Genomic DNA, 225,873 nt, shown 5'->3' on the forward strand with positions numbered 1-225,873 from the left:
CAGGCCATACATGACGCTTTATAATGCGCATCAGGCGTTGCTTTATTTAAACCGCAGGCCACAGTGAGTACCGACCAGTACCAACTGTATAAGAGTTTCCCATAGCCATTTGTACCGACTGGTCATGCTGCGGGAACGGGGCGGATCTTAGGACCCATACTTTCATTTCTCGTCGAATAATAAAAGTTGGGGTGGTCGGTGTGCTGTCGACGTGCTTCAAAGCAGACAGAGTGTCAAAGTGTTTGTGGTCAGCGCTCTCGCTGCAGTGGTGCAGCAGCAGTCGGCTGCAGGGCTGCGTGTGTGTGCGTTCCGCCGCTGGGTGTCTTCACTCTGCGGCTGCACTGTAAACAAAAAAAGGGTAGTGTAGGCTGGTCTGCCCGTGCTTTCCGGAAACGATGGTGTAAAACATGGGACGCATCTCGGGTCAGCAGCTGATCCTGCCTCATACCCAGCACAGAGGCTCGCCTAGGAGCCCTGGCTGTTAGTCTGCGGGAACAATAGGCTGCGAAGAGAGTGAATCAAACAGGCACCGCGCGTCCAAACGGGACAGCCCTCTGAATCCGTTTGACTGGAACGCTTAAAGGGGGCTGGAGTACGCCCGAGCGCTCGTTTTGGGTAAGTGAAACTTTTAAAATCATTCCCGTTTGGTCGTGGCTCGTAGGGCAGTCGCTGTAGTGTAAATATGGGGAAGTAAAGCTGCTGTTCTTGTGCAATGCAGATGGATCTTAATGCACGTGCTTTCTGACCGCGTTTTATTGATGTTCAGTGAATCGCTCGCATAAGGAGATTGGTTACCCTGCAGTTTGCTGCACTGCATTTTAAGCGTTTTGCACCCGTCAGACTGGAAGCTGCACTGAAACTCTGCATGCGCGATGTGCCACTTGTTTGTGTCATGCACCTGGCAGACCATGATGTGGCCTCATACCAGACATCATTTTGTTACGAATTTAACTCTAGTGTTAAATGCAGACTAGGCAAGACGAAAAAAAAAAAAAAAGAGCATTTCTTTTACTGTGAAGGTTTTAGTCCCGTTGCACAGTAGTATGTCATCTTTGATCACAGGTGTCCATCTTTGAGCCGCAAGCTGTAATCATTTATTGATTAGTTAGGCAACAGAAGATTAACCCTCAAAATTAACTCTTGTGATTAAAACTGAGCAAAAAAATGAGTGAATGTCACTGCTTGCAGCCTCTCAGATATGATGTTTTGTTTTTTTCTGCAGATGTTATAAATTCAATTTCTTTTAGTGTTTGGGTAATTAGAATAAACTGTTCTGCGGTTAATAATATAGCTGTAACAAACAATAGTCCGCAGGGCACATTCACTGCTGATTTTGATCGGCTGTGATCAGTGAATATTCTTAAATATGGAGATCATCAAATGCCAATTTTTATGATGATTTGGTTAAAAAAAAAACATATCCTGGAAATGTTAAAAAACCCAATAGTGTAAATATTTTAATGTGGTGGAAATCAGTTCTTTGAATGGGGCTTCAGTCTAGAGTCCATCTATAGTGCTGTAGTGCAGACATGAAACTTGAAACGGTGTGCCAGATATCAGCAGATTTTACCACAGTGTAGTGCCGGGGTCACAGACCTGCAGCTTTTTGATCCGTTTCCAGTAACTCCCTGTGGCTTTGACAGAAAATAAAATAATTATATGAAAATTGTAAAATGAAAATAGTGCCTATGTGTATACACATGGCTGTGGAAGTCCAAGCAAAAGGAAAGTTGCAGAGAAAAAAAAAAGGAGAATTTAAAGGTGCCTGGACAGATTTGCTTGCTTCTTCCTTTCTGGTGCTGCTGGCCATGCTTGATCTGCAGCTGCACTTCAGTCAAATTTAAATTGAATCTGGCTCATTATTTTTAAAACTTCTACAATTTTTACCAGAGCAGGTTCATTTTACTTTGTTTTGCACAAACATGTGGGACTCAAGTGTTTGTGCAATGCATGTTAAAGTATCAAAGCAAAGGCTCATTTATACTTAGTAGTAGGCTGCCACCTTCATTATAAGGCTTAAATTATTTTATTTATTTACTGCTCTAAAGCTTGTCAAAAAATGTCTCACTGGATGAAAAAGGTTGTCGATCCCTTTTTCTGGGACCTTCCATTGATTTATGAAGTGAAGGGAGAATGTGTGCCTATGTGGCTTCGCTGCTTGACCCCCAGTTAGTACTGGGGTGGGATTGCAGCCCTAAAGGGACATACACACAGGAAGAGAACAGGAACAGAGCAGCAATGTAGCAACGAGAGACTGTGGAGGTTGATGACGCTTGCAGTGATTGAAGGTAAAATAACTGCTGGTGACCTAAAGCTGGTGGGTCCTAAACTTGTTTCACTCTTCAGGAGTGTGATTGTAGTAGCTACCCACTGGAGCACAGACTACCTTTTATAAACAGTGAGGTGGGAAATGTACGAGAGGGTTACCAACTCAACAAGAGCTGGGAATGTCCACAAGCAACAAAACTGTATGCTACACAGCAATGGACTTTGTAGCTAACAGCTTTGCTTTAGACATTGGGCTTTATAGACATATTTAAGGGCTTCTGGTGTAATGTTGACCTACCTGCACTGAGGCATGACTGCAGTATGCAGGCCTGTTTTAAGAGAGCAGCAGAGAGCCACTCAGCTTACCTCTGGTTCAAATACAGAAAAAGAGTATTTGTCTTTATGTGGCTTTCAGTTTTGGTTTCTCTTTATGTCTGCTTTAAGTAGTACTCATTGTAGCCTGTTCACAGGTTGTTTAATCCCTCTTTATGAGGGACGGGGCTGGATTGTTCTTTTTGAAGTCGCATGAAGGATAACTTCCAAACGAACCGACTCCTTGGGTGGTACACCTTGAAAAATAATCAGCAAGCACCTGAATGACACACAAAGAATTGCTGAGTCATCCCTGCCTTCCTTCTTAACCCTAGCCTAAATAATTAGTCCAGTGAGGCATGGTGTTTGCTCAGTGGAGAGAAAACCAGTTTCTGTTTTGCTTGTTTGACAGTATGATGACTGAAATCCCCATAGGCCAGTAATGTAAAGTGAGTTCAGCTGAATTGGCCGGCGGCTCTGATGCAGCAGTGCTGATGTATTGTATGGTTCCTGAGCAATTCAGCTGCCCTCTTGCGGGCTCATTTAGTGTTTTTGTATGCAGCCTTATGAGCACTGAATTCCCGAAATGGAACTTGGAAACATGGCACGAGGGGGCTTGTGTGAGAGATAAGAGGGAGAATAAATGGTTCTCCAGTCTGAACCAACCACGGGAATATGGCTAACTTGCAATTTGCTCCTGTTGGGCATGTGCACAGCTGATTGCCGTATGTCTGTGTTTGTCAAGTGATGTCTAAAGACACCAATGATGCATTGCCAAGAGCTGTTCATTTAAAAAGCTTTTTATTTTTATTTATTTATTTATTTTGGTAAATTTTCCAGATACACTTTGATTTTAAAAAAAAATGTATTTCATTATTTTGCACATATTTTTTTTCTGTTTTCCTTGCATACTTCTTTTTTCCCCACTGAAGGTGCTGATGACTTTAACCTCCTTTCTTAGCATGGGCTGTGGAACGACAGTAGAGAAACAGCTCAGCTACTAAAAAGGAGGACATGTCAACAGCTCCCAGCTCCTTCAGCTCCTCTGGGAAATCACTTGCATAGGCTGGAAGGCTGGGAGGAGAAAGAAGTATTTTGTGTGTGCGCGTTTTCCTTTGTGTGTATTGAATGGTATTATACATTAGTGATTTTTAATAAATCTGAAACAGCTTTACATGGAGGCCTGAGACTCATTCACCCACACTCTGAGACAAGATGCAGCATCTCTGCCCTGCGATTGCTCGATGCCGGTTGGAGAAGATTACCACCAGATCCTGCAGCGTGTCATTTCAATCATTTGTGATCATCACATTTCTATAGAGCTCCACACAGTTTGAAGTGCCATTCTTTGATCACATCATGGTAATAGACCCTTCTGTTTGTTTCATTTGTAACTGCTTGATGTATCCCCAACTGCATGTTGGTGTGCACTGCTGTCTCACAGCGAGAAGGTCAGATGATCATCATCAGGTGGGGGGGCTACAGGTGTGTGTGTGTGTGTGTGTGTGTGTGTGTGTGTGTGTGTGTGTGTGTGTGTGTGTGTGTGTGTGTGTTTTAGCCATGAAGATTTACAAACATACAGATTGGATCAAAATGGAAATCTGTGCATGCCCTTGACCTAGACTGGGGAGGCATTATTAGGATTTGATGCTTTGAATGCTCTGATACTCAAAACCTGTATTACAGGAAGACGTTCAGTTTTAATCGACCAATGTTGTTGTTGTTGTTTTTGTTGCTTTTTTCAGGGGGGGGGGGGTGGCAAATATAATGAGTAATTTTGTGGGAGATTTAGCTGTATAAATACCGTCACAGAGAGTGACAGTAGTTTTCCTCACGAGATATAAGGCAACTCATTACGTGCATCTCAAGTGTGTTTTCCAGCGTGGAGCGTTAGGAAGCTCAGGCCTATTTGTATCCGCACCAAAGAGCGCTTTATTTGATGTCTCACAGGCTTTCATGTTACAGCTGTGAGAAAAGAGCAGCAGCTGTACTCGCTGTAATGTTTCTGTTAGTACGGTAAGTGCTGCCTCCTTTGTAGGAGCTTTCAGTGTATTATTGCAGACTGTCATGGAATGACTCTGGTGGTGTAGGATAGATCGGCGCATTAGGTTACATCATCATAACAGGTGAGCTTTCCGACGTGGCTAGGATGATGGAGAAATAGCGGGTAAAGAGGGTCTGTTCTGATTTAATGTAGTTTCTTTTTTCCTGTTCCTGTTGATATCAACTACTTGTCAGTGTGGTACAAATCCACCCCCACCGACTCCCATGTTAAAATGCCTACCTTCACCAATGAAATTAACATGTTTGCATGGCACACTAAAGCTAACTTACATGCCCATGCTACAGTATTATTTGGACTTGGCAAAAGGTACAAAAAAAAAACATGGTGGGGGGTGCTTATATGCTAGAAATGGGTCATTTTAGCCCATTGCTTGGTGGTTGCCAGGCAGTATGATGACATCATAGTATCTGATATAGATAGGGATGTTCAGGGTTCAGGGTTGTGTGCCAAGGTGGGTTGCTGGTGATGGTCTAAAAGCAGTCTGTGGTCACAGAAACACACAGACAGATTTTGTGTAGTATCATAAAAGATAACCCTTAATAAAGTGTGTGTTTTGTACTATTCTAGTCTGGTAGTCGCGAGTCTGTTACTTAGCACTAATTAGAAAGTATGTGTGTTGCACCTGTGCAGTTTATGGCTGCAGGCTGTAAACCACACTTGCTAGTACTGGCTGATAAGTAATGCCCCTTGTCTAAATATGCTCACTTGTGGCTCCAAAAAACCAACATGGTGGCTGTAAAAATGTGAATGTTGAGGCCTCAAAATGCCGAGAAACCAGTGGATGATGTCACAGTGGTCTACATCGAGCTCTTATAGTCTAAGGAGTTTAAGGTACACCCAACTATTTTTATCCTGGACCAGCCCTTTCGTTTGTCATCATTGTGTTGATTACTGCTTATGCTTGGAAAACCTGAGCTTTCCATCATCAGGGAAAATAATCCTTCTCGCTTTCTGTTATGGTGTCACATCTGTTATCACATCTGTTATGGTATCACAATGATCATGGTGCAGGAAAACTCTTGGGGAAAATGTGACAGGCTTTTATTTCTTTCACGCAGAGCAGCCGGGGCACACAGTCATAAGGTAGTATTGGCAGGAGGGGTTAGTCCGCATGTTTTACTTTGTCTCATAGCCACAGTGTGTGCACGAACCCTGTAGGTGTCTTTACATTGTTTTCTGGCTGTGGCTGCATCAGAGAATGCTTGCTTGTTCATTCTCAAGAGCTTGAAGAGAAGGAGGGGAAAAAAAAAGGTGGAGAAAAACTCTTCAGACTTCTTCAAACTCTCGAGATTACCGTGATCTGAATGACCGAGAACCTGCGCAGACACCTTTATGTTCAGACAAGCAGGAACAAGTTACAATACGCATCTGATGAGATATCAGCTAAGGTGCTGCTTACTAATCGACTGTAGCACCAGTTTTCTGCCATTTTCGACTGTGGAAAAAGGATGAGGTAAAGCTGTAAATAAATAAAGCATTTTTAAAAATCACAAATAGTTACAGGAATATGTGTCCTGAAAGAATTTCTTTTTAGCCATAGGTTGCATTTGGTAAATGATAGTGCTGGTCCGTCAGTGGATGCTGATGTTTAAGCTTAAAGACTGGTGGGGGTGCCCGTCAGCAAAGACATTCACTTAAACGGGTGTATTTGTGGCCCCCACCTTATGAATCCTACAGTGATCCCTCTGCTTTCCATGCAACATGACTATAACATCAGCTTGAAGATTACCTTTCACCTTTGAACCTTTTATATTCTAAATGACATTTTAAATGTCAACAACCTAACAGAAAGATGATTAGGAAACTTAAGTGCTGTGGGTTTTTTTTTTGTTGTTGTTGTTGTTGTTGCTTTTTGGTGTTGGCTGGGTGTGTGTGTGTGTGTGTGTGGGGGGGGGGGTTCATGAATACACATAGGTCCTCATTAGTTTGTTCTGTGCCTGGTACACAGCTATATCTGCATATTGGCCTTTATTATTCAAAGCACGACCAGTAAGGACTCTGGGGGTTCTCAGATCTCTCAGTTAACCTCATCCAAGTGCAAGCCTGCACTCCACCCCACTTGCACTTCTCACTCGTTCTCATTAGTCTGCATACGAGACACCAGCATGCATGAAACCCTCTGCAAGAATTTAAAAAATTAGGAAAATCAAGTATTGATTAGCATGTTTCTGTGGCTTCCCTCAGTTCTTGGATCTTCCTGAAAGGTTTGGCTCAGTAGCCTGACTTCATTGTCATTTGAAAGAAATCCATATTTTCTTTAAACATTATTTTTGGCTATATGGTTCAGTATAGTACTACTCATAAAAAGACAATACACAGTGTTGTCTGGCAGACAGTATGCCAGCAATGCATTTGGTCCTTAGTAAAATAATACAAGTAGCTCTAAAATCTCTATAAATTTGTATTTATATTCATGTTCTGCTGGCTTCAGATGTTATTCTTCCACATGTTCCCAGGGCCGGAGAGCTAACTGAAATGATTGATGGCTGCTTGAGTTTGTGCCTGTCCTCTAGAGAGGCTGATCTATGTTGAAAACTCTACAAACCCTGACGTCAGCTTTTCTTCTGCGGCAGTTGTCACAGTGGACACCTTCGGGTTTACCGCACACAGCGAAAGCCCTACCTGCTTTCAGCATTAGCCGCCTGTTCTGCATTTTTACATCATTTCATGTCCTTAAAGAGGAGCTGACAGTGTACAGGGAGATCCTAATTTAAAATGAAGTGATACAAAGCTAAAAATAGTTTGTGCATATCTCAAGTTATTTCAAGTGAATGCCCACACGCTCACAGAAGCTTCTGTCACCCAACCTACATGTGACAGCTACGTGAAACATGTAGTAGTAATAAGATGGGCATTAACAGATGGTATTATCTTTGTTTACATTGAGTTTCAAGTGATACATGGGTGGACTTGGATTAAATAATGTTGATATATTTTTTTCTATTAGGACCAGGTGTGTTTTGCACTGAACAGGGGGTGTTTGACATGGAACCAGTCCATCAAAAGTCAGTGTAGGTGGAGGTGTCTGCTTTGCAGTCCCTGATCATTAGAACACAGCATGTTTATTGTTAAGGTGCAGGGTCCTAATGTGTAGTAACTGCAGTCATCTGATTTTCAATCTTTCAAATTATGCAAGAGTGCAATTGGTGTGTTGCACCTGTACAGTTTATGCAGATCTTCTAGTCTTTATTACCCATGCTAGCACTGTGATACTGTCAGTCCACCACACTGGTGCAGACTATAGTGTATACAGTGGCTTGCAAAAGTATTCATACCCTTGAACTTTTCCATATTTCCTCACATTACAACCACAAACATAAATATATTTCATTGGAATTTAACATGAAAGACCAACACAAAGTGGTATACAATTGTGAAGTGGAAAGAAAATTATACATGATCCAAAACATTTTTACAAATAAAAAACTGAAAAGTGTGGTGTGCAAAAGTATTGAGCCCCCCCGAGTCAATACTTTGTGGAACCACCTTTTTGCTGCAATTAGAGCTGCAAGTCTTTTAGGGTATGTCTTCACCAGCTTTGCACATCTAGTGACTGACATTTTTGCCCATTCTTCTTTGCAAAACAGCTCAAGCTCAGTCAGGTTAGATGGAGAGTTTGTGAACAGCAGTTTTCAGATCTTGCCACAAATTCTCGATTGGGTTTAGGTCTGGACTTTGACTGGGCCATTCTAACACATGAATATGTTTGGTTTTAAACCATTCCATTGTAGCCCTGGCTTTATGTTTAGGGTTGTTGTCCTGCTGGAAGGTGAACCTCCGCCCCAGTCTCAAGTCTTTTGCAGACTCCAACAGGTTTTCTTCCTGTATTTGGCTCCATCCATCTTCCCATCAACTCTGACCAACTTCCCTGTCCCTGCTGAAGAGAAACAGCCCCAGAGCATGATGCTGCCACCATCATATTTGACAGTGGGGATGGTGTGTTCAGAGTGATGTGCAGCGTTAATTCTCCGCCACACATAGCAATTTGCATTTTGGCCAGAAAGTTCAATTTTGGTCTCATCTGACCAAAACACCTTGTTCCACATGTTTGCTGTGTCCCCAACATGGCTTCTGGCAAACTGCAAACGGGACTTTTTATGGTTTTCTTTTAACAATGGCTTTCTTCTTGCCACTCTTCCATAAAGACCACATTTGTACACTGCACGACTAAAAGTTGTCCTGTGGACAGATTCCCCCACCTGAGCTGTGGATCTCTGCATTTCGTCCAGAGTCATCATGGGCCTCTTGGCTGCATCTCTGATCAGTGCTCTCCTTGTTCGGCCTGTAAGTTTAGGTGGTCAGCTTTGTCTTGGTAGGTTTACAGTTGTGCCATACTCTTTCCATTTCTGGATAATGGATTGAACAGGGCTCCATGAGTTGTTCAAAGCTTGGGAAATCTTTTATAGCCTAAGCCTGCTTTAAACTTCTCCACAACCTTATTCCTGACCTGTCTGGTGTGTTCTTTGGACTTCATGATGCTGTTTACTCCCCAATATTCTCTTAACCAACCTCTGAGGCCGTCACAGAGCAGCTGTATTTGTACTGAGATTAGATTACACACAGGTGGACTCTTTTTAGTCATTTGCAGTCATCAGGCAACTTCTGAATGCAACTGGTTGCACTCAGAGAAAAGGGGGCTGAATACTTTTGCACACTGCACTTTTTATTTGTAAAAAATGTTTTGAATCATGTATAATTTTCTTTCCACTTTACAGTTGTATACCACTTTGTGTTGGTCTTTCACATTAAGTTTCAGTGAAATATATTTATGTTTGTGGTTGTAATGTGACAAAATATGGAAAAGTTCAAGGAGTATGAATACTTTTGCAAGCCACTGTAGATTCCTTTAAATTTTTGCAGAAATATTCCCACCCCACAGAGGTTTGGAGTGATGGCTAATTGAAATTTGGTTCAGACATTCACATCGTCCTTGAGATAAACTTCAGAGTTAATTTATCCCACAGCTAACAATTTCGTTAGTACTCCTCCTATTGTGACAATAAAATCCCAAATTAACACACTACAGAAAAAATGTATACCTTCCGTGCCTCTGTAAATGATCTGTACAGTAGCAGTGGAGGCGTCTCTGGCAGATTGTCTGCTATGGCTTATGCTAACAGCATTGCAGGGGGAGGAATCAATTTTTGTGGCCAAAGACATGGTTATGATTTCAGCTGAGTTCTGCCAGCTAAAGAAAGGCAGCTTAAACCTGTGCTAAGATCTCCTGACAGTACCCCACTCTTCAACTTCCCTATATGACACGCTTTGCTAGTTCTGCTCAGGTGTACTTGCAGTAGCTCTGTATAAATATCATTCTGCATGAAAGAGCTGGTAGTGTTTTGATGAAAACCTGGAGGAGTGAGGAGCAGAATGTAACCCTGGGCCAGCTGACACCAGTGCTCTCCTTTTGAGAAGGAAGCCTATTTTTGTGGGAGTTATGGTGAATTGACCAACCTCAGCTCCTCTCTTCAGGGCTTCAGCATCAAAGTTTCTCTTTGTAGTTGCATAAGGGTGGAGAATAGGAGACTCTTCAATGCTGCTGCTAACATTACTTATGAAGGGAGAAGGAGGCTTACAGCCTGTAGGGTTAAATTCCTCTATTTCTCACGAATAAACCGTCCCTGATGCAGTGGGATGAAAGACATGGCTGGCACGACGGGATGGAGAACAAGTTGCCAGCATTCATCACTGATTGCCGTCAGCACACGTTAAAAAAAAAAAAAAAAAAAAAAAGGAGAAACTGAGTGTTGTATGCTGTAAGGTATAAGGTTGCCTTATTGTAGTGGCTGTGTTTTTTGTGGCTGTAACGGTTTCTGTAATTACCTTTTTTTTTAACCAGTGGTCATAATTCTTTAATTTATTCAGTTTATTAAGATATAAAACAGAAAATCTTTAGGCATGTTTGCTAAAAAAGAAACCATTTAAAATATTGATCATTGAAATTGTTGCAGATTATTCTTCTGGCTCTAGAATTCAAATGTGTCTCTGATGACTTTTGTCTTGGACTTGACTTTGATTTGCCAACTTTTGTCTTTTTTTTAAAGAATTTATCTGCCAAGGTTGCACAAAGCCTAAAAGATGCTCAACACCATTTCAGTAAAATGAGCTGCAAAATAACCAAAACAGTGATAGTCAGCCTTTTGGGTGTAATGTAATTAAGTCATCAAAGGGCTGATGGGCTAAACATTTGCTCCCTCTCTGATATCAGCAGCTTGCTCATGGCGATGCCTTCATAGTCCTCTGCCTGTGACCTTCCCCCAGACAAAGAGCATAACCACCTGTTTCTGCAAGGGTTTTCAGGTCTGTTTGAGGGCTTTTTTTTTTTTTTTTTTTGGGACACATCAAATGCACATTAAGGAATCTGTTCCAAAGAGATAACAGCTCAACAGCTGCCATTTGTTTTGATGTTTTTAATCCTATGAAGACCATATAAGCTTGGGAAAAAAACACCTTTTTTAGTTATAATTCTCTGAAATGCATTTCACAAAGGAGCTTATTGGCAGAGAAAGCCAAACCTGATCGCAGGACGGCTGTAACGCTATAACATGTCAAGTGTAATGTGCAGCCAATTGTGTTTATTAGATCATTATCCATAGTCGGAGGCCGTGAATGTCAGTCACGTTTCCATTTGAGACGCCTGTAATCTTCACCTGCTCACACTGTCATGCTCATTAGGCCATAAAGGCACACGTGTGCATGAAGATGTATTGAGTGGCTATGTGCCGTGTAAGGACAACACCTGTCTTCACTTAATGCACCACTGTCTCATCTCTGAATATCAAGCCTGCATAACACCTCTTACAGGCTGCCATGTATGAAATTTACACACCTGACAACCATTCACCCTGCAACCAAGATACGCTTTCTGAGTGAACCGGATTCAGTGTTGACCGTAAAATCTAAGGGAAAGGGAGCCTGTATTTCTGGATGAATCGCATGGCCACACTGGCAGTAGCATCTATGGATGGTGCTGTCAATCAGTCTCTCAGTCCATCTCTTTAGTCCTGACTGAAATTTCTCAGTAAGTTGAATGAATTCCAATCATAATGACTTTGGTGATCCCCACGACCTTTTCTCGGGCACCAACATGACGTTGGTGCTATGTAAAGATGTAGGGAAGTAGTGTTTTCTTAGCAGAGGATGAGTTCACATTCCCTGTGTTGTAATTTGAGCTTTTCTGTTCTGTGTCTTGGTCGCCTGTTTAACCAAGTGCCCTTGTCAGTACATGTGAGCCCCTCATTTTGAAACCTTTGGGTCTCCCTGCATTTATAATGCAACTAAGTGTGACATCCCACACACCATGGCAAAAGTGAGACCGTGTGACATGTTCAGCCAGTGTCCCCCAAACAGCAACAACAACAAAAATGGTTTATTTACCAAGTTCATGTCTACTTGTTTCAAGTAAAAATCTCTGTTTTGCTGCTCTCCTCTGCTCTCTGTTTCACAGAGTGTCTCTCCTGTGCTCCACTCTGCGTTTTGTGTGTGTGTGTGTGTGTGTGTGTGTGTGTGTGTGTGTGTGTGTGTGTGTGTGTGTCATGGTGAAACAGACACAGTAAAGGAAAAATATTAGGAACAGTTTTAATCGTAGCCCAGGCTCATATACCATACCAGTCACTGTGATGTCAAACAATAAACCTAAATTCTCTTTTTTTTTTTTTTTTTTGAAATAATAAAAAAAACACCAAACTAGAATTTATAGCAGAGTTGTTGTATTAAATTTCATAGACATACCTAATGTAGTGGCCTGTATCTGTATCAAAATATTACAACCATTGACAGAGTCAGTGAAGAATATTGCTTTTTTTTTTTTTTTTAATAACTGTGGTATAACATCTCATAGTCAACCTGTTGTCTGTAGGAGAAATGATCAGCTAAGCCACCTTAACAAAGACCAGATCATTACCGGACCTTCCAAGCTCAAGTAGTCCATTGCTTGACAGCAGGTGAAGGAGCAACGGCATATCAGGCAGAGGTAGCAATGTACACTCATGAATTTGGTTTGTCTCTTGCTCGTGTGGTATGCGTTATTGTTAGGTCTGTAATGAATAGTGAAAGCTGTTCATGTTTTCTGCCTCCAGTTCAGGGTTTTTCTTTTTTTTTTCTTTTCTTTTGGATGCTGAATTAGTCAAACGACAGTAAGCTGCAGCCAGCACCAGCCTCTGTGTATCAGAGCTGATATGGCAGTCTCCACCTGACCAGAGGTTTCCACCAGTGATGAGAAGGGAAAGAGATCACTGGGCTATTGTGCCTCTTTGAGGGATTTAGTGTATTGCTCTCAGTGGAAAAGATGGATGGCTTCTCATTTTCTACAGCAACACATTAATCCTCTGCAGGGTCACATCATCACAGATTACCAGCATCATCTTGAGAGCCATGAGTGAGAATTTTAAGAGTTGGTAAAAGATGGATTGCACTGGATTTGTCTTCTGTATTAACTTTCCATCTCCACTGGGCTCACGCCAGTGCTAACTCCTTCTAAAAATAGGTTATCAGCTAGTAGGTTCAACTACTGGCCAGCCTGAGCAGTGCCACAAGGACAGAGGGTGGTGCTGGACCCACCTGAAAAGTCCTCCACAACACAAATCTGCAGATCAGTTTTCATCTGTCTGGAGGTGTTTGGTGGGAGGGAGGGGTGATCCCATTCCAGTCTGTCCTTATTAGAGAGACTCTTGTCAGGCAACATTTTCAAGATTCCATGAAGGTCAGCTTTGTTGCAGAGGAGCAGAGGAGAAATAATTGGCTCATCCGACTTCCCTGCTTGGAGTTTCATATCCTATGTAATCCTGGGCTTATTAATGCCTGAGGCAACCAAACTTAGAGAGGGTGGCCCGGATTAGTTTGGGATTGTCCCCCAGTTGTATTTCTGTCCACTCAGATTGGTCGTTGCTCATGGACCCTGCGGAGCAGAGCTGCCTCGCATCACATCACATCAAATGTGACAAGGATGTGTTTAACAGGTTTATGGTTACGGCTGATTGTGTCTCATACAGTTGCCTGCTAATCCTGTGGATTGAATTAAAGAGTTCCAGGGATTAGTCTGTGCCAGGTAAACACACTACAGAGTGTTTTCTGCAATTAAAGTGTTAGTGTCTGTGTGTTTAAAGCTTGATTCTGTAAAGGTGGTTTTGCTCATGGATATAAACTTTCTGTGCTGAGTTGGTTATCAGAAATGTAAAAATTTGAACATTTGTTTGGGTAAGGATGCGGCCTGCAAAGCTCTTTGCTTTGGGTATTAAACTATATCAGTGTTTTTTTTTCCCCTCACATTCCCACCGTGTTTTCTCATCTTCATACTGAACAATTTCAGTCATTGCACCCAAGCTCCATAGCCCTTTAGTGGAATTTCCATTCGTGAAGGGAACTATAAACGTGTATAAATGTACTTGAGAAGTGCCAGTTATTATTTGGGCACCATAAAATTGTCTGCTCGTGTTAATTATCCACCCATGTAATCATTTAACTTTTTAACATGCCACAATTTCTCAAAATGAGCCTGTGGTGGCTCATTGTAGTGTCTGGTGCTGTGGTTTCCTTACTGTCACTGCTGGTGTGAGTATTGCTGACTTTTATCAGACTGATGTGTCATTGTCCATCTGTTGTTGTCCCCAAGAATAAGTTATCTTTGACATAAAATATAATAAATATTTTAATATTCATCACTCATGGTGATAAGAATTTCCACTGATTGCAGTTGCTGGCTGATTATGAAGTACTCCCGCACTTTCCAAAGGCCCTTAAGGTGCTTACACGCCCAACCTCATTCAAATGATGCTCGCTCAGTTCAGATCATTAGGGATAATCACTACCAACTGCTAGTGGAACATGGGAAAAGGCAAATTCCATGTGTGCATAGGGGAAAATGAAAGTCTCCCTTAATGTTTTAAAAAACAAACAAACAAAAAAGCATTAAGGGAGTGTGTTTGTGGGTGTGTGTGCATAAACACGTAAGCCATGCAAAATCTGCACTATCCTATAGGTTTGCTCCGTGATTCATCATAGCAGCCAGTTAATGATCCTTCTGGCCTTTCCAGCCTTCCTCTTCTTCTAGTGTTTTGGATTTTTTTTTTCCTCCCAGCAGTGAATGCCATCTATCCTCCATTTGAGGAAGATGAAGTGTGACAGGGGGACGCAACAGAAGGAATACCTGATCAAACTGTAGGCTCGGGGAGAGTGGAACTGCAGGAAGGGAATACCTCTTTAATTTAAGAGCTCTCATTTGATGTTAAGTAGATGGATGTATTGATTTAGACTGATTGTGTCATTTTATTAAATATGGGCTAAGACCCAGTGAGAGTTATGTCCATTAAACCCTGCAGTAAAAGTGTGCTTTCTTTTAACAGGATTCTCACTGCCTACTAGCACACTTTAATTAGCTGAGATTTTCTCATAAACCTAACTACATAAAGTCTGCTTCTTCCCACACAGTATTCCCAATACAGGATGATGAGCACTGCATTCTCACTATTTGTAATTGGCTTGACATTAAAACGGTCAGAAATTAAGACACAATATTGCTTGCAGGCATGAGCTTCAGGATATTTATCTCAACAGCTTGGCACAGCAGCATCTGCACTGATGGTTGACTGTGACACTAATGTGCTCAAATCGTCCATTTAGTAGATTTCATTGTACAAATTAAGTTAATTTGATTACAGTGCCCTTTAATTAGACACTCAGTTATTACTGACATTTGTCCTCTAATCAGCTTTGAATGCTTTTTAATGGTGTGAACGCTGGCGATAAAGCTCAGTCTACTATAATGGTCCTCCTAGCACTGATGTTAACTTTTGATTAGGACTAAGATACTAATGGCATGTAGCAAGATCCTAGGCAGTTGCATATACAGTGTTCCAACAGTTTGATGTGCACACTGTGCCTCAGATCAGTAACGTGCAGGAGGGATCAAAGCTCAAAGATTCGAGTTGTAATTTACACCCTGAGATAACGCATAGCCTGTTTCAGTTCTCTTAATCAGCTGACATTTACCTAGATGTTAGTGCAGTTACATCACAGCAAGTTCCAGCTCTGTAATAACAGCAGCTGCACGTATAACCTGTTAAAAATCACTGTTGAAATGAAGATGACAAATCCTCTTCTGATGCGACAGCGAAAGGAAACAAGAAAGGTGAGGCTTTGTTTAAAATCCAGTGTTTGTCGACTTATCCATTCACCTCAGTGTTTTATGGTCTATATGCCAAAATACCAAACATATAGATATGTATGTAGTTTATTTGGTTGGTGCAATGTGCAAGAGCAGGTAGCAGTCGAAACGTGGATTAAAAAGAGGGAAAACCACAGGCAGCGGTGCACAAACCTTTACAGGTGCTTGTGCCAAATTTCTGAGGTGATGAATTTTGACTGTGAATGGCTAAAATGAACATGATTGCCCTGTAGGACATCTGATTAATAGCTGGGCCAGCAATAAAAATTCTACAGTATAAACAATCAGGAGAACAAGAAGGAGAACAGCTATAGGAGGAAGCAGAAGGACCAAACACTGATCCAGTAGATTTTCTATTTTTCACTATATTATAGTGCCTGATTAATTTTTTTCCCCCACATATGTGCCTTCATTCAAGTTATTTATTGTTGCAGAAATGGAGTGAAAAGCAAATGCATAATACACCGCACATGGATTTCCTCCTGTCAAGGTTGTGTCACACAGGTTGAGTGGACCTCTTTAAAAGCAAGCCATGCTGTCTATAATAATAATAGTTATTTATAAAAAGATGTCAGATGACTTTATGTAACCTGAGCTCTGTTTAGATTTGTGTAGACACACGGAGAGGAAAATTTAATAGCTTTAGGTATTAGCTTAACACAAACATTCACTGAGTTTATTACAGTAACATGATGCATGTTGATGATGAAGCAGGTCATATTAGGAATGATGTTTTCAATAGTGACTGAAGATGTTTAACTTGTAATGTTCTCTGGCCAGTTCCACTTTTCAGTTCACTATCCTTTCAGATAAGGAGAAGCAGCAAATTCATATATTCACCAAGGTTATTAGCATGCACCAGGCTCCAAGGCTGAAAGATGAAGCCAATGAGGCCAGAATCTGCAGTCCCGCTAATGTACACTTGAGGCAGGCTCCAGAATTGATCCATCCTCACAGATTAAAAGTGAAATTACAGTGTTGAAATCCTTGGCCTCTATATCTAGTTTTCACCTTTGCAACAACTGTACTTGAAAAGGAAAAAAACATTTAGTTCTCACCGGTGAAACATTGTAGCATTGAGTCACAGTATGCTGTCCATCGATACTGGATCTGCTCTTTTCAACATGAGAAGTTCACACTGTCAACAGCACCATATGGGCCTATACAGTACCTCCAATATTACAAAGCAGCACATCACAGCAAACCAGGCAAAATCAAACACTTTGGTGTGCTGTTTTTAGTGAATGATGCACATGCCAAAAACAAAAAAAAGAGTTTAAAAGTCATTTTAATGCAAATTGTCCTCCAGTCACTCTTTGGTAATCAGAGGAACAATCAAATTTGATTGCATTTGATCCTGGCATGTTAACTAAGCTGGTACTCTTCACTGAAAACGATACCTTCCAGAAGAGAGTGAAGCATGTAGTTCAGTGCTGCTTAGATTTAAAGGAACCAAGAGGTAAGCATACACTTTAAGCACACAGCCATGCCCCCTGTTCTCAGCGTCTCCTTCTATACTAGAGTTACAGCTATAAAAGTATGTTTTTCCAGACAACCCCAGCAGCACATTTGGTAGGTCAAATGTGTTGAGTAGACACCATGTCCTGTTCCTTGCCCTTCACGGGGACCCCGGATGAGGTAACGGAAATAAAATATGCACAACTGTTATATGAAAAACAAGATGGTGAGCAATTCTTTGGGTACATTAGTTTGCTCCACGCTCTCTCCTCCCCTGCAGGATTTCATTTTGATTTTGGCCTTGGATGTCTGTGTTTGCTGTCTACACTTAGAACCGAATAACACAGAAGACAGATTGAAGGCAGGTTAAGGGTGAAAGTGGTTTACTAATGGAAGCCAAATGGATTCATTTGTTCACTGTCTACAGCTCGCTCTCCCTTCCTACTGTAATTGGCTCTACTGAAGCTCCTTTCAGTCTAAACTGAAATGAAAGAATCCATTAAAAACCCCTCATATTTTGTGGAGTTTCTCAAGGTTCATTCTGGTTTAATCAGTCTGTTTTTCCTATAACTGTTTACCTAATGAAAAAGATATTGTGCAGTTGCATGAGCTTTAATTATTGAAATTTGCACCTGCAGCAGAGCTTTTAATCAAAGCATTGACCTTAAGTGTTTCCATTAGTAGTAGAACACTTTATTGCATCTTGTTTTTCATGTATTTCAGTTTTTAGGTTTGTTGTCTACAAAACCTGCTTTGACATCAGTGGTACACATGTTATTTAACTTGGATCTGAGTTTTAAGTTACTATAGCAATTGTTTCCAAAAGAACTGCATTTTTTTTTATGTATCTGTTGCAAGTTTTTTGACACATAAAGGTACAATTTCACATCAATTATAAGTCCAAACTCTGGACCATAACATTTTTTATGCAAATCAGATATGATCGAGCAGAAATACCACAGAAATATGCGATGATTTGAAATGGATAGAGATGGAATCACCCTATTTGGAATCGATACATTTTAACTGGACAGTGAGGCGGCTAATGCGAGCTGCACAGTGTGTTGGATTTTAGACAGTAGCTGTATCTCAGAGGCACGTGTTGCTCTTATTCAACTGTTGCTGCCATTTTTAGGCCACAGGGAGAATTTACAAACTTTACAGCCACAACTCGTCACGGTTGTGTTGCGAAGAGGAGGAAAAAAATGTCATCTTAAGAATTTATGAAAGGATGCAGTGAAAGTTAAAAAAAAAAAAAAAAAAAGGTTAGGTGTGATAGGGAAATATTAAAGCTAATAACGTATTGCCCTGCGTTACATAAATGTGTGGTGGTTACCTGCTTCTGTGAACAAATAAGTCGCAGTGCAGCTAAAATTAATAACCAGACCACTGCTTCTCCTCTGCCTCCCACTTCTGCCAGGATATTGCTCGCACATGCTGCAGTGGAAAGAACCCGTTTCGAGAGACACATAATCAGTAGATGCAATAAGAAATAAGCAAAATGTGACAGATCCTTTTTGTTTTTCTTAAATGAGTCAGGAGGCAGACAATGCATTTCTCAATCTCTGCTGGAAGTTAAAAGGGTTTTTTTTTTTTCCCTGTACTTGCAATTTACATAGTTTGAATAACAGGCACTGGAAATATGCAAATTAATGTGGGCAAATTCTAATGTGTGTTTGTGTTGGCCCTGACACATGCAAAAATCTATGTATGTCATAGGCATTCATGACAAGGCATTGTATTTGCATGAATAGTGACTGTTACAGATAACAGTCGCTGTTCATGCAAGTAGTGAGACTATGTAGGGGAACCCGAAGATCTGGTATATTGTAGCAGCGCACCAGGGGAAAATGACACAACTTCCAAAATGTATTTGTATCATGTGTTCTGGTTGGGCTGTTTTCTTTCCAACCCTGAGCCAGAGTATAAAAATGAAGTAAGGTATTCTAAAACAAGAGGCAATCCCTGTGAATGATGTTATTGTTGCCACTTCATATCATCAAGCCCTTAAGAACAGATATTGTGGCAATTTTGCCATCGTGGCTCAAACTGTTTTACTACAACTACTGCATTCATTGCATGAGGCACACTAGCTGAACCCTCGCAAACAGGAAATGACCTGGTGTAACATAATTTTTTTTTTTTTTTTTTAAATTTTGAAAACTCCTTCTCTGTTATGTGTGCAGCGGTTAGCACTGTCATCTCAGAAGATGAAGGTTCTGAGTTTCGTGTTCTCACTGTTCCTGCTTGGCTTTTCATCATGTGCGCCATCTTCCTACGACATTCCAGAGACAGGCATGTCGTTACCTTTGGAATGTAGTAGAATTTCCAGGATGTATCCCACGTCTTGCCCAATGTTACCTGAGAGAGGGTTTTTTTTTTTTTTTTTTTTTTTAATAGGATAAAACAGATTTAGCTAATGGCTGAGTGGTTCCATTAGGTGCAGTAGCGCCATATCAGTGTGAGTCTCATGGTAAAAAATGGTGAAGGCCACAGGTCTGCAACAAAGTGAGAAACCAACAAAGTGACATTGCCATCCTGCTAGGACAGATTTTTGTGTTAGCATCAGTGTGGCTGCATGAAGCAGTAAGACACACCTGGACAAACTGGAGCACTGTGTTATTTTTGACTATGAAGCTTCTACCTTCATGACACACTTCAAGAATAGCATTACATGGCCCATTTACTCAACACCTCAGATGTGACTTTCTTTGGCTTTATTGTCTTCCTTCATACTATGTCTTTTCATGGCAAATATACAGACCCAGGTGGTCCATTTAGGATGAAAACAGTCTTGAGTCCAACTGTTACATAGATACTGTTTGACGATTAGAGATTTAAGTGGGCCTTTTTTTAACTTGTATGGGTGGGCTAGGCATCTCTTTGTTCTTCCATAGAGCAAAATGTGAACAGATTTTCAATAGAGATGAAAGAGGAAACAAATCCTGCTAAATGTCTGGCTATGCTTGCACATACTATATGCACACAATGCATTCAGTCTTTTTTTTTTTTTTTTTTTTTTTTTTTTTTTTGTTTGCATTTCTTTGTGTTGGTCCACCTACACACATTTGACTGGGATACAAGGAGACCGAAAGCATGAAGCATAATTAGCTTTTCACTGAAAGGGTTGGTTTTATAATGAAGACATTAATTTGAATTTATGGGCACATGAACCGCCAGCCCATCCACCCACACAGAGATGACATTTCCTCTTTTAACTGACTGCTTGATTAAATTTTAGCTTTTGGTTTACGTCCATGTTTTGATCAGTTACAAACCTTTGATGCCCTCAGAAATGTTTTAATAATCCCGACTCAGCCATTTGACCCTTCTCCTTTTATTAAGACTGTAAGGATATTGCAGCATATTGGCAGATTATGTTTTGTAGAGAGGAATGAGTGAACCAGGTGTATGCATAGTTCAGCTCCTCTTATTGCATTTCACTGAGCTCAAAGCTTTTTCCCCCCTCTCTTTCCAGCTCTGGTGAGACCTTGAACGTTGCAAGCTGGCCCGAGCCAAGTTGATGCTGGTAGGCACTGCCCATTTGCTCTCCCCGCCACCTGCTTCTGCACAGCTTCTTTAGCCGCCATGGCTATGAGCAGTGACGCTGGCTGTGAGAGGCTGGACCCAAATTCTTCTGCACAGACCAGCGGTCTCACAGACATCATGGCCGCCATGACAACAAAAGATTCAGAAGGCTCTGCTACCATCAGCGCGAGGCACGGTGGTGCTCAGCAGGATGTGGCTCAGGCCAAGCGGCCTCTTCCAGCACGGCCGCACCTGACTGGAAGGAAGCTGTCTCTGCAGGAGAGGACCCACATCTCCCCTCGCAGACCCACAGTGGAGTGTAAACGTGTGTCCATATCTGACTCTCAGGTGAGAATATCACTTTTCTTAATATTTTATTAATTTTATAATTGTTCAGTTTTTGTAAATGTCTCAGCTTCACAAGTAATTAGAGGTTTTCCTTGCACGGAGCAGCAGTATCACTGTGAGGTTAATTGGAGATGTTAATCTAGGTGTTAACCAAGTCCTGGCTGCACTGATCAAAGAGAAACAAATCAAAAAGTTTGGATATTGCTCCTTAATCTTTTTCAGCCATCTACAGCCTTCTGGTTCAGATTTGTGGGCACAGATTTCTGAATTTGGGTGTGACAGGTGGTACCATAGCAGGGAGTGAGATACAAACTGATAGACAGCAGCTCTGTGCCACTCATGACAGCAGTTGTCAAAGCTAGATACAACCAGCATATACTATAGGTTTGTACCTCTGTTATTACAGGCGGTTTGTGTCAGTGCATCGTTGCTCCAGCTTTGTCCCTGAAATGTACTCCAGACTGTTGCAGATGTGTGCCATTATTACATGTTAGTGTTTCAGCTTTGAAAAAAAGCGGTTTCAGCTGTTTTATTAGATGGACATGAAATGCTTTCTGGTCTGCACTGTACTGTTGGATACACCAGAGAAGATGTAGGGCTAGCCTGGGAGCAGCTAATTTATTTTCATGGTAATCATGTGAACTGCTTCTGCTTGTTTTCCTGTGACTGTCCAGCTTTTGGTGACAGCTGATGCCTCATCTGCTCTACTTTTACACTCTGTAGTTCCACATTTGTGCGGGCGCGGTAAAGGCATCTCCTCGTTGTGCTGTTTTACACAGAAACCTTCAGGCTTGCATGTATTGTTTTTTTTTTTCTCAGTAAAGAAATCCACTGTGTCGAGCCTTTCAAACTACCTGCCTCATTGTCTGCTTCCCAGACCTTCAGGGACACAGGAGTGAACTGACAAACCCACAGTGATGCACACAGCATGTGAGCACGGAGGTCTGCTGGATGCAGGCTGCTGCCTTCAAGTTTGATACATTTAGTGTGAATGTAGAAGAGCATAAATGTTAACTATTGGTGTGCTTAGCTTAGAAACAAAGCACACAGAGGAAGGCCAACCATCCTTGGTAGCGCCACAGTTTCAGTACATGCAGCCTTCACTGTTGAGTGTGGTAAATCTCATTAGTTTAAGTAACTTATGGAAGCCGCGTGCCCCCAGCCAAGAGATGGCTGCATGCAGAATTTCCTGTAAAAACCTCAGTATTGTTTTTACATGTGCAAAATAATTAAACGAGCTCTAATATTTTAGATTTGGAGGTTAAGAGTTACTGACTAAAAGAATTTGATACCTTTGCACAAATTCAAGCTAGCCGTTTCTCCTCTTTGTGTGCACGCGTGCGTGTGTGTGTGTGTGTGTGTGTGTGTGTGGTATCTATCTTTGTAACTCTAGTAAGATGATAATCATAAATGTATTTCCTGAAATGTAAAAGAAAATAGCTCAAACCTGAGTCGTTGCCGGCAGTAATGGTTTTCGTTCCCACAGTGATGACTGTCATTATTTGTGTCACAGAAAACATGAACTGCTGTAATATGTGGGTCTTTATAGTCTGCAGTCTCTTTAAAGCTACTGGTAGGGTCGTGGGGCTGTGAGCGACTCTCGAATCTCCCATTTTCCTCTTGCTTTTCCCAGTTCAGATTGAACATTAAATATTCATGACAGCTGCCAGTATGGGAAACCCCTCTGAATTTATCACATGGCTGCCACAGACTCGCAGACCTGTCACTGTGTCCGTTCCTATCTGAAAACGAAGTCGCAGCTCCTGCGCTGAACCATAAAACGGACTTGTGCTGCTCGTACTGTTCGCACTGGATCTATAGTTTGACGCAGCAGAGGAGGAGAGAGAGGTTTGCTTGTGGAAACATCAGCTATGACTGACATTTTTTTAAGAACCAGACTGGAATATAGATACACCAAATACATGTTATATATTTCAGTTTGTCCTTCTCAGAATGAGGAAAATAAAACAGGTTCACTAAAGCCTACATCCGCCCTTCCTTGGTAAAATGGGAAGTCTCACATTAAGTCACATGATGAAACTTTGTGAACAGCTTATGTAATCCTACTCCTGTTGTCTTTTCTCTGTTTTGTACACCCGGGCTACACATAATTTTCTCCCATGCAGCGTGGGAAATCTTAAGAGAGTGACTTCTGTGTTTTGTGGTTTAAAGTTAGGATTTAGAGAAGCCAAAGAACACTATCAACAATAAAGACAAGTATAAGCTTTACTACTGGACAGCACAGGATCTCAGGTGTTGTACAGTTTATATACTGTAGGTCCGGACATTTTTGAGGGTAGAGATACAGTTGCAGTGACTGCAGTGTAGATATGGACATGTGAGTACAATTAAAAGAGGAAACTAATGCATTGCTCACCTTTTACTCACAGGTTTCTTCATCAGTATAGTGAAATACAGCTATAGTTAGAATAATATGAATGGTCATCTGTATACAGACCTGATGACAACAACACCACATACTGAACTAAATGCACACCACCTCACATAAAACTGAACATCTCCACACTAACTGCTTTAGCAGGACTACTGTGTGCCAGATTAATTAGTGTGGACTGTATGTGAGGACTCTCGGGATGACTGTGCAAAATAGATTTTCTCAGTCGATCACTGGTAAGTACAGTATCTGCTTGTGTTTGTCTGCACAGCTTGAAACACTTGGCAGGCTTTTACAGCAGAGTGGATCAACATAAAATGCTTTCTTGTTTAGTCTGACTAAATCTATGTTAATACAAGCAGTGGGGGAAATTTGACTAATGTGTGTGTGTGTGTGTGTGTGTGTGTGTGTGTGTGTGTGTGTGTGTGTGTACATTTTTGCAGGAACATATGAAGACAACACAGAATAAATCATCTTCTAAAGTGGTTTCATTTTACCTCGTGTGCCATTCTGTCCAAATAGATTTTAAAATAAAAAAGTAGGAAAATTATGTTTCCGCCTACAGGCTTTAAATAAGCTCCCTTTTTTTTTTTTTATCGCATGCTTCCGGAAGCTGGAATACTGGCTTTTAATGCTTGGTCATTGCTTTAGAACGGCACGGTGACAGTGATGTATTTGTTATGCACTGATATTGATCAGTTGTTGAGCAATGACTGTAGACACATAGAGAGTTTGGTAAAGATCAGATGCAACGAAGGACAAGCTGAGGTCTGAAGGGAAACCGATGACAGCTGGGGCAGCAGTGTGAATGTAGAGCAATAGTCTAATGTGACAGCAGGAGCCAAAAACCCCTCTAAAGATTTAACATGGGGCAGTGAAGCATTTCAGCTTGATGTGTGCAGGATGTGCATGTGTGGCAGATGTATTTAAGGCTTTTTGCACGACCCTCTTTATCCATCAGAGTATTAACTGCAGTGCTGCAACCACTGAGCATGTGCCAGCAAACTGAATCCAAAGCAAGTCCTCTCAGACCCCCACCCACCCCCCACCCCCACCCCCCAACTGCCCTTTTCTCTGGAATCTCCTCATTTTTCCTCTTATCCTTCACTGCCCTATTTTTTCTTTTTGTCTTTTTATCTCTCTTCAACCAATCAAAGTGCTCCTTTTCTCAGTTGCACTTACCTTCCCAAGCCTCAGTCTTCTATATCTTTCTCCCTTTATAATAATCCCTGTCCACAGTGCTTCACACCATCACACTGGCAGTGCATTTCCCTCCAATGCACAATCGTCACATCTCCCGCAGTCCCGACAGTAACATCCAGTACATGCTCCATAACCAGCATGTTATGTAACCCGCTATATAATGCTATATTTTCTAAAATCATTTGCCTGGTGGCGTGCTGTCCTACACCATGAGTTGGTGGTGATGTACTTCCAGTCCTGCCACATTGTTACATCTGTGCTCTTCTACCACCTCTCATCCTGTAAACACATTCCAGTATCGAGCCCCAGGCAACTGGTCTGGCTCATAAGCCATCACCACCCCCAGCTGCAATAAAATAACTGCTTTCAATCCATTTTCTCCACAGCTACATTTCCTCCTTCTCCACATTTATAGCAGTGCCCACCTTTTTGATTACTTTACTTTGCAGCCTTTTTGCACCCCAACTCTCAGACACATCCCTCTTTGCTCCCCACCGCCAAACTCTCACCTTGCAGCTCCCCACACCCCCACCTCTTCTCCTTGTCTCTGTCCTGCTGTGGTCGGCTCTCCTGTGTTATACCCCTGGCTAACTCTTTGCTGTAGCAGTGGTTGCTATGGAACTGCAAATCAGCCATTTAAGCAGTAGCACTAATGGATTTGCAGACAGTAAACAGAAACTACAGACTGCGCTGTTACCTACGGTTCAGGAATAAATAACTTTCAGTGCTCATGCGAGCTCACAAACAGCAAGAACATTTTGTTCTGTACCAAAGAAATCTTCTTTCTCTTTGCTTTAGATGTTAAAATTATGAACGTTTCATGTTTTGCTGATAATTTAGTTCCCGTCTTTTCTTTGTTTCTCAGGACTGTATCCAGCTGAACCAGTATAAGCTGAAGAGTGAGATTGGAAAGGTGAGTTAAATTTCTGCCCTTTGCCTCTGTTCAGTTTTGTGTGGTTTGGTGAAATAGCAGCTGAGAAAAGGTTGGAATTTTGTAGATGAGAAAATGGACACCAATTTCCCAGCATCAGTGTCCATATCCATACTAGTTACAGAGACTATTTATAAAAGACAGATATAGGTTCCAGTCTAAAAAGTGAAGCTAGTGTTAATGTGCCTCCAAATTGCCATTCTTTCTAATGGCCAATGGGGGCAACTCTGTCTGCATAAAGAAATTAAGTTTATGTTAATGTTATGAAGTTTATGTTAATCCAGTGAGCAGTATGGTCATTTTTAAAGTCATTTAACCTTTTTTGATGGGTTTATGATCCCTACAACAAATTTCAAACATGATGATCGAAAAGAAGGAGGATCATAAAGCTTTAGTGCAGGTCTACCTTATTCTGAGTCAAATTCAGCCCATGCTCAACCATAAGACGAAACTCAAGTCTTCAAGGACTTCACAAATTAATGGGGGACGTCACAGAGGCTACCTTTTGATTCTGTTTACAGTCTGTGGGCCAAAATTGTTGATGCTAGCATCATCTGATCTTCTAAGCAAAAACAACGACATTATAAGAAGCACTCAGAGAGCACAAAGCTCCACCGAGGCAGCTCACTCTCTGAGCAGTATTTATTGTTAAGGAAATAGTTTTGTATTCTGTATATATTCATTTTATTTTCTTCTTTTTAAATGTACTTTAAGAAGTTTGTAGTGCAGTAAAAATCAGATAACATGACACAAGTTTACTTTGATTACACAAACATGGTCAAATTAATAGGTATTAATTTGCAAATAACTGGACTTGAATAACTTGAGCTTATTATAAAATACACTGATCAAACATAATATTATGACCGCTGACAGGTGAAATGGATCACACTGATTATGTCTTCATCGTGGCACCTGATGGTGGGTGGGATATATTGGGTAGCAAGCGAACATTTTATCCTCAAAGTTGATGTTAGAAGAGTAAGGATTTGAGTGATTTTGATTAGGGCCAAATTGTGATGGCTAGATGACTGGGTCAGAGCATCTCCAAAGCTGCAGCTCTTGCGAGTGCTCCTGGTCTGCAGTGGTCAGTATCTATCAAAAGTGTTCCAAAGAAGAAACAGTGTATTGTTGCAGACCATGTACAACCTTTCATGGAAATGCCTTTCCCTGATGGATGTGGCCTCTTTCAGCAGGATATTGCTTCCTGCCACAAAGCAAAAAGGGTTCAGGAATGGTTTGAGGAGCACAACAATGAGTTTGAGGTGTTGACTTGGCCTCCAAATTCCCCAGATCTTAATCCAATCGAGCATCTGTAGGATGTGCTGGACAATCCAAGTCCTTTCCATGGAGGCTCCACCTCACAGCTTAGAGAACTTAAAGGATCTGTTGCTAACATCTTGGTGCAGATACCACAGCACACCTTCAGGGGTCTGCTGGAGTCCATGCATTGATGGGTCAGGGCTGTTTTGGCTGCAAAAGGGGGACCAGCACAACATTAAGGAGGTGGTCATGATGTTATGCTTGATTGGTGTATTATGCTACAGTATAACACAGCCTAGTTAGTAATACTTGGCAATACTTTCTTTAAAGATAGAACACATTTTGGGATCCACTTGAAAGAAAGGCAGATGTGAAGTGTCAAAGTTAGTAACACATTAATATCAGTAATATTTCCTAATGTTGCCAGTACAAATAAAGGCAATAGAGTTTAAAGTAGAGTTTTAAAGATAAAAGACATTTTATGAAAGTTTGACCTTACTCAACCTTGAAGAAGAGGTCAGAGGTCCAAAGTAAACTGATATTTAGATATTTATCATTCCCTTAATGCCTATATGCTGTCAGTGTAAACGATGGCAGTAAGAAACATAGTTTTAAATATTATCACTTTGACCATCAGATGTATTGACACTGAAGGAGAGGTCAAAGGTGAAATGTGACATATTTTAAATCTTTATATGATATGTTCTATCTGTTGAACATAGACACCACACTTGTAAGAATCATAATTTCTTTTAAGGCTTTTTGTAAATTTTTGACCAATAAATCATTAAGTTGACCTTGAAGACTTTGGTGGATGTAAGGTAGATTTTAATGGACTGTTAACATGACCCCACTCTACACCCCTAAACAGTTTTATCAGAATTCATTCAAAACTTTTTGAGCTATTGCGTTTACAGACAGAATGACACACACACACATGCAAACGCTACCCAAAACACGACCTCCTTGGAGAAGATAACAAGGGAGAGCCTGGACATTTAAAGTAGTATGAATATAAATCTATCCTAGAATATCACGATGTTAAAGATGACAGTTTGATACATGTACTACCCTTGCACTTAAAGCCGAAGTGTCCTGTTGTTGGAGGGAGGCAGGAAAATGCACAGAGGAAGCCGCCTTAAAAAAAAAAAAAAAAAAAAAAAAAAGCCAGATGTATCGCTAAGGTGACTTTCTAGAAACACCTGTACTAAACACAAGAGTTTGTATAAAGAATTATATAGCAGTCCATCTAATGATTTTTTTTTAAGTCAGTCTGAAATTCAAACTGAGTTGTTGAGCAGGCTAACTGTGACACCCTGAGAGCATATTACAAAATAAGAATGCATTTACATTACAAAAACAGTAAATTGGATATCATAAAAAGAATTAAGTACTGTAAGCTTCAGCAAACTCTGCAGAAGATGCACTTAACTTTGATGTTTTCAGATTGCACAAAAAGTCACAGTTGAAAATGAGCACTTTTTTTTGGTTAGCATTTCTAGGAACGCGCTGCGTTAGGAACAGAACAGAGGTAAACTGAGAAATCACCAAATTCAGAAGTGTGAAGTGCACATTGTACCCAGCAAGGCTAACCACCTCAAACAAAAAAACACTTAAAGCACCTACTACCATTAGAGCTATTGTTCGATGTCAACGAGGGAAAAATAGTAGCAGGTTGATATTTATTTGGCATAAATGCACTTTGGATTCAAACAAAAAAAAAAAAATTTAGGATCTTTATATGAGATTCAGGACCAGAGGTTGCTCTACAGAACCAAAACAAACAGGCAGCAGGCCTTTCAGGTTTTCATTTACAAGAAGAAAACTTAGCTCACACTAGCATTATAGAAAACATTGAATGGTATTATTGTGTATATTAAAATAAAAAAAGCATGATTTCAGTTTTACCTGTGATGTAATAACCTGAAGCAATAAGAACGAATAACTAAGTGGCACCTTAAGCTGTCCAGGCGTCAGTCTGTATATCATTATTGAATCTCTTTGAACGTTTGGTTGGTTTTTCCATGCAGAACACTGGCAGTAAACACACATCCTAGGGAAGCGTGCGTGTGTGTGTGGGAGGACCCATTCTGTGGTGCCAAAGAATAAAAATGTTGTCTTTCAATGGAAACGGTGCTGCCTTGAAAACGTTCTGTCAGTATGGTGCTGCCGTCTGTTCCAAGTGATGCTTTAGGAATCTTAACAGATTCTCAAAGCAGTTCTGTTCATGAGCTGCTCTTGTTTGATTAAATGATTCTATACCGAGAATTTATGGTTCAGCTTTGCACTCAGATGTTTTATGTTTTATGCCTGATCTGTGTTGTTGTTGTTGCTTGTATTGCAGGGCTCCTATGGTGTAGTAAAACTTGCCTACAATGAAGACGATGACAAACATTATGTAAGTCGATACACTCATTCGGCTGAGATTTACCATTGACATGTATTTCCTCTGCTACACAACCACAGTGGTCTTTTAAGCTTTCATCAAGCCTCTCACAGTCTATTGCCTAGACAGAGGACTAGTGCTATTGATTTATTTTCTTTTTTCTTTTTTTTTTTTTGTCCTCCATGTTGCCTACTTGTGAATTTCATCCCTTAAATTGCATCAGTTGCCTTGGAAGAAACTTGGGAATGAAAGTGGCTTCTGCTGCCATTTAAAGTGCATCTGAGGCCCTTTTATCTATCTTCAAAGCAGCTCTGCTATGTGTATCAGTTGCTCTGAGGCCGATTCACGAGGGAGAGTCTGCATATAAGCCAGCATACAGACACAAGATCATTTTAGGCGATTCCATCAAGGTGATTTGTTCCTGTGAAAGCTTGGCAACTCCTGCTCATCCAAATGTAAGCTGTTTATTTCCTTAACATAACTAAGCTGCCCTGTACAGTAACAACGATGGAAGTATTTGGATGAGTCATGTCGACTCTGGATGGGTTTAAGGTGCACTCTTGAACTAGAGCCAGCAGAAGCTCACTGCTAAACACAAGTCAATATCGAAACAGGAGCTTGTAAATATCCTGATGCAGAATGGTAGTGAACAGGATGTTTATCTAAGGACACAGGCAAGCTCTATACAACATGTAAAGTATTAAAACAAGGCAGTGCTTAAATACACTTTACCCTTCAGGGATAGTGAAATGCAGTTTTAAACAATGCCCAACATGGAGAGATTATAGTTATTGCAATTGTGTGCAATGAACTTGCCAACTTGAGCAAAGTTAAAAATTCAGAAGGGGATCAAATGATTATTTCCCCCTACGAGTCAGCTTGCTGTTACTTGGTGATAATATATATATATATCATTTTATATATAAAATGATATATATAAAATGATATATATGTATATAAAATATTTATTTTTTATATATAATATACTTTGCTGCACATGTCTGCATTTGTTTTAAACTGTGTGGAAGCTTTCTTGTATTTAATACTGATTGTTGACTCTGATAGAAATGTGTCCTGCTGGGACACACTGTGGGCTAACACAGACTGGCTCAAATGAGAGATGCATCTGAAATAACAATGACAGGAATCAAGAGTGGAGGAGATGAGTAATGGTTGATATGGAAGGGTGATTATATTTTCTGGCAATCTGAATTGGCAGTACATTAAAGTGATTGGATTTTTCATGGAGAACGTCTTCAGTGTGAGCCCACGTACAGCATGCACAAATGTCACACACTTCATATACAGGAAAAATATCGAAACAGGACAGGCTACAGTTGAGGAAAGCAATGGACAGTTTTAAGAAAAGTAAATGCAATTTTTTTTTTTTTTTTAAATACATAAATACACATTACATTACATCTGGTGTCCTGTGTATAATTAATGTGCTCACAACCTGACTGGCAGGCATCCAATTGTGATGATGCTATTTGTCAGCCTCAGGGGGCCAAAGTAAAGCAAATTCCTGCCATGTTCACTGAACTCATTTTAAACAGCAGGAACAGTGAATTTGAAGAGCTAATTATTAACAGATATTTGCTTTCATAAAAAGGGAGCTGCGTCTTTAAGTTATTTCATCTGCTTAATGATTCCTTTCTCTTCAAGCCAATGTGTCTGTAGAAAACAAATGTGTGTTCTTGTGAAACAAAAAGAAATATAAAATTCATAAAATGATTACATTTTAATATGTATTTTTTTTTTTTTTTCTCAGAATTTTTCTATGTGGTGATTTAGTTTGTGGTACTCTCCTGCAATAAGTCTATCTGCAGTAATTTATATTTGACAGTATGGCTTTTCTTTGATCGGGCTGGAGCCTATCCCAGCTGCCATAGGGTAATAGGATACACCCTTGACAGGTCGCCAGTCTGTTGAAGGGCTAACACAAAGAGACAGACAACAGTTCTCACTCACATTCACGTCTGCGAGCAATTTAGAATCACCAGTTAACCTAACTCCACTTACTGCATGTCTTTGGACTGTGGGAGGAAGCTGATGTACCTGGAGAGATCCCACACAGAGCAAGCACTTGGTGACAGTAGGAAGGAAAAACTCCCTTTTAACAGAAAGAAACCTCTGGCAGAACCAGGCTCGGGGAGGAGCAGCCATCTGCCGCGACCGGTTGGGGCTGAGGGGAGGGATACAGGACAAAAGACAAGCTGTGGACCACCAATGTGCTGCCCCCAAAGAGCAGCTCAGTTCCATAAAAAACTGAGCAGACAACAGATATGACACTGAAGTCAGATACAGCATTGAAAGGAGAAGCTGGGGCAGAGGCGGGTTGCAAAGCAGCATGCAAATGCTGAGCAATTTTGGGCAGGCTAAGGTAACCTAAATAGATGGCTGTGTGATTAGCCATCTGGATGCATAATGGGATATCAACTAATGTGAGCTGGTGTTGCAATCAGCTGATCTGCCAGAATTGTCCCTGATCTTGACTTTGCAGGTTGCCCAAAATACCATTTTGCAGATATGTTTGATAATAACTATTAAGGCACCATATGAAAATTTAAAGAGCTTCAAAAGCAAAAACCAAATAAAATAATTTAAGCATTATTTGTGGAAGCGCTGACATTTATTTTTTTTAGCTACAGACAAATTATTTTAATTAATGATTTTTTTTTTTTTCTAGATCAAGGAAAGGAACAAATTAAGTGATAAAACAACTGACTTCTTACAGAACTTGAGTCAACATGAATAATAGCTGCTCATCTGAAAAAGGAGCGTGTACAGTAGTGCGACTAAAACCTTTGTGATTTTTAACTTGGATGTGATTTCAGCATTTTCACCTCGCAGCCATTTAGGTCCATAATTTGTTGGCCAAAGAGTTTTTGTAGTTTTTGCATCTGCACCACCACAGTGGATTTTAAATCCCGGCAGTCAAGGTGTGCTTGAAATGCAGACTTTAATTCAAGGAGTTTAACAAAAGTATTAACTGTTTAGGAAGTGCAGCCATGTTTATACAGTCCTGATTTTCAGAGGCTCAAAGGTTTGATGGCCAGGTGAAGCCTAGTCCTGTGGTATTTCATGACAAATGAAGCAGACACGATCTCTGAAGTTGATTCGACATGTTGAATTTGTATTTTATTGCTTTTTGCTGTCATTTTAAATATGAGGCCCAAAGTGATGTGGGGACGGAGGGCATCATTAGTCTGAAGAACCAAAATAAAGTTATCAGAGAGAGCAGAAAAGGTGCAAACCACTGGTTACACTCAAGAACAGGAGGACACAGGCAAATATGGGTGCCAGTGGAAAAGAGTCACTGGTGTTTACAGATGATGTGACTCCTGAACAGAAGTTGCAGGATGAATTGTGAAGTGTACAGGGCTGTACTCTCTGCTCAGAGCCAGCCAAATGCTGCAAAACGGATCCGACAGCACTTCACAGTGCGAATGGATAATGAGCCAAAGCCAGCTGCAAAAGCAACCCAAGAGTTTCTCAAGGCAACGAGATGGGATATTCTTTGATATCAGTCACCTGATCCAAACCCGATAGAGCATCCTTTTCAGTTACTGAAGACAAAACTGAAGGCAGAAAGACCCACAACCAGCAGCAGCTGATGGCGGCTGCAGTAAGGCCCTGACAGAGCATGTCAGGTCCATGGGTTCTAGACTTCAGGCAGTCACTGACTACAAATGATGGACCTAACTATATAGTATGCCTATATTCCAGAGATGGTCTATACAAAAAATTATTTAAAGACCTTTCAGTGATACCAGTGGATATTACAAGGACATGATGCATATACCTAGATAAGTTCTAATTAGCACTAATATAACCTGTACCTCGCACCAGGTAATTTGAGCACAGAAACACTACATGTTGCACAGAGAGTGGCTTTTTCAGCTTTTTTTAATGTAATCTATTAGCAAGTTAACGTGATGCACAGAAGTCTCATTTACTGAAAAACCTCAGTCTACAGATGGGAGTGATGAAGGCTTCACAACAGGCTGAGTGGTAAAATAAAGGGGATGATACAATGACTTAAGTCATTAGAACTTTCTCATCATCCACCTCCTACAAAATCTATTTGCTGCTGACGCACTTTTGGCCACCTTTGATCAGCACTACACATGAGTCACATTACCTCCTCAGTACACAGTCTATCTTGAGACACACTTGCATTACATTTTGATTGTGTGGTTTGCAATCATTGTGTCCATTTCAAATTTGGTAAAATAAACCTACCGGCTAAATTGGCAGTGGTATGCCTACACCTGCCTTTGCAGTCACTTAGAAGAAAGCTGTGTACTAGAGCTCCATCATCCCAGTAATGATCTCTGAACACAGTACGGTCATATATAATGAAATTATGAGGATTTCCATAAAGAGCTTTGCAGCCAAACCTTTACTTTAACTTTTAACTGAGCGTGGCTGAGAGAGGCTTAAGTTTCCCACATTACTACCCTCCTACAAGTCCACACACACACACACACACCACACCAGGCAGCTACATACAGCGGAGGATTTGCTTTTGGCCAAACCTAGTTTCTGCTCAGTCATAGCCATGGCGACCAGACTTATAAAAGAAACTGCCGGGGTGTTCATCAGTGTCACAGTTTGTGGTGTAGAAATAGTATAAAATGTTCCTCTTACTGCAAATTACAAATCAGTGAATTCACATTGATATTGTGAGTGCTTGGCAGAGAAACACGCAGTGAATGTTATTACTTTCCCCTTCCTTTGCATGACCAGGTCCTTGTAAGAAGATGCCAATATCACTGAGTTTGTTCCCACTGAGACACACGCATGCACACACTCGGTTGTCCTTGAGAAGCCACTTGTTTTTTTTTTTTTCCATGAAAAATTCAGTGGCCTCAGATTTGCTGAGATACTCCCTTGCCCTCTTACATAGGAGAATAACACAGATGACAAATACACTGCCACGAAAACGTTCATATTTCCTGCTTTGATGTATGTGCATGTTAGGACACAGCTGAAGGTTGCATTTGCATAATGTTTCTAGTTAACACTTTATAGATGATAGAATATGGAAATGCCTGGCATTTCATTGCATTCAGGCAAGAGTTTACCTTTTTGCTTTGTTTATCTGCTTCCCCGTCTAATTAATTGTCTTTTTTGGTTATCACATACACATTTAATTTACTGTATGTTATCACACTGCATTGTCTAAATAACTTTTCACTTTCCTAGGCCATGAAGGTGGTGTCCAAGAAGAAGTTAATGAAGCAGTGCGGGTTTCCTCGTAAGTTCTGTTTTGTTCTGTTTGAGTCTTTTGACCCTCCTTGTCTTCAGAACTACCTTAATGCTTTGTGGCATAGATTGAATAAGGTGCTCGAAACATTCCTCAGAGATTTTGGTATACGTTGTGCTATACATCATGATGTGAATCTTCTGTTCCACCACATCCCAAAGGTGCTCTATTGGATTGGGATCTGGTGACTGTGGAGGCCATTTGAGTGCAGTGAACTCATTGTCATGTTCCAGAAACCAGTTTGAGATGATTTGAGCTTTGTGACATCGTGCATTTTCCTGCTGGAAGCAACCAGAGTGTACCGAGGAAATATCGTCAACACCATTACAGCATCTCCACCTGGCTGAACTGTTGATGCAAGGCAGCATGGATCCATGCCTTCGTCTTGTTTACGCCAGATTCTGACCCTACCATCTGAATGTCAAAGCAGAAGTCAGAACTCATCAGATCGGGCAACGTTTTCCCAATCTTGGTGAGCTTGCACAAATTGACGTGTCAGTTTCTTGTTCTTGGCTGAGAGGAGTGACACCCGGTGCGGTCTTCTGCTGCTGCAGCCCACGTGCTTCAAGGATCGAAATGTTGCGCGTTCAAAGATGTTCTTCTGCGTACCTTGGTTACCGTTCTCTATAAACTCTATGAATGGTTATCCAGGAAAATCCCAGCAGTTTGGCAGTTTCTGAACTACTCAGAGCAGCCCGTGGAACCAACAATCACGCCACGTTCAAAGTCACTTTAATCCCCTCATTCTGATGCTCAGTTTGAACTTCAGCAGGATCATCTTGTCCATGTCTGTATGTCTAAATGCACTGAATTGCTAATGATTAGATTTTTGCGTTAATGAGCAGTTGAATGTGTGTAGCTAATAAAGTGGCCGGTGAATACCTAAATAAGGTCATGTAATCAGAATATAGATGTTGCAAAAAAAAAAACGTTCTGCTAAGAACTGAAATAAACTAATAGCCTGCAGTTGCATTATAGAATGATTTATTATGGAAAGAGGAGTGGGTTTTAAAATACCAAAGGGAAAAAGCAACAGATGCATTCATAACGATGGAACCATACTGCCAAAATTCACCAACATAATGGGCAGAGAGAGATTAGAGGGCTGACTTGTAATTAGCATTCACCAGCATGTTTTGTAGCACTGTTTTATTTTGGCTGAATGTTTTTGCACTTTTTATAAAGGACACTAACCGTGACTCATCACGATCGCACAAGTTATTTAACAGCCTTGTGTATGTGGTTTGTGCGGTAACCTGCAGGTCGCCCACCCCCCAGAGGACCGAAGGCAGCCCTAGGAGAGCAGCCCAAAATCTTAGGACCCCTGGAAAGAGTCTACCAAGAGATTGCCATCCTTAAAAAACTGGACCATATCAACATTGTCAAGCTGGTGGAGGTGAGGATTTCTCTCATGTTTGGAAATTATTGAACAGAAAAATGAATAGCTGATCCACTTCAGAGATAAAGCCATGCATTATTTCTAGTTGATTAACTGCTGTTTGACTTTGGGATGCATTAATGCTTGCAATTAGTCAAAGGTAGTATTTCTTAAGCACATGTGGATGAGCAGCTTTTAGCAATACAAGTGGCAGAAAATTGTAGTAGGAATGGCAATATCAGCTGATTGGTCAACGTATAAGATTGGCTAAGAAATGCTTTATTTATCCTAGATTTGGGATCTTAAAGCTGGACTCTATGAATATAATTCAGATAAAGAATTGGGGCAGAATAGAGGATTCTCAGGTCAGTAAATGTATTTTAGGAAGAACATACTAGTATCTGAAAGGATTATTTGTCTTTGTTTGTAGTCTTGAAAAGAAGCAAGAGTTACAACAAATGATTATGACGTTCAAAGATGGACATTATATACCTTATTTTACAATTTGTTGTCCTATTTAGTGTAGAATTCCTCCTTGAGAAAGAATTCTTATAACAAGCTTCAGAGTTGAGCTTCTTTAGCTGATGTTGTATTTCATTCAGACACCTCCCATTTGAAAGGATTTATTACAGCAGCAGGAGCAGCCGTTTAATATTAAACAAAAAAAAAAAACATGTTCCATAAAAAAACTGGTGCATTGAAAGTAAATATCCCACCAGAAACTGTAGGTGGATGCTGGGGTGGTGGAGGGGTTAAAACTGCAGTTTAGTTTGGAACATAATGTGCAGCGCAGCAGCGACAATGACATGTCAGAGAGAGATGGGAAATGAAATAATACACATAATCGGACTGCCAAATATGGAGCCTTACTTTGTTATATGCAGTGAGGAGAGTGAAGCATGCTGGTGGAAATGACCCAGTGCAGCTGCCTAAACTAGATTACAGGTTTTGCTCCATTTACTGCAGGTAAAATAATAAAAATGTTTTACTTTACTGTGAACAACCTTACTTTTTATAATAAAAACAAAAACATTTAAGGCTAAAAAACAAAAAGACATGGAAAGAACTACCACACCCACTGACCATGCCCTGGACTCTTCCAGCCAAGAGCATAATTTGAAGCCAGGTGACTCTAACGTGCAAAACAAAAACAAAACAAAGCTAATTTGCTATATATGATAATATGCAGCCAAACACCTGCGTTTTAGCATTGCTATTGTGAGCATTTATGCATGCTGTCATTAGCATTTAGGTGAAAGCAGTTTTGGGCACAGCTTAGCATGGCTCTGCTTTAGTCTTATTGTAAGTACCTGTGCAGATTGTGTAGACACACACGTTCTCTATAACTCGCTCGTCCATTTTGTTGACAGTGTTTGTAGTTGAATGAAAAAAGAAGCAGTGGGGAAGCACGGTACTTTGTATTTCTGATAATGCCATATGGACTTCCCACAGCAGGTTTAAAAATCTATTGTGGTCCGGATTATCCTCTGCCACTCTGTCCTCTGATAACCCTTCTCGCTGTGTGCCTCGACTCATGCTTTGTATTTATGTCATATCGGCTCACGTCAGACCTAAAAGGTGGATAAACCCCTGTGCTGCCGGGAACCAGGTGGGCAATATGAGATGGGTTTCCCCTCCAGCACATTTATCCCGATTACAGTGTTTAGATGATTTTATTCCAGGAAAAAAAAAAGAAGAAACTTCCATGCTGAAAACATGGATTCTTGTTTTTTCAGCTGCGATGGAGAAACTTTCAGCTTCTGCAGGGGTGTTTGTTTAGGAAAGATGATAAGTGATTCTGATGAACTGACTCAGACTGCGTGCCACTCCCTTGTGATATCATCAGACTGTTTTTCAGTCCTGGGCAGATGGTGGGGGCACCGCCGTCATGGTTGGGAGTTAAGCTCGGGCAGTCTGGCTCGCATGGCTGAAGTACACGCCAGAAATGGAGTTAAAGTAAAAGTTGAGTACGTCTGCTGCTGTGTGCCTGCTCTAGCACACTCTCATCTTCTTCTCTTCTTTGTCCGCCCTCACTCTCACTCTCATTACGGACATGCGTATGTAGGTAATCGGAAAACCCGCTCTCCCCCCTTTCTCTGTCTCACTCTCTTCATCCATTTAAATGGCCTGCGCTTGGGTCAGCATCACATTCACGAGAGCTGTCACGAGAACTGATTCCCATGAGACTGCAGTCCGGTCCATCTAATTATGAAGACCCCCCCCCCCCCCCCCCCCCCCCCCCCCCCCCCCCCCCCCCCCCCCCCCCCCCCCCATTTTGAAACATTACAGCCCACGCTGAGTGGAAGAGATTTAAGAATGATGAAAATGATATGATCATTTGTCACAGATGGTTGGAAAGAGGCGGTCAAACTGGCCTCACTATCGCAAAGTTGTTCAGTTGTCATGAGAGTCGACACTTGTACGCAAATACCCGCTATATCTCTGTATATTTGCAATTTGTATACTTGTATATTGTCTTATAGTTTTTATACTTATTTGTTTTTTTCTGTAAGCACGAAGTACCGCAGCAATTTCCTAATGCTGTGAACCTGTTCACCCATATGGCAATAAAAACCTTCTGATTCTGATTCTGATTCTGATTCAATTTGTGTTATTTCCCCAAAAGTGAAGATAGCCTTAGTCACTGCATTAATCAGCAGCTTCAAATGAAATGACTAAGCTACTAATGCAACAACAGCAGCTCCTTTGCTGTTTACAGCTTTTCCGTTCTTTAATTTGGAACATAATGTGAAACACTGTGTATAATGGAAAAAGAACAGTTTTTAAGTGCACTCCAAGAGTCGGTGCCAGCAAACATTTACCTCGTCGCTGACGTGAGTAAATAGTGTTCCTGTTTCTTTAGAGGCGATTTCCTGCACTTGTTTTGACACTCGCCTGTCATGGCAGACGCCATGATGGTTTATGTTAACGAGGAAGGCATGGATGTTGTGTTTAAGCACGTACTCCAACTGAACGCACGCTCCAGGCAAAATAGGCTTATGCCTGCTTTTGTTAACCTGGCCAAGGCTGGATTGCCAGCCCTGAAAGCTCCATGCTTACTCTGTGTCAGCTGGCAGATGTGACTAATATTAACGCAGAGAATGGATCTTATGGCTCTTACTTGTTTACCTTTCATTTCTGTGATGAGTCACAATTTAGCCGACAGTTTAAAAAGGATATGATTTTTATTTTATTTTATTTTTTTTTTACATCTGCTGCTTACGTATCCCTTTTTCAGTGTAGACATTTTGGATTGTCACAGTAAGGAAAGTACAGGTAGAATTAGTGATGGTGCAGTTGTCTTAAGTGTCCCAGTTAGAAATTACAGTGAAGTAGTGCGCAAACAGAAAAACATCCGTAAGAGGAATGCAGCCATCATTAATCAACCTGTGCTTTCTTTCCTGTGGCAAGTCTGAATGTCTGCTGAGAAAAATGTGTTAGCGCTGATTAAAGAGCATTAGTACCAACTAATGTAACCTCAGAGTGGGCTACAGAGGTCTGGTAAGCTCATTTCACTCCACGCACTCAGATTTGTTTCTTTTTCTCAGTGAATAATACCACATTTTGCAGAAACAGACTATTATTTATAAGCTCCCCTTTAATTTAGAGAAACCGTCTTAAATAGTGTTTTCTTGGCAATCTTCAGTTTTGTGCGTGATCTTCAGACTGTCAATTCTGACATGGATACTGCAAACTAAAGTGAAGTCTGACTTTAGTTTGAGTTGGTTTTGCATCAGTATAGAAAGAACTGTGTCTGAGAAATATTCATTATAACACAGTGCCAAAAATCCAGGGGTTCAGAAGTAATTGGACAGATCCACATTAAAGAAAAAAAAAATTATAATATTTTGTGTGAAATCCTTTTGTTGCTTTGGTCATGTGTTGTGATGGGTGTCCTCCTGCATTTGGCTGAATGCGAGCGCACAGAATGTTTTTGATTACCTCTGCAATCATCCGTCAGCTGTGAAATCATCAAGAAATGTCAGTGTGCATCGGCAGCCATACATGCCTCAGCGATAACAGAAGCACCGCAATGTTGGACAGATGAGGAGGCGCTTTGACTCATGCGCCGTTCCTTTTATTCTTCACACTTTCTATTATTTTTTGTTTTTTTTATTTTTTTTTAGCGAGCTTGACCTTTCATGATTTCATAGAACTTTATTCCACAACTCTACTGGGTTTCTTTTTGGCTATTTTGTTGTTGTTTTTGTGTGAGTTGCAGCCTGACCTTTCTGTTTTTAAGGTCCCCTCCCCCCAATACCTCTGAGGTCAGCGTTTTATGTATCTTAATCATCCTGAGCGTTGGTGTAAAAATCTAGACGTGAACTAATCTGAAAGTAACTAAAGCCAGTAAGAGCTTCTCTTTGTCATGCAGCGTTTTTTTCCTCGCTGATCAGCTCTTCCAGCTCATTTGACATTTTGTAGTTTTACTAGTTTTTGAAAGTACACATTGTACCCATGATTTCTGGAAAACTGCCTTTTACACAGGTGCCTATTTGCTTCTCTTATCGAAAGACAATTCAACGTAAAAACATTTCTCTAAAAAAGAAAAAAGGAAAAAAAAAAAAAAAAGGTTACATCGCCTGCAGCATTTCTCAAAATTGGCTCGAGAATATTCAAATTAAAGCTTGTACCAATGGCGGCGGCCTGTGCCTGAGTTAATGTGTTCATCAGTGTGTTCTTCAGTGGAAAATCTGCACACACTGAAAAGGGAGCCGGCAGCAGCTTTTCAATCAGCGCGTGTACCTGGTCAAGTGTCGACCGCAGAGATATGATTTTGCACAAATCACGCTGAGCTACTGTTTTAAATTATAACTCTCATCAAGCTCCTGACTGCTGAGAATTACAGGAAGCTTTTGTAAGAGAAGCACGAAAAAGAAAGGAAGAAAAGCCTTTGAGCTCTGCAGTGAGTCAGTCCTGAATGCATGCTGTCAGCTTTGTAAATGAAAGTATTGAATGTTTTTAAGACCATGTTTTTAAGACCATGTTTTTTTTTTTAAATGTTGTTCACCATCAGTTTTACATAAAAGAAATTTTTCAGCTGGGTATTTGCCATTCACTATGATTATATTAATGCTTACAGGTGCTGGATGATCCATCAGAGGACAACCTTCACATGGGTATGCACGCTTTATTTTCTCTGTCCAGATACTTTTGCTCTGTTCATTCCCTCTCTCTGTTTGCCGGTGGCACTTGACGCATATGGTGCCAACGAGTGTACAAGTAATTTATATAGAATTGAGGTCGCCCGTCCCCTCCGCACCTCCTCGGGGCACACGCATTATGCAGAAGCCCTCCATCAGCGGTGCCAGGGCACAGTCAGGACGTCTGTTATTGTAAAAACTTCAAACTCCCTATGAGTTCATTCACGGCTCTTGAGTAATGTATAAAGCTCGGGCGTCGCCTCAGTGGCACGATGGTCAAAACAGGCCAAATGAATAAATGAATCTAATATTTGGTCTTACGTGTTACTGTTTCCTTCTCTCTCCCTTTTTTTCTGACAGTGTTTGAGCTGATGCGCAAGGGGTGAGTAGAGAACGTGTCCTTTTGTTCATAAATAATTTAAGGCTCATCCCTCCTCTACCTTCTCTTCCTCATTTCTCCTCCTCTCCATCCCCGCCTCGATCGCTGCAGAGCTCTTCTTTCATTACTCCGAGCTGTGCGGGCGATTGTTCCATCTCAGGCTTCAAAGGGATTCATAATTTTCTTAGCTTTTCACAGTTCTTACTGGTGGCAGCCAGCCCTACAAGTGTCTCAGGTCCTGATGCATGAGCGGTCCTTCATACAGTACTTAAAAAAAATATGTGAGAATGTAATGAGGTGAGACCTTTTGTTAATATTATCAAATTGAGCCTGGACTGCTCAAGTCCAGCTCTGTGGAAGCAAAATGTAGTCACAGCTTTGCTACTCTGTCATGAAGGTGCATTAAAAAAAAAAAAAATCTGAGCAAATGAACTGTAAACATAATGGAGCAAACACAGTAACTGTAACTCGGTATGAAAGAGCACGCGTGATATTTTTGCTAATGTTTATAATTTGCTGCTGCAAACCGTGCCCACCTCATTACGGGCACTCTGCTACGATATTGATTAACAAGTGCAGACTATTGTGTAGACACTGCTCTATTGTGCAGGTTTAAAGACAAAGGAAAAAATGAATCCAAAAAGATTTTCAGGCAAACTTAAATAGAAAAGTAAGCAGAATGAAGTTACATTTCTATATTTGATTGAGCATAAAAAATTATAATGTATTTGGGGGGGGGGGGGGGTGTCATTTTAAGATATTTGTTGATGTCTGTGGCATTCATGAGTGATAAAGAAGCAGAAAGATTTAACAGTGTCCTGTATGAGCATACAAATGCACTAGATTTACATCATTTTACTGCGTAAGTGCTTGGTAAAGGCAAAAGACCTTTTTCTTTGATATTGAGTTTAAGATTTTTTTTTTAAATTGTCCCTTTGTTCAGAGAATCTGTGTTACTATGAAGAACAGTCGGCTGCTGCTTTGTTATTGTTTACTTTTCTTGGATTTTATAAATATGGATGATGCTCAAAGGTAAAGTTGGTTCTTGACATATGAAACATTTAAATTACTAAGCCTGGAAGATATCAACAAGCCCCTTACAGGGATTTGTTCCTTATGAATATTATATTTGGAGGCATTTTTTACTTTTTTTTCTTTTTTACCAGAAGATCCATGTGTTTGTTTGTTTGTTTGTTTGTTTTTAATCCCTTGTGACTCAGGAATGAATAAAACTAAATTAAATTGAGCATTTTAAAAGAGTTAATAAATGTTTGATTTGACATGTGTATCTCAATAATTAAATATGCATCATTAAATATATATCACACATAGAAGCATTGGTGAGCATTTTTTTTTTTTTTTTTGGTAGCAGCACACCCGTTGTTGATGCTCATCGGCTCATGCTTACAAAAACATAGAAGAGCTGGTCTGATATTTTGGTTGGCCAATAGTGACCTACATTATATTACCAAAAGTATTCACTCTTCTGCCTTCACACACATATGAACTCCCATTCTTAATCCATAGGGTTTAATAGATAGATACTTTATTGATCCCACAGGTAACAGCAGTAAGAAAAATACAATCTACAGCAACTAAACATCAATATAATGTCGGTCCACCCTTTACAGCTATAACAGCTTCAACTCTTCTGGGAAGGCTTTCCACAAGGTTTAGGAGTGTTTATGGGAATTTTTGACCATTCTTCCAGAAGCACATTTGTGAGGTCAGACACTGATGTTGGATGAGAAGGCCTGGCTCACAGTCTTCGTTCTAATTCATCCCAAAGGTGTTCTATTGGGTTGAGGTCGGGTCTTTATGGACCTGCTTTGTACACTAGTGCACAGTCATGTTGGAACAGGAAGGGGACATCCCCAAACTGTTCCCACAAAGTTGGGAGCATGAAGTTGTCCAAAACATCCTGGTATGCTGAAGCATTAAGAGTTCCTTTCACTGGAACTAACTCCTGAAAAACAACCCCACACCATAATCCCCCCCTCCACCAAACCGTTCCCCTGGCAGCCACCAGACCTAGACTCATCCATTGGATTGCCACATGGAGAAGTGTGATTTATCAGTCCAGAGAACACGTCTCCACTGCTCTAGAGTCCAGTGACGGTGCGCTTTACACCACTGCATCCGATGCACTGAATCGCACTTGGTGATGTAAGGCTTGGATGCAGCTGCTTGTTGCACAGGTATCATCCTATCACGGTACCACGCTGGAATTCACTGAGGTCCTGAGAGCGACCCCTTTTTTTTTTTTTTTTTTTTTTTTTTGCATTTTTGGCCACAGCGGCTTTTATTGGCAGGGGAAGATACAGGGGAAGACAGGTTGGCGACAGGCTGGGACTCGAACCCGCGCCGCCCGCACCGCAATGCGGCATAAGTATGTGGTCGCCGGAATTGATTGGAACACCTGAATTCAATGATTTGGATCAGTGAGTGAATACTTTTGGCTATGTAGTCAATCATAATTGGTACCTGTGTGTATATGCTGTGTGATATCCACCAATATCAATACTGTTTATTGTTTTTTTTTTTTTTTTAATGGAACATAATGTCAAAAATGATGGAGTGCTTGAGGAAATTTAGCAATAATGTTCTTGCACATGTCTGCAGCACATATAGTAGAACAGCATCACAGTGGTGTTTTAATTACAGGTAGTGATTTTATTTGTGTCCTAGTGTAAAATTTGCTGTCATCCAATGCAGACACTCGGAGTGGTGCTGCTGGATGGATTTACTGTCTGCTGTTGAGCATCAGTGATGTTTGATCAGAGCGCTTAAATCTGGATCCCATTTCAAAGTCGCATTTGGAGTTAACACCACTGCTGCTAATGAAACAACTGTTACACATAATCTGCAAATTTGTCTATCACACTTCCTGTGTTGTGTTTTGTTTTCTTCTGCTCTGCTCGCTGTCTGGCTGCCTGCATGGATCTTTAGTCCAGTGATGGAAGTGCCCACGGATAATCCTTTCTCAGAAGAGCAAGCTCGCTTATACTTCAGAGACGTGATCCTAGGCATAGAGTACTGTAAGTAACTCATACACACAAAGTGGCTAAAGTGATTCACCGTATACTGTACATGATTATGTTTTAAGTTGAAACACTTAAAAAGCATGTAACTATAATTGTTCTTTTTTTAATATGCAAATTTGCAGCTTTTTCTTCTTGTAATTTTGGGCATTTAGAGGTGTGACTTTGAGCTCTGATACAATTTTCTGAATTTTTGCAAATCATTGCTCTTAGTGAATTAAAGAGACCTGTTGGAACCATTTGTGCTTTTAATCAGGGGTGCAAAATCCCCATTCAAAGGTCTTTGAACCTTGGCAAAGTCCTTAATTTAGACATTTAGCCGCTTCACAGTCTTGTGAAAAATAATAGGGTCATCAGCTGCCTGATAGCAAAGCAAGAGGGCACTGTATAATAGACTTTTCCCCCTGGCTGAGCCAACCCGCTGAAAATGAACCGGTGCTTTATAGGACTGTGTTCTCTGAACACTGATGAAATAATCATAATAAGCTTCTTTTCACTCATATGTAATACAGCTTCCTGTTTTTATTTTTGTTCTGTGTTGGCCTTTTTTTTTTTTTTTTAGAACAAATTCCCAAACAATGTCTGTTGATTTTCAGTCGTTCTTTGTCTAACACATCATTTGTGAAGCTTTCCCTGTGTAACCATATCAGCCCATATTATAAATTGGAGTTGTGGTTCTGGATATCACTGCTGTGTAATTTTAGTTGGAGTATGTTTGCTGTTAACATTTAGTTACAACTGCATTTTTGAATCAAGGGAGGGCCTCGTGTTTCAGGAAGACCTTCTCAAAGGAGAATGCAAAACTGGGCTCCAGCTGTTAACTTATAGTCTTAGATGATCTTCAGGTCCTTTACATCCTTTTAATATTGCAGCACTAAAACCAAGGCCAAAGCCCAGATTTTCTAATGGATGATGATGATACTTTATTGGATAATGGATAATCACTTTACCATAACTATAAATGAGCTGTTTGCAAGATTTGGCAAGTTTTTCATGGGTACAACCCACCTAAGTTCTGGTGCACACCCAGTCATTTTGTTATGGAGCTAGGCCTGAAATATGACAGAAACTGCTCAGTTCAGAAATGAGGCATCCGGGGGGGGAAAGAGTTAACCATCTCTCGCTCTCTTTCTCTCTTTATTTATTTATTTATTTATTTAATCCCAGTGCACTACCAGAAGATCGTCCACCGGGACATCAAACCCTCTAACCTGTTACTGGGGGACGATGGCCATGTGAAGATAGCAGACTTTGGAGTCAGCAACCAGTTTGAGGGGAACGATGCTTTGCTGTCTAGCACTGCTGGCACTCCAGCATTCATGGCACCGGAGACTCTTTCAGATAAGCGCAAGAGCTTCAGCGGAAAAGTGAGTTCACTCTATGAATATGAACAGCATTCAGAGTGTGAGTCTGGGAACCTAAATTGCAAATGCTGGTCCTCAGCCTTGAACTCACTATCTTAAAATGAGAACTATTTAACTAAAATGTGATTTCAGGCCTTTAGCAGACCCAGCCTGCTAATAACAATTTGTTTTAGCTGTTAAAAACAAGGAAGCCATTAATATGCGAACAAAGACATTGTTTTGCCCAAGCAATGATCTTGCAGTCAGTTCAAATCTAATGGTTTGGAAATATTTCCCATAATTATACAAGGTTTAATTTTACAGTTAGACAATGATCAGTCATGTTTATCAGGGGTAAGCTTCCATCTTTTGTGTAGTGATCAGGCTGATCACCACCGGTTTCTCTGGTAAATGTTTATTTGTACATTTGCTCTTTTATATCAGTTTAGGCCTAATAACAGTTTTCTGAGTGGTTGGGTCTGTTTCTGCCTCTTTCACAAATCGTTGTAAAATGCTTAACAATGACTCATAGTTAATGGTTTAAACACCACAAAGACGGATTAATCTGGCGGTTTTATCTTTATTTCTTTGAGGAAAAAATAAATGCATTTACTGGTTTTGTTACTTTCTAAAATCAAAAAAATAAAACTCTCTGGTGCTTCTAATTTAAGTCATGTAAAAAACAAAGTACACCCTCTTTCAATTCTGATGTTTTATGTATCAGGAAATAATAAATGAATCTGGTCCTGAGCAGGTCTTAAAATTAGGTAAATGCAACCTCAGATGAACAGCAATAATTGACATATTTCACTGTCATTGTTTAGTGAACATTTAATATTTAAATCATTTTAGAGCCTCGTAAGGATCAGATTGTTTTTATTATATCCTGATATGTAAGTCCTTAAAACTGAAAGTTTTTTTTAGATTTGTATGATAGTCCTACGATGGTGGCGATGATGTTATGGTAGTCCTTAGTTTGGTGACTTGTTTTTAATGTGAAGAGCATGTAGATGTGGGTGCCCACAGAGCACAGCTGGTGCAGAAAGGGTTAATAAATCAACATTACCAAATCGTCCCTTTGCTGCCCTCGATCTGCCGTCACATTCTTATACAACATCGTCATTACTGGTTATGTTCTCTCCTGCAGTTATCTCAAAGGGCAGACTGGTGCATTTCCTCAAACAATGACCTTGCGTGTGCATGTGAGAGGGGCCAGAGCAGAACATTTGATTGCAGCCATCAGGGTGTAAGAGTCACTGAAGAGCTTCAGTCTGCTGTTCCTTAAAGCTTTTAAAAGCTGCCCTTCTCGTGCTCGTTTCTCACTGATTCTGCTTGGACTCTTTAAAATGCGATTTGGTCGAACCATGTTCCAAAAGACATGCAAATGAGCAAACCAAATATTTCATGTCACTTAAACCTCTGTAGCGGGACTTTGTGTGTCTTGTGAGATTGCACAGGTTCAGAAGGGTACATTAATCATCCCGTATCTATCAGGGAACAGAAATAGATTTCTAGTAGAGCTACAGGGAGGGTGGGTGGGGGGGGGGTTCTGGGGGAAAGATAGATCCAGTTCCTCTGCTATCTCATCACAACAAATTCATCTTCAGGGTATCTGGCAGTAGACACCCCCGAAGAATGACCCAAAATGCCCCCGTAGACGGTCTGCATCAACTCTGATCTTGTTTTTGTCTGCGGGAGGAGGTTTCTCTAAATGTTTCCCATTTATCTGAATTTAATGTCACTGCTGGAACTTTCTTCAAAGGCACTGGATGTGTGGGCCATGGGAGTTACCCTCTACTGCTTCATCTTTGGAAAGGCAAGTGTGCGCATTTTCTGTGTCTCTGCCACTGATCAACATCTGGTCTACGAGTGTTAGCAGAAAAGCACAGAATAAGGTGTTCATTTCACATTCCCCCTACTTGTTAATACCACCTAGTGGGACTTCAGTGGGAACAGTTGTCTGTCACCTTGTGCTTGCCACAGCAGCTTTCTTTGGCCATCATTAAATTTAATGAAACCTGGAGGTTGATTATTTCTGTTATTTATCTTTAGGGGGGGGTCTGATTTTTGTCATGCGCAGCAGTAATTCTGCATACCTTCCTCGTGGTTTTCATCTCCTTTCCCTTGCTCCTCCTGCAGTGCCCGTTTATTGACGAGTACATACTGGCTCTGCATAATAAGATAAGGACCAAGCCTGTGGAATTCCCAGAAACGTAAGTTCATCTTCTGTGTCCTTCACTTTCTTCCACTTTATTGAAACAGTCATCTGTGTTTTTCCAATCGCCTCCAGTCTGCAGCTGAAGTCATCTTCTTCACTTAGTTATCATCTCACCTGCATCTCAGTCACAAAACCATTTTCTTTTCTTTTTTTTCCTCTTACAAATTGCACAGACAGAAATATGAATGTCTTGGCACAGAAGTCAGTGCCAGTACACAATAAATGTCACCTGCAAACTGAGGTGTCAGCAGCCTGCACAAATACAGTCCACTCCACAATTTTCCTTTTTTGACTTAAAGGTTAAAGAAAAGCATGAAGGTCTACTTCCTGTAGGGAAATATCACACAGAGACCAAAAGACAAAGATTTGATTGGTAATGTAAAAGGAGGAAACAGGAGAAGAAGTGAAGAAGTGGCAGTCTGAGTAGGTTTCAGGACAGAGTATCAGATTGTTAAAGATAAATTGCAGTGAGCTCAGTATGGTTGTGCAAAAGCTTGTTAAGGCCACAAAACCTGTTAGATTCCAATAGAATCTAACAGATTTATTTTTATTTAGGGCTATTTATTAACTTCTCCTATTATATGGTTCTTTCTTTTTTAATTTCCTTTTTGTTTGTCAGAAATGGTAGAGCAAGCACACCATGCACCAAGGCTGAGACCTTATCGCACTGTTGGGTCTCTCTTAAGCCATCTCTGTAGAATAAAGGCTAAAAATGCCTCTGTCTGCACCACCATTTTTCTATTAGCTAACAGGTTCAACCATTTAGCTGTTAGCTAAAACGGATAATCAATCATTATTCAAACCCTTTATCACATGTTTTTGGCTAACTGTTAATTTAACTGTTTGGCTAACTACTGTTAATCCATAGGGTTTAATATGATGGCGGCCCACCCTTTGCGGCTATAACAGCTTCAACTCTTCTGGGAAGGCTTTCCACGAGGTTTAGGAGTGTTTATGGGAATTTCTGACCATTCTTCCAGAAGCACATTTGTGAGGTCAGACACTGATGTTGGATGAGACGGCCTGGCTCACAGTCTTCGTTCTAATTCATCCCAAAGGTGTTCTATCAGGTTGAGGTCAGGACTCTGTGCAGGCTAGTCAAGTTCTTCCACACCAAACTCACTCATCCATGTCTTTATGGAGCTGCTTTGTATACTGGTGTGCAGCCATGTTGGATCAGGAAGGGGACATCCCCAAACTGTTCCCACAAAGTTGGGAGCATGAAATTGTCCAAAATGTCTTGGTGTGCTGAAGCATTAAGAGTTCCTTTCACTGGAACTAAGGGGCCGAGCCCAACTCCTGAAAAACAACCCCCCACCACACCACACCACCTCCATACTGTGGAATATTTTTAGTAATGAGGAAATTTCATGACTAGACTTGTTACCCAAGTATCATCCTATCATGGTACCACGCTGGAATTCACTGAGCTCCTGAGAGCGACCCATTCTTTCACTAATGTTTGCAGAAGCAGTCTGCACGCCTAGGTGCTTGGTTTATATACCTGTGGCCATGGAAGTGACTGGAACACCTGAATTCAATGATTTTCATGGGTGACCGAATTCTTTTGGCAACATAGTATATGTTAACTTACAACTTGTAATTTAAGCTGACTTTGTGTATTTAAACAATTTAGCCCCTTCTAATATTTTACCAAGCTGGTTACTTCTAGCTTCTTTATTTTTAACTACATGTGGTACTCAAGTGTCATGGCTGACCTAATATTAATATAAGTTTGTTTGTTTGTCAGCAAGCACAACTATTTGAAACTGTGAAATGGGGCTCAGGCATGTTATAGGCATTGGCAATGGCAAAGGATGCACTAAGTGAGCGCGTTTCTGTTTTTGTTTTTATTCCAGTACAATCTCAGCCTCAGGCAACTGCAAAAGTACCCTGGAGTAGAAGTATTCATGGTTGAGAATCACTGTGAGAAATTTCTTTCACGTAATTGAAAAGTCATTTATTTTCCAATGCCCAGTTAAGGATACACATAAGTGTTAGTATGCAGCAAGGATTACCTCAAAGAAGAGAAAAATGAAAACCATTTACACAAAGGAACAAAAATATTGCTGCTGACTCAAGGACAGTTTCTCATGTTGAGTTTTTTAATAACTTTGTGTATGAAGCCAGTTTTTAAAGGTTTATTTCAGTTACAAAATCTTTCAACAATGAATAAAAGTTAGTGATTATTCCCAGAATGTGGAATATGTTTTTCAGTGGGTCCAAATGTTTGACTATGTGAGTCTAAGAAATTAGTAAATTGTGTTTTGTGTGTTAAAATACTTTATTTAATATGCTGAAAAAGGATGAAAAGTTCTTTGCACCACTTTTATGCTGATGTCAACATCATCATGCTATCATTTTTTTTACTTTAGTCTGTTTTTAAGGGCTGTGGCTGAGTGTGCTGTATACCTGCCTAATGTTGAATAAGTTCATAAATTAAATTAAATCCTCAGGGAAACTGGTGTGTATAAGTTTGGCATCCATGTTCTCATCATGTCATGTGTGGAAATCAGTGGTTCTCAGTAACCTTTACCAAATCATTAATTTTTTTTTTCTGCAGGCCAAAGATCAGGGAAGAGCTGCAGAATCTGATCTTACGGATGCTGGATAAGAACCCAGACACCAGGATCACCCTCCCTGAGATCAAGGTACTTCAGAGTAAAATAAGAGCACACATTTATATAACTGTTGTTCAGATAATTTGGCACATTGTTCATAGTTACGGTACAACTGTGATTTTTCTCACCGGTGATTAATGCGAGAGATTCTGACCTCACTGTTACACAGTGCAGCATTCTGTGTTGTTGCTCTAGTCCATGATGAAACCTGTTGGTGTTAGGGAGAATTAGACTAAAGCTGAGTGAGTCTGTATTAGAGGGCCACAGAGGGTCCAGGCATAAAGCATGGACAGATGACATTCCCCACTCCCCACAGTGTCTCCATGACACAATCTAATCATGAGTCACGTGACTCATTTTCTGTGTGTGTTTGTGGAACATGAGATATTGAAGCTCTCGGGCATCAGCATCTTTTTTTTTTTTTTTTTTAAATTGTCATTATGATGTCACACATTTTTTAAAAAATGCATTTTTATTCCCGTCTTGGCTCATCTCGTCTTTTAACTTGGAATATGTCCTATTAAACTAGCAAATCTGACATACTGTATGCATCTGCCTGCAGCACAGTTGTCAGCTGTGAGCCTACAACATACAAAGGAGCTCTCAATGCAAGTAAAACAGGTCATCCTTAGGCTGCAAAACTCCACCAGAGACATAGTGGGAACGTTAAGAATGGCGAAACTGACTGATCTGCTAAAATCTGAGATAAACATACTGACAAGCTCAGCAGAGTAAAGAAGTGTGTGCATGCACAGAAAGCACCAGTAGTGAGGGAAATGCCTTCACAACATCCAGACAATATAAGAATATTTTCCATCATGTAGGTATGTCATTATCTAAGACTATCATAAATAGAAGATTCAGTGAGAAAAGGTGCAGTCAGCCTAAAGAAAACAATCGGAAAGCTGAACCAGTTCAGGAACAGCATTCGTGCACAGATGAATCAGTTATCTAAATTCTTCAGATTTAATCAGGCTGAAAATTGTGTACATTTCCAAATATTCCCACACACAGATAACTTGGCTTCATTTCACCTGCAACATAGCAAAGTGAAAGACAGGAGAAACATTATGCATGCCCATACTGTCCTCTGTGCAACCCTCAGATGGGTCTCGTTGCATGCTGTGAAAAATGGCAAGCAGTGATTGGCCAGTGAACAATGCATGGTCAGTGTCTCCCAGCCAATCCAGTGACTATTTTGCAGTTCACACTGATCCACCTTAAACAACTGTTATGTCTTCATATGTTGGTTTGTTACATGCAGCCATCAGTACCGATGGCTGCATGTAAATGTATAAAGGTATGCAAAGCTCTTGAATGGCACGTAAGATATGAAAAACAATACACAGACCTAAAAGTAAAGCTTTCAAAAACTAGTAAACTGAGTGTAATCGTAGATTTCCTGGTGTGCATTTTTGCTGTACCTCAAGGTGTGTCAAGTTATGAAACTGTCCTGTTTCACTGATGTTCAGATGGACCCATGGGTGACCCAGGGAGGTGCTGATGCCCTGCCTCTGGAGGAGGAGCACTGCTCTGTGGTAGAGGTGACAGAGGAGGATATCCAGAACTCAGTCAAGTTCGTTCCCAGCCTCTCTGCAGTGGTAAGAAACACCGTATGTCCTCCATTTATCGAAATGCTACATTCAGCAGCACTCAGAGTAGCTGCTCTTTAACAAGCGCAGCCTCCCGTTAACCACAACTGTGACAAAGCACGACGACACGATGCAGCCTTTTTCAGGTACCTCACTTTGAATGCCTTTGAATACCTCCAGCATGTATCTCCATAAATGCACTAATGATGGATAACATGGATAGTCACAGTAAAGTAGACCCTCATATTGGGCTGATATCAAACTATTTTTGTTATTTCTCTAACAAAATTAAGATGCATTTTCCTAAAAAGCACTTTAAAAAGAAAAGCTTACTAATTAAAGCTGATATACTGCACACTGAGACCAGAGCTAGATCAGAATAACTGAGAAATGTTGAAATCACATTTGTACATTTAAAGTATTTGCAAAAACAATATCTCATGAGTTACACCTTTTTAGCTCACCCCTTGTGTTTATAGATGGGCGCTGCTAAGAGTAATTATGCCAGCTGAGACTAGAAGTTAGCTGCACAGGTAGTGAGCGGAAAAATCTTTGTGTCCAAACAATCAGTGGATATATTTAAAATACATTCTGTGCTCCACATATTACAGTTTACCAGTTTATCTCCTTTAAATACTAGTAGCATTATCATTTATGAAGTTCCTCTTGTTCACCATCAAAATACTCTGTGGCACACACTACATCCAGCCGGTGTCTTATGTAACCTGCAAGTTTGAGTGTTTTTGGTACCCGTCCTGTCTTTGTGTTTGTTTCAGATCTTGGTAAAGGCCATGCTGAGAAAGCGCTCCTTCAGCAACCCCTTTGAGTGCCCAAGCAGGCGAGAGGAGAGGTCCATGTCTGCACCTGGTAGCCTGCTCATGTAAGAGTCATCAGCATGTCTGGATCTCCCTTGTTTACTTGCATATCTTGCCTTTGAAGACGAAACCACGAGTTTTTGCTTAAGATTCTAACACAGATCTTTTCTTCGCACCTGTCTCCTTTTTCTCCTGTATCAGGTTAAATAGCACTCATTTTTGCAGCAGCAGCTGCTTCCCTGTGTTGCCATAGCACCATAATTCATTCTTTCATTGTATGCAGTGGAGCTTACAGCTTGTATAAGTGTTTTTGTGTGTTGCTTTTAGCTTTCGAGACGAGAAGAACTCAGTGACACAGAACCAGCCGGTGCCTCGGGCTGACCTTGATTTTTCTGTAACTTGGATTGAAAGCATCACAGGTGTTAGTGGCCAATCAGCTCATGCCATTGTGCAATTTTTAACTTGTACAACCACAGGCACATTGCAGCATGTATCACCATTATCTGCTGTATTGTGGATGCCCTTAGGACTATAATATGGTGTCCAGCAGACTTTGTCATGAACATGGACTGCTGTTGGGCCGAATCTAAGCAGAATCTAATCTCCCATTGTAAGGGGTTTATTAGATGATTTGTTCTCTGCCTAGGTGGTGGTTTCCACCACTACATTGTCAGAGAACTGCTCTCTAAGGTGAAGGTGTTTTCAGAGGACATGTAGGGACTTTTGAGTAATACTGCCCCCTGGCTGCAAAATGAAAATCCAAGCTTTTGTACAGCTAAGGGCTCACTATTGTATGGCTATCATGAAGCAATTAATATAATGCTGAGTGTATGCAGATACACTCTAGGGGCTGGTTTATGTGAAGTTTTCATTGTGAGACATTATTAATGTAAACATATGGGCCCATAACTAAAAACACTGTAAAGCTGTGCGTGTCTTTATTTTCTCTATGTCAAAATCCAACTAGAGCAAAGCTTGGGGTTGAATTATCGTTTTGATGACAGGAAGCGATTAAATTGTAATCGGATAATGTGATTGCATATTGAGAAACAGATGCTACCAGTCATGACCACAATTACCTCGTTTTGCGTTATTTTCTCAAAGATTTATGAAAAAAATGGCATAGCAGATATTATGTCTCCTAATCTGATCAAACATTACATGTGGCTGCTTCTTGTATCTGTGGCTGCTGTAGCCAGTGAAGCTCTGGTGCCTTAGCAAAGATTTTGTGTTTCTTGCCAAGCTCCTGTTTTTCAACCTTGGAGTTTAACTTGACTTGAATGCACCATTAATGCCAGTGTTTCCCATCCAGAATGTACTTGGGCAGGCTACCAAGGTGCAGGAACACCTACCCAAGTTTATTTGGGGACAAATTTGCCCCGTTTCTTTTTTTTTTCTGTTTTTGTCCTTCCTAAAGGATCACTTCATCAGCAACCAGGTTTATGAGTGGAAAGTCCCTGCGCTTTATTTTGAAAGTTCAGTTGCCATTAACCAGCTCTCCCTGGCCTTTTGTGGCTCATGTTTCTCTTTCCGGTGGTTTGTTGGCTCGGTCGTTGTATTGACAGTCGTCCAGTATTATTCATCTGCTGTTGTTAATATCCACTTTGTGTCAGAAGTGTGTGGTTTTCAAATCCAGCCGCAGAGAACCCTTTAAAATATGTTTTAAAAATAGATCTTAATTATTTTTAATAGTCTCACATATTTATTCTGAACTGCTAAGATGGAAATGGAATTTGAGCTCTGAAGTATTTTAGCAATTTTAAAATGAAATTTCAAACCTAATATTGAAAAGCAAAACTACACCTAGCGCCTTCGTGGTGGGAAGGTGGGTTATCTCCCACCAGCGTGCGTGTCTTTGTCCTCTCACTTGTGACTTCTCCATCTTCTCTCCCACTTTGCTGCAGGGACTCGTGGCCCTTCCGGCCCTCTTTTAAACTTCAGCCCTCGCTCAGGTAACACTTTGTGCAAAAAGCAGACCGGCCACTGTCTGTCCCACATCTACCAGCCGCTGCTCTCATCATCATTCTAGACCCCTCAACTCCTGCTTATCCACATCATGAGATGTGATAGGAGAGCAGCCTTTCCCCAGCTGTCATGTCCCTGCTGCTTTCATTTAAATGCTGTGCTACATCCATAAAGCATTCTGTGTTTTTAATATTCATCACGTCTTTTAAAAAAAAAAAAAAGAGCAGAGCTTCTCTAATAACCAGACTTAGTAGTAGTACCATTTAGAAATGTCCTTGTCCAACTCGAAATGATCAAAACTGCTGACACTTCTTTGTCTCTCTTCTCTTTCACTTGCTCTTTTAGAAAGGCCAGTACGGGAGAAGGACCCAGAGAAGGAGAGCTGGAGGACCTGCACGAAGACGAGCCCTCCTCTTGAGTCTTGATGACACTCTCGTGAATGGAGCTTTGTCTTAAATGACATCCGCTTTATATCCACTGTGCGCTTACACCTTCATTCACACCTCTTCTTCAAATTAGTCACACTGTACAAACGTATCATTCTGTACACATGAAATGTAAACTGAATTGCTCGTGCACACATCTTGATGCTCAGGCTTGAGTCTCTTTTTGCCTCTTATCAATGCAGAATGCTTTCTTACTCCGGTTCATCTCATTTTCCTTCTGCACTGTGGAGCTTCTGGATTTTAGCCGCATTGTTTCTCATCTTAATCAGTGAACCAATGAGAGGAACTCTACCAGTTCTCTGGCTTATCACCAGTCTATATTGCTGTTGTTGCCAAAGACAGGAACATGTTTGACAGTGGGCCTTAAACTGTAATATAGGCAAAGACAGATTTTTTAAAAGATTTTTTCTCTCATTATGCATGGTGAGTAATTAGACCGCATCATCTGTCTGTCTCCAGCCACCTGTCACAGTCCTGAGGAGGGGGAAAAAAAAAAAACCCTTTTGATACTCGTCACAGACTTCAGCATGTAACTGACACTGTATTGTCTCTTCAGTGAACTAAAAGGCTTTTATTTCTGGTCAGTGACCAGTCATTGTAATATTGTACATAGATCTTGTCTTGAGGTATCTATTGTGTTATTGTCAAGCCCCTTTAAGCATATCTGTGCCAACCTTTATTTTGAAGGAGTCAAAAAAAAAAAAAAAAAAGGGTCAAAGTCCTTCCTCTGCTGCCTTCAGGGACCTCGACTGACTGGAGGGGAGGAAAGTCAGCCGTCTGAAAGTGATCAAGAGGGTGGCTTTGCTATGCTTGAACAACATTTCAAAGCGACTTTTCGAGCTATGTCGTGTGATTTTGTTTGCGTCCAGTTTCATGTCACGCTTCTACTCCTAATGTATTACGTGTTGTCAGTCTGGTGATTTCTGTTGTCTCTTTCCTTTCACACAATGCTCTACTGTTGGATTATACAGTATGTGAAGCATTTGTGATGGACTTTGAAACGATTAGACGACATCTTTTTGGATGGCGAGTGGGAACATACTGAAAAAAATGATGCAATTCTGTAAACTTTGAATAAGCCCTGTTCCAATTTACAAGGTATTTTTTTTTTTTTTTGCTGATTTTAAAGCATAAAATAATCTGTGTATAAATGAATCAATGTGTGCTCTTGTAGAAGACACTGAACCACGTTGTACATTATAAAAGGAGAAGCGACTGTACCCAAATTATTTTAAAGTGAAATTATGCATGTATCTTTTTGCTCAGGAAACACTGACCTTTTGTTTTCTTTCTTTTTAAAAAAAAAATTTTTTTCCTATTACTGATGTTGAAGTGCATTCACAAAAGTTAAACAAAAGGAAGACATTGTCTCATGACTAAGATGATCCTGAGCACAGCTGAACTTCCATGATAATCATCAGGTTTTTTAACATTTAAGTATCAAATAAATTTAGTGGTAGTTTCTCCCATTAGGTCTATCTAAGACCTAGTGGACCATCACTGCAACTGACCAGTCACACTGTTTCTATATCAAAGTGACTCAGAACATTCTGCCAGAAAAGCTTTAGGAAGTCAGCTGAACAACAGAATGTGCAGGAGGACCAGGTTGTGCTGGAGGAATGGGTTTAATGCAGGACTTTCACCCAGGAGACTGGTGCTTTTGTCCCTTGTGAAGCTAATTCATTTTTTTTTTTTTTTTTCAGAATCAGAAATACTTTATTGATCCCAGAGGGAAATTTCAGTTGTTACAGCTGCAACCATTTATCATATAAAAAAAATAAACCCTAATAATTTGAAAACCAAAAAGAGAAATTTGCAATATGTATGCAAAAATTCTTATGAATACACTAAAGTCAGAGGCTCTGGTGATAAATATACATCTGGAACATATTGTATAAGCAGTTCAGAGTATTGCGCCTCTGAGTTATTGCACAACATAATAAATTGCACAGATGAACCATATGTCACCTATTAAGGGAGGAGTTATAGAGGTTGATGGCCACAGGTAGGAATGACCTCCTGTGGGGCATTTGGTGGGATGAGTCTTTCACTGAATGTGCTTGTGTGTCTCATCGCTGTGTTGTAGAGTGGGTGGGACCCATTATAGACCGCATCCTCCTCTCCAACACTGCCATCAGCTAGTCCAGCTCTGCTGCCATAACACCACTGGCTTTGTGGATCAATTTGATGAGACTGTTGGCATCTGCCGCCCTCAGCCTGCTGCCCCGGCATGCAACAGTATAGAGGATAGCACTCACCACCATAGACTCATAGAAGATCCTGAGCGTTGTCTGGCAGATGTTGAAGGAGCTCAGGGCTTCACACAAAGGTTAATTATGGAGTCCCACAGGGTTCTGTGCTAGGACCAGTTTTATTTACATTATACATGCTTCCCTTAGGCAGTATTATTAGAAAGCATTGTATAAAGTTTCATTGTTATGCAGATGATACTCAGCTTTACCTATCCATGAAGCCAGATGACACACATCAATTAGTTAAACTGCAGGAATGTCTTAAAGACATTAAGGCCTGGATGACCTCTAATTTTCTGCTTCTAAATTCAGATAAAACTGAAATTCTTGTGCTCGGCCCCACAAACCAGATACTTACTCTGGATGGCATTACTTTGGCCTGCAGTAACACTGTGAGGAATCTTGGAGTCATTTGAGATATGTCCTTCAATGCGCATACAGTATGAAACAAATATGTAGGACTGCTTTTTTGCATTTGTGCAATATTTCTAAAATTAGAAACATCCTTTCTCAGACCGATGCTGAAAAGCTAATTCATGCATTTATTACTTCTAGTCTGGACTATTGTAATTCATTATTATCAGGCTGTTCTAAAAGCTCCCTGAAAAGCCTTCAGCTGATCCAAAAATGCTGCAGCTAGAGTACTGACAGGGACTAGAAAGAGAGAGCAGATTTCTCCCATATTGGCTTCTGTTCATTGGCTCCCTGTTAGATCTAGAATAGAATTTAAAATCCTTCTTCTCACAGACAAGGTCTTGAATAATCAGGCCCCATCTTATCTCAAAGACCTTATAGTACCATATCACCCCAATAAGGCACTTCACTCTCAGACTGCTGGCTTACTTGTGGTTTCTAGGATACTTCAGAGTAGACTGGGAGGCTCCCATAATGCACTGTTTCTTTTACTCTGTTTATACTTCATTCTGTATTTAATCATTGGTTATTAATCTCTGGCTCTCTTCCACAGCATGTCTTTTGTCCTGTCTCTGTCCCCTCAGCCCCAACCGGTCGCGGCAGATGGCTGCCCCTCCCTGATCCTGGTTCTGCTGATGGTTTCTTCCTGTTAAAAGGGAGATTTTACTTCCCACTATCACCAAATGCTTGCTCATAGGGGGTCGTTTTGACTGTTGGGTTTTCTCTGTATTATTGTAGTGTTTTTAACCTACAATACAAAGCGCCTTGAGGTGACTGTATGTTGTGATTTGGCGCTATACAAATAAATTTGAGATGAATTGACTTTGGCCCTTCCTGTATAGGGCATCAGCATTCTTAGCCCAGTCCAGTTTATTGTCAATATGTACTCCCAGATATCTGTAGTCCTCTACAGTATCCACACTACACCCCAACCCCCACCCACCCCCTGATGGACACAAGGGTCCCCGGTGCCTCGTCCTTCCTCAGGTCCACCACAAGATGAAGCTGGCTTAACACTTTCATTTTGTTATTTTTATTATTTCCAGATTTCATTTGAAGTTTGATGAGGTTTAGAGAAAGATCATGGTTTGGGTTAAGATTTACTTTCACAATGTGGAACAAAGCCAGGAGATGGTCCATATAGTTGGGGTACTCTGCAAAAAACAACTCATTAGGTAGTTCATTTTCCAAAATGTGAACAAACAAATAGAAGCTTAAAAAAAAGGGGTTGTTTCAGCAGCCCACAGTACAAAACACACACTGGCCATTGCAACATCATTCTCCCTGTTTCTTGTAAAAGTTTATATCTGCTTACACAAGTGAAGTGAGTCGATAACAAATTTAGAATCCAAAGTTGTCCTTTTGTTGTCTTTAACAGGAACGAAGAAATTGTTGTTTACACTCTTGTGTTCTTATGCTTTGCTGTGTAAGTTGTTAATCTACCCCCAATGTTGTATTTTAAAATAACAGCCAGGTATATGTTTTTTATGTTAAGGATGGAGTCTGCTGGGGAGGGTCGTGCAATTTGCAACACTGAAATATTTCATTTAACCCCTCACAACTGACCCCACCTGTAAATTTCATATGGCCTAGCTGTGTACTTAACATGTTCACCCCCTGAAGGTTGGCGTTTTATAGAAAGAATACCAAGAATCAGAAATACTTCAGCCTGGCGTGTTGCCCCTTTGAGAGAAAAGCATGTTCAGCTGGCTGAGTGCTCTGATCACTTAAAGGATCCTTTCAATGTCCTGATTAGGCCCGGGCTGCCAACACTTCCCCATCCTCTTCAGTGTTGTCCCCAGTGTGGCTGATGGTGAAACACTGAGTGCAGCTCTTTGCATTTCCTTCATTAATCTTGTCCTCAGTGAAGGACACTAACTGCAGCACAGAGACTGGTAAAGGGTGTGAACATGAAAGCATTTCACACAGTGCTGTTGAGCCGGTGTGTTTAGTAGTTTATGTCTACAAGGATATAAAGTCATGACTGCCGTGGCATTAGTAAGTCGGCATTATTATCGTATGGATACCTGAGAATTCAAAGCTTTCCAGCTATTGTTTTTAGCTTCATGCTCAGAGTGAAAACAGTACTGACGTGTGTTTCACAGTAACCTTTAATGAAGCCAACTTTAAACCAAAAAGTGTGACATGATGTGTTATATTTGATGTGTGTTTTAAAGCTCATTCTTGTATCTCTTGTTTATGATTTGGGTGTTGCCATTTGTCAGGATCAAAGGTACTTTATTATTGCCCCCCCCCCCCCCCCCCCCCCCCCAAAAGCTGTCACCTCACTCAGGCCTCTCTACCTTTAACCTGTGTTTTAGTTGTTGATATGTAAACTCAAACGCTGCTTACATTAAATTATTTGCACTTTTCCACTTAGAGATGTATAATGTTATTATTGTGAGTGCATTCAACACTACTGGCAGCCATAAAACACTGTAGAGTTTATGAAAAAGAGAAACGGTGTGGTTCGCCCGTCAAAGACCGTCTGGCTTGTTGATGCATTTCTCAATGCTGTCAGTCTGCACGTCTCAGCACTGCTTCCTGGGGTTTGGCAGATGTTACGGATAACTCGTCTGAGTGAAAAGGCTGCTGTAACAGCTGCTCTGCTACTGAAAAGATGCATAATATTGAAGGAATACTCTAAAGCTCTATTAGAAGAGGCAGGTTTGTGTAAAAGGACCTTCTGAGTGAACTGAGGTGTACTAGAAAAACCCCAGAATGTGTCTGTCTGTTCATATCAACCTATTTCTGCCTACAAGTTTCCATTCTTTGTTTCCAAACCCTTGAATGCATTTTTTTTTTAGTTGTTCTGCAGCACGTAATAGATTTAAATGACCATAAATCAGTGATCACCTGTATGGCTCTTTTGAAACCTTGCACAATTACAGCACATAGGTCTTAGTGAGGTAATTCTCCCATGGCTTCCAACTGAGGACAGAGGCTGAGGAGCAGTGGAAAATGCTTTTGACCTGTTCCTGTTACTGCAGTGACACAGAAGGAAGGAAAATCAATGGGTACCATTGCTGCAGCACAGGAAGTGAGTGGCATGACTAATTTTTTTTTTATTGTGATTTCAGGTCATAATTATATCCAAAGGAGGAAGACTGTGGGGGAGTCTGTACATAATGTGAAATCAGGGACTCTGATCACTGCTGTCTATGTAACTGTCCTGATGTGTGTGTGTGTGTGTCTGTGTGCGTAAGGCGCCCGCTGTCTCGTTCATTTCTGAGCTTGTCTCGTGTTGTGTTGCATTTCTCTGAATGTACTGTTGCTAAAACAGAAGCATGGCACATCCATATGGAATGCAGTTACAATGTAAATATGTACCAATATATATAAATGAGCTATTTTTTGCATGCTTTTTGTACACATAATCAGAGACAATTAAAAAAAAAAAAGAGAACTGAATTGTTTTGAGATTTTTCTGTTCCTGCTCAACCAAAGCGAAAAGCAGTAGTGTTACTGTACGTCTTTTATTGAGTTCAACAGCTGATCACAAGGTACACACGAGAGATGACTCACTAACAGCAACACATGCAACCATACGTTGTGTGCGTGTGTATGTGTATATTTTGCTTTGACAAAGATGGTGACTGAGGTAACGTTTTCTTGTACACACAGAAACACAAATGTGTCCGTTGGAGACAAAGAGGTGGAGGCTACACCCAAAGTATGAACAAACACAAACTGAGTTACACCCAAAAAAGTACACACAAAGCTGAGCTTGGCTACCTGTGACTCTTCATAGAATAGCAAGAGTCACAGTTTCCCAGGATGCCTTTGAAAGCGGGAGAATGCTGTTGGTAGACGATGCTGCTGCAGATCAAAAAGAAATAAAGCACATGAAACGATTCCATTTCACAGGGTTTTTCTCTGTCTTACAAGTCCATTTATAGTGCCTGTTTTTGTGTTTGTGTTCTCGCAGGATTCCAGTGCGGCATGCCTTCAAAAGTAGCACGGCCTTTGACTTGTTTGCTCCCAGGTCACTTCTGCACAAGAACAGCAAATAAATAAAGCGTCAGTCATTGAAATAAGTGAAACTCCATGGGCTTTATTGTTCTGGAAAAATCCCTTACTTTAGACACCTCAGTCTCTGTGCTGCCTGCCTCTGAATCAGGATCCTGAGTAGAAGCCAAAGCCACAGGATAGAAACCATTTAGACTGAAGGTAATGTGCAGAACCACACTCATCATCATGATATGATTAGATTTAAATTAGAAGAATCTGCTCTACTAAATCCACTCACTTTGGACCGGTCTGTTCCTCGGGCTTGCCTTGCATTCGTTTCAAGGGTGTAATAGACATTTGTGTCTACACCAAGTGACTCGCTGTCCTGCTGTAAAATACAAAATGGTCTGCCTGTTTCAGTTAAAGAGGAAAGCAGTCTGGGTGGGACTGATTCAGATTTCATCTTCTATCAGATAACCGCTTGTTCTGTACTGAGCGTAGACTCAGTGGTCACAAATGTTATGGGAATAAACAGCAATAATCTGATGGTAACTGAAGGTCACCGCTCCAGTGTGCTGGTGAGATTTCTAACTGGGATGGATGTGGCATGCACACAAAAGATGCTCATAGGAGGGGAAAAAAAGCACACCTCCAGTTATTTTTGCTGATCAATTTTCTGTGTTGTCTGTAATAGTATTGTTGAACAATTCTCTGCTGCCCTCCTGTGTTCAATGAGAATATACAGAAATTGTTGAACAGGCCTTACCTGCACTTGTGTGTCTGTGTATTTGAATTTCATGTTCTTGTAAAATTCTCTTTTTGGAAGTAAATAGAGCAGCACCAAGTCGCATACTACAGTTGCCTGAAAAGGAAGAAAGCAACACACATCTCCTATGTAATTACAATACTGTGCAAAAGTCTTGAGCCACCACTGATTTTTATTTTTTTTATTTTTTAAATGTTTGTCGTTAACAAAGAGAACACTTCTGCTGCCAGCAAACACTAGCTACTCACTAAAGCTACATTGAGCTGCTCCCTTGTCATGAGGGGGTCAACCACAGTGGGTAACTCTGCATGTTTAATTTGGTAGTTTTATACCAGATGCCCTTCCTGACACAGCCCCAAAGGGGATGTGTGTCTCTGGCTGGACTCAAACCAGCAACCTCTTGCTTGCCAAGCAAATGTGTACATCAGTACACACATGGAGCCACAGACATTACCTACTCACAGGTAGCTCCAAAAACACCACTAATCTCAGGTCATGCACACCCACTACAGCTCACCACTGTCAGGGCTGGCCCACACCCACTATGACTGATCAGCATTTCACCAGCTTTTATAGTGTTGGGTGATGGATTGCTGAACCAGCTGTGCTCTGGCTCCTCAGAGGAAAAGGGTGGCAGCTGAGTTCAGGGAACAAAAAACAACAAACCTATATGAAAGGCCTTGGAAATCGATGCAAACGTACATGGAAATACATGAGGCCAAAACAAAGTATTCATTTCTAACAACCTGGAAAGTCAGTATATGGTATTGCATGGTAGATCAAAATCTGACGGCACTTTTCTGCATTCACGGTTCCATCTGTTTTTGACAAGATCCCGAAACACTACTGACTGAACCATGACAGAGCCTCCACCGTGCTTTACACGTGGTTGCAGACACCCAGTGTTTTACCTCTGCTGACAGATTTTTTTCAGGCAGATATGATTTAAAATTGTTTCTTTGCTAAGTTCTCTGTTATGTGTAGACAACACTGATTCATCCCTTGAGTGTTAAGTAGCTTAACAAGCAAACAAACATTCCTCAGGTACAAGGACTGCACTGAAAATGAGTGAAAAAGCCGCCAATGTCCAAAGAAAAACTTTGAAAGCGCTTCAGAAAACCTGATGAACTATTGCTCAAGACTGTTTTAAAAATTACAACACAGTCTGGCTCTAGGAAGCAAAGTATAAAGAAATGAGGGGTGGCTCAAGACTTTTGCACATGAGTGTGTTCCATAGACAAAGTGTAAGTATATATTGCAGGTACATTTCAGGCTTCAACATACCACTCCAAAAATTCCCACTCCAGAGCCGATTGCTGTCAGTGTCGGGATGATATCGAATTTCCGCGCCTGTGAAGGACCGAATCCAAGTCATCCTGAACACCTTTTGATTATTCTTCAAGTGACAAATGCATAATTAAAATAAATGTCTGACTTACAAGTGACTGCACAATGATGTCAAACCTGATGCCAAACACTTTTAGAAGTGTCCTTTTCTGAACTTTGTCCTCCATGTAATGCCTTGCATACCTACAAACAGACATTATGACAGTTTGTTACAGGAAAAGCATCTTTCAAAAGAATTTGGTAAATATTTCCCAATTTATTTTCTTCTATATAGTAAATTCCTTTTTAAAAAAAAGAAACACCAGGGCATTTAACTCTCATAATCTAAATAATGATTAATGACATTATACTGCAGAGAAAAATCCCCATGTATCAACACCTAAAAGCCTGTAAGGAGACTGAAGCAACACAAGAGGAGGCAACTTGAGACAAATCTTAGAGCGCTATGCTGAGCTGTAAACATTATAAACTTCAGACAGTTGACTCGGCATGCTCAACAGACCTGAAATATCAGGAGCAAACCATGAGGTCAGTTCAGTCCACAGCAGTAATAGTAAATACAAGAGTGGATCTCAGTAATTAGTGGACGATTCTACATAGCCAACAGTTTCAAAAGGCAGTGAAATGAGTTATCATGTTGTTAGCCACAGCTAACATATATAGACATATATAGGCATATATAAGTTTTTCCAGTGCAAAAGAAAAACAAAAAAAAACACCATAAAACCACAAAGTGCTGCTTTTACTATTTGGTTTCTACATGGGGAAGCTAAATATACTGCTGATTTTTATATTCACATACCCACCTGAAGTTGTAGCCCACTGACGCTCTTGTTTCATCAGTCTCTTCTGGGTTTCCATACAATCCGTGAAATCTGTACTCTGGTTTACAGTGTTTTACATCCACATCAAAGTTACATGTCCAGTCAACTACAATACCAATAGCTCCTCCCTGTCAGGACACAGAGCACAGTCTTCATTACAACAAGAGAAACAAAACATTTATATATAAAAAAAAAAAATGTAAAAACATGAACTGTGCAGCAGGCTCACCTTAAGAGAGATATTTTTAAAGTTGAAGCCAGACAGTTTAATAATGTCTCCCAGTCTGAATATAGGACACAGCGGATCTTTCTCTGGATGATAAAGGCATTTGCCGATGTATTGAGAATCTATTCCCTCGACAAGGTTACTCCTGGGGTGTGTGTGTGTGTGCAAAAGACAGAAGTAATAAAAAAAATAAAGTCAACATCAGTGCAGCAGTACCCAACGGTATTTCAGTAAAATCATTCTACTTCAAAATTCAGAGTTCACAGAATCAAAAATCAAAAGTGTCAAGTCTTTTTTTCACACAAGCATCACATCTGCTGAGCTAAATGCACTGTGACATGAATGATATCATCACCTTGAGACACCAAATAAGGGGAACGTTACAGAGTTTTTGATGAACAGCGTGTAGTTCTCCGCAGACATTAATAGAGGAGGGCTGAAATGGAAACGAGAGCAGATTCAAATGCCATATTTTGTTGACATTTGTCATCTACAGATGATTATGTGCTCTAAAAGATGCCACAGAATCATTATGAACAATTCAGGGTGTCCACATACTATGGTACTTTGTCATCTTCCTCTACTGGGCACCAAGCCAACACTTCACAGGTGTTAGTCCTATTCACGCACACTCCCGTCATTTGTCCTTGATATAGAAACAAACAAGAGATCATCATTAGAGGCAAAACTTAATTATGCAATTTTACAGCACTTATCTTGAGCAGCTGTGTGTGTGTGTGTGTGTGGGGGGGGGGGGGGGGGGGGGGGGGGCAAAGAATTCAGGCTTTAACAAAGCAATTTTAAACACTTTCTGCCTCTACTTCTCATCTTATCTTGAATTAGCATCAGTAGCAGCAAGCATGATATAAAGTGAAGCATCGCAAATGCTGAACTGGCTGTTTCTTTAATCTTGCCGTAATCCTAATATATCATTTCTCTGTGTGCGAATTGCTTTGCTGCTATCACTCTCTCTCATCACGTCTTTGATAAGTTTGCACGCGGTTCTCCAGCAGGCGTTTGGTCACTCAGCTTCGAGCCTCTGACCTTCCACTGGAACCCATCAGCCGGTGTAGCTGCAGGACAGTCCCACATGTTTACTTGTTTTTAAGCATGGAGGCTGAACGCTGCCTCGAAAGGGACGAGACTGACACCTCGAGGTGAATGTGAGTGGTCTGAAACGGACAGATCTAAAGCTTTGGTGTGATTGAAGGTGATGTGGGGCCCAGAAAAACTCAGAATTGAACCCTGGGACAGATGGAGGACAGTACATTTATATAACTGTTCTTAGAACTAGGCAGCAATATTGTATGCATTTGGACATATTGAAAAGAGCTCATGTCTGAAGGGTTATTTGTGTTCAGCGCTTTTGTGTGGCTACAGTTTGTATTAGCTGACATGCATACAGTTGTGCCTGCTTATATATACATGCACGTGTCTGCTTGCTTAAGGCAGGGTTTTACTTGCTTGCTTTAGTGAACAACAAGCCATATTACAAACACACACACCAGCTGTTTGGTTTCTAAGGCTCGGGTTGTTGATATTAATGTTAATTAATATATTATTAATATATTAATTAATAATTTTTTTTTTTGTGTCAGTGTTGGGAAAGTGCAGTCCATGAATTATGTGTAGTTGAGTGGTTAAAACCTATAACTTCATTTCATGATGGAGTTTTCCATCTGGGCTGAATAAGTGTTTTCCTCTCGGGATGTTGGATTGCCGGTAAACATGTTCTTTATCAGTTTCTTTTGAATGTGACAGTCATTGTTGATTTGTGGTTGTAAGGTACATTTGCAAATGCACTGGCAGAGGTTCACCAGATGTTAAAAACAGTAACAGAGCAGTGGTTACATCTTCAAGATTTTTGCTAAGTGCATCCTGGTCTACGTTTGTTTTACGCTGAGGTTGTGTTTGGTCTGCGCCAAGCTGGAGATGCATGGAGGACTTTAAAATGACTTGGTAAATATGCCGGTAATGTGTTGAAATATTTTTGTGTCAATACTTTAAAGAAGTTGTCAGGCAATATTTTAACAGGAGGGTGTATATTTTTGTTGCTGTTGGTGTTAGTGACCAATATCTGCTAAGCCTAAAGCCCGCCATGTCCTCACGTGCAGGAGGATGCTAAGCCAAACTGCGGTGAAATGTAAGTGCCTGTAGGTTTATTATTATTTGGTGGTTTTGGCTTGGCATTAATTTGTTCCGCTGTTTGTTTCTGAGTGTAACCGGACCCACTGCTCTATTTTTTTTGCTCTTTGTATCTTTGTTTGCCATTAACACACTTTTAGTCGCCACACTGTTCTGTGTGGCGACTAATTTCCTGGCAGTGATGTGTAATATCTGGTGTATTTATCTAGATTCTATTCTGTTAGCCTGTCCTATGGCAGTTCTCAGGAAGCTACAGCCCATTTTTCAAACACATTGCTCCATAACCTGTCATGATCCTCAGCCTCACTCACTGCATCATCACTGGGTAAATCACTGGCTTCAGGAAGCCTTTCGTCTCACACAATGCAAAACACCATAATAAGAAGTGAGAAATCTGGGCTGATCTCAGTTTACCACAGGTGACAGACTCAGTGAGGACCGCTGAGGTCCCCACCATCAGGCCGTCAGGATTTACCGTGTCCCGTACGTTTGAAACTCCCTCCTTCACAGTCTGCGTCTGAAGTGCAGTTGTGCTTGCCTGGGAGCTGTTATAAACAAGATACCAGGGGTCAGTCTGTGTACACAACTGCAAAAGGAGGACATGATGAAGGCGAAAAACAGAACGCAACATGGTAATGTGAACGAAACGTCTCACTACAAATCTGGAATCTATACAAACGCTGCTGTTTATGTCCTCTTGAGCCCACTAGGTTTAAAAAGATTTCTTTTCTGCTATACAACTGCTACACAATTACCCAATTATGCAAACAGCCTTGGAATGAGATGCGATTTCCGTTTGTTTTACTATATTTGGAAATGTATAAATAAGAGAGGAGAGGAGTAAGCACAGGGAGAAACAGAGAGAAATGAGAGGGAGGGGGGGGGGGCACAAAAAGCGCCCTTTTCCACATACCTCTGGACACGTTCCCATTGACTGGCCTTCAGTTATGATATAGTTTGTCATCACCACAAATGATGAGTCTCCCTGAAGTTTTGGATGAGAAGAAGCAATGTGTTAAAAAAAAAACACACACACACAATAAATGATACTGACTGCTGAACCTGAGCTAATTGTTTTGATGCCTTATTAAATGTATTTGTTTTGATTACAGATAAGCAGGTCACAATGCAGGATTTATTTTATTTTTTTTTATTTTACCAGTCTGAACCACTTGATATCAAACAGGGCCATGAGTTAAAGCAAGTTTGGCACCCCTATTTCATGTAAATAACGTGTAAGACAATGGAAAGAGAAAACTGATACCACCACTATTAGCATTAAGCTAGTCAGGAGACTGTTAGCTTGGCCTAAAAAAAGACAAAACAGGGAGAAACAACTGGTCCACCTCAATCCAGAGGTACTAAAATCCACCAGTCTTACATTTATCCTGTATCATTTGCACAAATTTGACTGCTCGGCCTGTGTTGATTCGCCTCAGATAGGGCAGACCTTATGGCCGTGCCTGTTGTGAGACTGTTCTCCCATCCAGCAAACACCATTTGCTTCACGCACGCTGCTATGGCCTGTTCACTGAGGTTTCATTATACTTCACAGGAACTGGAGCAGAAGAGGAGGTGAGGTGAAATAGTTACACAGCAGCAATTTCACCACATAGGAAGAAGGTGGGGGTGGATGGGTGGGTCAAAAATCTTCTGTTCAGAACAGTCAGTGTTACTTTTAATCATGTTATTTTTGACAAAAATCATTTAAAAAAAAAAAGTCATCTATTTTATCCCAAACTCTGATAGCTTCCTAAAACTGACCTAAAAGTAATCACGGAGACTCTCTCTCTCTCTGTGACAAATTCTGTGGTTGGATGTGTTGGAGCTCAGTTTCTAACTGAACCCATATCCGATCTCTGCTTCTGAATTCATATCTAATCACACCCTTCATTGAATTTGTGTTTTGCAAGCTTCCTTGTGAGATGACCTGTTCCTCTTTGTTTCCTGTTTTTAAGCTAATCTGTGCAAATACGCTGTTCCTTCATTACATGCCTTCAGTTATGAAAGTGGAACTTTTGACATGACAGTAAAATGTTGGGCAATTTTTTAAAAACCAGCTATCTTGATAATTGCTAAAAATAGCTGTTTACTTTTTGCTCATTTGTTTTATTCAAATTCAAATTTGCTTTATTCACGTGTTTTATTCAAATGAAAATCTTATTTATGGAATCGCTGTGACATTAACTATGACATGTTTCAGGTCACCATCTGTGCATGTCACAGTCCGTCTCTTGCTTTTCTTTTCCTGCTCTCTTGCATTTCTAATGTGTTCCTATACTCTGTGTTTCCTGTGTGTTTTATCTCTGTGTCTCCCTCTGTTCGTCTGTGCAGGCTTTCACTGTCACTCCTTGTTGGTATTTTATACAAGGTTAGCTGCTTATCTTGCATGCCTCCGGTGGTTTCGCTTCTTCCCTCTTCGTGTTTTCCTTCCTTTGTGATTGCTTGCGTAGTCCTTTTTAATTCGCTTGTATCTTGTTATCCTGTCAGATGTTTTTAGTGCAGCCTTTAAACTTGTCAAATTGCCTCTGGACCTCACCTGTGTATCATCCCTATGCTCCTTGTGCGTCCCCTTACATTTTTGTGTTGCCGTATTCAGATTTTGTACCAGTTTTGTATCTTTTTTGTTATACCCCAATGCTTTTGTTTCCCTTTTTAGATTTTTGAATTGAGCAGAGCTTGCCTTTTGTTCCTAAATCACCACATGCATCGTTTGTGCCTTCACTCTCTTTGAACTGAACATGGACACAGCGATGCAGTCACGGGATGGACTCAATTACTAAAGCAATGACCACCTGACAATAAAGCGCATTTCAGAATAAAGCTGCCAGTCGACCTGTTTGATCAAAGTGTGTGATCTTTTTATTGTGCGACACTAAAACCACGTGCTCACCTCACTCAGAATTAAAGGCCCACACCCACACCTCAAAGCAAACACCACAGCCCACTGTGTCTTCTTTTTTCGTTCCCACAGATAACAGGACACAGCAATACTGTAGGTAAACAAAGTCATCTATTTAATCAGTGTCCTATTTGTCAGGCTTGCTTGCTTTCCTCTCACAGGCAGTGACTTTTAGAGAGCACGGAGACACCTTCATGTTGACAGAGGCAGATCATCAGCAGGGCAAACTTCATTCAGTTTCTTTGTCACACCTGAGTTTTCTTCATGTAGCAAACAACACTCACGCAACTTGTCTGACTCAGCCTGATGTTTACTCACGCTGACAGTTTGATTCATGAAGTGTGACCGCTGATTTCATCAAATCTGACTCTTATCCCATTTACCCTCATACTAATACTGGTGGCTGGCTTGCATCAGGGTCCAAACAAATTACTGACCGCTTAGGAGTCACGAGACAAGCACATATCAAAGGCCACTGGGGGCACGAAAGGTTTCAGACAATGGGTCACTGACCTGCGAAGGGAAGACGTAGTCAGCCACGTCCCAGACTCTCTCTTTTCTTTTGTCATTGGTGTAGCCCACTCCTTTCATTTTGGTGAACACGGAGCTGACTGCTGTGTCCGTGGACTGGTAACCTTTCTCATAGATGAAAACCCACCTGTCCAAGATAAAGAAAGTATTCTGTCAGTGCTTCAATTCCCGCGTCACCCCAGCCCAGCCATACATCCCCAGAGGCAAGGGCATGCATAAGGAAAACATTGGCATGACATTGCACACAGCCAACAGCATAACTACCAGGGATTACTATGCAAGCGATTGTAGTCATGCCATGTCATGGCTGTTCTACCTGTCCTTTCACCACTTCTAAAACACATCTGACACACTGAATCTCAGAATACAGAAGTTTGCCAGCTTCAAACGATCACAGCAGGGCCGCAGCGACTGCTGAAAGAAAGCAAAAGCAGCTCAAGTGGATTTTAAATTTTATGTTTTATCACAGTCGTGATCAGCAAAGAGACAGTATTGAACCCTGCCTGTGAACAGTAATGAAATTTCCCCGACCGGCAGCACAGATAGTATTTCTAAAAGAATCTGGCTGTCGGATTAAAATGTCAGCTTGCGTGGGACTGCCAGCAAAGATCATAATCATGATAACCACTAGTTAAAAAAGTTAATTTCATCTGTTGATTCTCATATAGGTAAGTTGCTCATACAGCATATCATTTTCATGCTGCTGTGTGTTGCTACTAGTCCTCTAAATTTGGAATGGAAATGACTGGATGAAATCCTTACTAGTCACTAGTTATAGTTTCAGATTAAGACTGTATTTTTACAAAACAACCTTGAGCATAGTTCCCAGGCTCTCTGCCTGCTGCCAGTAAGGGCCCCTTGTCGCTCTTCAGATCTCTGAGAGTCCTTCCCCAAAGATACGAGTCCCTTTCAAACATTTCACATGGTTTCATTTAAATAACTGATTAAAGAGGAAAAAACTCACATTTGCAAAAATTCCAGATTTTTTTTTTTTTTGTGCTTCATGTGTTAAAGTTACCTCTGCCTTGGCTGCATCAACTATTAAATGCTACTTAGACATCAATGCAACTATGCTGACTTCTAATCATTTCACATACAACACTGTAAACATATGAACATATATTTACATTTGCTGTATTTGCTCTGTAATTTATGAATGATCTGTTCTGTCCTTCCACAACCTGTGACAATACATAAAAGCTGCGAGATCCACAGTGCAGAACTCACTGCAGGCATTTTTACTTTCTAAACTGAATATTGAAGTTATGTCCTAACAGAAACTGCATGCAAGGTTGTCAGAAATGAAGCCCAAATCCTTCTTCACATAAAAGGATTCCAATTCAGCAAAAAGTAGCTTTACACTTGGGGTGCATTACCTTTTAAATTTCCACAGACTGAAGCTTCTCATTGTGCTGCTCTGTGTGTGTGTGTGTGTGTAGCCATGAGGTAAAGGCAACAGCTGGTGTGCACTGAGCTGATACTGTATGTACACACACACACTGCGACGCATGTGTAGAGCTATTTTATATAGGGTGTGAAAAGCAATTACCCCCTGATAGGAAGCCCACAGGACAGCATGTGTTGCAGCACATCTTCATTTATCTGTGGACAATGAAAGCTGCTCACAGCAATGTGCAAGAAGAAACATCTTTCAAACTGCAGAAGGAAGTAATCTGCACAAAAGCTGCAATTTCTATCAGCATGGCAAATCAAATTATATAGGTTGGAGCTTACATTGAAGGGGAGAAAAAAAAATGGAGCAAATTAATGGAATAAAGAAAGTGATGAGCGTGGAAATAATGGAAGCATCTTCCAAAACAGCAGTGTAAGTGAGATCTGTATCTGCATCAGCAGAAGGAGAGCAGAGAGGCTGTGAGGAGGCTCTTTGATGTGTGGAGAGTTTTTCTTTGCCACCATACTGTGCTGCTGAGATTAGTCTTCATTTAATGACAGAATGGAAAAAAAATAACCTTCAAGTAAAAGCCAAAAACATAAACAGTGGATCGGCTTTTTTTTTTTTTTCCAACTGAAAAGTTACAAAAAAGGGAGTTCATTTCTTTGCACTTAAAAAAAATGATGCTTATACTTCCTTTCTTCCAGCCATCCATTTTCTACCACTCATCTGAGCCCAAGTTGTGCGGGCAGCAGCCTAAGCAGGGAAGCCCAGACCTCCCTCTCCTCAGCCACCTCCTCCATCTCAGCGAGGCATTCCCAACCCAGCCAAGAGATATAATCTCTCCAGCATGACCTGGGTCTACCTTGGAGCCTCCCCCTGGTAGGACATGCCCAGAACACCTCTCCTAAGATGCTCCCAGGCGTCGTCCTAATCAGATGCCCGAACTGCCTCAACTGGCTCCACTCAAAAAAAAAAAGAAAAAAAATCTTCAAACTGTTCATGAGACTTATTTGTGAGAGATGTATGAAGAGAACCGAAGTGTGAAATTACATGTAGTTTGGAATTACAAGTCCAGTTTGAGTATGTTGGTCTGTGATTTCCTCTTTTATTGTGGTTGTCTTCTGCATCTTATCTTTAGTTTGGCTTACCCTGTCTGGATTGCTTTCAGCTGTGCCTTGCTGCCCAGCTTGCTACCCCGATTACCCTTTATTAGTGTGTCGTGTGTGTGCTGTCTTCCCTTTGTCTTTGCCACTTTGCCTGCGGCCTCTATGTTTCGGTTGGACTTCTGAATCAGTCCAATAAAGGCTTGCCTTTTGTTCACGCAGTCTGCCTCCTATGCATCAGCATTTGGGTCCTAATTCCACGCTTCGTGATACGTTCACTGGTTCACTGCTTTACTGCTTTAGTGTCTGAGAGCGACAGACTGACTTCTGTCCTGACCTGTCTGCCTGCTGCTTGAAGCCTGAAGAGAGGGATCTGGATGGCTTTATCATTGCATCTCCTCTCATACTCACCAACCAACTTTAATGTGGCCTGATGGCTGCACAAGGAGGGTGATGGGGGGGGGGTCTGTCATCTGCAGGGAGCTTTTAAGACCAAAGAACACACCTTCAGTGCACAGTACAAAAATAACTCCACATGTCAGCTTCATCAAGATTTGGGATTAAAGAAATTATCGCCATGAACTTTTCCTGATTATGGAGATTAACACTTAAAACAACAGGCCGTCTCAAATCAGTTTAAGTCAGCTCACTCTCACTTATAAAGATTCGTCGACTGCTTTTCTGTCTTTTTTGGTCACCGTCACCAGAAGAAGGTAACACATCTGTGCTCTGTTTGGCAGTGAACTGGGCAGCAGTTGATTGTTATCTGTTCGAGCATATGCCTGGGCATATTCGTCACACACGGCTCCTCAGGTTCTGCTGCTTAGAGGTGCAGGAAGGGAAACGTCACAGTCACACAACTGCATAAACAAACAGCCCGTGAGTAATTTCAGACAAACAGAAACAGAGTTGTATTACGAAATTACGTGAGATAAGAAAACAGGCTGCCCCTGCTTCACATTCACGCTGAATTTCCAGAGAATGACTCCAACATGCCAAAACAAGTTTGTGTAGGTAGATAGGTAGGTAGCGAGTGGCTCAGTACACATAGTTTAACAAGTATGCTGCAGGGGTTTTGTCTCAACTTGAAACAGGCAGATCTTCTGTCCTGTTATCTCATGTCCTTGCCTCCATCAATCATTCATTGCACTTAAAAAAAACAAAACAGTTCATCTGCAGTGTGTTTGCTCTGTTGGCACTACCTGGCAGTGATACCCTGAACAAATCAAATATTTTCCTTTCACTTTTTTTTCCTAGCAATTGAATCTTTCCTTCCCTTTCTGTACTTCACTCTGCAATTCGGAGCAGCTAAAAAGAAAAAAAAGATGTGCAGGTCTTACCCAATGATGTAAGCCAGAACCCCCAGCTGGATCAGCCGGCACACCACTCCCACCCTCCTGTTCCTCACCAGCACCTGGCGGGGGGTCTCGTACTCAAAGAAGAAGTCGGAGAGGGCACTAGTGATTTGGTTCTTCATCTTCTTTCACCGGCTGACCCACAGGGAAGAGGGTCTCTTTCTCTTCACCCCACTTGCATATAAAAACACCCAAGAATTCCTTTATTCCGCTTCCTGGTTGCCTTTTTTCCGCCTTAGTTCCTAACTAGTGGCGAGGGTCCTCTGCCTTCGCTCATAAATAATCTGACACGCTTCAAGAGAAGTCCTAAAGTGTAAAGACTTCCTCCTCCCTCCTACAGTTCTCTCTCTCTCTCTCTCTCTCTCTCTCTCTCTCTCTCTCTCTCTCTCTCTCTCTCTCTCTCTCTCTCACAGGGTCATTTCCTTTTCCACCCTGTCACGTTTATACAACTTGACCTCATCAGTGCATCTCCTGGCTTTTCATTGCATCTTCTCATCAGACATAATTAGCACAAAGCCATCTGCTTAAATTCACTCTTACCTTGGTTGCAAGTTTAAATAACTCAGCAGTTGCCACACACAAGCCCCGGATCTCCTCCTTCTCTTTATGCAATCGGACTTTATCAACCACACTGACACTCTCTTCCTGCATGCTAGACAGAGATAGAAAGCACATAAGCTCAGTATAAACACACAATGCATATTCCACAGTGCTGCATGTTTGCCTACTCTTGTGTCACCATTTGTCAGGCAGTAAGCCTTCTTAACTTTTATCAACACTGAGTGTGGGGGCACACAGTCAAACACTTTGGGTTTCTCATCCAGCTCAAAAACTCACGCCCTTCTCTCTCCATTCTTATGCCGAGGGCTGCTTTGCATTTCTAATCTTCGCTCATAGAGAAAGGGAAGCGGCAAATGTGAAATTATGGAAACAGTGAAGGTTTCTCATTTGAAAAATGTTGCTTCCAAACTGTTGCTTGCTTTCTAGCCTCCAAATATAAATAAATGGGGCATCTCGTTTGGATTGAATCCAAATCTAAATCTGGTTAAATCTAAAAGACATATGAACATATGTTTGAAATTGCCACAAAACGACCGTGCCTAGAATTTGGTGGGATTGCAAGGATTTGGAAGGATTTTAGGGATTTTACATGGATTTCAAAAGAGGCGGTATGACAATCAAAATATTAAACTAACTGCCCTGGTAACACAATGTGATGTATTCCAGTTGGCACAAACTGCTATTTTTAAAGGGAGCTCAACAGATAAATGACAGAGAAACAAGAGCGAGGCTGAAATCATTTTATAATTCAGGCACTTTTACCAGATTTAGGCTGTTTTTTTTTTTCCCCGGGTGACATACATTTGTGTTTGACTCTGACTCTTCTGATGCTCTAGAACAATCTGAGGAAGAATAATACAGACAGTCCCTGAGACCACAGCTTTACCAGCAGAGGCTGAGCTTCCACTATTTGGATGAATGAACGCACTATGAACAGAGAAAACAATTTTTGTTAGTGATCGGGAAGATGGGCTCAATAAGCTGCAGATCACTGGCAGGCCAATTGAAGAGCAGGGGGACTAAAGAGAGACAGTTATAAGGCACAGTAATTGGCAGAGACAGACTGCAGTCATGACTCATGAATGATTCCCTAGAAATGAGTTTGTGATTAGTGCTGACTGCATGCCGGCCTGAACTATCTTCAGTGTTGGTGCAGGCACTGCACTAGTTTATGTCAAATTCAAGGAAGTAAATAGCAGGAGTACAAATTGCATTACTCTCACACCTGAGACTGGAGCGCATGTCCTGTCTGTGAATACATTTAAGCTGTATTAAATCCTATCAAAGCCTTGACTTAACATTAACACAAGAGTGACTAAATAAAGCCTTACAAGAGTTTAAAGGATTCCTATTGTTGTTTTTTTCTGTCATATAGAATTACTTTTAGAGCGACGAATGCTCATATTAAACATGGCCAAAGTTTCAAATGACGAAGTCAGTGCATGTACAAATAAACCTGACACAGCAGGATTGTCCATACATGCACAAACAATCCTGCTGTGTTATGGGTGGTGATGGAAAAGTCCCAAATTTAGAAACAGGCAGACCAACAACAGAAAGAGCCTTTAATGGAAAAAGGAAAAAGCAGAAAACACAAACTTCCACCAAATTAGGAATCTAAGATGGTTTGCCTGTCAGACCTGGCATAAATAACTAAATAAAAATACAAACATTAACAAGAATAGCCTTTAGAGAACTATAGAAAAGCAAATATGTTTGGTACATCAGTGCATTCGGATCATCATTTGAAAAATGCGAAAATTGTGAAAAATGCCAGACATGACATGAAAAGAGGCATCCTTACTTGGTAGCCTCATTTTAGAACAGTGTCATTTAAACATGACATGTGCCACAGCTGCATCATAAATTGTTTTATTGTAGCCCAACTATAGCTGAATTTTATGGCTTTATGTGCAGCAGTGCTCATGACGGTTTTTATATTTAGGGCGACTTTTGATTACATTTACAACATGGAACAATATGACATGATGGTACAATCACACACACAGAAATGATGAAGGAAACATTTACATTTACATTTACCAAATCAAACACCCGCTGTGAGGAACCTTTGTGAATGAGGGAGCAGTTGAAAGTGGCAGTTGAAATCATCAGAAGCGGAGAGATTACCAGAATTAGTGCTTAACTGGCGCAGTTGCTCAAGGCTGTAAGTGCAACAGCAAAACTTTGCCCTGAAACTCTTGGCTCAGTCCTCGTCGTTACTGTTCAGAGCCAGGCCCAACATATTTCTGCTGCTCAGTAATTTAATGTGACAGAGCAGAATTCAACGAAGCTTGAGATACCATGGGGCGTACGAGGGAAGGAGGAGAATCCCGAAACAAAACGCATGCAGGATGCGTCTTGTTTTACAGTTACTTTTTACAGTAAGCCGTGGATTTGGCGTGTTCCTTTAGTCAGATTTCTACACAGAGATCGGTACACGCACGTCTTTACGTCTCCTTTTCCGGCAGTACGCACACAGCAGCCATTCGTGTTTTTTCTTTAGATTTTAGTTCTCTGTAATTTGGAGTTAGTACAGAGCTTGTTGAACATTCTGTCAGTGCGACTGTGTTAGTCTTTCAGATCGATGTCTGAATGTTGTCATACGTAAGATTGACTTTAATTAGTACCCACAGGACTCGCTCAGCTTGCAGAAAAAAAAAAGAGAGATGCGCTTTACGCACGTGGCACAGTAACACGGACGGCTCTAGATCCGATGATGATGTTTTATGTTCTTACACGCTGAGCACTCAGCTGTTACAAACAGATTTCAGGTTTATGAGGTGGAATAGTTTGTAATAGTGTAGCTCTCCTCTGAATCCACTCGAGTCTCAACCCACAGGAAAACACACAGTCCCCATCAATGTCTATCAGAAGAATTCGCTCCTATATGATAAATGTATCAATCCTCTTTCAGCTGCCTCTCTTTGATTAAAAAAAAAAAACATGCGTAAAACCCGTGCTTGCATAGTATTAATTTAATTAGCAGACTACTCGCTCCCCATATTAACCAGCCTCAATATTAACCATTGCAATACTGGTTAACATTGAAGTGAACTTGCTGCATCTTTGTTTATAATTCAATCCATTTTTAGTATATAACCCTGCATCTTCATCTCCGATTAGCGCATCTTTGCCATCGCGACCTCGTGCTAGTTTGCCCCCACTAACTAAATCTGGTCCTTGGTGTTAATCTGAACTTTTGTTTGCTACTTTGGCTGGTATTGTCAGAATTTGGGGTGCCAGTAATAACACATGAGGATCAGCTACATTTTCTCCTAGGCTTTCTGCACATAAGATTGACCGCCTGTCCATGTTTGTCTCTGATTCAGTCTCCAGATTAATATTTCTCTGGAAAGAACTGAGAACACTGGGAGGTGCAGCGCCCGTAAAAAGCAAATAAATATTATAGCCAAGACAGGCCAACTTTATTTATAAAGCACTTTAAAAACAGCAACCACTGACAAAAGTGCTGAACATGGGAACCAAAACACACCAGAACAAGATAATAATCAAAATTACAACACAAAAAACCATAAAGTGCCTGTGATCACAGGAAGTGAGCAAGTTACAAAGAACTGTTAAATGACATCATAACACTTTTTGCATCTACTGTGTGCTTTTAACAAGAACATGTTGGTGCTTGAACTGTTTCCCTGAAATTGACTGAGGCATTTCCGAAAGCTTTTCAGAAATGATAGAAAGTCACGCCATGATAATGTATATGCATGCATTTCAACGGCTGGCTCATTGCAGAGGAAAGGCTTTATGCTGAGGCATTGAAAAATACTTTCTTTACACACTGTAAAAAAAGTCCGTAGAAATGACAGTGGAAAACTGTGAAATGGCAACAGTAATAGACCGTAAAATCAAAAAGGGTGTATTTCTGTAGCAGAAACATGTGATTACCGTAAATCAAAAAACAATACATAACTGTAATTTCCACTGCGATAATGTGTTGAAATGACAGTGAAAATCTTTTTCCTGCACTGCAAAAAACGTTTGTAAAAAATACAGTGGAAAACTGCCAAAGGGCAACAGTAATAGACGGTGAAATTGAAAAGGGTGTATCTCTGTGGCAGAAACATGTGATTACCGTAAATCCAAAAACAATACATAACTGTAATTTTCACTTTGATAATATGTTAAAATCACACATTTTCACTGTGAAAGTCTTTTTCCTGAACTGCAAAAAAAGCCTGTAAAAATGACAGTGGAAAACAGCCAAATGGCAACAGTAATAGACCGTAAAATCGAAGAACCAAGAACCAAGATATAACTGTCAAAATATGCTGAAATCACACATTTTTACTGTGAAAATCTTTCTTTTCTGTAAAATTTCTATAAAAATGTCACACTCATATGATAAAAATAATTTCTGTCTGAATTATACTGTAACGTTGTAAACACACTTCCACAGTCGGCGATGTTCACAACAAAGGTCGTCTTTATTAGCAGAAAAACGGCTGCTGTAGGCCACAGCCACGCCAACCACAACTACAACAACGGAACAGCAACACACACACACAGGCAAGCTCTCGGTCTCTTCTCTCTCTCCATGCTGCCTTCACGAACCTCCCGAACAGTCCGAAATCCCACAACATCAACACGCTCTCTAACTAAGAGAATCGCTACAATACACATTGCTGAATTGTATATTTAAATGTATTTCCCAGGTTGACTGAAATTTAATCAGGAACTATTTTAAATAATAGTTTCAGTTTTTTGTTTGTTTTTTCAGAAAAGGAAATGCAAAACATTGTATTGTTTTATTATTCTGTGTGTATCAACTGCGTCTGAACTGTAAACTGAATAACTGGATTTAGATTTCATCATACAGATTTTCATTTCATGCACCTTGTGAGTGGTCCCAAAATATTCAGCTTATTGCAGAGTAACCTACTAATATAAAATGAGACTGAGAGAGATACATGCATGTGTCACAGACAGAATCCAATCAGCAGCTTCAGACTGAGCCATGACTGAGCAGTTACACTCAGAGGTTAGCACCTTTTCTGCCCTCTCTGTGGGATAAACGACATTACTACACGATGGTACATCATCCTGCCCCAGGGTTTACTCCAGTTTTGTGTCAACCTTGCAACAACTAGTTATGTCACCATGATAAGGTAAGTTACCTTAACAGTATTGATACCATTAGCAGCAGTGAAGACCTGAGCCAGCATGGTGGAGGTAAAGCCAGAGTTAACTTTAACCAGTATCAACTAAGGAAATGTTCAACTGTAATTTTGGGGGAAGTTGTTTAAGACATTGAAATGTTGTGTTCCTCACGGCAAACTTAATCGAAATGAACTGTTTATTTAGGTGCATTCGCTGACATGTTGTAGATAAGGAGAAATTTAAGGCTAATTTTTACTGGAGTTATAATCAGGGTTAAAGTGGACCAGAGCATCTTCAGTTAGTGAGTAATCAATCTGAAAGGTAGTTTGATACTTAATACTGTACAGAGGTCAATTTTGTCTCTTTTCCATGGATTCTGTCATCAGGCACTGAGCACAAAAACATCAGCATGCTGGTGGGTTTCAAAAAACGGCAGGTTTGATTCTTGTGAAGGAGTCGCTTGCATGACTCATCTAGTGACATCACTACCTGGCCAATCAGTGGCATGCAGCCTGTTGATGCCATATTTTCTACATTTTCAATCAACTTTGCGCACCTGGAACCGCGGCTGAGTCGTTACTAAAAAAGTATGTGGTAGCAGCTCCTAGTCCACACTCCTGTCCAGTGGGTGGTGGTAATGCACCTATAAGCTGGTTTGCCCACTGCCATTAAAACCACAAGAACAAGGTACTAGCGCCCATAGATATACATCTATGCTAGCGCCTAATGGAATACCCTAAAAACTAAGCCAAGCTGAGTCTAGCTGAGCTGAGTAGGTACTAGTGGAAAAGCGGCAGTCTCTGATCTCTCCATGCTGACAGCATGGAGAGATCAGCTCTGTAACTAGAGCTCTGCTAGCATTATAGAAGGTGAGCAGCATAAACAGAGTGTTTGTAATTGGCAGGTGATTTGAAATGTTTCAAACTGCTCGACAAACTGTGCAGTTTGGACCACAGTGTGTCTGTGAGCTAAAATGTAATAATTGCTATTCAAAGGTTACATGAAAATACCATGCAGTTTAGTGCAGGCTAAAGTAGTTAATTTGAAGTATTGTGGTGACATGTACGGTGATGCAGTGTGTTGGACTAGTGCAGAGCAGGCTGTGGTGTTAATGGCCAATGTTAGCAGGCATCAGTTTAAATTTAAGGACTGGACTGGTACTTAATGCCTGAGTGTTTGAGCTGACCTGTCTGCTTACACCTTGTTGAATTCAGTTATATCCAAAAAGAGCAATAAACCAAAGTGCAGCAGCAGATGTCAGCTGATCAGTGTGTAAAATTCTTCCCATGCTGCATCGCTGCTACACCAGATATTAGGTTTACCCAATCTGCCAAACTCATGTTAACCCCAGGACATAGTGGAGGGGTGGCCAACTCCAGGCCTCGAGAGCCGGTGTCCTGCAGGTTTGAGATGTGTCCATGATCCAACACACCTGAATCAAATGGCTGAATTACCTCCTCAGTATGCAGTCAAGTTCTCCAGAGTCCTATTTGATTCAGGTGTGTTGGATCAGGGACACATCTAAAACCTGCAGGACACCGGCTCTCGAGGCCTGGAGTTGGCCACCCCTGACATAGTGTATCTGCTCCTGTTAATGTTTGTCTCTAAGACAGCTGTTAACACTTTTAAATGGTGATAGTTAAAGATTTTAAAATTATTTTGTTTGTTATTTTATTTTTATCATTTCTTTATTTATGCTTTCTGTCTTTTATTTTATTTGTATTTTTGTGGCATGCCTACTTTATTGAACAGTGGCAGTAGACAGACGGGAAACGCAGCAGAGAGAGGGGATGATCTGCAGCAAAAGGCCCAAACTGGAATCGAACCTTGGCCAGCGTGACATGTGGTGCATGTACTACCAGGTGAAGCCCAACTGTTTATGGATTTGAGTGTGAAATGTATTAGAATGTAATTTGCTACATGTGCAGTGAACAAAGTGACAGTGTTGATACCTCTCTAACTTAGGAGGATGTTAGTCCTGTCAGTCCTCTCTTCTGACCTGCCAGTGGTTCAGATGGACTTAATCAACTACTTTGCTGTCCTACCAGTCTACCTGTCTGATCAGAAACCAGTCTTGTCAAGGATAAATAGAGGTAAGTGGTTGCACAGTTCAGTGTGTGTTGATTTAATCAACAGAATGCTTTAGATGAATCTGCTTTTGTAAGCACTGTGTAGCCATTTCATGTTCAATTTCTGTATTTGTTGATGTTTAGAACTGCAGAAATCCAGGACCTAAATGATATGATTAACATCTTGCCAGCGTCAGCCCTTTGGGTCCAGTTGTCCTGGACCTTTTCAATATTTGACAAATTTTCTATCACCTAACAAATTATTGTTATTTTATTCCTTAATGGAGACTTAGCTGGGACCAAAGGATTGCTGCCTACTGGTGCAGCTTTGTCCACCTACTACAGCTCCACAGGCTGTGGTGGGGGCACTGCATCTGTTTATAAGAACCACATCTGTACTGTCCTTCTTACTGCTTTATTTCTAATAAACATTTATGGCAGTGATTTCTCTAATGTCTATTTATGCAATTTTTAAACACAACAAAATAATGTATCCTTCTCCTCAGCACAGTGCAGTGGAGAATGAAGTGCTGCTTCACAGGGATGTGCAATGGCAGCAGTTTGACTCGACATCAGCGTTATTACGTACTGTCCATAATTTTTATTTTTTTGTCTTGTTTTCTTTTTGATGGTGTTCTTTTTGTTTGTTTTTGGATTCTTTTTTCATGTCTGACAAATGTTCACCTCAGTAATTATGCTAACTGCCAACTCCTAACTCTTTTTTCTGATCAGCATCACATGTCCACATTACTGAAGTTGCAGTATTTTTTTGCAGTTTTACTGAACAGTTGCAGGTTGGCTTTGGAAATTAATATTAATGCAGACATTTACTGCATTCTTTCTCTAGGACACTTGTAAGACACTTAATATGTACACAAAGACAAGGTGTATATTTTACATTCAGGGTATGTATGTCATCTAACTGAAAATTTGTTTAATTCATTTGAGTATGAACTATAATATTATCATTGTTATTATTACTGCTTTATTTTATTTTGTTATTCTGGCTGCAAAGAGGATCCTGCAATTCCACAGCAAACACCTGATGACTAACCGGGGTATTCAAGCAGAACTGGTGACACTACAATTACATATTTTTCCCAAAGAATGTCTAAATGCAAAAAATATTTATATTTCAACAATGTCTTTGTTTGCAATGGGCTTTATGTTATTAGGGCCCGAGCACGAACTGTGCGAAGGCCCTATTGTAATTGCTTCGTTTATTATTTTTTTTTTTTTTTTTTTTTTTTTTTTATTTTTATTATTATTATTTTTTTTATTTTTATTATTATTATTCAGGCAAATGAATTGGCTTTTTGGGGGCTTTATCATATTCAAAAACTCATGAAACTTTGCACATGCGTCACACCTGGTGAAAATTTAAGTATTTTAATTGGCTCGGGCAAGGGCGCGCCCAAATGGCTCGCTAGCGCCCCCTAAACTGGAGCCCCACCGCTGTGTTTCACGTACATGAATGAAACTTCATACACATGTATATCATGTCCAGGCGCACAAAAAATCCTCTTGGAGCCATGCCCTAAACCCAACAGGAAGTCCGCCATTTTGAATTAATTATGCAAATTTGGCGATTTGCAGCCCTCACGCTTTTTCTAATAACTCAGAGGTTTTAGACGTTATCATCTTCATATTTGGTTTGTCTAACCTACACCCCCAGGGGAATCTAAATCTCGAAAATGGTGAGTTTTTGCCAAGGGGGAGGGGTCCTTATGCCCCTTTGAACTTTGATCATTCGCCATGAAATTTTGATTGCCTCTCATTCATACCTACATGATCCAATGTGCATCAAACTTCTCCAGTAGGATGAGGGTGCCCCCCTGAACACATACATATGACAATATTTAATATCAGTCGCAGCGCCACCTAGTGGGAACAGGAAATGTCATATTTTACACTTGGAGGTCCAGCTCCAAGGTGGTTTAGCAGAACCATCTCAAATTTCACCTGGAAAGCCTTAAGAAGTTGGACTTACTGTGTTTTCAAAACTGTGACTTTTTGACAAAAGGGCGTGACCCTTATGGGACGGCAAAGTTCGATGATTCGCCATGAACACAAAAATGGCTGTAACTCAAAGCCAACTTGCCCAATCTGGCTCAAACTTCAGTGGTGTGATAAGCATGCTGCCCTGAACACATTCATATGCATAAAGTCCATAAACGTTAGAGCGCCGCCTAGTGGCAGCTCGGAATATCTTAAAATAGCATGTTTTTTGAGTAGCCCCGGAGCTACGTTTTATCTACATGTATGAAAATGTACAGGCTCATGTAACATACTAAGACGTACAAAAAAGTCTCTTGGACCCATACCCCAAACCCTACAGGAAGTCGGCCATCTTCAATTGAAGGTGTCAATTTTTGCGATTTCCACGCCTGCTATTTGAACGAACTCGTCCTAGGGCATTTCACCCACTGACACCAAATTGGCTCCAGATCATCTACACAAGTAGCCCATCAAATATTGTGGAAATCTTTACAAAATATTAAACGGCCTTGTCACACCAGGCCATTAAATTTGGCCTTTGTTTTTCTCCCTCACCACCAAAATTGTTTGTGCACTTGTTCGCACATGCTTTGTCTGATCAGGCTGAAAATTTAATCACTCATGTACACACCCAGGCTGAATCCATAACTACAGATTCAAGACTGTAGGCGCAATAGCGCCCCCTACAGAAGCAAATGAAAATTTGTATGACCGTCCACAGAATTAGTTTTGCTCTGAAATACATGAAATATCTTTCACCATTCCTTACAAAATCCTCATCTATTTGATAAGCCTCCTGCCCTGAACACATTGATATGCATAAAGTCCATAAACGTTAGAGCGCCCCCTACTGGCAGCTTTAAATATCATAATATACCATGTTTTTTAGCTAGCCCCTGAGTTACATTTTATCTACAGCTCTGAAATTTTGCACACTCATGTAACATCCTAAGACATACAAAAAAGTCTCTTGGAGCCATACTCCAAACCCTACAGGAAGTCCAGCATCTTCAATTGAAAGTGTCAATTTTTGCCATTTTCAGGCCTGCTATTTGAATGAACTCCTCCTAGGGCATTTCACCCAGTGAGACCAAATTGGCTCCACAACATCTAGACAAACAGCCCATCAAAAAAGTCAATCAGACCCATGCCCTATTTTGCATGCTGGAGCCGTGACCACACCCCCAAATATTCCATTGCGTCTATGCCGAGAGCAAAAGATACCTTTTCCTATAAAAGAATTCAACTTTCTAGAGACCCATCACGATCACAAAACCTCCGAGTGCGGCACGGGTCGACGAGCGCCACAGGTCGACGCGCGCGGAGTGCGAGGGCCCGATATCACCGCTTGCGGTTTTAATTTTCTTTGTAATTAACCACGGGCAGTTGGTTGTAAAATCTTAGCCACTGGTGTTCTATTTATTTCTGGGTGAAGTTCTGGCAACAGCTGCCACTGTTTGAATGTAATGTTGGTTTTTACAATAAAATACTGTTATGTATCACACAGTTGTATTCTGTTTTTCATCAATGACTGTAATTAGGTTTAAGGTATATCATTTGTATTTGGAATTGTTTATCATAAATGGTTTTAAATTGTCACCGTATTTTATACAGTAAAATATAGGCAACCATAGCGGCCAGTATTTTACCATGAACCCAGCTTACCGTATTTTGCAATGAACCCAGCTTACCGTATTTTGCCGTGGACCCATTTACGGTATTTTACCATGACCCCTTTAACGGCAGCGTTATTACTATTAGTTATGGTTCCCAGCTGATAGACCTGAGCAAAGCATCTCGTGCAGCCATGATAAGAGCTTACTGAAGTCTCTAAATGCTGAGTGGAGGTGTTTCACTGCTTCCATTCTTAACTCCTTCAGCATTAGATGCACTAGAAAACAGATGATGTTGTCACACAGCTCTTTGCTTGAATACCAAACAATTTTCAGACTTTTATACTGCGCCACCTTTCATATAATACATACAGTGGTGTGGAAAAAGTGTTTGCCCCCTGCCTCATTTTCTGTTTTTTTGCATGTTTGTCACACTTAAGTGTTTCGGAACATCAAACCAATTTAAACAATAGTCAAGGACAACACAAGTAAACACAAAATGCAAGTTGTAAATGAAGGTGTTTATTAGTAAAGGTGAAAAAAAATCCAAACCATCATGGCCCTGTGTGAAAAAGTGATTGCCCCCCTTGTTAAAACATACTATAACTGTGGTTTTTCACACCTGAGTTCAATTTCCCTAGCCACACCTAGGCCTGATTATTGCCACACCTGTTCCCAATCAAGACATCACTTAAATAGGAGCTGCCTGACACAGTAAGGTCCACCAGAAGATCCTTGAAAGCTTCACATCATGCCGAGATCCAAAGAAATTCAGGAGCAATTGAGAAAGAAAGTAATTGAGATCTATCAGTCTGGAAAGGGTTATAAAGCCATTTCCAAAGCTTTGGGAATCCAGTGAACCACAGTGAGAGCCATTATCCACAAATGGCGAAGACATGGAACAGTGGTGAACCTTCCCAGGAGTGGCCGGCCGCCCAAAATTACCCCAAGGGCGCAGCGACGACTCATCCAAGAGGTCACAAAAGACCCCACAACAACGTCCAAAGAACTGCAGGCCTCACTTGCCTCAGTTAAGGTCAGCATTCATGCCTCCACCATCAGAAAAAGACTGAGCAAAAATGGCCTGCATGGCAGAGTTCCAAGAAGAAAACCACTGCTGAGCAAAAAGAACATTAAAGCTCGTCTCAATTTTTCCAAAACGCATCTTGATGATCCCCAAGACTTTTGGGACAACATTCTGTGGACCGATGACACAAAAGTGGAACTCTTTGGAAGGTGTGTGTCCCATTACATCTGGCGTAAAAGGAACACTGCATTTCAGAAAAAGAACATTATACCAACTGTAAAATATGGTGGTGGTAGTGTGATGGTCTGGGGCTGTTTTGCTGCGTCAGGACCTGGAAGACTTGCTGTGATAAATGGAACTATGAATTCTGCTGTCTACCAAGAGATCCTGAGGGAGAATGTCAGACCATCTGTTCGTGTACTCAAGCTTAAACGTACTTGGGTTCTGCAGCAGGACAATGATCCTAAACACACCAGCAAGTCCACCACTGAATGGCTGAAGAAAAACAAAATGAAGACTTTGGAGTGGCCTAGCCAAAGTCCTGACCTGAATCCTATTGAGATGTTGTGGTATGACCTTTAAAAAGGCCGTTCATGCTCGAAAACCCTCTAATGTAACTGAATTAGGACAATTCTGCAAAGATGAGTGGGCCAAAATTCCTCCAGAACTCTATAAAAGCCTCATTGCAAGTTATCGCAGACGCTTGGTTGCAGTTGTTGCTGCTAAGGGTGGCCCAACCAGTTATTAGGTTTAGGGGGCAATCACTTTTTCACACAGGGCCATGATGGTTTGGATTTTTTTTCACCTTTACTAATAAACACCTTCATTTACAACTTGCATTTTGTGTTTACTTGTGTTGTCCTTGACTATTGTTTAAATTGGTTTGATGTTCCGAAACACTTAAGTGTGACAAACATGCAAAAAAACAGGAAATGAGGCAGGGGGCAAACACTTTTTCACACCACTGTATATAATGGTTGCACATGAGCATGAAAACTGTGCAAAGTGTTTTTTATAGCAATTTTCTACATTGTTTTTATTTCTGATTTCTTGTGGGCTCCCTTGACTTTTCTTTTGCTGTCTGTGATGTTCCTGGAGTTTATCCCAGCTATCATTGAGAGACACCTTTGGCCAATTTAGAATCACCAACTAACCTCACAAGCATGCCTTATGAATGTAGGCACAAGCCAGAGTACCCAGGCAGGCACAGGAAGAAGATGCAAACTCCACAAAGAAGGCCCCAGCTGCTCCGCTCTTTGTCCCGCAAAGAGTGTGTTTTTGGGACAAAGAGTGTGGCTGTGTGTGACATGGTGGGGCACATTGCTAAAATGACTTAGGTAGTCTGAAATTCTGACATATCCCACTTAGATAAATAAACACAAACTAGGTTAAATGTTTGGTATCTCTCATGTTAAAGGCAAATGTGCTGAATTTGATTTGAATGCAGTTTTCACAATTTCTTATTTGTTTTATGAACTCATTCAACAGTATTTGTACTTTGCGTTGCAAAAACTGACATTTATTTATTTAACAGGGAGAGTGCATGTTAATGGACAGCATTATAAAAAGTATAAGCTGTAAACTGCTGTATTTTTTAGCAAAACTGTCCATTTATATTTGTCAGTCCTAGACGATTATTATATTAAAATATTATCACATAAATATTATATTTCTATAATAACGTTCAAAGTCACTTAAAGCCCCCTACCCCTTCTGATGCTCGGTTTGAAACAGGCGCCTAAATACACTGAGTTGCTGCAGTATGATTGGCTGATTTGGCATCTACGTAAACAATCAGTTGTACCTAATGAAGTGGCCGGTGTATTGGGATTTCAGTATGGATGCATCCACAGGTGCGCTTTGCTGTGAGCCCTGTCCACTTTTTTAAACTAAAGCCAATCAAAGTGTGGGGAATAGTCTTGATAAAAAAAAATGTCATGAATAAAAAACATTTTTTTAAAGGACTATGCAATCCTACATGAATGAACATATTAGTAATTTATTATTTTTATTTTTTTTTTTGATAAGGTGCCATAAACTCCTAGCAGGCCTGGCTCGGGTTAAACTTTACAGGCAGTCTATGACGTCAAACTTCTGCGCCGACCACGTGGGAAGGGTTTCTTTTTTTTTTTTTGCCGAGGTAGCAAAACATCCGCAGTGCCGCTCGCTGGTCTGTCAGCGAGCATGAAAACAACTTTATTTTCTTTCTTTTTGTCGTTAGAGAACCTCAAGGAAAGGCCCGAAGCGGTTTCACAGTCACTTTTAATAGAACATGCCTCACGACCCCGACCCTCCTCCGGCTAAAAGATTCAAGCCGGGGTCTGTGTTTTTCCGCCTGGATAAGAATAAGCCTGGAATGCTGCTGCCTAGAAAGGGAAATGCTGCCACTCCGATAGACGTCCAGAGGAAACAGCTTCCCATCTATCAAGCGAAGCCCCAGCTCCTGAACCAGCTGAGACAGCTTCACAGTGCTGTCCTCATAGGTACAGTATTTAAAGCTGCTGACGCTGCTGCAACTAAAGTGAGCTGTGCCACGGATGGGTGAACATCCTGTTTGTAAAATGTCATTTCTACACTACATTTATGTTTTCTTTTCTTTCTTTTTTTTCCTGGCTAAACGTGGGCACGATTATGCATTTAGTTAAGGCAAAGAGCTTACGGTACCTTTCTTAACAGACGTCTGCCTTTTCCGGTTATTTCTGGCCATGTGATGGACACAAAAGTTGTTATCTTTGACTAAATGAAACCGTAATTATAAAAGTAAGTTTAAAGTTTTCCTTTGGGTTTACCAAAAGTTTTTGTATGCAGGGAGAATCCAGCATTTGTAGTCTAACGCTTCCTTTGTAACTCAGCCTTATTCTGTGATCCATCAGGTGAGACCGGCTCTGGGAAGACCACACAGATCCCTCAGTATCTGTACGAGGCTGGCATCGGGCGACAGGGCGTGATCGCCATCACTCAGCCCCGAAGAGTTGCTGCCATCTCACTGGCAGGAAGGGTGGCAGAGGAGAAGAGGACTCAGCTCGGGAAGCTGGTACTCACATTAGACGGTTTTCCCACCTGTCCTGGCACACCTGCTGCAAATACTTGAGTTGATGTCTTATCTCCGTGTTGAAGTCCGTGCCGTGTTTCTGTTACTTCGTAGGTTGGTTACACGGTGCGTTTTGAGGATGTCACCTCCTCTGAGACGAAGCTGAAGTTCATGACGGATGGTATGCTCCTGCGCGAGGCCATCGGAGACCCCTTGCTGCTGCGCTACACTGTTGTGGTCCTGGATGAAGCTCACGAGCGCACCGTGCACACCGATGTGCTCTTTGGCGTGGTTAAGACGGCTCAGCGCAGGCGCAAAGAGCTTAACAAGATTCCCTTGAAGGTAGGAGGACAGTTCAAGCAGTTCTGACTAAGCATAGATGTGAATCACCTTGCCGCATCTGGTTTGCATTCACCAGCCAATCTTTCCTGTCTAACCTTTATAGGTTGTAGTGATGTCAGCCACGATGGATGTGGATTTGTTCTCTGAGTACTTCAACAAGTCCCCTGTATTGTACCTGGAGGGCAGGCAGCATCCTATTCAGATCTACTACACCAAACAGCCCCAGTCAGACTACCTGCAGGCTGCTCTTGTCTCCATCTTTCAGATCCATCAGGTAGTCTTCTTTTTGGATCACCTGCCACACTTTTAATCAAATGTATTTCTAGTTTAGATCAAAGCCAGACAAGCACAAAACTTTTCTTCAGCATCACTGTTAGAAACACAGACGATGATGTTTTTTTGCACACGGTCTTGTTGCTTACGTGCAGGAGGCACCTCTGTCACATGATATCTTAGTCTTCATGACGGGCCAGGAGGAGATTGAAGCACTGGCAAGGACGTGTCGGGACATCGCCAAGCATCTGCCTGACGGCTGTGGTCCCATGGTAGTCATCCCCCTATATGCATCTCTGCCCCCAGCACAGCAGCTCAGGGTCTTCCTGCCAGCCCCAAAGGTAATTGTGACAGTCAGCTAGAAGGTATTCAGTAGAATAGTGCAGCCAAATGTCTGAACTTTATGCACTGCTATTCTTAACAGTGTCTAATGTTTTTAGACATTTAATATTATTATGTAAGTATTGCAATGTGTGACCCTTCTGCCTTTTCTTTTTTTCTTTTTCTTTCAGGGCTGCAGGAAGGTAATTCTCTCGACTAACATCGCCGAGACATCAGTTACAATCTCTGGGATCAAATACGTCATCGACACGGGGATGGTGAAGGCCAAACGTTTCAATCCGGGTGAGCTGATTCAGTTTTCACGTACATTCACGCGTCGTGTGGAAATAAGTACTTTAGTATTTATATGTATTGCTAATGGAAATAAAACATCAACTCCAGTGTAATTCAGAGGAAAAAAAAATTAGTTTCCAGTCACCCCTAAGCTCTTTCGAGCCGCTAGGCTTTTACCTCTAGTTCCACTTCCCCTTCAGACCCTTTGTTTATCACTGATTCTGGCCGTGATGCTACCAGATTCTGGTTTCTTTCCATTTTCTGTCCGAATCTCTGAATTGTCTGGAAATTCTCCTTGATTTATTTTCCGACCGCTCCTTTGGGATCGGAGCAGCTACATCTCGAACCCCTGACCACCTGGTCAAGGGTTTGTTCGTCATATGCCTGCCATTTGCATATTCGCAACAACTTCCAGGATCTTTGTCACTCTCAGCCATCGCTGCTGTCTTGGTGGATCTTACTCCCTCTAACTGCCATACTCTGTCTACAAATACTATCCAATCATATTTGAAGTTGTGGTCCCCACTAGTGAAATGGTAGTTGGGTGTATTCTTGCATAGCTAGGATTTGAAATACAGGACATGTCATTTTAATTGTTAGATTGGCTTAATGATACTTTTACTTCAGGATGCTTTTGAATATTCATGGCTCTAGACTCAAGACTCAGCTCCTGTTTTTGAGTCATTTCTGCTAGATTCAGTTATCCGGGTGTTTTTTGTTGCGTCAGTTCTTCTAATAGTACACATGTGGTGTCACTCTCAGACAGCGGTCTGGAGGTGTTGGCAGTGCAGCGGGTTTCCAAAGCACAGGCCTGGCAGCGAGCAGGCCGGGCTGGCAGGGAGGACTCCGGCTTCTGCTACCGTCTCTACACCGAGCAGGAATTTGACAACCTCATCCCTATGACTGTGCCTGAGATTCAGAGGTAGGCTGTGGAGCTTTACTGTATACAGATGATAATAAAAATCCATCTTAAATGCTGACTGATTTAACTCTGTGTGATTGAGTGGCCTGTTGACTTTTTACCTTCAGGTGCAACTTAGCAGGTGTGATGCTGCAGCTAATGGCTCTGGGGATTCCTGATGTGACTAATTTTGATTTCATGTCCAAGCCTTCTCCAGGTAAGATGCCATCAGTCAGGAATCACCTTGATTCATCCAGTTAGGGATGTAGGGTTAGGTGTAGTAACATTGGATGGTTTATTCCAGAGGCCATCCGTTCTGCTGTGGATCATTTGGAGCTGTTGGGTGCTGTGGAAAAGAAGGACGGGCAAGTTTTCCTCACCACTCTGGGAAAGAAGATGGCAAGCTTCCCTCTGGAGCCCAGATATGCCAAGGTAAAACACACGGACTCTGCTGTGATCTTTTGCATCATTTAGTCAAAGATAAAGTGACAGCACCACATGGTTCACAAGCAGTTAACACCTCTGTGGCTTGTTTGCTCCATATCACAGACTATCCTGTTGTCCCCGGACTATTCCTGCTCTGAGGAGGTTCTGAGCATTGTGTCACTGCTGTCAGTGGACACTGTACTGTACAACCCTCCAGCGCGGCGGGAGGAGGTTCTCGCAGCACGCAAGAAGTTCACGTCCAGCGAAGGAGACCACATGACACTTCTGAACATTTACAGAGCGTTCAAGAAAGTCAGCGGTAATAAGGTCGGTATGATGAATGCAACGAAGGAAAATCCAGAAATGAAATCCTGCTGCTGAGCTTTCACATAATCTCCTATCTGTCTGCTGTTCTAGGAGTGGTGTCGGGAGAACTTTGTCAACAGCAGGAACATGGGTCTAGTGAAAGAGGTGCAGGCGCAACTTAAAGAAATCTGCCTTAAGGTATACGTCTGCTAACCTCTGCAGTGTGAGATTCTCCCGTAGTGTTAGTGCTAATACTGATGGACTAAACAGTAGTTAACATTCAAACACGTGTTTATATATTTCTTTATGTACTTAACTTTTGAATATTGCATGAGTAGCTGTAGGTCAGCAGCTGTAAATTAGATAGAGATGTGTCCATCCACACCTTGAGCCAGGCACACATGGCAGGCATCTTAAAGAGGAATTCAAGGAGACTTCACCCTTTGGCTTGAGGCTCTAATTTGCCGGAGAAAATGTGTAAGCACTGTTTACACGCAGACTGCAAACACTGCTGTCATTACAACTCGTGAGAGATCAGCACCGGCAAATTGCAGATTTAATTAATGTATCTGTGGTTTTGATGGAAGGAAGAAAGTTTAGGAGCAACTGCTTGAAATACACATCTTTAGTTTTGACTCTTAGAACAGGCGAACCCCTCTGGGGCAGGTTTGAAAGCAGCTAAATTTGAATGCTGGTTAATGAAACAATGTTTAAATGAATGTTTTTTTTCTGCCTCTGCCCCTCCACTATCAGCTGCGCACACACCTTTGTGTAACCTCACCGCCTCTCCATTTTTCTGTTTTTTGTGGTGAACTCATTGACCTCTATAATAAGTTATGTCTTGTTTTCCCAGCTGAATCTGAAGCTGGAGTCGTGTGGAGCAGACACAGCGAACATTCGCCGCTGCCTTGCCCATGGGATGTTTGTCAATGCTGCAGAGCTGCAGCCTGATGGCAGCTACTTGGCTCTAGACACCCACCAGTCCGTAGCCATCCACCCCTCCTCCGTCCTTTTCCAGGCCAAGCCAGCATACGTAGTCTTCAATGAGCTGCTGCACACCTCCCGCTGCTACATGAGAGACCTCTGTTTGGTAGATGCCGACTGGCTGCTGGATGCAGCACCAGAATACTTTGGCCGCAAGCTCCACCTCAACAAGAGCTAACCAACAAAGAAGCAGGACGCCTGCCACAAATCCCAGTGTATTATTTTCACGACACAACACTTATTGCAAGTCAGTACAGAACAATTTGTGTGTAAACTACTCTGGATTTCACTACCTCCCAGATGACAAGCATTTGGCATGTGTCACTGAAGCAGGAGTCTGCATATTGAGGACTCACAAGTTTGACTTCCTCTGGAATGGTCATTGATATTTATAAGCTGTAATTTCTTCTGCCTGACAGCATTTCATCTCATCATTTAGCCACACTGTTGGCCTAAAAAGGCAGTTTGTGTTGAGGTGTCTTGCTTAAGTTCTTTCAGCATTTGCATGCATTTATTCAGCACGGATAACCTCAAAGGAGCACGGCACGGTACTCGACAGAGTTAAAAGGCTCATTTCCCAACATATTGTTCTTCATTGTTATCAAACAGCAATGAGAACACTACAGTAGGCTCATTAGTCGCTGATAACCATGATTCTAAAATATTAGCTTTTCGGAACCTACAAAAATAAAGCATTTTCATTTCATTTTGGCTTTATATGAAGTGGTCTTAAAGGGGTTTCTTTATGCAATGGAGGTAGATTTGTCTCAATTTATGAGAAAAAAAAAGCTACTTTCAATAGTTCCATTATTCACAAGGGTTCACCACAATCTGTGAGCAAGAAAACATGAAAAACAAGTGTTAAAATGCAACAGTGATGTGGTTTCACTTAGATAAGTGAACTACATGCAGCACTTTCCTTGTTAGCTTGTGCACGCTCTTTTTCACATGTGCAGTTGTATCACCATTTCTTCCCCAAGTAACATGCACGTCAGGAGAAGTAGCATGCCTTACCATGTTGTGTGTCGTGCAAATCCCTACACACAGTCACCACACATACATGCTAACACCAAACGTATGCAATGCATGGAGATTCTAGTCACTGATCTGATCGCTCAGGTCCTTCACACTTTGTAGAATGTATTTCACACATGTTGAGGAACAGGATGGAGGAGCCTCATGTCTTGTTTTGGTTTTTACACATTGGACTCAGGATTGTACAATATATTCTGTAACCTGAATAAAGTATACAAGCAGTTTCTAACTTTTTAGTCAAAGGCTAATGTGCTTTCAGTGAGCTGCCAGTGTGGTTCAAAGGGTTAACCATTTATTATCTGCATGCACGGTGGCGCAGTGGTTAGCACTGCTGCCTCACAGTTAGAATACCCTCTGGAAGGCCTGGGTTCAATTCCACCTTGGCCCAGGCCTCTCCCTCTCTCTGTGTGGAGTTTGCATGTTCTCCCTGTGCTTGCGTGGGTTTCCTCCCACATTCCAAAGACATGCACTTACTGGGGTTAGGTTAATTGGCTAATCTAAATTGCCCATAGGTGTGACTGAGTGCGTGAATGTGAGTGTGAAAGGTTGTCTGTCACTCCGTGTTGGCCCTGCAACAGGCTGGCGACCTGTTCAGGGTGTACCCTGCCTCTCGCCCTATGACAGCTGGGATAGGCTCCAGCCCCCCCGCGACCCTTAACAGGATGTGCGGAAGCGAATGGATGGATGGATGGTTGGATGAATGGATGTTTACTGGAATGAATGAACACCTGTGATGATATTGTTTATCTTTCATTCATAGAGTCAAAATTCTAATGGGAACAAAAGAATTTCTGCCTGGGTCTAGCACAATAATACATACATACGCACACGTGCGCATATATATATATATATATATATATATATATATTTGCAAGAATTTGCATTTTGCACTATTGGATCTTAAGAAGGTTCTAAGTAGTGCTTCACAATGCTAAAAGAAGAAATGGGCGAAAGAGACAAAAACATTTGAGCAGGGAATTTATTGAAAACTGCATTTACACTCAAACATGATTTTTTCAGCTGATCAAAAGTTTAAGACCATAGCTCAAAAAAACCCGAAAACCCCCTCAAAACAGAAATCAAAGTGTCAAAAAAAGCACTCGGTAATGAGTAGCTCCACCATTCTTGTCGATCACTTCAAACAATCATTTAGGCATGCTTGATTTCTTCTGTTAGCATTGTGAAGCTCTACTTAGAACCTTCTTAAGATCCAATAGTGCAAAATGCAAATTCTTGCAATTTTTTAACTGGTCTTAAGATTTTGATCAGGAATGTAATATATATATATATATATATATATATATATATATATATATATATATATATATATATATATACACACACACACACACAGTGAGTGTGTCCAAACTTTAGACTGGCACCATGTGTGTGTATATACAGTATATATATATATATATATACTGTATATCGATAGAAAAACACACAATGGAACACTATCAGTCATGAATTGGCCTCCCCAGAGCACAGACCTCAGAATTATTCCTGAAGACTGAAGAAATTACAGAAAGCGGCCTGAGACTCTTGGCTGCGTTGAAGAATAAAGATGGTCACACCAAATATTGACTTTCAAGCTTGTTAGAATTGTCCAGACTCTGTTTTTGCCTTATATGCTGTATGTCGACAATCGCTGCACTTATTTTCCAAGCAAAACAGAAATGACGGCTGGCTCAAGACTTTTGCACAGTACTTGGCTTTTTGTTGCTAGATTATTTATTTGAAAAGATGAATATGTTCATTCAGTAGTTTCAGAAATGCAGGATCTCTCCGCCTGCTGGACAAACTATCCAGTAGTTTAATGAGATAGACATCCATGGACAGTATTTACAGTATGTGTTCTAATTCAACATTGTTCAAATAGGTTGGAAAACAGCTCCATCTTCTGGCAGGAGGGCTTCATTTCTAAATGATGCAATTTATGAACCTTATTACAGTGAGGATTATATTAGATAGAGTGCCATTATGGTGGATAATGCTTATTTTTATTCGATTTCAATCTACTGTTGTCTCTTGTGTGGCACTTTAAGAATATTTCATACAAGAACATTAATAAAGGCAAAATAAGTGGTCAAAGCTGTAATCAGCATATTCATGGCCAGATTTACTAATGGTCTGTGCCAGCACCTAACAATTTGGTGATTTATATACAAAGATGCAGTCAATTTATTTTACCTTGCTTACCAGCCAAGAGCATGGCATGGCTCAGTATTTAGCACACCAGGTGAGTAAGTGCGAGGGAGTGTCACTCCCATTCTTAATCCATAGGGTTAATATGATGTCAGCCCACCCTTTGCAGCTGTAACAGCTTCAGCTCTTCTGGGAAGGCTTTCCACAAGGTTTAGGAGTGTTTGTGGGAATTTTTGACCATTCTTCCAGAAGCACATTTGTGAGACACTGATGTTCGATGAGAAGGCCTGGCTCACAGTCACCACTCTAATTCATCCCAAAGGTGTTCTGTCAGCTTGAGTTTAGTACTCTGTGCAGGCCAGTCAAGTTCTTCCACACCAAACTCACTCATCCATGTCTTTATGGAGCTGCTTTGTGCACTGGTGTGCAGTCATGTTGGATCAGGAAGTGGCCATCTCCAAACTGTTCCCATAAATTTGGGAACATGAAATTGTCCAAAATGTCCTTTCACTGGAACTAAGGGGCTGAGCCCAACTCCTGAAAATCAGCCCCACAACATAACCCCCCCCCCCCCCCCCCCACCAAACTTTACACTTGGCACAATGCAGTCAGACAGACAGACACATTTTTCCCACCAAAAAATGACACAGCGGAGGGGAAAAATACTTGATTTTGAAATCTTTAACTCGCATGCTTTTATTTTGAAGGTGTAACATAGTGTTATGAGTTTCAAACTGAATAGGCATATTTTAATAGTTGTTTTATTACTTAAGGTTGAGATTAAAAAGTGAATAATTTGTTCATTACATTATCTGTGAGGCTTCTTTCATGTAGAACATTGTTTAATTGAAGAACCAGTTCTATTGCCAGTCAACCTACATAAATGCATTTTTGACCAGTATTTAATGTTTCTGACCAATAAAACATATTAAACTTTGCACTTGTGTGTGCTGCTAAATTATTTTTGTGCTACTGAAATATTTAGCTTCCTAGTACCAGTGTGGCAGCCACCTAATAAAGTAAGCGTACAGCCCTGGAATGACATGGTCATTATGCTTCGTAAAAGGCTCGAGCCATTTTGTTTGGTGGTTTGCCCACGTCTTATGATTAAAAAACATATACATGTGTAAATTATACATGCAATAATATAGATGTACACAACATTATTTTTCCAAGAAACATTTGAAAAAAAGTAAAAGATCAAATAGCATTTTTTTTATGTTTTACTCAGACTATTTAGCAATCTGTCAGGCTTCCAATATGTGCCCCCCCCCCCCCCCCCCCCCATAGTAACCTCATTCCTACGCCCTTGCAAACAGGTACCGTTCTCCTGTCCATCAGATATCCAGAAGGAGAAGTGTCATTCACCTCCAGAGAACACGTCTCCACTACTCTAGAGTCCAGTGGCGGCGTTCTTTACACCACTGCATCCAACGCTTTGCATTATGCTTGATGATGTAAGGCTTGGATGCAGTTGCTCGGCCATGGAAACCCAGAAGCTCTCTACACACTGTTCTTGAGCTAATCTGAAGGTCACATGAAGTTTCGAGGTCTGTAGTCATTGACTCTGCAGAAAGTTGGTGACCCCTGTGCACTGTGACCCTCAGCATCCGTTGACCCCACTCTGTGATTTTATGTGGCCTACCACTTCATAGCTGAGTTGCTGTCATTCCCAATCACTTCCACTGTTGTAATCCCACTATCAGCTGACTGTGGAATATTTAGTAGCGAGGAAATTTAATGCCTGAACTTGTTGTACAGGTGACATCCTATCCCGGTACCACACTGGAATTATACTGAGCTCCTGAGAGTGACCCATTCTTTCACAAATTTTTATAGAAGCAGTCTGCATGACTAGGTGCTTGGTTCATACACCTGTGGCTGTGGAAGTGACTGGAACACCTGAATTCAATGATTTGGATGGGTGATTGAATACTCTGGCAACATAGTATGTGTAGCTAACAAAATAATACAGTGTAAGTCCAGGTTTTACATGTGTTTGTCTATATAAACAGCGAGCCTTCCTTTTGTTAAGACAAATGACAGGAGGCTGAAGAATCAGTATGGTTTTCTATAAAGGTGAGCTCGTCTGTCAGAAATTGCTGGGAACTGTGTGAGGTCCTGAGGTCTGAGACTCAGGTGGAGTGCAGGAATTATCCAGAGGAGAGCTGCATTATTAAAACTTATTCCACCCTAAACCTGAACTCTGTGTCTAACAGCTGACCATAATCCATATGTCAAAGAACAGGAAACATTATTAACCTCCAGATCCCAAGCCTTCCCTGCGTTAATGAAGATACTGTTACTGTGCCAAGTGTAAATGCATGCATTGCTTTCCTTTTTTTTTTCTGCAGGCTGAGTGAGGCTTCAAGTATTTTTCCGACACAATAACACAGTCACATTAACAGCTGAATTTTGACAGACATTTCAGTATGGTATGTATGGACATGACAGAGAGAAGTTAACAAAAGAAACTACCTGAAAATTGCTCTGTATGCACACTGCTGATAAAAGACCTTTGCACCCATATCAATGCAGTAATGTGACTAAACACTAAATACAGTACAGTTCAGTCAGTTCTGCTGGCTTTCAAAAAGTTCCATTACCAAAGAACAGAAAGGGACTCTGTTCTAAACATGCAGGGTAAGAACTGAGTGAAGAGTCACAGGGTCACAGGGCAGTCATATATATATATATATATATATATATATATATATATATATATATATATATATATATATATATATATATATATATATATATATATATATATATATATATATATAAATAAAACTGAACTAAACTGAACTGAACAAAACTTTGATGTTTTATTTGATGTTTTTTCATGTTTTATTATTATTTGGAACTAAACAGCGCTCTAATTTAAACCACAAGGGGCGCTGTTGTGTAGGCAATGATTTACAAAACATAATTGTTCAAAATTACTTTAATTAAGTTATATTCTATTTGTTTTCGTTAGGATAATCATTGTCGTGTTTTTTGTATTTTTAAAGACAAATTAAAAATATTAATTTACGGCTTTCGCTTTAAAAGTATTACTTCCGGTGCAAAGGGTATCTGGGTCAATGTGTCCTTCCACACGTGTTGTCTGTATCTTCTAGAAGCAGGAGCGGTACCCTGGGGTTCACTGGCAGCTGTGGGGCAGTAAACTAATTTATTCTATTTACACGCCTTGGTATTTTTATACAATCATGCTAAAGTCAGTTGTTCGTGCGGTGGGAGCTGCTGCTCGCCTTTCGTCAGCCAGCACGTCCACAGTGCGAGCTCTGCCGCTCAGCTACCCGGCACTGCGCGCTCCGAGCTCGGCAACAATTCGGCCCTTCACTCGCTCTCTGTGGATGTTAAATAATAACGGAGCCTCGTCTGGATACAGGCCTAAATTGTTCAGCTCCAAAGTGCTGAGTCCGTCGGTGTCGTGTGGATGTGGAGGACTGCACACAGAAGGTAAGGTTTGATTTAATTGATATAAGCTAGCCGGCTAGCTTACGAGAGCAACAAGCTTAACATGAGATGGACTTAACAAACTGTGTTCTAAAACCAACACGACCCTTTACATTTGAAAGAGTGAAAGAGTTAGCCTTCACCTTGAAAAGTGTGGGCAGTGGCTGTCACTAGGAAAAGTTCAAAAACCACCTGGTAAAGGCTGTTATACGTTGTTGTTAGGTTGTTATAAGTCCTTAATTTGTGAGGGATTTAACACGTGAAATGGCTGAGCAGAGTCTAAACTCACATCAGTCTTAAAGATTGTGTATTGCATTTGATGAATCCACTAACTCCCTATTCAGGTGACAAAGCTTTTGGCGACTTCCTCTCCGATGAACTCAAAGAGGAGAAGAAGATCCAGAAAAACAAAACTCTTCCTAAGGTGTCCGGAGGGTGGGAGCTGGAGATGAACGGCGCAGAGGCTAAACTCACAAGAAATGTTTCTGGCGACAAGTAAGGCTTGTCAAAAATGTTTGAGTAAGAGTACACAACATGACACACCACATGAGCTCACAGCGTGTCTGCTCTTCACAGGGTCACAGTCACATTCAACATCAACAACAGCATTCCTCCTAACTTTGAGGAAGAGGTGGAGCAGGGACAGCAGAAGTCAGCAGAAGAGGAGGTTTGTGAAAAGATGTGCCGTAATGTGCAGATGTCTTGAGCCACCCCCATTTCTTTAAATTTTGCTTCCAAGGAGCCAGACTCTTAATGTTTTTAAAGTGGTATTGAGCAAAAGTTCTTTTTTTTTTTTTTTTTTGTGCCAAAGACATAAAATATTATTTTTGCACCAACAAGGTGATTCCCAAAGAGCTGTTATCTCAGCACGATGCACAGTAGGGCGTCAGGGTTCAAGCCAGCAGGTGATCCCCTGGCACTGCGCCATGCTGAGGTCGTCTTGTTCTAGGCTGAGAATTTCACCCGTTCACTATTGGAACTCTTTGCTATCACTGCCATTAGCAAGTGGGTGTGCACTCTGCCGCGTCACCAATACCAGACTCTGATATTTTTTTTTTCTCTTGCTAGATCGCTGCGCTATAGTATTACTGAGATCAGGAATAAGGGTGGTCATACCAAATACTGACTTTGAAGCTCATTAGAATTATACAAACTGTTCTTGCCTTACATCCTGTATTTCCATGTACGTTTGCACATGTTATAGTAAATTGCTGCACCTATTTTCTTAGCAACATATAAAGAATTCAGGGGTGGCTCAAGACTTTTGTAGGTGGTGTACTTGCTTACAAATGGACTGATTCAAGTTGTGAACCTTAAAATTTGCATAATAAACCTGTTTCTCTTTGCAGCCAGAAATTGTGTCAACCCCCAACTTTGTTGTTGAAGTGACAAAACAGGCTGCAAAACATTCCCTGGTGTTTGACTGCCATTTCCCTGAAGATGAGGTAAAAAAACAAAGCTAGATGTGTAATATTGCTAACAGCAGCAGTGTGTTTGACTGAAGAGTTAAATATGTTTGAGAGTTAGATGTGAGGGATTTGTATTTTGTAGATAAGCCACGGTGAAGGTGAAGGAGAAGAAGAGAGCGACATTTTTGCCATTCGGGAGGTCAGTTTCCAGCCAGAAGGAGATTCCGAGTGGAAGGAGACAAGCTACACACTCAACACAGACTCTCTGGACTGGGTGAGAGCTGAGGCAGCAAATAATTAAATAATGACAGTCACTGAAACTGCGGCTGTGTTTAAGGCTGATTACTTACTTGTACTGTTTCTCAGGCCCTGTATGACCATCTGATGGACTTCCTGGCTGACCGCGGGGTTGACAACACCTTTGCCGATGAGCTCATGGAGCTGAGCACCGCCATCGAGCATCAGGAGTACATCAAGTTCCTGGAAGATCTTCAAGGCTTTGTCAAATGTAATTAATGTTGGGTGCGACCTTACTTCAGTGCACATTCTGGGACATTGGAGGTGTTTGGATACAGTAAGACTAAATCACTCTGGATCATTGAAACGTGTTTGATGTCCCAAGAGACTGATGTTGTCTGAGCTCTCAGCCAGCAGCTTTCACATTAATACATGGCTGCAAGTGTGTGTTTTGTTTTTTTCCTTGTTAAAATTACTTTATTTTTCTGTAACTTAAGATGGTTCAAACAAAAATATATGAAAGCTAAAAGAAGTACAGATTGTGATAATGTGTATAATGTAGAATTTGCTATCTTGCAGCCAGTATTTAAATATTCTAACTGTTCTCAAGCCAGTAATGGCAGAATTTGTCAAGATGAGAAATCAAGACAAAGAATTTCAATAAAAATCAGCCTTTCTTTGGAATAAATGTGGCAGCCTCAGATTTTTAAAGCTCGAAAAACCTCCTTTGAGTCTTAATTCTGGCTTAGTCAAGAGGGTTTGTGGTGACTTGATGCCTGAAATCTGAATGTGAATGACAGGTTGGTGTGTTCAGAGGATGGAGCATCGATGTTCAATAAAACTGTTTGATACAGTACATGGTTTTGTTTTTTATACCCTAGTCATTCAGTGTGGCTGTACTGCATTTCGTGCACCACGGAAGACACTAAAAGAAAAGTAACCTTTGAATTCAGCCTCATTTTGGGGTTTAAATGGGGAAAGCAAAGGAGGCCAATACTGCTGGAATGTGCAGTTGGAACCCAAGTGGAGCTCAAGCACCTGACATTTTGGCACCTTATTTGAGTGCTCTTTTTTGTAAGATTTTTTTTTTTCTAATTTCTATTTTCTGATTTGTAAATTTATAAAAATCTGAATAAATTTGGCCCATTTCCTGCTTGAAATCATCAAATGCTCAACAATTGTATTTTTATAACTCTTAGACCATAAGCACCTTTGAAAGATTTGCTGATGTTGCCACTTTTTCTTTTTTTAAAATAAATACATATGTGCCTTTTTTTTTTTATGTCTCGGGCACCTGACCCCAAAATGCCTGTGTAGGGGTTGATTGGTCATTAAAACCTGAAAACTTGTGCCTTGCCTACAGAGCCAGATAAACTCATATGCAGATGTTAGTTTCTAGAGTTTTCTAGAACAGTTTGAGATGGTCGTTTGGCCCTTGAGCAAAAAGACTGTAGTTTAAAATATCTTTGTTAATCTTAAGGAAAATGAAAATAATAGGATGCATTTTTCTGCTGCCACAGCTTTCATGTTAGTAAAAGGTTGCGCACACAAGTCTAAAAAGTCATGTCCAGAAGGCACCTGTTAATAACGGAAATTTGTGTGTCCAAGCTGCAGCCGTTAATTGGCTAGTAGTGTTTAAAAAAAAAAATGCCACAGCAGCTTCTTTAGGGCTTGCAACCAGCTGAGCTAAATTTGTTAGAAATATGAGAGTTAACACCTAATAACAGCAGGATGCAACTGTCTAAAATAAATTACTCAAGTAAGGTACAAAGAAAATGTAGCATACTTGAAGAGTTGTACGTTGTAGTTACTTTTCATCAATCTTCCAGTCCACTGTGTCCCAAAGGTGCTCTTTTCAGTTGAAATCTGACCCCCGCGGCGGCCATTTGAGTACAGTTAACTCATTGTCACATTCAACAAAACCACTTTGAGATGGTTTAAGTTTCGTGACATGGTTCATTATCCTGCTGGAAGCAGCCATCGGAAGATGGTGATCATTAAAGAGGCAGGTCAGATGAGCTGTGGAGTTTAAATAACGCTCGTTTGATACTAAGGGGTCCAAAGTGTGCCAAGAAAGCATCCCTCACACCATTATACCACCAGCAGCCTAAACCAGGACAGGATGGATCCATGCTTTTATGCTGTTTAAGACCAATCTTTCCAGTCTTCTGTTGTTCAGTTTTGATGAGCCTGTGTGAACTGTAGCTTCAGTTTCCTGTTCTTAGCTGATAGCGGCACTCTGTGTGGTCTTCTGCTGCTGTAGCCCATCTGCTTCAAGGTTCAATGTGTTGTGCATTCAGAGATGATCTGAGGCATACCTTGCTTGTAATGAGTGGTTAGTTGAGCTCCTATCAGCTCGAAGCAGTCTGGCCATTCTCCTGTGACCTCTGGCATCAATAAGGCATTTTTGCTCAGAGAACTGCAGCTCACTGGATATTTTCTCTTTTTGGCCCATTCTCTGCTAACTCTAGAGTTTTGTGGGACAATCCCAGCAGATCAGCAGTTTCTGAAATACTCAAACAGCCTGCCTGGCACCACCAACCGTGCCACATTCAGAGTCACTTAAATCACCTTTCTTCCTCATTCTGGTGCTCAGTTTGAACTTCAACAGGTCGTCTTAAATGCATTATTATTGCTGCCATGTGACTAGCTGATTAGATATTTGCATTAACCAGCAGCCAGCTGTAATTACTGTAATTAATGTGTTCAAAGAATATTTGTTTGTTCATTGTGGTCCTCTTTTAAATTCCAGCATATTTTCACTTGGACTGACAACAGTGAAACAGAACATATCCACCCCATGCTGAACAGTTTGCAATGCATCTGTTTCTTCAGCACTGCTCCTTTTTTCTCCAAACACACCTTTTGTGAGCACAGTTGGCTCTCTCTGGCTTTGAATACTTCAGATGTTCGCTTTTGTAATGGGATGGTGGTCGACACTTCCTGTGGATGACTCTTCCTTTCAAGACCCTTTTTTTGCCTCATAACTGTGCACCACGACTCCTGTGCTGGAGCCTTCCTGCAGCACTTCTGAGGTCATGTGGGGGTTTAGCCTGGCCTTTCTGCACAGCAGATGCGAAGCTTTATCTCAGAATCTTCTGCTCCTCCTAATCTTGTCTCGACCCCCATAGTTTCTTTTCATTTCAGTTTTTAGTGATATTGCAAGCTTTGTAAACTGCAAGGCAGAGCTGTTTTCAGATCTTTTTTAATAGCTTTCTTTTACTTTGAATGTGATGCTTCATCTCCAGCTCCTCGTCAGCAGCTACGAGAAGCCCATAGCTGCTGAGTTATTGCAAGGTTTACAGATCAGTGTCTGAACTTTTTCATAGTTTAAGTTCATGGAATTAACATTGTTTTCAATTTTCAATAAAGGCCCCTTTCCTTAATGTTGGCTTATTGAATTATTTTCTGTGCAAAAACAAGAAAATATGCGATTTTCAGGCTGAACCTATGCAATGTTTGACACCTTGTTCTGATATATCATTTTCTGTCTTTATTTTAAAGACAAAACCAAGCTGAGAGGGTGGCATAAATATATGAACCTGGCTGACTGGCCCCCCCACATACACACACACACACACACACACACACAAATCCCGCCCCCGTCTCCTCTCAGCCACTGGCGTGCCTAGCTCAGCCTCAGCAGGCATTCAGGTAACAGTGGGGAATTACAGAACATCTGCAGAGAACAGCGCCTCACCTGAGAGGAGAAGAGGGGCGGGATTTGTGGGTGTGTGTGTGTGTGTGACTGTCGGATTCATTCATTCATGCCTGTGCTGTTTTGGTTGGTTACAGCCAAAAGTAACCTGGCAATATCTCGCCCATCCGGACTGACACGGAAGCGCATGGCCTTAAATTAAAAACTTTTGCAGTGCAGCTTTTTTTTTTATTCCCATGTCCCTTGCGGGGCTCCGTAGCAAAGAATGCCTCCAGTAGGGGTCAGTGTTGTGCCAAAAAAAATGATATCCGATGTTTTTTAATGTATAATAACTTTGCTTATATTGGCAAATAGACTGTGGTGAACAAGATTTATGGAGAGCTTATAAATCAAATGAAGAAATGACCTGTTTTGCAAGTATCTTTATGATTCTGCATTGTTGTATCTACATTACAATCAATCCAGTCCTGTTTGGCCACTCTTTATAGAACTGTAATGTTATTTTTCTTGCAATTTGTGCAGCACTCTTGGCCAGATTTCTTAAAAAAAAAAAAAAAAAAGGTTTAATGCCAAAGACAGTTTTTACCCTGATAAATAAAGAATATATGAAAGTCACGTTGCCAAGAAGTGATTTCATTTGTCAGCGATATGTTTGACACATGGTCCACAGATTTGAGGTCAGAAATCAATCTACAGCCATTTAAATACAACCAGTCTTTTTTGGCAAATACCGGAAATTACTTTTTGGCAGACGATCACTTTTTGGCACTGCGTGGGTTATTTTTAACTCCATAATATCAGTTATGGTGGAACAGTAGTAGATAAAAAGAAAATAATAATAATAGTGATAACGTGAATTTGTGACACATCATTGAAGCCGGTTACTCCGCCTCTCTAATATTGAGTGTTTGGTTCGGTTTATTATTAAATACTACCCGCTATCTATTCTCTTAGGGACTTTACCACCTCGGGAAGTTGACATAATGATAGTATGCTCTTACACAACAGTACACACACATATTGTGCCCCAGAGGTGTAGGTCCTGCAGATGGGTTGAGGATAATCACTACTGTTGGTAACCACCAGCTCTTCCTTGAGGAAAAATTGGGATATCTGAAGAAAACAGAGCAGGAAGGGGGGGAGAGTCAGCCGAGGAGAAAGTTCACTCTCTGTCGGATACTCACTCCTGAGTGAAAGCGCACAATGGCCGACAAAGGGAGCGTTTGCTCGGCCGGACAGAGCCAGCTGCAGGACTTCTTAGAGTCGGACTCTGAACCGGAGGGGGAACCGGCTCGGGTGCCCGGCACCGGGCCATTGCCCGAATCTTTCCCCCGCATTCAGGTGATCCATAGCGGACACTTCATGGTATCCTCGCCCCACAGCGATTCTGCAGCGCGGAGGAGGAAGAGTGGGGGCTCTCTGACATACGACTTTGACACGGTGAATAGAACGTGGTGCCAAACGTACCGGTACGGTCCACTCAGCTCCGGGAGCCTGAGCATCGACCCCACGCTAACCCGCCTGTTCGAGTGCATGTCACTGGCCTACAGGTGGGTCCCTGTTGTGTAGTCAGGGGGAGGAATGAAGTCACCTCAGAAGCTTTTTTCTGTTAAGCTGTTTTACTTTCAGCTTTCACCCCTTCGGTTCAGCGAAATCCTTTTATACACACACACACACACACACACACACACACACACACACATATATATATATATATATATATATATATATTGCACAGTCCGAATTGCACAGTTGTTTTTTAACGTGGAAATAATTTAAATAAACCAAATATAATTGCTGAAGCCTAACTCTGGATTATCTACACATTTCCAAGAGCCACAAACGAGCTCACTTGCTGTATAAAGAAGTCCGCATTAAAAAAAGTTCTCCAACAGATTTCCCTTCAAAGTTGATAATTTAGGTTGTGTGTGCGCGCGCGCTGTCAATCTCTTGCACAACAGCTTGGAAAATCTTCACTAAAAAAGTGGACTTTGATTCTAGTTGGCAGGACTGGACAGATTACAGTGTAACTGACGGAAAGCAGAGAAAGTCCTGACACGATGCCCCAGATGTTTGTTTTTCTGTTTGAGAGCGGGCATTTATCACAGGATGTCACAAACAGCTCCGGCCTGTGGATAGCTGTAACAGAGGGAGTCACACTGTTTTAATCTGCCTATGCTGTCTAAATGTTCCTAAATTTAAGTTTAACATCAGATTATTTATGCTTCCATGTAGACCTTACTTTTACTTTAAAAAATGAGCACCATTCTCTTCAGTGGGTTGTTTATAAGCGCTGCCATTAACCTTTGGCCCTTTTTCTGTTGTCACTGGCATTTGTTTACAGGCCTAGTTGGATGATAGTTGCACATTGAATCCTGAGACAGTGCCACAATTTGTATTAAGACACAAAATTATTGATTTTCAAAAAATACAATATTATTTTTTTTCCAAGTATATGGCATGTACTCTTATTATGTACAGGTTGCTGCTCCGCTTTCTGCTATTTATCATTAACCAGACTGGTGTAGAGTGGTTCTGCTCCTGATAGCTTTTTGTTTTTTCCGTAATGCGCTGTCTCTGCCTTTTGGGCTGAGTTATATGCAGCAGTGTCAGTCCATTAAAAGCATGTTGAGAATGGCTTCCTAGCAACTCCTTGAGCACCTCACATTAGGAGCCCTCTTCTCAGCAGGCAGAGAAAAAGTGGAAAAAGCACAAACAGCCTGGCTGGATACTGGGAAATAAATTGATTGGCTACTATTAGTCAAAATCAGGACAGGTTTCCCACAGGTTTGAAGCAGGTTTCTTGTTGTTTTTCTAAACAGTCATTTAAGCATTATGTTTGTGCCTTTTTTTTTTTTTTTTTTAATTTTTTAACCAGGAAGGGCTTTCACATTTTACCTAAACACATATCTTTTTCCCTTTTTTTGCAGTGGTAAGATAGTCTCTCCTAAATGGAAGTCGTTCAAGGGTCTGCGGTTGCTGTGGAGGGATAAGATCCGTCTGAACAACGCGATCTGGAGAGCGTGGTTCATTCAGTGTGAGTCCAACTCTATTCCCTTCCACTCAGTGCTGATGCCGCCTGCTGCATCTTTTATTGTGAGACGAGAAGCACCGAGTGACCAAACACAAACACACAGACACACACAGTTGAGAGAGTCCACGTTTCACCAGAGTCGCTGTGCACGCAGCAGCTGATTTTTGTTGTTTTTCTGCTGTGTTCAGATGTGGAGAAGAGAAAAAACCCAGTGTGTGGTTTTGTGACCCCGCTGGATGGCTCAGAGGCAGATCCACATCGAAAGCCTGAAGTGAGTGAGTGAATGCTGATGCTGGAAGTTCGAGTTTATCCTTGGAAAAATAAACGTTGTACTTGGTGTTCCTCTGGTGTCGTGTCAACAGGCGATCATATTAGAGGGCAGCTACTGGAAGAGAAGGATTGAGGTGGTGATCAGGGAGTATCACAAGTGGAGGATTTACTATAAGAAGAGGGTGAGCGCTCATCTTTTTCACACGTACATATCTAATCTGTGTCTCTCAGTCAGCTTCCCCCTTTGATCCAAGAATGAAATGGCTCAGTACCTGCTGGATGGATAGCCTTGACATTTTAGTCCCCAGAGTGACCACCGTGACGTTTACACATTTTGTGTGAACTGCTTCGACAACTAGTTGATGGAATATTATAGAGTTTGGGGCAAACAGTATATTCATGTTCCCCTGAGGATGACTCATAACTTTCCAACAACTTTATCTGATCAAAACTGTAACTTAAAGTGATGAGCGTGGAAGACATGTTTCATTTCCAAATCCATAGCGCACACTGTCTCTTTTATTCTTCTGCAGCTTCAGAAAAAGAAGGATGACATTCTGTCAATGCTTCAAGAGGTAAGTCAGAAGTCACGTACTTCTTCATTATTGCCACCGTATCTCTTTCTGTAAGTGCTTGAAGCACATTAAGACAGACAAATATTGATTTTGATGTGTAAAGGCTGAAGCTGGCCAACTGACCCAGGGTACATTGTAGTGTGTGGGTGACCTGCTGGCATTGTTTACTTTTGAATATAGCTGGAGTGACATATGATCATCAAAGTCCACCAAGTGACTATTTTTAGTGTGTGGACTTAACCTCCCTAGCTGAACTGGGGAGGTGCGGAGGTGGGGGGGAATTAAAAAAAATAGAAATGGGCAAAACAACTTGGACTGTGCGTCACAACCTCACATATGCAGGCAACTGACCCAGCTAAGTGCCCGGAGCAACAATACCCATAACTCTTTATCTTTATTCAAGAAAAATAGCTAAAAAATGAATGCAACCTAATTAAATGTGACCTACTTCCAGCTGCACTTCGCAAAAGTTGGTTAGCAGAGGGGCAGCGGCTTTGACAGTGACGCCAAGGGTGGCAGAAACAAAAAACAGGTGCCTCATTCATGATAGTATTCACCTGGCTACAATGTTACCTGTGCCTTCACCTCCTCATATTCCATCTTTCACCTTCACTAACGTGAGCCCTCATTTTTATTATATTGTAGATGTGCTGTGGTGCTGGAAGTCCACAGTTTAGCAGAGGTCAACTTTAGGAAAGCTCCAATAATAACAATACTGTGTGTGACCTGTCTTTTGATTGTGCGGCAAGGCCTTTATCAGCTTGTAGCTGACAGGTCAAAGGTCACTAAACCAGATTTTTATGCTCTGTGTTCTACACCTTTCTGCTAACAGATTACATTTAGTGGTTGGAAAAACACTAGTCAAAGTGTTTATGTCATATACTGTAATTATGTCATATATAATTATAGAGTTACAGTTATAAAGTTCTTAGATTCAGTCAATTTGAGAGCAAAACAATATCCTGCCAGGTGATAATGCTACGTAAGAAAAGTGTATTTGCACTTTTAAAGACAAGAATAGTTGCGATGTGCTTTGCAGAAGTATCAGTAAAAAACTACAAACAGCAAAAGGGAGACACACAAAAAAAAATCAAAACAAACTCACAAATCAAGCACTACCCCAAAGGCCTGTCTAACCTAACCCCACTATCTGCACGTCTTTGACTTGTGGGAGGAAGGCGGAGAACCCAGAGAGAACCAGACATGGGCAGAACATGCAAACTCTATTTAAAAAGAAAGGTTCGAGGGTGCCAGGGTGGCTTAGTGGATGAGCAGGTGACCATGTATGGTGAGTGGCGGTGCAGGCTGCACAGGTTCGCATCCCAACCTGTTGCCATCTCTCTCCCCCTGCTTTCCTGTCTCTCTCCACTGTACACTGTCAACTAAAGCTTCAACAAAACCAAAACAAAAAAACTGACATTTTCCCAAAATATTTTTTTCCGCCCAGATTAAATTTATTCCTCAGTTCTGCAAGCTTGAGGTTTAAGTGTCTGTTCTTTCTTGGGTTAAAAACTGGTTACGCCATATTCACTTACACTGTGGCAGACTGGTTATTTTAATTATTTCCCACATCAAACCACATGTTAATCAAATTTTTAATGACTGTGGCATTTCACTGACTTAAACCTATCTCTCGCTGTATTTAACTTTGATACAAACATTCATGGGTCAAACCGAGGTGCTCAGAGCTTTGAGGCAATCTTGCAATATTTGGGTCCTTTAAATATTGTTGTTGTTTCCCCTAAATTTCTTCTCTTCTTATCCCCCGATTTTCCCACTGCAAACCCCTTGATGTTAAGTCGCTCATATGCATGTATAGATTCTCTCCAAACAACATCAGTTTGTGTTAGCAGGGACCTCTTCCAGTTTGCATGCACGTGTGTGTGCGACTCCCAGAATTAGGTCAGGGACAAAAGGCTGCCGCTCTTATTGAAATGGTGAGACATCAAAATAAAGAAATGAACAAAGCCGACATAATGAAAACCTGTGAGGGCCTAGTGTTTTTGAACAATATGTCAAAACAGCTTTTTCATGATGCACCCCCGCATACGCACGCGCGCACAAACACACATGAAACGGTCTTACCTCATTTCTGCTCATACACGCTCACATTCTAAGAGGGGATGTCGTGTGTTCAGACGTAATCAAAAATAGTTTCCGGCTCAATCTGGGCTTCCCTATAAATGTGGCCTCGGGCTTAGAAGTGGAAGGTAAAGGCAGAGTAGAACATCGGGGTGAAACAAAGCGCCTCAAACAGGCTGGCTGCGGCGCTTCATTGCTGTGAGTTGCTCAGCGTGTTTCACATGGATAAGGAGCAACTGGAAAACATTTGCTGGAGCATGTTTCCTACTGGCTACACGTGGTAACGGAGCTGCAGCTGCTCTACGTGTGCAATTTTTTTGTGTGTGGGTAACTGCATATAGATTTTTCTTCTTGCTATTTTAATATTTGCATTCTAATTTGTTTTAAGGGTCCTTGCATTATTTATGAGAGGAACCAATGTCGCACAAAGTTTTCATAGAACACCAACTGCATGCACAGATTGGGAGAACCAAAAGCCATTGATGAATTAGGCCTTTCCAGCTCTATTTATATTGAGCCCCTAATGGATAGATCTGGGATTAACTCAGCATGTCACAGATCCTGTAAGTGTTCTGATTCCTTGCTGATGTTCTCCAGGGTCAGATCTGCCAAGCCAGGCAGGACAAATGGTCCCATCAGACCTACCAGGAGCCAGAGGCTGCACCCGTGGAGGCCCACATGTTTGACCTGGACTGCCTTCTGTCCGACATCTCCGACACCCTGTTCACCATGACACAGAAACCGTGTTCCTGGACCAGTGAGCGGCACAACAGTGAGTAGTGTATAAAATGACTCTCAGCTGTGAGTTTTGTCTCAAATCCTACATCTTATGATTGGAAGTGTTTAAAAGCAAGGATGGTAGGCAGCAGGCTGTGTGGCAGGTTTAAGAGGATTAATTCCAATTATTCACCACTGGGCTTTACTTTTTTTTTATCAAATAAATACCCCCTAAAATGATCTTGCTAACTAATGTCTGTCATAAACAGGAGCTTAGAGGACAGATTTAAGAAAGGGACGTAATCATAGAGACATAGTTTAACTTTTATCGCTCTGATTTTAAGTGTGGTCACATTTTCAGGCACACATGCCCTTTTCCAAAAAGGAAAAAAAAAAGATGTAAAATAACAGCAGAATGTATTTGACTGAAAATAATACATGGACAACATATAAAATGTTGAAATTGATCTTTGAGTCCAACAACACTCTAAATAAAAGAAGGGACAGGGGCCTGTTTACCACTGTGCTGCATCACCTCTTCTTTTAACAACAGTCTAAGTGTTTGGACCAAAGTCATCCAGTCACACTCAGGTTCCCACCACTCTCATATCTGTCTGTTCAAAGTGTGGCTTTATCTGGCAGAGGGTGATCTTAGCCTGTAATGAATGAAAACACAGGTAAAAGGCAGTCTGGACCACCCCCTCTAAAGCTCAATCAGAACTGGGCTCTACAGGGAATAATCATTTTTAGACTCTCTGCTGCTTTTATGGCCGTCTCACAGCGACAACAAGGAGAGGGAGGAAGTCAGCATCCACACTCTGTTTCTTGTGCAACCTAAACAAACAAGATGTGTGATTTCTTCAGCTGGCAGGTGGGCAGGTTGCCTTTAAACACAGCCAGCTAGCTGTTTCTGCCAGTTTCCAGCTCAGACTAATCTAACAGCCTTTGGTGACAGATCTGAGAGCGCTATCCACCTTCTGACTCTCAGCAAGAAAGCAAAGTCCAAACTCTTCTTTAACATAATGTAAGAGTATTTAAATGTTCTAAGCCTCCATCACATTTTGGTCACTTAGTCTTCATAATGGTCACATGTGTTAGCAATTCAGCCAATGAAATTCACCTTACAAACAAGGAAATTCCCTATGACGAAAGATGACCTTTCTAAAAAAAATAAAAAACCACACACACAAAATAACACTAGAACATTTCTTTCTCACGCATGCATCTGTTATTATGTTCTCTTCCCCCTCAGCGTACACCAGCAATGCTGACATGATTCAGCCAGGCCTGACTCCACTGCAGCCCAACCTGGATGACTTCATGGATATACCAGGTACTCTCTACCCATTCATCCATCCATCTGTTTGCTTATCTGAAAATGAGAGGCATCTTCAGAATTAATTAGTCCCTCTGATTGCTAGTTAATTGCAGATAATCACTCATCTGCAGTGCATACTGTAGTGTGCAGAGTACATGTACGTGACTTTTTAATCTTTGTTTCGGCCACATTTGGATGTAATTATCTTGATTTACATAGTACAAAAATATGTATATATTTTTATTCCAGATGTTGACGAGTGAAAGAAATCAGTTCTTGAGTGACACTACTTTGATTTGTGCTGTGTCTGCAGTTTATTATTTGGCATTCAGAGGTTTAAAGGGTTGTCACAGGCAGGGTTGAGCTGGAAGTGGGAGAATGGGGAAGTGGAAGAGGATATATTTAACCACTATTGCCTCTTTTGGCACCACCTAGAAACTGGGGGGAAATAAATAGTGATGAGCTGGGGGGGGGGTGACTGTTTTTTTTTTGTTTTGTTTTGTTTTTTTTTATCAAAAATGAGCTTTGGCTATTCTGAATTCTAGAGAAGTGAGTCTCTGATGGTGATCTGTAAAAATCTGAGCAAAATTTGTCTTTAATTAGTGCGCAGACGCACCTTTCCACATGATGTTATGAAATGAAGTGACTAACTGCCTGAGAACTACCGCCTAATTCTGCTATTCCCCTAATTCCTATTGAGCTACAGCTTTCAGCTCTTTGATTTGCATGCAGCGGCTTTTCTACAGAAAACAAAACCAAACAAAAAAAACCAAACATTTAATTCATGCACTTGACATGTTAGCAACAAGCTTACAGAGTTGGTGGAGAACAAAAGTTGAACTGAAAAGAAAGAAAGTTGCACCAATATTCATCCGATGGACAAAAACATGGCTTCAAATGAATTTAACTGCTGCTTTTTATCATTTAGAAGTCTAAATATGCAGCTGTCAGCTTTAAAAGTGAAAACATTGTTTAATTAAAGATTCATTAAGGCAGGGTTCAGTAAACGTCTTCGTAAAACCTAACTTACAGAGTTGGCACTCACAGCACAGGAGAGAGTATAGTGCTACGCCTGGGGTCTGCTTTACTCTTGATCGTGAACTGCCTGTAGCAAAAGAGCAGCAAAGCTTTAGGCAGGAGGGAGGAAGCAGGTTAGAGTTTAGTTTCTTGACTCTGATTTTCTTTTTCTTTTCCTTTTTTTGGCCTTTTTGTTACTTTCAGTGATGCAATCCAGCAGCCCCATGGCTGCAAGTCAGTCTTTGTAACCAACAGGCAACCTGCTGCCCACTGCTCTGTCTGTCTGTGTGTGTGTGTGTGTGTGTGTGTGTGTGTGTGTGTGTGTGTGTGTGTGTGTGTGTGTGTGTGTGTGTGTGTGTGTGTGTGTGTGTGTGTGTGTGTCAGTCTTTGCTCTCGCTGCTCTGCCAGGGTCCTGAGGGATCAGCTGTGTGCCGGCTTGCTTTTTTATCACAGTGTTCAGGCAGCTAATGTCTGTCAGAGCGACACAGCCGTGAGATTAATTAATGCATGCAGGGTCTGCCTCTGTATTTCCCTTCCATGGAAACAGACCTTCTGGTGTGCATTACCTGCTGACAGATGAGGCATTTTGAATAATGTGTCTTAGTGAAAGACGTTTAAATCAGAAAAAGCTGGAGTTCATGTCTGTTTGACTGAAACCAGTTAATGTTTGAATGTTGAAACTTTAAGTAGCACGTGAAAAAGATGTTTTTGATCACAGCTGGCAGCTTTCCAGCATGGATCCAAAAGTATCTGTCACATAAAAGGCAAAAACACATCCAGAGAGCTTCACGTTGTCTGTTGTTTGATACGTCTGAAACATTAGGAGTCATTATATTTAATATGCAAGGATTGTTGTTGCAGTTTTGGTTTTCCTGTTAGAATTCAGCAAGTTTTCTGGTGTATCCACGCATTTGCTGTTGGTATTAACAACACAGAATCACATTTCAATCATTCATCAGATATTTGTAGGGTTTGTTTGTTTTTTTTTTTAATATTAATTTATGACACCTTCTCAGCTTGGTTTTGTCTTTAAAATAAAGATTAAAGATGATATTTCATGTGTAGAATGAAGCGTTTCCAAAATTTTCAGGTCATATTGATTCTTATTAGAATGCTGCACTGGCCACTATCACCATATTACAGATATTTTAGAACTGTGCAAGTGAAGCGTACAAAATACAAAATCCACAGTCGTCTGATCTAAAAACAGACAAACGCTATTTGTTCAATTGTCCACCAGAGAGCACTATTGCACTTGTCATACATTTTGTCACCCTGAAGAATAATCCGTGTGTGTGTGTGTGTGTGTGTGTGTGTGTGTGTGCGTGTGTGTGTGTGTGTGTGTGTGTTTGTGTGTGTGTGTTAAATACAATATCAGAATCTATGAAATTCTCAGGTATCTATATCAGTTTCAGTCTAAAGCTGTCGTGCTTTATGTCTGGATAACAGTGTGTACCGTTTCACAGATATCTTTATGAACATCCGTGGCCAGCCCACTGAGCACCCTGGTTTTGCGGACTGTAGCTATTTTGAGAGCTCCTCTAGCACAGCGTTTGCTCCAGTTCCCTCCCCTGTGGTAACAGCTCCCCAGCTTCTCATTGACACCCAGCTGGCTCAGGTACTGCTGCTGTTATCAGCTTCTTCTGCTTTTGTTTATTGCTGCAGGATTATTTCAGAAGCAACTCATGTTATTCTTGTTTAAATCAGTAAAATAGATTTTATCTTTCTTTTTCAGCCCAATCTGTCATCTGACGATTTGCCCCAGCCCTCTATATCCAGTACCCAGACAGACCAGCCCAGCTCCGGCCAGGACTGTGGTGAATACCCCGCATCCAACATCATAACAGAAGTCATGCCGTATGGACATCAGTTATACCATGATACACCTGTTTCTATAGCGTTTAGCAGCAGCACTGAGCAGTCCGCCTCTGCAAGCATTCCCTTTCTGTACCCACTGCCGTGCCACAAGTTTGGTTACTATACAACGACCAGTGTGACCTCCACTGTCATCACTCACACCGCCTCCACTGTGGGGGCTCAGGGTGCTGCACAGCAGGCTCATGGCTACCCTCACGGCGGGGACACGTACTCCCAGACTCCCTGCCACTCTCTCACTTACCCGGCTGTCGTATCTGACCCGGTCCACGCAGCGCTGCCCTCTGCCACAGCGGCTCACTGCTTCTCAGTCCCAGAGCAGGTGACCTTTACAGGAGCCAAAGGGAAGCACAAGCAAAAGACAGGAGGAGCAAGGACAGCTGGCCCCTCTGCGCTGCCATCCCCCCCGCCACCCACTAGCTGTCTGGCTAAACTGCTCTCCACTGGTGCTCATGAACGTAAGTGAGTTCTGCCACATTCTTCCTCGTCTAACAAGTTTTTCATGTAAAAAAAAAAGCGGGATCATGTTTAATGTTTGCTTTTTGTATTTTCAGGAAAGCCAACACTGGGATTTGATACTGCTCCAGTGAGAGCCAGAGGTCAGAGGTCATCATCCTCTAGCTCCTCAGTGAGTGTTGGTAACTGGCTTGGCACAGCATCTCAAGGAGAAATGACTAATAACATTTTAGAATTTGTTTTAAATTTTAAAATAATTTTAGTCACCTTCACCAAGAACATGGATACCACTTTCAGGTGTGGCTGCTAAAAATTAGGTGAAGGCCAGCTGCTGGTTAGAAGAGTTTAGCATAGTTTTACCCAACTGGCCAACACCTCTAACTTACGTAACTTAGTGATCCTACAGGAGTCTCTGCTGTTTGTAGCAGTGTGCAGTCACTTCCTGGCATCAGTGGAATCACTTTATGCTCAACAACCAATTGTCAGTCTCTAGCAAAATGGTTTCAATATCATTTCCAATATCATGATGGATGTTCATACCTCCTCGATCCTCTAATTGCACATCATGTTGTTCAGCAGACGAGCAGAGGCACACACATAGGCGGAGCTTCATCACAGCTGGAGCAGCATGGGGCTGGTTGGTCGGTAGGGATCCCAGTGTTGACCCCTCTGCAAAGCCAGAGTACCACCCCGGGCTGCAGTGGACCACACACGAGCACCTCCAGAGGCTCTGCTGTGTCTGCCCTGCTCACCCACGGTACCTCAGACACTGGAACAACCCTCCTCGTTCCCAAGACTGAGAAACTATCACCTGTTCAGCTCTACAGCACCGACAGGAGCAGCTTAACTGGTAGGACCTCACTGCTCCAGGGACAACCCCAAATGCAAAAAAGTTGCAGCACTTTGTAAAATGTAAATAAAAACAGAATGCAATGATTTGCAAATCTTATGAATTCACATTTTACAGTACATAATCTCATCGAAAGATTCGTAGAATGGAGAAATCTCTGCGTGCAGGGGACTGAAAATCAGTATTCGATGCTTGTGATCTTTTGGCCCTCAGGCGGCGCTGCATTAAAAACAGGCATGATTCTGTCATTGGAATCACTGCACGGGCTCAGAAACACTTCCAGAGATCATGGTCTTTGAACACAGACTGCCGTGCAATCCACAAATGCAGGTTAAAGCCTTATCGCGCAAAGACTAAGCCACATGTGAAGAAGAAACTGGCATTATTTTAAAACTGAATACACAAACAGCTGTTAAAGAAAGTTACTCTGAACATTAAAAGGTGCAGAGCACAGTCTGACTCTTCTAAAATATGGATGTTTGTTGTGCAGCGACAAGAGCTGATGACTAATAAGAGATGCACTTGGAGAAACTATGAGCAGCAGATGAATGCGTTTGTTTTTTAGAACCAAAGTCATTTTTAAAAAAAATAAGTCTGCCTACTTGAGCTCTGCAGAGTAAATGTTTTTTTAATGATTTATTAATCTGCAGCTCATGACAAAAAAGAGAAACTAAATCTAAACAGTCGGTCTTAATTTGTAAAGTGCTGCTTTGTGTTTGTGTTTCTGTGGAGTGCCAAATCTAAACGCATCAATCAACAGCTGATGATACAAGTATAGTTGATAAATATCATAAAGTGCAGCAGCTGAATCTGTTTCGGTCTGCTCACAGTTACTGCAAACCACTTCCACCCCAGCTCCTCCTTTCCCACTCTCCCCACCTCAGCCATTCCAGGTATGCATGTTGAGTGGCAGGTTGAATGGAAGGCTCCAGAAGAGAGCCCTGCCACCAAAGATAATTACTGCATGTGGAAATATCAATCTTCTTTTGACTATAATGGTTCTGACTGAAACTGTGCTGTAGAAGTCTCAATTACATGTCAGCGTCCACAGCCACGGCATGTCTAGCTGATTTAATGGTTTAATATAATTACTGCAGAATTTGAGGTGCAGAGAAGCATCTAATTTCCAACAAATATAATACATAAATGTTATCTGGGATATGTTTTTTTTTTTTTTTTTCTTTAGTTAATTTTCCAGCACATCCAGGCCAAACGTCGCCCCCAAACCCTCTAGATAAAGCCTCCAACCCAGAGTCCCCACACTCAGGCTTCTCAGGATATGGAAAGCTAGAATCAAGTAAGGTAGGATATACTGTATTATTTAGTCTGCACATATCTGTGTTTTCAAAAATAATTTTATATATATATATATATATATATATATATATATATAAAATCAAGTCCTTGTTAAGCGATAAACAAGTGAAAGCACAGGCATCTTCGTGCTATCTCAGTATGTGCATTGTGTGTGAAGTGTGGCATTCATCTTTCTGAGCTCTGCTGTGTGCAGCAAACAGACACCAGGAGGATAACTCACATCTCGGCAGAGCAGAAGAGGCGTTTCAACATCAAACTGGGATTTGACACTTTACATAACCTTGTGACAACACTCAGCTCTCAGCCAAGCATAAAGGTACTGTGGAAACATGTGCAGCTGCATTTTAGATCGATGTGCTGAAAGTTGGAGGCGGAGGGCATTAAAGAGCAGCAGGGCTGCTGCAGAGTTTAACTGGAAAACCGCAGTGTTTGACACACAAATGCAATGTCTTATCATTAACAGTGCAACCACAGTAATACTGAAAATTTGGGGATAATTATCGTGTATGATTAATGCATGGTAATCCCTCTGTCTGCTGTGTGCAGATCAGCAAAGCTACCACACTGCAGAAGACTGCTGAGTACATCAGTAAGATGCAGCAGGAGAGAGCTCAGCTGCACGACGAGGCTCAGAAACTGAAAGAGGAGATCCAGCTCCTGAACACTGCCATCAAGTGAGACCTTTAGCTAAGCTCGACCTCTGCATGTGCATATATGAGCAGGCATTGCATGTTATGAAGGGATTTTACTTGATTTACTATCATCAGCGGGATAATAGGGTTTCATTTAAAGGAACCTCCCACTGTTCTCTGATCTCTTTATACATGTTTGTCCCTAATAGTGAATGCATATGGTCACCAAGTTAGACCCAAGTTAGACCAAGTTAGACCTGCTGACATGAAGATGCCCTGGACTGCTTTGTTGATTTTATTTCTTCTTGCAGCACGTGCCAACAGCAGCTACCAGCCACCGGCGTCCCCATCACACGGCAGCGCTTTGACCACATGAGGCAGAAGTTTAGAGAGTATGTCCGAGCCCAGACCCTGCAAAACTGGAAGTTCTGGATTGTATCCTTACACCTGTAAATCTGTGAAAGGCTCATTAAAGCATTGCACTGCCACAAACTTGGAATTGCTAGTGGCTGTGGCTCAAGAGGTGGAGCAGGTCATCTACTAATCGGAAGGTTGATTCCAGGCTACTCTAGTCTGCATGCCAAAGTATACTCGGGCAAGATATTGAACTCCAAGTTGCTCCCCATGTGTTCATCAGAGTGTGAATGTGTGTGCGGACATTAGATGGAAAAAGCAATTAGATGGAGAAAAAGTGCTTGTGTGAATGGATGAGCTCAAACTAGAGTAGAAAAGGGTTATATAAGAACTAGGCCATAAGATTGTTATTTTATCATCTTTATTTGTTGCACAAAAACCCCTTCAGGGTGTTTCCTTTCCATGAATATTCACATTTATCACTGGACAGTTATTTGAAATTAATGGTTATGTGGATATGTGACAGCTAAATTTCTAGCCCCTCTCTTTATAGTGTGCTATTCAGCAGTGACAGCTGACTTTGATTTGTTCAGTCAGGGTAACTCTGATTTACATTGTTATTGTGAATAAATCCTACTAAAAAGACCCTTTCAACAAGTACAGTCTGTGTATCTAAAGTCTAATATAGCGCTCATCCGTTTCACTGTGAAGCTTCATTGTGTTCCAAAAATTGAATAAAGCATTAGTTCAGCTGCAGCTCGACCAGATGAGGTGATGGCTCAGCTGATACCCTTCTACGGATCCCGCTGTCAAATCTGATGCAGGGTGCCCTGTTTTAGTTGATAAATCCTGCCCACATTTGCTCCATATCTGCAGGCCACTTTACAACCCACCTCCACCCCTGTTCTTCCCTTAGTGATGTGTTTACTTTCTTAATCAGTGTCATGGACAATATGCTGTCGTTTTTGCCTGCTCTGTTCTGAACTAGGGGGTCTTGCTGCTGCTCTTCCTGCCTCTGGCTTGTTGTGTATGTGTGTGTGTGTGTGTGTTTGTGTGTGTGTATGTATTCAAATAAAAGGGTGGGGGAGCTCCCAGAACAGAACTGTGCTACTAAATATAAATTACTGCAGACGGAAATGAATCTTCTTTTGACAGTAGTAGTTCTGACTAAACCATTAAAAACACATTAATGCACACTGTTGCTCTCAGTGGCATGTTCCTTTAGCACAGTAAAGGTGGGCACTGGTGGTTTATTTTATTTTGTGTCTCATATGCTGTTCTGCTGCTGCACCAAATGTGTGTTAATTCACAGCTAAAAATAGTGCCTAAAAAAAAAAATCACTATTTTCTCCTGAGGATCTTTTTTTGAAAATGTATGACTGTCAGTCCACATATTTATGACTCGTGTTATGACTTCTTTTTAAAGATTTACATCTGCAGTAGGAACCAACAGGCTTGGGAGTGACTGAAACATTTAAGTTGAGGAAGTCAGAAAGCACTGAGAGATATGCATTGTTTATTTTGCTTCTTCATTTTTTTTTAAAGAATTTGCATATATTAAAAAAGCTATAGCCAAGCTTATCCTTTTATCACTTTAATTAAACACATATTTCCTCAACTTGGTGTCAGTTCAGTATTATCATTGAGCCTCTGTTTGAGTCCTATAATGGAATGGTGTCAACTGCCAGTGTGGAGGACCTGTGTCGATCCACCCTATCCTGGCTAGACCAGCACTGTTCACTGCCTGCTCTAAGACCCAGTGAGTCCCTTATAACCTACCTCTAAAATGCCCATACTTAACTAATATCGCAATCATGCTGGCTATAACCATTTTTGAATTTTTCTTGCGTGCCCCTTCAGTGGTTTTGAGTTCACTCCGTCTCCTGAGTACCACCACGGCCATCCTGACAGACCCCAGCCTACTGCCAGAGCAAGCCACACTCGCTGTTGCCCAGGGCGACCCTGCTGCTGTCCTGGACCGCTCCTTACAGCCTGCCCCTCGGCAGTAATATACACCCCATGTTACCTTTGAAGAACAGACTGAATGGAAGCCCTGCACAAGGCACAGGAGACCACATGTCAGAGGGCAGCCTGTGAAATGGTTATAAAAAGACTCAGACTGTTAATAATGCATCATATTCTCAATAAAACTCACCATCTGCAAAAAGAATGTATTCCAGAATGCCCAAAAATCAGCAATGTGATCAATGCTTAAAATCTAATTTGTGAACCAATATATACATAATAGAATATAAAAATAATAAAATATAAAAGTAATAGAATATATATTAATATATTAAACAATTGGGTAACATCAGTTTCCACATGGATTTATTCTCATTTTTTTTTAAATCTCAAGTTATCTTTTGTGTGGATGATGTATTATAGTCTTCGATTACTGGTGTTTAATGAATGCAATATGTCATATTCCAGCTTACAGTCTATTATTTTGTTTCACACACCAGTGGCAATTTAAGGAAAAACAGGAGAAAGTGAATGGCTGACAAAGGCTGCTCTTAGCAGCTCTCAAAGCAAAATATACAGACCACCAGCTCTTAAAGAGACCCGGATCCCCCTGGTAAAATGCTGGACTGTAAATTATTCTCTGACCTGCTTATCACACCTGTAAGTGAAAGCATGGGCTTTCTGATTGAGATTTCAGCCTTTCACCTGTGCAATTTTATTAAAAATAGTAGTTTACACATTTGCCTAACAAGCCAAAGATCCCCAGTTTGATCCCAGGAGAATACACAAATCCCTTTGGGGTTGTGTCAGAATGGCAGCCGCTGAAAAATCTACCAACTCAAACATGCAAAGCTACTGTACCTGCTGTGGTGACCCTTTGTGAATATGGGAGCAGCTGAAAGTAGCTTTTATAATAATAAAATTGTGATAGGGTTGCTTAGGAGAGCCTTTGCAACAAATATAATCACAGTTTCTCGACCTAATACACTGAGACATGACATTCATTGACTGCACTGATATTAAGCTCTTTTCACAATTTGGTTTGTCATAGTAGGAAAACTGTGCTCCATTTAAGTTACCTAAGTTTGACCAGGACCTTGCATTGAAACCATTTAAATGGAATTCACCCATCACCATTATACCTTTCCTACTATGATATGTCAGAGTCTGCTAGCAAGTTTTTCTTTTGGGAGATATGACTTCCGAATTCGAAAGTTAACTGCCCCGCTGTGGCATGCAAAGCTTAATATTAAATCCTTCACGCAGAAACACTGGGGAATCATCCCTCTAGGTGTCTCTCTCTCAACTCGGTGCGATTGGCCCTATGCTGCAGTGGCTCCTCCGGACCCACAGGCGGCGCTGTGCTGCAGGCAAGGTGTGAGAGGCACAGTGTAGAGGGTTTTGTTCCCCGAGCTCCTCGGTGCGCTGTCCACTTCAGCACCACAAAGCCGAGCGGAGGCAGCGGGCTAGCTAACGCAGAAGGGACCGAAGATACAGCTCAACATCAGCACCAGCGCCGACCCGAGTCCCAAATACCGAAAATACTGAAAAATACCCATCGATACTCGACAGAAACGCCGACAGCAACGAGTCAAACGACTACAGAAAAGGTAAGAGTTTTCGACGAAGCTCAAATAGGATGAAGTTGGTGGATAATAACGGGCATCCCAGAAGAAAAACGCGCTCCCCTTCCCTTCCTGGTTCATAAATACTGTATGACCCTATTAAGGCGGTGTTTACGTTAGCTTCTAGTTCTGTTTGCGCCGCACATATTCATCTCATTGTGAGTTTGTTAGAGACAAAGAGGGACACTTGAGAGATAAAGCTGTGCGGTGACCGTGTGGGCAGCCTATCCTCGCGTTGCAGATGGTGGTGTTTTATAACTCGTCGATTTTCGCTGCTCGCTACCCTGTGACCAGCTGCTGTTTTCTTTTATTCCCCTCTGTCCTGGCTGCGGGACATTTTATATCTCCGTTGCCGTTTTGTGAATTAAGGGGCGTATTATGTGGTTAAACCGCCCGCAGTCAGCGCACATACCGCTGTTCATTTGCGGAATCAGCGAAGACTGAAACAGCAGCAAAATACGCTTAAATATCAAGCGTTGATTAAATATGTGGATTTGGATTAAAGGAAAAATGAGTACGCAAAAGACACATAAATTAGAATAGACTTTGATGCACAAGTGTTTTACTGTTTACTTACAGCTTTCTTATGGGACACCTGAGTACTTTGTAAATAAATCTAGTACTGTAGTATTGTAATGTTTGTCAGGCGAAAAGACTGTATTTATGTAATAATAGATATTATAGCTTTATAATCATTATCTGTCTATCTATCTATAGTGATTATACACACACACACACACACACACACACACACACACACACATATATATATATATATATATATATATATATATATATATATAAATGTGTGTGTGTGTGTGTGTATGACAAGGTTTCACTTCGTTTTAATGTGCACTGTAAATTGTCCATAAATGAACTGTGCACTAGAGAAGAACCAGAGTTAGAGCAGATCTCGCAGGGATTTGTGTTTCTCAACATATAAATTAATAAAAATGTAAAAGTTAATAAATCAGGTGAGCCAAAATCCCTCTGTGTAGCGTAACAAATATCAAAACCGATGTTTTTGAATATTATAGAGCTAACGCTGCACAGTACACAGTAAATCCCTTCAGTGAGAGTCCAGTGACTGTTGCACAATTGCCCCGTCCTGCCTTCTTAATCCATGAAATGTTATAATGGGACACTGGAGCTGAGCCAAAGACTTGGTGGTTCCAGCTTTTTAAAATGTGTGGACGTGTTGCTATTGTCATTTACATGACTGCAGATTCTGTATTTTTTATGTTTTTATTTGGTTTGTCAGATAAAATCATCTATCTGAAGACATCCCCTAAGGCTTTGGGAAATTGTCACAGGCATCTTTCTGTGCTTTCTGACAAGTTCTAAACCAAACAATTAAATAACTGAGGGAAATTATCTAATGACAAAATCCTACAATCCATCATGCTGCTGCTAATTACATTACGATATGCAGCTGCTGGGCAAAATTCACAAATCCCTCTGCCCCTCGTGCCCACACAGCAAATCACTGTTTGGCTCAGTCCTTATGAAAACCCTATGAATCAGTAATCCAGTAATCAGTGCACTGTTCGTGACATGCTGCTCAGGTAGAAAGAAAAAGTCAGCAGGAGTCAAGTCAGTGACAGGACAGTGGTGGTGCTGACCTGATACTTGGTTGCATGGGGCTTGGAGCACTGCCGTGCCGGCCCCGCCAAACTAAAATACTGAGTGTATCTCTGAAAGCAGGCTTCCATTTTGTCACAGCGCTGCCGTCAGTGAGATAGGCCCAGGTGAGGTAAGAGGCTGATAGAGGGATTAGCTAGTATTAGGATGTGGCTGCTCATAGTGGTGTGAGAGAAATGTCACTCACTCGCGCTCTATCTTCCCCTGCCGTCTGTTTCTCTGCCTCCCCTTTCTCCACAAAGCATCTGTCTCCTGCTTGCTCTACATTCACATTGTTCCTAGATGAGCAGTGATACCCCACCACCACCCCCACTCTACTCCACCACTACCACTCTGCAGCATCTCAGCGGTTCTCCTTGCTGTCCCTCATCACCACATGTCGCTTCATGCCTCCCTGCACTCTTTTCTCATGCAGACATGCACACACACATGCACTCCTGCTCCTGTCCTAATTCCTCCTCCTTCAGGGCTCCTGAAGGGCGAAACTCCAAGCATGGAAGTTGGGTGGGATCGGAGTGGGCAGTGGGAAAAGGATGGAAATGGAAATGTAGTTTATTTATCAAATGCTTCTTGGCATTTGCCTAAGTGTTAGAGCAAAATAACCAGACTTTGTCTCATACTGTGGTCTGATCATTTTTTTAAAGAGACTTAAAGCACAACTGGGGGCATGTCAAATAGATTCTTAGTCTCAAGAAAGAGGAAAATCAGCCTGAAATGTCACTCTCTGATTCTCCTTGAAACTGCTTCTCCTGCTGCAGCTGGCCTGTAAGGACCTGCGCAGCGTCACTGCAGGTGGTAATGCTTCATGATTTATTTAAAAGCCTTGCCAGTCTGTGTCCCTGTTTCAAAACTGCTTCTACTTATTTGTAGCCGAGGAGTTCATTTTTACTGTCTCCCCATGCGGGCATGATGGATGTAAAACGTCTTTTTAAAGAAGTTCTGTTTTATTTTGAGCATGTGAAGCAAACTTCGGATGAAATGAGTAAGAGATCAAACAGTGGAAAAATTAGACCCACCCACCATAGATCATCAGCACTTATCACAAAGAAATCTAAGGCAGTTCATTACTTGGAAGAGGCTTTAATTTGTGTAATTACATGACACAACGCTGGTTTAGATTCATCATTATCTTCTGTTATTATGTGTAAGAACCTTTTTTTGACCCTTCTCATAATTCTGCAGAGCTCCATTTTTCTCCTTATTTAGCGTGTTCATAATGACAAGCTGTAACGAGTCTCCAACAGATGTGTGAACAAAGCAAATAAGTATGTCTTACTGGTAACACGTTGACTCCCTGCTATTATGCCTCTTTAGAGTAACTGAGACAATGCACAAGTCTAGTAGAACAACACCAGACAGCCATGGCTTGAAGTAAATGCTGCAGAAGTTTTTACCAAGAAAATCTGCATACAATTTTGGAATGGTTTAATTTATTCTGATTACTCAATTAAAGTAGATTCACACTTTAATTTGCTTCCTTTGGGAGATAAAATCCACATTCCCCATTCTGTGTTAAAAAAAAAAAAAATCCAGCAGTTAATATGGGGCTTCAAAAGTCTCAGTTAGTGGATATTTTCCAAAGTATGGTCCCACTTTGTGTTTCCCCAGACAGTGTTTAATTGCTGAGGTGCAGTGGAAGAATAATAGCCCACTTGATTTATTTAACACAGACTACTGAAGCCTCAGATCAGCATCAGATAAACTTTGGAACACACTTTTACTCAGAGCAAAGCTGGAGAGTTGTTAAATCACTACTTACAAAGAAAGCATGTTTCATGTAGCGACCAGCATACACAAGAGGAATCTTTTCATCAAGGAAACATCAAGCAACAGTGTTCACATGGGCACAAAGATAGTGTTTTAAAAAAGGTTTGAAAAGCTGAATCCTGCCTTTTATTTGTCCTGATGATTACAGGAATCTCTGTATGTCTGTCCATCAGCCCGTCTGTCCGTCTCTTCTCAACAATGGTTAATCCAATCCCATTTACATCTGGTATCAGTGCTTCCCCTTCAATGACTGCTGTATGTGCCAGTCAGTGTGTAAAAGGGATACACACACAGTTCTATTTGTTTGGCTATCTTTATGAGGACATTCACTGACATTAATGCATTCCCAAACCTCTTAATCCCAACTTTAACATCACACCTAATGGTACCAGTACAGTCACCGCACTGGTCGTGTTATACGCCAACAGTGACGTTGCATCTCTGAGCTTCTGTACTGATTTATCATTAAACCTTACGCTGACCTTAACCTTTTTTTTTTTTCTGATCTCCTGTGATGTGGGCAGCATGGTGCAGCAGTGGTTAGCACTGTCACATCACAGCAAGAAGGTTAATTGGTGATTCTAAATTGGCTGTAGGTGTGAATGTGAACATAAGTGGTTGTCTGTCTCTCTGTGTGAGCGCTGTGATGGACTGGCCACCTGCCCCACCTCTCGCCTGATCAGAGCTGGGATAGGCTTCAGACCTCCCCTTGAATTGGATAAGAAAAATGGGTGCATGAAAAACTGACAGATTACTTCAAGTCACTTATAAAGTTTGCATGAGTGAATAGACGTAATCAGTGAGTGCCTGCATGAGATGTGGTTAGTTGATAACATTAAATTGTAGCTAGAGAAACGGGCTTTCAGGCATTCAGGCAACACACAATCTTACAGGTTGATACAGCCAGAATAGTTCATATGAAATATAAATGATATATTTGACTTCCTCTTGTATTTGAAGAAGAATCTGATATATATCAATGCCCAGTACATGCTACACTGGCTGCAGTCCTTGAGAGGCTTTTATCAGCGACTTGATGTGGTGTGCTGTTGCCACCATCAGAGCCTGCAGTAGCCCACTGGCAAGCAGAATGCAGCACCTCCCTCGCTTCCTTTAAGGTTACCTGAGATTAATTCTCCCCGTAAGCAAATCCCCTCCCCCGCCCTCCGGCCTCACAGTGGGGCCTATGTCACGGCGCTCAGGTTGACAAAATAGCACACCACTCTTCCCACGTTAAAAGCGCATCCATTTTTAATCCTCCCCCTCTGAGTACACGCACACACACACAAACAGGTACATTCTCTCCTCGTCTCTGCGGCTGATTCTTCCAGGAGTTTGCTTTTGATGTTTTATCTCATTTCTCACAGTGTTGCAGCAGAGCACATGTACCATCATGTGCAGTTTGTTTTGTATATTTTCCAATACTACCCTCCATGGGAGGTTGTATTATTTTTGTTTCTCTGCTTCCTCTAAGGTAGCTCACGCTGCATCCACAACAACTATCGGAGCCGGCTTGTGTAACTATAGAATATGACTCATTCTGATAACTAAATCAGAGGGGGAATTTCATGTGTATTGATTAGGCTTACTACATCGGTTTAGAGTTCTTTCTCTTGTCATGTCCTCTTGAAATCACACTTGACTTTGAGATGTGATTAAGGTTTTCTTGTAGTAGTTTGGATTTTAAATCTGTATGTCTGCACTATAACTTTAGGTTTGAGGTCAGCCTCCCACTGTGAAAAGCATTTAGGCAACTTGGAAGATCAAGAGAACGCCTGCTTCATCTTCCTGATCAAAGGGAGCTTAGCCCCAGATTCAGCCTCATCAAGAAGCAGAAAAACATTAGATAAAATTTAGATCAAGGACTAAAATCTGAATAATTCAACCAAGGCTTTTTTCTATGAGGATGGGGGGGCTATTTCTAATGAACTTTGTCCCTTGCACACTGATAATTGTTAAATATAAGAATGTTTAATTCATTAGTTTCCCTCTGATGCATTTCTAATAAATTAAGCAGTATCCATAAAAATCAGCACATTCTTTTGCACCAGGCAGATGTGCTTTCTGTCAGATGTAGAGATTTTGAGCACAGGCGTGCGCATGTCAGGATTTGTGTGAGAGACATAGAGAGATGTGATGAAACAGGCACATGAAACACCATTATTGAAGTCAATGCAGCCATGAAAAATGGCCACGCACTTTTCGATTCGGTCTCGTTTGAGGCTGTCACAGAGTTGCTGCTCAAAGGGCACTGTGTGACTGCTTGTTAGCCATCTTTGGGCTCTCTGTGTGTAAAATCTGTGTGTGTGTGTGTGTGTGGTACTGTCCCCTGGGGATCCCCTTCCTCTATCCCACTGACTTCAGAGCTGCTTTGAAGTTCCTTCTCAGAGGAGAGGTGAAAGGGAGGGAGGGAAGGGAGACAGGGAATGAGGGGGGAGAGCCTGAGACAAAAATGGGCATAGGGAGGGAAGAGCAGTTAAAATGGTTCATTTTTATTCCTGCAGTCACTCTGCTCATCGCTGAGCCCTTTTCCCCTCATAATTTGAAAATGATGTCATAGTCCACATGGCGCTTTTTGTATGACAAACTATAGCTGTGTTACAGAGGGGAATACAAAACCAGAGAGAAAGAAGCCAGGGGAGCGCTGTGTTTGGAATTTACAGCATATTAGGGTGGTCATGTAGCTGCTCTCGGTCAGCTGATGAATAATGGAGGGTGTCAGTGTCTAGTTCCATCAGGTGATCCCGGTGTGTTTTTCAGGGGCACTGTGTGTGTTTATGTGTGTGTGGGTGGGTGTGATGGTGAGAAGAATGGAGAGAGGCGCAGTGAGAGCAGCTGCTGCTCCCAGCACACCCTCCACACAAAACCATCTGCCGTGCTGACTCCAGAGAACACACACACACACACACACACACACACACACACACACACACACACACACACACACACACACAACCTCCCTATTGTCTTCAGTAAACAAAAAGTACACATACAAAGAAAAGTACACTATCTATCTATCTATCTATCTATCTATCTATCTATCTATCTATCTATCTATCTATCTATCTATCTATCTATCTATCTATCTATCTATCTATCTATCTATCTATCTATCTATCTATCTATCTATCTATCTATCTATCTATCTATCTATCCTAACCATTATTTTAGCCATTGATATATTAGCTAACTGTTTCCATGAAGTACCGATTTATCTGATAACTAACTATTTTTTCACACAAAGGACATTACACCCAATGGCATCTGATCTCATTTCAGCACCAGTCAGCTCACACCCTTCTATGCATCCAATCGGCAAATCTCTTAAAGGGCATGCTATTTCAGTTCCTTTAGCTTACTGCTTTCTCTACATGCAGCTTTGCAACCCACCTCTAATGCAGCTCCACCTTTTTATGTACCTCACATAGAAGTATATGTGTCATCATGGCAAAATGCAGTCCTTGGAAAATCTTTAGTGGGAACTACCACAAAGGAGGTCTTGGCAAAATGCATATGTGAAACCTTGCAGGTTTAGTTGAGCTCAAAGTCAACTCTGCGATGGTTCTGATCTGAGAACTTATTGGCATCGCAGCTGGTGTGATCCCAGTGCAAGATGGTTTCTTGTTTTCCCTGTGTCAGTCCGTCTGTCTGTGTGTCTGTTATCAAGGCAAAATGTGTTCTTGGTGACACCTATTTTAGCAGGAACTACCGCAGAGGTGGTTTTAAGTACTGTGGCGGGTGTTTATTTGTCTGTCTATATAGCAGTCTGTGGACAGATTCTGTCAGCACAATAGAATCACAGCTGTGCAAGATACAGCCACTACACCTTCCAGGTGGGAAGCTAACTTCAGAAGGTTGTTGAGTTGGGGTGGATCTGAGAACTCATTTTTGTCGCAGTTTGTGCAACTTGTTTTGTGGTGGGTTTTGCCTGTACATTTAGGCCTGTGGAAAAAACCAGAAAGAGAAGGAAAGAAGGAAAACACGTGCATCACACTATATACAGTATTTAAGATATGGCACCAGGAGAGCAGCACTGCAGATTTGCATTACTGTGAAAGACAAAGAAAGATGAACTAATTTCCCACTGATTGAACTTTGAACATGTAAATTAGTGCACCAAAGCTACACCTCAGCTGTTCAGCCATGCTGCATGTGTCACTCAATTAAAAACACACATACTGTAAATGTGTTATTGATGATGATGCCATGCACTGCACACAGCCATGCAGTGACAGCATGCGATTGTTTGTGTTCCTCAGAAGGCTCACTAAACCCAACCTCTGTGATAGATATTGTAGATAAAGCATAAGAGCAAGTGGGATAAATTATCCTCTCAGCAGCCCATCCAGTGCTGTCATAATCCTGAGTGGGTAAATCGGTGGAGAGGATTGGGCAAAGATAAGATGATGACTCAGGGAGCAGCTAACACTTGAGGAAATGAGACCGAGCCTCAATAATGGCTTATTTGGTGAATTGCTAACCTCAGTATCTCACCCATTAAAAACAGTATTTACAAGGGTAAACTAATAAAACCCCCTACTAGACTCAGCTTGCAGTTCATATAGCTTATTTCAATAATATTGTGTCCTCGTAATAATTATTTGCATCATGTACGGGCCTTTTTAATAAACATGAGTTTATAATTGCTCTGGAGAAACAGCGTTGCGAGTGTGTGTAATGAATGACAGTGGCTTACCGTCAGTGAAACCAGCAGACAGCAGTGGATGACAAAATGTCATCAGCGCCGAGCTACACAGCATGGCAGAAATCCATTTATTTACCCCAGAGAGACAAGAAAAAGGCCAAGGACGTAGAGGAATAAAGGCAGCAAAAGGTGATGCTGCGAGCAAAAACTGTGCTGAAAAGATGAATACAGGCTCTGACCTTTTCTATCTTTTCTTTCAGAGCATACTGGGAATTCATATCGGCGCTGCCTGCTGCAGTCACTGTGCTGCCTCCACTATTTAGAGCGGGTCACACCTAAAATAACTGTGTTTCCTTTATCCTCAGCTTATAGCTGGTGTACACTGCTAGATCTGAGTAGTAAATTGACCTCAGTGTAAAACAAGCCTGAGCTTGGTTTAGAGCCACACTGCTTAGTTTGTGTTCTGGTCAGAGTGGTGCATGTTCACTGCAGCTCATAAGCTCACTTTGCTGTATAGCAGTAATGTGGGAGGGGTGAATCAATCTTTTCCTCCCGCTTTGATTATGTAAAACTGTGTGTATGTGCGTGTATGCATGTGGTTTCTGACAAACATGTCTTTCTAGGGGCATACATAGCTCTGTGTGTGTGTGTGTGTGTGTGTGTGTGTGTGTGTGTGTGTGTGTGTGTGTGTGAGAGAGAGAGACTGAATGATCATCTATAATAGGACAAATAAGCAAATTGCTCTTGTAAATAATAAATAGCCTTTTTAACAGAAAGACCTGCATGTGAGCATGTGTATTATTCACAGTTACCTCCCCAGCAGCTTTAGTTTAACTTTATTCTCTGATTGCTCTCATAACTTGGATTACAGGCCACTTAACAAAAGCTGGTTACTATTTATTTGTATGTTTATTTGCATCAATCAAATTTTATATATACATATATGCTGCACTGCACTGAGATACTCAGTAATAAGAAAATAAAGGCATCCCTCCATATCCCTGTGATGCGTTCATGCAGATAAAAAGTTGCTGTTGGTGCTTCAGCATCTAGCTACCAACAGCGAGCATAAACAGTAACTTTTTTAAGTGGGATGTAATTTAAAATGTAGCTTTTCAAGAAGTTCAACAATACCCACAAACACTCAAAATGGTTCTGCACAGTTTATTATTATATTATTATTGATTATATTATGCATTGTGGATGATGAGATATTTAAAGTCTTTTCAACTTCATGTTTAGGAACATTATTCTGAAATTGTTCCACAATTTGTACTCATTTTTTTTTTGTAGATTGTTAAATCTCTGCCCATCTTTACTTTTGAGAAGTTGCCTCGTTAAAATGTTCCTTTTACACCCAATTATGTTGCTCACCTGTTGCCAGGTGACCTAATTAGTTGCAAAAAGTTTCTCCAGCTCATTTTGAAAAAATTAGCAAATATTCTTCAGGAAATGGTAAATGTTTAAATATTTGATATGTTTTCTAAGTTCTCTTATGAATAAAATATGGGTCTATGCTTTTTGCAAATTAGTGCATTCTGGATTTATTTATATTTTGTCTTTTTTGAATTATTTATGTAAAAAGCAGCATTTTGTTATATTTTCAAATTAAATTAAAAGCTAAAATAATCCCATTCTGAATTATGCATATTGCTGATTAGATATCATTCATAATGACCAGTGATATTTTGTGTCTACTTAGCTTTCTCTCTGAGCTACAGGTTTTTGCAGGTGGCTGAATTTACAGTCGTAAACATTTTGCTAAATATATTCCACTTTGGTTGAGATTAGGAAAAAAATCACAGTGGTGCAACATCACTGTGGACTTGTGTTAAAATAAGACCAGAGTCCTTTATCGCCATCCTTAACCAGAGAAACCTGCCAAATATGTTTAATTTCCTCATTATGTTGATGAAAAAAACGAGACTGGGCTTCTTGCAAAATGCATGTTCTAATTAGCAGTATAAAAAATGTCATTTCTAAGGAATGTGTATCCGAATGTGTTCTTTAAGCAGTTTGTAGTGCAGTAAAAATCAGATATGAGCAGCATGACAGAAGTTTACTTTGAATACACAAACATTATATGGGAGCCTGTCATGGATTAATAGGTACTGATTTGCAAATAACTGGACATGAATACTTGAGCTTATTATGTAATATTATAATGCAGTATATTTCTGACTAACAAGGCAGCTCATTCTCTTTCTCTTGGCAATACTTTAAGGATTTGAACACATTTCAGGGTCAACTTGTAAGAAAGGCAGATGTGAAATATAAACGTGAGGTTAGAGGTCAGATGTGACATGGTATATAATCCCCACATATCAGTGATTCCCAAAATGTGGACCGCGCAGGTAGCAATAACAGAGATTCAGTTTGAAATAACTCACAAGTATGCATAGTTACATATTTATATGAATGTATTTATTTATATAAAGTGAATTAAAACTGGTAATAGGAGGTGGAAAATCCGCCATGGGATTTTCTAGATTTTAAGTGGGACTGCAGCACTCTTGACTTTGGGAACAACTGCCATATATAATTCCCTATGTGCCTATGTGTTGTCAGTATAAACAATGGCAGTAAGAAACATAGTTTTAAATAGCTCTAAATAGCATTATTATCACTTTGACCTTCAGATCAATTTATTGACCTGAAGGTAAGGTCAGAGGTCAAATGTGATGTGACATTTTAAATCTTTATGCAGTACCTTCTACATCAATACACTTGTAAGAGTCATAGTTTCTAAGTCATCAGGCTTTCTGTCAATTTTCAACCAATAAATCACTGTTGACCTGGAAGACCTTGGTTGTGTAAGCCAAATTTTAATGCACTGTAAGCATGACCCCACTCTACCTCCCTACACAGTTTTATCAGAGTTCATTCAAAACTTTTTTGAGCTATTGTGTTTACAGACATAATGACACACACACACACACGCTACAAAAACATAACCTCTTTGGCAGAGGTAATAAAACAAGCCACTGTTTCAGTATTATGTTGTTCAAACAACTGCAGCTTCACAGTTGTGTGCTTGTTTGCACCAGTCAGTTGCTTTAAACTACAAGGCACCCTGCTGTGTGTGTATAATCATAGGAAGCTAACTTATTTTTATCATAGCATTCTTACACAGATTGCCAGCAGTATTGAGTTAAACTGGGCAAAAAAAAAAAAATCATTGCCAACAGATGTATATAAAAAGGAAGGAAAGCAAACAGCAAATAACTTGCCAATAACCCTGTTTTCTGTCTGTAAAAGTAGATGGTGAGAGCCCAATATGCCTTTATAGCTCCAACAGCAAGAAAGCCTGCCTGTGTCTGAGGTAACTACCCTCTTCTGAGAGAGAGTTTACACATAATTCCCATGGATGGTGGATAGTAAATTATTTATCTATCAGACAGTTTCTGGCAGACGTAGTCCCAGACTGTGAATTCAAACCTGATACAGGACTGATATGCAAGGAGGGAGAGATATAAGGTGGAAGCCCCCATCGAGCCGTCTGTCTGCTGCTCGACAGACCTTCTGAGTGTAAAATCCACAAGTTATTTTTGTGACTAAGCAGTAAGAACAGATCAGTTTGAAATAACAGGTACCGTTTATTATGAATGTTGCAAAGAATGCTATCATTAACAAAAAATACTGTCATTTTTAGTCAGCCTCGTGGTTACAATCTATTATTGCAGTGAATGAAATGTGTGGGTCTCTCGAGCTCTGAATTAAAGTCTCTGGACATTCAGGTGCCGTATGGCTTGTTGAGTGAGGGCTATGATATCAGATGTGCTGTCAGTTCTCTGCAGACATGTTTGAGTTTCTTTTCTCCTAAGTGGTACATCAGACATGCTGAAGTAAGACATTACCGCAGCCAACAGAGGACATCTTCTTAACACCTCACCACTGTCACCACTTAACATGTCACCACTTTGATCAGGCAACCACAAGCAATTACTTAGATTAATTGTATCCAATTTACAGAATAAAAAGGCTGGCAGCACAGGAGGCCTCTTCATCAGGAACTGTGGGAAGAAAAGTCTATATTATCTAGCAGCAAATACTACAGGTAAAAAAGTGCCCGTAAAAGTGCAATTCTGAGCTACTTGTATGCTGTATTTTGTCACCTTTGGCACTTTTTTTTTTTTTATACTGCGTTGGATTTATTTGACACATAGTAATTTTAGTGACAAACAGAAAAATGTACTAAGTAGGGGTGGACAATATAGCCTTAAAATTATATCATGATATTTCAAGGAAATTTGCGATAATGATATTTCTGATGAAATTTAAAAAAAAACACACACACACACACACACACACACACACACACACACACACACACACACACACACACACACAAACTGAATGTTTTATTTTTTCCCCAGAAATTTTAAATAAAAGTGTAACATAATTATTTAACACTTAACCTTTTAACTCTTAAGCAATCTGCACAATATTGTCACATGAAAAAAAATCATGAAAACAATTAAATGTAACTCCCTTAAATTAGTAGTTTGTGACCTAATAAAATGCAAATTGACAAATATTTTCTGCCTGTAATGTTGTATCTTTGGCTGAGCTTTTTAACCAGTTGCTTAAAGTCCTGCTTTGCCTCCATGTAAGTGCATCAGTAATTTCCATCCCCAGTTTGCTCTTCCTGTCCTAGTGTTTGAGCCATGCTTGGTTGTGTAATTTCCTCCTTTGTAGCCTGCTTGTACTCGATGGTGTGTTTTTGCCTTAAGTGTTGAAATAAGTTTGCTGTTTTCACCTTTAGCAGGAGCAGTTTTCTTGCATATTTTGCAAAGCACTGTGTTTGTTGGATTTTAAAGTAACGTCCTCTTTACTAAATTGTCAGTCTCCATGACATTTTTATATCACATTCAAATTTATGCCAGTATTATCACAGACAATATGATATGGTACAGCACTAGTACTAAGCTATTAAAATACACTATATTATTATAGATTTTGGACTCCTAAAAATCAGTGTTTCCAGTGTTTAGAAGTTCAGCTCCACCAAATATGATCACTTCTATTAACATCTTGGATGATTTCATGTAAATAAATGTTAAATATTTCACAGTAGACCCAAAGACTGGAGAAAAGATTTGGATTTCATTAACCATGAGTGACGTCACTTTACATTTAAAATCTCTTTCGCAAAGGTGTCCTCGGCAAGAATGGCAGCAGCTCAGTCAGCAGTGGTTACACAATTATATAATTAAATTAATTATGCCATATATGATTATGTACTAGCTGTTTCTTTTTTACAGAATGAGTACTTACCTTTGATTCTTGTAAAACTGGCTATAATGTTTGATACCAGAATGTGCTTCTTCTGTCTTTAAATTTCCGTTTGTTACGTTTCCTCAGGGCGTGAAGGTGCAATTAGAGCAACTGCAGAACGCCAGAAGTTTTGTCAAACCTGGGCAGGTGTTGCTTAAAGTGCAGTCTCAGCTGGTGGATCATTATTCTGTTTTTTCTTTGTGTTTTCCCATGTGTGCACCCTCATAAACAAAGGACTTAATTGTATTGCTTCAGTTCTGGGCTTGCAGCTTTAATAACAAAGCGAACATAAAAACTATTTATTCCTCATATTTGCAGATGAAAAAGGTCTGTCCTGAAAACCATTATGGAGTCTGAAATGGTAAAATGCAATAACTGATTTTTGCTAGAGGATCAAATGTCCTTTCTCTTGATTGCCCAAAGCGTTTACACTGGTATACTGTAGCCTCTAGTAGTTACAGGTTACATTATTGATTTGCAGTCTTTTCATTTTTAATCAGTCTTCAATAACAAACTAATCAGAACTTCTACAAAGGTACAGATTTTTAGTACCTCTAATACTATAGTTCAATAATTAGACTTGTTCAGAATTAACCAGCAGTTTCTTGATGGGTGGCGCTTCTATCATTTTCAACTTCTGATTCTGTTTATACAATACATTATTAGATTCCCATAAAATGAATATTAGCTGACTTGTACACTCGTTTGTAGGGATTTTTTTGCTATTCCTAGTCAAAGTTTCCTCACTTTTGTGAGCCTTTTAAACCTTTGCAATCAGTAGAATTTGCACTTTAGTCATAAGACAAATTATGCCATTTCCAGTGCCTTATGCTAATAAGGCTGATTAAGCCAGATGGAATTAGTTTCTGGTAGAAATTTTTTCAGTATTGTTAAACTGGAGCACTGAATGGAGTTCAGCTTTATCTACATACATTAGACCCAAGAGAGTACAAGGCAAAAAAGAAAAGAGTGCTCATAATGAGCTGGCCAACTAGAGACTATAACACAAAGAGACTGTAGTTCAAATAATGAAGACAAAAACACCCGCACAGGAGAGCAGAGCAGTTCGGGGAGCACGGTGAGGCCAAACATGAACAGCAGACTGCAGCAATTCACACAGCAGAGAGCCTGAGAACATTTATGGACCCTGGCTGACAGTTTCTTTTTGGAGGGAATGCTTGGCTTCATTTCTCCCCTGTGGATGTTTCCTGGTAGAATTAGAAATAGGTATGTTTTTGTTGGCGGCAGACGCAGAGGTATGAGGCAGGAAGATGTCGGAGGCACTGGGCTCCTCCGAGGCTGCCACTTCGCTCTTGTTAAGTTACACAGGCCGTGAAAGCAGAAGGGGGCTTCAGCGAGAAGATGGAGATAAAGTGGGACATTTTACTACTGCTATTGTGTTTGAGTCAGAGCATTTGACTCTGGCAATACAAGACTGCTATTTACCACAGGGACCCACTCATATTAGCCAATCTGATAACAGAGACACACTGACAGCCCTTCTATCTCTCAGGCTCCCAGTAGCCATAAAAGGGCTTTTGTTGACTTGCATTTTGAGCAGGTGTTATTGTGAAGACTGGCTTTCTCAGCAATTGGACGTTACAGGCTTTATAGGCTTCTTACATCAGCAGCGTAGACCTTCTAGTCCTTTGATACACTGCAGTGCTGTTATTGGCTGATAATTGTTTTGTAGAAGAGAGGATGTGAGGCTGGTATCACTGAAGACACTGGGTTCATTGATCCAAAAGGAGGATCAGAAAGAAATCTTGATGTGTGTGTCTGAGAGAAGCTATTAATTATTTCTCAAAGAACCATCTATCACATGGAAGACAGGGTTTAGTGTGAATGGGTGGAGTTAGGGTTTCACAGTGATGTAAAATAACGATTCAGCCTATAGTCAGTGCTGATACTGAGGTTTTTTGTTTTTTCAGTTTTATTGTTTTTCATGTTATTTATTTTTGTGGGAAACAAAGAATTATTTTTTATGTATATTTTTTATATTGAATTATATATATTATATTGAATATTAGTTTTTTTTTAGCTCTTCATCAACCTGTATATGCATGTTTGCCTAAATCAGGAAACAAGGCTCATACTGGCCACAATATTGGTGCATCTCTATAAATGATTATTTTTCTTTAAAGGAGGAAAAAATCCTGCTGCATTTTTTTTCCTGCAGAAATAAATGAATGCAATCAGCCGCTTGTGCTTCAGATAATATTTTATCATGCAAATAATCTTTTACTAGTTTTGTTTCTTTTATACAATGCCCTCCTCCAGGGCTGCACTATGGGAAGAGTCTGACCTTTACTCACTCAGTGAGGGCAAGTGACCAGTGGGTGCCAGGCTTAGGGCTGAATGAATGTCAGTGCTCACCAAACAGCTCAGCATGCTTTTGGTTTTTTTCTGGTTCCTCAAAAAGAAAACTTGCAAGTCCAGAAATAATACAGATGAGTAGCTCTTGAAGCCAGAAAAAGCAGGCGTGAAGCACAAAATGACAGGTTTTTCAGAGACCTGTCGGATGGTGGAGAAGGAGTTTGACTTCTCATGTGTCTTTCTTCTTACGTGTATCTGACTCTCATTTGTATTCTATCGTCCATCCTCCAGCCCCATCGATTAACCCTACAGTGTAGAATAGATCTTTGCTGGGTTTAAAGGAATTAGGTGTCAAGGGAAATTTCATGCCCAATGCCTTTTCCATTAGGGAGAAACAGGAGAATCCACCTCCTTGGGGGCATGCATCTAAAAGTTATGGACCATGAACGCTCTAGGTCCTTTAAAAGATCACGTTATGAATCAGAACGCATGCAACAGCATACACCTCACTAGAGACAGATAGAAAGCAGCATGAGGTTCTATATTCCCCTTATCTGCAGGTCAGTGATGAAAATACAGTCCGAGGTGCTGTAAAGCACTAAAGGCCTTCTAGCCTTTTGAGCTATAAGGCCTTTAGTCGTTAAAAGGGTAGAGTTTCTGAGGATGTCAGCCATTTATTCAGTGGCAGCAAATATGATTACCCCACAGAAAGTGGGAAATTTGAGATGGACAAAACTGGAGTGAGTGAGTGGAGAAAGAAATGGATGTGTGATCAAGTTATTGTCAGGGTAAACGTGTTAGAATCTGACACTGAATACAGGTATATGCTGCAGGTTGACTACAATGAGGGAATGCGAGCATTGACTTGATTGGCTGGTGATATTACATCATCACGTGGACTTGATTGACATTTTAAGGATGTTAAAATGACAGTTTAGTATTTTTACAGGGGATAATATGCCTGACCATTTCTTGGCTAAGATCCATTGGCATGAATTCAGCTGCCATTCCAGTTTGTATCCTACTACCACTGCCCTCCCACTCCCACCGCAAAAAAGCAAACATTGCCATTGTTTCATTTTAGCTCAGTGTCTACTGCATCTTACAGTTATTTATGTTAGTTTCTTTAATAGTTTGTCTCCTCTGCGTGTCATTGCATGTGTGGGGGGGGTTTGTTACATCGCCAGCCTCCGGTTCCTACACAAAAATGTGTATTCTCTGACTGGTTGGTGAGTGGTTGCTGTTACTGACAGAATTTATTCAATGCTCTTCTTTGTATGTCTGTAACAAATATTTGTAATGTTCCTTTAAGTAATGCGTTTGGTCCAGAACTCAGTGGAGCGGAAGTAACATTCAGTGCGGACTTTTTAGAGTGTGACACAAGCAACAAGGACTATGGGGGCGTGGGTTTCTGCATCTCCTCGCCATCTTCATACAGGACTTAAGTATATAAAGGACTCATGTCAGTTGTTATGGTGAAGTTATGTGTCAAGTCCAATTTTTGATCCGCTCATTGAGAAGAGTGAAGTGCAACTCCGAAGTTGATCGTATTTCTCCCGTTTGGTTACAGCAGGCAATGAGGTGCGTTCAAGGTGTCTGTTAATTTGAGTTTCCATGTAAATGTGATGAAACAGGCATTTTATGTCTGTAAACCTAACATGTACTGGGTTTATATTGGTCATAGTGTTATTATAAGGCATGTTACATGATGTCTAAATGATTGAAGTTTGCTGAATGTGTAAGAAAGGAATTAATGGTTACTGTTTAGGAATTGTGAGGTTTCTAAATACAATTTTTATTTTATTAGTTCTCACGATGGCAACGCTGAGTGATCCTGTTGGTGAGCTTGGAATAAACCATCTGTATATAAAGAACTTGTCCTCGTGGTGACTGACGGGAGTAACAGTGAGAACTCATCTGCTCCTTGAGAGTGGACGAGAAGGAAGTGAACACAACCCAAGTCGCCTACAAGAGATGTCCTTGCACAAGACTCCACCAGATGCCACCAGCCAAGAACGGGTTTGAATGTCCTAACAATACTAAGGAAAGACACAGTGAAGGGTTCAAGTGTGCTGCAGAAATTTAAGCTGAAGATCACCTACAAGTTTGGATGCTTTAAAGTGCAAGCAAATAGGTCCTAAGGTGTTTTCATTATATCTGCATCAAGAACATTCAAGTTTACGATAATTTAAAGTGTTGAGCTATTTATGCTTTCATATTATTGTTGGTAATTTCAGACCCATGCTACTGAAACTTTAAGTTTCACAAGTCTTGGACTTTAAGTTTGTAAGAATAGATTACTCAAAGTGTTCGCTGATATTCTGCAAGTTCATCTTCTGTGATTAATCCAACTTAACCACGTTTATATAATCAGTCTCTAAGAGGTGCTAATTTAAGTAATGTGAAATTGAGTGTGCATTGTTCATTTTTGTGGTTTTACTAAATCAACCCAAGTGCATCCATTCACCCCAACTGAATCCAACATGTCAGTCACAAATGCATCTAAAGATTATGATAAACATGAGGAAAGGAATAATACCAAACCCCAGGAATATCCTCCACTGTGCAGTTCTCCTCCACAGAACATAGATGGTCTGCAAGAAACCCAAGGAACATTAGAGGTTCAGACATCAACGAGTAAGTGTCCACAAACTACACAGGATGTACAACAAGCACCTCGCAAAAGCCATCGGTCACGAACATTAACTGAGAAGGGAAGAGAAATGTTGAAACCCAGGATTAAAGAGTTGGAACAAAGCTTCAAGATTAAGTATGAAAAGTGGAAGGTTCTAGCAAAGGATGCACATCATTCACTTTCTGGCAGCTGTTCAGATGAAGAGCTACAAACCATAATAAACAACATCTCCTGTGCATCCAGAGAACTAAATACAGCATATGAAAATTGGCGTAAGGTGGACAATCCTGATAATAATGCAAGACGCAGAATTGACAGCAGTGAAGAGATAACGAAAAATGTTATTGAGACTGCAAAATGTTATTTGAGAGGAAAGAAACCAGTTGACACACAGTTTATTGGACATGAATCTTTCTTAATGTCTGAGAAGTCATATCACACCAGCAAGCACTCACAGAGCTCTAGTGTGTGCAAAGACTCACAAAGATCATCAAGGGTCACCTCTAAGTGTTCCAGTGCAACATCCGTGAGCAGACAAGAAGCTGCAGCTAAAATTGCTGCAGCTGAAGCAACTCTGGAAATTATACATGAACAGCAGTGTCAACAAGCAGAGCTTCTAAGACTGGAAGCTGAAGATAAAAGACAGATTGCAGAGCAAACAGCTGAAGCTTGTAGACGACGTTTAAGGATGGAGGAAGAAGAAGCCCTGCTAAAGGCAAAACTGGAGGTGGAAAATGCTGCCAGGCGGAAAATTTTGGAAGACAAGCGAAGGGAACTGGAACGGTTGGAAGCAATCAAACAGCTAAGTGCTGCGAAGGCATCAATGCAAGTATATGAGCAAGATGAAAATTCAGAAGAAGAAATTAGGCAGTTGCTACATGATTGCAGATTGGAAAGGGAGAAGGAAAGTGACAGAATTGACTACAAGGGTCGAAATGTTAACGCACCAGAGCTTCCTTCTCCACAACATACCGTTACACAGCCACTGCATGATGGCAGTATAGCAGCACTTGCTAGGGTGTTGGCAGATTCTATCAGTGCCAGTCGTCTTCCTATACCAGAGCCAACTGTATTCAGTGGTGACCCTCTGAAGTATAAGAATTGGAAAGCTGCCTTTCAAACTTTGATAGACAGAAAAAATATACTGGCATCTGAAAAAATCTACTATTTAGGCAAGTACGTTGGTGGACCAGCTAAGAAGGCCATTGAAAATTATTTCCTGCTAGGCACAGAGGCTGCTTACATTACAGCATGGGAGGTTTTAGAGGAAAGATTTGGAAACTCTTTCCTTATTGCAAAGGCCTTCAGAGACAAACTAAATGCATGGCCCAAGATTGGCTCCAAGGACAGCTTAGAGCTTCAGGAGTTTGTAGACTTCCTGCATAGCTGTGAAACTGCTGTAACCCAGATTAATGGATTAGAGATTCTTAATGATTGCAACGAAAATCAAAAAATCCTCTCCAAGCTTCCTGACTGGCTGACTTCAAGGTGGAATCGAAAGGTCTTAATAATAGAAGAAGAAACTGGAAGATTTCCAAGCTTTAGCCAGTTTGTACAGTTTCTTATTAAGGAAGCAAAGATTGCATGCAATCCTGTTACCTCACTCCATGCTTTGAAACAATGTGATGGGGAAAGGGCCAAACCACAAGGAAAGCGGGGTCATGCAGCTAAGGTTCTATCAACAAACAGTGATGAGAAGAGTGACACCTTAACTTGTGTATTTTGTGAAAGATCAGGTCACAGTTTGTACAAGTGTAGAAGATTTCTGGAAAAACCAACAGTAGAACGACACAAGTTTGTTCAAGAAAGTAAACTGTGCTTTGGCTGTCTCAAACCTGGACATCATTCGAGAGACTGTAAGAATAGAAATACTTGCAGTACATGCCAGAAAAGGCATCCGACTTGCTTACATGAGGATCGGAAGGAAGAACAGAAGTCAGGAAAGTTTGAAAGAACAAAGGAAGGCGATAGCTGCAGGAAAAGAAACGAACAAGTAGAAGAAACCAGAGCAAGACAAATAAGTGAGGTGACATCTAACAGAGTTCAGCATGACAACACCAGCACTCAGACATCCACAATTATTCCTGTGTGGGTTTCAGCAGTGAAAGAGCCTAACAAAGAAACACTTGTTTATGCACTCCTTGATACACAGAGTGACACAACTTTCATTCTTGAAGAGACAGCACGTTCTCTAAAGGCAAAGGGTGAACAGGTCAAACTCAAGTTATCTACCATGGCCTCTAAGACTACTGTTGTATCATGCCAAAGGCTCTCTGGTTTGCAAGTCAGAGGATTCAATTCAGAGAAGAAAATAACTCTTCCTACAGCTTACACAAGGAAATTCATTCCTGCAAATAGAGATCATATCCCTACACCAGAGACAGCTAGGGCATGGGCTCATCTTGAGCACATCGCTGATAAGTTAGCTCTTCCTCAAAGTTGTGAAGTTGGCTTACTAATTGGCTACAACTGTTCACAAGCTCTTCTTCCTAGAGAAGTGGTGTCTGGTGAAGAAAATCAACCATTTGCACAGAGAACAGACTTAGGATGGAGCATTATTGGATATGCCAGCCCATACATGGATGGTGGAGACGCTATTGGAGTGAGCCATCAAGTTATCACAAGGCAAGTGACACCATCACTCCAGCTTCCATCCAGTCGCAACCATGAAGTTCACTATGTGTGCAGGACACAGATCAAAGAAGTAATCTCATCTGACATAATTAAGGCACTTGAATGTGACTTTAATGAGAAGGTCGCTGAGGACAACTACTTCTCCCAAGATGATCTTCAGTTTTTATCAAAACTGAAACAGGGAATCCGGCACAAAGAAGATGGTCATGTTGAGATGCCTCTCCCATTTAAAGGGGAACGGCCAAACTTACCAGACAATATCCAGTGTGCTGTCCATCGCCTCAAGTACCTAGAAAGAAAGCTAAGGAGAGACAGACAGTATTATCAGGACTACAAAACCTTTATGGAGGAGACTATTACTCGCGGAGATGCTGAGAAGGTCCCAGATGCAGATCTTCACAAACACCCAGTGTGGTATATCCCACACCATGGTGTTTATCATCCACAAAAGCCTGGCAAAATACGCATTGTTTTTGACTGTTCTGCCCGGTCTCAGGGAACATCCTTAAATGATCACCTTTTGACAGGTCCAGAACTGACAAATTCCCTTGTTGGTGTCCTGTGTCGCTTTCGCAAAGGAAAAATAGCAATCATGTGCGACATAGAACGCATGTTCCACCAATTTCATGTCAAGACTGAGGACCAAGATTACCTCCGCTTCCTCTGGTGGGAGAATGGAGATTTGGAGTCGGAGCCATCAGTGTATCGTATGAAAGTCCATTTATTTGGTGCTGCTTCTTCCCCAGGCTGCGCTAACTATGGACTTAAACACCTTGCCGCAATTTCAAGAGAAAACTGCAGCAAAAAATCTGTCAGCTTCATAGAAAGAAATTTTTATGTAGATGACGGCTTGACAAGTGTGTCCACTGAAACTGAAGGAATCCAGCTGGTGAATGAAGCAAGACAGCTCTGCAGCAGAGGCAACTTAAAGCTGCACAAGTTCACCTCCAACAGCAAGAATGTATTGTCATCCGTTCCCGAGGAAGAACGTGCTGGTGGAGCCAAAAACTTGGATATGGCTCTCGGTGAACCATACATGGAGAGAGCGCTTGGTGTCCAATGGTGTGTCACATCAGATGAGTTCCAGTTTAGAGTAGTGGTAAAGGAAAACCCTATCACTAGAAGAGGAGTATTATCCACAGTGGCATCAGTGTTTGATCCACTCGGATTTGTTGCACCATTCATCCTTGCAGGGAAGAAAATCCTCCAGCAAATGTGTCATGAGAAAGTTAGCTGGGATGATCCTCTTCCGGATCATCTGCAGCCTCAGTGGGAATCCTGGTTGAGAGGTCTTCAAGATCTAGCCAGCATTAAGGTACAACGATGTTTTTCGCCATCAAGCTTGGGAGAAATCGAACTTCATGAGCTTCACCATTTTTCAGACGCCAGTGCTTCAGGTTATGGAGAGTGTTCATACCTGAGAATAGTGAGTGCATCTGGAGAAGTACACTGTTCCCTAGTGATGGGGAAAGCAAGGGTGGCTCCTTTAAAGGTGACAACTATACCCAGGCTCGAGCTCTCTGCAGCCGTTGTAGCTGTACGCACAAGTGACATGCTCTGGGAGGAGCTCGAAATAGAAAGCCTGAAGGAATACTTCTGGACAGATTCAAGAGTCGTCCTTGGCTACATCAACAATGATGCAAGGAGATTTCACGTTTTTGTAGCAAATCGTGTCCAGCGTATTAGGCAGAGCACTCATCCTGACCAATGGAACTATGTTGCCTCAGAGGACAACCCTGCTGACCACTCTTCTAGGGGACTGACAGCTGTACAGCTAAAGACATCGAACTGGTTTAGAGGCCCAGATTTTCTGTGGCAACTACAGCTCCCAAGTAGGTTGATCATGGTGGGAGAGATTTCAGAAAATGACCCAGAACTACGAAAGGCTCATGCCCACAACCTTCAATCAAGGGAAGAGCGGTCGCTGCTTGATCGTCTTGAAAGGTTTTCAGATTGGACAAGAGCAGTACGGGCAGTAGCCACACTGAAATGTAGAGCGAAGGGCCAGAAACTAAGGTCCAATGAACCCACAACCTTGGAAGAACGTAAGGAAGCAGAAGTTTTTCTTATAAGACTGGTTCAAGCCATGCACTTCCCTAAGAACACAATGAGTCGTAAGCAAAATGGACAAATCAAAGCAACTGACAAGACAAACAAATTGCACAAATTAAACCCATTCCTTGATGAGCAGGGTGTGCTCAGGGTAGGAGGGCGTTTAACCCACTCCAGTCTTCACCCTCACGTGAAACACCCAGCTATCCTTCCCAAGGAAAACCATTTGTCAACACTCCTTATCAAGCATTATCATGAAAGGGTGCAACACCAGGGACGGGGTATGACTGTTAATGAACTGCGAGCCAATGGTGTTTGGATTCTTGGATGCAGTAAGGCAGTCTCGTCACATATTTACAACTGCACAAGGTGTAGGAAGTATAGACGCAGCACTGAAGAACAACGGATGGCTGACCTCCCACAAGAGCGTGCAGAGTTGACTCCACCCTTTACATACTGTGGGATGGACTGCTTTGGACCCATCTATATTAAAGAGGGAAGAAAGGAGTTAAAACGTTACGGACTTTTACTGACATGCATGTGCTCCAGAGCCATACATATCGAGATGCTCAATGACTTAACAACGGATGCATTGATCAATGCTCTGCGCTCATTTATTGCATTGCGTGGAAGTGTCAGACAACTTCGCTGTGATCAAGGCAGCAACTTTATGGGTGCAAGGCGTGAGTTTGCTGAAGCTATGAAGGAGATGGATGGAGAGAAACTCAAAAAATTTGGATGTGAGTTCATTATGAATACTCCATCTGCGAGTCATCAAGGTGGCCTTTGGGAACGGCAAATACGAACGGTACGTAATGTCCTTTCATCCATCCTTGACCAGTCGGATAAAAGACTTGACAGCAGTTCTTTAAGAACTTTCCTCTACGAGGTTATGGCAATTGTAAACAGCAGGCCATTAACAACAGAACATTTGCACAATCCATCTGGTCCAGAACCTTTGACGCCTAATCACATCTTGACTATGAAGTCCAGCGTTATTGCTCCCCCTCCTGGAAGGTTTATCAAGGAAGATCTGTACCTTCAAAAACGATGGCGCAGAGTACAGTTCCTAGCCAACAGCTTTTGGGCACGGTGGAAGAAGGAATATTTGTTAAATCTTCAGAACCGGCAAAAATGGAGCAAGGTGAGAAGAAATGCAAAGGTCAACGATATTGTGCTACTTAAGGATGATTCTGCACCACGTAACCAGTGGAAAATGGCAAGGATCACGGATGTGTATCCAGGGAAGGACGGACAAGTGAGAAGCATCAGGCTGTTGATCAGCGATTCAACTTTAGATAATAAGGGAAGGCGGACCACAAAACCCACCTATCTTGAGAGGCCCATTCAGAAGATAGTAACTTTACTAGAAGCTGATGGATGAATCATTTTCACACCTTTCACACTTGACACCTTTCGTACTTTTCACGCTAGTTGTTCTTTAATCTCAAATGTGATTTGTTATGATTCACAATGGTTCAATTTAACGCAAAATCACAGGTGATTTGGTGGGAGTGTTACTGACAGAATTTATTCAATGCTCTTCTTTGTATGTCTGTAACAAATATTTGTAATGTTCCTTTAAGTAATGCGTTTGGTCCAGAACTCAGTGGAGCGGAAGTAACATTCAGTGCGGACTTTTTAGAGTGTGACACAAGCAACAAGGACTATGGGGGCGTGGGTTTCTGCATCTCCTCGCCATCTTCATACAGGACTTAAGTATATAAAGGACTCATGTCAGTTGTTATGGTGAAGTTATGTGTCAAGTCCAATTTTTGATCCGCTCATTGAGAAGAGTGAAGTGCAACTCCGAAGTTGATCGTATTTCTCCCGTTTGGTTACAGCAGGCAATGAGGTGCGTTCAAGGTGTCTGTTAATTTGAGTTTCCATGTAAATGTGATGAAACAGGCATTTTATGTCTGTAAACCTAACATGTACTGGGTTTATATTGGTCATAGTGTTATTATAAGGCATGTTACATGATGTCTAAATGATTGAAGTTTGCTGAATGTGTAAGAAAGGAATTAATGGTTACTGTTTAGGAATTGTGAGGTTTCTAAATACAATTTTTATTTTATTAGTTCTCACGATGGCAACGCTGAGTGATCCTGTTGGTGAGCTTGGAATAAACCATCTGTATATAAAGAACTTGTCCTCGTGGTGACTGACGGGAGTAACAGTTGCTGTCTGTCGCTGGTTGAAATCCACTGCAGAGAGCACTCTGCACCAAAAACCTCCTTATGATTGTTCTGGTCACTTGCAGATTGGCGCAGTTGCCCATAGCTTGCATGGAAGAAGCAACGACCGAGCCATAATGAAACCTGAAAAAGTCTCCTTATATCATTCTTTGTGTGCCTATATATTGTCAATATAAACAATGGCAGGAAGAAAGATAGTTTTAAATATCTCTATATAGCATTATTATCACTAACCTTCAGATCAATCTATTGACCTTGAAGGAGAGGTCAGAGGTCAAATGTGACATGAGATATTTTAAATCATTATTCAGTACTTTTCTATATCTTGACAATACACACCACACTTGTGAGAGTCATAGTTTAGTTAACGGGCTTTCTGTCAATTTTCAACCAATAAGTTATTAAGTTGACCTTGAAGACCTTGGCTGTGCAAGCCAAATTTTAACATAATTAAAATGACCACACTCTATATCCCTACAAAGTTTTATCAGAATTCATTCCAAGACCTTTCGAGCTATCGTGTTTACAGACAGAATGGCGCACACACACACATGCAAACACTGCCAAAAACATAACCCCCTTGGGTGGAGGTAATATTAATTCAACACAAATCTGTGCAACCACAACTTTACATACACCTCACCTCAGCAGAGCTTTACATCTCTACAAGCACGATTGGGCTGCTGCTGTAACTGCAGTATTGTATGCTAAGTATAGAGACTGTGAATTAACGTCACCCTTGGAAAACAGTCCGGAACATTCAAGTAACCATTTGTTTAAAAGTAGCATCTAATGTCTCACATATAATTCTTATATGTGTTTTAATAGTATTATTTAAAAGCAGCCTGGATCCTGAAGCATTCATCCTAGAGGAAACCCTGTATTAGGGGAATTTACCTATATATCCCAGTATTTTTTCAAATACAGTGTGGAATTCAGAGGTAGGCTAGCTATTTTGCCACTTTTTCCCAGTCTGTTTGCCAAGTTAAAAAGCTGAAAAAAAAAAGACTTATGTCACCTCTGGAGCTTTAATTAACTGCAAGAAACACATCTCACTTGTCAGTGCTTTCTCAAACACTAAACCTTGGTCCCAAAACACAAGTAACACGGCCTTGAGGATTTATTGAAATATGTACTTCACTGCAGAGGAGTGCTGAGGGGAAAGCCGAGAGTTGAGATTAGAGGATCTGCAGTGTGCTAGTTTCAAAGCCAGGAAGCTGAAATGACCAGAGCACACCCCACTGTGATGGACTGGAAATAGTATCCCAAGAGAAGTATGAGAGGAAATTATTTGTATTTAAATAGCAAATTACAAACCATCCTCATTTTCTAAGGAAATGCTTGCAAATGTTATAAAGCTGATGTGACGATGGCATGAAAAACACTATATATATAAATATATAAATTTAAAAAATAACACTGAAAACAGAACTGAGTCACTAAATACAACTTTTACTTATCAGAGTTTCATATTCTGACCTGAAGATTTTACATTTGGATGTCACGGAGGCTGATTGGATGGAGAGTAGGAGAGACAGAAGCTCAGGCAGGATTTAAGCCAGAGTGCTGGGCAGGGGACAGATGGCATTGGTGGAGGCACTGGGGGTGGGCGGTGCGTAGATAGACACGGTGACTGGCCAGAGGATATTACAGCAAGCCTGGAGACACTCATCCTCTGTCCCATGCCTCCCAGAGGATTAATAAACCCTTCATACTGCTGCACATTCAGGGAGCCACAGAGGAGATGTGACACAGAGGAGGTGATTCTGTGCCTGGTTGGCCATTTTGTCTTCCAAGGTTTTGGAACTATTTTTCTGCTGCAGATGTTGCAGTCACTTTGCTTATAATGGAGGACAGGGGAAGAGAGCCAGACAGAGGTGAGGGCTTTGTCTTGGCCCACTGAGAACTCTCATTTGGGTTATTTTTACACCAGCAAAGCCAAACAGGTGCCCATGCTTATTATTGGCAGAAAAACAAGGAAGGCCATTCCTCATTACTCACCTAACAGGGCCTCCACAGAAGGCCTCCACGTTGACCAAGTTGACTGAAATGGCTTTCTAACAAATATTCTTTCTGTGTAGGTATTGACTTTGGAGCTTTTTTGGTATGGGTGACATTTATTGTATTCTCACTTCACCTCTGGTGTGGCCGAGGGCTCTGTCTAACCTTTGAGGCGCCAAGTGGTAGCCCATTGGAAGAACGGATACCAGCTCACCCGACCTTTGTATGTGCTTTCACACAGTGCTCCCTCCTCTCTCTGTGTCTCTCTACCACTGTGCTGGCTCCACCACACCCTGTTTTCTAGTGCTGACAAGCTGGATAGGATGCTGTCCTCATCTCCCCGGAGATCTGGCTGGCCTCCATAGCCTGTCTCTAGGTATAGCTTTGCAGACAAGGATGGTAAAGGAGAGCAGACAGTGCTACTCGACTTCCAGACAGGGAAGATAGATAGCGTTACTGCAAATAGGCCAGGGACTCCTCTCCACTGGGCTATGCTCCATATTACTGGCACTTTGTGTGTCTGTGTGAGTTTGTGTGTGCATGACCGTCAAACTGCTCTGAAAGATTTTCATTTATGAACGATCATTTTAATCAGCTATAAATTTCTAGATTTTCACATTGACAAAATAAAAAAAGTATCTTCATCATAGTTTAAAAGGTACTTTATGTGCATTCGGTACTGTTGTTATTCAGTTGAACTGTCAAAGTAGTCTTAGATGAAGGTGACCTCCAGTGACAGCCGTCACTGCAGGTCTCTGTGGCTGCAGGCTCAGATGAAAATCCACAATAATGACATATAACAGCCACACAGCTTGCTGCTCGAGTGAACTGTTAACAGTTAACGATGCTGAGATGAAGGAGTGAGTAATTTAGCTTTATTAGGGCACGAATGACCGATTAAAACGTGTTATGATTTTCCTAGAAGAAAGTCAATTTTTGAACCTCATTGCACATCACACCCATAACAAAGATGGCTTTAATATTATTCAGATAAATTCTTTGGAGGGAATGTTCCCCAGAGATTCACTTTCCTTGTTCCATGCTGATTACTTTTTCTTACACATCAGTTTAGTTCATGCACAGATGTGATCCACAACTTCACTTCGTAGTCTGTGTATGAATATATACAAACTGTTGTTTATGTTGAGGCTGGGGATTAGAGCAGGATGCCTCCCCTGAAAGGTGCCATAATCCTGCTCCCAGCTTGCAGATTAGAAGCCTCTGCCTTTTGAAGATTTTGCCCAATACCAGCTCCCTCCGCAGGCATGTAAACACATTTTAACACTGATTAGGCCTCAAACACAGCTTTGGATCCCCGTACCCCCACCCTTTTAGATATCAAAGGAATTATCACATTCATACATGCATGTATCGTCTCCGGAGCAGTGCAGCGGAGCCTACATTAATACCAGAATGTCTGCCGCTTCATAGCCCACTAACATGTAGCCCTTTCTGACAGATGGCCTGGGGAGATGTGAAATCTGAGCAAGCAGAGAGAGGTGGGATGTCCATTATGGCATCATGGTTTGTCTCATGTTATCTCCCTTCTGCCATGACCTGCGCATTTCACGCATTGTCTCCGATGCAGAAGCACTGTGGACTGAGATGTTAAAAAACAGAGATGGGTCGGTGGGTACGGTGACCGATCTCACCTTGACAGTTCGAGGGAAGCTGTTGAAATATATATATATATTTTTTTTTTTTACTTTTTTTTTTACTTATCTTCCACCAGCTGCAGGGTGTGTTTGTGCATGCACGTGCACACACATCTGCATGTCTCTCTGCAAGGCAGTTAGGTATGCGAGGAGCTGATGACAGATGGTCATCATCTCTGTCAACGACATGTCTGTCAGCCTGTCCTCCTCTCCACCTCGGTCATCCTCTCATGTCTGTGTGATATGAGGATGGGCTTGAGGTCACAGATCAGAGATGATAGGGGCGACCTCTCTGTTGTCTCAGTCTTCCGTCTCTCAGTGTTACTTTTTTTCGCAGCTCCCTCCTGTTTGACATTCTCTCTCTTTCTGTCTCTTGCTTCTACAGTTCCAGCTTTCAGCCAGTCAATATCAGTGCCAGATAAATTTTGCCTTTATCCACCCTTGCCTTCAGTGACGGCTTGGTGTGTAGTTTTTTTTGCCTGGACTGTCCTCAGCTTGTCAGAGCAAGTGGTTCCATCTGTGATAAATCCTGTCAAAACAGGGTGGTTTTTTTTGCAGGGTGACCTTGATTTAGTGGAAGCTCTCTGTCCTCTATCGTTAGTTAATCACTGTGTCTGCTTGCTATGAAGAGAATGCTTCCATATTGTGACAGGCAGTGGATCTGTCAGTGATTGTGGGTGGAAAAAAAAAACAAAAAACAACAACCAAGGGCCAAAAATATCAGAAAAAAATGACAAACCCTCACCTAATCTCTCTCCTGTGGTGCAGCGTGAGATAGCGTTCATATGCCAGCAATCTCAAGTGCAGCTCCAGTGGATGTGTTCCATCTTCCAACTCCCCACATACATAAATACATGTACACACCACCATATCTGTGTGGTAGTGAATAGAGGGCCAGTGTATGAAGGCCAGCACAGTGTGCAGCCGCTGAATTGCCTCCCCCAGTGACACTTGTTTCTCTCACATATCTCGTGTGGTCCATTATTGTCATAAAAGCTGGACTTGATTCTAGCTATCACCAGCCGTCATCTCTAATTGGAGCACGCATGCAAATTATACCCCTGTTTATTCTTATAGGCGATTACATCCATAATCATCCGGCTGTGAAATAGAAACGTTTACGCTACAAGGTCAAGCTAGTCATCTCTGGAAAATTCAGTGGGTAGGTTTCACCTCGTGTTTATTACACAGTGTGTGACCAACACACAGACACGGTCTACCTGTTCGCACCGGGATACTTCTACAGCAAAGGTGGAAAGAATTTTCAGCAGGTACTACACAAGTATTTTTGCCATCATGATCAAACAACCGCAATCAAATAAATCAGAGCTGCAGCTACATTCGGATGGTCCCCTCATGATTTCAAGAGCAACACGGTGTAGAACACTCTCTGCCAGACTGACATTTTGTCCAGTGTCTTTCTCACTGCCTTTGAGATGGAATGAAGCCACTGCTGTGGGCTCGATTTATAAAAGTGCTACTATCCAAATTAATTTGAGATGGAACATCGGGGTTGCCTTGGAGACGCACTGAGGTGGATGCCTGCCATTGTAACTCGCACGGGCGTTCACGGGAAAGGCCACCTCTGCATTTTAAGAAATGAAATAGTTATTTCATTGTTGTTTGCAGTGGCAAGGTTGAATAATAATGGGAAATGGTTTGGATTTGTGGTTCGCATTGATTTGCCAAGGACCGTGCGCATGCACAGCTCCTGCTGCACAAAGCACAGAGGCTTACCTACTCACACATGGACCCTGGTTTAACAAAACAGAGAACGTCACTGTTTAAAGGTCTTGGAAACGTACTTTATCAGTTGATTTTTTTTTTTTACTGTGAATCCTACATCAACACATTTCTTCTTAATGGTTAAAACAGGGCAGGGATCAGTTAGAAAAAGATGACGTACCGTGACATTGTTCTTATCTCCTTATCATTCCCAATAAGTTAATACTGTTGCTAATGTTGGCTAATTTTTAAATAATTTTTCATTGATAATGTGAATAGAAGCCAATGACACTCATACACTAGTGGGACAAAGACACTCACTAATATAAATCTGGACATAGTCTTCACAATCTGTAAGCATTTAGTTCATTAGAAAGCTAAATGAATTCATTTGGTCTTCCCTTGTCCAATATGCTAATCAAGGAGTTCTGCCTAATGAATCATATAGCTCATATTAATGAGCTTACTTAGCAGCACTGCTGTTCTTAAGCTTACTAGTCTCTCAGGTTTTCCTCTGGAAGGAAAAAAAACAACTTTCTTCTCATTAAGAGGAAATGCCAGTTCAGCATGTTAGATAAGAAGCACCAGCCCCATTCTTACTACAGCAGCTTGCTGGTGTTCTAGATGTCATTGGTGCTTTTCCAACCTTACCTTGACACACGGAGCATTTTCCTGTGTGTAGCTGTCCCTGCCTTACCGGCTTGTCTCACTGTTACCCAATTAACTAGCTGTCAAGGCAGCACCACTAGCGCTCGGTGTGTTAGCTTTAACTCTGACAGCTGCTGGTTAATTGTAAAAGGCATTGTAAGAACTTCTCCTGTCAATACAAGAGAGCAGTAATGGCACTCTCTGAAGGGGTTTCAATTAAAAAACAGTACCCTCTATTTGATTCACTCTTTTGCTCCAATTGACATCTACTTTCTCTCCTTTCCCATTGAATTGCTCCATCTTGTGTAGCAAATCTCGTAGAGCCAACTTTTCTTTTCGTTCTCCCTCACATGCGGTCATTGCACGGTGTTCAACTTTGTGTTTGAACGCAAACTGTCACCCTAACTTTTGAGATACTCACTTTTTCACTATTTACTTTTGTTTGCACTGAGCCATCTTTGTATACAAGCCAGAGGAGGGACAGCTGTATCTGATTTGAATGCATTCTTGTGGTTCAAGCGCTCTTGGCTAACAGCTGTGAATGCAATGACTCAGAGGACAAGCCAACAACTCGTGAGTCTCATGTTATCTGATGTTACCCACCAAGCAGGGCGGTGGTGGCCATCGAGGCAGTCTGTGTGTGACTGTAATGAAATGAAAGGCATTGCGGTAACAGCAGGATTGCAGGACTAAATCCATCTCCATGAAAGCTGATGTGAAAGTTGGTTTAAGCTTGATAGATACATTGTTATGATTAGAAAAAAAAGATCATTAATGTAGATTGAAAAGGTCTTTCCCTCTGTGCCACTTACTAGAGGCTACATTGTTTGCTATATTTCTGCCAGACACCATGTTGCCCTTGGGGAAATATTTTTTAAAGTTTACACCAAAAGCAAACATGAGAAAATATTTGTAAAAAAAAAATAAAAATCTAGCGATGTTCAGCTTTATCTTGACACTGATTATTTTATTACCATAGAAACTGATCCAGAGAATTTCTTTTCAAAGCACAGCAGAGACAAATACACACAAATTATAATTATGGCTATTATTGTCACTCAATAAATGATGAAGACACTTTGATCAGGCATTGTCTCATCCTTTCATCGCTTCTTTGTTTAAAAAAAAAAAAATCAGTAATCAAATCTGTTCTGTTCTACAAGCCACCTGTCTGTCTGGTAGTCTGTCTTTTTCATACTAAAATTTAGATATATTCCTTGCTCTTTTAAAATTCAGCAATACAGGCATCCAGAAAAGCACTTTCTTAACCTTCACAGACTGTCTGGTGATAAATGGTGTGTGGATGCCCCTGTCTAACCTGAAACCTACCATCCATTTTTTTTTCCTTTCCATCGGACTCTTTTAAGCTGTGGAGCGCTGTTGGTATTGGAGGGCTCATTTTTGTGCCTTATGAACCCAGTGACTACAAAGCAGAACCAGAAGAATTTTATATGTAGGTCACAGTGTGTTTCTAGAAGGGATAAATAAGAAAGTAGTCATCTCACAATGCAATCACAGGTGTTGATTCTAGGTTCAGTTCTGCTCAAAAACAAACCCTTGGACATCATGTGCCAAATTTAAGCCTCAAATATGCACAGAATGTAGCTTTGTGTCCTTAGCTAATCAATGTTCAGCTCCTCTTAACCATGGAAACAGACCTGCTAAATATTTTTGTGTCTATTTTTGCGTTTCCCTCTCATAAATAGCTTCCTCATTTTTCTTTCTATTAATACACCAGAAAAAATTAACAATATTCACTGGATGCATTTATGCAACCATGGTAGAGGGCTAAGAGGCTGTCTAATTAGTTTGTTCAGGAGATAGTGATATGTATGGACATGGCATGCAACGCTGTGCCTATAAATAAGATTGCAGAGTCTCAGTCAACATGCCAGATTTAATGAGGACTGAAATGCATTGTTGGCTGTACTCCATTTGTTGTCATATGTTATGCTCCAGCAGCACAGTCAAGTGTTACGGTCTTACTAGTCTGCATGGAAATGGAATTGTGGATGTTTCTGTTGTCAGCAAGCATGACGTAAGAGGCGGAGGACCTGAGCTCAGTGTGTCTCTTCCATTTAGATGTTAGTAATTAATGGATTACAGTTTCATCAGCTTTCACCTGCACCCTATAGCTAGAAAAGCTCAGCTAATTTCCAGGATCCAACAAGCATGCTTTAGTCATACCATTTTTTTTTTTTTTTTTTCAAAGGATGGACTTTAGTCCAGTCTGATTTAACTGGATGGATGGCCATGAAATTTGAACCACACAGTGGTGTTCCCCTAGAATGATTTGTTTTGCTTTGGTCTTGCCTTTTTATTTGCTTTTTATTCTTTGTCTAGTACTTTATTTATACTTTATACTGCTACTACTACTGGTACTGTTCCAGTATTATTTTGCTGGGTGATGAAGTACAACTACCACCAGAAGTCTGGATAAGTGGGCAGTTGGGGTGGTAACCACATGGCCTCAGACCAAAATGAGTCCCAGTATTTTTAGAATTTAGTTTTCAGCTCATCCGGCCAGTGAGGCATCTGTTGTTTGGCCATCCAATGATCATCTAATGGGTCTTCCCCCAAACTGTGCTCAAGGTTAAAGTCAGGGTCACATTTGTCATTTTACAGGCAACAACCTGCTGTGAGCCAATACATTATTGGCGCTCTGGTAGATTATTCCCATAGACGCCAGTGTTAAAATGCCGACCTACTGCATTAAAAGACATGACTACAGTCTGGAACAAAAACAGTTTTGGGCTCTATGGATACTTTCCCCTTTATAAGTGGAGTGAAATTTATTATAACTCCTGGAAACTGGAATTAGGGCCGTGGCTGCTAGGCCTCATGCAGCACTTTCAGCTGCAAAGTTATATGAAAAATGCTTTAAAAATAAAGTTTTGATAGATTTTTTTTTTATTTTGATTGAGTCAGTAAATTGGACCTTTTCACTGTGTGTCTGTGTGTGTGTGCTCACACTCTTGGTGCCTAGAAAACCAAGCTTTCTACAATAATAATGCATTAGACTTATATGGCGCTTTTCAAGGTACTCAAAGACGCTTTACAATTTTATGCACTATTCATTCATACCTCAATCGTACTTGGTGGTGGTAAGCTACTAATGTAGTCACAGCTGCCCTGGGGCAGTCTGACAGAAGCATGGCTGCAAGTTCGCAGCTACGGCCCCTCCGACCACCACCACCAAACACACACAACCATATTCACACTTAGGCAATGTGGGTTAAGTGTCTTGCCCAGGGACACAACGACAGCATGTGCTCAGAGAAGGACTCAAACCAGCGACCCTCCGGTTGCGAGGTGAGCATCTATCCACTGTGCCACTGCCACCCACATTTGCATTCTAGTGTTAGCTGATAACTTAGAACTCCACCCTCTCATCTATATAAGGTAACTTCTGGCTCCAAAAAGCACAATATGGCAGTGCCCAAAACCGTAACTTTGAAACTTGAGAAACTTGAGAATGGGTCACATCATCGTGCCTGTCTACGGTAACAACTGGAAGCTGATGGCATAAGACAGATCTATTAGCATAAATCTTAATGTCTACAGCTGAAACTGTATTCAAAAACCATGTTTATCATTACATTTTAAAAAGGTCACAAATGAACAGTAAATCTTCTGTTTTCATTTTAACCATACATTGGCTATGACTGTGTCTGTTCAGTCACTCAAACTAAATGTTATTATAGGAATAGTTAAGAAAAGGTCCTCTTGCACGTCCAGAGGACCTACTGCAGCTTCAGCATCCTAGAATGTGCATTAGCCATAACTGCTGCTTATATTCACCACTGCTCGTAAAGGATCTCTTTACACAGTCTGTTCTTGATGATATACTGTAGCTTTGACAGTATGAGAAGCTGTTGTGTTTTGTTGCTTTGAGAGTCAATAAACCAGCTTTGAGTGTCCTTTTACATGTCAGCTGTTATAATTATAGACATAAAGCACGCTTTGAATAGAGAAGTAGAACCAGTAAACACAGCCTATACATCATTCTTCGCTTGTAACTACACGGGTGCCCAGTAGTGCTAATGCCACATGTATAATTATGTTGCCCACAAAAACAGCAGCAATGCTAAGACTCAACAGGTAATTACATTTATATCATGCTAATAGGGCTACTGAATAAAGTAGTTTCATTCAAGCATGGCATAATCTAATAAATGGCTAATTTTACACTGGTAAATAAGGAATATGAGGGATCCACATTTAGGTTGAACTAAAACAAACAAAATTGGGTGTTACCACGTCAGGAACTGATAACAAGATCTTTCGGTTCATTTGCCAGCAGCTAAGTGAGCCTGATTCCAAAGTGTAATTAAACTGAGGTTTGAGCTCATGACTCATCCGCCTGCATGAATTTTGTTATGCATAAAGCTGTGCGATGGCAGTAGAGAGCTGCTGGCTTTTGGTAATTATGATCCAGCAAAGGTGTAGGCAGCAGACCTGTATTTAGAATCAACCCTTTGGTTGCACAGAGCAGTTCTGCAATAAACTCGTGGTAGCTTTTAATTCTGTGGGGAATGAAAAGGGGCATTGTCGGAAAGTTTGAGAGATTGTATTGTTGTTTTGCTGTGATTGGAGGAAGGTGGTGGGATAAAAGTGGGTGCACTTAGCGGAAGTGAAGGTGCTTTTGTTGCAGAAATCTCAGAGGGACGCCTCCACAGTCCAGGGGCGATTGCAGTCGGGGAATGAACATCTGCTGCTAACTGACAGGCATCGCTTTATATAAGGAGGCTGATCACTCTGTGCTCCAGAGTGCTGTGTCAATTAAACGACAGCAGCCCAGGCAGGTGGAAAAGAGGACAGGCTCATTTCTGTGCTGCAGCAGTCTGGAGATTGGCTTCAGATTGCTGCAGGCACGGACTCTATTCAGCCAACTCTCACTTTGACTGGCTCAATCACCCATACACAGCAGGTGGGTGGATAAGAGAAAGATTTCAGCCATATCAATACCATGTCGTCTTCAAAGTGTGCAGCGCTCAAACATGATGAAATAGGTGGGGTACTCTGGGCTGTTTTGAGAATTCTCCACAGCAGTTTTAAATAACAGACTGAAATCTGAGCAGGAAAGGCCACCTGTGATGAAAACATATTTGTTTTCTGGAAAAATAAAGTGTGCATTCCTCTAGAGCATGAAGACCGTGTCCTCCTATAGCTCAGATGCCTCTGTTACACTGTTGAAATTGCTGTCTATCCAGAGTCACGAAATATATTATTTGACCCCCTACAGATATTTTCTATTTTGCTGTGACCTTCAAACAAAGTTAGCTGTAAAAGTAATCACACCCTGCTGCCACAACATTTCTTTGGTTTCAGGTCCAGGCTTATGCTAGGCCTCTCTAAATCGTTAATTTTATTCCTTTGAGACATTCAGAGGTGGACTAATTCTTGCATTTGTGCTTGGGCTTCACCTCATAGACTGATTGAATGATGTTCTGCTTTTCTGTCACAGAGCAGCATTTATTTTTTTCCTCAGTTGTGGCAAGATGCACTGGCCCTGAAATAGCAACGCATCCCTACACTATAACACTTCTACACACACAAGGGATTCGTGTCTCCTCCAGGGATCAAACCGGGGATCTTTCACTGGTTAGGCTTCTCCACTTGTAGAAATTCCCCTCAATGAAGATCCATGAAGTCCAGGAGCCGTAGAAATAGCTTTGTATTATGCACAGGTATGATGCAGTGTTCGGGTTTGACTCTCAGAAGAGCATTTTTTGGTGCAGATTCCAGCAGACAGTAAGTGTTTAAAAGAACTTATAGCCTCCGTTCTCCTCAAGCAGACTCTTTTAAAGTTTGGAGCCCTGTTCTCCTATAAACTTCAGTACTCACAATGTGACACTGATGACTCCGCTGTGAACCCCGAGGAATGAGGAGGGACATCTGCCACTTTTAAGCTGCCCCATACTCAGAGCATGCTGCTTCTACCAACTTTTTAAATAAGATTTTTTTTTTTCTTTGAAGCTGAGTGTGCCGTGAAAGTTAGTGCTCCAGGAATCTTGCCTCTCTGAGAAACAGTATACTGAAAGTTTCCTGTTATGTGTGAGCCAGAAGTTGTGGCTCATTTTGATCATTAGCATGCAGAACGGAGATAATTTCATGGAAATATTTATGGATGAATAATTGTGGCTGATGAGTTTTGTGAACTTCAGCCATTGGGAAATAGGGAAGATGAATATACATGAAAATTAAAGTAATGATGTTGGGAGAAGGGAGAGAGAGCCACTGACTGCACACACAGAAGCACTAGCTTGTATAGTGATGAGTTAATTTAAGTGAAGCATTAATTAATAATTTCTATAGTGGATAGGTGGTTTGGACAGAGAGTGCATGGGGCAGGCTAATCTCCCGAAGGCTCTCTGACTTTCCCAGCATGAGAAAGAGACTAGGAGGAAAGGAAGGTACAGCTGAGGCTTTCTCTCCACCTCTCCATCCTTGGGTGAAAGAATCATGTTTGTTATGCGCTGTCCTGTGTCTGATGCCCATTAAGTAAAACGAGTCACACATAAAAGTTTAAAGTTTTGTTTGCATTATTTCACCCTTTAAGATTGGATTGCACTTTAGAAGAAAAAGCAGTAATTTAATGTTATTCTTAAAATGCAATTAGAGCTTGCAGTGTGAAACATTAAATGCAACTTATGTCCTCTATGTAAACAAGGCCACATGATCGAGGCTAATGATAGGGCTGTAATGACTGAAATTACATCTCATAGAAAAGCATTACCTTCTGGTTTTGTGACTTATTTAGGTTCCATCTTCAGCCCTGTGCATGTCTCTGAGAGGAAAGTCAGATGGCACTTTTAATGAGATCTGCTTGCTTTCATGTAAATTGTCCTCTAGGGATGGCATGGTTATTATTCTGTAATGGAAGCGGCCGTGTAGGAAATTTAGAGAAGACAGTAGCTGAAAAGCTATAGAGACATCATATGTGGGCTTTTAATATAAACCAAGGCCATGGATGAATTTGAATAATGCGAGTGGTAAATCAGTGGTGGAAATTTTCATCTTCAGTCCGTGTGTTGTAAGTTTTGTGTCAGATCTGCTGTTAGCTTTGACCATATTTAAGCCATATCGTATTAGTGTGAGCGCTACTGTGCTGCATATCATTGCAGCTGTGATTTGGTTGTAGATAATATCCAGACGTCCTTAATGCCCTTCATGCTCTTCTGGTGACCATTTGCAGTGTGAAGGCTGTGAGTTAGTTCAGCACCACTGAGGGATTAGCATTGTCCTATCATGCCCAGCACTGTTTAATGCCTGGAGGAACAATTTCATTGTATAGCACTTTCTGCATTTTACACCACATTTCTATGTTTGGTGGTGTTTTCTTTTAGTCTCTAAACGATGTGCCAGTGTGGTCAAATTAGCGAAGATGTTTTCTTTGCTTGTGCTCCATCTAAAGTTCCAGCTGAACTCTCAGGACCACCATACAAAAAAGGTTTAAACACTCCCCAACACCAGACTATTATGTATCAAATCTTTTTTACTATTCCTGACAGTACTATTGACAAAAAAGCCAAATCTGGGAAAACCAGTCACATGCTGCATGCGGCTTCTACGATCGTGTTCCTGCCGTGCTGAAGAGATTAAAGAGACAATTAAAGACGATCTAGAATTAATAATCCTGCACGATCAGTTTCATGTTTGTGCGGCCGGATCTTTTCTGCTCGGCGCATTGAAGATGTGTTGTGGTGTTCACTGTTCTGACAGGCAGGGACTGACTCAGGCACACAGCCCGGAGCCCGCCTGCGGTCACCTGCCGCTGACCCTGCTAATCACATCAGAAGCACTCCTATGCGAATCATTTCTGCCTGCACATGGCAACACAGTGGACTTTGTAGTTGGAACGAACTTAAGCCTTCTGTTACAGTCAAGGAGAGGTTTTTTTTTTTTATAAGCACGGTTTGATCCCCGAGGAGCAAAAGGAGGGAAACTATTCCAAGCTTTGATCTGAGGTCGAGTTTGTATTCCTCCAGATTGTCAACTCACAGCTGAACTGTGCGCCAGGATGAGCCCAGATGTCACCCTTATAGACAGCATCTCTTTCTTCCTCTGAAGTGACACTCGGTATTTTCTCCGTGTTGAAAACGGGATAGCGGTGGTTTATTTCTGTCACACTCTGTCTTTGACATTGCTAAGGATGTCTCTCCACCAGAGGCCAAGGATTTTTAGCTGCCTTCTCATTTCACCTTGCTCTGTATGTCTCTCATGTCACTCATTAATTCATAGTTTGTTGTTGTTGTTGTTGCTGTCAGATGTTGTATTGTGTTAAATCTTTGCTAAACATGATTCATAAAGTCTTGCTCTTAGACGCACACATGAACGTGGGATTTTTTTGCAGAGTTCTGCATCTGAGAGGAGAGATGTTTGTAGTTCCAAATCCTATCTCTGGAATTCTTCAGCTGCATCAAACAGCCTCCTGCAGTCATTCCCCCCCTCCTCTGCCTTCGCCCTCTCTTTCTCCCCAATAGAGTCTCTCTGGTCTTCAGTCAAAATCCACACTCTTATTCTCGCTTCCAAATCGACAACAGAAAAGTGAGTGAGGTACTTCACAGAAATGTTCACTCAAGCCCCATTCCTTTTTAATAAAGGCAGCTGAACAGTGGGCTGTATATGGCCATGAAATAACCAAATCAGCGAGGCTGCTTTATGAACTTTGGTATGCAGCAGTGAATAAGAAGTGACATGTGTCCAAACTTAAGATTCAGAAAACAAAGCAAGGCCACTGTGCACACCTGCCTCTGGCTTCTATTCTATAATCATTCCTCAAACCTCTGCTTCTCATTTTGTATGCATTTTCCATCCACTATGACAAAAAAAAAAAAAAAAAGTAAAATGGGAAAAAAAAAATAAGTTGAGGTTGCTTGTTTCCTGGCATCCAACAGCAAACCAACGTGCCTGGAATCAAGACAGCTGACCTTGGGCAAGCTGAACACATCCTCTGGGTGCCAAAGTGCTAAAACAAAACAGAAGCTTCCAGCCAAGGGGCAGATTATTTTGGAAGGAGGAAAGGCGCGCGTGTGTGTGTGTGTTTGTGTGTGTGTGTTCTTACTTATGTGCACAAAAAAATGTATCCAGAAGGAGACAGCCACCCAGGGTGGGTTATTTTTTCAGCTACTCTCTGCCACTCTCCGTCAAGGTCAGGCCCCCTGTTACTGCCACCCTATAATCATGGCTGAGTTGCATCCAGCGCTGAGTGAGATCCAATCATTGGTGCCTTTGTGGACAACATATGGTGACCTGGCATGCTATGAGAGAGGAGCGATGGGTTAGAGAGGGAGAGAGTGTTGGCTTTTATAGAGAAAAGTGGCTCCAAGGAGACCAGTACCACCTCTCAGCATTTTTTTTTCTCTTGTACCCACTGAGATGGAAAGTACTTAAACAACCCTGAGATTTTCAAAGACACAACAGAAACTGAAGCATACTGTTGACTTTCCATGTTGTTCCTATTGAATTACAAAGTCAGCCCCATTAACCTGTCAATAGATTAAGATAAGACAGTCATATAAGTAATGAAGGTAGCAGAAGATGGATGTAAAAGGGTTTCTGGCATGAAGCTGGATTGTTGTAGAGATCAGTAACTCACCAGTGCTAACATACATTTTAAGCCCCTTACTGATTTGATGTCAGTGCTATGGGTGACATACAAATACATATTAGCTGAAAAAGAAATATTTTGTAGATACTTTCAGCTGTGGGCTATACCATCCAGTCACTATAGTAGCCAATATTCATTTTGAACCTAAAAGAATATTGATCAGACCCCCCCCCCCCCCCCAAAAAAAAAAACCCTTTTGATTCTGTTTATTTTTCTCTCTCATTGTAATATAGTGGTTATCTGCAATATTTACATAAAGAAGTCTCTCAAGATTAAATGTAGTGTACAGATGGCCATACATATGCTCTGTGTTCAGAGAGCTCTGGTGTAGCCTGAATACAAACTGCAAAAATGTTCCTATAGTCAGATATAGAAAACATATTGCATAAAGAAGGAGCTGCACATTTCCCACCAGCTTTGATGGAACCAATCCATAAGTGGGAAAAAATAACACAGGCAGTGAAAAAAGTACTCAGGTTTTGATCACATATATATATATATATATATATATATATATATATATATATATATATATATATATATATATATATATATATATATATATATATATATATATATATATATGTGTGTGTGTGTGTGTGTGTGTGTGTGTGTGTGTGTGTGTGTGTGTATGTGTGTGTGTGTGTGTTTGTGTGTGTTTGTGTGGATGTATGTTAATGGCCTGTTGCAAAGGTTAATTTCTCTGAAGTTATTGGTTTGTACAGAGAAATTGAATGCAAGGACATAGAGCTTTAACATGGGCATCGCAGTTGCCTGCCTGTGAGCCTGGAAGCCCCCCCCACCTGCTGTACAAACCTTCTGTTTGGGAGGGGCCACCAATGAAGAAAGTTGGCTGAGCTAAAGCATCTTGTTTTAGTCAGTGGATAAACTGAAAGACTGCAGAACGTATAAGACAGGAACAGGATTATTTTGAACTGTGAATTATACAAAACAACTGTAATAGAGTCTAATGATAAAAATATGGAAATGGAAATGTATTATCAGTCCCCTTTAACTACATTTTTAGAAAATCTGCCAATGAATATGCATTTTAGTCTGTGCTGCAACTGAAATGCACATTCAGCTGCTGGGCACACTTTTAATAATGGAAAATCAGATGGATATATATGGCATTTATGTGTTTGTTATGTATTCATTTCAGGAAGGTTACAGTGTCCTCATCACTCTGTTCTTTTTAAATCTATCTAGTAACAAGTGACATTTAAGTCACATGCAAATAGGGTTAAAAAATTACAGTGTGCTTTAAAATTCAAGCCTGTAGTATCAGTGCAAAGCTGGGACCTGTTTCATTTATTCCAGTGATGAATTGTCATGCTTTCTGGTTTAGTTTCTCCCAGTTTGGAAAACCCCTGAAGTTTGTATACTATCACCTACAATCTATTCAAAAAGGCAGACAGGCAAAATAATGAAATATCCCAATAGTTTGCAGCTCAAAGGGGCTGCAGAGTGTGCTACATATAATCAAAAGTTCCCCTTGGAAAAAAATAAGCCTCACTTCCATCTAAGTCTGGCCAGTATCCTCTCTAATGTCTCATTAGTCTAATGTAACATTAGATCCCTAATGAGAATGAGATTTTTTTTTTTTTCACTGTGTGGCCACAGTGAATGTTATCCTTATTAATTGAGCTTTAAGTGCGTGATCCATCCACTGCATGTATTGGATGAGTCAGCCTCGCATGGGCTGCCAGCGACCGTTTAATTGAGAGATCATGATGCTTGCATGGAAATTATGGCAACCCTTCAGCATTTAGTAAAGAGCGGCACCTTGCACAGCAGCCGTGTCTGGATATTGTTTTCCGCTGTGGGCTTGTTTTGTTGTATGAAGCATGATGTCAGCAGAAGACAGGGCGCAGTGCAGACGCGGCAAAGGCCTCCCCAGCCGCAGTATCCAATCAAGCAGACAGCACAGGAAAAACCACGGGCAGAGGTTAAGAGCAAGCAACTGGAGCCATCTTCCTTCACTTGGTAAAGAAATGGCACAAGCTAGTGGCTGTTTCATTTCTCTGTGTCGCAGACTCTGAAGCGGAATATTGAATGTCCAAGTGTGTATTATCTGTTTGTGATTTGAAATAATTGATGGTGACACTTTGCGCTTGTGGCTAAACAACTTCACTTAGCATATGACTAATTACAGACAGTGTTTGTCGGGATGTGACAGTCTTATACGCCCTTGCAATAATAGCCGAAGAGGCTGGTGCCAGCATTAATACAGCAGCTTGAGATAACCTTCAGTCCCTGCAGAGGACTCGCACGCAATTAGCTGTGTGCTCTGCTGCCTTATCAGCTCACTGACAAGTCTCCCTTTCTGCTCTCACTTTTTTTTTAAGCACACAATTAAATAATTTAATTGTTTTAACTTGAGAGAAAACAGATTCTCCGCCCCTCCTATCTCCCGCGAACAAAAGGAATGATGCGTTAGTATAATGAGGTGGCTCGATATACAGCACAGTTTAACATAATGACAGATGTGGGCCAAGCGCCACATCTGGTGGAGAATTTAATTTGGAATGGGAGGGTCCTTTTGCTCTGATTTTCCAGTGTTATCATTTCATTTAAACTTGTTGCAGCTAAGCCTGCCTTTAATGTTGGGATGGGTGCATGTGGTGACATTTCTCACGCAGTGCATTCTTTCTAATGGTCAGCACGGTTTGATTTGTCTGGGTGCAAAAAGAATTCCAATCCTACAAGAAAATAATTTGTCACTCACTTGATTTATGACCTCAGTAAACAATTTCCTGACACATTTATGGTCCCAATCGCTAGTTTCAAGTCCTATTAAATACCACGTAATGTCCATTTTGTAATTTGTGGTCCCATTTAGCATCAAATACATAATAAAACTTTAGGGTGGGCCTACCTTGTGATTAATGACCAGCCTACAAGCGTGCAGTGTCCCGGTGTCTTCGTTACATCTGCTTTCAAAACACAAAGATGGTGATCCTTCAGCTCAAGGCTTTCACAACAGGACCTCACTAACCAACAGGCAATGTCATAGTGGCATCATCTTTTACATGCGGTCTACAGCACAAACCCTATCCTTAGTGCTCCCCTCTGACTGGAAGGGCCAGACATGAGCAACACAGCCTAAAGGTAAAGGCAGAGTTTTGCACACCCATGGCTACATCCTGTTCATGCTAATTTTTCAAGTAATCCACATTCACACACAGTGTCATCACTTCTGAGCTGCACACTCTTGCCTTTTTTTTGGAGTACTCCCCTAAGTGCATCTCCAAAGCCACAGTTCCCACAATCCCTCTCTCTGCATAGCCAAAGAGCTATGCAAATGAACATAAATGCCACAAAAGCCCTGACCAGCTGGCCGCATTAAACAAGCATTTCTGAAGCATTATGTTTTGCTGCAATAGTGTTCTCTTTAAAGATTGATAAGATAATGTTACTGTTTTTGTAAAAAAAAAAAAAATTGTCATGTTTTTGATCTAAAATATGGAGATTTTTTTGTGCTGAAAACATTTAATTTATCTTTTTTGTCTAATTATTAAGTTCCTAAAATTTCATATTTCAAAAGTGCAGATGGTTAAATCTGTATGATGTATGAATGTAAATTACTCTCTGTAACCACACAAATGCATACACATTAAGTTATGTTTCATTTCACTTCTCTGTTGTTCAGAGAATGATTCATACACCACATATTCCTGCCTTTCTTTGCTGCGTGTGTGTTGCTCCCATCTACCTGAATGTCATTTTAAAGACCCTCTTTAAAGGCGAGAGCTTTTCTTCTCACAATCTTCTGCAGGCGAGCGTGTGCAGATGAGAGATTACTGTCATGGAATATCAAGCGCTGATTTACTGTATAATAGATTCAGAGATGATGCCTCCTGCTGTCCTGCCACCTGTTCTGTCAGCCGAGAGCCGTGTCACCACGCACACATCCACGGCTCGTTTACCAGCGCACAGCACTTCAGAACACAAGCACATCCCTATTAACCAGTCAAAGACTACCACAAGCAGCTCAAATGCACAGAAGCCCCTGACGGCACAGCATTAGCTTGTTCACGCACTCTCCGTGATTAGATAAAAGGAAAGGGAATGGGTTGCGACTGTGGTTCTGAGGGTCCGTCCATCCAGCTTCAGCATCAAGCTGTCTTGAGTCCTCCATGTGTGGCAGTGATGAAGTGCCTCAGCCGGTCTGCTCTGGCTCTGTGGTGAAAAATGAAGTCATTAGCTGTAGAGGGAGAGGAGCTGAGGCTCGTGGGCATGCTATAAGCCCTTCCACTCTTCCCGTGCGTTCAGCACTGGCCTTAAAAGAACAGTCCATCTTAATCAGAGTCCAGTCCACACAGCACTTGCACCAGATGCTTTTTTATTCACAAAATGACAATCTCATCATTTCATGGGTAAATGAGTCAGAAAGAGAAAGGGTAAGAAAGTCAAAATCAATGCATTCTTTTTCTTTTCACAGTCTCCTTTGTTTCTGCGTCTTTAAGCTGTTTACCGTCCTCCACTCCCATCCTTCTGTCCCTCTCATGCTATATGCATTGTTTATGACCTTTACAATTTACAGCTTTAGTTTGCTTCACTAGATAAGAGTTTAGAGGAGGAAACACTGTCTCTCCTAACCTGCCTTTGGGCACTACTTGGCTGTTGACTCATAGAGCTGAAGTTACTGCCAGTGCTGTCTCCGGCCGTGCATGTCTATACATACCCAAGATCCAAATTTTGTGTGCGTGTGTGTGTGTGTGTGCGTGTGTGTGTGAATGTTTGCAAAGCGTACTGTGCAGCTCCAGCAGAAACACTGCAGCCTGTCCAAAGTTATTGACATCAAATAAAGTGCTCACCTTCCAGTTTCAGAATGCTTGTGGCTGGTCCAGATAGGGTAATGAAATAACAAAATTTAGAGATGTATATGGGGGAAAGATTGGCAGTCATTTGGCAGCTTTGTGGTTGTCAAAGAGGACCTGGGTACAAAATGTTCTTTGATGGGGTTTTTTACTAAATGTATAAAGATTACACCCAGTGAAGTAATAAAATGAGAACAAATTCCCAAATGGGGAAAGATTTGACATTAAATCATTAACATGAAATGAGACTCCGGTGTCAAGCTGACATCCCCTTTCTCGGCTGACCTTTTGTCTCTTCATTCTCTGTCTCAACAGATTCAGTAATCATGTACGATGCAACGAGGGTGCCGTCTCCTAAAGATGGTGCAAACGGGTTGGCCCAGCCAGTGGTCCCCGGAGCAGAAGCGGGAACAGCTGCAGGATCCGGAGGGCCAACTGCAACTGCGGTGCTACAAGCTAAAACTGAAGAGGGGCAGCCAGGTACAGAGGAGGAGGAGGAGGACGAGGAGGAGGAGGAGGAGCCCAAAGCAGAGCCTGCCCTGGTGAAAAAGCCACACAGAGAGATTTTGGACCATGAGAGGAAGAGGAGAGTGGAGCTCAAATGTATGGAGCTCCAGGAAATGATGGAGGAGCAGGGGTAAGTAGGGGTTTTACACTTTAAAGCTACAATAGTAATAAAATATTTTGAAGTGGTTACAGTTTTATACATTAATCTAATGATTGATTTTATTTGTAATTTAATTTGTTTAGAGGCTTTTTTTTTTACGTTAGTTGAAGAGGCGAGTGAGTTTCTATGCTCATAGTAACAGACTGAACTGAACACTGAATTAATTTTTCAGCAGCACAAATTACTTTAAGATACACAAAACAGAACATAGAAATAAGCTTAAGCTTACACTTGACTACTTAGTTATGCACGTGTAACATGAGTGAAATGAGAGTTCTTTTGCAGCCTGCCGAGGCAACTAGATTGATTAAACTAGACAGGGAGCTGTTCTTCGAAACTTAGAATGCCTTAAGCATTTAAGTATGATACTGAAATCACTTACAATAAAAAAAATAACTAAAGCAAACCTAATCAGAGAGAAGTTTAACAGCTTGCTCTTTTAATTTGCATTTGGCTTCTTGTGTGCAGTTGAGCCAATTAGTAAAAAATTCTCCAAGGAAGCCATGTGTTGAAGTGAAAGTAAAATATCACCTGCAGAACAGTTACAGTTTCAGTGGTAAGGCTCAACTTTTACTTTGAAGGCAAAAAGTCTCCATTTCCAGGTTGCACTGTGTTTTTTTCAACTTTCAATACTGCTCAGTGGTCAGTTAGCAGTGCTTATTGACAAGTTGCCGTCTTCCATGCGAACTACAGGCAACCGTGGCAATCACCTTGTGAGCAAAGCAATCAAAATGACGTTTTTGGTGAACCACAGCAACAGCCACTCGTCGAGAAATACATGTTTTCCCTACCAACCGGTGGTTACCATGCAGTCACCACCTTGTCTCTAGGTGTGTGTGTGGCCGTCATGTCATGGAGTTATCCGAAGGGAGAATCTTATATTGTATTTTCAGTTCGGCAGATGGTTTTCTTGGAGAATTTTCTTTCTAATGGCTGAACTGCACAACAGATAAGCCAAATTAAAATTAAAAGAGCAAGACTGGAGATTGCCTGGGGTTTGCCAAGGAGTCCCTAGGCCTGTGTGGCTGAAGGCTTACCAATTGAATCTAGCATGTAAGTCGATGGATTGCTCCAAGTTTTTTGGTAATCAGCGCCCTTCATGTTGAAGCATTTCTTTATTATTTCTGCCACAGTAGTTTTCTGCTTGTGTTCTTGGCCGCTGTCTTGTATTTTTTTTTTTTTAACTTTTTTCCCCCCAAGTACTTTAATTTGACTACAGCCACCCCTGCATCCATCATGCTGGCAGCAGTTTGCAATGCGGGCTCTATCTTCTGACTCTTGAGATGCATTTTCGTCAGTTAAACTCACAAAAGAACGGCAGCTGGTAGTCTCATAGAGCATCTCGGCTATAGATTCAGCTGAATGAAAGGTTTTGTTAAATATGATACACGTGTATTCAAACTTCAGTCCAATCTGAAACACTTACGTGGGTAAGTCTAACAGAAGAAAGAGAGTTACAGTACACCCGGGTTTTTGATGTGAACTGACATCACCGTTTTTTCAGAGAAACCGTAGTTGTTTATCTGTTTTTCACAATGCAGTTATTGGGGTGCCGGTTGGAGTGCAAGCCATAAAAGCTTGTGTAGCAGAGAGCCTGACATTGACAGGTATGTACCTGTAGGGGTGCTGAGTTCACAAGCTGCACCAGAACATTGCATTCAGAAACCGTAACCTGCCAAAAGTAATTTCCATCAGAATATCAAGAGGATGAAAAAGAAAAAACAATTCTCTCTGAGAGAGTAGAGTAAACTTTAGGAGCTGTGTTTTTGTGAGGAAATGGTGCATAGCAGCTGTGTTTTGAATACTTTTATCAGCATGATTTGGAAATGTCATCAGTCATGCTGATCTGTCATAACACAATTGAATTATATTGTTTTATTCTCATTTTTTTTTAAAAGGGCATTATTGTGAGACACTGTGAATTAAACTACAGTCCTCCTGTAGGAGGCTGCTCTGATCCTGAAGATAACTGTTTCTTGGCATAAGAAGGATTCAGTATCAGGTGAAGGACACTACAGGGGCTATTTGGCAAAGATCTGGGTGCTTCCTGATTGGCCAGGTGCCCCAGTTAACATAACTGGCAGTGTTCACAATTAGCAGGCAGTGAAGAATCATGTCTTTGTCAATGCTTTAAGGGTTCTTGCTTTCTGGTTGGGTGCCTGTGGATACGCAAGGAGGTATTGAAGGTCCTTGTCACGGGTGTCAGAGGATTTTTACTCTGTCCCCACGTCAATAGCGAGAGTAAGTTAGTTAGTGAGGTAATCATGCATGTATAGAGAGACATTCAATCATCGGCGACAGCCGTTTGTGCTTCACAAACTTGTCACTGATGAGCACTTGAATTTTATTCTCATTATAAGTGTTGCAGGCATAGGGACAGTCAGCTCAGAGCGCAGGACAGCCCAGCTGAGTCTGTTTCATTAGCATCCAGCACAAAGTTAGGAAGGACCATGGAAACTGTAGAGAGGCAGTCAGCCCTTATCCACAATCTCACTGCTTCTCCCTGGCGTGTTTGTTCTTGCGCACGCACGCACGCGCGCGCACACACACACACACACACACACACACACACACATACGCAGTGCACACACACACACACACACACACACTGCACACATACACACTAACCACAGCTCGCAGCCAAACTCCAGGCGAGACCATAATTAATGACGAGCTCTGTGATCCTGTGTCAGTGCAGAGAAAACTCACTTTCCTGCTGATACCTCGTGACATTTTACTCACATCACATTTGTCATTTACAGAAAGCCGGCTAATCCATGATGTATTAGGGGAGAGTGATTTAATTGAATGAAAGGCAATCTAATTAGAGAGGGATTTTTGGGGGGGTAAGTGTTGATATGAGAGGTGGCAGGCACATTTGAATGCTAGAATGAGGGACCTTTCATACTGCTGAGTATTTAGATGAATTAAATCAATGCTGTGGGTGTTTTTAAGGTGGAGCTGGATTATGCTTCCACTCGTTTTTGTACTAGTCCCTCCTTCCCTGAGCATGACTGCTGTTGTCAGCTCGTGGGGTCTCATTAAAACTCTAGGGTAATAGCATAGCCACAGCAGATTGATGTAGCTGAAAGACAGCCACTGAAGATAGACAAAGGGGGGTTGTACTCTTGCCATCTGTCAAGGTCCTCTCATCTCCTGGCCTGAAGTAGATGTAATAGGTCCTGGTTTGAGAGTGATGTAAAAGAGCCATGATGTCTACAGGAACAGTGTAGTGGCAGGCAGCAGCTTGGCTAATGATGACAGAACACAAGGAGACAAGACATCCGCGCTGACCAGCTCCACTCCACTCGTCTGACTGCACGGGCTCGGCTGGCAGAGAGTCGCACATGAAGGATGGCGACCACTCAGCTGAGTGTTAAAGCCCTGGACGGACTCAACTCATCTTGTTACGCTATAATAAAAGGAGAATCTCATTTGCCAGCTTGGCTCGGCACAGCTACCCATGCCTCTCCAATTTCTAATGTGCCTCTTTAATGAGAGAGCGTGTATGCAGGATTAAGGGATAGAGCGGGGGATGAAACACAGGGATAGAGAGGGAGAGCAATGCCAGGCATTAGACACAATTAAGATGGTGGCTAGAGTCTGTTTTCATTTGTAGTGGATTTAAGCCAGCAGACTCAGCCTCTACGTCACCCCTGAATCCTGGTTCTGACTGAGGACGCGGTGAAGGATTAGGCTTTGGGGCAGGTTGGATGGCAGCCCCCCCCCCCCCCTTCCATTCTCTAACTCTGCCAGCACATGGCAGATACTCCCCCTCCTCCCTTTACACACAGCCCCCAGCTCCTCTCCGGAGATAAAACCAGGATAAATGGTCTGTCGTGAGTGATGGCCTCACCCCGGGAGCCAATTAGACAGGCTCAGCGATTAAAGGAGTCTGTTCATTTAGCTATCCAAGGCCTGGCAGTATCTCCCATTTATTGGTGCATTGAGTGCTCCGTCACTGCAGGGGGCATTGCCTTTTCATGTATATTAGATGGGGTAGAGGTTACATACATCAGGCCATTTATATGTGGCATCTGTCTGGGAGAGCATGAGAAGCATAGTCTGTTAGAGTAGTTTGTGTAGGAGACACGACTTAAGCTCCAGGAGCATCATATCCATCTTTCACCAAAGCATATTTATGTACTGAATATATCAAACAAATGCATAGTGTGTGCTTTTAATCAGCTCTAGGTACCTGATAATAACCTGCCCCACTGGCTGATTTTGAGCTGCTCTGTATGCAAGGGTCCAGACTCTATTTCAGCGATGTTTTTCCACGCTAACTGAGGCATAATAATGGTGCATGGTTTGAACTCCTGTGGTGTCTGAGCCTTTAATGAGCTCCCTTCACTGGCTTCATTCAGTCTACATGGTCCCACCCCCTTTAAACTCAGGAACTCCACATATGCATCTGCACAATGCATGTGCACACGCATATGCTGGTAGAGGCAACAGGATAATGTCCATCCACAAAGTATGTGCTAAGGCTTCTCTATGCACCAAACTGCTGGTGCACAGCACTACTAGCCTTTTAAATAGGAGGCAAGAGATATTAGTCTCACTGGTTCACCAAGCACAAACAATACATATGCTTGGTGTATTGACAAATTAATATCTGTTTTAAAGTCAAATAGAGAGGCCTAGTTTGGCACAAACAAATAAGGAACAACATGACTAAATTTGCACATTATATGTTGATACAGGCATACAAGTGAACCAAGGCAGAACATTAAGAATTGGAAGCTGAGCTGAGAGCAAGATTGCTGCATTTTGGCTGTTTCTGCTGTGGTATTGCTTTAGCAACATCTACAGTGACACTTTTTTAATTGCAAGAGATGTGAGCAGCTGGAATCTTATTAAGAGAGCTGCTCTCAGAGCCTTTGAGGCCAGAGCAAATAACTATCTCTGCTCTGATGGAGGTTTTCCTGCAAGCCACAGCCTGCGTCATAAGACATAAGATGATAAGTGTGTCCTGGAAGACAAAAAAAATTGGATGGGAAAACATCTCGGGGTGAATGACCCATTTTATAAACTGTAACAAGGGGGCTCTCAAGGCAATAAAGAAGGGGCCTGCTACACAAAACACCCTCAAAACCTGTTGTAATAGAAAGTCTTAGAGAAGATGAGCAATCAGAAATGGCAGATTGTGCTGCTCCAGCCATTGATCTGCTTACACTGTGAGGGAGGTGAAGAGGGCAGCTTTATAAAGTGAGGAAAAAGGTGTACTTGTTCTTTGCTGCCCATTCTGTCTGGCCTATGTAGAATCTGTTATCTAACAGAAAAAAATTTATGGCTGCAGAGAGCATCAATTGAAAAGCCTCTCCACTTGAGAGTTAAACCATTTCACTGTGGCACTGTATAGGTCATTTTAATTCTGCCCCCAAAATAGAAATGTGGGGGTGTTCAGGTTTGGCTTCCCATGTTCCCAGAGCCATTCAATCTTACTAACTACACTGGCATCACTTTTTTTTTCTGTACCTTTGCATCAGGATTGATGGCTGCAGAGTTTCATAGGCATATAGCAGCACCTAGGGACGACTTGCAGAGAAAAGCTCTTCAGATATCAAAGGCAAGAGACATTGCCAGCAGTCCGTATGAGCACACGCACACTCCACGCAAAGGCACTCCTCATCAAATCGATGACTATCAGCGTGAGGATGGTCTAGGGGCCACAACTATTCATTTTCCAGGAACGTGAGTTAATGGGGGAAATCTGTAAGTGCTTGGAGCTGTCTAATCACTCTAATCAAGTTCTTTAATCGTGGTGATTTTTCATTGCTGGGTGGCAGGGAGGCCCCTCACTCTGATCGATGTTCCCTGTCTCTCTCCACCCAAATCACTGGAACTTTGCATGCCGTAGGCAATGGGCCTGCGCTAAATAGCCTTCATTGGATCCACCTCACTAACTGGCTTCTGGACAGCCCCACCTCCTACTCATATATACACAGAAATGAAAATACACAAGCGACATGCTCAGTTAAACAGTTATTTGAATTCAGTGTTGCTCGGTCTGGCTGGGAGTGACCGCTCCAATCAGCCCCCGCTCAGCACTGTGTCAGAACAGATGGTGCATCAGGCAGAAATCAGCTGTACCTTTACAGCTGCAAGAAGGGCTAACTGTGTGTGCAGAGGAGGAATTTGTTGTTTCAGTCCACGTATTCTAAAAGCTTCTGACAAATATCCAGTATGTGGCCGTTTACACAGATTGATCTGAGCTCACTATGGATTTTTGCCTAATGTCTCTTGAAATGTAGCACAGAAGTTTGGCAATCATGAAAGGAGAAGTTTTTAACTTCTTTCTTTAGATCCCCACCACTCTGTAGTTTCCAGCAGGCATTCAGGTGCTGTGGGAGATGCTGCAAACCCATACTTCTAAAATCTCAGGCTCTTTGTTAGAGCAGCACCACTGCTGCGTGCACACTCTCAGACTTTGGTTTGTAAGCTAGACCGATCAAACATTGCCTAACTTTGCTGTGTTTCATACTGTGAAGCTGCACTGAGCTTCAGAATAGAGCAATTCTTCAGAATAGAGCAGTTCAGCAGGAGGAAAGAGAAGGAAGAGAAAAAACAGCAGAGAAGGATGGCGGAGAGTCTGCAGGTCATACAGCACCATGAAAAAAGTCTTGAGCCACCCATCATTTTTTTAATATTTTACTAGAAAAATTGGAAATGGGTGTAACATTTATGGAAATGTCAAACATAGTATGTACAACTGTAAGAAGTTTGAAAGTCAGTATTTGGTGTGGCCGCCTTTATTCTTCAACACAGTCTGAACTCTCTGAGGCAGCTTTCTTGTCATTTCTTTTAAGTAGTCTTCAGGAACAGTTCTCCAGGCTTCTTGAAGGACATTCAAAGCTCTTCTTTGGATGATGGCTGCTGTTTGTTCTGATCTGTCAGGATGATCACACACTGCTTCAATAATGTTGAGGTCCGGGCTCAGGGGAAGCCAATCCATGACTGATAGTGTTCCATTGTGTGCTTTTCTATCCAGGTATGCTTTTACTGCATTGGCAGTGTGTTTGCAGTCATTGTGATGCTGAAAAATGAAGCTGTTGCCAATCAGACGCTTTCCATGTGGTATTGCGCGGTGGATCAAAATCTGACTGCACTTTTCTGCATTCATGATTCCATCAATTTTGACAAGATCTCCAACACCAATGTCTCAAATGCAGCCCCAAACCATGACAGAGCCTCCACCATGTTTACAGATGGCTGTAGACACTCACTGTTGTACTTCTCTTCCAACCTTCTCTGTACAGGTTAAACAAGAATTTCTAATTTGGATTCATCACTCCGTAAGACCTGTTGCTGCTTATCCAACCCAGTTTTTGTGTACTTTAGTCTATTTTCCTTCCTTAAGAATGGCTTCTTGACAGCCACCCTTCCACTGGACCATTTCTGATGAGGCTTCTGGCAAACAGTAGATGCATCTCAGGTACAAGGACTGGATCCTCAGATCCTCAGAAAGCCTGGAGAACTATTGCTCAAAACCAGTTACAAGAAAGCATGTCTTTTTGGAAGCAAAATATAAAGAAATGAAAGGTGCCTCAAGACTTTTGCACAGTACTGTATGTCAATGAGTACTTAAGCTTCATGACTTCTGACAACTAAGGTACCAGCGTGTAGCAATCATCCCCATCATCAGTGCAAAGCGAAGGAGAATGGCTTACTTACAGCCCTGGCATCTGTTTCAGCCAGAACATTCATCCTCCCTGCCAGTTTTATACACTTTTCTTCAATCTGCAGCAGACAGCTGAGGGAACACTGGGATTGCTGTAGAGTTGTTGGGTACAGGCTAATGTATGGTGATGGCTCTGGAGCCGTGAATGGAAAGCCATGAATATAAACTGTGTGTTTGTGGCCTCCATTGTGCTGAGTTGACAGCTGCTGGGCTGAGAGATTGCCGTACAGCAGGACCTGACGGCACTGTCGCACCGGCTGGCTTCTTCTCTGCTGGGCCATCTTCCAGCTATTTCAGCTCTCCATCACACTTCTCCTAATCTCATTCTCCGCACCATCAGCACACTGATAGCAACTGGCTCAGAATACATGGTACTGACTCATCTGGCTAATGCTATTTCCACGCTGAAATGAGCCACTGGTTAGTTTACAATCCAGCTCATGAAAATGGTCCTGCCACGAGCTGCATTTGAAGAGAAAGAAGAAGAATCTGTTTCTGTCACTGTGGTCCACGTCTGTGGAACAGACCCGAGGAAAGCAGAGAATGATAATGCTTTTAAAACCAAACTTAACACTCACCTTTTGTCCTGGCTTTTATTTGAATTAGTATTCATTTCAACCTTTTTACTTCTCTTCACACCTTTCTTACTATGTTTTAATTATTTATTGCACTTTTCTTGCCCTCTTTTAATTATTTATTGTGTTTTTCACCCTGGTTTATTTCTATATTGTGCTTTGTTACCTTATTTATTTTCTATTTTGCTTTGTACCTTGTTTTATTTATTTATTTGTTTCTTTACCATTTTGCTTGTGTATTGTTTTGATTTTAATGTTCTTATCTGGTCTCTGGGTCTTCCTCCCTGATAGCGCTTCCTCAGTTCTTTTTTTAATGTTTTCTATGATGCGCTCAGTAGTGATCTTTCTGTGTGGTGTGTGTTGTGTGTGTGTGAGAGAGAGAGAGACTATGCTGGGGGGTTTTTTTAAGCATATGTTGTTTTCTGTTAAAGCGCTTTGAGCTAAAAAGTGCTATATAAATAAAGTTTGACTGATTGCCATGTAAGAATCCAATATACCTTTACTTGTGGCATGTGAAGCTCTATGACAGAACAAAGGTCAAGCAGGTGCAGTCATCTGCATCCACCAGTTAGGGAGTGAGGAGAATGAGAGAGGCTAGGAACAACAAACAGGACAAACTATGGGAGAGAATAGGCAAAGGGAAAGGGCATACAGCAGTGCACTGATTATAGAAGAAGGGAGCGTGCACTGTGTTTTCTGTGTCTTTCACACTAGGTCAGGTAAAGAACCCTGAAGTCTTTTCTTGACACTGACACTGCCTGAGCAGCCACCTTGGGCTGTCAAATGTGGAAGTATCAAAAACTGTGATTCCTCCAATGATCTCTTGAGTCATTCGCTGTAGACTCCCAGTGTTAAAAATGTCCAACTAAACAGCATTAAAAAGCATCTGTGCAGTCTGGTACAAAGAACAGATTGGGTTAGTTAGTTACTCTGTTGATAAAACTATATATATTGGGTGAAATCTTTTTTATACCTTACCTGGACCTTTCTATCAACCTTTGTGCTGTTGGTGCCGTTATTTTATTAGTCTGTTAATTGGCACTAATTAGCTGATATGTAATCACCAAATATGAAAGCACCGACATCATAGGTTTAGATTGAAAAACACAATTAATACAATTTACCATGTAGAAAAGGTATCTGCATTTTCAGCTACTTCTGTTTGAGCACAGTGCTCGATCATCTGTCATTGTTCAATCTGACATAAACATTACAGTTGATATTAATAGTAGTGGGTCCCAGTCAGTCTGCCCTCTGTGATGTTTGGCTCTTGGCCACCATTTCACAGCTTTATTAATTCTCTCCCTTTCCCCTCCCTCCTCCCAACCTCCTCTCTGGCTCTATAACTCATTACAGCTCATTACCACAGCCTGAGCACAACTTGGAGATGGTTTAGAAGTTGGTGTGAATATGCCAGGAGATGGGCTCAGTGCGCAGTGAAATAAGAAGCCATGTCCTGTCAAGCACATGTTCTTGCACAGCTGAACTATGAGTATCTGTAATTAAAACGGGAGTTGTTCAGACCGGCTGTTTGAATTATTACTGTCCTCCGCTGCTGAGCTGTCACTGCTCCTGCAGCAGAAGCCGTAGTGGCTGCTGCTTGTTGAAATTTACAAATTGGGAGGATGTATCCCAAAGCTGTATGCATAAACAATTTTGCCTGTTTGTGATTCACGCATTACATTTCATCGCGTTACATTCACAATGAAATTACAGCATCAGTACAGCGCTGATCATTTTCCTTCTCTTCTGTTGCACCCACTAACAGCCACAGTCGCCTAAAAAAAAAAAAAAAAAAAAAAAAAAGCCAAATATGTTAGATTAAAAAATATGAATACAAATCTACATATGACCCAGACAGTAATTCATTTTTCTGTGCCTCTTCAGAGCCCCGTATTATTCTGTCTGTGTCAGCTCTCAGAGAGCTCCTCACGCAGCTCACAGTTACTCTCAGCTCAGCGAGTTACAGTGCTCACTTGCAGAATATAACATGCAGTGCTGGCCCGCCTGGGACCAGAGAGGTTGACAGTGAATCATCAGAATGTCCATCATTTGGCTGAGTGTAATTTTTGGTCAGGATGCGGCCAGAAGACAGCCTCTGTCATTTGTTCTGACTCTGTGTGATAGCAGGGCACGACACGCCTCCTACACGAGCTTCTGGCAGTTATGACAGATAATGGTTAGTTTCGCCAGTGCCCCTGCTGCATTCGGTGCTGTTATTAAAAGCTGCCGCTTCAGTGTTCACACGGTTTCACATAGATTCTGATTAACACTGAGAAGAATTCACATTCATCTTTGCTTGCTAGCTACTGAACCCAGTAGTCAGAACTGCATATTACTGGTGAATACATGTTTGCTTCTATTGCTTCTTAACTGTTGTGTTTTCATATCCTCAGGTACACAGAAGAAGAGATCCGACAGAAAGTGAGCACATTCAGACAAATGCTGATGGACAAAGAGGGCGTTATCACCAGAGAAGGCTCTCACACGCAACCAATGTGAGTTACTTCATCAGTTTTGATACTTGTGACATGAACATTAGAAATGTGCCGCTAAGGGGCAGAATTAGCATTGGTAAAGCATAAAATCAAATCCCGACTGATATAATCGACCAATATTAGCTATTTGCAGGTATAGCTGCATCGGCATTTGTAACGGCTGATAAATTCAAATTAAAAAGGGAGAAACACGCTCAACCATGTTATGAGTGTTACGTCGTATAGTTTGCAACTTCCCTGTTGGCAACACGTTCTTTGGAATGCCACAAAACAACAACAGCAGAGTCGGGCAGAGCATAAACAAGTAAACAACAGTAAAACAAGATTATTCTTAAACTTTATTCTTAAAATCTGTTTTGTGTATTAAAGGAAAAACATCAGATTTTTTACCAAGTATTGGTATCGGTATCGGTCTTAAAAACCCCCCAAATCCTATATCAGTCGGGCTCTACAGAAAGTCCTCTTCCAGTATTAAAAAAACTTGGCCAGAAAAGGCTCCACCTCAAAGACCCCACACAGTCCCCATCCATTTCTGACAGACTTCGCCCTTATGACAGAACGTTCTGATTCTCCTTCAGCCGCCTCATCCAGTCTACGCATTTGTGACCCCCTAATTTGCACCTAGATTCTTTCTGATTGTGTCAGTTTTTGTAGATTTGGGCAGTGTCCCGTAGATTATGAGCAAAATTTTCCACTCCCATCACTTTTATGCAATTCTGGTCGCCCTCCAAAGTAAACCTGGCCTTAAGCTATAAGAATGTCTTTTTACAATATTGTTTAACAGCTACATGTGTCAGTCAGGTCAGAGAAGAAGAGAAGACAGGGCTGGATATTTCTACATTAAATTCATATCTTTCATTGTGTTTTCAGAGCATTGTCCATGCATAACCAAGAATGTATTTATATTCTTTCACCAGCCCTAATGCGCATGCATGCTTTTTCACCATACCTCCATTTTTCTCGCTCTCTCTCTCTCTCTCACACACACACACACACACATTTTTTTAATCAAATTTATTAGGCATCATGCTTGATGATAAATTGATTAGAAAATGAATGCAGATGCTTCATAATAAATGAAACTAATATAACTAGATGGCAATAAATATCAAATGCTCACAGAAATTGATTTTAAAAGAGGTCATGAGAAATGTCCTGCCACTCTAATAATGCCTTAAAGCAGTCGGTTCCAAAGAATGTGGACCGTAATTGCAAAAGTGCAATAAATTTTCATTTGAATCTTTGGCTTTTGACTGGCAGTGCCTTTATGTGAATACACAGGGAATGGTTAAACTCTGGTGCTTTGAAAATCATCAGTAGCATTTTAAAGTCTATTCCAAACTCTGCTGGAAGCCAATGAGGCGAAGATTGGCATGATAATTGTCAATTTGTTTAGCGCTAAACCTCGTTCAAGCTTTGAGTGCGAGGTGGGAGGGAGAGTGCCTCATCTGAGGCAAGCAACGATGGAATTAAAGCAATCAGAATGAATGAATTTGTGAAAAGGCCTCGTCCACATCCCAGAAAGACACAATCGCAAAGGCTGGAACCCTTGAAATCTGGGAGAAATGTCAACAGCGGGATGTGGGGATGGTGGCCTGCCTGACTCAGTCTTGTCAGTCTGAACCTGTGAATGATAGAGAGAGGCGGCATGATGGTGGTGGCAACCTGACCTGCTGTCCTCTGAACTAATGACTGTTAATGACGCTCATGCTTCCTGTCTCACAGACGCAACGAATGATTCTCCCTCCTCTGCGTGTCAGCTGTTGTCTGACATTTTACTAGACCACGCTGAAATGAAGAAGAAGGAGAGAGGGAGGGAGGTACCACCGGCCGTGTGTACAATAGATGAATAAAATAAACCTTTATGGTCCAAAGACAAACTATAAAGGCACAGAAGCTCTGCCTGTTTTGCTTTTCGCATTAGTTCACTCTCAAGGGGCTTGTGAGTCAGGTCAATTTGGGATGTCTGTGCTCGCCTCAAATTCCTGCAACATCCCCTCTCCACAAAGGCCTTGATGTGGAAAATTGAAGAAGCTTGTAATTTGCAGGGTTTGTATCCTCCCACTCTTTTCATCTTCTTCACTCACCCAGGATTTTTTTTAAAAAAAAAATAAAAAAAATACACACAAGTAGACCTCTGTTTGAAGTAAGCTGAAGTAAAATGCCTAAACTTTAGAAATTAAGCATTTCTGAATTAATCTGCAGGTTGATCCCCCCTTGATACACACCACTAATACAAAGCAGATCTGAAATCCCCTGTATAAGGGGATACAGTTAATACAGTCACATTAGTCACAGTGATAAACCACCAACAGTAAACACGGACATGCTAGAGTACTGTGCAAAGCTCTTGAACCACCCCTCATTTCTTGTTTTTGCTTGAAAAACTGGAAATAGATGTGGATATTTATTGAACGTGAAAATATACATTGAAATACAAAGTATAAGGAAAAAACAGACTTTGTACAATTCTAATGAGCTTAAATATTGGGCAGGATCACTTTATTCTTCAGCACAGTCTCTCTGAGGCAACGTTCTTATAATTTCTTTCAGCGGTCTTCAAGAAAAGTTCTCCAGGCTTCTTGAAGGACATTTCAAAGCTCTTCTTTGCATCTTGGCTGCCTTTTGTTATGTTCTCTGTCAAGATGATCTCACACTGCTTCAGTAATGTTGAGGTTCAGGCTCTGGGGAGGCCGGCATTCCTCTGAAAATGGTACAAGGAATGGACTGAAAATCTGCGGGGAAAAAAGCAGCCAATATTCAGAGAAAAGCTTTGAAAGACCTTCAGAAAGCCTGGAGAACTATTGTTCAAGACCACTTTAAAAAATTACAAGAAAGTATGGCAGAAATGAGGGGTGGTTTAAGACTTTTACACAGTACTGCACCTATATTAATTGCTAGGTTGGGTCGTGGCCCTCTCTATTTAACTGATTGTTTCTGGAACCTCAGGTCTTTTATAGCCACTCTGCTAACTTTGCTTTAGGCCTGGCAGTGTTAAACAGTTGTGAAGAAATACTGAAATGATTGCCAGCAATTCTGAACAGGATGAATCTGAATGTGTACAATTCGTGTTCCCTTCACTGTGAGCTGTGATCACTTAGATGATCAAAGACACCTCCTTTTTTCAGTTCTTCAGTTTCCAAACAGAAACTTGCAGGACTTTACCATCAACCTTAGCCTCTACATTATCTTTTTTTTTTGTTGCAAAGTCACAAAAAGGTTTCAGTGGAAGTGTTGGCATTAGAGCATATTAAATCACTGTTAACCTTGTTATTTTAAACTGAAATTATAACCACAGTCTCTGAGTCAGTTTTTCTTTAATATGAGACATGAGGAGTCAGATTCAGCTTGGTTTTGGTGGAGCTGACCCCCTGGTGAAGCCCCGGCTGGATGTTTTGAGAGCATGCTAACCAAAAGACTGACCATCCTCCTAAACTGAGAAGGTTAATATGACGTTCCTGTCGATTGGCAGCATGTTAGCAATGCTGTCGTGAGCACGTTAGGATGCTAGGACAGCCTAACAAAGCCAGATGCATAGCTGCAGACTCCAAGTAGGTATGCTTACTGGATTTCGGAAAGGTATTGCACATTTATATGACATATGTGAAGTCTTTGTAAGAAAATGTATGAATATGATAAATCAAGATAATGCAAAGGATTTAGGTGGAAGTTTGATTACAACTTGAAGCAAGAATAGAATGCATAAATGCAAGATGTACATTTGCTAATGAACAGTTGTCCCTGTACAAACACAAATATGCTGCTGCTTCGGTGGGTTTGATTTGCTTAGCTGGGAGGTTTTATTCAGATGGCCATCTTTTCCTCTGGGACTAGAATTATTGACAGGCTAGGCTCTCAGCTGCAGCTTAATACAACTGGCATAAACACCAGCAGTAAGCATGGATGTGCTAGGCTCATACTCTGTTTACTGGGGTCCCACATTGATTTCCTGCAGAATGGATGGGAACGCTGAGGCGGGAGAACGTAAAGCCTCTCAGAGCCTTTCGTGCTCACTCACCGAGGCTGACCTCAGCTTCAGATAGCAGTTCAATATCTGATGTAATACCCGAGACCAACCTTTCCTTATTAGGAAACAGAAATAATCTTATTTAGTACAGAAGTTGGTTATACCTTATCTAACATTGTGCCTTATACCTTATCAAGTTTTTCTCTACGGCCATATAATCAATCAGCTCGGCTTATAAAAATCCAGCACTGCCAACTTTCCATCTTAATATGACCACTCACAAGTTTCTGTAGTTTCCGCTCATACCGAAGAGTAATCCGTACAACCTATACCTGCTTCCTCTCAAGAATAGCAACTATAACGCTCTGCAGAAAGAGAAAGATGCGCAGGACTTTCACGAGCAGAGTGGTTGTCTGAAAGAGGATATGAATGAGTTGCACTACTTTGTGCCACAGCCCTGAGGAGAGCCTTGGCCACAGTCCATCACTGCCAGGTCTCAGGGACAGTGGCTGAATTAGAGAGCCTCTTACCTCACCAGGCCAGCAGAGACACTCACTCATCTGCCTAATAGGAACGCTGTCTGGGCTGGACAGATGTCGCCTGCATATTGGAGCATAGCATCAATTAGGAAACTAGAGACAGGATGGGGAATTGGTTGATTTGTCACTAATGACTAAGCATGGGGGACCACTGGATTGTTTAAATTCTTGTTAATTGCTCTTTTTGGCAGTGAGCTGCTTTTCCATCCCTACAGGGGTACTGCAGGCAAAAAGGCACAAAGACTGGCAGCTAAAGCAACATTTTCCTTTTGTTTTTAAAAAAGCTAAATCAAGACATTAAATGTAAAGTCAACAAGTCTACTGCAAATGCAAAAGAATCTTTCAGATTATTTAAATTTTAATGTCCCTGTTGCTTAAAAAAAATCTAAAAGCAATTAGCTCATTGTGTCAGCACAGTGCAGGTCATAGGTAAATTATTCTATCAGTATAAGTATGTGACTCCCAATGGAGGTGTCTTTAATCAGGTTTTTTTATTTTTTTTTATGAAGTTATATGTTTCTCAAGCAAGTAGCATATTATCACGAAGAATTAGACGAAGAAAAACTGCTGTATTATTAATAGATTCTACTTTAAATCACAATCCAGTAGTTTAATCAAGATCTCCCTTTGTAATAGATGAATAGTGCCTATCAAGTTATTGCCTAATGCTAACAAGTTTGTTTATCAAGTTGAATCAAATTGACTGCATGGATACATTGCAATAGATAACAGTTAATTTGTGTTAAGTAAACATAAATAAATAAAAGAAGAATTTCACTTACCAAAACTGGAGCACGATTCTTGGTCAAGCTGCTGATACAATAAACCAAAGGTCCAGGCTGAGGTGATGCTTACCTGCCCCGATTTTAAGTCTTTAAAAGTATTCAAGTCACCCCTCACACAGTTGTTATGCATACAGAGACAACACCATTTTCTGTCTGTTTCATCACTTAAGTTGGGCATTTTAATATGAGAGTCTGTATAGATTGACTCACTTTTGGAACCAGCTAAGAGGGACTATAGATTTTTTTTTGTTTTTTGGCTTAATTTCTCTATACCTGAGGTTTCTACTTGATGCAGCCATGCTAAATATTTTGTATTTGCCTGATGTGGAGTGATGACATCTTTTTAGTAAAATATTGATGGTAAAAAAAAAAACAAAAAAAAAAACAGAGATTATACAGCTGTCTCTGCATGCGTATTAGCACATTTCCTCTAAGGCCAGGCTAATTAAAGCCTACCAGAGGCTTGGACTTTGGCCTGTATTTAGTCTGAGAGGCCAAACCATCTGGATTTCAAAAGCTAAGTAATAAAAATATAATATAATAATACTGCAGGGTAACAACGTGTTTCTGTATATGTGTATGTCTTCTCAGTACATTTTTGGAGTGACAATATTAGTGTCATCACGTGTATATTCACTCACAACCTCTAACTTCATGTTCTAACTCAAACATCTGAGTTGTCTGACACCCACACTGCCTCATGTGTCTCCTCGCTTAGTTCTGCTGTTTGAGATGGATGTTTTTGTTGCGCAACTCACAGTTAAATTTTTTTGTTATGCATGATTATTCATCATAGTGTGTGTTGCAGAGTATGTGTGTGAAAAGGGGCTGTCATAGTGAAATGGGGTAGTTCTGCTGGTACTTAACATCCTGGCTCTGCCCAGTGGTGCTCAGCCAATTAAGAGCCAAAGTCTTCCCAACTAACCACCAGGCCCCATTCCCTCTTCATATTGGCTCCACTCTCTTTTCCCAAACACTTGATACACCTTATTTGTTTTTTCTTCGACGTCATCGTGCGTGTTACATATGTGTGTGTAAAAAACAAGCTAACAAAAGTGCCATAACACCCAGGACATGACATGCTGAGTGTGTTATAATACTGGGACATGATTAAGTCAGAGAGGTGTGACGGCCTGAGGGAAAAAGCGATCAGTGTGGTGTGTTTTTTTTTTTTTTTTAATATATACATCGCACAGAGTCAGCAAGGTCAGATTTGGCAGTTCAGAAGAGGCCACATAAGTGGGAAGGGGCCAGAATGGGCCAGAGAGGAGGCTCCACCATCTGTCAGTACATACAATGCAATGGGTGATAAACAAGTGTGAAGATATGAATCCCACAAGCTGAGCTGTAAGAGAGTGAGAGCTAATGATATTCTCACTGCTGGAGTGAGGGAAAATGTCAGTACAGAAGTTGCAGAAACGTCTGCAGGCATCACATTTTCATGCTTTTGCGCCGTAATAGCTTTGTTTCTTTTTTTGCTTTAAAATGTAAAGTTAGAGACTGTTTGAGTAGGTGGAATATTTCTAGCCTGACTAGCAGAACGGCACCATTGATCAGTCATTTGGTCCATTTGATAAATGACATTAGATTACAGTGAAAATTTCGTACATCCATTCGTGGCTTCTAGAGGATGAATAGGCTGACATTTATGATTTTTAGTGATGGATACACTGGTATAAAACTAAGTCTACACAGTTGTGGTTTCATCAGAATTAATTATGCTTCAGATACCCCCTGACTTTCTGTCTAACACTGTAATAGTTTTAAAAAATTTCATTGATTCAGTGCTTTTCCTTAAAATTACCTGTCTGTAATAAGGCTGGGTTAAAAATCAGACCAAACTGGCGCTGGTTTTAGTTTATTGCTGATATACTCGTGCTGATTTATAATATATATGATTAAAAAATCCCAAGAAATTACAATTCAGAGATTTAAATAAGTAATTTAGGTACAATACTTTCTGTAGTGTCTTTCTGGTGCTCTCTTATTTCCCACGGGGAACACTGGAGCGGATGATCCACATGTATGATTTGGTACAGATTTTACACCAGATGTCCTTCCAGACACAACCCTCCCATTTATCCAGGAACAGCACTCGGAGTTGTGACCCCCAGGTCGGGTTTGTGTCTCCTCCTTGAACTGAATCAGGGACCTTTTGCATGGAAGACAAATAGTTAACCACTCCATGGATCCACTAAATAAATCATTTTGGAACAGCATCGCCATTTTGCCATTTGTCCTCTAGAGGGCGCTGATAAGTTGATGTTTTAACTGCACAATGACCCTCCTGGTATGTTTGTTGGTCACAGTTAAAGTTTCTCCCAGCTGTCCATGTGCAGTAAAGCTATAAATATTGCATTGATGGTGGGTTTTTTTTTTTTCCTTTGGCTCTGACTAAAACCTTTGAGGGACAAAAAAAGCAGGAAAAATATTAAATTCTGTTAAAAAATGCAAAGTTCTCTAATGTTGACATCAGATTAGTTTTAAAGGTCGTTCATAAATTGTGGTGCAGTGGTCTGCAGACCTGTTACTCCTCTTTCCTAAACTTCATTCAAACAGTGAGCAGTTGCCATCATCAGTGTTTTCCAGCACACACCACAGCATGCACACCACATGCTGCCGCTGTCTACGATCCACCTGCTATAAATCCATCACACAGTTAAATCGAGTCGGCTGTGTCTTTAAAAAAAAAAAAAAAAGCAAATATTTATCACAACACAAGTCTATTTGTTTTTTTTTTTTGATTTGCTGATTTTAATTATTTATTTTCCCACACTTTGAAGATGACGCTCAGTTTTTCTTTTTTCCTGTCTGCGCTCTTCTGATGAAGATGTGCGTCATACAGGTGCCTGTATTGTTTCTCCCTCCATAGTGTCTGTGGTTGCCATGGTCACGCACCAGACCAAGATGGCAGATTTAAAAAGTTAATCGCGATGAAGCCCAACACAGACGTGCTGCCGTCTGTCTGCATGTTTTCACTGAACACAATGAAGACGCACTTCTCACCACGTTTTGTTTGTGTGTTTTCAGGGTCAACCACCTGCACTATCCGCCTGACGAGTACGAAGAGAACCCTGACGTGGTTGGCTATGAAGATGGAGACTATGGCCATGACTACCACAGTGAGAACAGGTAGGCTCAAGGATGTTCAAACACACGCATGCTTTCGCAGCAACGGTGCTTTCCCTCCTGAAGTGATGAATTAAATCAGCCGTCTCGCATCACGTGACCGCTGGGCGTTTCCTCAAAACGTAAACATAAAAAATCATCTCAGGATAAAGATTTTCTTCAAATTTCACCCCAGTGCTGGGACGCATGCAAAGATAAACAGCCATTATTATTTGTATTTGAAAACCATCACAACAGATGGTCATTTAGACCACTCTCTGCGTGTGCTGCTCACTGACACAACAAGTGTCATTTCCTTAAAGTGATTTCCTGTTTCCATGGTAAGATGTGTTGCACGAATATTGTGTTATGTCCGAATGAATTGAGGAAATGAGAAAATATACACTTATCATTCCTGTTATCGGCACAGCAGCAAATAACTGTAATCAGAAATTGCAAACTGGAGATGATTATAATAACAATCACTTGTAAATGATTTCTGCCTTTCTCAGTCTCGCTCTCCCTCCTGGTCTCTCTTTGTGCGGCCAATTCAGGGTGAAGAGGAAATCAAGCAGCTCTCCTTCCCCTCGTCCAAAGAAAAGGAAGAAGAAGAAATCTGGCCGTCGAAGGAGTCGGTGAGTGGAAACAGCTTCCACTGATGGAGTGGATCGATTTTTCTCTGTTTTCTTTTTCTCTCTCTCCAGCTCCGCTGACAGAATAATTACACTGTGGTTTTGTAAAACGGAATTCCAATTATTTTGGTGTGAATATCGCAAACGAGCCATCAGATACCGCAACTGTGCGGAAAGGGTGGGGAGCAATTAGCAAAGCATACCCTCTTCTTCACATTTCTTTTCTTTTGACAAGTCAGGAAAAGAGGAGGAGAGAGAGTGAGCGAGACTGAAAAGAAGAGGAACACAGGCGTTAAAGAGAAGACAGAATAAAAGGAGAAAGGAAGAGGCATGAATGGAGCTTGGCACAAAGAGAGCTGAGAGAAATCAGCTGAGCTACTATAAGATGATACCTTTGGCTAATAATGATCCTGTCTGAGGTGTAATGTAACACAGTTGAGGGAAAAGCCAGAGTTAAACAGCTGTCTGGGTTCACTTTGCAGTCACTGCATGTCATGCATCCTTCTCTCCATCAATAGGTTTGGCAGCTCCTCACCCACTCGTAGAGAGAAGAAGAAAAAAGAGTGGGAAAAACACAAGCGAGACAGGTGAGTGTGTGTGTGTGGTGTGTGTGTGTTTGTGCCGTGCGTGCGTGCGTGCGTGTGTGTGTGTGTGTGTGTGTGTGTGCGTGCGTGTGTGCTGCATGCATGTGTGTGTTGTGTCATCACAAGTGTGGAACTCTGATAAACAGTTGCCTTCACAGTGATGGATTCTCAGCAGTTCCACTTTTAACGATTCACTTATCCAAAACATGAATAAATAAATACATCATAAAAAAATAAATAATGCGTTTATATTTCAGACTTTTTTTGTTTTTCTTGGTAGTGGGAGGAATTGAAGGGGAGATGGGAAGAAAAAGGAAATCAAAGTAAAGGATGTAACACATTAAAGGATAAAGGACAAAAAATGACAATTAAGCAAGGGAAGAGGACAAGGAAGAGAAGAAAAAGGCAAGGAAAGAGTAGAAGAGAATTAAGAGACAAAAACAAGAAAGGAAAGAAACACAGGATGACAGGAAGAAGAATTAGAGGAAGAGGAAAAAAGAATAAGAGAAGGGAAGAAAAATGGAAGAAAAAAAGAGGAAAAAGGAAAGGAGGTGACCAGATTCAGAGGGGTGGGGGTCCCGAAGAGGAATCCCAAAAGGAAACTGATAAAAGACAGACAGAATAAATTATTCCAAAAGAAAAGATAGTAGGAAAAAAATTAAAGAAGAAACAAAAGCATGAAATTGACTGGATGAAAAAAGGTGAAGTAAAAGGGGGAGAAGGAGAGAGAAAGGGAAGGAAAAGGAGAGCTGCAGGAAAACAGACAGGGAGAAAAGAGTAGGGAAGAAGGGAGGAAACGAGAGAGTGGAAAAAACATTAAAGGATAATTAAAGATGAAAAACTGGAAGTAAAGGAAGAACCTCGGAAGACCGGACTGAGAAATTAGAAAGTAGAAAAGAAAGAAAAGAAAACTAGAAGGAAAGGAAAGTGAGAGAGAATCAGTACAAGTACAGAAAAGAGAAACTGAACGAGCAGGTACAAAACTAAGGAAGAAAGACAATTCAAGGAACAGGGGAAGTAGAGGACATAAATAGGAAGAAAAGGAGGAGAGAAAATGACAAGGAGGCAAAACACAGTTCTAGAAAAGAAAGGAAAAAGAAAGGAAGAATAGATGGAAAGAATGAAAATAGCAAAAGGTAGAAAATGAAATAAAGAGAAATGGGAAAAAGGAAAGGTGGAAAAGACTGAAAGAGACAAAAAAAAAACAAGCAAGAGCTCATGAACAAAAACTTGTGGTGCCTTGGGATATCATAACAGCAATAAGGAGTTGTAGAGCATCCTCTTCCTCCTCCAGTTTCCCTCATTCTCTGCCTGACTCAAGGGGGAATGGGCTAAATGTGTTGCTCTAATAACCCACTCTGTATGGGGGGGGGGGGGGGGGGGGGGGGGGGGGGGGGGGGGGGGGGGGGGGGGGGGGGGGGGGGGGGGGGGGGGGGGGGGGGGGGGGGGGGGGGGGGGGGGGGGGGGGGGGGGGGGGGGGGGGGGGGGGGGGGGGGGGGGGGGGGGGGGGGGGGGGGGGGCGGGGGGGGGGGGGGGGGGGGGGGGGGGGGGGGGGGGGGGGGGGGGGGGGGGGGGGGGGGGGGGGGGGGGGGGGGGGGGGGGGGGGGGGGGGGGGGGGGGGGGGGGGGGGGGGGGGGGGGGGGGGGGGGGGGGGGGGGGGGGGGGGGGGGGGGTGCACAACACAAGAAAATGAGCCTCTCACTAAATTGCTGAGCACACTGCGCTGCCCTGCTCTGGTTTCCCTCCTCCATCCATCCACTCGCATCCAGTTCCCCTCATCCCCTCTCCTCCACACCTCCCTCTCAGCCTCAAGCAAGATGTTTCTGCATTGCAGGCGCTTTGATATAGGAATAATGTAGATTAATGAAGTGGGAGGGCAGCATGCAGGATTCCTCAGAGACATCTTCCGTTGATGCTCTTCTTTAAGGCAGATTGGAGGGAGGGGGCGACTACTGCACAGTCCTGTACTGCTAACATCTGGCTGGGCTATGTTCTTTAGATAGCAGCACCGGGTTGATCCCCGTGCATATTTGTCTCATACCAAATACTGTCCGTGTCCTTGTGGACACCTAGCTGTGCCGCGGCGGGACTTTATCTGTCACCAGAGCGTGTGAGAGAAGACAAGAAGAATGCCCCTCCCAGAATAACACCTCATACACAGCAATCCCCATGTGAAGCCCTCCAGTGGGGAGACATGAGCTGTCACTGGGGCCACAGCTCTCAGTCACATATCAGCCACATACATTACTGTGACACTTTATTACTTCCCTTTTCAGCAAATCAACACAGTCCTCCCTCACACTCCATGCTGCATGCTGTAGGGGAAACAGGACGAGATGTAAGGGCTCTTCAGGAAAATAACTCTCACAGACCAGCCTGACTATCACCATGGAAACTGCAATGAGGGTGAAAGTGATAGGAAGGTATGTGTCAGTCCAGTGCTGTAGACTGAGGATAGCCCACGTCCTGCTTATTATGCAAAAGGGGATGGCCAATAAGTTGGCTTTATTGCAGGGAGCAGAATCTTCTACTGGCAGAAATGTAAGAAAGAAAGAAATAAGTGTGACATGTGACACCTGTAAAATACAAAACTGCTGTTGGAGCTCCCTGGGGACCTCTCTGCACATGGATGTGTGTGATTCAGGTAGTTTTGCAGGCCATTAGAGGAGCAGAAATACATGCTGAAATATTCCTTATGGAAGTGTCTGTAGCTGTAGCCATGCACTGCTTTGTGTTGAGTTTAAGTATTGTTTACCTGCATGTGCACAGTACTGTGCAAAGGTCTTGAGTTAGTATTTACCTGACATTAGCTCTAATAACTGCCACATGCTTTATTAACACCATTAATGCTGTTATCAATCCATCACCTACCGCTTACCTTCCAGAGACTATATGCACACATTTCTCACAGTTTGGGGGCACCCTATGAGTCATTTTGCCATATTGGATTTAATGAAATCCTTCAAAAGTTTTTACAGGTCACAAAGTTTGTCCAGTGTACACCAAAACTGACTCAGATCATCTTCAGGCCAAGCCTCACAAAAGTTATCGGATGGATTTTTGATTTTCCGAAGCGCCTGCCCGTCAGAGCCGATCAAATTTGGCAGCAAGTCGCCAAAACAGGAGCTGAGCTCATATCTCGGCAACGCTTTACAAGGAAGTCCGGCTTTCTCTACATGAAAAGGTGGTGCATAGATTGGTGAAAGCACCACTTTTCCAGAATGCACCACCTGATCCCCTTTTTCATTTAGTTTGTAAAGCAGATTTGATAGCTCTCACACCCACTGTGACTGTGGAACAGTGTAAAAGGTGATCCTGTGTACTGTGTATGAATGATTCATGCCAATAATTTGTGATGTTGCTGACTTAACATTGACATTTTAATGGTTTTGTTTTTGTAGATCTGCATCTGGCACCAGGAAAAAGAGAAGATACAGGTATGTACAGGACAAGATAATGCTTCATTATACTACAATATACTTCATATGAATTTTTGTAATCCATGTGTGTGTTGTGTGTGTGTCTGTGTGTTGATATCTTTTATGCAATTGACTTCTATTTGTTTGGTGAGTGATGCCCTGAGCTCCTGTTTTCTGTGAATGTTACATGTGACCTTTTTTTTCAGGTCGGGCAGCCCAAAGACAAAACAAAAGACAAGAACAAACAGAAAAAGAGGTGAGAGAATCACTGCCTGGAAATTTATTAATCCGTGTAAATGCAGAGAGATGGAAAAAATCTTTTTGTTCTGCTTATCTCATCAGCACATATAGAGAGTAGCCAATATACCAATAACACACAGGTATATTGTTCAGTTTGCAATGTGGGGAAGTTTTGAGATTTTCCTCTGTGCCCTGTGAAACAAATAGTAAACAACAATCTAACTCCTCAACAACAGGTACAGTTGGAGTCACATTGAGGCACTCATAATTTATATTGGCATTTTACCCCCATCATCTCAGGCTTAGACTCACACAGATGTGAACAAGTATAGAGCACTGAGAAGCATCTTCTAAACAAAGCTTCTGAGTTCAGCACAGTTTCCAGCTCTGCACTGCACCCTGTCTTTATTAGAACATACTGAAAGTGTTTTGCTGTGAATCAACTGTTTTACATGTCAGACTGACTACTGAGCTCGCTGTGCCCTGTGTGTCCCCATGATGTATGCATGCATACATGGCTTTGTGTATGTGCATACGTGTGTGGGTGTGCCCTTGTATGTGTGCCTGCATGTGTATGTGTGGTGTGTTGGTCCATTGGCTGTCACCTGTCAGGTCCCCCGGTGAAACACCCAGCAGGAGTTCACAGCGTCAAGGCAGCTGCTGCAGCTCTCGAAGCGCCTCCCTGTCCTCCACCAGGAGCACCTCCAAATCACCCACCAGGTACACACACACACACACACACACACACACACCACACACACACACACACAGAGTTTTTGTCACACTGAAAATACCTCTCCTGATTGAAGCAGTTGCCCTGGTGACAGCCGGGGGGGGGGGGGGGGGGGGGGGTAGATTAGGATACAAATGGGGCTCCTCTGCATGTCTTATAATAGCCCCGCTAAACAGTTGTGAAACCTCACTCTGCACTCATGTTCAGTGTGATGAAACTGTATTCATTGGTTATTCAGTTCATGTGGCATTTGTCTTTTTCTTCTGTAGTGATGTGTTAGAGTTCAGAGCCCACTGCATTACTTATAACTGCACTTGAATAATGACACAGTTGTAAATGTCACTCTGACAGGATCACATGATTAATAACATTAACAGATCAGCCAGTCAGAAAGAAGGACTTGCTCTCTCTGCCTGCCCAGACTTCATGTTTAAATGACAGTAAATTGGAATAAGAAACAAAATTCATTATTCCTGAAGCAGGAAATGAAGACTCAGTCACATACTAACTTTGGTATACTGGCTTGCACCCATGTTATAATAAAATGTTGTGCATTGCTGTTCCAGATTAAACTCCAAACACAAGATGGACGGTCAGAAGGTGTCTGGCACCCTGCAGTCTGCGGGCCCCGAGAGTCCCGCCACGTGGCACAACGGGGACCACACCCAGCGAACCGCAACGGAAAGGCCGGCAGACTCAACCACAACCGATGGCGAGAAAGGGAACGATGTATGTAATTTCCTCTATTTAGTTCCCACACACACCCCCCGCCCCCATCCTCCCTCCAGTGGTATCTACCACAGTCCCCTGCAAATGAGTTTTAACCTGCTCTCTTGTGTTGGTTCACATGAATTCTCACCTTAGAACACTGAAAGGTTTGTTTGTGTTCCTCTATCAGAGTTTCCTAGGTCATAGGTTAGTTATTCTTATTCTTATTAATGGTATTATTTTTACATGTCAAGACAGACAACCCTTTGTAAAACTCGCCGCTCCTGCTGCTTTGTTTCTGGCTCTCTTTGACTCCTGCCATCTTGTCTTTTAATTTCTTTTATTTTCCTTTGTTCGTTTTGTTTAGATATTTTTTTTCTTGTTATTTGTCAGTAATGCAGGGAGGGAGCAAAGAGAAGAGAGATTTAAGTGTTTCTGTTCAAGCGCACACATTCATCTGAGTCACAGCACAACATTAGCATCCCACAGCTCGGATGGGAATATGAGCCGCACTGATGAACGATGTCTCCAAATGAAGGCGCAAAAAAAGATGTGTTTGTTGTGTCCTGCGAGTTCTTTTTCTCATCCCCAAAAGGCCCATACTGTGAAGAAATATCAAATCAGGAGTGATATGTTTTATGGCAGATAAAGTCCTTAATTATCCAGTGTTGAAAGGGCCACAATCAGCTGTCTGACAGTGCTGCCGTAAGTGATAGCAATCTACGAATTCTCCTCAAACAGAATAATCCAATTCTCACCGGGAAGTCTTGATCCAAGCAGGCCAGAATGAGCTGTGGCAAACTTTTAAGTGGCAGCTTTGTGTGCTGGGCACGTATGGAAGATTTAAAAAAGAGAAAGTCAGCCAAAGAAATAAAGTGAAATGCAAATGTGGATTTGCTGTGTCATAATTAAAGGTTAGAAAACTGAAAAGATAATAGGTAGAGTTTTGATTTAACTTATCCAAATCCAAAATGTTCATAGACCTAAAGGTCAGTGAAGCTGAAGTGAGCAGATAGATAGATAGATAGATAGATAAGATAGATAGATAGATAGATAGATAGATAGATAGATAGATAGATAGATAGATAGATAGATAGATAGATAGATAGATAGATAGATAGATAGATAGATAGATAGATAGATAGATAGATAGATAGTCTCTCTGAGGAAAAAAAAAGGACAAGGGTAAGCTTCATAAATGCCTCAATCAGGTTCTCTAGAAATGTAAACACACAGTTTCCACTAAAGCTGATTTCACACACAAATTTTGAACAGCTGTCCCTTCTGTCGTGTAGCCTACAGCAGGAAACGCTCTGCTTTAGATGCATTTGCACTAGAGGAAACACTCCATATGGTTTAGACGAGGGAGCTGCCTCTATGAAGCGTGCACATGATGCAACTTTTCAGGATTTTCTGAATGGGCACGCTTGGCTCCAAGAACCAGTTTTGGCAATTAAAATCAGAATATTCACTCCCCAAAATAAGCGCCAAACCAAACCAAATGAAAAACTGCTTGAAAATTCGACAAGTTCTAATGCTTTGAATATTGGACAGGCCTCCTGCCTGCACAAACATGCATTAGGAGACAAGGGCAGAGACACAAGACTTTTCTTAATTTGATTCTAAGCACTTAAAAATAATTAAGATTAATGTTTCAAAATAATGGAGGAAACAAAATGCAGTCTGGTTATCATAAATATGTTAATTTTATTGAGTGGTAGAAGTACAGAATAATGTCTCACACATCCTTTATTTTAAGTTTCCCATTTGCAAAGTAAGGAGTCAGGCTATGGTAGGCAGTGGACCCAAACACTGCCTGTGGGGGCTGTGGTGCACGTGTGAAAATGGCCTCAAATATTGCTCTATGTAGATGCCATGCTAAAGGCAAGCCATTGTCATTAGTTTTCATGAACAGTGTGAAGGAGCATTTCCTTTTTTGAGATTAGAGGTGTCACATATGCCGGCATGAAAAGCAATCAGCTGGCCAATCACAGAATGTTTTTTCTGTAGGCGCGCCAGCTGCAGAGACACTGCATTTGACTTTATATTTACATTTTGATTGTGGATACTGATGACAGTCAATCACAGAGGCTAAATCACTTTTTAATGCATGTGTTTCCTTTAAATATGACACAGGAAATTCACATAAAAGTTTGTTTTAAGGCCCTTTAAATCTTCCATAGGGCCTATATATATATATATATATATATATATATATATATATATATATATATATATATATATATATACTGCATTTTGCGAAAACTGATTTGCAACCACAATCTCAAAAAAGTTTGGATGCTGTGTAAAATGTAAATTAAAACAGAATGCAACGATGTCCAAATCTCATAAACCATATATTATAACACAGAAAACATATCAAACATTTAAACTGAGAAAGTGGACCATTTTAAGAAAAAAATAAGGTAACTTGTAATTTTATGGCAGCAACAGGCCCGTGTTACGACTGTGTAGCATCCTCTTCTGTTTCAACAACAGTCTGCAAACGGGAAACCGAGGAGAGAAGTTGCTGGAAGTTTGGGGGGGGAATGTTGTTCCTTCTTGTCTGATTGAGGATTCTAGATGCTCAGCAGCCCTGGGTCTTCTTTGTGTATTTTTTTGTTTCATGATGCTCCAAATGTTTTCAGTGGGTGAAAGACGTGGACTGCAGGCAGATCAGTTCAGCACCCTGACTTTCTACTATGATGCTGCTCTACTACATGCAGCCTGTAGTTTAGCATTGTCTTGCTGAAATATGTAAAGCCTTCCCTGAAAAAGATGTCGTCTGGACGGGAGCGTATGTTGCTCTAAAACCTGTAAATACCTTTCAGCATTGATGGCGTCTTACAAGATGTACAAGCTGCTAATTCCACAGGCACTGATGCACCTCCATACCATGAGAGAAGTAGGCTTTTGAAGTGAGTGCTGATAACAAGCCAGATGGTCCCTATCCCTTTTAGTACAGAGGATGCAGTGTCCGTGTTTTCCAAAAATAATAAAAAATTTTGATTCATCTGACCCCAGAAGAGTGGCCACTTTGCCTCAGTCCATTTTAATGAGCTTTGACCCAAGATTCATCAAAGTCTTTTGATGATATTACATACTGTAGATGATGAGACATTCAAAGTCTTTGCAATTTTACATTGACCAACATTATTCTGAAATTGTGTTGCAATTTTTTGCAGATTGGTGAACCTCTGCCCATGTTTACCTCTGAGAAGCTCTGCCTCTCTAAGATGCTTTTTTTATACCCAGTCATGTTACTGACCTGTTCCTCCAGCAGCTTCTTTTTAGGACCTTTCCACTCTTTTGATCCCCCATCCCAACTTTTTTGAGACATGTTGCTGCCATCGCAATCAGATTGGGCTAATATTTTTCATGAAATAGTCAAATGTCACAGTTTAAGCATTTGATATGTTTTCTGTGTTCTGTGTTTATAAAATATGGGTTTGTGAGATTTGAAAATCTTTGAATTCTGTATTTATTTATGTTTCAGACAGCGTCCCAATATTTATGGAATTGTGATGAGTCCTTAAATAAATAAAGGGCTAATTACTCACACAAACTCATGATAGTCACAGAGGTGTAACAATGACATAAGTCATAAAGTAGCGCCTCTCTGTCTGGTTCAGTCTGAAGCTGCTCATTCTTTGTTTTGGTGTTTATGAACATAACCATTTTTTGTGAGGCCCTGATTAACCTAAAAAGCAAAGCCTGTGATGAGCTTTAAATTACTTCTTCTGCTATTATCGGAAGCAACCTTGCTCCTCCATACTGTAAATGGGTCGTTAGAGCTATGGTAGGATGACTGATTTACGCTGAAAATTAGACAAAACACACCACTTAGACAAAGAGGAATTGCCTGTTGAAATCGACTATCTCTGACAATATAAGTAGTTTAAATGGGCTGCAAGCACTCACTCCTGACAACTGACGTCTGCTGTTTTCTACTCCAGCTTGCATGTGTCTGCGGGGTCTCATCTGATCTCTCTCTCTCTCTCTCTCTTTCTGCTTATTTCATTCATTTTTTTTTCCTTATCAATATAAGTGGTATTTACCCATGAATAAATGCCCAAATCTTTCTGTCTCGTTTATATAAAAGCACTCAAATGCTTTGGAACTGGACCAAGTAGGTTAACTGGGTATGTGTTATAGTTTTCTTCTTGTCAATACAATTGTCTTTCTTCTCAAGCACATGCTCTGCTCAGTGATAGATCCTCTTCTCCTCCAGGCGTCCAACAGCTCCTGCAAAACCACCAGGGGTTAAGCAGATGCTCCTCTATGCTGCTTTACTTTACCATGTCGATGTGCATGATGCCTAAGAGGCACTGTCTGTTCTGTTCCTGCCTATTTGCTTATACTTAATCTGGGGGATGGCGAGCGAGGTGTATTTGATCCTGTACTTTGAGCCACTCAGTTGGGAGGTTTAAAAGTGGAGCATGTAATTGGCTCACATTTTTTTAAAGCAGCATCTTTGTGGCATAAACTACCACCTTCTTTTAATCTCCACCAATAGCTCAAATATTTGAAAAACACCAAACGGAAACTTTGCACAGGAGGATGGTATGAGTGACAGATGCTGGATTTAACTGAAGTCTGATTTTACTGCAGCAGTTGTGTGATTTAGCAAATGTTCTGCATAGCAGCTCTGGTTCTCTCTCATCTCAGTTTGTGTACCTGTAGTCGTCCTCTAGCTCTGTTTGAAACAGTCTTATTCACTGTGTGGGAGGGAGTCCCTCAGATGTCCCAGAGGAAAGCTCAGAGTAACAGCTGTGTGCTGTTTAAAGCTGCTGTTTGGTCAAACTAACCAGTCAGTCCATCTTAAAGCCTTCTCTCTGGGAAAATAAAACACAGCATGCAGTTTGAAAATCATTTCAATAACAGCCTTGCTAATGACACTTAGCCAGGCTATTCCTTGCTAACTGTATTTTGGAAAGGAAATGAGACATTAGAACTTTTTTGCTTTCTTTTTTCTTTATAGAATATTGACATTTTATTCATTATGAGTTCAAATGCAAAAAAAACTTCTACCTAATTACCTTTTGAAAACCACTTCTCTCACCTTTAAAAATGACCTTCGTTTCTGTTTTACAATGGGACATAACACACAGTGTTCCCTAAAACTGTGTAATGTGTGGGTCTGTCACTAAGTGAATACCCCTGTGCAGCTAGTTATAGCAATCTGTCTGGAGCATAAATTAGCGAAAATAGAACTTTGTTCATCCTAAAAGAACTTTCCTGTTCCATAGATGGCTCAGAAACTACAATATCAAAATACAAAATGAAAAAATTGAGTAATGCAGTAATACAGTGCGCAGTCTAGTCTGAAGAAATTGCAGAAAATGAAGACTACAGCCTTTGTTACTGCTACCATACCACAGGGGGGCAGTAATAAGTCAGTCTGGGCTTGGCTCATCAGATTTGATCAAAGAACAAGAAATGAAAAAGAAGACAAATTATTTATGATTTATCTAACTCTTTTTTTTTTTTTTTCCCCCCCAGAGGAAAGGCTTGTACTAACTGATCCATGCTGCAGCATCCCTTGGCTTTCTTTGGAAAGCATCCATTTCTGCCTCCTACACATTGGATGAAACAGTCCCAAACAGGCTAAACGTCTTCTTGCTCATTATTTATGGAAGTCTTCAAACATAATTACATGGACTTGGAACTAACTTGGAAAACTCATGTATTAATTAACGTAATTGTTATTTTATAAAGGGTGGGGGGGCACCCAAGACATTTTGATTGAAAGCTCCCTATACACGCTAACAGTTTTAAACAGCAGCTCAGACAAAGCTCCTTAAGGCTCCCTCTTGCTGTACCTGTGTTTACGGTGATAAACAAATACACAAGAATGCCTGGAAGAAAGCTGGGATGACATCCAAAAAAAAAAAAAAAAGTACAGAGTAGAGAAGTGCTGCTCCTACTGTGCTGCTGGAGAAGACCCAGGCCAAATGTGACTGGGGTCCTTTTCAAATGTGCTGACTCTTTAGTTTGTCCATCTTAGCAGTGACTGCTCCCGTCCAACACTCTTTTACTCCCCTCCTCCTCTTTCCTACCTGTTCATCTGTGTCCTGTGTGACTCACATCTCACTCTGGTTGTCCTGGCATTTTTCTTCCACATATCTTTCACATCAGCCAGCTCTGCATGCCCCCCGCCTCCTCCCTCCTCCTCCTCCTCCTCCTTCTTCTCCTTCTCCTCCTCTTCCCTCCATTTAGCGACTCTGCTCTATGTGGATGTCCACTAACATTAACTCTGTCCGCTTCCCTCTATCCTCCCTCCCCTGTTTTGATACAAATATGGCTGCATTTGTACAAGCGAAAAGACAAAGCAAATCATGTAGTTTATGGAGTCATCCTTTGTTTTGAATTTGAATTTGATTTGACTTCCATCTGATTTTGATTTTTACTTTCCTCCCCTCTATTTTCTTTTTTGTTTGGTTTATTTCTCCTCAGTCTCTGGACTAAATATGTAGCGCTGATACTAAAAGAGGTCATTGTCTTTTTCCCATTTCGCTGCGGAGAACATTCCTTTCTCCTTTTTTTTTCTTTTTTTCTTTCTTTCCTTTTTTTGTTGATATTGCATACGTGTCACTGATTGAAATGGAAGGTAGGTAATGCTTTGCCTACGCACGTGATCTTTATGCAGATGAGAATGTGACAAGCACCCTAGCCTGAGTGACGTCAATGTTTCTCTCTCTCTCTCTCTTTCTCTCTTTTTCTCTCTCTCTCTTTCTGTTGTTTACCAATGGTCCTTTAACCAAATTAATTGACTTCATCAATTATGATTTGACTCTTAAAAGATTGGATTACGTAGAGCTCTGGTTTTTCTCTTTCCTCCTTAATTTCATTCTGAAGTCCAGTATCCTGCTTTATCTTCCAGGTCCATTTCTGTCCATTTTTCTTTTCTTTCTGTTCTGGTAGAATGCATTCCTGTTGTCCAGCATCTCTCTGTTTGTCGGTGAATTAGTACATTCGTCTTATGATTTCCACCATATTGATTTCCTCGACTGTTTCTAACAACTGTCATAAGCACCAGTGGTTGTGTTTTCTTATTATTACGCTTAGTTGTCTTCTCTCTAGTGGAGAACAGCTCTTACAGCCGGTGCTTTTGTTGTATCTTCAGAATTTGAAGCAGCTCAGACAGTGCAGGATAATGCATGCGGAAGAGCCAGCTGTATTTGCTTTCAGACAAAAAGCGCCTTTTGGAGATTAACCTTCTTTTTATGGCTTGCTTACAGTGAGCAGTGTATTATTGTGCATCACAAATTTCAGTCCCTAAACTCCTACCATATCACTGATGTCAGTTCTAGTCTATTTTTTGTTCATTGCTTAAAATAAAGGTTCTCTCCATATACAGTTTAACAGGATAAGGCCTGACAATGCTCTAGTTTTCTCTATCATCAAATCCCTTGAAAAGACCAAACCAAACAACAAAGTCTGTCTGTCAGTACTTCCTTTACCTGGTCTAATGTACATATCTGCTGAATGAATGGGGCCCAATAGTTCCATTTCCATTTCCACAAATAGTTTCATTTTTATAAGACTCCAGTTTCAACAAAAATCTGTTTTATTTATAAAGTGCTAGTTCACAAAAAGAGTTGTCTTGAGACACTTTAGGCTGTAAGATAAAAGCCCTACAATTTTGCAAGTAAAAAAAAACAAAACAAAAAAAAACAAGATAAGATGATCCCATGTGAGCAGCGCTTGGTGACTGCGGGAAGGAGGAAGAACTCCCTTTTAACAATAAAAACTTCCGGCAGACCCAGGTTTAAAGGAGGGAAGCCATGCAGGCTCGATACCAAAGTGCAGATCAGTGCTAAACGTCAACAAGCTTACATGCTCACAGTAATGATGCTGATGTTTAGCACATAAAAAATTATACCACATTTACCTTTTTAGTTTGCTAATTAGCATTTAACACAAAATACAGCTGAACCTGATGGGAATGTTATTATTTAATAGGAATTTGGTCACAAACTGAAGCACTGGATAAACTGGTTTTTAATATTATCGATGTCATCAGTTAGTAACCGTGACAATCTAGCTAATCTAGTCCACTGAAACTGAAACGATGGTGGTGCCAGACTGTTGTAAATACCATGATAATCCATAGTTTACATTCTTCTGTCTTGAGCAAAATGGTAAACTGAAGTTGCCATTGCCAGCGTTAGAGCCGTGCTAGTGGCACAGTAGTCTCATAATATTCTCTTTGAGTAAATGTTTCATGTCATGGGAGCTATTTTTAACCGCTTTTGATGGAGTAGGATCTCTGAGACCTATTGCATGTGAATGTGTGTGCTTTCTCCAAAGTAAACTTCTCTGCCCATTTTCGTGCCAATGAAGAAACATATCGTCCAGTGAAGCAACCGAATTGCCTGCCATGCTAGGATAAGTTAAGTGCAGTTATTCAGGACCACTAAAGTCAAAAAGATGTTATTTCCATCTGTAGTAATTATTTTATATTTAGCAACATGGTTTGTTCTGGGACCTCCCCACCCTTCTCTAGCTGGGTTCCAGGTGGGTTGCAAAGCAGCTTGCAGATGTGAAGCAGCTGTGGGCAGGAAAACCCAACCAAAAATAGCACACTATATGCAAACTGGCTGCTTCATTACTTTGGTCTTTTTGTGGGATTTACAAAAGTATATGATATTGCCTGCCTTATCCTTTAAAGCATTGCTAATTTTTGTTAGCTTCGAGGACATTCCTGATGCTAAAACTTTGTTCATTAGTGACCCCACCCCCACCCCCGAGCCCCCTCAAAAAAAAAAAAAATAATAATAATAATCTCTGATTCTGGTGAAATGTGGTTGTTGAAGCCTAGGCAGTCTGAGTAATAACATAACACTCAATGTTATGAAGCAACAGCTCCAGTAGCAACAGCTGGAACTACATATAATAGAGTGAGAAATATAAGTGTCCTGTATGAAAGAGCCCACAAGCACACAGAGGTAGTTAACCGGTAAACATATCAGGCAGTGAAGTAACAGCTGTCTCATGATAGCACACTGAGAGCAAAAAGGTAAAGAAAGCATCTTTAACTCTCACCAGCCAGTTGCTCTGTGATGATTAGGAAGGTGACTGGGCCCAGAGGATTTACTCTCTGTGTGAGGGACTCCCTGCACATTGTGGTTTTCCTCTTTGCTTTTGAGTTCTTTTCTATTGATTTCCATGCATTGTCTCATGAGTCACTGGCAGGGAAGGGTTTTGTGTCTTTTTCTCTTGCATTTGTGAATCTAATGATGCACTTATGTTGCCCCACTTTTCCCTTTTCTTCATACCTTACCTACTAAAGGAGGGAATACCACTTTATTGGTAAGTGGATGTTAACCAGAAGGGAGTTAAACAAGAGTAACCATATAAAAAAAAAAAAAAAAACAAAGAAAATGGGTCGCTGTTCACATCTCAGCAATTGTCTTCAGGAAAAAAAAAATCCAGAAAGAGAAAATTGAGTAGCAGAAGATTTGTTTTCTGATTCGATTGATTCAATAATTGTGATCTTTATTTTGTTCCTTCCATTTCTGTGATGTTCCGTCAAGTTGTCTTCTCTTTCTGTTTTCTTTCATTTTTTTTAACCATTACTGAAAAACTGAAGAAGTCCTCTGTTTCTACTCTACAAATCTGTAGCTCTGTACTTTCTGCCTCTGCTCTTAAACTTATTTGGTTCACAGTTTTGTTTTGTTTTTTTTCTTCCCTCTCTTCCCCCTCTTCCTAGTTTTTTTGTTTGTTTTTGCGATTATGATTTCTTCAACTCATTATGGTTTTGCATGCCAAGTATTGCATGCGCTGCACCATAGAGGACTATCTATAAGCCATATGGAGAAAACCTAGATCTTTTCTTTTAGATGTTTACCTTCTTTTGGCAAGTACACCGTAGCTCTCAATCACCAGCCTGAAAACTCTCTGATGCTATTTTTGTCCTTTTTTCTTTTTTTTTTTTTTTTTCTTTTCTTTTTTTTTCTTTTGTTGGTCGTCCTTTCTCTACAGAAGCTCCATATGCTGACTGCCAGCTCTGCGAGTATCCAGTCATCTCTGCTGAGAGAGCACAAGCTCCACAATGCCCCCATCAGGAGCCAGACAGGAAAGATGTGTGTGCCAGAAGAGGCTGGGAGTGTTGATGGCAGGGGCACCACTATAGGGAGCTCTGTAAGCAAGGCGTCAGGGAGAAGAGGGGGCCAGAGAGGCCAGAATAAGAGCTCCCACTCCCCTGCTCACAGCAGCAACTCGACCCACTCCCAGCACAACCACACCCACAGAGGGAGGGGCTCTCGCCACCAGAGAAAGTAAGCCTTCTGTTGTAGACGTGCAATTTCAGGCTCCTATCGCTGCTGAAACTGGCCACTCTAGCTTTGCCACTGAGACAGAACTGTTTGACATTTGCTGCATTATACTTCTCATTACCCCAGGACAAAAGGTGGCCACTCTTCCAAGAGGCACCACCGATCCAGTCGGGGTCAGGCACACCACCGGAGCACCTCTGCATCTCCGGGGCGGCAATCGCACACGTCAGGCAACAAAGTCGGGAGCAAGGCAAACCTCCGACAGCGCAGCAGCTCCTGGAGCAGCGGGCGTTCATCCTCGCCCTCTGCCTCCAGAGACAGAGGCCCCAGCAAGGCCAAGTCCCCACACAACAGACAGAACACCTCCAGGTGAACCACTCCCTCATATCTTTCAGCCTACAGATTTTTTTCATGCCATCGCGCGCATTGTCATTGCTGTTATGAATACGGTCTGTGTGTCCCGCAGAGACAGGGAGAGTCCTAACCGCTCTGACACCGACAGCCGAGCTCGCCGCCGCTCACGCAGCTACTCACCTATCCGCAAAAGAAGAAGAGATTCCCCCAGCTTCATGGAGGCTCGTAGGATCACCAGGTAACACCGCGTGATTAAACAGCTCCCTGTCACATCGTACGTGTATTACGACTCTCTCCTGAGTGGACTGAGCGTCAGAATCATACAGCAGTTTCTCTGGTTCTTTCTCACAGGTCCGATTTTTATTTTCATTAGCAGCTCTTAAATATAAGACACTTTAATGCATTATAGTTAGAATGTCTCCCATAATTTTGCAGGCTTGTACTCATGCTGGGGCCAAAGTCGTTCTTTTATAGTTTCAAATTACAACAAAGAAATAAAGTGAAGGGATTTTGCTCCTGTTTTAAATCATGACTGGTAATTTTTTAAGAAACCCTTTATGACCCATTAAATCCTTTGTGTGAAGTAAAAATGAAAAACCGCAGGCATAAATGGATGCAGTCATGCACTCTGGTAGACAAAGAGACGTCAGACACAAAAGGTTACCTCCTCCTTTTAAACATCTATTTCAAACTTTCTAGCAGCATTATCAGGGAAGTGCTTATTGTGCTTTATTAAGCATTAGATATGTTTTTTACCCTGCAATCATGTTTCATTTCCTTTAGAGATGACATACTTTATGATACCGTCCCTCATTGAATAAGCTTTTGTTAACCTGTAACTACAGCACCTGAGATTAGAAATAGAAACTTTATAAATACTGGATAAATTCAAAAGCAAACATGCTACCAATAAAAACTGCAGATGAGTTGGTGTTTCTTCTCAAGCTTCCTGTGCTGAGCACACAGTGATAACTGAAGCTTAACCTAACAGGACTATTAGTATGATTTTAATAGGTAAAACAAACTGAAACTGTAAAAAAAACAAAATGTGCCTTTTGGTGATTATGTATGTAAATTGAAATCAAAGGCTCATCCAACTTGTGTCTCAGGTCGTGTAAACGAATGGTCAAAACAGAACAGAAGATTACCGTTTCCACCTGAAAACGTTCATATGTAAGCAGGGTCTCAGTGGCGTCTATGGGCCCACGTGCCTCTGTGTACTTCCAACAATGTCTGGGCATCGTCCCACTGAGACGGCGGATAATGTCTTGGGGGATCAGTGAGCTTGTGTATAGTCTGTGGCACAATTTGGTAGCATCAGATGGCATCTAATGGCATCAATCATCTTCCAGGAACTTGCCAGACACATAAAGCGGGGCATTGCCCTGCACCTGTAGGGCCCACCGGGACTAGCATAAGGTCTGACACTGAGTCTGAGGAGTTCATCTTCGTAGCTAACAGCACTCAGGGTACAGTTGATTTCACATGTGGAAGTCTGCGTGACCCTCCAAAGATATGCCTCCCCAGATCATCACTGAGCCACTGCCACATCGGTTCATGCTGGATGATGTTGCAGGCAGCATAATGTTTGCCAGATTCCAGACTCTTTCATGTTTTCACATATACTCAGCGTGAACCAGCTCTTATCTGTGAAGAGAACGGGGCAGCAGTGGGAGACCTGCCAGTTCTGCTGTTCTCAGGCGATGCCAGTTGAGCTGCATGATGCTGGGCTGTGAGCACACTTCTCCCTGAGGACGTCAGGACCTCATGCCACCCTCATGGAGTCTGTTTCTGACCTTTTTGTCAGAAACATGCACGAGTAGCCCGCTGGAGGTCAATTTGTAAGGTTGTGCTGCTGGATCTACAGGCTTGTCCAACTTTCCTCGTGTAATGGCCCGTCTCCCAGTATCTCCTTCACACTCTTGATTCTGTGCTGGGAGACACAGGAAATCTTTGTGATGGCACATATGATTGTGCTGTCCTGGAGGAGCTGGAATACCTGTGCAGCATAAACCATTGCAGGTACTGTCTCACGCTACCAGTAGTGACAATGACACTAGCAAAAAGCATAACTAGAGAAACATCAGTTAGTTGCAGTGGTCTGTTGCAAAACCAATTCCCTTTTTGGGGGTTGCCTTGTTGTTGCCTCTGCAGTGCACCTGATGTCACTTCCATTTTCACCAAAGCAGGCGAAATGGATTCAGTATGGTTTATGCTTTCTAACTGGACAGACTGACATCACTAAAGTTTAATTGACTGTCTGTGATGAACAAGTGTTCCGTAAATTGTTTGAGCAGCATTAGTGTGAAAAAGTAACAGCCTTTTTGTTTTTGCCAACAGTCACACACCAGAGTCTCTTTTCTGTTGGCTAAGTACAAGCAACAGTTTGGAAAGTGTTGGCTTAATCCAAAGAGGGATCAAGCAAATAACCACTTTGCTGTTTCCTCTTTGCTTGCAGTCTTTATTCTAAGCTCAGGTAACTTTGTCTTGATGGATGTGTATATTTTTAAAAGTACACTATATCACCAAAAGTATTCGCTTGTCTGCCTTCACACACATGTGAACATATTGAGTAACATCCCATTCTTAATCCATAGGGTTTAATATCATGTCGGCCCACTCTTTGCCACTATAACAGCTTCAACTCTTCTGGGAAGGCTTTCTACAAGGTTTAGGAGTGTTTTTTGGAATTTTTGACCATTCTTCCAGAAACACATTTGTAAGGCCAGACACTGATGTTGGATGAGAAGGCCTGGCTCACAGTCTTCGCTATAATTTATCCCAAATGTGTTTTATCAGGTTGAGGTCCGGACTCTGTGCAGGCCAGTCAAGTTCTTCCACACCAAACTCACTCATCCATGTCTTTATGGTCCTGCTTTGTGTACTGGTGTGCAGTCATGTTGGAACAGGAAGGGGACATCCCCAAACTGTTCCCACAAAGTTGGGAGCATGAAATTGTCCAAAATGTCTTGGGTCCTTTGGGCTGAGCCCAACTCCTGAAGAACAGCCCCACACCATAACCCCCCCCATTAAACTTTACACTTGGCACAATGCAGTCAGACAAGTACTGTTCTCCTGGCAACAACCAAACCCAGACTCTTCCATCAGATTGCCAGATGGAGAAGTGTGATTCATCAGTCCAGAGAACACGTCTCCACTGCTTTAGAGTCCAGTGGTGGCGTACTTTACTCCACTGCATCCGACGCACTGAATCACACTTGGTGCTGTAAGGCTTGGATGCAGCTGCTCGGCCATGGAAACATATTCCATGAAGCGCTCTGTGCACTGTTCTTGAGCTAATCTGAAGGCCACATGAAGTTTGGAGGTCTGTAGTGACTGACTCTGCAGAAAGTTGGTGACCTCTGTCCACTGTGACCCTCAGCATCCACTGACCCCACTCTGTGAGTTTATGTGGCCTACCACTTCATGGCTGAGTTGCTGTCATTCCCAATCACTTCCACTTTATTATAATCCCACTAACAGTTGACTGTGGAATATTTAGTAGTGAGGAAATTTCATGACATCCTATCACGGTAGCACGCTGGAATTCACTGAGCTCCTGAGAGTGACCCATTCATAGTGCATGCAAATTTGAGATTTGAGGATCTCAAAGTGTAGAACTAGTCACTTAAATTAATAAATGAATTCAGTTATTGCCCTCATTTATTTGAAGATTTAGTGATTTGTAACCAAAGTGCTTCAATACAAGATAAAACATAATACATAAGAAAAATGACATAAAGTGAAGTATGATTAAAATGGCAAAGCATTTCACTGGTTTATTTAATCTATTTATGTGCTGATTGGCTGTTTCATGTATACAATGTAATTTATTGTTCAATTCCATTTCAATGAGTCTGTTTAAAAGCATTTATTAGGCTCATCCACACTCAGAGCATATTTGTTTCCTGCTTACAGCTTTGACTTCTTATTTTATTCTCATTTGATCATTAAATTGTTATCCATAGAAGTGCATTGAGGTGCTTGCTGCACTTTGAATGCAGTTAATTATTGAGGCAAACAGAGAAGAAGAAAGCCCACCCCCCCCTGTGAAATGTGTTTCAGTCTCTCCCTGTGTCACCTCTGCTCCTTCACATTCGAGTGTAAATAGTCATGGGTGAAATGTGTGTACTTTGTCATCTTCCACTTCAGTTCTAAAGGTCCTGACACCAAGACAACGGGATGCTGCTGAACTCAACTGCTGCCGGCTAGTTACCCTGGTAACAGTTGCTGTGCAGCAGGACCCTACTACTGTGACTCCTGAAGTTCGGCTGAGCAGCAAATCATCAGAGCTCCCCTGAGTAAACATGGCCTCCTCCTCCTCTGTCCTTTCTCTGCTCCTTTGTCTCCTTCCTGACACTCACTCCGACTCTAGAGCTGCACCCTGCTGTGTTTCTGAACTAATGTTGTAATGCGGGGATACAGAGATTAAAGCGCTATCAAGGTTTATTAGAATGGAAGCCACCTTTATTGTTCAGGCTGTTGATTCCCGCACAGATATAGAAGACAAAAGCTGGGGTGGAGTTATCTACAACGCTGCTCATGAAACAGACCTTGCAGCAGCAGGGATACCTTGATAGCGTTTATCTCTCCCTGCACTGTTAACTCTTAATATTTTTTCTGGGTGTTGGCCTCCACTGAGACGATGAAATTCTTTATGGAGCTAACAGCTAATTACCTTACAGGAAGTACTTCCAGGGTGGCTATTAACAAGGCAATCTAAGCTTAAGCTTCAGCTAAAAACAAGCATTTTTCCGCTGTATGTTTGCGTGAGTGTTGTGCGCGCGTGTGTGGTTAAACAGCTTCTTTTTTAACCCACATAGGTGCTTTCTTTCAGATCCTGTACTGATCACAAGTCATCACTCTGTGACCTAACACTGATTGGCCTGATCTTGTTTTAACACATCATGAGTTTTACATCTAACCACAGGAAATATGGTTAAGATGTCACCGACGCTAACTGGTCAAACCCTTATTTTTCCCCTTCTCCAGCGCTCGAAAGCGGCCCATCCCATACTACCGGCCAAGTCCTTCATCTTCCAGCTATGACAGCAGCCCGTCACGATCCAGCCGCAGCCACAGCCGCAGCTACAGCAGCTATAGCCGCAGCAGAAGCCACAGCCGGAGCCACAGCAGGAGCCGGAGCTGGAGCCGAAGCCACAGCTGGAGTCGCAGCCAGAGCCGGAGCTGGAGTCGCAGCAGGAGCCGTTCCCACAGCCACCACAGTTACTACAGCCGCAGCAGCTACGGCAGTCCGGGATTCTGATCTCGACCAACAGGACAGGAGGAGAAAACAGAAACATTAGGAGAAGGAGAAGTGCGGTTATATCTGCCGCACTCCAATAGAATCATTACGTATCTTTAGCAAGCCCTCAGCAGGGGCCGCACTGCTGTACGGTCCAGGATCCAAACTCCTCCACCCTGGATCGTTCTGTCTCTAACACAGAGCCTGGATCAAAGAGGAGAAATGTATTTTGATATAGGACATTACCATGAAATTGGCTGTCACTGTTCATGTCTTCACATCTACAAGGTATTCAAGGAAAGGTTTTTTTTTGTTGTTTTTGTTTTTTTACATGTCCAAAACGAATTGGCTGAGCCCAAAGAACAAATCTCACTGTATGTCAGCACTTTCCTTCTCATCTTCCACACAGCAACCAAAAACGAATTCACTACAGTTATTTAAATATATATATATACATATAATATATATATATATATATATATATATCCTAAAAATAGGGGCTGAGTAGAAGACAAAAAGAAGACAGACAAACAGTTTACTGTACATTTCAGAGAATCATTTTTTCCTTCATCATGTACTCATCATCCCCAAAGACTTCCAGTTCATCCAAGCACAGAGATCAACAAAAGTGAGAACAAAAGAGAAGTCAGAGGATGAATTGGGAAAAAGGGGGAAAAAAAGAAAAAAGAAAATGAACTGTTTTTTTAGGAGAAAATGGTATTGCATAGGTTTGTGTGTATAGATGTAAACTCTGGCTTTGTAAACTATGCACTGTATATTCCATATAGTTTGAGGAGGTGTGTTAAGCATGATGTATCAGGAGAGACTCAAAGGACCTGATGGAAATGAAAGGTGCCCGCAGGGTGGCTCTGTGCCCCCCCGACCGTTATATTACCTGCATACAGAGGTGAATGAAGCAGGAGGGGGAGGGGCTGTGTGTGTTATGTACTTTTACTCTCTTCCCTGTTTAAATAATTATGTTCATTATGCTAATCCTGTGCGAATGTGTGTGAGTGTATGTGCGTGCGCGCGCGTGTGTGTGCGCGTGCTCCTTTGCAAAGATCAACGAGGTAATGATTTACGTGAGCTGCTGTATGGTACTGTACTGCAAAAAGTCTCCATGCACACATGTGAGTTGACCTCAGCTATTTATAAAACTTGCTGTATTTATTCATTTATTTATTTATTTATTGTTTAATTTATTTATCATTTGGCTGTGAAGCAGTTGGATCATGCTTTAGAGATGAGTTTGCTGCGAGATGTGAGAAAAAAAAACCAACTGTACATGTCCACGTTATACACAAAAGCAGTTTCTTGTCTCAAAGGCTTGCTCCCATTATCAGATTAACGAGCAGTGTGCAGATTCACTGCTGCGCGTGTGAGGAGCTCTGATTTGAGCCAGTTGAACTGAGTGTTCACCCACAGTTACTCCCACGTCTGCCATTATCGCATCCCCGGCCGCTATAATGACTCATAGTAACGCGGGGCCGCTGTGGCTCTGCCTGCACTGTGGGAGGAAGAGGGCTCAGCCTGGAGCAGCCTGAAGAGTCTATTACTCTACTGTACATTTCCATACTACAGTCCCTTGTATAATCAGCCACATGTTTCTAGCAGAGGTCCCCTGGTTACTGACTGCAAAAGAAAATGAGTGGTAGCATAGCAGACACTGTGTCTGCAGCTCCATGAGGGCGGTTAACAAACAGGCGATACAATCAGGGATCAGCCTAAGTCTTCCTTACCATTCGTCCGGTCTCATGCACATGCATTTCCTGTGTAACCAGACTTTAATCCAACTATGATACTCTGCAACCTGACCATTTATTCCAAGTATAGCATTGCCCCTTTGGTTCTGCAAATCATTCTTTGTATTGTACAAGTTATTATACCTGACAATAAACAGAAACTAATGGGGAAATGATCCAACTCTTGATTTCTTCTCTCTGACTTTAGGTGCAGTGATGATGATGTCTTGTAGGTGCTGTGCAGGTATTTTCCTACAGATGGCACTGATGAGAAGCTGACCGAAAACATGAAACCTCTCTCTCTCACATGGGCTAGAATTTTCTCCAGCTGTGGGGAATTACTGAAAGCTTGAGGCAAATGAGGACAGAGAGGAAGATGTGGGTTATTTTAGAGACTGATATCAACACCCTGTGCTATAACTTTGAAGGATTCAATTTCTTACGCTAAGAGCTGAGCTAAATCTTCCACAAATCAAATACAAACCTAAGCTTACAGTGCCATATACCACATAAATGAGAATAACCTCCATTTCCTCTGCACACTTCCTCTAGAGTTCTCTGTTATTGTTGCTGTTGTGGCTGGACTGTCAGGTTTTGTTAGTTTCTCCTCTTTCTTTCTCACTAGACAGAACGAGATGGAGGCATGTCCCTGTGACACCTGCTCACATAAGAACTGCATGTTATACGTGTAAAGCTTAATAGACAATTTACACAGCAGACACTTTGACTTGTCATAGCAGGAAAAGCACTGGTGGACCCAAATGTAATTACCATTGGCACGCTTTCATCAAGAATACCAGTAAGCGTGACAATGAGCAGCATGGACCGGACCAGGACACGTAAAACCAATCAGCTGATTTTAATGTCATCCCTTTTACAGATGTGTTTATCCAGAACTGCGGAAGAGTTATTTCCATTCTTTTTGCATCCAAACGCAAGGTAAGTGCACCAAACTCTTCACTATCACTCTACATTTTCCTCTTCTTGGTAATTCATACCTCCTGCTGACAGCTGCGCAGAAGTAAATAAAAGCTCTACGACAGCTTTTTGGAGCCTGGGAGCTCATGTGAACTCTGTAACTTACTTTAAGCCTTGATCCAGTAAACAATGCCTTTTTGTAGCTCCTGAAAGTGTGAAGTTGGTGGGAGCATATGTGACGTACAGTAAAAATGAACGACTGTCAGGTTAACAGAAGATTTGAGAAACTGCAGCTCATTAATTCCCTGTTTGTGATGTGATCAGACACTCATCTTACAACAGACAGGTGTGAATATCGTGGATTTTCCTCCAGTTTAAATGGGGCTTCTTGTGAGTGCAAGTCATTTCCATTCATGATATTCTGCTGTGTATTTAATTCAAGGCTGACAGTGTTTCATAGTGTTGTTAGAACTAGCATGTTACCTTGTGAGTGTGGACTGTCAGAAGCCTCCCAGATTCTTCTGGCTCTTTGGGACGCCCAGAGAGAGGCTTGCGGGGTGGGGTGGGGGGTTTCAACACAGCATGGAGGGGGAGGGTTTAACAGTGCAGTGGGCAGCTGTAACATGGGAGGGCCTTCCTGTTGGATTCCATTCCAGTGCTACCTCTGCTACAAATAGATATTCTAGTGCTTTCCCAAAACATTCTGGGGGCATGAGGTATGGGGCTTGAATCAGAAGGGCGGGCTCTGCTGATAGGGGTGGTGTCAGTGGCTATAAAAGCTCTCAGCTGAGAGGCAGACAGCATATTAAGAAAAGATTTTCAGAGAGGCCAAAGGGCTCTTCATCTGCACACAGCAGCACTCCTCTGAAGCTTTAAAGAAACATCCGGATCATCATCACCATCATGGCTGAGAGACATATTCCCTTCACCTTGCTCCGCAGCCCGAGCTGGGACCCATTCCGTGATTGGCACCAGAGCAGCCGTATCTTTGACCAGGCCTTCGGCATGCCCGCCCTGCCCGAGGATGTCGCCACATTCCCCAGCACTCACTGGCCGGGCTACCTGAGGCCCTCCATCCTGGCCCCAGAACTAATGATGCCACATGCCCCTCTCATGCATCCAAGCCACTTGATGGCTCAGCAGGCTCAGGCTCGGGCCCTCTCCCGCCAGTTGAGCAGCGGCATTTCAGAGATCAAACAGACCCAAGACAGCTGGAAGGTATCACTGGATGTGAACCACTTCTCACCCGAGGAGCTGGTGGTGAAGACCAAAGATGGTGTGGTGGAAATTTCTGGTGAGGACTCGTTTTGTTTCTGCTGCTCTGCTTAGTGCATGATTGAAAGGTCACTGAGTTTTATGCCCTTACATACTAAACACCTGAGGCATCATTTTCCCATCAGGGGTTGCTTGAGTGGTGCACTCTACCTTACACCTACATCTGTTTTTCCTTAAAACACACTGGTACTGGTAGGTAGGCGGAACGTCTCACTTGCTGTACTTAAGTGTCTCTTTTTCTTATGCAAAACAGAAAGGGATGAAACTGAACAAAAAGACACAAGATCAGAAGGCAGGAACCCTTTTTTTTCTATGTCGAGCACGAGGCAGTTACATAGTTACATAACGTCCTGAGACAATAGAGTAATGTGTTCAAGGGCCTGGGAGGGTGAGGCTGTAAGCCCACTGGATGTAAAACGAGACAGTTCAAAATGTGGGAGCTCAGAAATGAACACAATGCAAAAACAGCCTCACTGGTCATCCAGAACATGCAGGACCAAAGCAAACCTGAACAAAGTGTGGGATCGATCAGACAATAGCTTAGTTCTCTGAAGCCGTGTGCTCTCTCTGCTTGCTATTTCACAAAGGATCTCACTCTCAGAGCAGGGGATTTAGCCACAGCTCATCCCGTGTGTCTGTTACTTTAAAAGGACTGCTGGATCTTGTCCAGATCCAGGGTCCAGTCCCTGGCTGTACCCAAAATCTCTGCTGAGAGAGACCGGACCTCATGACAAACACCAAGATAAACAAAGCATGCGATTCAGCACGAGTGGAATTTGCCACCTTATGTTTCTCATATGTCACCAGTGAACCGAGATCATATTTTAAACATGACAGCTTAATGAAGAGTTTTGTAAACACACCAAAGTGCAGCCTCTTCATAGCTGTTGCTCCAAACTAATGACCCTTCACAGGGCTGTTGGATAAAGTGGTTGCTCGGCTCAGCCAGGCACACTCTCAGCACAAGCAGCTTGGTCCTGCTGAAAAGGGGACAGCTCCCTGAGGACTGCAACCTTTATCTGCCCGTTGTCACAACAAACATATTACTGTATTTAGGGCCAGAATGAAGGGCAGTGTTTCAGCATCACAGCAGGGCATCTGAGAGGAGAGAGGCCGATTAAGTCTGGCGAGGATCTTATGTTCCCGGTGGGGTCATGTGACTGTGGCTGTGCAGGAGGAAAACCTAAATAGCACTGAACTGTATAACTGTATAATAGTAAACCAACATATAAGCAAGCATCTCTACTGGCTGCATGTAAAGGTTGTGGAAACTAGTGGAATACAAAACATAAATGCATTCTATAATGCACTCTGTGCACCAGGAAACAGGTGCATTTTGTACTGGTCAGTCATGAAGGTGAGCCAGCACTCACAGCAGCAGGGTCCCAGAGCTAGTCCAAATAAGCTGATGTAGCTCTTGTTAAAGTTAAAAGATGCAGTAGATCCAGTGCATGAGGTGAGTGATATAGGCAGCCTTCACATAATAAGATCAGAAATAGTTCATTCATCCCAGATTTAGGAAATTCATCAAGTGTTGAAAGTGGAGTGCACAAATTAAGGCTTGGATTAGTGGTATGAAGTCATGAACATCTACATGCACTGTCCTCTCAGCAGGTCCATTTTAAAACTACGAGCAAGCTATCTTCTTGCAGAACTGGCTCTTTATTTAATCTTTTAGTCACTGCTCCTTATAGTGAATGCATCTTTCAGTCTAGGGCCACATTTAGCTTGAAGTATTTTGTGTCCATAGGTAAGCACGAGGAGAGGAAAGACGAGCACGGCTTTGTGTCCAGGAGCTTCACCAGGAAGTACACGTAAGTTTTTCTTAGTGTACTAGTTTTTTTTTTCCATTAACCTGGTTAATTAAAAGATGTGCAGTATGCCAGCGACTCACTCGAAGGCTGTAATATTTAGAAGTAAAAATGGATTTATTGTGGCTGTTGGGTACTGGCTTTGCTGTTAATGTTTATGGTAGAAATAAATTTCCTGGCTGGGTTCAGATTCCTGCAATGATTTTTATTTATTTATTTTTTGATACCGTGAGTCTCTTTAGTTTCGGGTTGGTCCGGCCTGTAGGAGGCTGGCTGGGGGCTGATAGCTGAATTTCATGCTCTGAAAAGCAGCAGCAGCCTCCCAGCACTTCATCCTTCCTCTGTGTAGTTTTTAGCTTCGTAGGGCTCTGCTGCCATCCAGGGGCCATAACACACACTGAGCTGCTACTGAACTGTACTGATTTTACTAAATGTTATTATCCTGTCAGTTTTTGACTAACTTGTATCACTAATATCTTTTTCAGTAAGGAACAACTTTTTTGTTTTAACTTTGGACCTAATTGTGTCTTATTGCACCCTCACAGCCTCCCTCCTACTGCTAACATCGAGAAGGTGACCTCTGCCCTTTCTCCTGAGGGGGTGCTGACCGTGGAAGCTCCTTTGATCAATCCGGCCATCGAGTCCTCAGAGACCACGATACCCGTCAATGTCGAAAGCAAAGGTGGTGTGGTGAAGAAGTAGGAAGAAAATGAGCAGCCCCCCCCCCCCCCCCCCCCCCCCCCCACACACACACACACACACACACACACACACACACACACACACACACACCCTCCTCCACACATATACTCAAATATGTGTGTGGAGTAGGGCAGGGGGGATATTCTGCATGTAGTGAGGTAAGGAAGCGGCTTACTGCTCTTCATAAACCAGGCTTATTCTCATGCCAGGGAGAAGAGAGCGAAGGATTGCCCTCACTCTTCCCTCTCGCCTCCATCTCTGGTAATGAGCCTACCCCAGCTGAGCGCACTGAGTAAACACATCTGCACCAGTGCCATATGCGTGCTTTTCTGCTGTAATTACACTCTTCAACTCAATACGGGATATCTCAGCTTAGCCCCCACTCACAGCTTCTTGTTTCTTTTTCTTCCTGACTTCCACACACACACACACACCCCCTCTCGCTGCGTGTTCAAGACAACATCATGATGGATGTAATAGCAGCGAACTTGACAATTAAGGAACCATGAATCCCGGGAGAGAATCGGCATACACACCACCGCTCTGAGGACAGAACAAGGACCGTTTGTGATCTTACTGTGGTGCAGACTGGAAAAAGACTGGTTTAAGCCGAGCAAACAGAAAATAAAAAAACACACAACACACTGAGTCTCTGCTGTTTATTTGCATTTGACAATATTGGTGTTTAGCTAGATAACTGAACTAAAAAGCCAGGCGTCTTCTTGCTGCAATAACTCATACTAAACTATTCCTCTTATGGTCGTCGGTGCCAAAGAGAGTCAAGTGAAACACATCGGCCCCCGCGAGTGCAAGCAGCTCATCACCAAGGAGACGCGCCATCACTGAAACATTTTGATATTTAACAACGGCGACCCCATCAGGCTGTCTGATCCCTCTGCACAGTAACACAGTGGGCTGGGTTTTCATTAAAATTGTAACACACTACATGAATAAAACATTACTTAAACTTTTTATTACCGCGTCCCCCATTAGGTCAGCGACTACAAGATTTAAACTGATAAGGACTTAATATACTATTCATAATATGCAGACCATGAAGGTATATGAAATGCATTTCTTAAAATGAATCCCAATCAAGTGACCTGCAGCGGGCGGGACCCCGTTCGGTGTGCGGATCCTTACTTCATTAGTCAGAGAACAAGTGATGAGGCTGCTGATGTATGAGGTGGATGTTATATGTACAGAGAAATACAGCCATCTTTTCAGCTGTGCATCTACACTGACAACTCCTAAATTGCATAATTCCATCATATGGAACGTCTGTATTGAATTATTCATGGGCAAATAGATACATAATTGATGGAGATTTGCTCTGTTCTCTTGACTGAACAAGGTTGTTTGAAACCATTGCACCAGGCATGGATGCTACTGGGGACATGAAAATTTACAGTGCCTGCTGAAGCCAAAAAGCCAGTAACTATAAATCTATAGTTTATTTCTAGCTGTTCCGGTGGCTGTGAATATGTTAATATATAAGATAGAAACAGACAAATAGCCGCTGGTTTACAAAGTCCTGTTTTTTAAGCCTCGAGCTGAATATTTTGGCCATCATCATCATGTGCTTGGCATCATGAGCACACTCACAATGTACCAACCTGTCAATCACAAGGTAGGCCTGCCCTAAAGCATACCCTACACTAACGTCCTTTTTAAACTAATGTGATCCATAATGTTCAAAATGAGCATCACGTTGTATGTGCTTGAAACTAAACACATCAGGACAGTGTTTGCTGAGGTCATGAGCCTGGGAGCAGTAGGTTGTTTTTTTTTTTAACAGACTTCTATTCAATCAGACTTAAGTTTGAACGTCACCTCGTGCTGGCCTTTAGAAAGAATACAGGCCCAAAGCTGCATCCAAACAGGAAGCAATTCACAGCAACGTGGTAACCAGACCACAGAACCCCACACACACACACACACACACATACACACACACAAAAATGACCGCTAATGACCAACCAACTTCAAAGCAAAGCACGGCAAGGAAGTCGCTCCCTGTGTGGATGCATCTTTGGCATTGGCTTGACTTTTTCAAACTATAAACAATGTCCATCTTTTATATGCTGTCTTTGTGTTGAATGAAAAATGCTATACCTTGAAGGCCAAACATACTTTAGTATACATTTGGTCACTGGGATCATGCGATGATTAACTTTGAAGAATACATTTTCTTTCAATACTTCAGACAGGTTAGCACTGTGGCCTCACAGCAAGAAGTTTACAATCAGAAACCTCCTGGATTTATGCAAAGCTTGCGTGGATGTTGCCTGTTGGGTTATCTGGTGATTCTAAACTGGCCCCAGGCATGAGTGTGAATGGTTGTCCGTTGCCCTGTGCTAGGACTGGGATGGAATTGGGAATCTTCCAGGGTGTACCCTGATGCCCACTGTCCCTGAATTTGGGTTACTATCTCAGGATTGTATTTTAAGGTTATTCATTCATTTATGCTTATTCAATACTAAAATTTTGATATTTAAAAAAAAAAAAGGGTCAATAGCAGTATATATCTAGTCCCAGCATTCTGTTTTTGAATGGCTGTGTTGAAAGTATAATAGAGAATAACTGTGACATTTATAAGGTTTTCAACTGAATAATAGTGCATCTCCCACAGAGGCTTTAGCTCTGACATATATTCAGGTGAGTAAGCCTTTTAGAATCTGGTATACTTAAAGTGACTGCTGAGGGTATGACTGCTGCAGTTATGTATGAAACCATAGGCTATTTTATGGTATCACATTGAAGCACAGCTGAGACTTCACAGGGTCTCTGACTTGCATCCTTGACTTTGCCAGATATGACATCATTTAAGGGGAGACACCTCCAGCAAGACCAGTAGGAAAAGTGCCCGAGATTTAAATCCGATCCCATCTTAAGGGTGTATACTAAGACCTTATATAAGTAGGAAAGCGGACACAGTCACGAGTTAGGTAGTGGAAGCAGGCCATCATCAAACCCTATAGAGCTCTTTCCCAGTTCTACATGCACTTCTGTTAATGCTCATCCCCTTCCAGTCAACTATGAGTCAATGCAGAGTGAATGGAAAGCTACAGCCCTACAACTGGTGACGTACTGAGTGGCTGACTGTTTTCATCACTTCTTTTTCTTCCTCCCTGTAACCTTCCAGTCATCCATGTTGTATGCCAGCTCACTAATGCACATACTAACTCCACTCTGAACTCCAAAGCTTGGAGGGGAGATCTATTTATAGAACGCTGTGCTACGCACTGAGCCTCCAGCATGTTGTATACTTACACAGTTTAGACAGCAGGCGTGACCTGGGTTTTTTTTTTTTCCCCCATATGGACACCTGCTTATCAGCTGTTATAATCTTGATGTGAGCTATTTCTCCAATGTTTTTCCAATATATGTGCATACACACTCTATGTATGCAGCAGAGTGTGTGCTCGCATCTGCCACACAAGCGTTCTTGATTCACGAAAGCCAACACTGCCTTAAGATGAGGCAGCAGTCTCTAAACCACTCAGCATTACAACTTTTCCTCTTCCGTGAGTCACCATTTCCTCCCATTTTAATGCAGGCTTAAATTATTCATGCCAATCCCCATCAATCCAGAAACTATCTAGACCTTAAACCAGGGAAGTGCCCTATATGAAGAGGAGAAGGGCTGTAAGCATATTCACACAAATACAGTGGAGAATCTGTGTATTCTCTGGCAACAAATATTACCAGAATGGTATTTCAGGAATTTCTGTTAAATGTCTCCTTCTATTAAATGCAGATGCTAGCTCTCTGTAAATCTTCACCTCAAATAATGTCACCAGATTTTACCTCTTGACCATGTTTGTGGCGTTGGTCTGGTTTATTGTGTCAACAGCCCATACATCCATACATAAAATCAGTGTTCCAGTTTGGTGAGTAACATTGTAACATTTTATGCTGCTGCAGTTGCCTGCGGTTTGTAAGGAAGATGCCAACTTGTCTGCAAACACTCACCAACTACACGCAGTGAAACTGTGAAGAGTGAAAACTGGAAACAGAGATGGTTTGCCTTCAAAATAAAAGTTGCGTCTTTTGAAACCGTTGGTTAGCTTTAAAGGGAGTTTCACTCAGTGGTTAGTTGTCAAGTTTTCGACTTGCTCTGTACCAGATCAACACGGTGAGGTAAACTGCCTAGGACAGGATTTTGATGCAACTTTTGAATAACACAAAATAAACCCCAAGCAACAATTATGTTGGGGAGTACTCGTTTTTCCTTCATGACCAGTGGTTTCCCGGTGGTTGTATATCAGTCGCCAGGCCTGTGAGACTGGGGCCTTGTTCACTTGATCCTACTTTGTCACGTTTGTCTGCAAATCCTCAGATTTAGTTGCTCATTAATTGAAGGTGCTAGATCGTTCTGACCTATTTTAACCCCTGGCTATATCACTCTATTAAAAGTGTTGCTAACTTCATATGTAGCAATGCCTTGAGCCAAATGACCGTGCTAACATGCTGATCCTAAGCAGGTGATTTTACTAGGTTTACCATTTTCAAAAGGTTGTTAGCATGCTAACATTTGTTTACTAGTGCTAAACACAGAGTATAGTTGGATCTCATACAGTGGTTAGCATAGTTAGCAAAAGTTCACAGAGCTAATTATTTTCTTTTGGACTTTCTAGAAAAATAAATCAAAGACAAAGATATATTTAAGTAAAGTACCAACATCCAACATTTGCTGTGTACAACCTACACTAAAAAGCTTTATACTGATGGCAGTGACTCTCTTGTATAATTACCACAGGTGTGGCCCAATACAATGCGTTCATTATTAAGGCCTGCACACTGATATGATGTTACAGATATAGAGACCAAAGTCCAGCATTGATAAGAGACAAGCAAGACTTAACAGCTGTGGATCACAGTAGGGTTTGGCAGCAACAAATTACTCTTAACAAGAATATTAAATTTACTGTAGGCCAGTACCAACAATAACAATCCAAATATTCATCTTCAATAGCTTTTCATCTTTTAAATCGTGCGGATCAGTGAGTGTTACTCAGTGTGGACCTCAGATTACTGCACTGATGAACAGGTGGGGTGCTTTTTCTTCTCCATAGCAACAGCTCAGGATTTTGCAAGTGTTGATTGCCGTCTGACCAATTAGCACTCACCAGCTGTTTCCAATAATTACCTCTTCCTCTGTGATTGAAGATGTTAATTTGACAAATTGCCGCTCTTGATTAGCAGTGTTTCCTGCACAGGCATTACTGGATTAATGAGTCTGTTTTGCAGAGACAGAAGTCAGACAGAATGTGATATTTCAGCCAACTTACCTGCAGGGAAGAAAAAAACTTGGAGCCAGAAATGTTACTTAAATGAGTAGTTTTCTTATCCGCTCAGTGTTTTATGGATGATCTAACATAAAATGTAATGAGCCGGGACTTTATTATATGACTCAGATAGCTGTTTGCTTTTGTTTGAGCTTGACATTAATCCAGCATAGTTAATAAGAAACTTATACTGGCATTAATTTCCATAGGAGATCTCCTTTTTAATAGGGCTGCACATTCTGCTTGTTTTCACTAGAGGATGAATACTACTCACTCTAGTGATCCGTGATCCCCTGACATTTCATCCTGCACCACAGTCAGGTAGCAGTTAGGATGCTAGGATACAAAACTCAGGCTGGGGACATGAGAAATATACCTGCCAAAAATCAGTGTAATGGCATTGTCATTTTTAGCATGCTGATGTTGCATTTAGCTCAGAATGCTCCTGTTTAAATTCTCAGTTGCATGGTTATGAAATCCCTTTTTTAAATAGCCAATAAGAGTATCCATCCATCCACATGGAGCACATGCTGTTTTTGCTGTCTTGCTGAAACACAGGTTAGCAGAGTCTGTTTATCTGTATTATGATTGCAGGGATAGTAATGAACCAACATTACTTTGCATTGTTACTGTGCTCTGGATTATTTGTAGGTCTGATTAGCATAAATTGCCTGCCTTTTGTTTGCAAAATAACAGGATTTATCAGTATGCTTCGTCTGTACTGAACCTAGACGAGCACTGACCAACACAGACCAACAACGAGGAATGAATTCAGCCTGAAATCATCAAAGAGCCCAACCTAAAATAATTGAGGTATCTCATCGCAGGCACACCAAATGTCGGTGCAGTAGGCCAAGATCTGATTAGCTGAGAACTCAATATTATTCAAGTCAGAAATTATTTTCCGGTGTCTTGTGGACAAATAGTGAAAATATATTAATAAGATTGAGAATGTAATACTCATGATAGCATCTTTTATATACCAGTACATCAAATAGATCTTTCTGGGAGCCGTGTATTCAGTTACGTGTGGGACAAAATAACTGTGCAATCTTTGATCAGTTAAATATGGCAATGGCTCTCTCAAACTTGTCATTGTATGAACATCTTTAAGGAAAAACCTGAACTTCAAGACTCTTGCAGTTTTAAGTGTTATTAACACGTCAATGATAAGGGTGGTGTCTGTCCCCAGAAATATTCTGAGCACTTCTCAAGCGTTTATTGTTGCCGGTTTATAAAAAGCATCTTGTTCTAAGTTTTCTACGCCGTCGTTTTTTACTATGTTGATATTCTAACTTCCACCCATTTTTAATGTGGTTTGCTTGGTAAGAGAAGTGATACTGGGTGAATGAACGCTCTAAAACAAGAACATTTCTTTCTTTAAAACTTCTGCTTAATGTGGACATTTACATGTAGATCTAAGAGTCTCCCACTGGGCAGCTTCCAGGGCTGGAAAATGAAGCTGATGCTGCAGCGGCCAAAACTGCAGCCACTTGAGGCCGGCTCTAAAAGTGAGTCAACCCCCACAGACTCCCATGTTAAAATGGGCAACTTAACAGCATCAAAAAAACATGTCTACAGCCTGGTACAACAACAAAAAAAAGTGGACAGTTTCTCCCTTTATAATAACTGTACTGAGGGTTATTTATATATATATATAGACACACACACACACAGTTTCTCCAGTTGGATACTGGTAAGGTTTAAAGTTAGAGGTGCTGCTGGTGCCTTTTGGATCATTTTTAATAAATTATCTAACCAGTAATATGGCCTGCTGCAGGGTACAGCCCATCCCAGATGTTGGTTTGTGAAATTCCAGTATTTTATCAGTATTACTTAGCACTAATAAGCAGATACCTGTCTGTGTGTTACTCCCATACAGCCTAGAGATGCATCTTGCTAGGCTTGGCTGATAACTCCACCCTCATATCCAAATATGAGGAGCCAAAATGCTAATATTACTAAGCTTCCAAATGTGCAGTGTCGCCTCGGTGAATCATGAACCCATCGGTTTTGTTGTACCGGTCGGCGTTTAAGCACCACAAGCTAATTTGTCTGCTGCTTTCAGTCCCCCTTACCAAGAACTGCATATCACCATAGCGATGTCCGTAACAGATCAATTTATTGTTAACAATCACTGTTTTGGTATAGCGTACTTCAGCAAATGGAGTAAAGAAAACACAGATTAAAATGAGGTCTAGCTAACAATCGCAATAAAAAGAAATAAATAGAAAATAATCCGATTAAGGTCTAGTAATTCCATGTTCATATGAATACATAACATCTAGAGTATAAGTTAATAAATTGAAGCTACTGTATAAATACATCACCAGCATGCACAAGATTGTATTATGGAGACTATTGGAGCAGTTATCATCTTACACTGAAGAAACAGTATAATAGGCAAGTGCATTTTCTCGACCAAGAAGAAACTGAAGACAA

The 225,873-nt window shown here is 41.4% G+C and overlaps 7 protein-coding genes and 1 long non-coding RNA gene across 13 annotated transcripts; 7 read left to right on the plus strand and 1 right to left on the minus strand.

Annotated features, from left to right (window-relative positions):
* The first annotated feature begins 253 nt into the window (after positions 1–253).
* camkk1a (calcium/calmodulin-dependent protein kinase kinase 1, alpha a) lies at positions 254–57,897 on the plus strand. Of its 2 annotated transcripts, XM_030746171.1 has the most exons (17): positions 254–615; positions 20,743–21,140; positions 25,604–25,651; positions 29,277–29,330; positions 34,530–34,581; positions 35,853–35,986; positions 41,052–41,088; positions 41,473–41,494; positions 44,441–44,529; positions 45,700–45,899; positions 47,638–47,691; positions 48,015–48,088; positions 50,657–50,744; positions 52,187–52,315; positions 53,083–53,186; positions 55,026–55,073; positions 55,432–57,897. In XM_030746171.1, exons 2-17 carry the CDS (start codon positions 20,853–20,855, stop codon positions 55,502–55,504), a joined length of 1,494 nt encoding a protein of 497 aa, XP_030602031.1. In that variant the 5' UTR covers positions 254–615; positions 20,743–20,852; the 3' UTR covers positions 55,505–57,897. The 2 variants fall into 2 exon arrangements, with proteins under 2 accessions (XP_030602031.1, XP_030602032.1); XM_030746172.1 differs by lacking the exon at positions 55,026–55,073.
* Positions 57,898–61,647: 3,750 nt separating this feature from the next.
* On the minus strand, positions 61,648–75,073 carry p2rx1 (purinergic receptor P2X, ligand-gated ion channel, 1). Of its 2 annotated transcripts, none has more exons than XM_030747267.1 (14): positions 74,730–75,073; positions 70,873–71,017; positions 68,371–68,442; positions 67,945–68,002; positions 65,871–65,958; positions 65,668–65,748; positions 65,316–65,457; positions 65,069–65,214; positions 64,355–64,445; positions 64,200–64,265; positions 62,916–63,011; positions 62,448–62,537; positions 62,278–62,322; positions 61,648–62,190 (listed from the first exon to the last, which is right to left on the minus strand). In XM_030747267.1, exons 1-14 carry the CDS (start codon positions 74,864–74,866, stop codon positions 62,185–62,187), a joined length of 1,263 nt encoding a protein of 420 aa, XP_030603127.1. In that variant the 5' UTR covers positions 74,867–75,073; the 3' UTR covers positions 61,648–62,184. The 2 variants fall into 2 exon arrangements, with proteins under 2 accessions (XP_030603127.1, XP_030603126.1); XM_030747266.1 differs by having other exon boundaries at positions 61,649–62,190; positions 67,933–68,002.
* Positions 75,074–80,278: 5,205 nt separating this feature from the next.
* Positions 80,279–82,796, plus strand: LOC115791520 (uncharacterized). 2 transcript variants are annotated; one of them, XR_004020949.1, is made up of 3 exons: positions 80,279–80,434; positions 82,179–82,288; positions 82,392–82,796. It is a non-coding gene; the product is annotated as an uncharacterized LOC115791520 (long non-coding RNA). The 2 variants fall into 2 exon arrangements; XR_004020950.1 differs by lacking the exon at positions 80,279–80,434 and adding an exon at positions 81,141–81,295.
* Positions 82,797–89,264: 6,468 nt separating this feature from the next.
* dhx33 (DEAH (Asp-Glu-Ala-His) box polypeptide 33) lies at positions 89,265–95,275 on the plus strand. The gene is made up of 12 exons (XM_030746045.1): positions 89,265–89,616; positions 90,007–90,167; positions 90,279–90,506; positions 90,610–90,780; positions 90,935–91,120; positions 91,292–91,403; positions 92,157–92,316; positions 92,424–92,512; positions 92,600–92,727; positions 92,845–93,048; positions 93,139–93,225; positions 93,881–95,275. The coding sequence occupies exons 1-12, from the start codon at positions 89,406–89,408 to the stop codon at positions 94,187–94,189; spliced, it is 2,046 nt and encodes a 681-aa protein (XP_030601905.1). The 5' UTR covers positions 89,265–89,405; the 3' UTR covers positions 94,190–95,275.
* Positions 95,276–100,268: 4,993 nt separating this feature from the next.
* Positions 100,269–103,155, plus strand: c1qbp (complement component 1, q subcomponent binding protein). The gene is made up of 6 exons (XM_030746073.1): positions 100,269–100,656; positions 100,998–101,148; positions 101,230–101,320; positions 102,003–102,098; positions 102,205–102,336; positions 102,429–103,155. Exons 1-6 carry the CDS (start codon positions 100,404–100,406, stop codon positions 102,576–102,578), a joined length of 873 nt encoding a protein of 290 aa, XP_030601933.1. The 5' UTR covers positions 100,269–100,403; the 3' UTR covers positions 102,579–103,155.
* Positions 103,156–106,997: 3,842 nt separating this feature from the next.
* mlxipl (MLX interacting protein like) lies at positions 106,998–122,771 on the plus strand. Of its 3 annotated transcripts, none has more exons than XR_004020994.1 (17): positions 106,998–107,507; positions 108,888–108,994; positions 109,180–109,262; positions 109,354–109,443; positions 109,795–109,836; positions 112,516–112,690; positions 113,888–113,968; positions 116,437–116,588; positions 116,706–117,303; positions 117,400–117,473; positions 117,878–118,151; positions 119,338–119,453; positions 119,662–119,784; positions 120,015–120,142; positions 120,412–120,535; positions 122,089–122,213; positions 122,315–122,339. XR_004020994.1 is itself a non-coding variant. In XM_030746300.1 (17 exons), exons 1-17 carry the CDS (start codon positions 107,161–107,163, stop codon positions 122,461–122,463), a joined length of 2,793 nt encoding a protein of 930 aa, XP_030602160.1. In that variant the 5' UTR covers positions 106,998–107,160; the 3' UTR covers positions 122,464–122,771. The 3 variants fall into 3 exon arrangements, 2 of the variants coding, with proteins under 2 accessions (XP_030602160.1, XP_030602161.1); XM_030746300.1 differs by having other exon boundaries at positions 122,084–122,213; positions 122,315–122,771; XM_030746301.1 differs by having other exon boundaries at positions 117,881–118,151; positions 122,084–122,213; positions 122,315–122,771.
* Positions 122,772–123,742: 971 nt separating this feature from the next.
* srrm3 (serine/arginine repetitive matrix 3) lies at positions 123,743–213,610 on the plus strand. The gene is given in 19 exon segments (XM_030745516.1): positions 123,743–124,029; positions 169,990–170,311; positions 180,997–181,098; positions 189,420–189,521; positions 190,052–190,132; positions 190,648–190,716; positions 194,115–194,154; positions 194,339–194,388; positions 194,985–195,092; positions 195,672–195,775; positions 195,778–195,809; positions 195,811–195,834; positions 202,338–202,372; positions 202,374–202,423; positions 205,109–205,128; positions 205,801–206,096; positions 206,220–206,462; positions 206,560–206,685; positions 211,440–213,610. Coding segments are annotated over 18 exon segments (2,067 nt in total). The 5' UTR covers positions 123,743–124,029; positions 169,990–170,000; the 3' UTR covers positions 211,714–213,610.
* A 1,506-nt stretch (positions 213,611–215,116) lies between these two features.
* On the plus strand, positions 215,117–218,784 carry hspb1 (heat shock protein, alpha-crystallin-related, 1). Its single transcript, XM_030746269.1, has 4 exons — positions 215,117–215,646; positions 217,378–217,441; positions 217,984–218,163; positions 218,204–218,784. Exons 1-3 carry the CDS (start codon positions 215,256–215,258, stop codon positions 218,138–218,140), a joined length of 612 nt encoding a protein of 203 aa, XP_030602129.1. The 5' UTR covers positions 215,117–215,255; the 3' UTR covers positions 218,141–218,163; positions 218,204–218,784.
* Positions 218,785–225,873: the final 7,089 nt, after the last annotated feature.

This window comes from Archocentrus centrarchus, chromosome 14, assembly GCF_007364275.1.
Source record: "Archocentrus centrarchus isolate MPI-CPG fArcCen1 chromosome 14, fArcCen1, whole genome shotgun sequence".
Lineage (NCBI taxonomy): Eukaryota > Metazoa > Chordata > Actinopteri > Cichliformes > Cichlidae > Archocentrus > Archocentrus centrarchus.

Bases quoted from the DNA above. Each gene is read 5' to 3' on its own strand.
- camkk1a (XM_030746171.1), top strand. From the start codon at position 20,853: ATGGCTATGAGCAGTGACGCTGGCTGTGAGAGGCTGGACCCAAATTCT. The intron at 21,141-25,603 runs GTGAGAATATCA...TTTGTTTCTCAG, and splicing joins TGTCCATATCTGACTCTCAG to GACTGTATCCAGCTGAACCA. The intron at 47,692-48,014 runs GCAAGTGTGCGC...CTCCTCCTGCAG, and splicing joins ACTGCTTCATCTTTGGAAAG to TGCCCGTTTATTGACGAGTA.
- p2rx1 (XM_030747266.1), bottom strand. From the start codon at position 74,866: ATGAAGAACCAAATCACTAGTGCCCTCTCCGACTTCTTCTTTGAGTAC. The intron at 65,215-65,315 runs GTGAGCCTGCTG...GTGTCCTGACAG, and splicing joins TTAAAAATATCTCTCTTAAG to GGAGGAGCTATTGGTATTGT. The intron at 62,323-62,447 runs GTGAGTGGATTT...GCTTCTACTCAG, and splicing joins GAGGAACAGACCGGTCCAAA to GATCCTGATTCAGAGGCAGG.
- dhx33 (XM_030746045.1), top strand. From the start codon at position 89,406: ATGCCTCACGACCCCGACCCTCCTCCGGCTAAAAGATTCAAGCCGGGG. The intron at 92,317-92,423 runs GTAGGCTGTGGA...TTTTACCTTCAG, and splicing joins ACTGTGCCTGAGATTCAGAG to GTGCAACTTAGCAGGTGTGA. The intron at 93,226-93,880 runs GTATACGTCTGC...TTGTTTTCCCAG, and splicing joins TTAAAGAAATCTGCCTTAAG to CTGAATCTGAAGCTGGAGTC.
- c1qbp (XM_030746073.1), top strand. From the start codon at position 100,404: ATGCTAAAGTCAGTTGTTCGTGCGGTGGGAGCTGCTGCTCGCCTTTCG. The intron at 102,099-102,204 runs GTAAAAAAACAA...TGTATTTTGTAG, and splicing joins GCCATTTCCCTGAAGATGAG to ATAAGCCACGGTGAAGGTGA. The intron at 102,337-102,428 runs GTGAGAGCTGAG...ACTGTTTCTCAG, and splicing joins ACACAGACTCTCTGGACTGG to GCCCTGTATGACCATCTGAT.
- mlxipl (XM_030746300.1), top strand. From the start codon at position 107,161: ATGGCCGACAAAGGGAGCGTTTGCTCGGCCGGACAGAGCCAGCTGCAG. The intron at 116,589-116,705 runs GTACTGCTGCTG...TTTCTTTTTCAG, and splicing joins TTGACACCCAGCTGGCTCAG to CCCAATCTGTCATCTGACGA. The intron at 117,474-117,877 runs GTGAGTGTTGGT...CATGTTGTTCAG, and splicing joins CATCATCCTCTAGCTCCTCA to CAGACGAGCAGAGGCACACA.
- hspb1 (XM_030746269.1), top strand. From the start codon at position 215,256: ATGGCTGAGAGACATATTCCCTTCACCTTGCTCCGCAGCCCGAGCTGG. The intron at 215,647-217,377 runs GTGAGGACTCGT...TTGTGTCCATAG, and splicing joins TGGTGTGGTGGAAATTTCTG to GTAAGCACGAGGAGAGGAAA. The intron at 217,442-217,983 runs GTAAGTTTTTCT...GCACCCTCACAG, and splicing joins AGCTTCACCAGGAAGTACAC to CCTCCCTCCTACTGCTAACA.